General features: G+C 46.4%; 3 protein-coding genes, 1 long non-coding RNA gene and 1 pseudogene across 11 annotated transcripts; 2 read left to right on the top strand and 3 right to left on the bottom strand.

Annotated features, from left to right (window-relative positions):
* Positions 1-676: 676 nt before the first annotated feature.
* Positions 677-132,237, bottom strand: FAM184B (family with sequence similarity 184 member B). The gene is made up of 18 exons (XM_038533310.1): positions 131,918-132,237; positions 70,653-71,405; positions 69,728-69,863; positions 68,434-68,573; positions 67,691-67,897; positions 46,531-46,641; positions 42,520-42,627; positions 29,487-29,590; positions 23,206-23,335; positions 22,207-22,419; positions 15,348-15,501; positions 11,955-12,118; positions 9,500-9,672; positions 8,142-8,288; positions 5,863-5,980; positions 4,108-4,212; positions 2,672-2,871; positions 677-1,312 (listed from the first exon to the last, which is right to left on the bottom strand). The coding sequence occupies exons 1-18, from the start codon at positions 132,062-132,064 to the stop codon at positions 1,219-1,221; spliced, it is 3,204 nt and encodes a 1,067-aa protein (XP_038389238.1). The 5' UTR covers positions 132,065-132,237; the 3' UTR covers positions 677-1,218.
* On the bottom strand, positions 91,216-92,006 carry LOC102154705 (annotated as a pseudogene).
* Positions 132,238-161,015: 28,778 nt separating the features above from the next.
* LOC111095257 lies at positions 161,016-169,907 on the bottom strand. 3 transcript variants are annotated; one of them, XR_005357178.1, is made up of 3 exons: positions 169,464-169,907; positions 164,112-164,217; positions 161,016-161,575 (listed from the first exon to the last, which is right to left on the bottom strand). It is a non-coding gene; the product is annotated as an uncharacterized LOC111095257 (long non-coding RNA). The 3 variants fall into 3 exon arrangements; XR_005357179.1 differs by lacking the exon at positions 169,464-169,907 and adding an exon at positions 167,072-167,796; XR_005357177.1 differs by lacking the exon at positions 169,464-169,907 and adding an exon at positions 164,551-165,002 and having other exon boundaries at positions 161,017-161,575.
* MAEA (macrophage erythroblast attacher, E3 ubiquitin ligase) lies at positions 168,171-204,357 on the top strand. 2 transcript variants are annotated; one of them, XM_038533304.1, is made up of 10 exons: positions 168,171-168,311; positions 189,312-189,494; positions 191,635-191,838; positions 195,245-195,367; positions 196,017-196,130; positions 198,971-199,047; positions 199,656-199,764; positions 202,399-202,532; positions 203,051-203,246; positions 203,608-204,357. In XM_038533304.1, the coding sequence occupies exons 1-10, from the start codon at positions 168,243-168,245 to the stop codon at positions 203,701-203,703; spliced, it is 1,305 nt and encodes a 434-aa protein (XP_038389232.1). In that variant the 5' UTR covers positions 168,171-168,242; the 3' UTR covers positions 203,704-204,357. The 2 variants fall into 2 exon arrangements, with proteins under 2 accessions (XP_038389232.1, XP_038389233.1); XM_038533305.1 differs by lacking the exon at positions 196,017-196,130.
* Positions 204,358-211,492: 7,135 nt separating this feature from the next.
* On the top strand, positions 211,493-238,330 carry UVSSA (UV stimulated scaffold protein A). 5 transcript variants are annotated; one of them, XM_038533299.1, is made up of 15 exons: positions 211,493-211,610; positions 212,875-213,070; positions 214,037-214,367; positions 214,949-215,069; positions 215,762-216,142; positions 217,006-217,118; positions 217,237-217,365; positions 225,344-225,467; positions 230,912-231,050; positions 231,473-231,598; positions 232,210-232,393; positions 232,825-232,936; positions 233,705-233,831; positions 235,214-235,388; positions 237,009-238,330. In XM_038533299.1, exons 2-14 carry the CDS (start codon positions 212,973-212,975, stop codon positions 235,386-235,388), a joined length of 2,160 nt encoding a protein of 719 aa, XP_038389227.1. In that variant the 5' UTR covers positions 211,493-211,610; positions 212,875-212,972; the 3' UTR covers positions 237,009-238,330. The 5 variants fall into 5 exon arrangements, with proteins under 5 accessions (XP_038389227.1, XP_038389230.1, XP_038389228.1 ...); XM_038533300.1 differs by lacking the exon at positions 211,493-211,610 and adding an exon at positions 212,066-212,282; XM_038533303.1 differs by lacking the exon at positions 211,493-211,610 and adding an exon at positions 212,306-212,639 and having other exon boundaries at positions 214,128-214,367.
* The last annotated feature ends 2,230 nt before the right edge of the window (positions 238,331-240,560 follow it).

Below are 240,560 nucleotides of genomic sequence, written 5' to 3'. Positions count from 1 at the left end.
TGAGGTTGATGTGAACTTCCTGTTTCCAAGCTCTGTCTTCATCTAATTTCACTTTTCTTTGGGTAAATACAAGTCACAGCTGTTTTTATTGCCCAGTTTAATTTTATTCAAAGAGCAAAGGTTTGACAGTGCATAGAATAAACAACCGTTTACGGCCACCTGTGGGGCCAGCACCAAAGGACTGAGAACATACTTGGCCCAAATTGTATTGTCTTGTCCAGTCGCACTCCTCCGTCAGAAGGGCAGACAATTCGGTGTGGACTGACAGGTCAGCACCGTGAATGGCCAGTCCCGATTCCCTTTACTGTGCCAGGCATCCATGCAGTGGGGAAGCAATGCACCATGAGGCAAAGGGCCCAAGCTCAAAGACCATGGGTTCAGTAGATCTTTGACTTCATAGAATACTCTAGAAACCTTGACAAGTGACCAATTTGAAACTATAGTCATTGAAACTGAGGTATGATGGGGCGAGGCTCAGTTATTCACGGGAAAACTCTGGCAGTGGTTAATTCCAAGTCCTGATTGGTATCATTACCCATAATATTTTGCTTAATTTTTGCAAAGCCCCTTTTGAGGTAGGTGTTATCTCCTCTATAGTCTACTTCATGTCCTGGACCTCTGAAGTCAAAGCATTCAATCCACGTATGCCAAGGTCTGCTACAGTCCACTCCTAGTGTTGCCTCGTTTGTTTTTTTTTTAAATTGGCTTTCATGAGTGTTTCAAAGTTTGTTTTTTTCTTCCTACTGAGGTTGAATGTGCATTTTGGAATAATGTCATTTACATAGAAATACTTTCTAAATGGAGATGACACTAGCTTTCTAAGGAAAAATGAAACCACTTTTAAAGTAGACCATGGAAATCACAAAGCCTGATTGATACTCCATAAAGCAGAATGAAATCTTACGGACACTAGAAATACAATGTGAAGGTTGTCAGCAACATCAATAACATTTTCCTATGGGTGCGTCTTGATAACATGTTTTGTGGGGGGGGTTGTGTGGAGTTTTTTTTTATCTTAATGGCAAGAAATTTTTTAAGCACTGGTGTCACAATGAAATAGGAAATGTTAATGCCAAAATTTGCTTTGACTATTATATATAAATCATATCACAAGCAAGTTATTTGGTTGGTTGGTTGGTTTAGTTCATTCCTTCAATCAGATGCTTTAAAAGAAATGTTTTTCAAATGTCCTCTTTGTGATGGATCCCAAGAATCAGTTTAGAAAGAAAAATACTTGGTAAACCATTCCTGGTGGGCAGAGCCCTGTTTCTGCTGGACTTCTTTGGGTTGGGCTGTTTCACCATCTTGTGTCCTAAAAACAAGCAAACAAACAATTTTGTTAGGTAGTTTTGAAGATTACTCAGCAAATGACTTAATACATCTCTATCTTTTAGGTAAAAAATCTGCTTCTTTACTCCTTGAAAGACAGTGCAACGTAACTGGCCAACATTCATAGCTGGAAACAAGTTGTGAAAGATGGGGATGGGGAGGGAAACACCTAATTCCCATTTTGAAAATAAGTCTTCGGTTTTACTTAAGACTAATGAGAAAAAAAAAAAAGACTAATGAGGCATATCATGTAACCTTATTTCAGGCACAAACAATAAACCTCATCAAAAATAAGGAGTGAAATAGTTAATCATCACAGCCTTACAATGTCTGGCTTCTTTCAAAGCTATCTACTATGTTCTAGCATCTCAGTAAGACTGCGGAATTAGCCTAATAAATTGAAAAGAGGAAAAGTAAGCAACAAAGTACGTTGTATATCTGCCTGAATGGTCTCTATCTGCATTTGTGAAGCTTCATATAAAACTGGGAACCCAGCTTTACACACAGGTGTGTGTTCCTGAGATGAACCCTAGGCCAGAGTCAGGAGTTGGCTCTAGCAGTTAAAGAGGGCTGTGCTCAGGGCTCCAGGCAAGCCTAGAAAGTAAAATTTTGCCTCTGAATGGAAGATTGGATAGGAGGAAGAACTAATAAAGGGAAAACTCACATTCCCCAAAGAGAAACATGTTGCAAGGGTTTCTGGGAAAATAAGACGGTATCTGAGATCATCATGCTGCCTCAGCTACCAAATCCACAGATGAAGAGGTCTTAAAACTTCAAGGTGATTCAATAAATCTTGAGAAATAACCTTAATAATAATAGTGGAAATAAACAATGCTTCTGTACCAGGTCCTGTGTTAAGCATGTCTCACAGATTCATTCCTTTAGTTCCAAATCAGTCTGATGAGATAGGTGCTATATTATCTTTGTTTTAGAGGCGAGAAAGTGGAGACCCAGTGAGGTCAAGTAACCTGCCCAACGCCACCTAGCTAAAAACAAGGAGGACCAGAATTTGAATCCAGACCTCAGGGTCAGATGATGAGGGTCCATCTTCTGTGTTACCCACACTGACACAACCAACTAAGTTCAGTGTCCCTTGTCTAATCATCCGTGGGGGGAACAAAAGGCTTTCTGGATTTTGACACCAAGAATAGTACCTCCTCTAAAGAATGACATCCTTCCTCTTACACAGCCTTCCCATTTGGCTGGATTGTAATTTGTCCAAGGCAGGGCTTGTTTTGCTATTCTTTATGTCTGCCTGAATGCTGGGTATTGAAGAGGTGCCAGAAGGGAATCCAAACTCCCCTTCTATTGATGGAAACTGGAAATTCTAGTTTCCCCCTACCTCGTGGCAGTTTTCACATCTAGAGACTGGGTGGGTTTGTAAGGCTGGCCACAGCTGGGGCTTGGGTCCAAGCTGGGTGATTTAGTTATCGGAGGGGCGCTGATCCTCGAGCTCAGATCGCCACTCAGAAAGTTCTTTGCGTAGGAGGCAAGGTTTGGCACACTGACCACTCGGCTAGGGACTTCCTCCATCTTCTTTTTCTGTTTTGTATGAAAAGAAAGGCCTGTTAGTGCCACCCCAAAGAGGCATTATTGTAAAAGCAAAAAGGCCCACCCAACCAAAACTCTATGGGAGGGGAGGCGATAATTTTATTTACATATTTACATGTTAGTTTTTATTTTTTATTTTTTTTTTATTTTTTTTTTTTAATTTTTATTTATTTATGATAGTCACAGAGAGAGAGAGAGAGAGAGGTAGAGACACAGGCAGAGGGAGAAGCAGGCTCCATGCACCCGGAGCCTGATGTGGGATTCGATCCCGGGTCTCCAGGATCGCGCCCTGGGCCAAAGGCAGGCGCCAAACCACTGCGCCACCCAGGGATCCCTACATGTTAGTTTTTAAAGCATTTTTTTCTCCAGTCTACTTTATGTTTTAAGAAATGCATATGTTCACAATTTCTTATCTAAAACTGATGGGCATGGATGTGTTTTGTAATTCAAAGAAAATTTTTTAGACTTTAGAAGGCCATATAAAACCCCCAGCTGGAGCTAGGCCCATTGTCCTCACAAGTGTTACTATTTCTAGAGTGAAACTTAGATCTTGCTGCACTGAGAGGCATATATAAAAATTATAAGGGTGCCTGGGTGGCTCAGCTGGTTAAGTGTCTGCCTTCAGCTCAGGTCATGATCCTGGGGTCCTGGGGTCAAGCCCCATGGGGGGCTCCCTGCTGAGTAGTGAGTCTGCTTCTCTCCTCTCCCCCTCTTGTGTTCATTCTTCCTCAAACAAATAAAACCCCTAAAAAAATTATAAATGAGCTCACGTCAGTTCAGGTTAGGTTAGGTTTACTGTCCTTTGAACTATTAAAAAATATTTTTTAGCACTTTTAGGATTTTGTGATAGATGAGAAATATGGATGTGAATATTCTAATCATGACAAATTCCAAAAACATATACAGGGAAAAAAAGTTAAGAAGTGAGAGATTCCTGCTCTTTACTCTCCTTCCTGTCCCCCAGATGTAACCTTTATTAATAGTGACATGTTTATTTATAGGAAATTTGGAAGATAAAAAAACCCATAAAAAATTATAAGTACACATAATCTGCCCAGCCAGATATAAATACTGTTTGTTAGTAATTTGGAGTATTTCCTGTGAGTCTTATTTCCAATGGCTATCCCTCTGAATGTATGCCAGCCCACTGACAAATGAGCTCCAGTCACCTTCAGGAAAACGAAACCAGCAAATTGTATAATGCTTGAAACCAGAAAACCAAATTACCTTCATGGAAGGGGTCAGATACCCTGGGTGAGGATTGAAAGAGAAGGATCGATTACGATGCGACATGGCACTGGGGAAGGCTGCATAGTGAAATCTTCGCTCCTCCTGGAAGAACAATACAACTGAGTCCACATGAGCCCAACCATACAGCACTGGGTTTAACCCAAAGGAAGATGGCTGTGTGAGGGCAGGTTACAGAGTGAAGGAGAGTCAGGGGAGGGGAGGGGGGGTCAGTGGGGATCAAGCTGCCATCCTGAGGCTCTGAGGAAGCACCTTTACTCCTGTGGCCTTTGAGTCCCCAGCTTCTCTTGTATAGGAAAGGGCAAGCTTATGATCCAGGTACTCTTAGCATCTGAAAAGAGTCTACTGCAGAAAGTTAATAATTAAGACAAAGAAAACAAACCCCAGATACAATCACTATATGGCCAACCTTATTTATGTGTGTCATTGTTCACTTTTCTCTTTCCTGCTGTATTATTTTTAAAGCAAATTCCAGTCATTGCATAATTTCATCTATAAAAACATCAATATGTATCTCTAAGAGATAATGACTCTTTAAAAAAAAACCCACACAACCATAATACTTTTGTCATATTTAGCAAACAAGCTGTTCCTTAGTATCTAATTTTCAGCTAGTGGTGAAATGTTCCTGATTGTCTCATCAATGTACTGACAAGAAACAGTGGTTGGGGCAGGGATGGGAATGGGACTGAGATCTGAGAGACATGGCTGTGTGTGTGGAAGGCCGTGAGGCCATGCAGGCCACTCTAAGACTGTGGATTTTACTTGGAAAAGGATGGGAGGCCATGGGAGGTGCTGAACAGAGCCGTGCTGTCTGTCATCTGACATATTTTCCTAAGACTGCTGTGGTTGATGTGAAGTCTGCATGTGGGCAATAGTCAAGTGAGTGGGGAGACCAATGTTTTTCCACTGTGCATCTGATGGGCTTGGACTAAAGTGGTGGAGGTAGAAACGGGGTTGGGGAGGGGGGTCGGCTGCACTTCTGATGTGGCTGATTATCCCACTGTGGGCTACACCGACAGGAGTGAGTGGAGACCCACTGTCTCCAGGGCTGAACGTAAGCCAGGGGAAGCGGTCCCTGCCAGTTCAGCTGGGGTGATATGCTTCCAACCAGACCCATGAGCACCAAGAGGCTGGGTGATGCCCAAAGCGGTGGAGGAAGTATCAGGGCACAGGGATGTGAGGTGGACAGGCTGTGTGACCAGGCAGGGGTGGGCGGAGGGAGGGGCATTCCCCAGAAATGGCCTCAGGCTTTGGTGGCTGTTGGATGCAGAACCAGAAGGAGAAAACTCTTCTCCCTAAGGAGTCCAGGGGGTGGCTCGCTAACGGCAAAGCAGGTAGTCATTTTTGCAAAAGGAAGGTCAATAAACAATGACTGGCTTGACTGATTCTACTAAAATTCAAACAGAAGGCAAGCCATTTTAGATTTTCCCAATTCTGTAGGTTTAAAAAAAATAAACCACTCAGCATCAGGTAGATGCTGGGGGGACTTGAGTGATTTTTTTTGCTTTATTTTCCTGTATTATTGTTTTTTGTTTTGTTTTGTTTTTTGTTTTGTTTTTTTGTTTTTGTTTTTTTTTTTTAGATAATAGGCAAAAGGAATCAAGGATCTTTTGGAGGTGGTTTTAGGGTTGTCAGGATTAAAATTGCAGGTACCCAGAGCAGAGCCAGGTGCAGAGTAAATGGCCCTCCCGGAGGATCTGCAGGGCCCCGCGTTGGCCCTGACAGCCTCACCATGAGCTGCTTGATGATCTCCTCTCTCTCCTTCAGGCGGGTCTGCAGGCGGCCTATGAGCTGAGCATCCTCGGGCCTGGACGCCCCCTTCCCTGGCTTCTCTCCGGAATCTTTGAGTCTGTAGGAGCAGGCATGCAGTTAGCCTCCTACCACCAGGACCCGCGGCGGGGGCGCTGCTCTGAGCTTAGCCTGGCCAGCCAACCAATCTATTCACGAAGCGGGAAACCAAGGCCCTGGGAGCTTGGCTGCAGAGCTCAGGGTGGAGCCCAGGACCCCGACTCCCAGTCTGACCTTTGCTACTTCCCCAGAGGCTGCGGGGCCAAGGAGCCAAAGGGCTGTGTGTGCTACACACGCTGCCCTCAGTGAAGCATCAAGAATCAGGGAGGTCGGGCAGCCCGGGTGGCTCAGCGGTTTAGCGCCGCCTTCAGCCCAGGGCCTGACCCTGGAGACCCCGGATCGAGTCCTGCGTCGGGCTCCCTGCATGGAGCCTGCTTCTCCCTCTGCCTCTCTCTCTCTCTCTCTGTTGTTTCTAATAAGCAAATAAAAATCTTAAAAAAAAAAAAAAAAAAAAGGAATCAGGGAGGTCTCCCGAGGGACACGCGCCCCTCCGCGAGGCACCGCCCTCCCCGGCGGCCGCTGCGCTAATGCTGACGTGCCTATGGCGCCACCTGCTGGCCTATAGGGAGCATGGCACGCGCTGGTTCTCGGGCAGGGCAGCCGGGCAGCTGGTACCCCCGCCCTTCACCTTGAAGCCAAGGGCAAGAACTCAAGGCAAGAACTCAAGGCATGGTGGGGAGCCAGAGAGGGTTAGGGCTGCAGATGACCTATGGACTGGAGTTGATAAGAGGGGACTTTGGCACGAGATGACTTGGAATCTAATCCCTACTCTGCCTTTTTCTGGCTATGTAGCCTTTCCCTGGAACCGTCGGTTCCCTCTTCTATAAAATGGGCATGAATCAAGTTGTGAGCTTAAATTGAGTTAATACAATTAAAAGCACTTAGCATGGTGCCCCTCATAAAAAAAAATGGGCATGAAACTGGGTGGTTGTGAGGATTCAAGGAGATAATGGAGCCTGGCATGTGGCAAGTGTCCATTAGCCCATAAAACCTTCCCCTCTGGATTTTGGATGATTTGCTTTGTATTGGAGACAGCGGAGAACATTTTTTAAAGAGCACAATCTAAGGGTCAGACAGGCGACATTTAGATTCACTCAGTGCTGCCTGACATTTAGGTAAGTGGTTTCACCTTCCAACTGGTCTCCCTGCTGCTAACTCTGACCCTCCCCACCCCCTACAGTCTTTTCTCCTCTCAGTACCCAGAGACCCCATTAAAAGATAAATCAGACCAGGTCACTCCTGCTCAAAGCCTTGCAGTGGCTTCCCAGTGTACTCTGAACATATCCAAATTCCTTCCTGTTTAGAGCAGGGTCTCCTTCATCCCTCCCAGCTACCCCAGCAATCTCAATTCCTACCACTCATCTTCTTACTTATTCCTAGCTGTTCAGTTATGTGAAGTAGGCCCCAGGGCCCTTGCACTTGCTGTTGTAGCTGCTGGGAATGCTCTTCCTCCAGATGGCTCTCTCATTTCCTCACCTGCTTGTGCTTAAGTGTCATCTCCTCAGGGAGGAATTCCTGGCCCACCCTTGCCACTCCCTAGACACCGATCCTGTTTTCCTTCTAGCATTTTCACTACCTGCCATGAAGTTAAATGTTTATTTTCTTCTTTCTTTTCTGCATCCCCATCTAGAATCTGCGAGCTCTATGAGAGCCTAGACTTTGTTTAGCTCCAGGCTGTTACTCCAGAGCCTCAAAGAGTGCGGGGACACAGCAGGCTCTTGATAAATGTCTGTTGAATAAATAAATGGATGCATGCACACATATATGAGGGTCCTCGCTTCCTTTATGTGTCTGGGGGAGTAACAATTTCTATGTGAAGGGCAGCTGTGAGGCACGTTAGAAGGGGACAAATGTTCATTAAAAAGAGTAGCCTTGATCCTTCTGATTATTTCCCAGCATGTGGGTCAAACCAAGTCCACAAAGCATGATGATTCCTCACAGATTCCCAGTGCTCTGCACAATGAAAATGCAGACTCATAAAGTGATAGGTGACCAACTACCCACATTTGTCCAGGACAGAAGTGCTTCTTAGAACTCAGGACCTGTAGTTTCAAAACTGGGGGAGTCCCAGGCACACTGTGATGAGCTGGTTACCCTAATAAAATGTGCATCAACTAGGGGCCTAAGCTGGGCCCTAACCTGGGGCCCAAGGCCTCACTTACTCAGCTTCCAGGGCAGCTAGCCGGGCCTGGAGCCGGGCTTGAGCACTGCTGAAATCTGCCACCATGGCCTGCATCTCCTTCCGATGTTCCTGGCGTAGCTTCTCCACCTCCCGGGCCCGCTGGGCTTGCTGATCCTCCTCCAGCAGCCTGCGGGTGGATGGAAGCAGAGCTAGACTTGCCCAGGCTCTAGGGACTGAAACTCTTGGGCACTGGGGTTTCTCCACCCTCTGTTGAGTGGCTGGGTGGGGGAGAAAATGTGGGGGAGTGGTTCTGAATGTAAAGTCAGGACCCCGGGAAGAGGTCTCTGAGTTGTGCTGTCCAGGATGAACCCTGCTTGTGGGACCCCTTCTCAGCACCTCCTACCCCTGCATTCCATCTGTAGTTCTAAACTTTCCAGTAAGGGGGGTAAAGAGCTGTGAATTCAGGACTGATAATGAGCTATCCAACGTGGATCAGGCAGTAACAGTAACCACCACGGTTGACCAAGTTAGCCAGGGCCAGGGCTAAATCTTGCTTCCATTTCACTGCATTCCAGGACATTCCTGAGAGGTGGTGGTCTTACCTCCACTTGCAGATGAATGAGGGCATGGTCTTGGGGAAGTTAGCGGACTCCAGGAGCTCACCCAGCTGGTTAAAGAGCACATGGCACTGTTTGAACTACTCCATCGCACTGTCTCCCTAAGGCTGGTTTTGAAGATGCTTTTGGGGGACAACTGTGTGGCTCAGTGGATAGGCATCTGCCTTTGGCCCAGGGTGTGATCCTGGAGACCCGGGATGGAATCCCACATTGGGCTCCCTGCATGGAGCCTGCTTCTCCCTCTGTCTCCGCCTCTCTCTGTGTGTCTCTTGTGAGTGAATAAATACAATTTAAAAAAAATTAAGATGCTTTTGGTATGGTTAGGTCTGATTTCATAAATTCCTTGACTTGTAGGGAAACCGGGTTCCCTCTTTACTCCAGGGCAAATGCTCTGCAGGTTTTTTTTTAAGATTTTATTTATTTATTCATGAGACACACACACACACACACACACACACACACACACACGCACGCACAGAGGCAGAGACACGGGCAGAGGGAGAAGCAGGCTCCATGCAAGGAGCCTGATGTGGGACTCGATCCCGAGTCTACCAGGATCACACCCTGGGCTGCAGGCGGCGCTAAACCGCTGCGCCACCGGGGCTGCCCAGCTCTGCAGTTTTGGGCCCAGCGCACTAGCGCTTTTTACGGGGCTGGAGTAGCACCAGGGAAGTGCTAGCATCAGGGCGTCTTTCCTTTGGGGAGATGGCGAGTGGGTGAGCCTTGGATCTGAGGCTCGGCGTGGGGAGGAGCGAGGCGGGAGCCGGGCCTGGACACCCACCTGCGCTGGTCGCGGAGCTGCAGCGCCTCCTGCTGGTGCTGTTCCACCTCGGCCCGCAGCCGCTGCACCGTGTCGCGGAGCTGCGAGTTCTCCTCCCGGACGCCGCGCGCCTCGTCCGCCTCTGCTTCCGCGGCGGCCTTCGGGGAGCCGGCCTGGCCCGGGCCGCCCCCGTCCTGGGGAGAGAGGACCCGGGAGGTGTTTTCAGGGCGCCCCAGGCGTGCCGCAGCCCGCGCCGGCCTCCTGCTCGCGATGCAGGGCTCACGGCCCATCTCCAGGTCCTCCCGCGTCGGGGGCTGGCCCAGTCTGGCCCTCGGAGGTTAGCAAGGGCGTCGGGGAGCCCAGGATGTGGCTTCAGAGCGAGCCCGAGCCCGAGCCCGAGCGCTCCCCCGCTTCCTGGGCTCCCCTGCTGGTTCTCCACCCAGAGCGCCCTCCCCGCCTGGACGGCACCGCCTGGGGAGAGGCCACCAGCTTTCTCTTCTCACCCGGACTGGCAGCACCATCTCCCCTCCAGTTTTCCAGTCTGAGGGCACCCGGCACAGTGGCTGGTATCCAGGAGGTGCCAAATAAACGCTTGCTAAATGAAATGACGCTTGAACACCAGGGGTTCAGAGAGAAATTCGGGAACTCTATGTCTAAATTAAATGGGGCCGGTGAACCCCGGGTTAGTGAATGCTGCAGTTTGCAAGGCCCGTCAAACAGGCCGAAGGTTTCTGCATTTGCTTATTCCACACGAGGACGGAACAGCTTTGCACAGGGAGCAGCCCGGCCCATGCCTTGTACCTCTTGCTTCCTGGCCTGGGGCTTGCATGTGTGTGACACCCATGGGCACATGAGCACCTGGCACTCCCATACATACAACCTGGAAGAGCTCGGTTAAGGTCGTGTGGGGCCATCCTTGACTAATGGGAGAAAGAGCCCTGTCCCTAGCTGGGACAGACAAGAGAATGAGGTCACAGGGCTCCTCAGAAGACCCCAGCAGGTGGGACACCACTTACCTGCACTGGTGGCCAACTTAAGGCTGCATCCCTCCCTCTATTGGGTGCCCTCCCTCCCCTTGATCACTCCTGCTGCCTGGGGCTCTTCCTCCTTGCTAATACTCCCACATTTCTTCTCTGGGTGGGTTTTCAGCTGAGGCCTTGCTGTTCCTCCCAGAGGGTTCAGGGCTTCTCTCCGATGAGATGAAGGTAAGGGCAGGCACCTGGTGGCCAGGTATCCCCTCATCTACCCAGTAATCCTGGGGTTCTATGCACAGCACTCAGGGAGCTCATCATCACAGCTGTCACAATCCTACATTTCCTCCTGCCCCCTTCCACAGGCATAGGTGGCTCCCACCAATCCAGAACACTTGCTGGAATATATCCTGTCTTCCCTCACTAGACTTTACTGACCAGGCTGAGCTCCTTGTGATTCGTCATTTAATATTTCTCATTAAACACAAATCGTCTTCAGGTGCTCAGTACCAGCAAAATCTTGAGTGACCCGTCCCCATGTCCCCAGGATCTTCAGCAGGGCTGGGACCCCAACTAATCATCGGCATCCACAGACTGCTGTGCCGAGTGTGGAGAGTAGGGGTGGAAATGAAATGAGGCAGACATGCCTGGTTCTCAAAAGACTCCTAGCCCACTTGGGAACACCCATGAAGAGCACCCATGATATGACAGCTGTCTCACTGGACCATGCAGTAGACGCCAGTGCCAGCTGAATTATATACTAAGAAGTGCTCTGGTTGCTCAGAGACCCGCGAGGTCACAGGTGAGGAAGGGGGCCCCCTCGAGCTCGCTTCAGCAGTACATACACTAACATTGGAGGGGAGACGCCTGGCCCAGAGGGTGAGCTGGGAACTGGGGAGGGAGGAAGGCATCCCAAGCAGGGAGTGGACACATACAAAGGCCCAGAAGCAGGACAGAGAGCCCACGTTTAGAGCAGAGGGGGACATGGCTGCAGATACCAAGTGTGGCCAGTGGGTGAAGGCTTTTCATTGCCGGCCCTTTGGAGGTCATTCTGATAGCAGGAGGGAGTGACTGCAGCCCTTATACAGATGAGTACCTGACACTGTGTGGCACACGGTGGGTGCCTGGGAGACAGGCCTGGGCTGGGAGGAGGTCACTGCGCTGCCTGCCAGGTGGGACTGTGGCTGCACGGCTGTCTGGGGAGGTGTTCTGAGGCACTCTGCGCGGATTTGAAGGAGTAACGCGGACTGGCTGATGCTAGGGCCTATCTGGCAGTGACACTCTGAAATGCTACTGTGTCTGAATTTAAAATAACATGCGGCGCTTAAAACTTGTGTTTTGCTTTTCGAAATGGGAGTCTGTAGGCCCATCAAGCATCTCCCAAGGGCCCTCCCCATTTCAGAAGGGAACGATGAGCACCCAGAGCCCCTCCTTTATGATTTTCTCCTGGCAGCCTTGACGCCGCTCCAAGAGGGGTTTGGTGTGGGCAGAATGGGGGCGCTGACCTCTGCAGCGACGGCGAGGTCCTCGCTGTCTCCTGGACACTGGGCGACGGCCTGCCGCCTGCCCCAGCCGCCCGCGGCCCTCCGCTCGGCCTGCAGCGCCTCCAGGTCCTTCTGGTGCTCAGAACAGGCAGCCCGCTGCTCCGACAGCTCCTGCCTGAGGGACTCTGGAGAAGGAGGAGCTATTAACTTTTTAAGAGAAGATAATTTTCAAATGCTAGTAAATTTGACACTTTCCTTTTCTGTTAAGGACTTTTGAGACTCTGTAGGTTAGTGATGGCAAATTATTTTTGAAACATTGTTCCAGTGATTCCATAAGCCATAAGATACCTGGTAGAAGCCTTAGTATAGAGCAAGTGCTCAATATATATTTGTAAAATAAACAAGTGATATTTACAGTGGAAATTAATGATATTGTAAAAGTGTGTCAATTGCAAAAGATTTCCCATAAACTTACGAAGCTTCTTTGAAAGTTATAGTATATTCAGCGCAGTAGAGCTTCGTCATTCTGATGATATGTTGAAAAATTTACTAGGTTATCTTTCCTCCCCACCAGGGTTTTAATATAGTGTTCTCTACAGCCTATTTTCTTTAAAAAAAAAAAATCCAAACCCAATTCAATATTTTGAAATCCTTTATCACAAAAATATGTGCAACAAAATCCTTTTGCACTCTAGCATAACTAGAGTGAGTTCATTTATTACCCTTCCGTCTTCTGTCATATATTCCCTTCCCTCTTCCTCCTTTCCCCACTCTTCCTTCGCCCCCCTCCATCCATCCACCCATCCATCCACCATCCTTTCCACCCATTTACACATCTACCTGCCCATCTTTCCATCAGCCCATTTATCCATCCACATGTCCACCTGCCCTTCTACCCATCCACCTATCCATCCAGCATGTCCAGATCCCCACCCCAGTGTATCAGGTAATCTGATGGACGCTCCCTGCCCCTCATACACTGACCTACACTGCAGGTCAGGTGTGTCTCACACAGACGGTGGAATAGCAGTAGTTGGGACCAGGGATGTCTAATTTAATCGCCCTGTCATGGTAGGTGCTCCCACTCACCCAATACCACCCACAATGCCAACGATTTGCTATCATCATTACAGAGTCCACAGAGCCCCTTCTTCCTGGGACTGTGTTGAGAATCCCAGCAGGTACCCAGGCTCTCTCCTGAATCTTTTGTCCAGGAAAGGACCAGCCTGCTGTGGAGTCAGAGGGGCCAGGCAAGTGGCGGTAGGGACAGCTGTTGCTGGGTGCTGGAATCACCAGGGTTTCCAACCTGATCTGAATCTTGTCTTGTACCTGAGACAAAATAAAACCTGGCACAGCCTGGGTTTTATTTTGTATAATCTGTCTTCTTGAGAGGATGCCAACTTAGCATTTCCCACCTGGACGTTAACTGGGGAATCTATGGGACACTTTCTCTCTCCTGCCTGCTCCCCATGTCACTTCCTCCAGAAATAGGCAGAGCTGACTGACGTGCTGATGTACAGTCAGCAGGACACACTATCTAGTGAAAGCACAACCGAGCAGCAAGTAGATGGTTTTCACTTATGAAGGTAAAGAAAATGCTCTTTCCTAAAATTCTCTTAAGGAGAACCCCAGCTGGGTTTGAAAAAAAAATTAATAAGGCCAATATGGTCTTTAATGCTAGGCATGAAATAAGGAGAGGCATTTGTCTTGCTCTTAAGAGTGAGATGGAAGGGGCGCCTGGGTGGCTCAGTGGTGGAGTGACTGCCTTCAGCTCAGGGCGTGATCCTTCTCTGTGTCTCTCATGAACAAATAAATAAAATATATTTTTTTAAAAGTAAGACTGAAGAGAAGAAGGTGAAAATGAGAGAAAAAATTATCTGCAGAAACAGAAAGAGGCTTCTAGGGCCAGCCATGCAATGTGGGAATATTCAGTAATGAAAATAGTGAACATCTGCATAGGATTTACTGCATACCGGGTGGATGCTGTAATTATTCCCACTTTACAGATGAGCAAAGAGGTACAGAGGCACAGAGGTACAGAGCAGTTAAGTAACTTGCCCAAAGTCATGAAACTTATGAGTGTTGGGAGCTGGGCTTCATGCCCAACCAGTCCGGCTTAGGAGATCTTTACTGCTGGTAACTTCCAAAATGCTCTGCATGACTTTTTTTCTTTTAATTTATTTATTTTTATTTTTTTCTTTTAATTTATTTGAGAGAGAGAGAGAGAGATCATGAGCAGGGGGCAGGGGTAGAGGGAGAAGCAGACTCCCTGCTGAGCAGTAAGCCCCAGTGGGACTTGATCCCAGGACCCCAGGATCACAGCTCAAGCAGAAGGCAGACACTCAACTGCCTGAGCCACCCAGGGCCTGTGTGACTGGTTTTGGATGTTTCAAGAAGAGGTGAGTTTGGTGCTGAGGATGATGTGGGAGCAGGAAAAAGAAGCAGAGGAAAGTGCATGAGCCTGGAGGCCTTAGTCCCCCAAATTTGCAGAAATCTTCAGAATGAAAATGAGAGGTTGAGGCAATCCCAGGAAGTCTCACCGTGGCTCAGAGATCTGGCTTATATCGAATAATAATGATGATAATATAGATGCCTCTGCTTTTTGAAAGTTTGCCTTATACCACTTTGCTTTTCTCTACATTAGAACCTATTTTCATTAACCTAGGGAAATCTGAAGACTTTCATTTTTACATAAAAAAGAGAAAAGGGAAAATATCAGGGTTTTTTGTTTTTTGGTTTCTTGTTTTGTTTTTGCTGGTTTTGCAGCCAGCGGTCCAGAAGCAGTGCCACCCTGGGCAGCAGGCAGCGGGCAGCGAGAGAGACACCCCCCAGCGCCTACCCTCTGGGAAACACACTCAGCATCTGAGGGTGGAGCGCCAGAGGTCTGCACTGTGTCTGGGAATATCTGGGCTTTATCTCCATCACTGTGTGCACCTGTTAGCAAGATATGTCCCATGGTATCAGGAAGGCCTAGGAGAGATGACTTTTGGGGTCTGGGAATGCTCAAAAGTGTTTCATTTAAATTAATGGTAATTGCTTCTTCCCTTTTTGCCATTTTGCCTTATGAAATATTTCATAGGCACGTCCTGCTTTTGGATAGCAGAAAACCTGGACTACGGTCTACATTCATCTGGCCCCTGTCATATGCTAGGCATATTATATTTAATATCCCATCAAATCCACATACCACCCCTATGAGGTAGAGACAATGGTGACTCTGTTTTATGGAAAAGAAAACTGAGATTGACAGTGACCCCACCCCCACCCCAACCCTGGGTTTCCTAGCTAGTTGGTGGCAGAGCCAGGATAGTCACCCTGGCCTGTGTGCCTCCAGACCCAGGGCCCCATCTTGCCCCTGGCCTCCACGTGTGGACCCGGCTGGGGAGCACCTCCCAGGGGTGGCTGCCTGTATACCTAACAGCAGAGCCTGCTGAGCCTCCATCCTCTCCAGCTCCCCCTGGAGCTCTTGCCGGGCCTTTTCTTCCAAGGCCTGGAGCTCTAGCCGGTGTGCCTGGTGCTGGATCTGGAGGCTGTGGCTGGATTCCTTCTTCAAGCGCTCCTCAGTGGCCTGTGGGTGAAAGTGGGTGAAAGTGAGCACAGATGGGAGACCTGTCCCCTCTGCCAAGTTCTTCCTCCAAGGGCCCACTGAGCACTCACTACTTCTTGGGCTACTGAGAATGATCCCTGACCTGAGATGACGGTGATGGCTTGGCCACAGCAGCTATTTTGTACTGTGTGAACCTAACCCCAATTCACAGCTGATTAGACCAGAGTGGACACCTGTTCCGAGCTGAGACAGTCATTGGGAATTTGGTGTTAGGAGGCCACGGAGAGAGAGAGAGAAATAAAGAGACAGACAGACACTGACGGGTTGGTTCCAGTTTTAACACACTCAGGAGGAATGAGGTGACCATCTTACACTGGCCCCAAACCAGACAGGTAGAGAGAGCTGACTGTGAGGGCAGCCAAGGGCTGAAGTGCAGAGCAGATCAGAAACAAAAGGAGGAGGGGTCCCTACAGTTTTTTCAGTCTCTGGTCTAGTCTGGTCCTCAGAACTGACTGTGTCTCTGCCCTTAGGTTCACTTATTCTTACTTCATTTATGATTATTTCATTCGGTCAGCCATTCTTTGACACATTCATTTATTCAAGGTCTCATATCAAACACACAAAGCGGGTTCTATGAGCAGCTGTGTCAACTTTAATAGAAATCTGGGCAGCCTGGGTGGCTCAGCGGTTTAAGTGCCTGCCTTTGGCCCAGGGTGTGATCCTGGGGTCCCGGGATCGAGTCCCATGTCAGGCTCCCTGCATGGAGCCTGCTTCTCCCTCTGCCTGTGTCTCTGCCTCTCTCTCTCTCTCTCTATCATGATAAATAAATAAAATCTTAAAAAAAAAAAAAGAAAAAGAAATCTCTTCACTGCCTAAGCTCATTCGAGTTGGTTTCTGGGGGGTAGAAGCAATAACGGTCCTTAAGCAGTCCATGTGGGAATCCTTGGAACCTGTGACTCTGTCACTTTATACGGTGAAAGGAGTTTTGCAGGTGTGATTAAGTTAAGGATCCTGAAATGGGCGATTATCCCAAATTATCTGGGTGGGCCCAGTGTAGTCACAGAGGAAGCAGTGGTGGAGGGGAGGGGCACAGGAGTAGGGAAGGTGTTAGGGAAGAGGGAGATGAAGAGGGAGGGATATTTGAAGATGGTACATGCTACACTGTTGATTTAGTTGATGCAGGAAGGGGCCAGGAGCCCAGGAATGGAGGCAGCCTCCAGAAGCCAGAAAAGTCAGGAAAACAGATCCTCCCTTAGAGCTTTTAGAAGGAGCACAGTCCTGCCAACACTTTGATTTTAGGACTTCTGACCTCCAGGACTGTCAGATAATAAATCTGTGATGTCTTCAGCCACCAAGTGTGGGATATTTTGTTATAGCAGCAAGAAGAAACTAATATGGTTTCTGGGGTTTTTTTGCAACAGAGAGTTCCAGTTAAGACACAGCCCACCTTGGGGCACCTGGGTGGCTCAGTCAGTTAGGCCTCTGACTCTTGATTTAGGCTCAGGTCATGATCTCAGGGTCGTGAGATTGAGCCCCAGGTTGGGCCCAGTGCTTAGTATGGAGTGTCCTGCTTGGGATTCTCTCTCTCCTTCTCTGCCGTTGCACTCCCCACCTCCCCCCACAATGTGCACACGCATATTCTCTCAATAAAATAAAAAAAATAATAAAAATAAATAAAAAATAAAAAAAGATACAGCCCACCTTTTAGAGGAGGAAATTGGGGCTGGGGGTGATGAACTAGCTTTCCTGAGGTCACACAGGAAAGATGCAGAAAGCAACATCTCCCTCCCCCTTTTAAACAGCCAGTTGTAGGGAACTGACCAGACTGAAGACAGGTAAAGGTGGGGGCAGGACTGAAGCCCTGGGCAGCAGGGTCCTGGCCCTAAGCCCTCTCCACTCCCACATGCAGCCTCTGGGAACAATGAGAAATGGGGTTTCACCAAAGGCAGGAGGCTCCAGTTGGGGAGCACTGAGCGCCCTGGAGCCCCAGGGAGCCAACTGAATGCAGTGGTGCCTTTAGACGCTTATTTGTGTCTTTGGCTCTGCTACTCCCTAAAAAGGGCAATTGGTTTACTCCTCCCATGGGACACTCAGTCAAAGATGCTGGGTTTATTTCATAAGACAGGAGAATCTCCTACTTTTCAGACTCTCCAATATTTCCTCCTCTTGGACCTGCTGCAAGGCTCAGAGAATTCCAGTTGGTGACATTTGTATCTCAAGGAAATGGGAATGAAGAGGTCTGAGCTAAGGTTTGCAAAAAATAGTGCGAAAGTCTCTCACTCTGTGATAGGACCCCTCTGTCCTTGGGGCCAGCAGAGGATTCAGAGCAGCACTGCCTGCTTTCTTGCTCAGCAGCCCTTAGGATGATGCCAAGCTTAACACCCAGGGTTTATATCAAACTGGACACTCATCCCTAGTGAATTGCTCCAGTAAACCTATGGGAGGTTTACTCTGCTTGTGTTGTGGTTGGTTTAGAGCCTCCTAAAAGGCCCATTTTTACCCTCTCTACAGAGGTTCTGACACCAATTACAAATTCCTTTTAGGGTATGTGTGTGGGGGGGTTTGGGGTGGGGGAGTTCCCAACACCAACAAGCAATTCTCAGACACCAACTGAGTGTCCTACGATTCAACTTAATTCTGACACTACCTACCTGGAGATAGCATCCCAAGGGTGAGGGCTCATCCCACAAGACTGAGCTCCATTTCAGATGTCAACTGCAAGACTAAGTTGTTGTTACCTGTGCTTCTGACCAACTGGCTATAAATCAGAGGTTCCCATGACCCCCCAATTAATTTGTTAGGGTGGCTCACAGAACTCAGGAAACCCATGTCCTTACTTGGTTATCGATTTATTACAAAGGCTATTAAAGGATACGAATCAATAGCCAGATGAAGAGGTCTGGGATGTCCAAGCATAGGAGCTTTTGTCCCCATGGAATTCGGGTGGGTCACCATTTATGGTGTGTGGATGTGTCCACCCACCTGCAGGCTCTCTGAGCCCTCTCCTTTGGGTTTCTAAGAGGCTTCATTACAAAGACATGATGAATTAAATCACTGACCATTGGTGATTGATTCCATCTCCATCCCCTCTCCACTTCCCAGACCATAAGGTCGGTTCCCCTGGCAACCAGCCCCCTCCTCCTCAGGTGGGATCCAAGAGCCACCTCATTAACATAATAAAATATAATTTTGCTGCTCTCAAAACTTAGGAAATTCCAAGAATTTTAGGAGCTCTGTGTCAGAAGTGAGACTAGGACCAAATAATATTTCTTTTTCCAAATCACAGTATCACAGTCTCCACACCACATCCTGGGTAAAGCCTCCTTGCCCCATGTTCCCCAACAGTCTCCTGGCTTCGACCCCCTGAACTACAGCAGCCTGTTTGAGCAGTTGCCTTTCCCCACAGAGGTGCACCCCATAAAGACAAGAGTGTGTTAATCATCTTGGTGTCTCTGGAGCTCAGCTCCATGGCAGCTGCTCTATAAATAGCTGCAGGATCAATGAATGAGCAGTAACATCAGATCTTCTAAAAATTGAGCTTTTCTATGGACTGGATGTTTATATGTCCCCCCTCTCCCTCACACCTCCCCCAAAATCATATGTTGAAACCTGATCCTCAATGTGATGGTATTTGGAGAGGGGCTTTTGGAGGGGGGTGATTAGGTCATGATGGTGAAGCCCTTGTGAATCAGTGCTCTTGTAAAGGAGGTCCTGAAAAGCTCCCCTGCCCCTTCTCCCACATGAGGTTAGAGTGAGGTGGGCGTCTATGAACTAGGAAGTGAGCTCTCCACAGACATCAAAGGGCAGGTGCTTTGGTCTCACACTTTCAGCCTCTGGAACTGTGGGAAATAAATTTCTATTGTTTACAAGCCACTCTGTCCATGGCGTTCTGTTACAGCAGCCTGAATGGACAAAGACAAGCTCTTACTCAGCCACATATGATTCCAAGTACTTTATATGTACTATTTTTTTAAATTTTTATTTATTTATGATAGTCACAGAGAGAGAGGCAGAAACACAGGCAGAGGGAGAAGCAGGCTCCATGCACCGGGAGCCTGATGTGGGATTCGATCCCGGGTCTCCAGGATCGCGCCCTGGGCCAAAGGCAGGCGCCAAACCGCTGCGCCACCCAGGGATCCCTATTTTTTTTTGGTCCTATTAGCTCTTATTTTATAAATGAGGAATCTGATGCACAAAGCAGCTGAGTGACTGCCTGAGCCCACACCTCGTAAGTGGCAGACCCAGGATCTGCCTGTAGGACCTGATGTCCTCACACACCACATCACTGTTCAACTGCACAACTGAGGCCAGAAACCAAGCAGACACAGCCACCAGAACCGGGAGGAGAAGGCTCTTTCCTCCTAAGGTGTGCCTCCCGCGCCCTCTACCGACAAAACTGAACATCGTGCTCTCTGCGAAGGAGAGATGCTTCAAGAATCTGGGTCATTATGCCAGGCTGGCACTGAAGAGCGGATTGGGAGCTGCGAGGCAGTAAATTAAGAAGAGCAGGCAAATTTCCTAATAATTCATATGATAGTCGATACTTGTATCCAATTCTGACACGTATGGATAGTTTTAACGGAATTTCTCAGAATTGCACCGTGGCTTCTAGCATCCCATGTTGCTGCCTAGGAGATGTCAAGGGGACATTCTGATTCAAGTACTTTGTGCCTGGATCACTTTTCCTCATTGGGGGCTGCTAGAATTTCTTCTGTTTTCCTAGTGTCCTGAAATTTTAAGATGAGCCTTGGTAGGGGGTCTTTCTCACAGAGTTCTATGGATTTCATTATTTCTTTTAAAATACCTTCCCCTCCATTATCTCCTTCTGGAATTCCCAGTTGTTAGGTGTGAGCCTTCCAGGTGTGTCTCTACACCTCTTGTTCCTTCTCCTCTTGCCACCCATTTCACGATCTTTCTATTTTTGTTTTCTGGAAGGTTTCTTCATTTTTTACATTTCAATTCATTATCTGATCTTTAGGATTTCTGCAATTATATATATATTTTTTAATTTAAAGAGCCCTTCCTTACCTGATCGTCCCTCCTTTACAAGTAGCGCATTGTTCTTCTTTCATGGATGCACATATCACTTTTTAATTCTGAGTGGATCAATCCTCATCAAAGCTTTTTTTCCTTTTCTGCTGACTCCATTAGCCATTTCTTCTGAGTCTGTTCTTTCTCCCACAACTATCTTGGATCCCAAAACTTCCATGTTAGAGGCTTCCCTAAAAAAGTTTAGCAATCCTTTGCTGTCCTTTCATATTTCAGATGGAGCACTGAGGGTTACTTGAAGAGGGTCCATTGAGTGGCAGGCTCCTCTGGAGGGTGACCAGATGGCCATCCAGCAATTTCACTGGAAGCCCACAAATGTGAGAATCCATGGTTCTTTTCTCTTGGTTGGTTTAATTTCCCCAGAGAAGGTTCTCTAGTCTCACACTTAGGGAGGGTCTAAGTTCTACCTGCTTGCCTTCTGGAGCCGAGCAGGAGAATGTGCTGCTGGGGACAGGATCGAGGTGGCAGTGGTTCATCTAATGGCTCAGTATACAGATTTTCACCTGAACCTGTTCTCAAACACAAGCCTCATCCCAGCCTCTGTTTCGGAGTCTCTCTGGTTCAGTTTATCCAGGGATTCCCCCCACCCCCATCTCTTGTCTTTAAATAAGGGAGAGATAATTACTTCCCTGTGCTGGCTGAGCTGGGAATCTGAGGTTCTAGGTGAGTCATATTCCTCATCTCACTCTTGTCTCAATGATAAATGCTACCCCTAGTTCCTGAGCCTTTCTGAGCTTCGCCATGGGAATCAGCTTAATTCTTGTCCTCTCTGCAGGCACTTGGGTTCGAGCTTCTCTGCTCTGCAAGGCCACATGCTATTTCCCCATTTCTTTCCTGTCCTCCTTGCTTTATCTGGAATAGGAGTAAGCTTCTGCTTTGTGTTTTCATTATTGTTTTCTGGATGGTTTCCAATAGGAAAGAATTCAAAGAAGTGGGTATCAATGTCCTCAGTGTACAGAAGGGGAAATTAAACTTAAGGCTCTAATTCAGTGAGACCCTTTACTAAGCAGCTATCCTGAACTAGGAGGAGAGTCAGTGTCTGAACACAGCGTGCTCCTGGCCCCAAGGAGCTTCCCTTGGTAGATCTGATCATAGGAGGAAGTCATTGGTTAGAGCATGAAGACTGCCATCACTGAGGAAGACAGTGTGTTGTCTGTGACAGTCGTAGTAGTAGCCCCAGCTCCCGAGAGAGCAGGAGCAAAGGCCTTCTGAGAAAGTAGAAGGTAGCAGGTAGATGAAACATGCTCCTGCTGGGTTACACATCATCCTGCACCTGACCACCTCATCCCAACTTTCCAAGCTGCCCTCTCTGTTTTCATCTCCTGGCCGAGTCTGACTCCCCAGCATGCATCATGCACGACATTGCCCAAGTTGTAAAGAAAGTTGTTCTAATGTTATCAAGGTCACATGAAAATAGGGAGAAGCAGGACCAGAAGCGCAACAGACCTAACTGTGAATCCTTCTGTGGCCACTTTCTAGCTGTGTGACCCTGAGCAAGTTACTGAATCTCTCTGAGCCCTTACCCTCATCTGGAAAAAAGGGAATGTGGTAACAGTGAGCTAGTAAGATTAACGTGGGGATTGGAGATAATGTACAAAAGACGCCCTATATAGGGCATAGAGGCGCTCCCATAGCAAGTGCTCAGCAAATAGCGGACTTCATAATGATCACCCTTACCTTGAGTTCTTGATTTTTGGCCTTCTCAAGCATGCGTAGGGCTCGCTGATGGGAGGCCTCGAGCTGGGCTTTCATGGCCTGGTTCTGCTGAATGGTCTCCTGGAGCTCTTGCTGCAGCTTCTCCCTTTCGTGGTCGGAGAGTTGCTTGAGTTCCTGCAGGTCTTCCCTGTAGCTGCTGGCGCACTGCTCCAGAGCCTGCTGCATCTGGGAGACCTGCCGGCCAGGGCAGCCTGCTCTCAGGCTAGGCTCTCTCTGCTCCCTCTCCCCTTCCTGTTTTTTTTTTTTTTTTAATAAGTGCTCTGAACATCTCCTCAACCCAGCTGATCCTCCTCTACCTGTGGAAACTCCTAGGGAGAGTGCTGTAACCTTGAAAAACCTGGGGATGGCCAGTCTCCTGGGGGCTTCTCAGCTAGCTGCATGAATGCCAGGTGAGAGGGGCAGGTGGGTTGAGATGCAAACCAGCCAAGAGATACTGAAGAGAGGCCACTAAAGCCTTGCCTGACAACCCCATTTAGTATTACACTCAATCCTCATCACCAGCCTCTCAATCCTTTTTTACCTTGTTCTGTTTTCTTTTTCCTGCAATCCAATCATCCTCTAATATACTATATGTTTTACTTATTTCTTATGTCTAGTATTTTATGGTCTGTTCCAACTTCCTCTGCCATAATATAATATAAGCACTATATAATATAATGCAGTATACTGCAGTATAATATAAAGCACTATAATATAATGCAGGACTTTTGTTCGATTTGTTCATTAATGTATCCCAAGTATCTAGAAGGGTTCCTGTTGCATCGTAGGTGCTCATGAACCACAGGAGGGACTGAATAAACAAATGAAGAAATAGAAGAATCTCATTTTTCCCTGACCTGGAATGCCCTCCCCAGCATGGACATGCATCAGGCCCTGTATGTATTTCCAACATTGTCTGTAAGGATGAGGAGGCATGGTCTCACTCAGCATGAGGGCACCTCCGCACCATGGCTGTCCTACCTGGGCTTGCAATCTGGCCTTCTGGCTTTGCCATTCCTCCTGCAGACGCTGGATTTTGGGTGCCTTCTCCTTCAGCAAAGAGTTCAGTGGAGGTTGCAGGTCACCTCCCTCCTTGAGAGGCACTTCAATCCTTTGAAGATAGAGAGGCCAAAATCATAAAAGATTCTGGGCTGGGAATGATATGATTACCCCGGGCTGGGGGAAGGAAGCTCCCATGGCAGGGAGTGGGGTGAGAAATATCTTTCTTAGATTTAAAATAGTAACCTGACATACAGTTCTAAGTGTTATTGCACTTGGGATACAATCAGGATTCAGCTGGAGCCCAGGGGTTTTAGCGGGTGCTTAATAAATGATGATTGGCTGTTAGAATGACTGAGCTTGGAGTCACTTATTGGGGCCCTTGGGAGCTCTGAAAAAGAGGCCTCTCTGGTCTAATTTCACAACTCTTCCTGCAGATGAAAAAAGATAATGAAATAAATAACACTTTACTTGAATACAGTTCTTGACACTTTTCAAAGCATGCTCATGCCTTTTACTGGCTGTTCCCGGTCTACACAGGAGGACTGCAAACAGGTCTTTACATATGAAAAATAAGATGCTGGTATAAAGCCGCATCTGTATTCCAGGACAGATGCTCAGGGATGTCTTTGGAGGAGTCCTTCCCTTACTTAATGCTGAACTTTTGAACCAGCTAAGAAATTCAAATATAACCGGCTGAGATGGGGGTTTTAAGTATTTATTCAATGTAGCAATGTAAGAGGATGCCACACAGTGGGCATCTCCGCAGAGACTGCTGGAATGTAAGTGATGTTTCCTTCCTCCACCAAGGATGTCAGGCCAGAGGGCCAGAGGTTAGGGGGTGAGGGCCCTGATCTGTGGAGAAAAGCCATGAGAAGGGGACTCTGGCTTGGCATAGGTGGGGAGGCCCAGCAACTTGGGCACAGGCTAGGGGGTTAAGGAAAAGATAGTCAGAGGGAATCCCTGAAAGGGATGGCAGTGGTTCAGAGCCTGAGCTAGAGCCAGATTCCCCAAGGTCAAACCCAGCCCTACTGCTTACTAGTTATGTGACCTTGGGTGAGGACTTTAAACTGTCTTGGCCTTAATCTCCTCAACTGTAACATGGGATTAATAATGGTAACTTTGATATGGATTGTTGTAAGGATTAATAAATATCTGATAAATGCTTAAAGCCGTGTCCAGCACATAGTAAGAATTATATAAAGAACTAACCAAAGACTTAGGAAAGAGAGAAGGTTTCTTTCTCTGCATTCCGGTTCTTTTAGGTAATTCTCAAGCTTTCAAGGATGTGTTAAACATACCCATCTTTAGGGAAAAACAGACCTCTCCTAGATCTAAGCAACAGGTCTGAAACAAACCAAGGATTAGGAGACTACCTGGAGTGATGGACAGAGAAGCAGCCTCCAGCCAGAGTGAGAAGCCACACTGCCGGGTATGATGCGTGGACCAGGTGAGCTGACCCTGATGAACTCAGGAGGAGACTGTACTTCCTCCCAGGGCTCAGCCATTACATTCGAAACGATTTATTGAGAATAAATTTACATATAGTGAAATGCACAGGTCTTAAGTCTACAATCCAATGAGTTTTGACAAATATATACAACTATGAAACCAACACCTTATTTAAAATATAGAACATTTTCATTACCCCAGAACTCCCCCTGCACTTTTTTCTTGCCAATGTCCACCCACAGGCAGCCAATGTTTTGATTTCCATCACCACGGATTATTTTTGCTTGATCTTCAGCATCAATCATACAGAATCATATGCTATGTATTCCTCTATGTCTGGTTCTTTTGCTCCAAACAATGTCTTCAGGATTTATCCCCATCACTGGGTATGTGAGCATGTCATACTTTTCATGGATGAGTAGTATTTCATTACCTGAATATACCATAATTTTTTAAAATGTTGCTGGGCCTCCCTACCTCTGCCAATTTCCTACTGATAGACATGTTGACATTTTTGCATGTTAACATTTCTGGGCTAGTATGAATAAAGCTGCTAGGACTATTCCTGTACAAGTATTTTTGTGGATCTATGTTTCCATTTCTTTTGCTTAAATATCTAGGATGGAAACTGCTGGTAGGTATATGCTTAACTCTTTTTTTTTTTAAGGATTTTTTTTTTTTTTTTTTTTTTTTTTTTTAGAGAGAGAGAGCAAGTTTGTGAGAGCAGGGTGGGAGAGGGGCAAAGGGAGAGGGTGAGAGAAACTCAAGCAGACTCCGTGCTGAGCGTGGAGCCCAGTGCAGGGCTCGATCTCACGTCCATGAAATCACAACCTGAGCTGAAACTAAGAGTCAGACACATAACCGACTGTGCCACCCAGGTGCTCCAGTATATGCTTAACTTTTTAGAAAACCATCAAATTGTTTGCTGAGGTGGTTGCCCCACATCATCTCCCACCAGCAGCGTATGAGAGTTTCAGTTGTTCCACATCATTGCCAACATTTTGTATCTTTAGTCCTTTTAGCTTAAGTCATTCTGGTGGGTGCAAAATTGTATCTCACTGTAATTTTAAGTTGCATTTCCCCGTTGACTCTGATGTGAGGTGCATATTCATGTGCTTATGGGACATTCATTCTTTTATGCAAGTGTCTGTTCAAGCATTTTGTTCATTTAAAAATATATTTGCCTTTTCTATTATTGGTTTATAGGAATTCTTTATATATTCCAGATACAAACTAAATAGCCTCTCCCAGCCTATGACTTACTATTCCACTTCTTTTTTTTAAATTTAATTTTATTTTTTTATTCATGAGAGACAGAGAGAGAGAGAGGCAGAGACACAGGCAGAGGGAGAAACAGGCTCCATGCAGGAAGCCTGATGTGGGACTTGATCCTGAGACTCCAGGGCCACGCCCTGGGCCGAAGGCAGGCACTAAACCGCTGAGCCACCCAGGGATCCTGAGTTTTCTTTTTAAAAGAGAAGTATTTAAAGCTATGTATTGTCCTCAGTAGCAATCTCCCCCAAATTCTGATATATCCTATTATCATTGAATTTGAAATAGTTTCTCATTTCCACTGTGATTTTATATTTTGACATATGGGTTATTTAGGAGTATTCTGTATACTTTCCAAATATCTGGGGATTTTCTCAATAGCATATTATTCTGGATATCTAACTTAATTCTTTTGTAATCAGAGAATTCCTTCTGAAAGATAGTATATTTCAGAGTATATTCCAATACTTGAAATTCATCAAGACTTATTTTGTGGCCCTTCATATTGTCTACATTGATGAATGTTCTATTGTGCCTCAAAAGATCTGTTCTGCATTATTCAGCACATTGTCTGCAAATGTCAGCTTGATTAAGTTAGCTGATTGTGTAACTCAAATCTTCTGTATCTTTGCCACTATTAGGCTAGTTGGCCAAATCCTCATAGAAAGGTGTCACAGGGGGATCCCTGGGTAGCTCAGCAGTTTAGCACCTGCCTTTGGCCCAGGGCACAACCCTGGAGTCCCGGGATTGAGTCCCACATCAGGTTCCCTGCATGGAGCCTGCTTCTCCCTCTGCCTGTGTGTGTGTCTCTCTCTGTGTGTCTATCATGACTAAATAAATAAAATATAAAAAAAAGGTGTCACAATTGCCAATTGTGACTGTGAATTTCTCCCTTCAGTTTTCTCACTCTTTGCTTCATTATTTTTAAAGCTCTGTTGTGAGGTCAAACACATTTAGGGTTGTTGTCTTCCAGATGAACTGACCCCTTTACCATTATAACATATTCTGTTTCATCCCTGGTAATATTCCTTATTCTGAAGCCTACTTTGACATGAATACAGCCACATCAGCCTCCTTCTGCTTATCATTCGCATGGTAGAGTTCATCCCTTTATCTTCAGACCTATCTGTGCCTGTAATAGTTTACGAGGGCTGCCTGAACAAAATAGCTTAAAATGGGTGGCTTAAAAAACTGAAATGTATTTCCTCACAATTCTGGAGGCTAGTAGTCCAAGATCAAGGTGTCAGATTTGGTTTCTTCTGAAGCTTTTCTTCTTCTAAGGCTCACAGATGGCCACCTTCATGCTGGGTCCTTACAACAACAATCTTTGTTGTCTGTGTGGGCTCTTCTTTCTTCCTCCTCCTCCTCCTCCTCCTCCTCTTCTTCTTCTTTTTGTTCTTGTTCTTCTTGTTCTTCTTCTTGTTCTTCTTCTTGTTCTTCTTCTTCTTTCTTCTTCTTCAAGACTTTATCTATTTATTCATGAGAGACACACAGAGAGAGGCAGAGACATTGGCAGAGGGAGAAGCAGGTTCCCTGTGTGGGACTCGATCCCAGGATCCTGGAATCACCACCTGATCCAAAGGCAGATGCTCAACCACTGAGCTACCCAGATGCCCATGGTCTCTTCTTATAAGGACATCAGTCATGTTGTATTAGGGCTGCCCTAATAATAAAACTCTAAAAAGGATTTTAACTTAATTAACTATTTAAAGGCCCTACCTCTAAATAAGTCACATTCTGAGCCCCTGGGGGTTGGGGTGTGGGGAGGATACAATTGTGTTCACAAGAGTGTCTTTATATTTAAATGTCTCTCTTGTGGACAGCATAGAGCAATGTCTTGCATCTCTGATAATCTCTTTCTTTTAGATGGTATGTTTGATTCATGTACATTGTAATTATTGCATTGGTTGGGCTTAAATTCTTTTTAGTCCACAGAGTTCAGGTATAGCTCACTCTGCCCTCATCCTCAGATGGGCGACCCAGGGGAGGATGTGTCACAAATACTGGCTAGTCAGAGCACTCCATCTTTGTGGCAGAGTGATTGGCTCAGGGATTGACATGTGACCCAAGTTGGGTCCTTAGAGACCTCTTTGAAATTTGTCATATTTTTAAGAAAAAGACTCCCTTTCCTTCTGGAATTGTGAGTTATAAATAGGACAAGGTTTGTGGCTACCAGTGGTAAGCAGTAGTACCAGGATTTAACCTGGAGACTTGACTCCAGAGTCTGTCCTTCTTAACTGCTGTTCTTTTGGTAACTAATAGGCCCTGAGGCAAAATCTGAAGGATGGAGGAGGAGGCAGGAGCTAGGAGTTCATTCAGCTGTAGGCCCCTTGACACTGCCATTGGTCTAGTTTAGGGATATACACCCTGCTACCCCAAGGCTATGATCTGAATATTTATGCCCCCCTCCCCTAATTCATATGTTGAAACCTATTGTTCAAGGTATTAGGAGATGGGGATTTTGGGAGGTGATTAGGTTATGAGGGCAGAGCCCTGGTGATAAGATTAGTGCCCTTATAGCAAGAGGCATAAAAGAGACCTCTCCCCTAACACCTTCTCTCTTCCTGACCTCCCCCAAACCCCCTCGCCATGTAAAGACACAGAAAGAAGATGGCCATCTGCAAGCCAGGGCAGAGTTCTCACCAGGATCTGAGCAGATCAGCACCTTGACCTTGGACTTTCCAGCCTCCAGAACTAGGGGAAACAGATTTCTGTTGTTCAGGCCACACCATCTGCGGTATTTTGTTAAAGCAGCTAGAGGTGACTATAAGACATGTGGACACCATACTCTTCTCTGTCCAGTGATAATTTTGATCATGTGACTTGCTTTGGCCAGTGGAATAAGACTAGAAATGAGAGGATGCAGTTCTGAGTATAGGCTTTAAGAGGTACTGCATATTTTCATCAGCTCTTTTGAGATTCTTCCCTTTACCATGACAACAACATGCCCTAGATAAGGGCTAATATTTCAGTCTTAGTCCCAGAATGAGAAAGCATGTGGATGAGCCTTGAACTTTACCCATAGTTTGGGGCAGGCAATAACACCGACCCTCAGGCAGGAGCCAAGAATATAGGTAGCTGACCTAGGAGTTAAAAATCACTGAAACTTGGGGATTTTTGTTATAGCAGCAAAAGCTGACTAGTATGGGGGACAGATATGGGGAATTTCTCATCAGTGACAATGCCCCCACCATTCTACCTTAGTTCTAGAAAACTTGGAAGAATAAGGAGCAGAGATTTGGGGACAGGCCAGGTCTGCGTTTTGGGCAGGTTTACTAACCTCTTTTGAGTTTCAGGTTTTTAATCTATAAAATGGCCTCTCCAGGTGGGTGTAACAATGAAATAAGATAAATTGTGTTAAGCCCATAGCTGTACTGAGAACATACAAAACACATCTGTTCCCTTCCTAAATGTGATTCAAGGGGCAGTGGTAAACACTTGAGGACTGACTGACTGACTGAATGAACGAATGAATGAATCCTTCCAAATCTGAGTCCTCATTCACTGGAGCACTTGCAAGCCTGCATGTCCTCCTGTACCTTTCTTCTTCATCACTGCTGGTTCCTTCTTCAGCTGCTAACTTATCCTGGTACTCTTCTCCTCTGGGCAGGGTCTGAGGCTTATTCAGCTTCAGGCATGGATCCTAAGGCAAAAACAGTCACAAGATGAGACTAAGTACACCTCCCTGATTCAATTTGTGGCTCATCAAACCAGAGAGCAGAGGAAAAAGAGCCCCCAGCGATCCACAACTGATGTACAGTCTGCAGGCTTGGCATGATAAGGCCTGGGATGATTCAGTACCTAGTACAGTGCCTGGTTTAGGAGCAGCAACAACTGCTGTATCCAGGCCTTCAGTTGGCCAAACACTTCACAGCTGATGTAACTCAAGCACAGAGAGAGTAAGTACCCTGTCTAGGGTCCCACCATCAGTGAGTGGTGGAAATGGAACATGCAATCAGGTGGTCTAACCCTGGGGCTGCCGTGGGGATCAGAGAACATGGCCAGCAACAGCTTGCTAGTCAGTATGAACAACCGCTATTATTATGATACCCATTTTAAGGTGGCAGCTTGTGACATCTCATTACATAGGATCAGAGAACATGGAACTTGTTGAATGACTCTACATGTTGAAAAACAGGGTGTGGTGTGAGGAAAATGTAGTAAACCATGAGTGGACACTGAGGTCTGGGAATCTTCTATGAATTGAATTCGTTCATGTTACCATTCTCCCCTTTCCACAGGGCTAAAAGGTGAAAAAGATGTTCTTCTTTTGATTTGTCTATTTGTTACAATAACCACTGTCTATGAACACATTACAATAAGACAAGCTAAAAAAAAACAAAAAAAAAAAAAAAAACAAAAAAAAAAACAATAAGACAAGCTAGGAATACATGTCCCCGTTGGTAAATCTCATTAAATAATGATAAATTGCAGCCTGGGGTTTCCACTAACTAGTTGCATGACCTTGAGCTAGTCTCTTCCCATTTCTGGCCCAGAACCTCATCAACTGTAAAACAAGGTGTTGGTTACATCTGTGGTTTTCAACTTGTGCTCCAGAGACTTTGGGACTCCCTGGGCCCGCAACCTTCAGAAGGGGCAGAGCTGAGGCTAAGGGTTTCCTATTCCCTCTCAACCTGGCATGAAATTGCTTTGGTTGCCCTTCCAGGTACCAATGTCTATTAAAGGTCACCAATGTCAAGGCCAATCAATGATGACCTCCTTGCTGCCAGTGGTCACTCCTCGGGCTTCAGCTAACTGAGCTGTAGGACTAGAAATATCTGGTCACTCCCTCCTGCATGCAGTCCTCTCTCCGGGCTTCTTCCTCCTTTGCTAGCTGCTTTTTCTTAGTATCTGCTGCTCAAGCCACCTGCTCCTCTATCCCACACCTTAGTCCTTCGACTTCTTTCTCTCACTCCCCAGTGTCTCATCTAGTTCCATGAATACTGACAATAAACAAATTTAATCTATTTCTAAGCTTTACCCTAAAGTCTGGACTTGAATATCCAACTGTCCTCCAGATATCACTTGGATGCTTAATAAGCTTCTCAAACTGCAACATGTCCAGAGCTGAACTCTTGGATCTCACCCTCCCCAAACAACAAGCATGCACTTGCCTGAGGGCCTTTGCACTGGCGGTTCCACTGCCTGCAAAGCTCTGTCCTGTAATATTTGCATGCCTTGCTCCCTCACTTCATTCACCACAACCCAGAGACCTTTTTTTTTTTTTAATTTTATTTATTTATTCATGAGAGACACAGAGAGAGAGGCAGAGACACAGGCAGTGGGAGAAGCAGGCACAGGGAGAAGCAGGCTTCATGCAGGGAGCCCGATGCGGGACTTGATCCTGGGACTCCAAACTCACACCCTGGGCCGAAGGCAGGCGCCAAACCACCGAGCCACCTGGGGATCCCCCCAGAGACCTTTTCTCACTTAAATTCTGGGCTCTGCCTATCAGGCACCTATGTTTAAGTCCCAGTTTTTCTTATTATTAACAATGTAACTTTGGGACAATTAGGTTGTCACGGGATTAAATACCCCAATAAATATAAAGGCTTTAAAATAGTATTAGCTACCCAGTGAATACTCAAATTAATATTCCCCAAGATTATTGTTCTCTGATCACCTTCTCTAAACTACCACCCCTTCTCACTTTCTTTCTCCTGCTTTGCTCTATGTCTTCCTCAAAATACAGATCATGGCCTGATACTAATTACTTGTCTATCTTTTTACTGTTTCCCTCACTGGAAGGTAAGCTGCATGGGGGCAGGGATTCTGCTCTGTTCATCACTGTTGCTCTGGTTCCCAGAAACAGTGTGTGGCATATGGAGAGCACTCAGTAAACCCTATATGAATAAACCAAAATGAATCTCTAGGATAGCAGGAGAGCATCTTGTCCCACATTCACTCCATTCTCCATTATATACCATGGCCCAGATACTGAGTGCTTCCCAGCTCTGCTCAGGAGCCCTTTCTGCCTTTATGATTCTCAAATTCCAAGTTCTGCTTGAATCATTTGTGTTGTCTCTAAACGTAGCAGATACCATGTGATGCTTAACCCCTTACTTCCAGAGAAAGGTGGAAGGTGGCACTCAGAAAGCCATTGGCCATCTCTGCCAGTGAGGGCCTATTGTAGAGTCCCCAGAAGTGATGGCCCTTTGGGAAGTAAGGGTTCCTCTGCCTCCTACCCTATCAAAGCCTTCATCTTCCCTTCTGGAGTGATATGTTCTGGGTCAACTTAACTGAGCTAGAACTACATTTTCCTGGCTGTCTTTCCCTGCATAATTCTGAGCCATGTGAGTTTGCATAAGATCTGGAAGATGGGTGTGAAGAGCTGCCTTTTTCTTTTCATGCTTGGATGCTTGATGCAGGGCACCAGGTGCTGTGGCAGTTCATGCACATTGTCACTGATCTGCTGGCTCACCTGGTTGGCCTGGGCTGCGTGGGGCTCTCAGCTCCTCAACCTCCATAGGCTTCTCCATTTCCTGACCCCAGGGCATGTTTAGCTCTACAATGAAGGATACTGGATTCTCCTACATGTCACTGAAATCGGCAGAGCTGGAGGCTCATCAGCTTCAGAAACCAATACCATTCAAGTTCAGCCTCATTGGTCTTCCCCATTCTACATCTGTCCTTCTTTCCTTCGGACTGCCCACCCAGCTGTAGGCTTACTTTAGGCCTCACATTGGATACAGATGCAAGAGTTGCATATAGAGTGTTTACCTGGCTCCCACAATTATGCCATGTTGTCCCCAAAAATGAATCCCATATTCTTTATTATTTCTAGTAGTCTGTTTCTCTGATCAAACCCTATCTCAGGCACTCTTTCATTTCCAGGTCCTACTTATGCTTCAAAGCCCTACTCACCTGCTACTTTCTCCCTGAAGCCTTCACAATCTCTTTTGTTGCGATTATTACTCTCTGCTCTTGAAGGTCTCATAACAATTTTTTTTTGCTACTGTAATTCGCTCACAAATATTTTTGGTCATATGCCAAATGCCAGGCACTGTTACAGAGACTTACCAATAAATAAAACAGATGAAAGTTTTTCTGCTTTGTATCAGTTATAGGAGTATTCTCTTTCTCCCTTTCTGGAAGGTAAAAGTAATCCCAGATATAATTTTTAAAATGTTATAAATCCTACAGCCAGTAACTGAGAACATGCTGCACAGTCATTTTCCTTTGCCTGAATCCTTTTTCTTTACTGTGTGTAACTGGGTACTAAAATCCAGCTGGTTGACAGGGCCCAGTGAGTCTGGTTCATTGCTGTGCACTTTCAAAAATGATGTCATTGACCAGCTTTTACAGTCTCCATGTGGACCGTAAGCTAAAAGGCCCAACTTTGCCTACTACTTTCAGGTATTTGTGGCATTAAAAATATCCTGGATAACTCCAATTCCTATAAAGCCCAGAAGCAAATATCACAATCTAAGCAAAACAGGTGAGACAGGTGAGACACCTGCTATGAATACATGTTCAGTATAATCCAGAGAAAATTGCACAATGTGGAACAGCAGCAACAATCAAAATAGCATAATATGACAATATAAATACATAATTATTAAAATTAGTCCAAGTTTCAAGAGGGAAATGGAAGAAATATTGGTAAACAGAAAGCAAAAAATACGTTGACAAAAACAATCCTAATGGTATCAGTAATCATGACAAACATGAACTGGCTAAGTTCAACATGTTATCTATCCTGGAAAAAAGAACCATTCCTGAAAACTCTAATAATGAACCTGTAGGCATCTAATAATGAAGCCTGAAAACATGCAAAATGTTCAGAACTATTAAGGAGAAATGGGTAAATTTGTAACTGTATGCGAGAATTTAATAACTACCTATCAGAACTGATATATGAAGTAAACTACATGAGCTAGGGTATAGAAGATTTGAACAACAAGATTAGTAAGCTAAACCTAAGAGGTAAAAAAAAATGCTAATCAGTGCTAACATTTATATGGTGCTAAGTGTTGCCAGGCCCTCAGCTCTATGAGCTGAGCAGCATCATCCCATTTTAAAGGTGATGAAACTGAGGCAGGAGAGGATATACAAGCTCCCCAAGATCATACAATGAATATATCACAAAGCTAAAATTCAAATATAGCCAACCCCTGAACAACATAGATTTGAACTGTGAGGGTCCACTTAACTATGGATTTTTTTCTCAGTAAATACAGCACAGTATTATAAATGTATTTTCCCTTCCTTATGATTTTCTTAATAACATTTTCTTTTCTCTAGCTTACTTTAAAATATGCATTGACTGGGATGCCTGGGTGGCTCAGTGGTTGAGCGTATGCCTTTGACTTAGGGCATGATCCTGGGGTCCGGGATCGAGTCACACATCAGGCTCCTTGCAGGGAGTCTGCTTCCCCCTCTACCTGTGTCTCTGCCCCTCTCACTCTGTGTCTATCATGAATAAATAAATAAAATCTTTAAAAAATAAAATATGCATTGACTGTTTATGTTATCGGTAAAGCTTCTTGGTCAACAATAGGTCATTAGTAGTTAAGTCTTTGGGAAGTCAAAAGTTACATGTGGATTTCTAATTATGCAAGGGAGTTGGTACCCCTAATACTAGCATTATCCAAGGGTCAATCATATACTTAAATGACCAAACTGAGAATATAGGTTTCTTTTCTATCACATAGGGAACATTTAAAAGGACCTCATGGGGTGCCTGGGTGGCTTAGTCAGTTAAGCTCTGACTTCAGCTCAGGTCATGATCTCAGGGGCCTGGTATCACTCCCTGCCCAGTGGGGAGTCTGCTTGTCCCTCACCCTTTCCCTCTGCTCTCCACCACTCGTGCTCTCTATCACATAAAGATAAAATTCTTTTTAAAAAATGACCCCACAAAAGTCTACAAACAAATCTCACCACAGTTCCAAGTGTTGACGCTCTACAGACCAGGTAATCTGATGACAATGCAATAAAATCAGAAAGCAACAAGTAAGTAGATTTTAAAAAGTAAACTCTGAGATATAGCTAAAGACACACACTTAGAGGGAAATTTACAGCTTTCACTGTATTTATTAGAAAACATTCAAGAAGTTAGAAAAAGAATAACCAAAGAAACCCTAAGTAAGTAGAAGGAAAGAGATACAAAAGACAAAATTAATGACATAGAAAAGAAGAGATCCGAGCAACACATCTGAAAGCTGGCTTTTTGAAAAGACACATGAAGCCTGATCAAGAAAAAAAGAAGAAGAAACTTGAAGCAATATGAATAATGGACAAATATCTCAAGAAAGTTATTATAGAGATGAAAAGGAATTTCAAATGTACTCTGAGACTGTGAAAGGAAATGTACAGGATGTAATTTCTGGGCCACCTTATCAACAGCTGATGTATTTAAAGGCATCCTGGGCAGGAGTCCAGAAACAGGAGAGGGTGGAAAATGCTATAAGAAGCTGATGATGTACCGGGATGACTACACCGGCTCCCAGCTGCCTCACATTTTTCTATTCCCCTATGTTAACTGATGGAGCCTAGAACTCTGTAAGGTGGGCAGGAAAGATATTGCCATCCTTGTGTTACAGGTAAGGATGTGAGATCAGAGAAGTAGTCCAGCTCCTTGCCTCGGGTCACTTGATCCCTGGACCCCTGGATCGTCCCATTCCCTGCCATGTGATTCCATGTACCCACAATGGTACTCAGCACTGCCACGTTGGCAAGATCACCAGCTGCCAGCATCAAGCACATCCTACAAATGTCCAGTGAGAAGTATCTGTGAAACAGACACTTAAAATCAATCAGAGAGGGACTTCTGGGTGACTCAGCGGTTGAGCATCTGCCTTTGGCTCAGGGCGTGATCCTGATCCCGGGATCGAGTACAACATCAGGCTACCTGTGGGGAGCCTGCTTCTCCCTCTGCCTATGTCTCTGCTTCTCTATCTGTGTTTCTCGTGAATAAATAAATAAAATCTTTTAAAAAAATCAACCTGAGAGATAAAGGTTGTTTTCCTAATCAACAGGGACATGAGCTCAGTAATCCTTTCTGTCCAATTGCTTTGTTCCATCTCCCAGGCCCAGAGACAGGGGCATCCTGTCCAAAGAAGAAGGTGAGGGATCCCTGGGTGGCGCAGCGGTTTGGCGCCTGCCTTTGGCCCAGGGCGCGATCCTGGAGACCCGGGATCTAATCCCACGTCAGGCTCCCGGTGCATGGAGCCTGCTTCTCCCTCTGCCTATGTCTCTGCCTCTCTCTCTCTCTCTCTCAATCTCTCTCTCTCTCTGTGACTATCATAAATAAAAAAAAAAAAAAAGAAGAAGGTGAGTCCTCCTCTCTCTCTGTAAGTAATTGGAGAGGGACCCGAGTGTTCTTCTAAATCATCCTCCAGTCATGGCTAATGTTTGAAGGGGTTTCTAATCCAATCTTTAACTACTGGGGCTCAAAATGGTACCCTCAACTCCATTCATTCAGTTGTCATGTCACGTATCATTCTGTGTACAAGATGGTGCTAAACATCTGCCACATGCAGGTCCATTAGATCCTGGAAAGGTAAAGATAAGAACACATAGTTCTTGATTTCAGCAAACTTATGGTTCAGCAGGGGGGACGCATAGACCATAAAAATGTCAAAAATATTTCCCTCCTTTCTCCCCCTACATAAGTACCTGGCATTTGACGTCAAAGTCCGTCATTCAAAAGGCCCTAGGGTGCCATCAGGGTATTTCACAAATGGACAAGACCATGGAGATCAACAGTTGACTGAATGAGTGCTTTCAAGCCCACTGATACTCGTGTCAGTGGTGTACTCCTCTCTGACCTTCAAATGGAAAAGAATCTCCATCTGCCGTTTTCCTGGTTATCTGCTTGGGATCTCAGTGTCTTCCTCCCAGGAACGACCCTGAGCCACTCCTGGTGTATCCAGGGTTATCGGTCCCCAAGTCACACTCCTGGTTTCCCCACGAGGCATTTTGCTCCAATTCCGCCCAGTGCTCTCTGTCCAGGACCAAAATGGCCTGGGCATAAGGTGTGCACAGAAAAATAAACAGTCCTGCTTCTCCTCCAACCATCCATCACAAAAGTCTCCTCCCAACTACTCCCAAGCAAAGAGCTGTTTATTTTAAACCTGTGTTCACATTAGGTCTTCATCTTTCATCTTCCAGGCAGTTAACCTCTTCTGGATTATTTCTATTTTAAAGGAACACCCACGCCCAGGAAATCTCCTGGAAGGGAATATTCAAAGTCATTCTGAAGTTCAGTTGACAATCTTTCAAAGTTAGCATTATGTACATCTTAAAATAGAACACTTAATGCAATGAGGTTTTGCTGAAATGATTACAGGGGACTGTAATAGATACTATAAAGTCACCTTACATTTACAGGATCTTAAACAGTTTTGAAAAGTGCCTTCATATGCATTCTTCTGTTCATTACCACACATCTCTGGGTGTGGAGCCAAGTAGGGATTATCGCCGCCACTTTACTAAAGAGAAGCAGTATAGTGTCAAGGTTTGGAGAATGGGTCTCAATTTCCCTATCTGTAAAATGAGAACAATAATGACACTTGTCTATCAGGGTTGCTGTGGGGCTGTGTAAAGTACTATGTTCTTGGCACACTGTCAGGGCCTTGTCTGTGTTTGCTACTCAGAGTAATAAGGAAACTGATCTCAGTATTTAGACATGGCTGAGGTCCCCAAACGAGTCTGGGGGAAAGCCGGGGTAGAACCCGTGTCTTAACCCTCAGGCCGGAGCTGTTGTCCACCCTATCCTGTCTTCCCAACTTCAGCAAATCTCAGCCTGATTCTCAGCCGAGAATCTCTCCACAGAGTAAATCTTTAGGGCAGCCTACCTTGTTCCATGTCAGATAGGATCGGACCCCTCTACTCACACCACACAGAGGGTACACTGCAGTTGTTTGAGGGCTTAGGGATTATTTGCCCACTCCCAGGACAGCTGACACTCTTGGCTTCATATGATCCACCAGGTCTGCTACATGGTAACAGCTGCCCAGCACACTGCACAGGACCTCCTGGGAGCCGAGGACACTTCTCAGGCCTGGGAGAGCTTCAGAGTACCCCCCCACCCCGTTTCTCTTCCTACAGGCCTTGGGGATTCCACCTTGGGGCCTTTCCCTGTGCTCCTTCCCCCTGCCCAGTCCCTTCCTGGTGAAGTCCTCAACTTTCAGTGTCCAGGCAGATGGTGGCAGATGTCACTCCTCTGTGGACCTTCCTGGACTACCCTGAGCAGAAGCCTGCCTCTCCCATATTGGCTGCAAAGAATCTCTCTGCCATTATTACAGTATTTATTGTACCAGCTTATTATTTAAGTAAATACTTTCCCCCCCACTAGAAATGGAATTCTCCAAGGACCCAGCCTGGGGTTTATTTACCCCAGCATCCAGCCCCCATGCCCTGCATAGACACCACATGTAAATATTTGTTGAGGCTAAAAGACTTGAAACATAACGACTGCAAATGACTCTCCTTTTTCTTCTGGAGGGATACAAGCATGAGAATCTGTGCAAACTTTCCTCCTTTTCTGCCCTAGTTCACTGTGACCCAGGCACCAGAGGAGCCTACCAGAAAAAAGTTTTCCTTCAGAATTACTAAGACTGACATGGCTTCCTGAAAACCAATGAATAAAACTATGTATCTAAGAGAATCAAAGAGATTTGAAATGAGAGATCAGGACAAAAGGTTCAGCAAAGTCCCCAGCTAACCCTGCCAGGGGACAGAGCCACACCCATATTTGGCAACTGTACAATCTGGGAGTGGAGTGAAAACAGCTCGGCTCTCAACTGATGTTATTATTTATATCTCTCTTGACTCACCACAGTTCTTTGGCAGAAGAGCCAAGGGCCTAAATCAATACTCCTGAGTCATGAACAAACTTAAATTTTATAGCCCCTTGTCACTCCCTGTGTAGTGCCAGCTATGACTGCACTACAGGGGATTACTCACACATCTTCTACACCAGCCCGAAAAATTCTCTAGGACTTCATATCTCTAGGGCCTAAGCCAAGCTTCAACTCACTTGGCTGGCATATAGTTGGCTTGCCAAAAATATTTGAACTAAATTCCAAATTTTCTCTGATTGGTCATGTTGAGAAAGTTTTATATTGCACTGTGTTGGCCACGTTGTGGGGAAACAGGCACTCACATGTGCTGCCATTGGGTGTGTGCACTGGGACGTCATTGATGGAAGGCAATGTCATCTAACTATCAAAGTTAAAAACGCACGTGCCCCTGGACCCAGAAAATTCTACAATCATGAGTTAGCATCCACCAAGCATTTACACATGCTGGGTACTTTCTGACACTGTACATATATGAATTCATATGAATTCATTTAATCCTCACAAAAGCCCTCTGAAGTAGATGGTATCATTGCCCCAATTTTACAGATGAAGAAGATCTAGTAAAGAGCCTTTAAAGCCCAGGCATCTGGTTTAGGGTGAGCTTGCCTAACTGCTATACTACACTATATCCCTCTACAGAGCTAGCCGCCGAAGTACTATCCGTAATGGAGAAAACCTACTTAAATATCTATCACAAGGGAAAAGTTAAATACATTACAGTTTTTCTGGACAAGGGGATACTAGGCAGTTTTTCTTTTAAAAAAAAATGAGGTTGATATGGAATTGTACTGATCTCCAAGCTATGAAAATTTAAGGTAGAAAAAGTAGAGCACAGGAGGGTATGCTACCATTTGTAGAAAAAATAATATATTCATAATTATGCTTGCCTATGCATGGTATATAGCTCTGAGCAGATACACAAGAGGAGATAAAACAAAACAGACAGGAAACTAGAGAGAGGAGGACTGCTTTCCACTGTGTGCCTTTATATACACTCATGGATTAATGATTTGAAAAGAAAACAATTTAAAAGAACAAACCATACCTGCAAAGCACGTAATAGTTGCCTAGGAGAAAGCACAGCACCAGATGTTTAATTCTATTACTAAATGTCCACCCAGTTTTAAAGCTGTTGGTTTATGAATGCTTCTCTCTTCCAGAACCTAGCTCAAAGGCTGGCACCTCCTAGTTATTCCACAAATCACTATGGAATGAATAAATGACACACATGCAGAGTTGAATCAAATGGAACTGATGTTCACTGAGGTTCCAAGTGCAGTTCTATGTATGAGGGGTGTGTACAGCTCTTTAGAAACCAGGTTCATGAGAGATGATGTTCTAGACCAAGAAGGGCAGGAGGAGAGCCAAATTTCAGGGTGAACCAACCCATGGTTGTCAACATGCACTAGTATTTTGAACTACTTCAGGACTCTTAGCTACAGTAGTGGTTCTCAACTGGAGGCAATTTTGCTCCCAGGAGACATTGGACAACATCTGGGAGACATTGGGGAAATGCTACTGGCATTTGGTAGGTAGTGGCTGGGGACGAGGCAGAGAAATCCTGAGTTGTCATAACAGCTCTGGCGCTTATTCTTCTGCCCTGGAATATACCTAGAACTTCTACATGTGTGTATTCTCCCCTGAAAATACAGCCAATGCACAATCTTCCTGAGCTTATCAACCTTATTTTCACTGGAATCTCATCGCTCAGGAGCCCAGCCAACTCTGTACCATCTTCCTGCCACAGTCACCTTGAGGAGCTGAGAAATATTGGAATATTTGGGGACAATCTTTCCGAGAAATCTCACAGGGTGCTGGTGGAAAGTCCAGCTGTCCCCCGGGCCAGTTCTTCCAGAAGAATGCCAGCTCATGAGGCTGGGTCTTGAGAAACTGAGGGAGAATGAAAACACCTGCATATTTCTCAGGCAGACCCCATCAGAAAGGATGCAGTGCCCAGATCAGGAAGGACCAGTGCCATCGAGGAAGGTGTGTCTGCTCCACTGGCCTTCACCTGCAGGCATATGTGGGAGCCACGAGGGCTGCTCCAGCATTCTCCCCCAGGCTGCGTGTCAGAGGGGGAAACACAGGGTGTCCTGGCTGCCTGTCCCAACCCCAACGCAGAGTTGAGGTCTGTTTTATCTGGGAGGCATCCTGGACATGTGTCGATACTCTCACAAGGAGAGTGGGGGATCAGAGACACGGAGCCAATGGTTCTGTCCTGTCTTGGCTGCTCATATGCCTGTGACCATGGGGCAAGCCACCCAAATTCTCTGGCCTTCAGTTTCTTCCTCTGTAAAATCAGTGCCTTACAGAGTCATTGCAAAACTACAAAGCGGTTATAGATGGGGGCTATGGCTAGAACCAACCAAGCCTCATACAAATGCTATCATTCAAATCCATATCCACCAGGTTTTTGGCTCATTTTTACACCGGTGAATATGTCGTTAAGTATGGGCTATGCCATGGGGCTGCTGGCAGGACCAGGGCTCAAGCTCTGGAAGTCTGGGGTCAAGGGAGAGAAACTGCGATTCCTATAGACACTCAGGCACATGGATATTGTGAATAAGAGATGGGTGAGGATGAAGCAATGAGATTCAGACTCGCTTACGTGTGTCTTCCCGACCGGAGCTGGGCTGAAAATTCGGGACAGTAATCAAATCAAATTTTTCAGATGGTGGGCTTTTGATGGCTCCTGGTGCAAAGGTTAATAGGGAATGCTGAACCAAGAGAGTCATTCAAGCCAGGACACTCAAACACCAACGTCACGGGAGTTATTTACGTGTTTGACATCATGCAACAAATGTCAAACAAGTGCTTACGTTCTGCACTAAATTGTGGCCCCGGAAAGATATACTCAAGTCCTAGCCCCCAATTCCTATTAATGGGACCTTATTTGTATATAAGCTTTGGTGGATATAATTAGTTGAGATGAAGTCATAGTGGATTCGAGTGGACCCCACGCAAGGGTCCTGGTGTCCGTAGAAGAATGCCATATGAAGACCCAGAGGCACAGACACAGGGCAGAAGGCCACAGGGGGACAGAGGCAGGGCTTGAAGCATCTGCAAACCATAGAACACCCCAGACTGCCAGCAGCCATCAGGAGCTGGTAGACAGGCATGCAGGAGACTCTCCCTCAGAGCCTCCAGAAGGAACCAACCTTGCTGACACCTTGACTTGGGCCGTCTAGCCTCCAAAACTGTGAGACAACCCATTTCTGTGGTTTAAGCCACCAAGTGTGTGGTAATTCATTATGGCGGCCCCAGGGAAGTAAAACAGCTTATCAGGAGCCGACAAAAGACCGCCAGGAACCAGCTTCGGCCCTGCAGTGGTGTCCCTACAAGGGCAGCCTCATGGGAAGGGCTAGTGTGACAGTAACGGACACCTCAGACGCCGGGCGAGGCGGCCAGGGGACATTATTACGATGCTTCCTGCTGGGCGGAACCGAAGGCCGCCTCTGGGCGAGCGCCCTTTTATCTGCCAGGCAAGCTGCTCTCAGACAGGGAGAGAAGATTGCATCTGACAAGCCTTGTTCTTTTTCAAACCACACGGATAATTACTCAGAACTCTATTTTCTTCATGGTTTTTGCAAATGGATTTTGTGGTTTGGTGTGTTTTTTTTTTTTTCAGGCATTTTGGCAGCTCTGGGGGCGGGGGGCAATGAAAGAACCCATTAATGCCAGCATGTGTCACTGGGATGATGAAGTGCTGAGAGAAGAGAAATATCCTAATTAAAGCAGAAAAAAAAAAAAAAAAAAAAGAGGTTACCTGGGTCTCTAAAATGCTGCAATGCTGGCAGTCCAATTCCTGGGGCCTTTCTTTGCCTCTTCCGGGTCGTACCTTATTCTGTTGGATAAATTCTTCCAATCTTAAAACCTAAAATAGAAGAAAAGAAACACTTAGTAATGAGACAAAGTCCCATCTCCTGATAGGGTCATTAATCCGGGAAACCATTCTCCTGGGTGAATTGGTTCTGGGGACACTGCCCCATTAGACAACTTGTAAAGATGTTTCTGGAAAGGCCATTTCTAATTGGCTGGTTGCTTCTTCCTAAAAAAGATGAACATGGCAGGTTTATAGTACTCTATACTTCCCTTTAAATTATGTATATAAATACATTCATACAGGAGCTGTAGGGAGGTTTTCATTGGTTTTCATATCATTTCTGAAAGGTCACTCTATTTTTTTTTTAAAAGTTAGTTGGTAAGGAATAGCAATAATATTTAAGAATTATACCAAAGAAAGGTGGCTAAAAGATGCTATTAAATCATATAGCCCTAATTATGATGATTATTGTTAGCCAATTAATTATATAGAGTATTTGATTAAACAAACTGGCTTCTAGAGTAAAGAAGAACAAGGTGTTCTAACTCAGATGTTGCTAACAAATCTTTGTGGGGGGGCATCTGGGTGGCTCAGTGGTTGAATGTCTGCCTTTGGCTCAGATTGTGATCCCGAGGTCCTGGGATCCAGTCCTGCATCAGGGTCCCCCACGGGAAGCCTGCTTCTCCCTCTGCCTCAGCCCCTGCCTCTCTCTGTGTCTCTCATGAATAAATAAATAAAATCTTAAAAAAAAATCTTTGTAGGAAACTTAATACTTATCAGGCCCTATGCCAGGTATGAGAACGTAAGAGAGGGGGACAGAGCAAGAAGGTAAGAGAAAAAAATATAGCCCATGCTCCCAGGAGCTGTCATTTTATGGAGAAGGCAGACACATGGTTATAATCATAGAAACATTCAGAAGACAAAATAATAATAGTATCATTAATGATGTGTTTGCTCTGCCAGGCACAGACCTAAGTATTTTACAGTATAAACTCTTAATCCTCACAACAACTACTATGAGACACAAATTACTACAGAGAAATTACAGCAAAACACTCTGCCCAGGGGAGTCTGGGGCAGCTTTTGGGGCAGTGAAGGATGAATAGGAGTCCATCAGTGGAGAGGGTGAGAATGAACATTCCAGGCAGTAGGAACAGCAGGTGCAATGGCAGAGGAGTGGGTGGGAGGAAACAGAGTCCAGGGGGGTAGTGGTGGGAATTAGGTTAGGCCCCAATTATGAAAAACATGGAAATTAAAGATCTGGGGGAAGGAGTAGTGGGGCCTTGAGCAGATTTGGGTTTTAGAAGGCTAGTTCTGGAATTAGCTGGTGCAGGGAGAATGTGAAGGCAGGGAGATACAGGCCAAGGCTCTTGCAAGACCCTAGGGAACATCAGAGAAGAATAAGATTATGAAAATATTTATACTGCATCTTGCTAAGGCTTATGAAATAGTCAAAGGAGTCCTATGCAATTGTTTATGTAACATCTACAAGAGGTAAAGAAAAAGAGTCTAGGTGAGCCATCCTGGAGGTCTGATAAAGAGAGGGGGGTACCGAGGCCTTCAGTGGTAGGACCCACAGGACGTAACAACTGACTGGATGAGACAATGGGAAAGGGTGGGGGCTCCAGGTGAAGAAGGAGGAGCAGGAGAGGAGGAGGAGTTCAGGGCTGACTCTTCCATTTCTAGCTTTGTTTAGCGGGAGCACAGATGATGTCACCACTAGCATGGTGGGAGAAGTGAAGGATGAAGAGCAGGCCTGAGGTGCTCTGTCAAGGTCAGCCTCTGGGCTGTGCCAGCCACCTGCAGATACTCAGGTCCTAAATGGTCTTCGGTCATCAAAGATGCTGCATACTGTGCTTGAGGGAGTATTAGCATAATGGTTAAGAGTGGGGACTTCAGAGCCGTGTTATCCCGGTTAGTATCCTGGATAGTAGTATCCCGCTACTCATTACCTGTGTGGCTTTGAGGAAGTTATTTAGCTTCTCTGTGCCTCAGTTTACTCATCTGTAAACCAGGGATAAGAAGAGCACCCACCTTGTACAATGGTGGTGAGGATTAAATGTTAATATATATAAGCAGCTTTAGATAGTACCTTAATAGCAGGCAACAAGATTCACCACTGAAAGGGGTTGTCAGGGGCATTCAGAGAAATAGTCATAGGCAGGGGACCCCTGTGTCCCATGTCTGAACATGACTGGGCTGGTCCCACACACCTATGTGAAGCCTCCTTAAGCTCTGCAGAGCAGCGTAGCCCAGATCCAATGTGAAAATCAGCAGTGCAACTCAACAGGGAGGGAGCAAGAGGGGGAGAGAAATGGGCATCTTTCCTGGGCCACCACCTTGGGCTGAGGTGGAGCAGAAGCCTCTGGAGCACAGACTTTCCACCAGGACCTCTCCTCCAGAGCCCCTGATATACCAAGTCCAAGGCATGGCATGCCCACCTTTTAGAAAAATGATCGCTTGTGACATAGAAGAAAAGGTTGGAGGAAAGCATAATGTGTACACGTGTCATTCAGCTGAAGGGATAACATATCATAAATACAGCTGCCACCTCCAAGCTTCGCCCACCACCCTCTCTCCCTTCTAGAAACAACCACCGGTTCAGAATTTTCTGTAATTCTCCAGCATGTCTCCAGACTGAACCCATTATGTATTCCTAAGCAATCCATACTGTTTTGCACACGGCTTCTAGATTCTTTATGATCTTATTTATCTATTCATGGGAGACACACACAGAGAAAGAGGCAGAGACATAGAAAGAAGGAGAACCAGGCTCCCACAAGGAGCCTGCTGTGGGACTCCATCCCAGGACCCCAGGATCACACCCTGAGCCAAAGGCAAACGCTCAATGGCTGAGCCACCCAGGCATCCCGGCTTTTAGATTCTTAAAAGCTCCCCCAGGAAGTTGTGGTGCTCGGTCAGGGCTGAGGAACCAATTTCATGGGCTCCTGAAGGGATGGTGGACTCAGGACTCATCTGGAAGGTGCGAAGGAGGGCAGGGGAAGCAAGGAAAATGCTTTACATTTTTGTGTGTGTGGGGGTTCTAATTAGGCTCAAGAATGAAGCCTGTTTCCAATCCTTCCCTTGAGTTCCCTCCATATAATGGTCAACAGGTCTTTTAAACTTTGACCTTGGGTGGTAGGTGGTCTGGACAGGTGAACCCACATGGCAAACTGTGATGTTCAGCTGGCCTACGGGCATTCTCTACTTCCTCCCTTGCCTGCCTCCACTCTGCCTTCCCAGGCTGGCCTCATGACACAGATGTTACCAATGGGAAGAGGAGTCAGTGGGAGCCCTCTGGGAGGGCTTGTGGTTTCCTGATGAAGTGTGCAGGCCTAGACATCACCGCCCCTCCCTGCTTTCTGGTGTAAATTTGGACCTGACAACAGAGTGATGACAGTCATTTTCCAAGCCTGGGGGAATCTGAGCTGACTTCTCCATTAGATGCAGCAGGCACAGGGCCTAGGGCCCACAGTACTTTTAGAAGCTATGACAATATCTGAATTTCTTTTAAAGTCAGAAGGTAAAAATGCAGCTTGGTTATATTAATTTTTATACCAATAAAATATAATTTTAATATTTTTTTCAATAGAGGAAGGAGCCCCATGAAGTCAAAAGCAGCAAATACCCAGGAAAGTGAGGACATAGCCCAGGGGGAGAAGAGACTGTGGGAATCTCAAATATACTAGGCCTGATATCATCATTTAGCCACAGAATCAGCCCCAGCAGCCTGCTGCCTCCTTCTTTTATGTGAGACATTAAACGCCTCTTTGTTAAAACTCCATAAATCAGGCTCTCTGCTACTCAAAGCTAAATTTATGCCCCTTGAGACAGATTTCTTGTCAGGCTGAAATCCTTTCCTTTCTTCCATGGATGCGGAATGTTTGGAAGTCAGGCCAGTTTTCTGAGATTCCTGGCAACTCAGTTAACCAAGACTAGTAATTCAGAATTTACCTCGAGCAGAGAATTCTGGAGCTTCACATTTAGGGCTGCTTTCTCTTCTTCCAGCTGCTTGATTTCATTTTCTGACTTCTTTTTCACTTCCTCCAACTGTGCTTCTACTTCCTAAATGATGATTAGAAGAGTTATTCATACAAGGTATGAATGCATAGACAGAACATGTACATATTCATACCCTGCCTTATCCCAAAGGGATTCAAAGAAGCTTACAACAAAGATCACAGGATACAAAATTAATATACAGAAATCCATTGCATCTCTATACAGTAATAATAAGGCAGTGGAAAGAGGAATTAAGAAAACAATCCCATTTACAATTGCACCAAAAAGAATAAAATACCTAGGAATAAAGTTTACCAAGGAAGTGAAAGACTTCTACTCTGAAAACTATAAAACATTGATGAAAGAAATTGAAGACAACACAAACAAATGGAAAGATAGTTCACGTTCACAGATCGGAAGAACAAATATTGTTAACATGTTCATACTACCCAAAGCAACCTACACATTTAATGCAATCCCTATCAAAATATCAGTAGCACTTTTCACAAAACTAGAACAAATAATCCTAAAGTTTGTAATTTGTATAGAACCACAAAAGACCCCAAATAGCCAACGTTATTTTGAAAAAGAATAAAACTAGAGGTATCACAATTCCATATTTCAAGATAAACTACAAAGCTGTAGTAATCAAGACAGTATGGTACTGGCACAAAAAGACACATAGATCAGTGAACAGAATAGAAAGCCCAGAAATAAGCCCACAATTATATGCCCAATTAATCCTTGACAAAGGAATCAAGAATATACAATGGGAAAAAGACCGTTTCTTCAACCAGTGGTGTTGGGAAAACTGGACAGCTACATGCAAAAGAATAAAACTAGACCACTTTCTTATGCCATACAAAAAATAAATTAAAAATGGATTAAATACCTAAATGTAAGACCTGAAGCCATAAACATCCTAGAAGAGAATAAAGGCAGTAATTTCTCTGACATTAACCATAACAAAATTTTTCTAGATTTGCCTCCTAAGGCAAGAGAAAAAAGAAAAGCAAAAATAAACTACTGGGACTACATCAAAATAAAAAGCTTCTGCAAAGGAAATAATCAACAAAACTAAAAGACAATCTACTGAATAGGAGAAGATACTTGCAAATGACATATCCAATGAAGGGTTGGAATCCAAAATAAATAAAGAACATACAACTCAGAGTGCCAGGCTGGTTCAGTCTGTAGAGTGTGTGACTCTTGACCTTGGGGTTGTAAGTTCGAGTGTCTCAGTGAGTGTAGAGATTACTTACAAATAAAATCGTTAAAAAAAATAAACATACAACACCAAAAAAACAAATAATCCATTTAAAAATGGGCAGAAGACATGAACAGATATTTCTCCAAAGAAGACATCCAGATGACCGACACATGAAAAGATGCTCCACACCGCTTGTCATCGGGGAAATGCAAATCAAAACCACAATGAGGTATCACCTCATACCTGTCAAAACCTGTCAACAACACAAGAAACAGCAAGTGTTGGCAAGGATATGGAGAAAAATGAACCTCTGTGTACCATTGGTGGTAATGTGAAGTGAAGTCACGATGCAAAACAGCAAGGAGATCCTCAAAACTTTAAAAATAGAATTACTATATGATTCAGTAATTAGACTATTGGATATATACCCAAAGAATACAAAAACGCTGGTTCAAAGGGATACATGCATCCCTGTGTTTATAGTAACATTATTTAAAATAGCCAAGTTATGGAAACACCCCATGTGTCCATTGACAGATGAATGGATAAAGAAGATATCAGACACACACACACACACACACACACACACATGCACACACACAGGAATACTACTCAGTCATAAAAAAGAATGAAATCTTGCTATTTGCAGCAATATGGATGGATCTAGAGAGTATAATGTTAAGTGAAATAAGTCCGACTTAGAAAGACAAATACCATATGATTTTACTCACATGTGGAATTTAAGAAACAAAACAAACATACAGAGAAAAAAAGAGACAAATCAAAAAACAGACTCTTAACTACAGGGAACAAACAGATGGTTACTGGAGGGGAGGTGAGTGGGAAAGAGTGTACTTATCATGATGAGCATTGAGTAATGTAAAGAATTGTTGAATCAGTATATTGTACACCTGAAACTAATATAACACTGTATGTTAACTATACTGAAATTAAATTTTTTAAAAATGATTGATTAATAATTTAAAAAGTCACTGGAATGAGTAAGTCTAGAGTAAGTAGCATTTTATATAAACCATTACTTCATTCTTGGCACTGACTTCTGTATCTCAGCTTTTATATTATTTAAAGGAAATAACTGTACAGTTATTAAATTCGACTTCAAGTTAAAAAAAGAAGTTTGCAATAGTCATAAAATATAAGAAAACATAAATTAGAAATACACAATAGGGTCAAAAGAAAACAAATGTTAAGATTATACCCCAAATCTGATATATATTAGGGTGGGACATGGTAGACATCTGGGTTTAGGTTTTATAGCGTCAAGTAAGAAAAGAATGCTCATTACTGACACAATTCTCAGTGTTCCATAAGTCAAGAAGCCAACTATGTTCTCAGATTCAGGGAAATACTAAAATCAGAACAAAATTTTCTTGTGGTCTTCCCAACAGTTTCCATACTTTAGTCAAAATGATGGGGCTCACGGGGTTGCTTCCTCCACGGTTCCGCACCACAGCCTGACAGCTTTACACAGAAGATCCAGATAGAGGAATGTTCTGGGGACCATACAAATGGCACAGCCTTTTAGCTGTGTGATCTTGAGCACATTTCCTACCCTCTCTATGACTCATTGTGTTCCTTCCATGCCCAGTACAGTTCTGGCTGGGTAAGGGATGGATAAATAATAAGTACTACTATTACTCTGATAGATGCCTACCATTTCCAATCTAGCTTATTTGGGGAGAAATCTTGTAAGTATCTAGAAGAGTGGATGAAATGTTCCTCTTAGTTGGCCTTTACAAGTAGATAACAGGTCACTGATTCAACAGATATTTATTGAAACTCCAGATACTTATTGAGACCTACCATTTGTCAATGTTCTCAGAGCTGGAGATAAGAAAAGACAAAACATCTACTTGCCAGGAGCTCATGTCGGCATAAAAGATGCAGCCAAGTCAATGGGTGAAATGTAGTACACGCCATTTTGGATGGCAACAAGCGCTCAGGAGAAATAACAAGGCAGGAAAAGGAGCTATGGAGGGTCGAAGGGATTGGGTTCAGTTCACATAGGTTGGCCAGACAAATCCTTGGGAGAAAGCGACTCTGGAGCAAAGGCCTGTATTAAGGAAGAAGGCTAGCCAACGAGATGTCTTGGTGTGAGAACACCGGGACCTGCACAGGCCCTGGAATGTTCTAAGGACACAGAGGAGGCCTCTGTGACTGGAGTGGAGTGACAGAGGGGGAAGAGGATGTGAGGGTAAGAGGACACGGGGAAGACCACAGGAAGCCTCATACATTATGGTAAAGATAGATCAGTAAGATGAAAGCCAACATTTGGAAGTGGAGTGATATGACTCAGCTCTAGCAAAGTCACTTGGCTTCTGTCTTGAGGACAGACTGAAGGGGGGAGGGGAAAGGCAGGGCAGCAGGCAAGCCAGTGAGGGCGCTCAGGCAGGAACCCAGGCGGGAGCTGAAGGGGGCTGGACCTGGCGACAGGCATAGAACCACAGATGTTTTCTCAGTAGACTGCTAGCATCTTGAAAAGGGAAGCGCTGAGGACAACACCAAGGTTTCTAACTCAAGCAGGGGGACGATGGTGCTGCCATTAACACAGATGAGGAAGACAGAAGAAGAAGCAGGTTGGTGGACAGCAGGAGGAGCTCGTTGGGGACATGCTGAATTTGAGACCTCTGTTAGGTGTCCTGTGTGCAGGTGGACACATGGGTCTGGAAATCAGGAGAGAGTTCTGGATTACAGGTATGCATCTGGGAGTCATCAGCATATAGAACATATTAAGCTACATGTTTGGATGAAAAAAGCTAGAGAAAATAAAGGAATACAGGAGAGATTCAAAAACAGAGAGCCCTGGGACACTCCAGTATTTTTGTGAAGCTGAGGTTATGTGCAGCTCTGGTCTTCTGTGCTGTCAATTGATTACAGACCTTTCGGCTCCCACGGCAAGCAAATGGAATAATAAAAGCAGCTGACACTTACTGAGTGCCTACCGTTTGCCAGGTCCTTTATACAAATACTCACTTTGATCCCTCTGAAAATCCTATTAACTGAGTACTATTGTTGAAATTCCTTACATAACAAAGAAATGAAGCTTAAAGAGGTTAAATGACTTGCTCAAGGTTATGCAGCCAGTAAGCGGAGAAGTCAAGATTTGAACTCAGCAAGGCTGACTGCTTGGCTGCACGACTTCTCTGCCATCCTAAGGGAAATGGGGCATCCAGTTCAAACACCTGACTGAAAAGTCTTCCCACCTTTGTGACAGCAAAGTTGAGGGAGGCCCCACGGACAGGCCCCAGATGCAAAGCAGGGTGAAGAAGTTGGAAGCCCAGCCTTCAGGAACTAAAGCCTTGTTCTGTTTCCAAGGAGTGAGAAGCACTTTAGCTGACATGGGAATGTGGGGGGTAAAGGCTTGTGTGATGGGTGATGATCTGAGATTAAATGGAAACCTGTCATTCACTCATTCAACCAATCAATATTAATTGAGTATTTATTATATTCTGAGTATTGAAGGAGCTAGGGATACAGTGACTGTGTGCTGGTCAATGTTAAGCAACTGGCTTCCTATCAATCAATAAATCAATCAAATTGATTTGTAGCATTTGTTGATTTCCATGGTCTAAGTGCTCCTACTGTGGCTGATTTCAAACTACTACCATGATCTCTCTGAACAGAGAGTTGGGAAAAGATGTGACAACAGCCTCTCAGGAGTCAGTACAGGTTGGCTCTAACACATCACTGGATGTAGTAGTGAACAGGGTATCCCAGTGGGGAAAACAAGTAGTAAATAGGTTTTCATTATAATGAAATACAGTGACAGCTATGCTAAGGTAGGTACAGGGGGTACCAGACACTAGGCCAGGCAGGGGCAGCTTCTAGAAAGACCAATATTTAAACCAAGACCAATAGGATCAGTAGAAACTAGACAAAATGACACAGGTCAATTTGGGAGTTGGTGGGGGGAGGGTTCCCTGTCAAAGGGGAGCTAGGCATTAAGGCCAAGAAGGGAAAGAATATCAAATGAATGATGAAAGGCTGGAGGACAGAATTGAACAGAGGAGTGGTATGGGATGAAACCAGAGAGGCAGACAGGAGTCCAACCATGTAGAGTCTTAAAAACCACATGAAGGAATTTGAACTACACTGTGAAGATGATAGGGGGCCTTTGGAGAGTTTGAAACCCAGGCTGAGTTCTCAGAAGATCCCCTTGGAATGGAGACTGGATTCAAGGAAGTATGGAGAGGGGACACAGGGAGACCAGTAAGGAGATCATTGCACAATCCAGCTAGAAATGGTGGGTGACCAACGTGCTACCACCAAAGACAGAGGGAACTGGATATATTCCAGGGCCATCAAAGAAGTGGACAAATGGTTTGATAACTAATTGAATGTGACACATGAAGAAGAAGTCATGTCTGACTTGAGCATCTAAAGAGATGCTGCTACTGATCACCCGGAGGACACCCTTACACTTTCTGTGGGGGCAAGTCCAGGTCAGGCCTGTGGCCCTGGGCTCAGTCACTTAGAAAAAAAGAGGGGTGCAATTAGACTGTAAGGTCACATGAGGTGGACACTGAGCATGGGTACAGTCTCTTCAGTAAATCTATGATCCCTTTTGCAGGACTTGTTGTTTGGAGAGTTCATTTGCTAAAAATGATATCTACATTATCCTTTTGTCTCCCAAACCATCAGAAATGAACCCATCCTCTCAGCAAAATTCTGATGTTTTTATTTCATTGATTAGCTTCTCAGTCACCAGTCACTGAAACTTTTGTTGAACAAAAGTTTCGTTAAACATACCTCCTGGTAGAGACACTCATTAACTCTGCCAAAGCATGCTCACTGTCATGACAGTATAGACCCCTGTTAGAAAGATCCTTAGCAGAAAGCAGTGGCTATTTCTAATTTTACACAGCCTAACATCCCAGGGTTTTGTAATCAATTACAGCTTCAGCTGTTGCCTTGACAAATGGACCTAAAGTGAAAATGTCCCCACAGATGGAAATGGCTGACAGGCACACTGAGAAGAGGGAGTTCAGGAGGACACTTTGGTCATGAGCAAGTGGGAGAATGAGGCCACTTGATGATGGGGAGTCAGGGTGACCATCTCTGTGGATTTGCATACCATTGTCCCGTGGCATTTCCTTCATTTTTCATAGTGGAAAACATGTCTACAAGGGTTTCTACAAGTGCTGTGCAACCATGCTCCCTTCAAGCTGGCTGTCCTGCGACAGAACGCTGTTTCCAGTGAGTCAGCCCAGGGCACCTCTGCAGCTGCAGCCAGGCCACCCGCCCCAGCCCACCATCCTGCAGTCCAGTCCTCCTGCCTCTGTCGCAGTGAGGAGCATGGCATGAACAGCGTGAGTTCATCTTCAGTTTTCTGTTGTGGAACTGAAATGCCTGACTTTGAGAGTGTGGTTCAGGCCACCACTTACATTTAAAAAAAATTGACTTCTGTGTAGCATAACTTCAGGGTTATTTTGGCAAAAGAATTTCTCAAAGATAGATTTTCATTAGCCCTGAATGGATGGACTCCTCTGCCTGTGGGGCCAGACATGATGGCGTGTCAGGTAGGCATTCTGGGTGTAGACAGATTCAGATTGAAATGCCCGATCCATGCTTTGGAAAGCATGAGGATATTCCCTTCCTTCTAATTGAGAGTGACGTGAAAAATCAAGTTACTGCAGCAGTTCTGTGTCACCTGGGTTCTTCAGTGTAAGTGGAGAAGCTGGCCTTGGCTAACCTGAGCAGGAGGGAATCTTCAAGAGGCAGGTACTTGGGACTCACAGCTGGGCCAGGCCTCAGAATGGTCCTGGGTGGATGCCAAGAGGGAGAGCCCTCCACCAGATCCTTGGTCCTGGAGTCACTGGCTGGGGGTCCACTTCCCTGAGGGATGTGGGGGACCCCAAGCCTGCCCCAGAGTGATGTAGAGGAAGGAGAGACTGACCTTTGGGGCTTCCAGGTGGGCTGACCACCAGGCTTTTCTTCCCCTATAACTATGCTTTGGTGATGGGAATGAGGGCAGAGGTCATTCCCAAGTTGGAAATTGGGGGTGGGTGGGTAGGGATGGGAATGTGTGCCCCATCTCATGTCAGTGCAGTGCCCTAGCTCATTGGCAGAGCCAGTCCATCCATCTTTAGGGCTTGAATCCTGGCCCAGGCTCCCTCTAGGGCGTTGGGGGTGGCATTGGGTGGATGAGGCCTGGGATGAGGACACTAGTAAGACAGGGCCACTTTGATTTAAGTTTTGAGCAAATCCAACATCAATGCCAACCATCCCAGTAAGCTCATCTCTCCTGATTTCCACCAGCATACTCTTATTTTTTGCAATTGTGCTTAACACACAGAAGCAGACACTTCCTGAGGATTCCCCACTCCCAAACAGTGTTTTGGTCACTATAAAGTTCTCATCCATCCTTAGAAATAAATTCAGCAAACAACGTGCTTTTAGTTGTCATGTGCCCTCATTGCTGCCTGCAGGGAATAATGCCATGATGATGTGACTTTCCACATGGTTTGTCCTCTAATTTCCCAGTTGCATCTGGCCAGGCCGAGCAGCTGTTGTTCTGACCAGGCTCTGATTTGCTCCTTCTAGTTTGAGCACCTAACTGGGACTGCACTTGCAGCCACACTTCTGGAGACCAATCACCTGCTGATACACCAGATTTAAGAAGATCCAGAGTCTCTTAACATAACACCCCAAATATCCAGGATATAATTAAGAACATTCATCATACAAAGGACAAGAAAAATGTCATCTTAAACAAGTTAGACTATCCAAAGACCCCAAAAGCCGAGATCCTGATGGATCTTAAAGTAGCCATCATAAAAATGCTTCAACAAGCAATCAAATATCTTTGAAACAAAAGAAGAATAGTAAAGCTCAGCAAAGAAACAGAAGATACAAAGAACTAAATCGAAATGTAGAACTGGAAAAATACAATAACTGAACATTTTAAAAACACAGTAAATAGGCTCAATATAGCAGGATGGAAAGGAATCTAAAGGAGAGTCATAAAAGTGGAAGACAGAACTATAGAAATTATCTCATCAGAACAACAGAGATAAAACGACTGAAAAAAAAAAGAAAAGGAAAGGAAGAAAGAACTGAACCTGTGAAAATGTAGCAAAAACTATAGTATTTGTTAGAAGAGTAATTTCTGTTACTTTGCTTGGTGAGTACTTAGAAACGGTATCAAAAGCATGATCCATAAAAGAAAGCACTTGATAAGCTGGATTTTATCAAAGGTAAAAACTTTTGGGGGGCCTGGGTGGTGCAGTCAGGTAGGTGTCCAACTCTTGGTTTCAGCTCAGGTCATGATCTCAGGGTCGTGGGATTGGGCTCTGCACTCAGCATGGAGTCTGCTTGAGATTCTCTCCTTCACCCTTTGCCCCTCCTCCTCACTTATGTTCCCTCTCTCTCTCTCTCTCTCTCTGATAATAAATAAATAAATCTTTTTAAACAAAGTAAAAACATTTGCCCTATTAAAGATCCTGCTAGGATCTTTCTCCTCTAGAGAAGAGGAGAACATATTTGCAAACTACGTATCTGACAAAAATGTGTATCTAGAATATATCAGGATCTCTCAAAACTCAACAGGAAAAAAACCCATGAAATACCAAGTAGAAAATGGTCAAAAGACATGAACAGACATTTCACCAAAAGGACTATACAGATGGCAAATAAGTACATGAGAAGATATTCAACATCACTGGCCATTAGGGAAATGCAAACAAAAACCTTTGTATCACTACCTACCTGTGAGGACAGCTGGTTAAAATAAAAACTGGTAAAAACATCAAATGCTGGAAAGAATGTGGATCTCTCATACATTACTGGTGGGATGTAAATGGTATAGTCACTCTAGTAAGATAGTTTGATAGGTTCTTCAAAAGCTAAATATAAACCCTACAACCCAAAAAACATGCTCCTGCACATTTATCCCAGAGAATGAAAAATTAAGTTCACACAAAATACTGTGCACAAATGTTCACTATGTGTTTACCCATAAGGCTGGAAACAACCGAAATGTCCCCCAAAGGTGAATTGATGAACAAACGGTAATATGTCCATAATATGGAACCCAACTCAGCATTAAAGAAGAAAGAATTATTGATATACACAACTTGGATGGATCTCAGGGGCATTATGCTGAGTGAAAATGAAAAAAAAAACAACCACCCTCAAAAGGTCACAGCTGTAGGATTTCACTCATGTAACATTCTCAAAAGAGCAAAACTCTCAAGATGTAGAACAGATTGGTAGTGGCCAAAGGCAGGAGGGGTGGGGGCAAAGGTGGGTTCATGAGGGAGATCTTCATGCTGACAGAGCAGTTCTGCACCTGGATTGTGCTGTTGCTTATGTGAATGTACGCGATAAAATTATGGAACCAGACACACGCATGATGCCAATGTCAGTTTCCTGGTGCTAACACTGCTCTGCAGTGATGTAAGATGTCACCACTGGGGTAAAATGGGTGATAGGTGTCTTTCTGAAGGGACCTTTCTGTATTACCTGCAGCTTCCTGTGGATCTATAAATCTATCTATCTATCATCTATCTATCTATCTATCTATCTATCTATCCATCTATCTATCTATCCTGAGGCTGTAACTGTCAACACATTCCAGATTAGCTCCCTAAGGCTAGCCTTCCCACCCTGGCTCTTTGGAAACCAAGGCTTCCTTGTGGGCCCAGTGGGCCCACCATGTGGGTGCCAAGCAGTGGTGGAGGAGGCAGGAGGGATCTAGCATTGGGTTGTGGCTAGGAAGGTGCTGGGCTGGGGCACTCTGTGACCAATAGGGCAAAGAAGGACAGGTGTGGGGCCAAGGCAGTGCCCAGTGTGCCCTCCTCCCAGAGCTGATGCTCTGCCTTCAAGAAGGAAAGAGCCAGGACAGGAAGTAGCTTAAGTGAACCCTCCTGCCCTCCTTCCGCCCCATCCACCTAAGGACTCCATCTGTCCTTTGACCCTGCAAATCCCCTCCCCAACCTGCCATCTCCTGCCTCTTCCCACTCACCCTCTGACCTCCACTCCTACCAGAGTTGTCTGCATTTGACAGATAAAGGATGGGGACTCAGAAGGGGTGAGCAGCTCCAGAATACACTCCCCAAGTGGTGTACTGGTCCCTTCGTCTCCAGAAAGCTGCTATGTCTGGGGACCTGGGGAGCAGGTGAGCTGAGTCTGAGCAGCTAAGCAGAGGACGTTCTCAATGTTGGGTCGCAGAAGTGATCCACCTGCCCCTCAAGTCCCAGTTACCTGAACTCTACCACACTCCCCACTGGCTCCCACAACCAGCAACTCTCAAAATGACTTAGGCACCACCATCTTAGAAGCACAGCCTGCCTCTCACCCAAATCTCTATCAAGTTCACCTTTCCCCCCTGCCCCCATACCTAGCTTCTTCACCACTCTCCTTAGTTTACCCCCGGATGCTAGGAATGCATTGACCTGAATGCCACCCGGGTGCCACAATTTGAGTCTGTTCACCTCCACCTTGGCTGGAGCTGCAGGTGGGCCCCAGCTCACTGGGATCCACACTTCACTTGAGCTCCCACCCCACTGCCCCTGGAGCTGGAGCTGGAAAGACCCGGTTTCCTCCTCCTTCCCCACCTCCCAAGCATCCAATTCATCATCAGTTCCAGCTCTGCCTCTTAGAAGGGACCACCACCCTCTGGGTCCACAGACACCCTCCAGCTTCCCAGATGCACCTGTTCCCACCTGTCTCCTGCTCTGCCTCATTACCTCCATCCAGTCCTACACCTAGAGCAGCAGAGCAAATTCCACATCTCTCCCTGCAACCCTGCAGTGCTTCCTTGGCTCAGAGCATGCAGCCCACCACCTCACCCTCTCCAGGCTCTACCTACTGTCCTCACCCCACACCACTTTCCTCAGAGAGAGGGAATGGCCTCCCCCTCTGGCCTTCTCCACCCTGGTCTTCATCTCACATGTGCTCTTTGAAGACCCGCATCAGGCGGGAGCCTGCAGTTGAGAAGCACCTGCTGTTGTGACTGGAGTTAGCAGCCATAACATCAGAGTCCAAACCCAAGTTTAATATAAACTGGTTTAATATAAACTGGTTCTGGGCCAGAAATGGTCTCTGCAGAATTACCTGTGTGAGGATATTCTGCTTCTCTTTTCTATCAGAATGGCACCCACCTCAGTGGTTGGCTTTGAGATCTAGAGGAGTCAGCATGTGTGAAAGTGGTGACAAGGACGGGCAGGTTGTGCTCAGTGTCAGCTCTCTATGGAGAGCCATGGAGACCCCTGCCCATCCTCTGGAGAACACAGTGACTTGTGATGCCTGGTGGTGCCTATAATTTCAGGGTGTGCATTGCAATCACCCAGGGATTGTTTATTTTAAATAAATTATGTTTACGTGATTAAAGTGTTTATTTAAAGATCATATAAATCTTGAAATTCATGTTACTTCCCACTCCAGGAGGTGAACCCCAGTCCACCCCAGCTCCTTTTCTCTGCCCTCCTTCCTGGGTAGGGGGGGTATATGGGGACATCACCATCACCATCACCATCACCATGGGCAAACGCTTCCAGGAAGCCATGCATATTGCTGGCGGAGCTCTCTAGCTCATGGACATCAGCCTGCCTCTGACCCCACTGCTTCGCCTGTCCTTGGAGGCCTCCACTCCCCCTCCAGGCAGGAGCACCTGTCCTGAGCCTGGAGAAGCTCAACCTATGCCTCCTCTATGCTCACGGCCTGAGTCTCATCTGGAACTTGCTCCCAGCCTCCTCATGCTGTGGCCAGGGGAGCCGAACTCTAGGGCAAGGCATTCAATTATGTTCTTCCTGTGATAGGAAGAACTGTGATACCCAGTGACAAAGCAGATTTCTCAGTCTTTGGTTTCCTTCTTCACACACTAAGAGCAAATCTTTTAGCTCAGACACTTTCTGAAAGAGAGATTTATTCCTTTCCCTCTTTTATTAAAAGCTTCTTTCACAAGTTCCAACTTTCTGTCGAATGTGTCAGATTTCTCGATGCATTTCATTTCCACAGGCAGGCCTCCCAGGTTTTGGCCTCTCTCATTTAAGGCATGGTGTCTTTTGCTCCCTCCAAAGAGAACTCCCCAGAAGATGAAGGCTTCCCAAATGACATGCCACCAGGATACCAGGCTGAAGTTGGTCCCAGGCCAGAGGTCTGAGGGCCAGGCCCACCAGTATGTCCACACAGTGACCTAATATGGGGATGGCAATCTGAGTGGTTCCAAGCGCTGGTCAGGCCTCGGCATTCAGCCACAACTGAGTGACATTTGGAGGGGTCAGCCTCCCACAGGGGGAGGAACCTCTACCTTCACAGTCTCTGTCCTGGCTCCTCCACTGGAGGAGATGTCCAGGGGACTCATTTTTCCCTGCACTAAACTCTTGGACAGCCAGGCATCCAAGGGAATCTCTGGCCCTATGCTAAGTTGGGTGGAATTCCTGGACTGTCAAGTGTCTGGTAGCCTCATTCACCCTTTGTTGAGCTGGGGTGGCAGAGCTTCCAGTTGGTCAGGTGTCCAGGGGACTCTTTTGCCCTGTGGTGAGCTGGGTCAGAGGGCTCTGGCTTGAAGGGTTTGCATTCAGCCCATTGTCCAGGAGATTTGTTTATCCTGTGCTGAGCAGGGTTGGAGAATCCCTGGTCCGTTGGTGTCCATGGGGCCTCATCTGCCCTGTGTTGAGCCACGTCCAAGGTCTCCCAGTCACTTGGCTATACAGGGGCTCATTGCCCTGAACTGAGCCTGGTTATAGGGCTCACAAAAGGCTCCCAAACAGCGGAGTCTGTGACACTCACTTTGACCTATGAAATGGACAAATGCATTGCTTGCGGTTGTCTGGGTGGCCAGGGGACTCATTTGTCCTTTGCTGATTGGTAGCAGAGCTTCTGGTCTGCAGCATGTCCAGGGAACTCATTTGCCTCACGCTGAGCAGGGTGGGGTGGCTTCTAGTTGGAGGGCTCCTACTAGCTCAGATATCTGGGGAATTCATTTGGTCCATTCTAACTGGGGTCAAAGTAGTCCTGGTCCCAGAGTGCCCCTTCAGCCTGTTGTCCTGGGGACCCCTTTGCCCTGTGCGAGTTGGTTCAGAGAATTCTCCATCATCAAGGTATCCAGGGAATTATTTTGCTCTGTGCTGAACTGGGTTGGTGGGCTCCTGATGGGCCCAGTGTCTGGAGGACTCCATAGCCCTGTGCTAAATTGATCCAGAGAATTCCCCACTGGCCAGGGGTGGAAGTCACTCAATTGCCTTGTGCTGATTTGGGTCAGAAGGTTAGTGGTTGGCTGAATATATGGGGGATTTGTTCACCCTGTGCTGATCTGGGTCAGTGGGCTCCTGGTCAGTGGGCTCTTGATTGGCCCAGCTAGAAGACATGATGCCTGTGCTCTGCTGAGCTGGAAGGCTCCCAGATGGCTCAGTGTCCAGGCAACTTGTTTTCATCATGCCAAGCTGGGACAGAGGGCCTGTGGTACAAGGGTGCCCAGTGGGCTCACTGTTCTGGAGACATTAGCCCTATGGTGAGTTAGTTCAGAGAATTCTATTGGCCAGGGGTCCAAGGGTCTTGCTTGCCTTGTGCTGACCTGGGTCAACGGGCTTGTCATCAGCCAGGTGTCCAGGGGATTAGTTTACCCTGTACTGAACTGGGTTGGTGGGCAACTTGTGGGCTTAGTGTCTGGGGGGCTCCATAGCCCTGTGCTAAGTTGGTTCAGAGAATTCCTCATTAGCAAAGGATCTCAGGGACTTGTTTGCTTTGTGCTGATGTGGGTCAGAAAGCTTGTGGTCAGCTGGGTGTCCTGGGGATTAGTTCACCAGATAAGATGGATCACAGGGCTCCTGGTTGGCCTAGTATCTAGTAGACTCAATTGCCCAAATGCCCTGTGTCCTGCTGGGTAGAGGGTTCCCAGTTGGAGGGCTCCTGGCTGGCCTAGTATCTAGTGGACTCAATTGCCCAAATGCCCTGTGTTCTGCTACGTTGAGGACTCCCAGTTGTAGGACTCCAAGTTGGCCTAATGTCTAGGCAACTTGTTTATCTTATGCTGAGCTGGGTCAAAGGCCTTTGGTACAAGGGCCCAGTGTGCCCACTATTCTGGGGACTCCTTAGCCCTATGTTGCATTGCTGCAGAGAATGCCCCATCAGCCAGGGGTCTACGGGACTTTGTCACCTGTGATGATCTGGGTCAGGGGATTCTGGCCAGAGGGCTCCTGGTTGGCCCAGCTGGAAGACTTGATTGCCCTGTGCTCTGTTGAGGTGGAGAGCTCCTAGTTAGCCTAGTGTCCAGGCAACTTGTTTGGCCTATGCTGAGTGTGGTCAGAGGATTTGTGGTATGTGGGTGCCCAGTGGGCTCACCGTCCTGGGGACTGGTTAGCCCTCTGCTGACCAGAGGTCTTGGAGAATTTTCCATTGGCCAGGTGTTCAAGGGACTTGGTGGCCATATGCCATATGTGGTGGGCTGGGGGGTCGGGGGAATTAGTTCATCCTGTGATGAGCTGGGTAAGAGGGCTCCTGGTTGGCCTGGTGTCTGGTGGACTCTGTTGCCCTGTGCTCTGCTAAGTTGGAGGGCTCCTGGTTGGCCTAGTGTTCAGGCAACTTGTTGACTCCATGCTGACCTGGGTTAGAGGGCTTTGGGAACAAGGACACCCAGTGAGCCCACTGTCCTTGGAACTGGTTAGGCTTTTGCTAAGTTGGTTCAGAAAATTTCTCATCAGCCAGGGCTCCAGAGGACTGGCTTGCCCTGAAATGATGTGGGTCAAAGGGCTGGTCATTAGCCAGGTGTCCAGGGAATTAGCTGGCTCTGTGCTGAACTGGGTCAGTGGGCTCCTGGGTGGGCCCACTGTCTGGTGGTGTCCATTGTCCTGTATTGAGTTGGTTCAGAGAATTCCTCATTGGTGGAGAGTGCAGGGGACTTGATTGCCTTGTGGCTAATTGGGGTCAGTTAGTTCCTGGTTGAGGGGCTCCTGGTTGGCCCCTCAGCTGATTGATTGCCCTGTGCTCTGCTGAGTTGGAGAACTCCTTGTACATCCAGGTAACTTTTTTTGTGCCACACTGAGCTGGGTCAGAGGCTGTTACTATGAGGGTGCCCACTGCCCTGGGGACTGGTTAGCACTATGCTGAGTTTGGAGCATTTTCCATCGGTCGGGGGACTTGGTAGCCTTGTCCTCATCCTCATCAAAAAGCCTGCCATCAGCCCGGTGTCCAGGGAATTAGTTTGCCCTGTGCTGAACCGAGCTGGTGAGCTTCTGGTAGGCCCAGGCTCTGGGGGACTCCACAGCGCTGTGCTAAGTTGGTCAGAGAACTCCCCAACGGCCAAGGGTATGGGAGACGGTTCATCTTGTACTGATGGGCTGGAAAGCTTGGCATCACCTGGGTGTCCAGGAGATTCATCCTGTTCATCCTGTGAAGAGCTAGGTCACCGGGCTCCTGGTTGGCTTAGTGTCTGGTGGACTCAAGTGCCCTGTGTTCTGCTGCGTTGAGGGCTCCCAGTTGGAAGGCTCTTGGTAGGCCCAGTGTCTAGGCAACTTGTTTACCCCATGGTGGGCTGGGGCAGAGGGCTTTGGCAGAAGGGGGCCTAGTGGGCTCACTGTTCTGGGGACTTGTTAGCCTTGTACTGAGTTGATTTAGAGAATTACCCATTGTCTGGAGGTCCAGGGGATTTGGTTGCCTAGTGATGATCTAGGTCAATGGCTCGTGGTCAAAGGGCTCTTGGTTGGTCCAGCTGGAAGACTCAATTGTTCTGTGCTCTGTTGATTTGGAGGGCTCCCAGTTGGAGGGCTCCTGGCAAGCCTAGCATCCTGGAGACTTGTTGGCCCACGCTGAGTTGGGTCAGAGACCTCCACATCAGCTATATTTCTGGGAGATTCTTTCAGAGAATCTGTACTGTGGGGTTGGTGTGCTTCCACTTCTACATGTGTCTAGAGGATTAGTTTCTCCTGTGTTGACCCTGGAAACGAAGCTCCAGCTCAGCAGAATGTCCAGGGGATCCTCAGGACATGACACTGGCTTCCCTGTGCTGAGCCAGGTTATGACCCCAGAGGATTAGAGGGGCTCTGCCCGACTGGATGAGGATACGTTAAACTGTGCTTCTCAGAGCCCCCCACATTTTTGCCAAATAGGACTGATTAAGGGGGTGGTCTGGCCAGCCCTGCTGCGGGGCTTGGGTCCAGGTGATGCCCAGTGCTGGTATAAAGACTTACAGGATCCCAGAGGGGCAGAAAGGTAGAAGTGCACATGAAGTGGAGTGAATAGTGTGGGTGAGAGGTTGGGGTAGGACCACTCAGGGAGAAGTTGCCAGTGGCAGGAATGCAGAACCTGGAAGAGAACCCGAGTTGAAGCTGCTGCAACAGAGGGGCCCTCTCTGCCTCCAGCGATGCTTTTGGCAGGTGCTGGACTTTTCTCTCTTTTCTTTTAAGATTTTATTTATTTATTTATGAGAGAGAGAGAGAGAGAGAATGATAGAGAGGCAGAGACATAGGCAGAGGGAGAAGCAGGCTCCCTGCAGGGATCTGATGCAGGACTTGATCCCAGGACCCCAGGATCACGACCTGAGCCAAAGGCAGACACTCAACCACTGAGCCACCCAGGCGTGTTTGGTGCTGGGCTTTTCTAACAGCCAGGGTTCATCCCAATGCCTCCTGTGGGAACCACTGCGCCCCAGCCAATCACCAGGAGGCTCTCAGCTTGGTCTTGTTCATGCGGTCAATCACCAGGAAACTCAGCTGGTCAATCATCAGGTGGCTCTCACCATGGCCCACATGACATCATCACCTGGACTTCATATTTTTAAAGGAAAATATGTTAACTTGTTTTTAGAAGAAACATTACTGTTTGGAATGTATTTATAATAAAGTTCATGGGGCAGCAGCAAGAGTCAATGAGTACAAAGTCAAAGATGTCACTCGGAATCACCATCAGTAATCGTAATAACACCAATCTTAATCAATACATGGGGCATTACACCCCACAAAGGGTCACACTTCAGTAGTAAAGCTAAAATGGCACCAGAGCAAATGTTACTCTAAACTTATCCTAAAAAAAATTTTTTAAAGCCTATAAAATGGTACCTTTTAACAATAAAAAGAATAAGTCTGGCAAGGATGAAGCTGATTCACAAGTAATTTAACTGCTCGCTGAAACAAAATTCAGCCCTCATAATATGGTGATAACAAAATGAAGTGTTTCAACACGTTAACACTCTAAACGCTTAATGTCCAGTGTCCAATGAAACATTACTAAATATCCAAAGAAGCTTGAAAATGGGACTTGAATCATACCCAGGAGAAAATTCAACCAGAGAAAAAAAACAAACCCCAAATGACAGATAAGAATGCTAAAAGAGCCAATTATAAACATGCCCAAGAATTTAAAGGAAAATAAATATAATGAGGAGAGAAAGGGAGACGGTAAAGGAGGATCAAATAGAATTTTGGAAATGAAAAAATAAACCAAATAGGCTTTTAAAAAATTATATGATGCACAAAAAGAAAAAAGATGAATGAGCCTGAAGCTATAGCAACAAAAACTTTCCAAACTGAAGCACAGAGAGACAAGGAGACCAAAAATAAATGGAACAGAGCTTCAGTGACTTGTAGGACGATATAAGAAGGAGGGAAGGTCGAAGGAGGTAATGGCCTTAAAATTTCCCAACTAGAAAAAACTATAAACCCACAGATCCAGGACATTCAATGAACCCCAAGCAGAAAAACATACATGCAGAAACTCATACATGGCATACCATAATGAAGGTGTGGAAGCCAGTGGCAAAGATAAACTCTCAAAAGCAGTCAGAGAACAAAAAGACTTATTATACACAGGGGGAATAAGAGAGCTGCCAAGGTTTCATTAGAAGAAAATGCAAACCAAAAAATGTTGAATGACATCTTTAAAGTTTAGAAAGAAAAAAAAAACACACGTAAATTTAGTATTCTAAATCTAGCAAAAATAAGCAAAATAAAGACATTTTCAGACATATAAAAACAGAGAATTTGCTGTGAGTGGACTTACACCACAAGAAATGTTAAAGGGAGTTCTTCAGGCCAAAGCAACAAAGACTGCAGAAATGGGAAATGGGAAATTATAAATATAATATTACAATTTAAAAATATAAAATATATAACAAATATTTTTTTCTCATTTAAAACTTACCTCTACAGGATAATTGACTTTTTAAGGAAATATAAAAGCAATGCACTGTTGAGCCTGTAATATGTATAAAGTGAAATGTATGACAACAATTACACAAAGGTCAGGAAGAGATATATGGAAATGTATTGTGAGGTTTGTACAGTGAATATATGTGTGTGTGTGTGTGTATGTGTGTGTGAAGTAAAATAATATTTGGTGGCAGACAATGATAAATTAGAGAAACGTGTTGTAAATCCTAGAATAATCACTAGAGCACCCCACCCCCGCAAGAAAAAAGGAAAAATAGAGGGGCGGCTGGGTGGCTCAGTTAGTTAAGTGTCTGCCTTTGGCTCGGGATGATCTGGGGTCCTGGGATCGAACCCCACATCACATCATTGGGCTCCCTGCTCAGGGGGGAGTCTGCTTTTCCCTCTCCCCTGCCCCTCCCCCCACTCTATTCTCTCTTGCTCACTCTGCTTTCTCACTCCCTCAAATAAATTTAAAAAATCTTTAAAAAAGAGGAAAAATAGCTAATAAGTCATCAGTGAAGACAAAAATGGGAATACAAGAAATAAATTCAATAAATCAAAAATAAACAGAAAAAGAAGTGAAAGAAAAGAACAGATAGGACAAAGAAAAACAGCAACATGGTAGACTTAGCGATGATTATGTTCAACATAAATGGTCTAAGGGATCCTCAAAAAAAAGGAGGGGAGCATAACCCCCACCCCAAATTAGGAGGGAAACACGATTTATTTCTATGTGATTCATTTCCCAAATGGACTCATGTCCCTTGATTAAAGCCGAAATGGGATTTCTACATTCAGAGTCAGGCTTGGCTGACAGGTTACCAGGGTAACCTGTAGCTCTGGGAGAGCTACTGTTCCTCCCACTGACTGTGGCTCTGGATAGAAAGTGCTCAGCTATTTGTGTGAGGATTGGATTTGTGTGACCATTTGCAGCTCATGAGAGGAAAATGCTTTCTATACAGTTGCTTTCTGCCCAGGTCAGAGGTGGGAACCATGGGCTCCGGACTCAGGCTATCAGGTTTTAATACTGGCTCCAGCACTCACTGTGTGAATTGATACATGACATCTTTGAGCCTATTTTCTTATCTCCAAAATATGAACACCTCTTGGGCCGCCTGTGTGGCTCAATTGGTTGAGTGTCTGCCTTTGGCACAGGCCAGGATCCCAGGGTCCTGGGATTCAGCCCCTAATTGGGCTCCCTGTTCAGCAGGGAGTTTGTTTCTTCCTCTGCCTCTACCCCTTCCCCCAGCTCATGCTCTCTCTCCCTCTCTCATGCTTTCTCTCTCTCTCTATCTCTCAAATAAAATCTTTAAAAATTTAATTAACTAATTAATTAATTATGAGCATTCATTTTGTAATCCTGTTGGGAAGATGAAACGTGTTCCCAAGAATAAAATGCTTTACAAACTATAGTGAGCCCACACAAAAATTAAAAATAAAAAAAAAAGTATAGTAGGCAACTAACTGATATTAACACACATGATGTTACCCAGTGGACATGGTAACTAATCACAGCCACTGTTTCCCGAACTTTTTTTTTTTTAAGATTTTATTTATTTATGAGAGAATTTATACACACAGAGAGAAAGGCAGAGACACAGGCAGAGGGAGAAGCAGGCCCCATGCAGGGAGCCCAACGTGGGACTCGATCCCAGGTCTCCAGGATCACGCCCTGGGCTGAAGGTGGCGCTAAACCGCTGAGCCACGGGAGCTGCCATTTCCCGAACTTTTACTACATGCTGTGCACTGAGCTAAGTAAAAGTTTTTATACACTACCATAAGGAATCCACATAACAAGCCCTCGAAGTATTTATCCTTATTTTAGAAATCATGTTTCAGAGAAGTTAAGTGACCTGTCCATGGTCACACAGCTAGTGGAAGTGTCAGAACTTCTTAGACCTGGACTAGTTTGGGTCTTCTGTGAGTTTATTTACCCCCACATACATTTATTGAGGACCTACTACTCTTAACCACCACGTAACACCGCATCCCTCAACGTTCTATGATTGTCTTTGAGCAAAGAGTCAAAGCTGATAATGCAGGCTTTTGCATCGTAAAGAGACTATGTTCACAATACTATTGATTTATACTTCATTCTTTTCCTAAAAGTCACCGGTGTTATTTGCTTTCCCCAGCAAACAAGAAGAGATGAGGCTTTGCATTCCTCCTCAAGCAGAAAACTGCCTCCTTTGATGGGAAGTTGGAGCAGTACCCAGAGGCCAAGAATCTTCTCTCACATTGGCAAGCCACTGATTGATTAATCACCTGCATCTACCTATTATGCCCCAGGCACATACTATGCTTTGCTTTCCCAAGCAGATTACCTCATTTAATCCTCGCAGCTAGTCTAGGAGGTGCTATTATCATCATCTGCTTTATAAATGAGGAACCTAAGGCATGCAAGATTTCCCTCTGAGGGGCCCGCGTTCAATAATTCACTGTGCTCACAGAGCTGTAGGGTGGCAGAGCTGGGCTTTGAATCCAGGCAACTGCTAGGGCCTGGGTGCTTGCTTCATGTTATTTCTCTCTGTGCTGAGGAGAGTTGAATTTCCTCAGTTAAATGCTCAGAGGATACAATTCTACCTCCTGTCAACGATGCTAGGCCCTACCTACTGGCTACAGCTTGAGGGGTGTCTCCAAAAGACCCTCACCTCCCTCGGTCAGAAAAAAAGCTTAGATGTGGACACAGCAGGAGCTCAGTAAATGTCTGAGGAAGGAAGGGAGAAATACAAGAGAAAAGGAGGGAGGGAGATGAAAGAAGAGAGAATCCGAACAGGATCTCTGAAGGGGGTCCCACCTTCTGCAGCTTTCTCCTCTCTGCCTCCACCGAAGAGCGAACAGACTTGATTTCTAGGGTATGTTTCTTCACCAAGTCTTCCAGCCGCTTCACTAACTGGTCTTTGAGATGTTTCTTCTCCTCTTCTGTCTGATGTTTGATTTTACGAAGGTCTTCTTCATATTGTTGCTTCATATATTCCATCTCCGTATTCGCCTCTTTCTTGGTCTGTAAAAAAAGAAAAAGGCCCTTGTAAACCTGCCAGCATGAGGCGGGGAGCAAGGAATTGCCATTGGTACAACATTTACACGCTGATTTTACAGCATGTAGTACAAGATGCCATAAAGTTCGTAAGACCGTATTTCTCATCTTCGTAAGAGACTTCACTCTATCCACCATCAGCAAAGGGCTCCTTAGAATTGTGTACCTCTGGTCACAGGAGCAGACGTTCCAGCCCACTAGGGCGGTGTCTCAAGAATGCTTTACTTGTTTCGATTTGGAACCAATAGTGGGAGTCCGGTGCAAGTTTCCAGTTTCCCAGGAGCCAATGATAGAAGTTGGGAGAATTTTGCTATATTCCTTAGTAGCCTAATTCCAAGTGGCAAGAAGTTTGCTGGAACTTCACACCCACACATCTACCCCTAAAACCATGGGACCTGCTGCTGCCAAATGGTTGTCATAGTTGGAGACTGGCCTCTACCCAAAGCTCAATCTGGCAAAGCCTCCTGTGACTTCTCCATTCCCAGGAATGGGTCAGACATTACCTGTACGTCTGGGCCTCCTTTGGTGCACAAACACTCCTTGGGAAGGCTTGGGTCCTGCTGAGGATGAAGACTGCGGCTTTCAAGGTCATTCACCTTCCCTAGGGCTTCCTTCTCTGAAACTAGTTCCGTCTTCATGTCATCTGCAAGTGTAAGTTTTAACATCATTTAAAATGCCCCTGGCCTTGACCTTGTACTCAAGGTCTTCTGCAGCCAGGTACCTATTCTGCTCTTTGACTATTTTGCCCGTCACTGCCTAGTGGACTTCCTGCTCGGTGGCCTTCTGGCCCTCAAGCGCTGTCAAAGTGGTGATTGTCGTCTTTGCTCCTGCAGCATCCTGAGTTCAAACGGTTGCCCTGTTCTAGCTTCTTAAACTAATTATCGTCAAAGCTTTTTGATGGTGCTTTCCATACGTTGAAAAAAACATTGAGCACATTCCTGGATATATATACTTTCGAAAGATTTAAATGCAAAGCATAAGACAAAAAATAAATATAACTAGAAATGCTCATTGTTTTCTTCCCATATTCTCAGGAGGTATCCATGCCCTACTTTTGAAAACACTGCACTAAATCCTCCACATACTCCTGGTTCCAACTCAAACCTCTCCTCCTCCACTCTTTTCCAGCCCATGGTGACTTCTTTCCCGGACACTTCGTTCCCTTGTTGCCTGGGCCACCATATGATACCATATTGCTCTGGGCTGTGAAGTCACTGTCCCATATGCTCCCTAGGGGCAGAGCCCATGTTTTGTGCCTTTGTTACATCTCCTAGTATCAAGCTGATCACACTGTGGGTATTCAAGAACTTTCTGATAAAAGACTCTACTGGAAGGCACTCTGCAGTGGCCTCGAGCTAGTGGCCTTGAGGTAGCCACTTAGCCTTCCTCAGCCTCGTTTCTTCATCTTGACCATGGGGGACACTGATGACACCCGCTCACAGACCTATTGGAAAGACCCAGTAACGAGACTGTGTGAAATCATGGGAAAAATACGAAGTGTTGCTTAAGCATGGATGAAAAGCCAGGGCGGAGAAGTTCGGGCATGTGGTAGGCCCAGGGAAGAAGTATTTGAAGGCAAAAGGTCCCTCTGTATCATGCCTTTTAGCTCTCTGTATTGTGGCAGCTCTGGGAGGCAGCTCACCTGTCCCCTCCTGGACTGAGCTCACCTACCAGGAGTCAGATCACACAGCTCTGCCCCTCGCTCTGCTCCCTCCACGTCTCAAGGCTGCAAGAAGCACCAGCCAACCTGACAGCTGCTCTTCTCTGTGTAAAAAAACCCGTGGTAGTGCATCTCACCAGTTTTCTGGCTCACGGGACGCTCCTGCAGCATCAGTCTGTCTTTGGCAATAGCCAGCTTCTCCCCCAGTTTTTTTGCAGTGCTTTTCAACTCTGAGTTCTCCTGCCGAGCCTCCTTGAGCTGCACATCCAGGTCCTAAAAAGACAGAAAGGGTCTCATTTCTCTGGGGCAGTTCTCTGTGGAGACACGCAATGTGCACAGAACCGGCATCAGATCTGAAAGGTAGGTCAGTGCACAGCGTCAGCTCCTGTCTCTGGAACTCCGTGCCTCCCGTTCATCAGATCCCTACTCATCCTGATGGGCTGTGTGACCTTGGGCATGTTATTTCACTCTTCTGTAGTGAGGATTAAATGTGAGAAAGCGTCTGGGACAGGAAAAATGCTCAAGGATTATTAAGAATATTAGCTGCTGCAACTTTCAGAGATGGGGCTCTGTGAGTGTGTGGGGTGTGTCAGTGGTCTGGCTCCCCACGAAAGCCAAGCCCCAAGGATTTGGGGACAGGCAAGTCGCTCTGGGATGAGCAGGGCTTTAGAATGAGTTAAGAAACATTAGCTGTAGGCCCAGCGAGATTAGCCTCTAAGCCTCTCAATTTCTAGACAAAAACTGTCTTCTTCTCTGGAAACTCTAAGTGTCTAAGCTCTCTGGGGTCAGGGACCTTGTCCGGCTCGCCATGGTCTCCCACCCATAGCCCGGGCCTGGTACGTAGGAAGCACTCCATAAATACATCCTCACAGAATGTACTTGGATGCAAGGGAAATAATAGGAATCACCTGGATAGCTGTCAAGTGCCCTGCACAGTGGCTGACACATAGTAGGTGTTAAAATCAGGGACTGACCCCAAAAATAAAAAAATAAAAAAATAAAATAAAATCAGGGACTGTATTTCTGATCCCAGTGGAAAGCCATCAAGAGACCATGCCTTACCTGAGTCCTTTCTTTCAGCTTCTGGGCATACTTCTTCAAGTCACTTATCTTACGGCCTCGGTGCTCCAGATCCCCCTCCAGCTTCCTGACCTGGGCCTGCAGGGCCGACTCCTGGACCTGGAAGTTCTTGCGGAGGTCCGTCTCCTTCTCCTGCCACTGCCACAGGGCCTCGCTCACCGACTGCTGCATGGCCTGCCGGATGGTCTCGGTGTCCCGCTCATAGGTGGCCTGCAGCTCCTCTGCCTTGCGGGCGTAGTCCTTGCTCAGCTGCTGGTTTTCTGCTCGCAGCCGCTCCACCTCCAGCAGCACCTCCCGCATCTCGTGGCTGTGGCCTGGCTCTCCCTTGGGCTCGGGGCCCTCCTGGGAAAGCCGCCCCCACTGGGGTGCCTCGTGGCTCGTCAGGTGTCGGAGCCTCTTCTCATAGTCAGCCTTGAGCTCCAGCATCTCCTTGGACAGGGTGAGGACCCGCTCAGCGTGCTCGGCCTCCACCCTCAGCTCCCTCTCTTTGGTCTCCAGCCTGCAGGAGGCCGACTGCGCCAGGGCCTCCTGTGTCAGCCTCTTCTGCAGCTCCAGGGCGCTCTCCAGGGCCTCGATGCGCTGGAGCAGGGCCTCCTCCTCCACATGGCCCTGTTCCTGCTGGAGCCTGGCCTTGGTCTCCGCCACGGCATTCTGGAGTTCCTCCTGGTGGGCTTCCCGCAGAGCCTCCATGCTGGCCTCCGCTTCATCCTGGCGGGTATTGAGGGCGTAAATCACCTGCAGGAAAATCCACAGAGCCGGGTGAATGTCTGTGAGGGGCAGCGTGACCAGAGATGCTTCTCCTCCATGCCAGTGACTGAGGCTGATCCCCGGCAGCACCTGAGAAGAGGACTTGTGTGGAAGTGATTTATTGGAAATTGTCCCCAGGAGAAACCTACAAGGAGGCAGGGAGTGGCGGGAGCAAAGTCTAGGCAGTGATAACTCTTAAAAGCCACAGAGGGGAGAGATCTGTGGCAGAGATCCAAAGGGGACCTCTGGAGTGTCAAGGAAATCCAGAAAAGGGTTTAAAGGTTCAATCTGAGGGCGCCTGGGTGGCTCAGTTGGTTAAGCGTCTGCCTGCAACTCAGGTCATGACCCTGGGGTCCTGGGATGGAGTCCCATGTCGGGCTCCATGCTCAGCAAGGAGTCTGCTTCTCCCTCTCCCTCTGTCCTTCCCTGTTTGTGTTCTCTATCTCCCTATCTCTTTCTCAAATAAATAAAAATGAGATCTTTAAAAATAAATAAATAAAAATAAATAAATAAATAAATAAATAAATAAATAAATAAATCTAGCTCCAGTTTGTGAGAGAAAAAAAGAATACTTTGGGACACAAAAACAAACAACCCCCTTAAAAAAAAAAAAACCTAACAAAACATCAGAAAATAGACCTCAACAACATATAAAAAGGATTATATACCATGACCAAGTGGGATCTATCCAAGGAATGCAAAGTTGACTTAACATCTAAAAATCAGTTAATGGAATATACCATATGAACAGACCAAGAGACAAAGCAGCACACAATTGTGTCAACAAACAGAGGAAGAGCCTTTGATCAAGTACACACTCCTTGGTGATAACAACACTCACCCTAGAAATGTATCCACGGTGTAAGACTGCTTCTCCATAACTTTAGGAACAGGATATAGACCTTTATTACTACAGAGAAGAGAATGAGGGAGGTGGGAGCGTGGTGGGGCGCAGGGATCCACCTGAGCAACAAACAGATAGATGTTTAGCCACAGGGAAAAACTACATGTAGGACAGGCATGGGGAAGAAAATCAAGAATTCTGTACTGGACAAATTAAACGTGATCGCCTCCTGGAGATGGCATCAAAGCAAACAGACATTTCTGGAGCTCAGAGGAGGAAGCCTGAGCTAGAGATGAAGGGGATGGGGAATCAGGATGGCTCCATTGTGGCTGCTGTTTGCTTGATGTGAGTCCAGAGTGTATCTGCCTGATGACGGGAATGACCCCAAAGAGAACCCAGAAGGGCCACCCCCAAGAATGAGAATAGATAGTTAAAGTCAAAATGCCTGAAGAGGGGAGCACAGAGAGATGGGTTTTGAGCAGGGAAGACACTGCTCCCTGCTCAGTGGGGAGTCTGCTTCTCCCTCTGTCCCTCTCCCAGCTCCTTCTCTGTCTCTCTCTCTCTCAAATAAATAATATCTTTTATTTATTTATTTTTAAAGATTTCATTTATTTATTCATGAGAGACACACAGAGAGCAAGGCCGAGACACAGGCAGAGGGAGAAGCAGGCTCCATGCAGGGAGCCTGATGCAGGACTCGTTCCTGGAACCCCAGGATCACACCCTGAGCCGAAGGCAGATCGCTGAGCCACCCAGGCATTCTTCTGAAAAGTCTCCACCACACAGTTGCAAATCCTTAACCTTTACGGGTTTGCTATTTTTCCCTTGTTCCTGAGTGTTGTGTACTGAACTGGGCTTGAATTTCATTATCAGTTTCCCACTACTTAGTAAGACTTTACTCATGGCTTTCAAACTGTGTTCCTTGTAGCCCTGAGTTCCTTGATGAGAGACTGAGGGCCATTGTAGGGAACTTGGTGGAGGAAAAGCAGGTGGAAACCCCTCTTGAGTCAGAGAAGAACTGCTTTTACACTGGGGTTATCCTGACATGGAGTTTAGAAAGAATCTAAAAGGTTTCTATTCCTTTAAAACAGTAAAAAATAAAACAAACAAACAAACAAACAAAAACCCTGAAAACAACCACAGGGGCTTAGATGATTATGAGATAAAGTAGACCCATCAGAAACATAATATGAAAGGAAATTTTGGGTAATTGTGTATGTGTGTGTGTGCATAATTAAGAAGCAGTAGTTGAAGAAGGCCAAATGACAGCACTAGAACTATCACCTGTGATACATTTCCTAACAGTTTATCTTGAGACTGCAGAACTCGAGAAAGAGGAACCATATACCCACAATGCTGCCAAAAATCTTATTTTTCACTGTCTACATGTGACATAACTATTAGTGGGTTGTCTGTATTCTTCCCTGAAATGTAGGCTCCATGAGAGAAGATCTTGGTCTTCTTTGTTCATTACTATTCATTCCCAGTGTCTGGATCAAGGTGGATACTCTTAAAATATTTCTTATATGGATGAGTGAATGAAGAAGAGATCAGAGCTCTGTCTTAAACGATGTAGTTGTAAAGGTGTGAGACAGGCTTAACATTTTGTGAATTCTTGGGAGAATAGGCACTGCCTTGAGAATTGTCAATCTAACACTCTGTGAGGGCAAGGACAAGGGAAGGAGTCCCCTTCCCCTCCTAGGAAGACCCTCTCCCCAATGAAATGAAGCTTCTGTCCCCACACTCTTCCCTCTCATCACCCTTGCACACAATTTGGCCATCTTTGGTTTCTATGGCTTCTCATGGCTTGCATCTAGGAGTGTATCTGGAATAAGTGAATGTTGAAACTGGTATCCCACTGGCTGCCATTTGTATTAATAATAAATACTATTTTTCCAGGGTTTACTATGTGCCTAGCCCATAGGTGCTGTAAACATACTCATAATCTCAGAAAATCCTCAGAGCAACGTTGCAAAGTTGGTATTTTTCTCCTCATACTAAGAATGAACATTTGAGGTTCAGAGAAGCTTAGTAACTTTCACAAGGTCATAAGAGACAAGAAATTTTGACTAACTCTGAAGTACATGCTCACAACACGGTACTACACTGCACCTCACTGTCCCATTCAACCGTTTATTCCTTTATGCATTTACTGTTCTTCTCAGAAGTGCCAGGTTCCATGCAGGGCACAGAATATGCTGGTCAATAAAACAACTAAATTTGTGGCCTCAAAAATATTATAATTTAATGGGAGAGTCAAACAAGAATCTGTAAAGTTCCAATATCTTGTAAGTGCTATGAGAGGGATCAGCACCAGTTACTATGGAAACACAGAAGGGGTCTAATAGGAAAGACTTCCAGGAAAAATTAGCCTTGCCTATGCAACTTTGGGGTGACCTATTCCCTTTTACATGCCAACCTTCATATGGGCAAGAACAATATAACTTCTGTGTGTTGTCTCATAGGCACTTGGGAGGAAGTTGAGTGCATCATAAGGTTCATAAGGATTTATGCTTTCTTTCCACAGAGTAGCTGCAGGGTAACAGCTACTGAGCAGAGCACATTTCCTAGCCCCCTTGTATCTATAGGGAACCATATGACTAGTAATTGCCAACGGAATGTAGCCAGAAGTACTGATGTCATCTTGGGGCCAACACTGGGGTTAAGGTGACGAGGAGGGCTAAGAAGTGGGCATGTATCTTCCACAGTCTCATTTTTCCATCTGCAAACTTAATGGACAGGCTGCAAAGACTTTAGAAGAAGGTAAAATACAAGATGGAAGGCACCTGGGTCTGCGATGACTGAACATATCTACCCACCAGGAGCACTGGCATTGATCTTTATATAAGCAAGAAATAAGCTATTGCGTTGGGCCTCTGAATCTTGGCATTTATTTTTTCCAACAGCTGCTATTACCCTAGGAAAACTCACAGAACTCAGCATATAATCATAATCCTATGATTATAGTGAAAAGATATAAAGTAAACTCAACAAAGGGAAAAGATGAATGGGGAGAATGGGTCTGAAGGAAACAAGGCTCAAGCTTCCAAGAGTCCTCCCCCTGTGGGGTTCTTTCCCTGTACACTCTCACAGGACTTGCTTAATTTCCCCTTCAAGGAGTCGTAACAACATTTGTGAAATACTGTTTACCAAAGGAGCTCTTTAAAGACTTAGCAAGGTTTTTAATTGCGGGCTAGTCAGGTTGGCAACTTCTACTGGCAAACCAAAATTGCAGACTCCAAGGAGGAAAGCAAGTGCTCAGCATAAATCACATCGTTTGCATAAACAGTTTAGGCATAGTGAGTCACTCTTAACAGGGTGGTGGGAACCCTCTGGAGATCCAAGTTCCCAGATGCTGAGGACCACTTTGCAAGATGACCACTTGAAGCATAAGCTGTCTCAGGCCTGCTATGTTAACTCTTTCTGCACACCTAATACCCAACTGATAAAGATTCTCTTCAGTAGAGATGGCTTGTGTCATGAGTAAATCTGAACTTAAATGAAGTTTTCATAGTGAAGAATAAAACACCCTTGAAAAGGTTATTCCTTGAAATTTGGCATAGGTGATTCCATGAAGGATAAAATCAACTACTGGTGTTGGTGGTGATCTGGGAGAAAGGAGTTCCAACATGCACCTTTATCTATAGAACAGAAAACTCAGTTGAAGATCCTGTATATCATGATACCACAAAATCACTCAATGAAGAAAGAACCCAAATGTTGCACCCATTTGAATAAGAGCCACTGTCCTCAGGGTTTTGAGGACTATAACCATTTCCAGCATTTGCTCATGTGAGTCTGCTCTGTCTTGTGGAAACTCTCCCCACATGCACACCCTTGAATTAACACAACATCAGAGGTAGCAGAGAAGGTATCACACTGTGGGTGAGTATACAGTGTCTGAGGGTACACTGGCTATGCATATTTACTCATGTTGTCTTGCAATTAAAAGTCCCCAAATAAACCCCAGAAGTGGTCTGCTCCAATTGTTGTTTGGCCAAGATCCAGTTACAGGGCTCCTACTGTTCAAGGAGTGCCAGAACCACTTCACTTTCCCCTGATGCCCTTACCCAGAAGGTTACTCCAAAGATCTTGTGTACACAACCAAGAAAGTATACTATGTTATATCTCAACTCATATTATGTTCCTCACTGGCTTATATGTACATACATGATTTTTTTACTTAACAATAGATCTTGGACGTTATATAATTCTGTACATAAAGAGATGCCTCATTTTTAGTTTTGGCTGCTTCATACGCCATTGTATGGATGTGCTATAATTTATTTTTCTGCTCCTTGCTGATAGACATTAAGTTGTGACTCCATGGAAGATTATTCATATGTTTTTATTTCACTGTTATGAAGCAAACATCTTTTCATTTTTCCATTCCTGCCAGTAAGCTTGAGATCTGCTTTTTACTTAGGAAATTCCAGAGCTTGGCCTTCAAAAAAACTCAGGTCTTCATAGTTAATACAGAATCCTAGTGAAGAGATGGAAGAAGAGTCCCCTCTCCCTATGGGAGGAGAAAGAGATGCCATTTTGTGTCATAAAACTAAGTCAGAGAATTTTGGGAACATTCAAAAGCATCAGACTTGTCTTCCCGTGTGGCATGGAGACGTGTATGAATGTTCATGGCTGTGAACCCCTGAGGCGACTCCACTGGGACATCCCACCCACTTTCAAGACATCCTCTTCTTTTTCTACCCTTTCCACTTCCTCACGCTTGCAAATTTGCTCTCTGAGCTTGACCTTTCTTTCTTCTCCTGGTCCAATAGTCTGTTTTCATTTTAACTCTACCTCTCCTGCCTTTTTAACCCTGGATCCCACGGCCAATCATCTCAGCTACCTTCTTTCTAACATCCTCAAACCCTCTGTCCATCTTATCTTTAGCTTCACATCCTTGGTATTCAAAACAGCATATCAACCCAACCACTGCAGCTCTTGTAAAATGCAATTAAGAGTGTCAATCTCTGAATCACTATATTGTACACCTGAAACTAATATAACACTGTATGTTAACTAACTGGAATTTAAATTAAAAACTTAAGAAAGAGAAAAAGAAACTTGATCAGTATGGATTTGAGGCTGTCCAGAACATAAAATTTGACCTTGTTAGACTGAAAAAAAAAAGAAAAAAAGAAAGATGCCTAACTTCATCTGTGCCCTCCATGCTGATACCTTTAATCGATACGTCTCACAGTCGTCCTCCATCCCTTTTCCCAACGGAGGCTATTTCAATTCTCTACCATGTTTCATAGGCCACATCTGCAATTCTTGGTCCATTCCTACTCTCCTCCCCTACAGTGTTGTCTCTTGTTTTTTGGAGGAGGGATAATTAAGAGCTTGGGCGCCAGGGCTAGTCAATCTTAGTTGGAGTTCCAGCTTCACCATCTCCTACCTGGTGATCTTGGGCAGGTAATCAACCTCTCCAGAGCTCAATTTCTTAACAGCAAAATGACGTTAACAAAAGCATCAACCTCCTAGGGCTATCCTGAGAGCTACATAAGATAATGCACAGAAATACCAGATACACAATAACTGTGTGATTAATGTACCTGCCATCCAGAGGAAAAAAAGACTTGGATTATTAATCATGAGCTGGGAAAAAGCCAGAGTATTTGGCAGTATTTAGTGCAGTGTTGGGGCAGAAGCAGAGTGGTGCAGTTAAAGAGAGAATGGAAGGCCCAGAAGGGGAGGTGATGGACAGGAGCCATTCTTCCCCAAAGCCACTTGTGAAGGGAAGTAAGATAGATGGACAAAGAGGATCAAAGTAAGTGGGAGTGGGAGGCACTAGAGAAAGGCACACGAGAAGAATTTAAAAGAAAGGAAAGGATACAAGACAAATAAATGTTTTATTTGAAACTATTGGAAAAAAAGCATAAGGAATTTCTCCTTCTGTATAAAGCGTCCTTTAGCTCCCTATAGACAGTAGAGACATCTCATTCACCTTTCTCCCAGGGCACTGTGCACCACTTGATTGTTATGGCCCTTTCATGTCACATCATGGACACTTAGGTGCTCAGTGTTCAAGTCACATGTGAGCTTCATCAGAGTAGGGACGTCAGGGACCATCAGCAGGACCCTTTCTATATTACAGGGTCCCAAGCACCTAGTACAATGCCTGGCCTGATGTGAATTCTCAGAGTGTTTACTGGTAAATAGAAGGAGGACTTTGTAAGGGGCGGTGAGAGATTGAAAGAATAGGGTTCGGGAAAGGAGACCTGCAGGAGCAGAGGCCCTGGAAGTGGGAACACACAGGAAGCAGAGATAACAATGAAAAGGCTAGGCTTGGAGTCTTTCTTGCAGTGCAGATCCTGTTTGTCATTTGATGTATGGAACCAGATGATATTTGCTAGCGGTCTGACCTTGAACGTGCTATCTTGCTGGGTCTGTTTCCTCCTTTGTAAAAGGGGGCGGGGTGGAATAAAGTTCCTGCTTTATAGGTTATTGAAGAATTAAATAAGATACTGCCATACGGTATGTTGCATGGTGCCTGGCTCACAGTAACTGATGCAGGAAAGATGTTGGGGTTTGGGGCTGATGGCCAAGAAAATTCTTGAGACGTGTTTGGTGCAAAAAGGTGGTTTTATTTAAACATGGGGATAGGACCCCTGGGCAGAAAGAGCTGCCCTGGGGTCATGAGGAGTGGCCCATTATATACTTTCAAGTTGGGGGAGGTTAGGGATAGCATTAGTCTCTAAGAAATTTTGGAGGGATGCCTGAGCGGCTAAGTGGTTGAGCATCTGCCTTTGGCTCAGGGCGTGATCCCGGATTCTCGGGTTTGAGTCCCACATCAGGCTCCTTGCATGGAGCCTGCTTCTCCCTCTGCCTGTGTCTCTGCCTCTCTCTCTCTCTCATGAATAAATAAAACCTTAAAAAAAAAAAAAAGAAATTTTGGAAGCAAGGTTTCCAGGGGGAAACCTAAGGGATTTCCCTTGAGGGGGGCCAGTTATTGTTAGGAAAAGGTCATTTATTACTGTCTAATGAAACCCTAGTCATGAGACCCTTCAGATATATATCAGGGTCTTCTGCTTGGGAGATGACTGCCAACAAGTATCTCGGGAGGTAGAAATAAAGGAAGTTTCCAAAGGAATTTTTATATGTTAAAGTAGATTTACAGGATCCCGAGATTGCCTTTTGCCCTTAGCAAAGTATTAACATCAAGGCAGCTGATTTCCTAGAGGAATGTCACTCTGCCTGTTTCAAGGACTTGTCAGAGAGCTGTAGGTAGTAAGGAAATTTCATTTTTCTTTTGCCTTTGCTTCCTATACCAGTAAGCACTCGATGAGACCCAGCTGTTCCTATCATGGTTGTCCATAGGGCACTTTAGGCCAGAAAGAAGTCTCTGTGGCAATGGCATTTCTCTTAAGGAAGGTGATACGGTAGGAGCAATGGGTTCGCTGGAGTGACAGGGACCTAGATTTACCTTCCTTGCAACAGAGATTGCTGGTGTACCCAGTATCTGTTTCTCTCCTTCATCCTTAAAAATAGAAGCCCTAATTTTTCCATGGGCAGTACGCCCCATCTCTCAGCTTCCCTTCCAGCTCTGAGCAGCCATGTGACCAAGTTTTGCCCAGCTGGATATAAGTAGACGTGTCATTCCTTTCTTCCAGGATAAATCCCCTCTATTCCTGAGCAGTTCCATGTAGTGGATGCCAGGGACAAAGGCTGGTACGACAATGAGGTTAGAGGAGCCGGGGTCTCCAATGCCAAGGAAGGCCTTGCCAGCCCTGGATTGATTCCAATTGGACTGCATTTGGGTTTTCTGTCACTCTCAGACAAACTTAATTCCGTTTGATATATATACTTTCTGATTCTTATCTTTTTAAAATTGCTCAAGTTACTTAACTTTTCAGATCCTCAGTTTCTTGCCTTTAAAATAGACCTTTTTTTTTTTTTTTAAGGATCTAATAGGATTACATCTCTGAGGTGTCTGGCACATAGTAGGTACTCATTAAATGTTTCTTCTTCCTCTCTTCTCACGCTCTGCCCTCAGAAAGAAGCATCCTCTTTTTTTTTTTTTTTTTTTTTTGACATACAATCTGCTCCTCCCGCCCTCTATGACTACAATTGTGGAGCACAACTGGCACAGACACACCCTTTCTCTGGGCTTGGTGCTTTGCTTTCTTTCACTTACCACCTACTCAACTGAAACATCAAAGGACTGGCCCGAGCTTCACTTATAAATCCACCTCCTCAGTAGGAGGCCGACTTCAGAATCCATCAGGGGATGTGAATAATTCAACAGCCAAGAGAAATACTGAGCCAGTTTGAAAGTCTTCGCAAGGGCTTTAGAAATCCACTGCTAATGGTCTGATTTCAGAGAAAATTTCAGCAGATGGCCTGTGGGGGTCTTAGAGGTTGAGAATTGTAGGTTTAACAAAGTTATAATTGATGTATTATGTGCATGAGATCTTGAAGAAAAGTTATCCATCAAGTCTGGCAGCGGGAGTCAGAAGTGAAATAAAAAAGGAAGAAAAGAAAGAATATTTATTGAGTGCCCAGAGTGTAAGCTTCACTGGGCCGGGTAATTGACATAGGGCTTTTCAATTAATCTTCTAATGATTCTACAAAGTGAACATTCTCATGCTTATCCCTATTCTAAGATGAGGAAATTGACCCTGGGTGGCCTAACTCAACATGTAGAGGTGACATAGCATGGTGCTCGCAAGGAGGCTATACAGCCTACTAGGCTGGGTTCTAGCTCCATCTCTTTCTAGCTCTGTGACCTCAAGGATGTGATTGAACCTCTCTGATTCTCAGTCACCTCACCTATGACATGGAGAAAACAATACCTCATAGATTTGCCTGAACATTAAAATGACATAATAAACCAAAACCCTAGCAGCATTCTTAGCACACGGTAAACACTCAAGAAATGCTGTTATTAATTTTTATTATTTATATTGCTGCCAAAAGTCATTGAGCTAAAAAGCGAGGGTGCTAGGATGTAAACCCAAATCCTTCTGGATCCCATATTAAAAGAAACAGAATCATAACCGTAGTTAGAAAAGAGCTGGTAATATTCGCCTTTCAAGATTTTTTGCATTTACTTCATTTTGGAGAATTTACCAGACATGGTGCTGAGCACTGGAGAAACAGAAGAAACAAAATTGTTCTGTTTAGGAACTTATATCAGATATGGTGGATTGTATTATTTGTCCATTTTTCCCCCTTCCCTCCCCTTCCTGGTCATGGCCTGCCCAGTCTGTGGACCTCATTTACTTTTCTTCCCTGCTGGGACTGGCTTATAGCTTGCTTTGATAGAATTTGAGTGGACTTGTTGCAAACAGAGGCTTTAAAGGTGTTTGTGTTTTTGCTTCCCCTCTTGTGCTTCTACACTCTGCCACTAGAAGAGTACGTGCAGGGCAGCCACAGTTCCAGAATGAGAGACACGTGGAATAGTCCAGACCCCAACTCAAAGCCTGGCCCTCTCCTGGCTCAGTCAAGCCCGGCAGAGAGTCGCTGAACAGCAGCCAATCTGAAATGAAATAAATCAGTTGTTGTAGGCCACAGAGATTTTAGGGTTGTTTATAACACAGCATTATTGCTGAAAAATACAAAGAGAGGGAGAGAAGTAAGCCAACTAGTACATTTAGAAGTATCTGAGGTGCTTTGCTAGCAGGCTGCAGGGGCTCAGGGAAAGGCACTGGAAGCAAGGATCACACTGCTCCAGTAACTCTCCTCCTTCTTTCTGGCACCATCATTAATGAGTCAGTCCTATCAATGTATAGTATAAATGTGCTGATTTTTATCATTAACAAAAATCCTTCTTAATCTCATTTTTCTGCACCCCTTTATAAAGACTTCTCAAGTGCTTTCTTTATATGTGTTGTCACTAATTCCCCACATCCTCTTCTCTCTTGAACCCTCTCCAATCAGGCTTTCAACCTGACCAACCCACAAAAACAACACCGTTTCACCAATGGTTTCCAAGTTGCTAAACAACAGACGATTCTTAGTCTCCTATGTTCACTTTTCAGTAGCTTTTGTTATAAGAAATCACTCCCTCCTCCTCAGAACAGTCTTCAGTTGGCTTCCAGAATACATCACCCTCTTCCTGACCACTGGCTGCTCCTCATCTGGCTAGTTTCTCTTTATATCTCATCCTTCAAATAGAGTTCTCAGACTCTCTCTTCTCTACAAACATTCCCTTGGAATCTTATCCAACCTCATTACTCTTTGCATGCTTATTTGCTAATGATTCCCAAATTTGTATGTCTAGGCTGGGCCCATTAGCTGAATGTTAGACTCAGGTGTCCCATCGCTTACCAATATCTCCACTTGGATATCTAACATAAATCTCAAATTGAATTCTGGATTTTCCTCCTCAAAACCTGCTCTTCCCTCAATTTTCTCCAACCCCCTTCTTCCATTTGCTTAGGTCAAATTTTGGAGTTGACCAACAAGTGCATGAAAAGACATTCAACACAACTTCACTGATCATTAGGGAAATGCAAATCAAAACTACAATGAGAGGGATGCCTGGGTGGCTCAGCAGTTGAGCATCTGCCTTTGGCTCAGGGCGTGATCCTGGAGTCCCAGGATCAAGTCCCACATCAGGCTCCCTGCATGGAGCCTGCTTTTCTCTCTGCCTATGTCCCTGCCTAACTCAACATGTAGCGGTGTAGAGGTCTTTCTGTGTCTCTCATGAAAAAATAAATAAAATCTTTAAAAAATAAATAAAAGGTATAAAGTTTCAGTTTAGGAAGATAAAAAAGTTCTAGAGATAGTGGTAATGGTTGCACAATGTGAATCTACTTATTTTTTTTTAATTTTATTTATTCATTTGACAGAGAGAGCAAGAGTACAAGCAGGGGAGCAACAGACCTCCCATGCGGTGCTCAATCCCAGGACCCTGGGATCATGATCTGAGCCAAAGGCAGAAGCCCAACCGACTGAGCCACCCAGACACCCCAATGTGAATGTACTTAAATGCCACTGAACTGTACATTTAAAAATGATAAATTTTATGTTATTTATATTTTACAACAATAAAAAATAGTTTAAAAATTTTGGAGTCATCCTTGGTTCAAATATGTGTCTCACATCCCATATCCTCAGCTAATCCTAAATCTGTTCACTTCTCACCATCTCATCCTCCCCTTAACCTGAGTCATGAGCACCTCCCATCTAAACCACTACAATGGCCTCCCAACCCTTGCTTCCACCTTTCCCCTACAGTCGGCTAAACGTCAGCCAAATCATGTCCCTCAAAACCCTCCCCTAACTCTCCAGCAAACACTCAGGAAAAGTCAGGGCCTTACAATAGGCAAAAGAGGGTTACAAGACCTGGCTCCCCATGATCTTCCTGAGCTTACTTCATCCTCTTTCTAGATCAGCCCACTTCCACTGCACTGAAATCCTTGCCATGACTCACTCATGCCAAATACATTTGCTCTGTATCTCCGCATACATCGTGGCCTTTTGAGGATTAGCCTTCTCCCATCAGACATCTATGGCTTTGGGCTCCTGCTCATCCACCACCTTATCAGCGACACCTGTCCTGATTACTCCAAATCCATGCCCGTATCTTTTCCTGCTTTATTTTTCTCCATGTCACCTTCATCTGATATAATATATATTTAACACGTTAATTTTTTTTATTTGCTTATTTGTCTCCCTCTCTAGAAAATGAATTGAAAACAGGGATTTCTGTCTGTCAAGTCCACTACTACATCCCAGAACAGTGCCTGACATGTGCAAAGGACTCTGTAAATATTTGTTGAATGAAGGACATCTCTCTTTATCCTAGCAGAAAGGCATGAGCACAGAGGATTCTTGTGTTAAGTTTAAAAAGGTGAAGGGTTGTCAGTCAAGTGATCATAAAGGGCTAAGGAAAATACAGGTGGGGGGTTCTGGGAACAGGAGGAGCACAAAGGGTGACACAGAGTAGATTGGGAGGGGACAGGCAAGGGGAGCCCTCATGGGGAGGGGCGTTAGCAGAAAGGGGAGGACAGAGTGACACGATGCCGGACAGGCAGGCAGGGCTTGGATCCTCAAGGGTCCAGCATCCACGTCAAGGAGTCGAGACTGTCTTGTCTGCACAACACATGGTGATCACCCAGATTCCCATAGGGCCTTGCCCCAGAAAGCTTGGTGTGTAGGTCGTGGGGTGCCATGGGGGAATAGGGTGAGGTGGGGGGTGCAGGGCTTTGCACATTCAGTTGCTGAGTCCTCAGACCCTGAAAGCAGATGTGTGCTTGCTTCGGGGAACTACAGTTTATGTGTCTTGCGGGAAGCTTTTCTCAGAAGATTCTCCCTTTGGAATATGAGGAATAAAACACAAAACAACACACAAAGGGGGTGGAGAGAAAGAATCTACTAAGACCGCTTGAGATGGAATCAGACTTCTGCCTTTGGACCAGGTTGTACACCACTGGTTCTCTGGCTTCTCAGGCCTGCGAATTTAGTACTGAAACCTACAGCCCCAGCTCTCATGGGTCTCCCGCTTGCAGATGGGAGATCAGGGCACTTCTCAGCTTCCATAATCATGTAAACCAATTCCTTACAGGAAATTACCCATATATATGTTCGTTCATATATATGTTTCTCTGGAGAACCCTGACTAATACACTACATTTCATAAGTTTGGGGACCACTGCCCTGGCTTCAAGAGTAGAGTCCTGATGGGAGCAGAGAGAGGACTGCAGGAATCAAAAGGACAAGCTGGGGAGGAGGACAGGGGGTCGCAAAAGCTGGAACTAGAACTGGGGAGGGGAAGAAGTACCAGGAATAGTGGTAGGCCCAGTGACTCTCTGCACATAGAGTGGGGAGGAGGGATAAGAGTTCAGAGCGTTCTCCAGCTTGCATGACTGACGGGGTGTCCACGCCACCCCACCTCAGAAACATAGCATCCTGGAATGCCAGAACATGGAAAGTCTATGGCCGCTGTTCCTGACTCAAATGTCTGCACACTCAGGGGAGCCCCAGATTCCTGGCACCAAGTCAGAATAGAGGACTAGCCAGATCTTAAGAAGGAAGACCTGAATTTAGGTGCTGACATGCCCAGGAAGAACAGAGGTCATGTGGTTGCTGCCTTGGAAACAGAATGGAATAGGTCCCAAGCAAGGCTGGGCTCCTGCAGGCAAATGAGTTTGGGGTGGGTTTCTAGTTGGAGTCCTTGATGCTAGTTTAAAGTTTAAAATCTCACCATTACCCATCAAGGAGCCATTGCCAGGTACCTAGCTGCACATGGCTGGGCTGTGAGGCTTTGGCTTCTGAATCATTGAGGCCCACTGTCTTCCAAATCAATTTAGACTGAGAGCTGAAAAGTGAGGGCCGTCCCTCTGAAGGTTTTTATTTAGAGCCCCTCCTCTTCCTGGCTCAGGCTAGTGCTCCCACAGATGTAGGCCTGCCTGCCTTCCTGGGAGCTACACTGGTTGCAAAAGACTTGGGATCTGAAAAGGGACCGCCTTGTCTTGCAAATCTTGCAAATGACTTGCTTCAGCTTTTTGGAAAGCAAAGACTCCGGACAGCTCCCTTGGTTAGCCAATCTGCTCGATGGATACACATTTGTGTTAGTGATACTTTTTTCAGGATAAAACTAATACAAAGAAATCTTAAGATCGCCCACAGGAAATACTATAACAGAATGAGAGCCAAATTGGGGCATCAAAATCTATAACAATGCACGCAAATAAAATTGCGTGAGCTCAAAAGCAGAAATAGCAGCTCTTCAAGTTTACGTGTTTTGATTACGATTTTATAAATTTAAATTCTGAAAGCAGGCTTTGTGCGTATGTCTATATAGACACACATATCCATTCGCTCCACACAAATGATCTAACAATGAATGCTAATATTATTTTTACATAGCACTTTCCAGTTCACAAAGCAACTTTTAAAAGTAAACCCCACAGCATGGAAGATAAATATATTGAATTCCCATTCTAAATGACTTTATTTTCTCCACTGTTCTCCAGGGGGAAAAAAATCTCTAAGCATTTTCCAATCCATTTATTGTACCTTCTGCATAATCTTCAGCAAATGACATGTTTCTAGCTAAATATTCTTGTTCATATAACACCTTAACAAAACCCAAAGATCCATTTATGATACTCGGGTCACCTTTGCAAATTGTCTTCCCAGCCACAGCTGACTTTCTGTGCTTTGATCACATGAGCCTTGAGCACCGAAGCAAAGAGTTGTGCCAGATGCTCTGTTCGACTCTCAGTTGGGATGATGGGTAGACACTGCTCACTTGACCCAGACATAAGAAATGGAGGAGCCATACTGGGTCAAGCCCACAGGCCAGACCATCTTTTGTTTCTGTTTCTGGCTTGTGTTATCAGAGAAAACAGAGTCTGTGACCACTCACCACAGCAGGGGCCTCAAAAAGTTAGAGTAGATTAAATTAAAATTAAAGATATAAAATTGAAGATGCAAGATGGTGTTTTATCTTTCTTTTTTAAATATTTATTTATTTTAGAGAGAAAGAGAGAGAAAGCGAGCAGGGCGAGAGGGAGAGAGAGAATCCTCAAGCAGACTCCACACTGAGCATGGAGCCCGATGTGGGGGCTCAATGCCAGGACCCTGAGATCAAGACCTGAGTTGAAACCTGAGTCAGGCACTCAACCCACTGAGCTACTCAGGTGCCCTGCAAGATGGTGTTTTAAAATCACACACATACTCACACACACACACACACACACACCAACAAAGAAAAGAGTCAATAATATACCAAAATATGACCAGGGTTATCTCTGGATGATAAAAAATGAAGGGCAATCAATTTTTCTTCTTTTTTCTCTTTTATTTGTTTTTGTGCATTCTCTATTTTTTTCTATGATGAGTGTGTACTTCAATTATAATCAGAAAAAAAATCTAGTTGTTTTTCTTTTATTTGAGGGCAGGGATAGACCACCGAACTGCTCTGCATCGGTGTCTGGGCCTGAGACACAAGCCCAAGAAAGAGAAATAGATCCTGACAAGGAAGAAATCAAGTTCTGAGGCCTCCCCCCAAGGGATCTGATTTCGACTTTGCTGCCTCCACCCGGCTGGTCTATTTTGGTCTGAACAGCCCAACGATAAATGTGTTGTCTTTTCCATTTCGGTCCCTAGTTCCACAGAGGAGAAGAATTTAAGAGACCCTTGTTGCTGCTGTGGGTGTAATGAGGTGTGAAAACCTTTTCCATCCAGGCGACAGGGAACCACAGGTCACAGACAAATAATGGCTACCATGTTGGGTGTAGCCCCTCTCTGCTTTCAGAGATGAACTCTTGAGGTCAACTTTGCATAAACCTCTTCTGGAAACAAATGCAACAACAATAGCAAGAGCATTTGGCTTTTGTAAACTTGAGGGCAAACTTGCTCTCTGTAGTGTTTCTACATTTCCAGAATAATTTCCCCCAAGCCACTCTCCTCTTTATCCCTTACTCACCAGAGTGTTCTAAATCTAAAAGCTGACTACATGACAATTCGACTTAATAATCTTTGGGGGCTCTTTATTACCCACAGTAGTGGCTCTCAACCTTTTTCTGTCCCAGTGTCCCTGAGGATTGGGCATGGTCTATGGGGGACACTCACAACTTATTCACCTTTGCGTCTGGGTGCCAAACCATGGTCCAGGCAACTAGCAGGCACACAGTAGGTCCTCAGTGAGATGCTGCTGAAGTAAACTAGCAGGGACTGTTACAAAGTACTGTATCCTTACCATCTAGCAGAATTCCTCGTCCAGAATTCGACAGAAGGTAAAGGAATGAATGAGTGAGTGAGAGAAAAGTGAATGAAGAACTCCATGTGACAAAGAGGGGACACCTTCAGATGTGATATATGCTAAGTGAAATTATGCAAAGCTGCCTTGGAAGAGAGGCACACAATTATTATCTCCAAGTCACTGGTGAAAAAATGCGATTTTACTCACTCAGATAATAAAGCTGGAAAATAACAGAGGGGCTCCTGGGTGGCTCAGTCAGTTAAGCATCAGCCTCTTGGTTTTGGCTCAGGTCATGATCTCAAGGTCTTGAGATCAAATCCCATGATGGGTTCTACACTCAGTGGGGAGTCTGCTTGCAATTCTTTCCCCCCCTCTCTCTTTCCCTCTCTGCTCCTCCCCCCACTCACTCTCTCTCTTTCTCTAGAATAAATAAGTTTTTTTAAAAAAGAAAAGAGTAGAAATTATTCTTTAGTAAACATTTAGTGAGAGCCTAATATGAGTCAGACCCTGAATCCAGCACTCTTTTCACTCAGTTCAAATCTGACAGCTGTCTGTGAGGTTACAAAAAAAAAAAAACTACTAATAGAACATTCTGTGGGTGAACATCTGGGAGGTTGCCAAGGTGGGTTCTGAGAATAAAGTTAAGTATAAAATCATCTCTACTTTCACTGATGGTGACAGTCTTCCTTCTCTTGGTTGAGTTCCCTGAGCCAATCTTAAAGTCTGTCAGCATTAGAGGGCAAAAAATGTATTTATTACATACTCCTGAAAGTCCTTTCTTTGCTTTTAAAAGAGAAAGAAAGGCCCGGGGGTTATGGAATAATGCTTTCCTAGGATGTTTTGTTCTGATTCTTCTTGTCCAGTAAAAATATGTGAAACTCCCCTTTAAAATCTTTATGTTTTATAGGGTGCCTGGGTGGCTCAGTCAGTTGAGTGTCCGACTCTTGATTTCTGTTCAGGTCATGATCTCAGCATTGTGAGATCAAGCCCCATGTTGGGCTCCCTGCTGAGCATGTACCCTGCTTGAGATTCTCTCTCCTTTCCCTCTGCCCCTCCCCCTCTAAAACAAATTTTAAATAAATCTTATAAATAAATAAATGGAAAAAGGGGAGACAAGCTGTTTGCCAGTGCCTCAGGAAGTTAAAAGTGAGCTCTTGCCTTTCACTGAATCTATACCAGCTGTCTTCTGTACAGATTAGGAAGCAAGGCTCAGAGAGTTTAAGCAATGTTGCTTGCAATCTTCATCTCATTAGGGCAGAGATGAATCTAGAGCTTGTCCCTTGTCAGTCCAATATTCCTTTTTTCTAAATTGAGTCTTCAGATAAAATTGAAAAGGTTCCCGTCAAATTTCTAAGTTGTGCCACATAGACACAATGACCTTTAAAAAAATGATACCTGGTTGTGACATCACTCCCATGTACAACAGAGGTTCAAAAGGACTCCATAAATGCCAAAAAGAAAGGTGAATATATTCACAGAATTTTAAGATTGTAAGCAAGATATCACCCAGACCATCTTCCTCATTTCATAAATAAGGCAAGAACGGCCCCCAGAGTCTACTGATTTCTACACAGTCACACAGTTAATGTGGAAGAGTCACAACTGGCTTTATCTCTTGATGTTCAGTGTTCCTTCCACCTAACCTTAAAGTCCCTCATGAGAAGGATCAGGGGTCTCAGAACACCTTAAAGGTGGAGCCCATAGGACTGACTCTGGAAACTCCACCTCTAGCTATCGGGCATTACCTACAAAGCCTGTTACTCTCTGATCTAGCCAACTCCAGATCAATAATCTGCATTTATAGAACTCTTCTTTCATCAAGAGCTGTGCTAGGGGTGAAGGGATGCAAAGATACAGAAGCCATGGTCCCTGCCATGGCAACCTACCATTTAGCAACAAATATGTAAACAATTAGTCATGAAGTGGTACAAAAATGACAGTGGTTGGATATAGCGCGGTGGCCACTTTATCTATTTTCCCAGAAAACATAATGCCCCCCACACTATCTGTGGTAGACTCTCTGCCAGAGGGGTGAGTAGGTATTCTCAGCTGAGTTGATGTTAGATCTCCATCCCTCTGATCAAAGTGATTGGCACAGGATGGGCATGTGATCCAAACAATGGCAAGCAAGGCCCTTCCTGGGATTTTATCCATTGTGGTGGGAGAGAATCTCTCCCTCCTCTGTTGGGTCTGAGGGTTGGAAGGATGTGAATTCAGAATGACCTGTGGCCTTGTTCTCCATCACATGGAAAAGGCCAATTAGTAAAAAAAAGAATGACTGCCACACAGACTTGTGCAGAGATACGAGTGGGAGAAAAGTTAAGGACATCTGTCTAACAACAGCTAATACGTAGGTCCTTGGATGTCCATCTTCCTCCTCTTCATCATCACCAGAATTGACATTTTCAGTGCTTAATTTTACATCAGGAACGGTGCCTACATAAATATCAGTACTTGACATCACCTCATTTAATAATGGTAATGATAGTAGTATTAACAAAATTATGAAGGTAATACTATGCTCCTTTTACAGAAGAGTACTAAGGAACAAAGAGGACAAATAATTTTCCATGGGTCACACAGTTAGGGAGAGAAATGGGCCATGAACTCAAACTTGTCTGACTCTAAAATCTTAGTTCTTTCTACTGTTACAGAAAGCCCTGAGGCCAAAGGCACTATACCCTAAATTAAGGCAGGCAGTCTGAATTTCTTGTGTAGTATTAGGATTCAAGTATCCACACCATTTGACACCCCCTCCCCGCCCCCAGGCTGGACTGACTCTAAGGTTGCTTCCTTTTCTGTGTTGATTTCTGGTGAATCTCTTCCCTAATTTGATTTCTCTGCCTCCCCCTGCCAGGATGGGTGGAAGTCCTCTCTCCAAACAGAGAAATCTCAAGCCCTGTGCCCCAGGACAGCTGCCCCACATTCTCTCTCTTTACTTTCCACTTCTATCCAAAGTAGAAGATCACCATTTCTGACACCCACACATCCCCACGGATATTCAATAGTTTGTCTTTATTGAGCATTTATTATGTGCCAGGCACTGTTCTAGGTTCTTGGGATACATCAGTGGACACAATATACAGAGATTACTACTCTCATGGAGTTGAATTCTAGTGGCTGGATGGTGAGACAATTAGGAGAAGATAGTCTAGCAGAGAGTAATGCAGGCCTCACCACACGTGCCCCTCAGTGAAATCACCCTTTTCTCCTGGATAATCCCCACCTGCTACTTTTTTTTTTGTACTGTATGATCTTTAATTAAGTAGAAAGACTTCCAATCCCATCACCCAGCAACCATTTTACCCACTGCTATTTGGCCACCAGTGTCTTGTCTCTTTCTTCAGCAATGGTGAGGAAGATATCCTTTCCACAGGGATGGAAAATCCATGGTTTGTTGCCTTTGCCAATGGCAAAAATGTTGGAGATTTGAGTGGCAAAGCTGTTGCCATTGGCTTCTTTCACATGAACTACATCAAAAGAACCAGGATGTCTCTCACTCTGTTTGTGATCACATCAATTCTTCACAGGTCAGCACCTCCAGTCACTATACACAGATTACCAGTGTCAAATTTGATGAAATCAGTAATCTCTCCGGTCTCCAATCCATCTGAATGATGTCATTCACCTTGATGAGGGGACCAAGATAGCAGATGGTGCGAGCATCATGAGTCACCAGATGAAGGATTCCTCTTATCCCCATAAGGATCTTTCTCACTTTGCACAACTTATACTTGGCCTCCTCAGGTGTAATCCAATGAACAGCAAAGTGACCCTCGGTGTCACAGATTAGACGGAAATTCTCCCCAGTCATCAAAGCTGATGACATCCATAAAACCAGCCGGGTAGGTTATATCAGTTCAGACTCTGACATCAATCTTAATAAAACGCTGCATACAGATCTTCTTTACTTCATCTCCTGTTAGGACATACTTAAGTCTGTTCCTCAGGAAAACGATGAGAGGGAGACATCCTCTCAGCTTGTGGGGACCAGTAGATGGGCAAAAGGCAAATACACCTGTCAGTTTATCCAGCATCCAATGCTTTGGAGCTGCTACACACTTCAGATGCTTCTTGGGACCATGAGTGATGGCTGCAGTAGGCACTAGCAGTAAAGAGTTGCTTTTTTTTTTTTTTTTTTAAGATTTTATTTATTTGAGAGAGAAAGAGCAAGCACAAGTGTGGGGGAGAGGCAGAGGAAGAGGGAGAAGCAGACTCCTCGCTGACCAGGAAGCCTGACTTGGGGCTCTATCTCAGGACTCTGAGATCACGACCTGAGCTGAAGGCAGACACTTAAGCCACTGAGGCACCCAGGTGCCTGCCCCTCAAACTCGCTTCTTGATGCCCTGATGCAGTCACATAGGTAGGAATTCAGAAGTCTCTTTGGTCCTTTGCTCCTCTGCTCAGGACACATCCACTGAGTTACTGAAGACTGAAGAGGCTACCCACAGGGACCCCCTCACGTCCATCCCTCCTCCTTTGGTTCCTCCTCCTAGTCCTGCCCTCAGGCCCCCATCATGCCAGCTGAGCGTCCCCACGCACAGCTCCATCTTTCCCTTCCAGCTTCCCTCCACACCACATACTGAATCACTGCCCCGGCACTGCCCCTGGGGCTCCCCACTGCCCACTGGATCAAATGATTCTCATCACGGCAGTCGAGGCTCCATACACCCAGCATCAAATCCTGCCACCTCCCCCTCAGACCCCAAAATACAGTGACACTGGGTTACACACTATATTCTACCATTCTACATACCTTCAAACCTCCTACTTTCAGTCACACCTCTTCCTCTGCCTGGAACGCCTTTCCTGCCATTCTCTCCCTCATGAAATCCCCCTCAACACGAAGTTCAAGATGTGATATCACCTGCCTTCCAAAAGCTTCTCCAGTGCCACCATGAGGAATTCATTCATTCACCCAAGAAATATCTACAGAGTCCCTAGGCCATTACCTGGCCACTGTAAGTTACTCTCTCGTAACCCAAGGACAGTTCTCTTCTGGTATGAAGACAGGGAAAAAGATGTGTCCTCTTATTGCGTCGCTTTCTTTTCTTACAGAAATTAGAATGTGTCATTTCCTTCTATATGCCCCCACAAGATCTGTCCATGTCCCTTTGCAGCCCCTATCACAGTGCATCATGTTCTGTGGCTGAGGCTATTTTTATTGGAAGATGCAGTCCTGTGCACGTAATCTTTCCACTCTGCTCGACTACATACCAGGGGGCCTTGGCCTGGAACACTTCCTTACCTAGAGATGAAAAGCTCACGCAGCCTGTGCCAGGCTTATTGGTTTGCGTGGAAATGTCTTTTTCCTTTTCAGGCTCAGTGTGTGCTCCTTTGCTCTGCTTAAGTGTGTGCACCAATGGCCTGTAGGCACACTCGCAGATTTCAGTATTTCAGACACCACAAGGGAGGAGGGGTCCTTCTATAGTTGTGCAATTGCCCTGTGTCAGCTGCTGGGCATTCATGAGCCAAAAGGGAGGCATGCACATGACTGCAGTAGACCTTTCTCTCTCTCCATGTGAGGGAAGCATCATTCCACCCGGTGTGTTTTCCAGCAACTCTGATACCAATATGCAATGGACATAATGTTTGGACTTCTATGCCTGGTGGTTAGCATCATGATGACCCTTGCTACCCTCATGTAGTAGGAGTCTTCCTTTGGCACTGGTAACCAGGGCACAGTGCTCTGCTTGACAATTTTCCTATCCCAAGAATCTTCATTTTTAGCTGGTATCCTGCTAATAACTCCATTTTCCAGATTTTTCTGTAGATAGTTATGGCCACATGGCTATGTTTTACTTAGCTTAATAAATGAAATATTACCAAGAGTATTATCAGGGCTTCCAGAAATCCTTCTTAAATGGAAGGGGATGCACCTATGGTCACCTCTCTCTTTCCAACAGTGTGGAAAGTGGTTGCCACTGCTGGAGTACCAACAATTGTCTTGACCCATGAGGTGATGTTGAGGATGAAGGCTTGCAGCTGGCATGGCAGAGCAAAAAGATATAAAAGCATGGCTCCCTATAGCATGAAGCTTCCATCCCAACCTGTGACTATATCTCTGGTCCTCTTTCATGTAAGAGAGGAATAAACTTCTCATTTGTTTGGGTTTTTCTATTATATGTAGCCGGGCCTAATGCAAATAAAAAGTCCATCTGTCTTGCTCACATTTGTATTTCCTCCACCTTGCACAGAGTCTGGCACAAAAGAGATGTTCATGAGAAATACCGGACAAATCATAAATAAATGGGCATGTTTTAAATGGCCCACACCACAAAGATAATATAAACTGAATATTGTACATACATATGTAAAACATAAAGATTTTTATCATTCAGGGAATACTTTGGGGATAGCCAGGGATTTTTCACGGTAGCTGTTAAGACCCAGTTGAGTGCTGTTTACACTCTGCACTTCTTGAAATAACACATAATCTTGCTTTTGGAAGAGTCTGCTGTCAGGATGGCCTCATTGTTTGGGTCACAATAGGTAGACAAGGAAGAGTGGCAGCTGCCCAGCTGGAAGATGGCTGGGAGAGATGAGTGTTTTCATGATTATACTTATTTAATATTTATAAAAGATAACTATCATCAGGATCCAACCTCCAGGCTACCAAGTAACTTGTTTCATAAAGCTTCACGGCGGGTTATGTTTGTATCACATATTTCTTTTTCCATCATAGTAGTCTTCACTGTTGGCCCCATATGTAAAGCAAACTACAATACCATATGGTCCCCTGTTCTGGATTTTTGTAGCTGGAGGGAATAAAGAGTCAACTCACTATTTTTCTTTAAAAATATACCTACTACCAATGTCTTTGAAGGAAAAAGAAAATATCATTAGTAAATGAAGTATATTTCTCCTTATGCACACATTACCCTTTCATTCCATTGTTTAGCAAACATTTTATAGAGGACCCTCTATATGCCAGGCACAGTTCTCAGTAATGGGGGTACAAAACACTTGAAACACACCCAAACACTTGTGCGCACAAAGCTAACATTTTAGTGTGAGAATCAGACAATAAATATGTCAAATAAGTAAAATAAAAAATTGTTAGTGATAACTGCTAAAGAAAAGCATAAAGCAAGGAAGGGATTTTAGAGGACTGTAGTTAAAATTTTACACAGCATGGTGAAATAAGGCTTCCCGAGAAAGTAACATTTGAGAGAAGGTGTGATGAAAGGAAAAGCAAACAGTGCAGTGTCTAAGGGAAGAGCACTCCTGGCAGAGGTGCAAGGTTGTGTGCGGGCAAATAATCATCAGGAAGCTGGTATGGCTGGGGCAGAGTGAGCTATGGAGCATGTGCAGCAGGGGAGAGGTGCTGGGGCCAGGTCATGGAGGCCACACAGGTCATCAAAGAAGCTGGGATTTTATCCCCTAGGCAACGGAAGCCCTGAAGAGTTTTGAGGATGGTGACACGATCTGATGTACATTTTTATAATGATTACCTTGGCTCCTGTGTTGAGAACAGTGGAAGCAGGATTAGTCAGGATTTGTTTCTTTGGGGGCTCCAGACACTGCCTTTCACCTGCCATTCTACCTTCTTCATTCCTTCAGTGATCTTTTTCCCGAGGCCATTTCAGAATCATAAGCTATTCTGGGCTCCCACTGTCCCCATCAAAATGTATTTTTGGCTTCTTTAATCCCACTAGATAGTCAGCAACATATGCCATTGTGGCAAATTCAAACCCAAGAAGAGCAGAGTGAAGAACAGAAGCTTGTAGAGTCTTCATAGAGTAGTTAAAGTGGGCCTATAGTCTCCCCACTGTTTAGTCAGGACTTCTTCAGGTGAAAGTAAAACTAATCCAACTGTACTCCTTTTCTATTTTTGATAAATTACCACAGATTTAGCCACTTTATATAAGGTCTATATGTCAGAAGTCCAGGTATGGAGTGGCTGAATTCTTGCTTAGGGTCTCTAGGGCTGAATCAAAGTGCTGGCCAGCTGAGTTCCTGTCTGGAGGCACTGGGGAGAAATTTGTTTCCAAGCTAATTCAGGTTGTTGACATCACTCAGCTCCTTAAGGTTGTAGGACTGTCATCAGGGACTGCTCTCAGCTCCCAGAAGCCACCGCAGGCCTGAATACATGGCCCTTCTATCTCCCTCACTAAATTATTCTCACATTTCAGATCTCTCTGATTTCTCTCTAATCTCTAGACTTGGCTCTAAGGGCTCATGTGATTAGGTCAGGCTCACCCAGATAATCTCCCTACTTTACGGTTGGTTTATTTGGGAAGTTAATTACCATTGCAAAATGCCTTCACAGCAAAACCTGGATTAATGATTGACTAAATAACTGGGAGAAGGTGGGTGTATATCAGCGGCTAGGAATTTGGGGCCATCTTACAATTCTGCCTACTACACCAAGTAAAAGGGAACAACACACTGACCCATGTGTCTGGAAAAGACCTTTTGAGAGAGGGAGGCACTGCTGTGGGAGCCAGGCAGGGCCTTGGGGACTGACACTAGGACCCAATGCACCCTGATTCATGCATACTCTCTCTCCATTCACCCCTTAACTATGTTGGCTCCTGCTCATCTTCCTTCTGAAGAGCTGCTTTCCCCATATAACAGGAAAGACAGCCATCAACTGCTCTAGTTCCTGCTTTCACAGTTCTGCTATTCCAGCAGAAAGAGAATTTCTTTCTCCTAATGCTTGAATTGTTCAAATGTTCAGAAAAGGATCCCCCGTGGTCCCCCACCTAGGTCATATGCTATGGCTGGAATGGGAAATGCAGGATCAAGACTGAGACGCTTTCAGAGCCATTTGGAAAAGGAGAGGGATTTTCCAAAAGAGGGAAATGGAAGGTACACTGGACAGATAGACAAACAGATCCACTATGACTCTAGTCAGCCTCACTCTCTCCTGCAAAGACCTTAATTCTCCTCTGCATCTCTCCCATTCCTTTCCTTACCTGACTAGTCTTGTCTTCTCCATCTCTCAGGGGACTGAGATCTAGTTCTAGTAGCCACAAGATCAAGTTCAAAACTCCACCAGTTGGGGGTGTGGGACAGGGTAAGACAGTGAAGGAATAATGCCTTGTAGAATAATCTAGAAAGAATTCTAGACCAGAGAGTAGTCCTTGTCCTGTCACTGTGACATTGAACATGCCGTGTAGCCATGTGGGTCTGCCTCTCAGAACTTCCTTCCAGAGAACCTGATGTCACTTGGCAGCTTCCACCTTTCACATTTTTGGATTCACTCTGATATTCACATCAAGACAATGATCCCCCCCAAGCTGCTCTGAGCCAACAATCAAGCCCAATGGGATGCCAAGTCTGGGCTATTTCTGCCCAACACAAATTCCGTAATGTTTTGTCTTTTCGGGAGCTCTGTATTGGCCTGGTGAAGACCCTTTTAAAGCTATCCTGCAATCTGCTGGTTCTCCCACCCAATCCTGCCCCTTTCCCTCTCCTCTCACAGGTGTCAGGCCTGCAACACGTGGGGGTTCCCTATCTACTCCTTTTCCCTCTCTTTTTACCCTTCAGACATTTCTCCCACTAAATCTCTTGCACATCTAAATTGGTCTTGGTGTTCACTTTTTGGAGGATCCAAACTGATACTCATGTCCAGGCTCTATTTCTCTTCTGTAACACGAAGGGAATTAGAATGGATTTCTGGGATCCCTGATAGCTTTTAAGATTCTAGAAAGTTGAGATTCTAGAGAGTTACCTCTGTTTGATGAAAGAAGAGAAAGAGGGCTGGGCAACTAGATCTCTAATCCACAACTATTTGGGCCTCTGATCCTCGCTATGTTTAATTTTTATCACTATAAAGAACCTTCTTGTTGATAATATCTTATCAGGAAAGGTAAATAATTCTAGGCAATGTTTCAAACGGCTACAAAGAGTTTAGGGACTGGCTGAAAACTCTACACATGGCTTGAACCATCACTTTGCCTGAGCTAATAGTTCTTATACTTCAATGCATGGAAGAAGCAACTTATAAATGGCAGATTTTTAAACCCAACCCATAGAGAGCTTCACTCATGAGGAAGGTGGTGGCTCCTGGGAATGTGCTCCCTTTTTTAAATTTATTTATTTATTTATTTATTTATTTATTTATTTATTTATTTATTTTTAAAGATTTTATTTATTTATTTGAAGAGAGAAAGAGACCATGAGCGGAGGGAGGAGCAAAGGGAGAGGGACAAACATACTCCATGCTGAGCAGAGAGCTTGATGCAGAAATTGATCCCACGACCCTGAGATCATAACCTGAGCTGAAATCAAGAGCCAGACATTTGACCAACTGAGTCCCCCAGGCACCCCAGCTCCCTTTTTTAAAAACCAAGCTCCCTAGTGACTCTGTTATTGGTAGTTTATAGAATAAATTCTCAGAAATACAAACCTAAGTTAAAGTAAATTTACATTTTTTCCTTAAGTTTTATAGGAATTATTTACTGAGATCCTAAAGTGAGTTGTGGGAAGCCACATGGTATCATTAACTCTGCATGGTGAGGGGTGGGATGGACCAAGGTGATTTCTTATACATGGTGACATTTCAGCAGGTCATAAAAAGTGAGCAAGAATTTGTTCCCCAGGTGGTAATATGGTGAAACCACTTCCAGTATATTTAGATTAGCAGCTGGGGAGCTGAGGAATTCTGGAATTGGTTAGCAATGGAGGAATAGACCACAGGAAAGAGTGTGGATCCTCAGTTGTTGTTGTTGTTTTTTTAAGATTTTATTTATTTATTCATGAGAGGCACAGAGAGAATCAAAGATATAGGCAGAGGGAGAAGCAGGCTTCCTGCAGGGAACCCAATGCGGTACTCAATCCCATGACCTCAGGATCCTGTCCTGAGCCAAAGACAGATGCTCAACCACTGAGCCACTCAGGTGTCTCCGGTTCTATCTCAGTTACTGGTTTGGACCTTATTTTAGAGATCTGTGATACAGACAGAGAATGTCACTTCAGGAGTTTAGAGAGCAGCTCTCTCATCTAGATAAAATACAAAGTCAGCAATGAGTTGAGAAAGAGTCAGAAGTAGTAAAGGCTATTTTTCTTTCCTGGCATCACATGTGCTAGAACTTAGAATGGTGCTCATACAAAACTCTCTGTGAAGTTGCAGGATCTCTGCTCTCATTCCCTCAGTGGGCATTCTGGGGCATCTCACAGTGCCGGGAGGGAGTATCTAATTGGTTTTGGTCACCCTATCTGTCCCCCAAGGTTAACCTGGCTCAAAAGAGTCAACTTTCAGTGAGGATACCCTCAAAAGGGTTGTCCCTGGCAGAAAAAGAGATCAAGAACCTCTGGTCCACTGACAGTCCTCAGAGTTGACCCATAGTTGCTCTTGCGTTTGATAAAGCTTAGTCTCTTACATTTGAATCATTTGTATAAAAAATGTATTAAAAAAGCATTTTGTTTCGGATGCCTGGGTGGCTCAGTGGTTGAATGTCTGCCTTTGGCTCAGGTCATGATCCCTGGGTCATGGGATCAAGTGCTGCATCATGCTCCCCACAGGGAGCTTGCTTCTCCCTCTGCCTATGTCTCTGCCTCTCTCTCTGTGTCTCTCATGAATAAATAAATAAATAATATCATTTAAAAAATCATTTTGTTTTTCATTATAAAAGTAGTACATGGTCAAGGTAAATCCAAAGAACCACATTTTTTTTTAAATGAGTAGTTCTCTTTTTTTAAAGATTTTATTTATTTATGAGAGATACAGAGAGGGAGAGAGAGAGAGAAGCAGAGACACAGGCAGAGGGAGAAGCAGGCTCCATGCAGGGAGCCCGACGTGGGACTTGATCCTGGGTCTCCGGGATCACGCCCTGAGCTGAAGGCGGCACTAAACCGCTGAGCCACCTGGGCTGCCCAGAACCACAATTTTTAAAAGCTACTCCCAATTAAAATATTTTTAAAGATTTATTTATTTATTTAAGAAAGAGAGACAGCATGAGTGGGGAGAGGAGCAGAGGGAAAGAGAGAGAAACAGAATCTGAAGCAGATTCCCCACTGAGCTTGAAGCCTGATGCAGGGCTTGATCTCACAACTCTGAGATCATTACCTGAGCCAAAATCAAGAGTTGGATGCTTAACCAAATGAGCTACCCAGGTACCCCCAAAATATTCTTTAAAAAAAAAGAGAACATATATCCTATAATCTGAGGGGGTTAAGGACCCTCTGAAGTGCATCTGTAAGCCTCTTGCTACTTATGGATCCTTATTCAGGAATCTCTGGGGTAAGGAAAAAGGAAGCCAGAAAAGAGAGATCAATAATCTAAAATACTGGACACAGATCTAAAAATTAAATTCTTAGCATAACCTATATATTCTTCATTTGTTGCCCTGAACAGAATAAGCTTAAATAAACATGGCTGCATTACCTTAAAACAAATCAAAAGAAGAATAAAAGTCCCTTCTATCCCCACTTGAACAAAGAAATAGTCACATTCACATTCTGGTGTGTTTTCTGCCAGGTTACTTTTGTACTTAACTTTTTAAGGTATTTCATAATTATCATGTTATGTATTCAATTTCAGTTCCTCACATTTTAATCTACCATTATAAGTGTTTTTTTTTCTTCATAAAAATAAGTGTATTTTTCCTTTGTAGACATCATGCTTACTGTGGGCATGAAATTCCATCATAAATACCTCAATCCTATTTTATTGCTATATAGACCTATAATTGGAAGTTTGAGTTATTTCCAACATTTGTTTATAAATAAGGGTGCTTAAAATAAAGGCTTGCAAGAAGGCTTTTTTTCATAGTTTGGATTTTTTCCCTTCAAAGAATTTTTAGAAGTAGAATCTGAGGATGAGAGTAAGAGTAATCATATATATATACCATCAAACTGCTTGTGAAAGAGTGGTACCATTTCACACAGCCATTGGTCTGCTTCACCACACCCCCACCATCATCAAGTGTTCCCTCTTCTTTAATTTTTGCAAGTTTGTTCACAAAATATTATTGATATGCTTCCCATGGTCCTGTTTTAATTCCATGACTCTTGATTCCCAGCGATGCCCATCAGACATTTTTACAAACCAGTATCAGAGATGTGTAAAAAAACAAATGAGCTAGGACATTTTACAAATGTTCACTAAGGCAATTTTATTCTTTCAATTCATCATGCTTCACATTTTACTAGAGATGGGTTTATCAATCTCAACACTACTGACATTTTGGGCTTTGTTGTGTGGATTGCCCTGTGCATTGCAGGAGGTTAAGCAGCATCCTTGGCCTTGACCCACTAAGATGCCAGTGGTTCTCTCCTCCCCCAAATCCATTATGACAACCAAAAATGGCCCCAGACATTACCAAATGTCCCCTGGGGGAGAAATAGCCCCTAATTGAGCTCCTTTCTCAGCTTGCGCTTAGAAAGGTGGTTTATCCCCCACCCACCCCGTTTTGAAATGAAAAGGAATCCAAGAGCAAAATACCAGCTTTAAGAAGCCTGTGCTCGCTTTTCAGGGCCCATACAGTTAGTAATTGATCAAATGAAGCATGAATGAAGCAAGTATAAGTCAACCGGAGAGATCCAGGTTGTTGCTGGTTGGCTAATGCTGTTGAAACCTCCCTTCCCAGCCCTTTTGGTTTCCATGAGCATCATCTCTAGAGTAGAGAAAAATATGCATATATTTTGGAAGATATAGATGAAGATAGACAAGGATCTGGGGGAAGCATGAAGATATAAAGAGGGAGAAGCATAACCCACATTTTGGAGATGGAATTCAGTACAATTCCTGCCATTGGTTGGCCCTTTGTATTTTCATAGCAATTGCTTCCCTGAAAGTCCCTATGATGACTGGTAGGAAAGGGTGCCATGGAGACCATGCAGGAGCTGAGAGAGGAAAAGGAAGAGGGAGCAAGAGTAGATCTGGGATGGAAAAACACCTGCAGGCCTGGAGGGCAGTGGGTGGAGAGCTGTAAGGCAAGTGAAAGTACCTGAATCTTACCACATGTGATGCCTAAGGAGCTAGCAAAAGTAGCTGTGGACACAGGTGATAATGTTACACACTGGCATACAAACTGAACAACTGATTTATAGAAATCTGTTTTAATGACTAAAAGTATGTTATTCCACTGCGAAAAAAAAAAAAAAAGTAGCCCCTAACTGAGAATCAAATGTCTCCTAGGAAGAAAATGGCCCCTAATGGAAAAATACATAGCTTTGTTAGTTCAGGTTTCCATTTCCAATATTAAACTTTGATTTTTTAGTATCTTAGAACTGATAGTGTCTGCCTAACATCCTTTCTTGGTCTGTCCCTTGTCAAGAGAACTCTAATTTGATTGAGCTGTTCCCCTCCCGTGGACTCTGGGGGTGAATTGTGAGTGATGATGCCTCGCCTAAGCCAGGTCTCACAGTCCTGATTCCCTTATCAGTGATTGGTTTTGGTTTGGGGGTGGAAATCTGTCCTGGCCAATGGGACCCAAGCAGACACCTGCTGAAAGATTTCCTCACTAATAAAAAGCAGCACATAGAAGGAAATGCCCTCCTCTTTCAGCAGACAGTGTCTCTGTGTGCTGCCCAGAATTGCTGCAGCCACCTTGGAACTCAGAGAGGAGAAGGTATTGATATGCGCAGGACTGAGAAGATGGCCTATGATGAACTCCTTGAGACACTGAAGCACCCAGCCATGGGTCGTCATAGAGCCTCTACCTCCTGGCTTCCTGTTACATGACACAACACACCTTTAAACCTTTAAAATACTTGTTGTTATTGTTGTGTCTTCCACTATTTGCATGTGTCTTCCACTGACTTCCTGGGACCCCAAACACAGTGCCTAAGAGACGCTGGCAAAATCAGGTCCTTTCTGGGCCAGTTCCAACTTCCAGTTTAAAGCAATAGGTAGGGATGCCTGGGTGGCTCAGCAGTTAAGGTCTGCCTTCAGCCCAGGGAGTGATCCTGGAGACCCAGGATCGAGTCCTGCATCCGTCTCCCTGCATGGAGCCTGCTTCTCCCTCTGCCTGTGTCCCTGTGTCTCTGCCTCTCTCTGTGTGTCTCTCACGAATAAATAAATAAAAATCTTTAAAAAAAGAACTTAAGAAAAAAATAAATAAAGCAATAGGCGGCCCATGGCCATAGTGGCCATCTCCAAACAGAGCAGTGGCCTCAGGAAGGCCTAGCCAGTTGAAGAAAGAGCTCAACCAAGGGGCAGGGAATCTTGACAGCTAATTCTAGTCCTAAAGAACCAGGAAAGCAGACCAGAAAGGCAGACATGTGGCAGGATGGAAGCTGTTGTCGAGATCCAGGAGCTCAGGTAACCAGATGAATTCCAAGCCCATGATGGAAGATAACAGAAGCTCTTATACAACAATGGCTGTTTTCACTGGCTCAGAGTAGGCAGGCCTGGCGCCCGGCAGTCTTCAGTACTAGTCGCAGTAGTTGAGGGGAGCTAGAACAGGTTATTCTTGATCAAGTGTCTAGCATAAAAAGGACCTCAAAAAGGTTTTAGGGGTAAATAAATCAGCTGGAACTTATGAGACCAAGTTTTATTAAAACCGTTTAAAAATCTGCTTTGTGTGTAAGTTTTACTCAAATAAAAACTTTTAAAATGTAGTTAAGTGGAATGTAGCATTATTTTCAAGGTAGTTATAAGGCAATTTTTCCACTCACTTAAATCAGCTCTCCTGTTGTCAATAATTTCCCCAATCAAGGAATTCAGACAGAAAGGTTATTAAATACTGGGATGATTGTCACTCTCTGGAGGCCTTTAAAAATTGCCTCAGATTAAAATATACGATTCGGTGGCTTTGCCAATTATAAATATAACCAGCTGAAAAGGATTAAATGTTGGAAGTGGTCATCGAGAGGACGTTCCAGCTGCTCTACCTATGAGCTATATCGGAGGAATCAGAGCCCCTTCCCCCCTACCCTGACCTGGGAACGTATGTTCTGCCCACTGTTCCCACATCTGGAGCCATGTTCAAGGCTGCAGACTTGAGAGAGTACTGTGTTGTTGTGACCGTCTGAATATATGACTGAACCCAGTTAGGGATTCTACATAAACTTTTAAGATTCTGGTGGTGGGTACAAAGGTCTCCTCGTTTGGCAGCCACCCACGGCTTGCTTATTACACCCGATACCTATAGCAACCTTGGGTGGTCCACATCTTTCTTATCTCTACCTGCCCTCCATATACAGGCCAGCTTTGACTGTTACCTCAGGAACTCCCAAGGCTGCAAACTCACATCAAGGAAGGAGATGTTCTATATATAACAGCAAGTGCACACACATACTACACAACACAAAGAACTACGTAGAATTTAGATCTAGAAAATTTTAAAGCTGCAAGACATAAAAGAATAAATGAGAAGACCTTCTGTGGTTTTGAATAGGAACACTTAATATCATAATACTTAAATTCTCTCTAAACTAGCGTCTAAGCGCAATGCAATCCCTATACCAACATCAACAGGAATTTTTTCTATTCACATAGAAAAATAAATAGGTGAGTTCTCCAGGGACTATTCTATGAATCAAGGGTAAGAAGAGTAAACTATCCTATCAGATATCAAAACTTATTATAAAGTTATAATAATTAAATCTCATGGTTCTAGACTTGAAGTAGATAGATGATTAGGACAGAAGAGGGAGTCCTGATTACTAAATTCATGGTAAAGAGGGCATTTCAAGTCCCTGGGGAATAGCTGAATTATTCAACAGATGGTACAGGGCAATTGGCTTAGTATTTTAAAAGTTTTCAAGTTGGATCTCCATTTCACCCTTTATACCAAAATTAATTCCAGACAGAGTAACAACTCACATGTGAAAAATAAAACCATATGAGTATTAGAAGAAACTGTGGATTAATTTATACTTATTTTATATAGTATGTAATATTAATTTATAATGCTGGAGAAGGGGAAATGCCTTTCTAAGCTGTTACTTACCTGCTGTTTTTTTCCTTTTGCTGTTGTAACAAATCACCACAAACTTAGTGGCACACAATGACACAAATTCATTATCTAAAAATTTTGGCAGTCAGAAGACCTGAAATCAAGATGTCAGCATGGCTACACTCCTCCTGGAGGCTCTAGGGGTAACTGTTTCTTTGCCTTTTGAGTTTCTAGAGGCCACCTGCATTCCTAGGCTTATGGCGCCTTCTTCCTGCATCATTTCCATCTCCGCTTCTATCAGCACAGCTCCTTCTCTGCCTTTGACTCTTCTGCCTCCCTCATAGAAGGACCCCTGTGATTACAATGGGCCCATCTGGATAACCCAGGAAAAAACCCATCTTAATCGCATCTGCAAAGTCCCTTTTGCCACATAAAGGAATAGATTTTCAGGTCTTGCAGATTAGGACATTGACATGTTGGTCAGTGGGGGGAATTATTCTATCTACTCCAACTACCCAATAGCTATTCTTTCGTTCTTAACAGGGTCCCAATTATATTCACACAGCCACTCCTCCCGATTGCAGTCTGGGTGATTCATGACAAACTGATCACACGCCCAGTTCCACTGTAGCAATGAGTTTTGACTGATCCTCAATGGATCCAGAATGGTCATGGGATCTAATCCATTGGTCCAATCAAGAAAGTAGAAAACTAATATTCAATGTTAGAGAAAGAGGTCTCACTCTATCCTTGAATAAGAACAAGGTGGTGTGTCTCTCCAGTTGCTGCTAACATCTGTCTTATGATAAGAAGGGAGGCCAACCTCAGGATGGTGTCCACCCTACAGATGTCAGACCAGGGACAGAAAGGATCTCAGGTCCTGATGATATTATTGACCAATTTGATCAACCTACCCCCAAAGTCTTCCCCCTACTTTTGGATTTTCTGTTGGAGAAGGTAACAAATTTTCTAATTCTTTAAACCATATTTGGGTAGGTTTTCTGTTAATTGCCCTAATAGCATTCTGACTGATATACAACCAGAACACAAAAACCCAGAGGCCATTAAGAAGAATATGGATAGGGGTGCCTGGGTGGCTGAGTTCATTAAGTGCCTGCCTTCGGCTCAGGTCATGATCTCAGGGTCCTGGGATGGAGTACCACATCAGGCTCCCTGGTCAGTGGGGAGTCTGCTTCTCCCTCTCTCTCTGCCCCTCCTCCAAACTCGTGCTCTCTCTCTCAAATAAATAAATAAAACCTTTAAACAAACAAACAAACAAATAAATAAATAAATATTCTAGTACATTTTAAAACCAGTAAACTTTAAACTTCTATGTGGGAAACTTATAAAAATGTCAAAAGACAATAATAAACTGAAAAACGCTTTCAACAAATATGACCAAAATCCAGTTATCTGAGTTAACAAAAGCTTGTATAAATCTTAAGAATGTAGAACCCAACAGAAGCATGGACAAGGGACTCACATAGTTCAAAGAAAAATAAAAGCAGATCAATGAATGCTCAAACTCACTCAAAATTTTTAAAAGGATAATCTAAATAAATAGATTATTATAATTTTTTTAATATCATCTGAACAGGGGAAAGAGTTTCACAAGGTTGTTGGTATAGGTCAGGGGAAAGAGGCCTCTCCCACAAGTGGATGAGAGTATACATATCAATACAACCTTTCTGGGGCGGGTGGGGGGCACCCTGGCAACATTTCCCGTAATTTTCAGTGAATCTGCCCTTTGATCCATCATTTCCACTGCCAAGAATTTATGTTATAGATACCACGATATTACTATAATATCATCTGGAATGAAAGAAAAAAAAACAACAAAGGAAACAAGTAGTATGCCCAGGGAGAACTAGATAATGAATTATAGATGTTCTGCAGCCATCCAATAAGCTGAGCTAGAATTATATGTGCAGAATGGAAGTCTCCAAAATGTGTTAGTATAATTAGTATAAGGTAATAATATTAATATGATTTTTAAACATTAATAGCAGTCTATATAATATGAGCCTTTGTGTAAGATTTTAAAAACTAGATATGCGGGATCCCTGGGTGGCGCAGCGGTTTGGCGCCTGCCTTTGCCCCAGGGCGCAATCCTGGAGACCCGGGATCGAATCCCACATCGGGCTCCCGGTGCATGGAGCCTGCTTCTCCCTCTGCCTGTGTCTCTGCCTGTGTCTCTACCCCTCTCTCTCTCTTTCTGTTAGACTATCATAAATAAATAAATAAATAAAATTAAAAAAAAAACTAGATATGCATAAAAATAGATATGTATAGACTTATTTGTAAATATATAGCTAAACAACACAGCAGTATAGGCATAAATTTTGTTTTCACAGAAGAAAACACAAGAAACTCCTAATAGATTCATGAGAACTTATTTTTCATTTTCTAACTCTCTGCATTGTATAAATTATCTTCCCTTGCATATTTTTTAAATGGCTCACATTAGTTATCTGAACTGTGGAATAATTTGACATTTTAATTTTTTTATATATCTGCCCATTAAAGAAAACAAATAGAAGTTATTTTGACAGTTAATTGGCTAGAGAGCCATTTCGACGGCTGGCTTGAAAGCAGACTATTCAGCAGAGTATTCACGGCCCATTACAATCAGGCCACAGCTTCTCTTTGAGTTTATTCATTTATTCATTAATTCAGCAAATATTTGCGGAAGACTCACTGTATTTCTAGTTCTACAAGAGAGGCTCTACAGATACAAAGATCACAAGCCACGGACATTTGTACCAATAAGTCACTACAGTGGGGTGTATTGCCTATGACGCTGTCATGGAAGAGAGGACCATGTGTAGTAGTTCCCAGGTGAGAGGGGCCTGCTCCCTTTGGGTGATTCACAAAGGCTTCAGAAAGCCACTTGAACATGACCTTGGGAAGTTGCGAGGTAGAAAGGACATCCCAAACTGAGGGGAAAACATGCACAAACATGAGCGGAGGTAGAAGAAAATGGTGTGTTTGCAACTCTTTAGGTCATCTAGCACATCCTGAGGATGGAGCAAGGCCAGGAAGTATTCAGAAGATGAGATTGGAAAGGCATAAAAAAAAAAAAAAGGCAGCTCACAGATGACCTTGTTTATTCTAATGGCATTGGGTAGCCAATGCAGGATGTGACACAGCAGTATGTATGATCCTGTGTGTTTCAGAGAGGTCGGGAATGAGGATAGATTCGAGTCCTGTGGTGATGACAGAGAGTTTGTAGAGCACAGTAATAAATAGCATGGAATCACTTTGAACTCTGGTTCTACCACTTCCTAGCTGTATACTTTGGGGAAAATTATTTAGCATCTCCATGCCTCAGTTTCCTCAGAGTTAACGTCCAATAATCCCCAAAGGTCTAGGTGTCAAATTTTCTCTAGGACACAGCCACCCCAGTACACTTACATCACAGTTTCTCTTGGGGGAAAATTGGAAGACTCAGTACTAGTGTGTCAGTATCATGAGTTCTTTCTTAAGGAGACCTGATCTCCCCTACATTCTAGAGGCTCTGGGCCCATGAATTGACTCCAGTCTGTAACAGCAAGCACAAGGAGCCATGACTCTCAAATAGCTTGATGTAACTTAGGCTTCTGCCCATAAGACCTACAGGTATAGAATCATCAAAGTTGGATTAAAAATCCTTTACACCTCAATTTGAATTAAAAAGTATCAATATGAACTCATGATATAATTTATGTTTAGAAAAATACATGTTTTATATATCTGCATAGAAAGCCCTAGTTTTGGTGAATGACCTAGTAGCAATGAGTGCCTTCAGACTGCAGTCTCTAAATACCATTTCCTACTAAGAAGAAACAAGGTTTGAAATATGTGTGAGTCAGGTGTTCAACAATGTCCATCCTCAAATCTGTAACTCAAACCTTGACCTCTCTCATCAAGGACCAGTATAATATCCAGCTGCCTCCCTGACATCTGGACTTGGATGTTTCACGGACCTCCAAACTCAACATGCCAAAAACAAAACTAATGACCACCGACCCCAACTAAATCTGCCCTGCTACTAAATTAGCTGTGTGACCTCAGAGAAGCCTCTTCTCCAGTTGTGAACTGGGCCAGTAACTAAATTATCTCTAAGTCTCCTACAGCTGCAGGAATATGAGGGACCAACTTTTGCCTCCAAGGGCGCCTGGGGGGCTCAGTCAGTTAAGCATCTGCCTTAGGCTCAGGTCAGGATCCCAGGGTCCTGGGATTAAGCCCCACATTGGGCTCCCTCCTCAGCAGGGAATCTCTTTCTCCCTCTTCTTCTGCCTCACCACCACCCCCACTTTTGCACTCTCTCTCTCTCAAATAAATAACATCTTTATAAAAAATAAATAAATAAATAAATAAATAAATAAATAAATCTTGCCTCCATTTGTCAGTACTAATTTAATTGTGCATTGTTCCTAAAAACAAGCCACTTTCTTTTTTTTTTCAAAGATTTTATTTATTTATTTTAAGGGAGAGAGAGAGAGAGAGAGTGTTGTGAGGAGGGGGAGGGGCCGAGGGAGGGAGGGAGGGAGAGAGAGAGAGAGAATCTCAAGCAGACTCCCCACTGAGCACAGAACCAGACTGGTGGGGAGAGGGTGGTTCAATCCTACAATCATGACATCATGACCCAAGCCAAAATCAAGAGTCGGATACTTAACTGACTGAGCCATCTAGGTGCTACAAAATAAGCCACTTTAAAAGGAACTTAGCCTATGTATCAGCCTATGTGGCCTGCAGTATATTTGGCTGAAATTTCAAATAGCCCATAATGGCTTTCTCTATGGGCTCATACATCTTGGACCCAACCAGCCAAGTAGCTAACTGTCAGCCTCCCTGTAGCAACAGCTGAGGACCTGTCTGTTGTTGTGAGGATAATTTAAATGGCTGGGTTTTTTTTTTTTTTTCAGGTCCAACCTTTTGTATCTGTTTCAGAAATGTGACAGGTGCAATTTTTTCCAAGGTAAGAGGAAGAGATGGTTTTGACCTCTAGTGAAGCATCTGTGGAAGAGTGACTTGTCATTTTTATTGCATAAGTGAGGGTGCTCCCATAGTAAAGTGAAGGGGGTGATAAATAAGATTCTTGGAGGCTGCTAAATGGCACTTAGCTGGAGGGAGGCCTTAGTGACAACTGCACAAGAGTGATCCTGCTCAGGGATCCCCTTTCTATGGCACTTTTCACCAGCATGTTGATCGTGGTGTTTGACTTCACTGTCTCTTCTGTTCAGATGGTTTACCTGATTTAAGGGGTTAAAAAGCTGAGTAAGCTTAAAATCAATGGTAATAAAAGATAATTGGGAAAAGGTGGAGAAAAGGTGTATCAGCCTCTTTTGGCCAATTCAGAACTTACCCCACATATAAAAAATAACACATCTGAAATTCAGTTTATCTTTTCTCAGAGACAGTTATAGGACTGACATCAGCTGGAGCCTCCTATCGTATCCTCGAGAGTCAAAGGCAATATGACTTGAACCTCCATTAAATGTACAGTGGAATCTCAGCACCATCCATCTTCTGGGTTTTCAGGAAACTGGTTCTGTTTCTCCCGGTCCCCGCTAGCTCCACATCCCTTCCACTGGACTCATTCTCTTTAGGGATTAGCTAATGGCCCTGATATGCTATCCTGCTTCTGCAGACATTGCCAGGTAGTGTACACTGCCTGGACACTTTTACTCTCCCAGAACCACCTCTACAGGGGTTGGGGGTGGCAGACTTGCCTGAAACTTTGGGAGACACATTAAATTGCATAGCATCAGAGCTCAGCAAGCAGCTCAAAGTTGGATATCAGGCATCTAGTTCCTTAAAGTTAACTCAAGAAAATCTTTAGCCATTTGCTGTGGTGTTTTTAACCTACTTGCTATGTCATTTAGTTGCCGTCTGTACATAGCACAGTAGGTACTGCTTCCAATATTTGGCAGGTGAGGAATCTAAGGAACCTGTTAGGTAACTTGCTAAGATTCTGGATGGTCTGTGGCACACTAGTGATGTGAATTCTGGTCTACCTGACTAAGGCTCTTTCCCTACATCACAGTGCATCCCCTAAACAGCTCAGGATTTCATAACATACTTAGTTCATAAAGAATTCATGTACACATTCTCACCCAAGCCTAGCAACAGTCCAATGGAGGAAGTGGGGGTTAAAATGCCCATTTTGTAGAGAGGAACTGAAGCTCTAAAGAGGTGAAAACTCAAGGTTAACCAGATATTCAAATCAACAAAACCATTCCAGGCTGCCCCTTGTTTGTATGTCTGTCTCTTGACAAACAAATAAACAGACAAGATGCACCTCTTGAACACAGGCAATGTGTTTCACATTGTTAGGTATTACTAGTTACGTGTGAATTGTCCTTTTAATGTTCAGAGCATTTAAAGTCTTAAAAGACCTCTGGGAAAATGGGGAGCCTAATCCCTAGCTCCTCCTTGGACACTCTGGTTTACCAGCAAGAACTGCCACCACACCGTTGCATATTTGCGTAAGACCCTACTGGACTTCCTGGAACAAATGTCTTTTCCCCAGGGCACTCTGTGACTTCCTATTGAGTCCTAAGATAGTGAACTGAAGGCTCTTCAATGTCCAAGGTTTGCTGGAGCCTTGAGTGAACAAAGGCCTCCCCCTAAGTCACTGTTTCCAACAGAAGTTGATTGGAACCACCCTCCTACCACTCCCAGAGGATATTGGGCAGTTTCTGGAGACATCTTTAGTTGTCCGGGGGAGGCCTGTAATGCTGCTAAATATTTTACAATGCACACGACAGCCTCTCACAACAAAAAATTATTTGGCCTTGATTAATTCAGGGGGGCCCAGGTTGAGACACCTTGCACTAAGCCTAAGGTAACGCGTGGGCTCCATCCCAGGCCCTGGTTGACTGACAGCCCAAAGCAAGCTCAGGGTGGCAGCCCTCACGTGTTCTCTGAGCTAAAAAGCTCAGAAACAAGTAGATTTCTCTCACACAGAAGGAACTGTAAGGAAACTGAAAGCATGAAATAGCCTTCAGGGCCCTGTCTAGGGTGGCTGAACGCCAGAGGGGAAGGATGTTTCTCCTTCAGGAGAGGGAGCTAGGTGAGTGGCAGGAACATTGGCAGGGGGTAGGCGGGGGCGGCTGAGTTGCTTCTCTTCCCACAGAAAACAGAAAAGGCAACCAGAAGAAGAGCAAAGAGGCATGAGGTTTTCCTTGCAGCAACCCTAAGGTAGGCAGGTGCAGTGGGTGCTGTGCCTATTAGAGCCAGACATGGAGTCCTTGGGGGAATTTCACAGGGGTGATCCAGGCAGTGGCAAAGCTGGAACCAGACCCACATCTTCTGATGCTATTAGGGACTGAATTGTGTCCCCTCCCAGATCCATACATTGAAGTCCTAACTCTTACAGTCTGACTGTATTTGGAAGGACGGCCTGTAAAGAGGTAATTAAAGTTAAATGAGGCCATAAGGGTGGGGCACTAATCCATTATGACTAGTGTCTTTAAAAGAAAAGGAAGAGACACTGCAGATCTCTCTTTCTACATATGCACAGAGGAAAGTAGTGTGTAGATACAGTGAAAAGAGGGTGTCTACAAGCCAGGAAGAGACCTCTCACCAGAAACCAACACTGCTGACACCTTGATCTTGAACTTCCAGCCTCCAGAACTGTGAGGCACCTAGGTGGCACTTGGGTGGCTCAGTGGTGGAGTATCTGCCTTTGGCTCAGGTTGTGATCCTGGGGTCCTGGGATGGAGTTTCAAATCGGGCTGCCTGTGGAGAGTCTTCATCTCCCTCTGCCTATGTCTCTGTCTCTCTCTCTCTCTGTGTCTCTCATGCATAAATAAATAAAATCTTTTTTAATAATTAAAAAAAAAACATTCTGTTTAAGCCACATGGTCTGTGTTATTTTGTTATGGCAGCCTAAGCTGATGAATACAGATGCCAACATCTGGCTCCCTGCACCAGGCTCTCCCAATCATGGCCCATCATTCTCATGACAGCCAGGTCACCAATGGCCATTTACAATGGCTTCTTTTTCAGGACTCAACCCATCTTCCATCTTTGTACCACCTGCCACCAGTCAACACTCCCTCTTGAAAGCGTCTCCTCCCAGGTGAAACACCAGCTTCACCTGTGTCTCCCAATACCTCTCCCAAGGATCTCCCAGGCTCTCTTTCCCAGGGTAGCAATCTTAAAGGTTCTGTTTTTGATAGCCCTTTGTTCTAACTCTACAAATTTTCCCTGGGAAAACTGCCAAAAGACCTGTTTCTACAAGGATTTTGAACAATCTCCATACCAATGAATGGAAGTACCCAGCACAGAATCAGCTTATGCAAAATATTTACTGAGTAAAGGGGTAAATAAACAAATAAACTATCCCCTCTAAGTTGATAATTCCTAGTCTAGCTACTTTTTCTGAGCTCCAGAGCTGCTGAACAAACTACCCCCAATTCAATGACTTACAACAAGAAGCATTTTTTTTTTCATATAGGCTAACCACAGTTGAGCTGATCTAGGCTGGGCTTGGCTAGAATGGATCTGCTGTTTCAGAGTTTGAGTCACCTGGGCTTGGCTTCAGGCTATGAGAGTTAGATTCAGATCTGCTCATTTGGGGCTATGCTATAGAGACAGTGGCCACTCAGCACATGATTTTCCCATGGCAATTTCCAAATTGTACAAGCAAAAAAAGGCCTCTGCCCATGTTCACATCCTCTAGCATTCCTTGGACCAAAGCAAGTCTCAAGGAGGAGCACATCATTAATGGGATGAGGAGGTAATCTCTGTTCATGGGATGGGGGTAGGGAGTAAGAGTAAGTGAATATTTGCTGAACAATGATACAAACATCCAAACCCGGTGCAACCATATATCAAATTTCCTGCAAGATACCTCCCCCTCGAATATCTTACAAATCCATTAAATTCTCCATGTTGTTGGCTAAGAACCTGGCCCAGCCTAATTCCTCCTATAGAGTTGGGTCTCCTTGTCTATGTCCTATTAGCAGGGGATCCTGCTGAATTTGGGCAGAATTCCAAATACCTACTTCTAACAGCCAGCTTCTCTGAATTCTGAATCACCCGCCTTCTAGAACCTCCCCTCCCCCCACCGCCCCGCGCCAGAGCTGAAGAGCTCTCCCACTGCAGACATGTGCCTGACTCATTCTTGTGTTGTCTATGGTTTTCAGACACTGCATCCCTGGAGTCTCAATGGGATATTCACTCCCATTGTTCAGGGCTAGTTCTTGACCTGTCAATTTCAGCTATCAAGGTCCCACCAGGCCCTGTGTCTCAGCTTAAGTCACAATGAGGAGCCTGCACACCACACAGCTCTTTTGAGCACTCACCTGTTATAATGGAACAAGCTTCTCTATATCAGTTTTTCTCTGGGGAGAGCATCTGATGTACATGGCTATGAACCACTTTTCATGGAACTGACATTAGGACCCACCAAAGGGGAGAGAGCTGCTGATTAGCTTTTGCTTTCCTGAGGCCTGGTTTAGATTACATTTGCTCATACACACACACACACACACACACACACACACACACACACAACCCTATACTCAGTTCGAATCTCCCCACTCATATTTATTTAGGCTGTCACCAGATAATTTGATAGGCTTCCTTAGGACGAATGGGCCCTGCTCCAGGAGGCTGAGGACAGGAATAGCAAGTCTGGACAGGCATACTTTGGCAGCAGGAAGAGGAAAAGCTTTGCAAGATGAATGTCGACAGTATTGCTGGCTCTTGCCTGCTGTATTAATTTCTCCTTTAAAAGAAAGCTGACCCATTTTTTCCAGCCCACAGCCCTAATGGACTCTTATTCAGAGGCCATCCTTCTCCCACATAAAGAGTTGTATTGTGTTTAATGATAAGCCTTTTAATGGAATTTGCTATTTCTGGGTCTCTGGGAAAATGCCATTAATGAGCTTGCAAGTGCAAGGAAAAGCAGATGCTTCGGGGGCACACTTCTCAAGGGCAGGTTACCCTGGCAAGATGACGAACAAAAACCCAGAAAACAGGGGCACCTGGGTGGTACAGTGGATGAGCAGCTGCCTTTGGTTCCGGTCGTGATCCCAGGGTCCTGGGATCAAGTCCCACATCAGGCTCCCCTCAGGAAGCCTGCTTCTCCCTCTGCCTATGTCTCTGCCTTTCTGTGTCTCTCATAAATAAATAAAATATATATATAAAAAAAAAAACAGAAAACAAGTTCTTTCTCACTGGTTTGGCCTAACTAAAACTATGATCTAGACAAACTTTGTCTTCAAAATGTCAAGGTATCACCCTTACCCACCCCCATATTACTGACCCCTCAACATCCTATCTGTAGTCCCCTAATTCTGATGTCACCCAAAATGCTTGTCATCCTCATCATAAAATCATCAGCAGAGTGCAAAATGAGACTGAGACATGGGTAAGCTAGGCGGAATAATATCTGTCACTCCTTCAAAACCTTCAAAATAGGTCAATGCCCGTTTAAGAGGCTGAGCACACCCAGAGGAGGACAGAAGAAAGAGGCAGGCCACTCCAGCCTGGTAGGTGGCAGTTTTAATAATAGCAAAGGGAACCTTCCTATGAGGCTTGTCTTGGGTGGCAGCAATACAAATGGATCCCCACACTTGCCCTCCAAATCTTAAAGGTTTACAAAGGCCCTAACAGGGTGCAGTCATTTATATCATGTCAGTGTTTTCAGTATGACATCACCATCTCAAGACTATGTCCTTGGAGCAGCCTCTGGGAGCAGGAAAGGCAAGTGGAGCTCACATTCCGAGGACAGGAGAGGAGGTAAGGAGTCTTCAAGTGCCTGGGTCCAGCTCACAGGTCAGTTGGCAGTCATGTTTTTTTGATGATGGTCCCCCACAATGTAATACCTCTCTTAGTGGGGAGGGGTGCTCTGCCATTTTGGCACCCCTTGGCACTTACTGTGATGTGCTGGCACCTCTTACACATGGGAAGATTTATTGGCACACACACCCTTTAATACGTCTCCTGCTGGCACTCTCTGTGTTTAGCACCTCCACAAGGTGCTAAACACATATAAAAAAAGGTATAAGATGAGGTCCTGGTCCTCAAGGGTTTAATGGTTCAAAGTAATCCAACTCATTACTGAATTTTGTGGAGAGCTGGGCACTATTCTAGAAGCGGCTGGAAGTTCCAAAATGAGGAAGACAAAATAGGGAAGTCTCAGTTATCTTGAACACTTGCTCAGCTTAAGCATCACCTGAACTGATTTAAAATGAGATACCACCTCACAACTATCAGAATGGCTAAAATGAATAACTCAGGAAACAACAGATGTTGGTGAGGATGTGGAGAAAGGGGAACCCTCTTACATTGCTGGTGGGAATGCAAACTGGCAACCACTCTGGAGAACAGTATGGAGGTTCCTCAAAAAGTTGAAAATAAAGCTACACTATGACCCAGTAATTGCACTGCTAGGCATTTACCCAAAGGATACAAATGTAGTGATCTGAAAGGGCACATGTACCCCAATGTTTATAGCAGCAATATCCACGATAGCCAAACTATGGAAAGAGCCCAGATGTGTCCATCAGCAGAAGAATGGCTAAAGAAGATGTGGTATATATACATGTATATATATACATATACAATGTAACATTATTCAGCCATCAAAAAAGAATGAAATCTTGCCATTTGCAACAACCTGGATAGAACTAGACGGTATTATGCTAAGTGAAATAAGTTAGATAGAGAAAGACAAATACCATGAGTTCATTCATATGTGGAATTTAAGAAATAAAACAGATGAACATAGGGGAAGGGGGAAAATAAAATAAGACAAAAACAGAGAGGGAGGCAAATGATAAGAGACTCTTAACTTTGGGAAACAAACTGAGGGCTGCTGGAGGGGAGGTAGAATGGGGGATGGGGTAACTGGGTGATGGATATTAAGGAGGGCACTTGAAGTGATGAGCCCTGGGTGTTGTATGCAACTGATGAATCACTGAATTCTACCCCTGAAACTAATAATACACTATACGTTAACTGAATTGAATTTAAATTAGAATTTTTTTAATTAACATAAAAATAAAATGCATATTATCAGGCCTCACTGTGGACTGACTGACTACAATGCCACAGGTAGGCCTAGCCACTTGTATGTACATATGTATTTTTAAGATTTTATTTATTTATTCATGAGAGACACAGAGAGAGAGGCAGAGACATAGGCAGAGGGAGAGGCAGGCTCCCAAGAGGAGCGTGACGCAGGACTTGACCCCAGGACCCCAGCATCACACCTGAGCCAAAGGCAGACACTCGACCACTGAGCCACCCAGGCATCCCTAGCCACTTGTATTTAATACTAACATATGAGGAGCCCAGGCCTAAAGAGTGCAGGAAATAAGAGAGGCACTCAATCCCTCTGCTACCAGACAGGGCAAGCCCAGGCCTGGCAATGGACCAGGACCTATTACCTAGGCCAGAAGCCATGGTTTCAGGGTCAGGCTGAAGTCACAGCCACCAGTGGAATTTTAAAAATGCGTAGTTGCCTGACCTCCACTCAACAGCTTTCATTTGCTGGTGCGAAGTTTTGTTAAAAAACACTGACAGTTACCAGAGGAGAGAAGCCCAGCAGGTGTGGAAGCAGCCTTCTGTAATGGTGAAGAGGTCTGTAAAAAGCCAGTGTATTTGTTTCCTGTGGCTGCCATAACAAGTCACCAGAGACTTGTTTAAAACAACAGAACTTTATGGGGCACTTGGGTGGCTCAGCCGGTTAAGCCTCCAACTCTTGGTTTCCGCTCAGGTTGTGATCTCACGGGTTGTGGGATCAAACCCAGTTTCTGGGCTCCTTGCTCAAGGACGGAGTCTGCTTGAGATTCTCTCCCACTATCCCTCCCCCTTCTTTCTCTCTCTCTCTCTCTCTCTCTTAAATAAATACATCTTTAAACAACAACAGCAACAACAGAACTTTATTCTTTCATAGTCCTGGAGGTCAGAAGTTCAAGAGGCCCTGCAGGCCTCACTCCCTCCTGAAGCTCAAGGAGGGAATCATCCATCCTTGGCCCCTTCCAGCTCCAGATTTTCCTCAGCTGTGGCAGTACTGCTCCAATCTCTGTCTTCATATGGCCTTTACCTCTTCTATGTCTTCTCTTCTGTCTCAAATCTCCCTCCACTGTTCTCTTCTACGGACACTTGTCATTGGATTTAGGGCCCATGCAGATAATGGAAGTCTATCTAATCTCAAAATGCTTAACCTAACCTGAAAAGACCCTTTTTCCTAATGAGGTAGGATTCACTGCTTCCAGGGATTTGATATCTACTGGGGGACCATTTTTTTGTGTCTACCACAACTACCAACAAGAGAAGACAGCATCTGCCAGTTACACAATTGGCACGAAGCAGTAAAAGACTGAACAGTCCCTTGGGCCTGCTTTTTAGTCAGATGAGAGCCTGAAGTTCAAGGGTCAAAGTTATTACAGTAGCTGTTCAGGGTTGAGTAGGCAGGGGCATTGCTTTTCAGGAAGATTTTACCACCATTTTGCTTCAAAAGACTGAGAAGAATACTATTTCTGATGATGACATCAATGATTCACAAGTAGCTCCCTGCTTCCTGTTCTGATGGTTCCATAGTTAAGAGAAAAGCTCTCTCAGGAGACCAGGGACAAGAAAGGGAGAACCACTGGTGTGCCACTGGTTCTACTGGACCCCTGAGCTCTGAGAAACCTGCTTGTTTCTCTGATGCCTTGAGCAATCTAGGAGCATTTTCCAGCTGTGTCCTCTTACTCTGGAGGATTAGAATATAGTGAGTAACTTCATTACTAAGGTATATTAAGCAGTCAGAATGTGAACTGATAATCTACACTTCTGATTATGTCAGTGTAGTTTGAAAGTAATCACAGTAGTGCTCCTCCCCACCCTTACCTGCAGGGGATATATTCTAAGACCCCCAGAAAGTATCAACCCTACATATCCGTAGTCCATGTTTTTTCCCCTACATATATACCTATGATAAGGTTTAATTTATAAATTAGTCATAGTAAGAGATTAACAACAAGAATGACTAATGAAATAGAACAATTTTAATGCTATACAGTAATGAAAGTTACATGAATGTAGTCTCTCTCTCAAAATATATTACTCACCCTTCTTCTTGTGATAATGTGAGCTGATAAAATGCCTTCACTGTGACAAATATATCACAATACATGAGGAAAATCATCTGCATCTGGACCATAGTTGACTCCAGGTAGCTGAAACCATGGAGATGGGGGAACTACTGTACACCATTGTCTCTGCAACTACGAGTGTTGTTCCTATGGAACTGTTCCAGTATTTGGATTATAAAGGAAGAGCACTGTAATAATTGCCTTTAAAATCAGCAAACTTTGGGAGCTCCTAGGTGGCTCAGTCAGTGAAGTGTCTGACTCTTGACTTCAGCTCAAGTCATGATCTCAGGGTCATGAGATCAAACCCCATATCAAGCTCTGCACTTGAGGAGCCTGCTTGAGATTCTCTCTCTTCTTCTCCTTCTGCCCCTCCCCCTCCATGATGCATGTGCTCGCTCGCTCTCTCTCTCTCTCTCAAAATAAATAAATCTTTTTTAAAAAGGCAAGCTTTGTAATTAACAAGTAAGGTGAACACCTTGTCTATGATACTGTTTTCAACTAATTACTAAATACTCCTCTCTCCAGCTCTCCCTTCCAATCTTCCTGATATTTCTTCATAGAGTCTACTTGTAGCAAAGGTTAGTTTTGCTCATAGAAATTTAACTGAGGAAAATAATTAAGCAACTGTGCAGTGATCAGGTCTCAAGAATGTCCATGATAGGCACACTTGGGTGGCTCAGTTGGTCAAGTGTCCAACTCTTGATTTTGGCTCAGATGGGATCTCAGGGTTGTAATATTGAGCACCACAACAGGCTCCATATTGGGAGTGGAGCCTGCTTAAGATTCTCTCTCTCTAGGGTACCTGGGTGGCTCAGTCCATTGAGTGTGGGACTCTTGATTTCAGCTCAGGTCCTGATCTCAGGGTCATGAGATTGAGCCCCGCATTGGGCTCCCCACTCAGCATGGAATCTGCTTGTCCTCCTCCTTCTGCTCGTTCTGTCTCTCTAAAATTAAAAAAAAAAAAAGATTCTCTCCTGTCCCTCTGCCCCTCCCCTGCCCCCTCTCCCTCTCTTAAAAAAAATGACCATCACAATACTAATTACAATAATGAAAAACTGGAATCAACTAAAATGTCTACCAATAATAGTCCCTGCCTATCTCAGGGAAACTTCCTTGAGCCCTCAGGCTGTTTGATGTTTCCATACTTCTTCCTTGGAAGCATAGCAATATTGTAATTCAGTTTCTATATAAAAACAGTAGAAGCTGACTTAACCAGTCTCCATTCAACAAACTTGTGGATAAGTTAAAACTCTTCATCCTTTCTCTGGAAAACCACAATTCTACTCACATTGTCACTTGTTTATGCCAGTTGTATTTGCTGCTGTATTTTGCTGCTGATATAATCTAACATCATACTACATCAGTTATATCTGAATGGAAAAAGGAAGCTGTTCCTATGAAAACTAGGTTGAATGCTTTGGACAGATTCAGTAAAGAAAAGCTGCTAAGGGAAAAAAAAAGTATTATCAAATTAGGTATGACAGAGACAGAGAAGTGAAAAGTTTTAGATTATCTTCACATTAAGACACCCAAATAAGAAAAAGTACAGATGTGCTGTGGGAAATAGAACAGATGCATTGTGGGAAATGGAACAGGTACATCGTGGGAAACAGGACAGGTGCATTGTGGGAAATAGGACAGGTGCATTATGGGTAGAGTGACCTCATATACAGGGCCGTCCAGGACAGTTCCTGTTGCTTCATTGGCTACCTGGTCTCGTGCCCCCTTTCATTCTCAGAAGTGTCCAATTTGGGTGATAAATTAGAAGGTCACTCTATGGGGATAGTTTGTGTAACACAAAGGTGTAATGCCAATCAGCGGCCATCCCAAAGAATTAAAACTGAGCCTCACAGCAAAAGATTAGTGAATGAGTGTTTACATATGTTTTAAATTGGGGTCCTCAAACTTTTTCTGGACAGGTCCACATAGTAATTATTTTAGGCTTTAGTCAGGCTCTGTCCCAACTATTCAAATCTGCCATCATTTTTGTGCCAAATAGAAGCTACCCTAGATAATCCATAAATGAATGTGCATAGCTGTGTTTCGATAAAACTTTATTTTAGACACTGCATTTGAATTTCATATAATTTTCACAAGTCACAAAATTTTGTTCTTATTTTTAATTTTTTTCTTACATTTAAAAATGTAAGAACCCTTCTTGATTCACAAACCATACTAAAATGGGCAGTGGGCTTATTTGGCCTATGGGCATAGCTTGTTGATCCCTGTTTAAAGTTTTTTTTTTTTTTTTACATAATATTACAGATGTGTTAGACTTTTTCCCTCATGGTTTTCATTTTTCAATTATTCAAAATGCTCAAATGATATTGAACAAAAGGGTTTCTATTGACTTTGTTCACATTCTATTTATCTTGCCTGTAAGTGCCATGAGATAAGGGATTTTACCCGGCACATAATAGGGGCTCAGTAAACGTTTCCCAGATAAAAGAAGTTATACAATATTTATGCAATGGAATACTAACACAACCATGAAATGTTGGAGAGCTCAAGGATAAAAAATCCCAGGTAACACAATAGTTATGTATGATGTAACTCTATTTTTAGAAATTATATGTCCATATTTGCATGGGAAATTGTATAGTAGGACATACAAGAATATTATGTTATTATATCACTGTAGTTATTACAGGTTTGAAGATGCTTTAAAATCTTTTGTGTTTGCTTGTCATTTTGACTTCTCTAAAATGGGTGTGTTTTCTAAAACCGGGTATGATTGGTCATTGCTGTTTTATTTCACTTATAATTCTGGTGTTCTGAGGGAATTTAAGTCTGGCCAATGGAGGCACCAAGATTGATCAGATCCTGTGCCTGTGGTCAGGGGCTCAGAGGGACTGAATCAGATGCAGGCCTGGGAGGGAGTTGAGGAGGTCCGCTTATTTGTCAGATGTGACCAGTTCTCTACACCACTCAGAAAATTCGAGATTAGCACCTCCTGAATTCTCGCCTTGGGAAAAGCTTCCCCGCTTTCCCATAAGACATATGTAGGTGGTGGTTAAAATTGGATATTTGATCCTAGGAGCAAAGAGCGGTCCAGGAAGAGTTTTGTGCCTTTAGCCCATCAACGGACACCTGTGGGCACCGGTCACTAACCAGGCACTGTTCCAGGCAGGAGACAGAAATTCCTGCCCTCAAGGAACTTCCTCTGGGGAGAACAGAAAGCAATAAACAGTGAGTGGGTAAAGTGATGATGGCAGATGGAGCTGAGAGGACTTCAGAGATGGGTCGGGAAGCCACTGGTGGGTTTTATTTTATTTTATTTTTTTAAGATTTTATTTATTCATAGAGACACAAAGAGAGAGAGGCAGAGACACAGGCAGAGGGAGAAGCAGGTTCCATGCAGGGAACCGGATGTGGGACTCGACGGGTCTCCAGGACCACACCCTGGGCTGCAGGCGGCGCTAAACCGCTGCGCCACCGGGGCTGCCCCACTGGTGGGTTTTAAACAGAAGAACAGGGCAGCCCCGGTGGCCTAGCGGTTTAGCGCCACCTGCAGCCCAGGGCGTGATCTGGGAACCCGGGATCGAGTCCCGTGTTGGGCTCCCGGCATGGAGCCTGCTTCTCCCTCTGCCTGTGTCTCTGCCTCTCTCTGTCACTCATGAATAAATAAATAAAATCTTAAAAAAATAAAATAAACAGAAGAACGTTCTGGTTTATATTTTAAAATCTCATTCTTGCCACTGTGTGAGGGGGCAAGGGTGAACAACAGGCCTCTCAGGAGGCCACATGGCAAGGGTTGGGGCAGAAGGGGAAATGGAGATGGGGAACAGAGCAGGGCTGCTTCCTTATTTGTTTATAGGATTTGCTTCAGAACTGGATATAAACAGGAGGAAGATGGGATTGAGTTTGTTTGGTTTTATTTTGTCTGTTTGTTTTAATTTAACAGCTTTATTGAGATACGACTCATACATCATAGGATCTGCCCAGTTAAAGTACAAGTCAGTGGGTTTAAGTACATTCACAGAGTCATGTAACGATCACTACAACTGACTTTAGGATACTTTCTTTACCTCCAAAAAGAAACCCCACATCCTTTAGCCAGTACCTGCCCTCCCACCCTGACTTTGTACTTTGTACCACATTTTTTTTTTATCTGTTCTTCAGTCGATGGATATTTGGCTTATTTCCATTTTGTGGCTACTCTGCATTATGCTGCTCTGAAAATGTATACGAGTTTTTGTGTGGGTGTATGTTTTAATTTCTCTTGGGTACTCTGGAATTGCTGGTTCATATGATAGCTCTGTTTAACGGAGGAACTGCCAGACTGTTTTGCAAGGCAGCAGTGATGTTGTACATTCCCACCAACAGTGTGTTGAGGGTGTGATTCAGTTTTAAGGCCACTCTGGCTGCCATGTGGAGAAAGGATTGATGCAGACATCAAATTGGTCATGCAAAAGTGGAGGCATCTTCATGAGTTCAAAGGCACCCAACTCGAGGTGTCTCTCATTGTGTTTTATGGCAAAAAAAGATTTTTGTGAGATAGCCATCTTTACACCATGAATTGAGTCACTAAATGGAAAGATTCCAACAGGAAGAACTTGTTAAAACAGAGCTGCGGTTTTCCAATCTAGAATCCTAAAGCAAACTGGTATGGAACTGTTTAAACATCTGTCCCCAAACAAGCTGCCACAAGCAGGAGAGTTATTTTCAGAGAAGCTACAGGAGTCAGTGGGTGCAAGAAAACGTCCACACCTTTAAGCCATGAAAACACAGGGCTCAGGTGGCAGCCTGTTGCTGAGGACTTCTGTGCTAACAGGAATCACTCCCACTGCTTTAGGACACTGCCTCCCCGTCCCAGAGAAGGGCTGGCTTTGTTCCCATTGCTGGTTTTGATGACTGAGCAAGAGTCCTATCCTTCTGCAGGTCTTCCAGTTCAGAAAGGGAAGGGAAACCAGTATCTATCATGTTCACAACACAACCAACCCTGGGTGAGATGCTCCATGTTATGTAAGTGAAACCTCCGCTGTCAAATCACCAAGGAAGAAAGACTTATTTTTTTTCCAATTAAAGATGAGGAAAGTTGGCCCCTTTGGAAGATCAGAAAGGGCCTCTCTCTAAAGAGATGGTATTTTAGATGATACCAGCCATATAAGTAGGATCAGAAGGAAGAACAATCCAAGGTAAACCTCAAAATTATTCATTAGCTCTCCAGATGTCTTCATGTTTATTTTCATTTAAATTTATTAGTATAAATAAGAGTAAGAAGTATCCCTCTAGAAATAAATCAAGTTTAAATCAAATTAAATTAAATTAAATCAAATAAAAAAGATAGCTTTGAGTCAAAATTATAATTGTTCGGGAGCACCTGGGGGGCTCAGTTAAGCATCTGCCTTCAGCTCAGGTCATGATCCCAGGGTCCTAGAATTGAACCCCATGTTGGCCTCCCTGATTGGCAGGGAGTCTTGCTTCTTCTTCTCCCTCTGGCCCTCACTGCTGCTCCTGCTCTCACTTGCTCACTCTTGAATGAATAAATTAAAAATCTGAAAAAAAATTATAACCGTTTTTTCTTAATCTTTCTGATTTTATACTCATACTTCATAACAATATCATCCACTCCATCCCTACAGACATCCACGATTTCCCCCACACATCAGTACCATTGTCTCTGCTAATGTGTCCTAGTAGATGTTGGACCAGGGGAAGATGATGTAAAATTGTGGCATGAAAGATAGAGTAGAATGTGTGCTTCTACGAGCAGATCACTCCATGAGGGAAAAGGGAGGATGACGAAAGAGCTCTGCTCTATTCCTGCTCTTAGCCTCACTAATTGGATACACATTGCCCCTTCCATGAAAAAAAAATAGTAAAAATGATTTAGAGAGGTTATGGAACCATAAGGATGACCAGGAAAGAAGTTTCATCCTCCTCCCTCCCCTCTACACACCCAACACTAGGTTCTGGATGTCCTGGGTTCTGTCAATACATACTAATGTGACATCAGGCAAGAATGCTAGCCCTCTTCTGGATCTCAGATTTTTCCTCTCCCTATTAGGGATGGTGCTTCCCTCCTTGCCATGCAGGACTGCTGTGCACACAGAGGATGAATAAGTATGTCAAAGGCTTTGCAAAAACATGAATGCTATAAAAAAGAATGAAACCTTGCCACTTCCTACAACCCAGATGGATCTAGAGGGTACCATGTTAAGTGAAATAAGACAGAAGAAGACAAATATCATATGATTTCACCCATATGTAGAACCTAAAAAACAAAACAAGTGAACAAACAACACAGAAAGACTCATAAATACAGAGAACAAATTGGTAGTTGCTAGAGGAGAAGAGAATTGGGGAAATGGAGATTAAGAGGTACAAACTTCCAGTTATAAAGTAGATAAGTCAAGTGGTGCCTTTTGGTACAGTAGGTTAAGTGTCCGACTCTTGGTTTCTGCTCTGGTTGTAATCTCAGAGTCCTGAGATTGAGTCTCACAACAGGCTCAGCAGGGAGTCTCTTCCTCTGTTCCGCTCCCTCTCCCCCACCCACATGCACCCTCTCTCTCATTCTCTCTAAAATAAATACATCTTAAAATAAAATAGATTAGGCAAGGGTATGAAAAGTATAGCCTAGGGAATGTAGTCTTGGAATAATATATCATGCAGTGATTACTGTTTTGAGCATTTGTGCAAGGCATAGAACTGCTGAATCACTATGTTGTACAAATGATACTAATTTAACATTGTGTGTCAACTAAAATAAATAAATAAATAAATAAGATAGATAGGGGTGAGGAACTAATATAAACCTTTGAAGCTCAAAAAGAAAATATTATAAACACTAAAAAATCATAAGGTATTACTAACGTGTGGCAACTGCAGGCCTTTGATTGCAGGGTCTGCAATCCAGGAGATTGGCACACATCCTTTTAGAAGGGTGATCAAGAGGGCTCTGTAGGGTTACTCTACTATTTACACTTCTAGCTTGGTAGCTTCTGGCACCTAACAGGACTGCTCATTGCCTCCTGGGCACTCTTCTGTGATTGGGAGATGAGAGGCAGTGCCATGAGTACATGGTAATGGTCAGTACAAGGTTGTGGTCTCATTTCCTGAGAGTCAATCTTCATCCGAGAGATGGCTCACAGAGAGGGAACACACACTTTCCTATTCATTTTCTCGTTCTAGTATAAAGCTTATATTTGCAGCAAGGTACTCCATCCCTCCTTCAAAGTTGGAACTAAGGAATCTCTGGATATGAAGGATGCCAAGCCTTTCGGGTATGAGGATGTGGAGAGCCCCGCCAAAAATAGAATCAGTTGGAGATTGCTAGAACAGGGCAAAAGCAGGGTTGGTCTGATGAACCCAGGGTCTGGGCTGGGCAAACCAGCCCGATGCTTTCAAGACCAAAAGCTTCCCAAAGGCTGGGGTGGGGAATGGATTAGGAACCTCCTATCGCCTAAATAATTCCTCTGTGCCCACTGTACTGTTTAAACTTTCAATTGCTCTGAAACAGTGGTTCTTGACCTTGGATAAACATCAAGAGCTCTTGAGGGGCTCTGAGAAAACAGCAATGACTGTCACCTCTCTCTCTTCTCCTTCACAGATGGAGCATGGGGTCTTATATGCTTTGTGTTTGTTTTTAATTTTTTATTTGGAAATGATTTCAAGCTTAGGAAAAAATTGCCAGAAAAAGAATAGTACAAAGAACATCCCCATATACCCTTTACCAAGATTCACAGGTGCTTAACATTTGTCCCATTTGTTTTATCATTTGCTTTCTATATTTAATTTATAAAATAAAATGCTTTGTGAGTAAGACATCATTTTTATGTTCTTAAAAGAAGACCAGTTTGGGGGTGCCTGAGTGGTGCAGTCAGTTAAGTGTCTAACTCTTGATATTGGCTCAGGTTATGATCTCAGGTCATAAGATGGAGCCTCATGTGTTCGGCTCCATGCTCAGGGAGGAGTCCGCTTGAGATTTTCTCTCCCTCTCCTTCTGCCCAACCCCCATCCCTGCACATGCATGTTTTTTCTCTCTGTCTCACTCCCTCTGCCAAATAAATAAATCTTTTTAAAAAAGTAAGACCTATTTCAAAGTGCATTACCTCAAAATAAGGATATATTGGTGCATAGTTACATAGCATATTTTCAACTCTAGAAAATTCAACATTGACATAGATGCTTTTAATTTCTCTATCATCACATTCCAGTTTATCAGTAAACTTGACTGTCTCGCTGCAGCATTTTTCCCCCTCCAGTAGAGACTCCAGTCTAGTATCAGGCATTGCATTCTAGCTGTCATCTCACTGGTGTATTTTTAAAAGCTTCCCAGGTGATTTTAATGTGCACCCTGGACTCTGAATCACTATGTAAATGAATATTTACTACCCTAACACATATTGTCTACCAAGTGCAAAATATTGTGAATAAAGTAGAGTTTATGATTTTAAGGGACATACTATATACAAATCAACTATGATATCAGATGGACAAATATCATGAAAGAAATGTTAACCAAATCTGTAGGAGGAAATTTTAATTAAATTTAACAAGCTTACTGAGAGTTTACCATGTGCCAGGCATTGTATAAACTTCTGGGAAAAAACAGATGTAAGAAAAAATAATGAATGCACAATGTATAATTAATGAATACATGGTTAATTTCAAAAGCAAGGTTTTTCAAAGGCTTTTCTTGGGGGGAAGTGAGACTTAATAGATAAGTAGGACTCAACTTTTAGAGATGAAGACATCTCAGGAGAGGAAGCATCAAGAGGAAAATGAAGGGAAGTGAGTGAATCAAGTAAGCAAAGAAGTGTACTTCATTGTCACTCAAGAACTGGGCACATGGGGTTGGATTGGGTTTTCCCAGAAAAGTAGGCTGAACAATATAAGATGATATTGTCACTTTAGAAAATAGTTCGGCAGTTTCCTCAGGAGTTAAACATAAATAGACAATTCAGGGACACTTGGGTGGCTCGTTGGGTAAGTGTCTGATTTTGGCTTAGGTATGATCTCAGAGTCTAGGGATCCAGCCCCATATCAGCTCCCTGCTTAGTGAGGAGTCTGCTTCTCCCTCTCTCTCTCTGCCCCTCTCCCTGGCTCATGCTCTTTCTCTCTCAAATAAAGAAAGAAAATCTTTAAAAAAATAAGATGTAATCCAAAATTCTATTCCTAGTTATCTACCCAAATGCAATGAAAATGTGTGTCCATACAAAGACTTGCATAGGAATGTCATGTTCGTAGCAGCATTATTTATAATAGCCCCAAAGTGAAAAGGACCCAAAAGTCTGCCACAGAAGGTGCACATCCATGCAATGGGATACTACTGAGCAATCAAAAGGAATGAATGCCTGACATATGCTACAACATGGATGAGATTTCCCAACTAAGTGAAAAGCACCAGATGGAAATATCCATATATTGTATCATTTCATTGAGATGAAATGTCTGGGAAAGACAGATTTATAGAGAAAGAAAGTAGATCAATGGTTGCCTGGTGTTGGTGTAGGAATGGGGACTGACTATGAATCGACAGGTTTCTTTGGGATAGTAAAAATGTCCTAAAACTGGATTGTAGTTATAGTGTAACAACTCTGTACATTTACTGAAATGTTGAATCATACACTTAAATAAATGAATTTTATAAGGTGTAAATTATACTTCAATAAAACTGTAAAAATTAAGTTATTAAAATCAGAAAGGAAATAAGAATAGTAATCTTAGGAATGAAATATATAATTATTGAAGTTCTAAAACTTAAAACTCTAGGCTGGACAAATTATTTAGAGGACTGGCAAACAGAAGGACTGGATCGAGGAATTCACCAGGATGCAACAAAGAGGCAAAAAAAAAAAAAAAGATTTTTATCACATTTCAGGATATAGATGAAGAGGCTTCTTCACTAACCTAATGCAATTCCAGAAAAGAGAATGTAGGCAATGACAAAGAATCAATATTTGAAGAGAAAAGCATTGATAATTTTCCAGAATTAAAGAGAGCACACCAGTCATGAACAGGAAGCACACTAACTAACATCTAGAAAGTTCTGGTGAAACTGCTGAACACCAAAATAAAACAAACACAAATTCTAAATTCTGTCAAGAGAAAGGCAGGCTGACTATGAAGGAATGAAACTTAGACTGGCAGTAGAATTTTTACCCGCAACAACCAGTGCCAGAAAACCATGGAGTATCTTCATCACTGCACTCTGGGCAAATAACTGTTCACTAGAATTTTATACCCAAATAAATTATCACCCAACACTTAGGGCAAAATAAAGACAGTTTCAAACATACAGAAGTCCTTCCCCTATCCAGACCTCAAGAGAAAGATTATTAATAAATGAACTTCAGCTAGAAGAAAAGTGAACCCAAATGGAAGGCTTTGGATTCAAGAAAAAATAGTAAGAAGTGATGAAATGTCAGTGGATTTAATTAATGCTTGATTATAAAAATGATTTTTTAAAATATTATTTATTTATTAGAGAGAAAGAGTGAGCATGAGCAGGGGGGGAAGAACAGAGGGAGAGGGAGAAGCAGATTATCTGCTGACCTCAGGACCCTGTGATCATGACCAGAGCTGAAGGCAGAAGCTTTACTAGCTGGGCCACCCAGGCACCCCTGTAAAAATTATTTTTAAATTTAAAAAATTCAAATACCCTACCCTAGACAACAATGGCAAGATGGGAAAGGATAGGACTGTTAAATGGGTAAAGTGCACAAAAAATCTGTTGCAAGAATGGAATACCTGGGTGGCTGAAAGGGTTGAGCATCCAATTCTTGATTTCAGATCAGGTCATGATCCCAGGGTCGTGACACTGAGTCCTGCATGGAGCCCTAGGCTCCATAGAGAGTCTGCTTAAGATATTCTCTCTCCCTCTTTCCCTTCACCCTCCCCTGCTCCCTCTCTCTCTCTCTCTAAAATAAGTAAACAAATCTTTAAAAAATATTTTGCAGGAAGACAGAATTACATAATAACTTTGTCAGAAAAAATTATAGTTAAGTATGTATGTTGAAAAATAAGAGACAATTCTGAGAAGAACAGAAATAAAGCCTAACACCCTCAGACGAGCAGTGGAAAATGAGGGACTATGGATCATTTTATTAATCCAATAGAAGGCAGGGATGGAGAAAACGGAAGAATGAAAAAGGATGGTAAATGAAAAACATAAAACATGATAAAAGAATGAGCCCCAATATATTAGTAATCACCATCAGTGTACAGGGATTAAATTCACCTGTCAGAAATACAACTAAAATAGAACTTACAGGAAGATTCAATATAAAAAGATGCAAAATATGTGACATACAAACATTAGCCAAAAGAAAAGTAGAATATTGATATCAATATTAAAATGTCAAATATAAGCAATTAACATAAAAACCATGAAGAGAAGCACTACATAATAAGAATCAATTATGATTTCTAATGCAAAAATATCCTTTGAGAAACACAGCCTACTATGTGCTAGGGATCGTGCTGCTTTCTTCACTGCTGTATCTTCAGTGCTCGTCACGTAAAAGGTGTGCCATAAATACTTCTGAGTGGAATGCTTAACTCCTTGTATTGCAATGATCTGTTCATGTGTTATATACACAGGGGTAGGGACTGTCTTAATCAGCTTTATGCCATCAGTATTCAGCACAGCACCTGGCACACAGTAGGCACTCCATCAATTCAAACTGAATTCAACATTCATCTCTTCCATAAAATCTCCCCTAACTGTTCCTGACCATCACGACTTACCCTTTGTTTCTACTTCTGTAGAACTCATAGTTTGAAATACTCAATTTAGCAATTGATTCTACCGTAGTATCTTTTAGTTTTCTTTCCATATTTCAAACCTTGTGTCTCCAGAAACATTTTAGATTCCTTAAAGACCGAGATGTCTTATACTGTGCCTAGCACCTGAAGTCAATACTTTGTAGGGATTGATGTCACATTTAGATAAATGTAGATTAGATTTGTGGCCAGCCACACATGCCAAGATCTCAGGGGGTATCTCCATTCCCTTTTTTCTATCCTTGACTAAAGATATCACTGTTTGGAGATAGGCTCACATGCAAAGAATGTGAAGAAGTTGATGGGAGGGGCGGGAGAAGGCAGGTAATGCCCAATTCCAAGTCTCTATCCGATCTTCCTCTGGCCAAATAGAGAGAAAAATGCCTGTGAACCTTCAAAAAAAATGGATGTGGGGAGGTGGAAGGAAGATAGGAAAGAGAGTATGTCTCATAAACTACTGGACAGAATCTGGACCTGACCCTTCCGCTAGCAGTATGTTATCAGGAGTTTATTATGAGATCAAAAGGAAACCCCAAGGCAAACAGCTATACACACTGGGACCTTGTAAGAGAGGGATGTTGCTTCCATCTATACAAGGCACAGGAGGGACATCTACAACAAGGAGCTCTAGCTCCTAATAGGGAAGCTGCAGAGGGCTAGCAAAAGGCAGGGTGGTATTTTCTTGCTGGTCTTCATCATGTCCCAGAGAGATTCAATCCCGTCCCTGGGAAGACTAGGGAGATGGGCCGGCTGACCTCCCAAGGTCTTTTGTATTCCGATAATTAATGGGTGAATCGTGCACTTCTCCATTTATGCTCTTACACACATCTGCACCCAGTTTGATAGTAAGTCCCCTGGGCTGCCTTCCAGGTCTAGTACAGTGCCAGGCAAGCTGCTGGCACTCAACAAATGGCTCAAATATTTGTTGAATGAAGGAATAAATTAATCAAGTGTTTAAATAGAGCCCACATGACCTCTCCAGCTGTAAAGTACAGCGATGAATAAAATCACAACATTCCAGACACAATCATTTGAGCAGAGCTGGTAAAGGAAAACACACGCGTGCATAAACACACACACACACACACACACACACACACACACACACACCAGTACTGATTCAACTAGGTTTCCCACCTTGGGAGCACAGACCACCTGCTCAGCGGCAGTCTGTAGGAGTTTCCTCGGCAAGGATCCTCTCTCAGCTGCTTTAGGATGGTGCTTCCAGAAGGTCAAGTTACCAAGATGTAGGACCGCTCCCCTGACCGGTTGGCCTCCTGGACAAAGTTTCTGCCCGGATTCGGCCTGAGCCTCCCCAGGGCGCGCCCGCCCTCCCCCAACCTGGGGCCCCCAGGGCGCGCAGCTCGCCGGCCCGCAGCGCCTCGCCTTACCTTGGTGAGCTGGGCGATCTTTTTGCACATTTTCACGTGCATCTCGGGATCCCAGTCCATTCTCCAGTCGGCGGCGCCGCGGACATCAGCTTTGGAGCCCTGGCAGGTCCCGGACGCGTGAATCTTGCCGTTGAGGACAGAAGCCATGGCTAAAACGCGTCCAACACTCAAGGGCTCTCGCTCGTGTTCTCGCTGCCCGCGATGTGCACGTGCGTGTGCGCGCGCGGGCGTGTGAGCGTGTGGGTTTTCTCCGGAGCGGGGGGCACTGCAGTCCGGCCTCCCGCCCCGCCGCCCCGAGCGTCGGCCTTCCCGCGGCCCGCGCGCCCCCTCCCCGCCCCCGCGCTCGCTGGCTAGCTCGCCACCTCCGCGGGCACCCGCACCCTGCGGCGAGACGCAGAGGATCCGCACGTGCGGCTCGCGACCCGCGCGCCGCTCTCCGGCCGGTGCGGGTTTCGCCTGCAACAGTAGAGCTTCGGCGGCCAGGAGCCGCTGGCCTTGGAGAGGTTCGCGCTGGCCCCGCGCCGCGCTCCTGGACACGTGGGTGGCTCCAGGCTCCGGACTCAGCGGCGGCCGCCCCCGCCCGCGGTGGGCATCCCAAGCCAAGGGAAAATTAGAGCCGGCCTCAGCCTCGGGCAGCCGGGGCGCACGGTCTGGGAAGGGGCCCTTGGCGATGTTCTCCGGGGCGAACGGGTAGCGAGGGACAGGGCACCTTGACCAGCACACTCCGCCAGAGGCTCCAGAGCCCCGGAGCACGGCGCGGCAGGCGGAGATGAGCTGGGATGGGATGGGGGCGGGGGGGCGCGGGCGGGATGTCAAGAGTGTCAGGAGAGAGGCAGCGAGGTAAGAGCAAGTCGCGGGGACGCGACGAGGTACCGGGACCTGGGCGCACAACGTGGACCCCGGTCAGGGCTGCGGGTAGCACCCCCATTCCCCCATCTTGGGGAGGAGCCCGGACGTTGCGGGAGGATTGCCAGAGATCAGCGAACAAAGAGAAAAAGCCAAAGGGGCGGCCAAGGAGCTGGTGACAAATCTGGGACGAGAAAGCGCGGAACCCGTAGTACAAGAAGCGGTAGGAGCACAGAGGAAAAGTCATCAGAGAGGCAGAAAGGATGGTAGCAGGTGTGGGAAAGGAGAAAGCAAAGAAGAGTGGAGTAGTTGAGTAACAGATGGAGCTGAAAGTCTCAGTAAGCCGAGCTCAGTGAAAGGGAAGTGACTCATCCGTATCCACACTCTTGGCCACTGGCCAAATGGGGCCAGAATCTTGTCGTCAGGATTAAGAGCTTGTGCCTTTTTGTTTTGTTTGAGTGGAGGAGTTAGCGACCAAATTTCTTTGTGGCTTGCTTTCTCTGGTTTCAAACAGTGGGCTTTTGGGAAAGTGACAGCACCTGGATCAGATTTTCCCAACGTGTGAATAACAGCATCAACATAAACAGTTGTCATGCTTAATATGTTTCATTTTACAAACTGCCTTATATCAAGAGTTTTAGTAATCTTGGTAAAGCTGGCAAACTCTGAAGGGTTCCACAGACCGAAATCCCATCCCCGGACACTGCAGGTAGCAATATCCATTTTTAAAAATAGGGAAATCCTTATCCAGAACTTTTGTACCAAGCCAGGCAATTACAAGTAGCCCAGTGGTGTCTGAAATCAAGATATTCCTATTCTAGATTTCTTAATCCAGCCCCATTATACTATACCCGGTAGGAATGGCCAACCTGATTTTTTGGTTCCTAGTCATCATCTTAGGTTCCCTCTCCTAAACAACATCTGAGTTTTCCAATTCATTTAGAAAAAAGAATGCCTGAATCAAAATCCCTGCCAAGAGGTTGATATAGATTCTTGACCCTAGACTAGACACCCTGAGTCAAAATACTTGGGAGTTGAGGGCACAGAAATCCACATTTTAAACAATCTCCCTTTAAAGTAGTTTTTGCAGGGTCTTAGTACACATTAAATTTTATAGGAATTCAAACTGTAAACTAGAGGGAAATTAGCCTTTCTGGTCCAAAACTTTACCAAAAGTTGTTCACCATTTTGGAAAATCATATCATCAATTGCCACAGGGCACATGCTATTTGGTTGCCAATACAACACACTTGTATTTAACACATTCATGGTGAGTCTACTTATATGTACAAGCATGTGAATACTACACTATGTCATAAAGTTAGTCATATCAGATCATTTATATATTGAAATACATATTTAATTATAATTTACCTTCCTTTTATTTATCTTATTGTCAAGAAATTATGCTGATTTTTAAAAATGTATGTGCTCATTTTTAAAAGTATCTCTTAATTTCAGTATAGTAACATGAACATTAAAAAAAGTGAAATTGAGTCTGGATAGGATTGAGAATCACTTCTATAGATGATCAGATACACACTAAAGTTTGGTAATACTGCTATCTAACCCCAAGTTTTACTTATTTAAATATGATCATATCAGGTCTAGGGGCCAAAATATTTTCCAGTGCAATATTTTATGCTTTCAACTTTTTTAAATAAAGATTTTATTTATTTGAGAAAGAGAGAAAGAGATAGAGAGAGCACATGCACGCGCCAGCTTGCATAAGTGGGAGAGGGGCAGAGGGAAAAGCAGACTCCCTGTTGAGCAGACAGCCTGAAACAGGCTTGCTTCAAGGACCCTGGGATCATGACCTGAGCCAAAGGCAGATGCTTCACAGACTGAGCCACCCAGGCGCCCCTACTTTCAACTTTTTAATGGAAGGCTGAGAAAGCCTCAGATTCCCTTATCAGGCTTTGTGGGACCACAGCTACAGTAAGGAAGATACTATAAGCTGATCTGTCTCGGAAAGAGTCCTCTGCAGCTGCTGGATTTTCCTACAACTATGATTAGTAGGTCCTTTCACACTATCAGGAATGAAATAGAAGGCAGAAGAGTATTAAGCACTGTATCAAATATGGGGTGTGTGTGGAGGGAGCATTTATTAGACAGACCACTAATATGATCTTGGCTTTGTGCTAATGCTCTTTGCACACAGTCTTACTTCCTCTAAGGTACTTACTGTCATTCTACAGACTAGGAGATTGGAGCTAAAGGAAGGCTAAGCACCCAATTTTAGACAGCTAGTAATAGATCTGGGTCTGTCTGACTTTGAAGGCTATTCTTCCCAGAGCACAATGCTGGCGATCTGAAATTCTTAAAAGCCATAATTGATTTGTTCTTTCTGTAGATTATAAAAATATAAGCTTCTTATTTTACTCCTCTCCCCCAAAAATTCACCTGTGATAAGACAAAATATAAGTAGCAAGGGGACGCCTGGGTGGCTCAGTGGTTAAGCATCTGCCTTTGGCTCAGGGCATGATCCTGGAATCCCAGGATCGAGTCCGACATCAGGATCCCTGCGTGGAGCCTGCTTGTCTCTCTCTCTCTCTCTCTCTTTGTGTCTCTCATGAATGAATAAATAAATAAAATCTTAAAAAAAGAAGCAAGTAAAAAAATGACCTCCAATCCTACACTAACTGTTAATATTTTAGAGAAGACTCTTTTAGACATCCTCTCTGTACACATCTGAAAGATGGTATGTACATATATGCATTTTTAAAACAGAAATGGGATATTGTACATCATGTTTTTGAGCCCTATTCACTCCATATAAAATAGACATCTTTTTCCTCTTTTGTTAGTAAAGATCTGCATTCCCACTTTAAGCAACCAGTATTCCACTAAATACAAAGTAATGTATTTATTCTATCCTTAATGAATTTTTTTATATTTTAAGCAAAATGCTTCATATCTGTCTGCTATGTATATTTTTTTCTTTTGGGGGGAGGGAGAGGCAAGGAGACAGAGAGAAAATCTTTTTTTTTTTTTTTTTCAGAGAGAGAATCTTAAGCAAGCTCCATGCCCAGCACGAAGCCCAACATAGGGCTTGATCTAATAACCTTAAGATCAGAGCCTGAGCCAAAACCAAGAGTCAGATGTTCAACCTATGGAGCCGCCCAGGCACCTGAGAATATTCATTTGTTTTTTGGGGTTTGCTTTTCGTTTTTTTTGTTTTAGATTTTGTGTATTTACTCATGAGAGACATAGAGAGAGGCAGAGACACAGGCAGAGGGAGAAGCAGGCTCCCTGTGGGGAACCAGATGCGGAACTCGATCCCAAGATCCTGGGATGATGAACTGAGTCGAAGACAGATGCCCAACCACTGAGCCACCCAGGTGCCCCTTCCCTATCCTAAAGGACAGGAAAAACCAAAAGGACGTATGAAACTCATGTGTTTAAGTATAAAGGGAAAACAAATAGCTTATGAGACAGAATTGTTAAGATGAGTACAGTATACTACTTATAGTATACTTAAAATATACTATAAGACATGATAAAGATATAATGGAATACATGGAGAAAGGATGGAGCAAACAAGAGTGTTACTAACTGAAAATGATGGAAAGGCCAAGTTGTGAGTCAAGATGATACCACCTTCAGGCCAAGAGCTGCATTATCCCCCCACATGCAGTTCATGGTTGACGCCCATCCTAGCCCCATTTATGTTCTGCCCCAGAAAAACATAAGCAGATCTCTCACCAGGCACACTTGTCCCTGCACATTTTTGATAGAAATATGAATCTGCCCTCTGAGCCCTCTATCTGCAGAGCCCCCTTGCCAATTTCAGCTGTGGTCCTCATGATAGCGCTATCAGAAGTAAAATTTGATGCAGCGGACAGGACGTAAGCACTACATAACACAGGATTCACGTAACAGGGTCCCCCCAGTTCCCTGCAACCTTATCCTCAGTCTTTAACTGTCACTATAACACTGTCTTCTATTGAAAAATGATTCACGAAACTATGATTTGAGCACTTTGATTTGGGCTCCTGAGTTTCCTGTCCATGACATATGGGACAGCCTGTCTGAGAGTGTATTTGGAGGTTACCACTGCATCAAGGTAACCTCCTACACAACATTGTACATGGATCCTTGCACACATGTGCGAGCACTTCCATAGGAATAAGTCCTAATATGCCAGTTTTAATAAGTCAACAAATTTTAGATGTTGATATGTTTTGGTATACCATTGTCTTGAAGTTATTCCAATTTACACTCTCATTAATAGGGCATAAAAATGCATGTTTTCCCATACATTTGCCAAAACTAGCAGCAACTGCTCTTCAAATAGTTTCCATTTTATTTTTTTTATTTTTATTTATTTATTTTTTTTTAATTTTTTTTTATTTATTTATGATAGTCACAGAGAGAGAGAGGCAGAGACACAGGCAGAGGGAGAAGCAGGCTCCATGCACCGGGAGCCCGACGTGGGATTCGATCCCGGGTCTCCAGGATCGCGCCCTGGGCCAAAGGCAGGCGCCAAACCGCTGCGCCACCCAGGGATCCCGTTTCCATTTTAATAGGTGAAGAGTGTCTCCCCCCATGCAACATTTGTGTGAATATTAGTAGGGCTGTTGGAATACCTTTCCACATATTGATCAGTCGTTAGAATTAAACCTTTTTTTTTTTCATTGTTTTCACCAGGCTTTCTTCCTTGTGTTGAAATAACTTTATAGGTTCAAGACAGAGTACTCAGAGTGCCACGTCAGGAAACTAAAACTTGAGATAACTTTTGGGTCCTTTGCCTAACCAGAAACACAGTATATACAGTCAGCCAATCCTCAAATGCCAAGCCAACTCTTAGCTCTGTACTTATTTCCTCTTCCTCTTTCCTCCAAACAAGCCTCACTATGTGGCCTCAGCCACTCAGATATTTTCTATTTTTCTTTTCCCTGTTCTTTATTCTGTTTTTTTTTTTTTAAGATTTATTTATTTATTTGAGAGAGAGAAAGGAAGAGAGCAAGCACTCAGGGGAGGAGCAGAGGGAGAGATAGAATCTTAAGCAGATTCCATGCTGACCACAAAGCTCCCCATGGGGCTCAATCCCACCACCCTGAGATCACGACCTAAGCCAAAACCAAGTTGGTCGCTAACCGACTGAGCCACCCAGGTGCCCCCCCTCCTTGTTCTTTATTGTCTATCCTTATAAAAGCTTCTTGCCTTCTACCCCTTTAGCAGTCTCTGAACAGAGAAAGTCCATTTCATGAAGTTTTGTATTACCTAAATTGTCTTTAATAATTTTTAACACTTATTACAAGATCTTTCATCATAGAGGCTTTTAGCACTGGGCTTATCACATGTATTGCAAACATTTCCCCCAGTTAGTGATTTATTTTAAGTTTCTTATGCTTGTAAAAGGATATTTCCAAGATAAAACAAGCAGGCTTAGCTAAGAGAGTCTCTTTTTAAAATAGGGTTGGGAGGGGGCACCCAGGTGGCTCAGTCGGTTAAGCAGTCCATTCTTGATTTCGGCTCAGATCATGATCTCAAGGTTGTGATACTGAGCCCCGAGTTGGGCTCCACGATGAGCATGGAGCCTGCTTAAGATTCTCTCTCTCTCTCACTTTCCCTCTGCCCCTCCCCACTGCTAAAGCATGCCCTTTCTCTCTCTCAAAAACAAACAAAACATAAAAATAGGGTTGCAAAGCCATAGGGTAGGAGAAATTTATGCATGTCCTCAACTTAGAAACTAAACTTTTTAGCTGGCTACAAGTCCTCAGCCTGGACTTAATTTCCTACTAGTCATCAGACTCAAATCATCTGCATTCCAAAGGAGTCAATGTGTTTAGCAAATTTCAATCCCTCATTTTCATGTTAACCCAACCAATCCTAGTTACCCTAATTCCAGTCCATCTTTTGCATACAGGACCTGGATGAGAACTATACTCATAGCCTTTTGCCTGTATAACTCTGCTATCTCCTTGTCTTCCTTGGAACACAATTCAGATTTCTATCTGAATCTGTGTCTCCCAAACTGCAATTCTAATTGCCCAGATAACTGTCTGTTTGCTTAAATTCTCAGTGAACTCTTTCCTTGGTTGACATACTCTATAAATATTTTCAATTTTTATGTAGGCAAATTTATCCATCTTTTCTATTATAATTTCTGGCTTTTGCATCACGCTTAGTAAGGCTTTCCCCATCTATTTCTCCTAGCAATTCTGTGGTTTCTCTCTTTCTTTCTTTTATGTTTACAAATTTGATCTAGCTGGGATTTATGTTGATATATGGAGTGAGGTTGGAATACAGACCTGTTTTTCCAGATGGTGAGGCAGTTGTCTCAACAGGTATTGAATAATTCATCTTAACCACACTGATAATCTAAGTGCTGCCTTAGGTGATCACTTTAGTAGAAATTTATTAATCTTTCAGCCTTTGCTTAGTAATTTTCTTTCCTAATCAGTTAAGTAGCATGGGTAACTTGATGGTCATTGCTACTAATATGCTTCTACTACTCATCTAAAACCAAGATCACGTTCTTGAGTGTTTATTTCACTTCACCTCTTTACATAGAAGGCTATTTCCATTTCCCCTACTCTGCCACCTTAGTCCTGCTGTTAAAAAGAAAACCACAGATCCAAAATGGCTCCACTTAGGTCAAGTTACCAAACCCAGGCTTAATGCCTAATGTAATCGCGGTTTCAACCTCTCCCACAAATGTTGTCTTAACTAGTCAGTCAGTAATTTTCTGGTGAGAACCAATAAAGTAATCTGGCACAGAGGAAGATAAGGTAATTTGCATGAAGACACCCCCTGCTGTTCCCCCAAAGGGAAAATGACCTTGCCTGAAAGAATACATTCTCTCTTTTGCTAATAACGCCCTTGCCTCACCCTCCTTCCTATAAAAACCTTCCATTTTGTATTACAACTCCTTGGAGTTCCCCTCTACTTACTTGGCAGGATGCTGCCCAGATTCATGAATCACTTAATAAAGCCAATCAGACTTTCAAATTACTCAGCTGAATTTTCTTTTTAACACTACACATTTTTCAGACTAGTTTGCAAGTCCCTAAAATATGTGCTCAAGGCTCTGCATTTCAGGGTAGCGCCTATATCATATTTTTAAAAGCTAAAGTTCTCTGTCAAAGATTCCCCCCTCTTTTCAGGGAAGAATGCAAGAAATCAACACAGAGATTAAACTGGTACTATGCCTTTATTGTAATCCTCATACACATTAACTAGTGCCAGAGTTTCATTAAAGGTAGTTTAGGGGCTGCTTTCAGGGAACAAGCTTGAGCAATGGACCACCAAGCTGAATGCAAAGAAGCTCATTAAGTGACCCAACTTGAGACAGCCATAGGCCCTAACTGACCAATTACAACCAGGTATAGCTAATAAAAAAGGAAAAAATCCATAGGTTCCCATATCTCCTCACTCTGCCCTACAACTCTAGCCCCTCACCCCCTGCGTCATGGCAAACAGCCTATCCTCTGCTGTCCTGCCCACCGACCCTTTGCAAAGCATTCAATAAGCATTTATCTCTTTTGTACTGCCTTGAGTCAATTATTTCACCGCCCACCCCCATCCCATGAAAGACCTAAGATCAGGATTTTCAACTCATCTCCACAGGAGGAAAATAAAGACAAAACCTCTTGTCAGAACGTGACAACATTTGCACTGAGATTACAGTATATCAACATAACACCACAGACACAACTTAGAATAAAATGGTTTGTGGCAGTATTATTGCCAGATTATATTGTTGTAGGGTCTGGAGTGCAAGGGTGAAGGAAGAATTCTGGAGGCATTGTATGTTGCAATTTACTAAGTTTATTTCAGTGACACAGGGACAGGACCCTTGGGCAGAAAAAGCTGCACTTTTTGCTACACGAAGCTGGTGGTTATATGCTTAGTGTTCAAGGGCGAGGGGATACATAGGGAGTATTAAGCCATAAATGTCTTCTTCAAATTTCTACTGTAAAAGTACTTTTGGAAGTTTCCACTGGTGTTTACCATTCAGTTCAATAGTAACAATTGGTGAGGTATACAGGCAGTCATGAGACCCTTTAAGAATGCAGCAACCAGCAAGTATTTGATCCTTACCAGAATTATACAGGCTATAGGTCAGCCTTCTGGGCTAAAGGTGAACATTTTTCTGCTTCTATTCTTCATCAATATTAATATTAATATGAGCACCATGAGCGCCACATGGTTCTGGAAACAGCATGTGGGAAATAAGCCTAGGAACTCTAATATTAGTAGGTCATTTTTTTTTTCATCTTCCTACCTTAAAATTGTGTTACTGGAAACAAAAGCGTGAAACACAGGGATAAAAGAGTTGAGTCCAGGAGCTAAGAGCAGTTCACAGCGGAAGTAGTCTTTTTAACACCTGAAATGGTTAACCAATTTGCAAAGTACATTTAACTTTGCCTTAAGGAAAAGAGGTAGGAAGTGAATCTGGCAAAGCAATACTGCTGCCTTTCTGGTCTTTATCCTCTAGAGTTCAAAGATAATTAAACAAACAATAGAACCCTCCAACACTTAAAAAAAGAAATGGAACTGATGCTTTTTAATTCTCTTGATTACATAGGGGTAGAGTACTCAATGAATGTGCAAACATTTTTAACTGAGTTAAGTATTGGTAATATGGCTGACCTATCTATGTTTGAATATTTTGATGTAGCCATATGATCACTTTGTCTCTGCAATACAAAACTACATATTGCCCAGAGTATTTACATGGATTTATAACTTTTTTTAAAAAAGTAAGCTCTAGGGGCAGCCCGGGTGGCTCAGCGGTTAAGTTTCTGCCTTCAGTCCAGGGCCTGATCCTGGAGTCCTGGGATTGAGTCCCACATCAGGCTCCCTGCATGGGGCCTGCTTCTCCCTCTGTCTCTCTCTCTCTCTCTCTCTCTCTCTGTCTCTCATGAATAAATAAATAAAATCTTTAAAAAAAGAAAAAAAAGTAAGCTCTACACCCAATGTGGAGCTTGAACTCAGGACTTTGAGATCAAGTGTTGCATGCTCTATGGACTGAGCCAGCCAGGCATCCCTGGAGTTAGACCTTCTTAAACTCTGGTTAACATAGGAATTATCACAAGCTTCATTAAAAAAAAAAGCATTTCAGACTCCCCATACCAGAAATTTTGATCTAGGGGCAGCCCAGATGGCTCAGCGGTTTAGCGCCACCTTCAGCCCAGGGCCTGATCCTGGAGACCTGGGATTGAGTCCCAGGTCAGGCTCCCTGCATGGAGCCTGCTTATCCCTCTGCCTGTGTCTCTACCTCTCTCTCTCTCTGTGTGTCTCTCATGAACAAACAAATAAAATCTTTTAAAAAAGAAAAAAAGAAAGAAAGAAGAAAGAAAGAAAGAAAGAAAGAAAGAAAGAAAGAAAGAAAGAAAGAAAGAAAGAAAAAGAAATTTTGATCTAGGAGGTAGGAATAAGACATTTAAACAACCACTTCAGTGCTGCTGCTGTGGATGGTACCAGGCCCCATTTTGAAAATTGTTTTAATGTCTCTAACAAACCTTGTCAATTCCCTCTAGGTCTTGCTTTATAATGTCCTTCTTGTCTTTCTATTTCAATCCTGTCAGCTGTCAAGTTTCAGCTCAGATCACACTTCTGAGGTAGTGTTGACCTGACTATTCCAATCAGAGATGCTCTCCTGGAGCTGCCATGGCAATCAGTGTCCAAGGGACATCTCCAAACTTTGACCAAGTAATCCATCAGCAAGAGCTTTTGTTTTTATTTTATTTTAAAGTTTTTAATTGTTTGACAGAGAGAGAGAGAGAGAGCAAGCATGCACAAGCAGAGGTAGAGGGAGAAGCAGACTCCCAATGAGGAGGGAGCCTGATGCAGGGGCTCTATCCCAGGATCCTGAGATCATGACCTGAGCGGAAGGCAGACACTTAACCGATTGAGCCACCCAGGCGCCCCCAGCAGGAACTTTTAGAGCATGCATTCCCAATAATGTCCTTATAATACATACCCTATCTGTTATTGTGAAGATAATTTAAATGACTGGATTTTTTTCAGGCCCAACCTTTTGCATCTGTTTCAGAAATGTGAAAGGTGCAATTTTTTCCAAGGTAAGAGAAAGAGATGGTTTTGACTTCTAGTAAAACATCTGTGGAAGGACGACCTCATGGCTCCTTCATCACTGAGAACAGCGCCCTAGCGCAGATGGACCTGGGTCTGTGCCTCTGGTCACCTTTCGAGTTTCCAGTCTTGGCTATCACTGATAAATCTGCAGTGAACATTTGTGCACAGTGCTTTGTGTGACCTTAAGCATCAATTCTCTAGGGTGAAGGCCCATGAGCGATGACTGGGTCATAAGGCTTCTGTTTAGCTTTCAAAGAACCTGTCTTGCTGTCTCAGCAGAGTGGCTGTGCCATTTACATTACTACCAGGAGTGGATGACGGAGCTTCATCTTTCCAACATTTAGTGTTTTTCACTTATTCTCCCCGCCAGCAGGTGGTCGGTGACATCTCATTCAGGTTTTTGTTGGCATTTTCCTAACGGCTAGTGACATTGAACAAAAATTTTTGTGTGCTTATTTCCTATCTGTATATTGTCTTTTGGCGAAATATTTGTGTCTTTTGCCTATTTTCTACTTGGTTAGTTTGGGGTTTTTTCCTGTTGACTTTGAGAGTTCTGTATACATTCTAGATATGAGTCCTTTGTCAGATGTGTGGTTTGCAAATAATGTTCTTCTAGTCTGTAGCTTGTCTTTTTTTTTCTTTTTAAGATCTTATTTTATTCATGAGAGACGCAGAGAGAGAGAGAGAGGCAGAGACATAGGCAGAGGGAGAAGCACGCTCCCTGCTGGGATCCTGATGTGGGACTCGATCACAGCCTGAGCCAAAGGCAGATGCTCAACCACTGAGCCACCCAGGTGCCCCTTTAGCTTGTCTTTTCATCCTTCCCAACCAGATCTTTACCAGAGCAAACGTTTTTAATTTTGGTAAAGTCCAGTTTATCAAGTGTTTTCTTTTCTTTTTTTTTTTTTTAAGTTTTATTTATTTGAGAGAGCACGAGCAGGAGGAGCTGCAGGCAGAGGGAGAAGGAGAAGCAGGCTCCCCGCTGAGCAGGCACCCCAATGCAGGACTCCATCCCAGGACCCTGGGATCACCACCTGAGCTGAGGGTAGATGCTTCACCAAGTGCACCAGGAGCCCCTCAAGTGTTTTCTTTCATGGATCGTGTTTTTAGTGCTAATCCCTAGGTCCTGGAGAGTTTCTTTTGTGTTTCCTTCTGAAAGTGTTATAGTTTCACATTTTACTTTGAATATGTGCTGTGATCAATTTAAGTTCACATTTGCATAAGGAATGAAGCTTAGGTTGAGGTATTTTTATCTGTTTTGTTTTTGTTTCTTTTTTTTTTTTTTTTTTTTTTTTTATTTATGATAGTCACACACAGAGAGAGAGAGAGAGGCGGAGACACAGGCAGAGGGAGAAGCAGGCTCCATGCACCGGGAGCCCGATGTGGGATTCGATCCCGGGTCTCCAGGATCGCGCCCTGGGCCAAAGGCAGGCGCCAAACCGCTGCGCCACCCAGGGATCCCTGTTTTTGTTTCTTTTCCAATGGGTGTCTAATGGCTCTGGCACCATTTGTTGAAAAGCCCATCCTTCTCGTGAAGTAGATTCTTCACCTTGGTCAAAAATCAGTGAGTCGGGTGCCTGGGTGGCCCAGTCGGTAAAGAATTCGACTTTCAGGGCTATGAGATCGCATCCCTGCCGGGCTCCACACTCAGGAGAAGAGGGGGAGTCTGCTTAAGATCATCCCTAACTGCCACCTCTACCATGCACGCATGCTCTCTCTTTAATAAAAAATCAGTGAATCCTCCTCGCGCAGGTCTACTTCTAGGTCTTCTCTTCCACTGAACCCGTCTTTCCCTCCACCAGCACCATATGGCCGAGGTCTTGAGATGGAACATACTGATTACCCTGTTTTATTCTTTTTCAAAACTGTTTCAGTGCTCCCAGTTCCTTTTTATTTCCATGTAAACGTTAGAATAACTTGTCTCAGGATGCCTGGGTGACTCAGTGGTTGAGCGTCTGCCTTCACCACAGATCATGATCCCGGGGTCCTGAGATCGAATTCCGCATCAGGCTCCCTGCCAGGAACCTGCTTCTCCCTCTGCTCGTGTCTCTCCCTCTTTCTGTGTCTCTCTGAATAAATAAATAAAACCTTTAAAAAAAAAAGAATAATCTTGTTTCCATCTACAAAATAAATATTGCTGGAATTTCTTTAGGAAATGTGTGAAGCCAATCCGTGGCTCTGGGGAGACCCGACGTCATTACTGTTGCATCTTCCAATTCATAACCATGTGTCTCTTATTTGTTTCGATGTTTGATTTCTTTCATCAGTGCTGCATAAATTCCAGCAAGCAGGTCTTGTTCATGTTCTTTAGATTTGTACCTAGGTGTTTTAATGATTATAAAATTTTAACAATTGTGATTATGTATTTTTTAAATTTTGATTTCCATGAGTTCATTGATAGTGTATAGAAATAAAGTTGATGTTTGTATGTTTATCATGTTTCCTGAAACCTTGCTGAACTCACGTGTTAGGTCTAATGCAGTTTTTGGGTTTGGAGTTTTTTGTTTGTTGGTTTGTTTTTTAGACTCATTGGAATTTTCTGCATAGACGGTCCTGCTTCCTACAAATACAGTTTTATTTTTCCCTTTTTCATTCCATATGCCTCCCTGAGCCCTTTCCTTGCCTTACTACTGGTGCATGGCGTGGAGTAAGAGGTGAGAGAAGACTTCCTTGCCTTGTTCCTGATCCATCTTCACTATCTGTATAACGGTAGCTGGAGGATTTTTATAGAGGCTCTTCATCAAAATAGGGAATTCTCTCTATTTTGAAGTTTTCTGAGTTTTTATCATAAATGGGTGTTGAATTTTGAATTGAAAGAAATGCTCTTTCCACATCAACTGATGTGCTTGTGTGATTTTTCTTTCTTAGCCAGTTGATAGAATGGATTAATATTTACTGATTTTCAAGTATCAAAACTGTCTCAGATCTCTGCAGATTCTCCCCATGTGGTCATGGTGTATGGTTTTTACACTCTGATGAGTTCTAATTGATAATGTTCTGATGTGGCTTTTGGCATCTCTATTAATGTGGGAATGACAGATATTAGTCTGAAGTTTTCTTTTTCTATTCTATATTTGTCAAGTTGAGTATCAGGGTAATATGGCTTCATCAAATAAATTAGGAAGGCTCCCTTGTTTTCTGTTTCCTGGAAAATATTATGTAAATTTGATGTTGATTCTTCTTCAAATGTTTGGAAGAATTCTCCAGTGAAACAACCTAGGCCTGGAGATATCTTTTTTTAGAACTTAAAAATTATATAATGAATTTCATTGGTAGTTATACAAGAGTACTCAAAATATTTATTTCAAATGGAGGACCTATGGTAGTTTGTGTTTTTTGTTTTGTTTCGTTGTTTTGTTGTTTTGTTTTTTTGTTTTTTTGAGAACTGGGCCCAATTCACCTAAGGTGCCAGATTTGTGTAGAGAGAGTATTTCCTCCTCATTCTTTTCTGTCTACAGAATCTGAGCGGATGCCCCTGGTTCACCCCTGATATTGATTATTTGTGTTTTCTCTTTTTCTTTATCAATTTTGCTAGAGGTTTGTCAATTTTATGGCCTGCTGTTTAATTGATTTTCTCTGTTTCTTTTTCCAATTTTATCGATTTCTACTTATTTTTATTGTTTCCTTCTGCTTGTCTTGGGTTTATTTTGCTCCTCTTTGTCCTAGTTTCTTAAAGTGCAAGTTAAGATGATTGGTTTAAGACTTTCTCTCATTTTTAATGTAAGCATCTAATGCTGTAAACTTCACTCACAGCACTGCTTTAACTGTGTCCCACAAATTTTAATATCTTGTATTTTATATAATTTAATTCACTTATTTCAATTTCCCTGGAGACTTGCTTTCTGACCCACGGATTATTTAGAAGTGTGTTGTTTGGTTTCCAAGTACTTGGAGGTTTTCTTGTAATCTTTCTGTTGTTTCTCACTATGGTTCCACTGTACTTAGAGAACATACTCTGTATGATTTCAGTTATTCTAAATTTGTTGAGATTTGTATTGTGACCCAAGATATGGCCCATCTTGTTCCATGTTCTGCGGGCACTTGAACACAATGTGAACTTTGCTGTTGTTGGATGGTATGTTCTAGAAATGTCTAGAAATGTCTAGAAATCTGTGCTTTCCAGTAATCTACTTTGTGTCTCTTTGGATTTGCCTATTCTGAACATTTCATATAAATGGAACCATGCATATGTCTGGCCTCTTCCACCCCATGTGTTTTCAAGGCTCATCTGTGCTGTGTGTATAGCAGGTGTAAGTACTTCATTCCTTTCTGTGGCTGGATGATTTTCCATTGTGGGGGGGGACCACACTTTGTTTTCCTTTCAGTTGATGACATTTGGATTGTTTCTGCTTTTTTGGCTGTTGTCAGTAGTGCTGTTTTGAACATGTGGGTAAATGTTTTTGCTGAACATCTTTTTTTTAATTCTCTTGGGTTTCTACCTAAGCATGGTGCTGCTGGATCATATGGTGATTCTATGTGTGAGATTTTGAGGGGCCTCTAGACTGTTTTACACAACAGGTACACTATTTCTCATTCCTACAAGCAAAGGAGGAGAGTCCACTCCCTCAATAATACTTGTTTTCTGGTTTTGAGTTATTTTGCTATTTGGCATTTGGGGGTTATGGCTATGAGTTGGTGTGAAGTGGTGTCTTTGTGTGGATTTGGTTTGCATTTTCCCAGTGACTGCGCAATGGGAGGTGACACTTATCTCTGACCCTCCTGGGTTTTATCCTAGGACTCACATGAGCCAGAGTAGCAGGAGAAAAGCATATAAGTTCTATTTAATTTAATTGTACATGGATGTGAGAGTCCTCAAAGGAAAGAAAAGACTCAAAAGTGTGATGAGACCTCAGTGTTCATAAAGCAGGTGAACAAAGACAGGCAACCAGGAAATGTGACTGGCGCGTGTGGCGGCGGTGAGGACAGAGGAAAGCTAACGTAACAAGGTCCATCTGCACCGAATCCCCTTGGCCTGAATTCTTGTCTCCAGCAACAGGAGTGTTTCTTTCCTGTGGTTCAGGGGGACTGTCTTCCACATGGGACTACCAGTTTTTTCAGGAAGAAAAGTTCGGGGTGGGGCAGGGGTCAGAACCTGCTCTCTTTCACACAAATACCAATATGCCAACATGACATTTTGGAGCAGCACGTCTTGAGCTGCTTTGCTAATATGGTTGAGCATCTTTTCATGTACTTACCAGCCATTTGTACATCTTCTTTGGACAAATATCTGCGAGGGCTTTGTTCCCTTCTCAGTGGAGTTGTTTGTCCTTTTGTCACTGAGTTAGTTGTGAGAGTTCTTTCTATAACTGTATCATGTATGTGGTTTGCAAATATCTTCTCCCCTTCTGTAAGCCATTTTCACTTTCTCAATAATGTTCTTTGATGCAAAAAGTTTTTAATTTTGATGAAGCACAATACTTATATATATTTTTTATTTTGTTACTAGTGCTTTTGGTGTCATACCTAGGAATCCGTTACCAAACCGAGGCCTAGATCCCCTGAGTACAGTTTTGCCCTGGCCTCTCTGTCCTCACTGGTCAGTGATCTGATGCTGCTCCTCAGTTACCACATACCCTGCCCAGTTGGCGGTGTCCACACTGATGTCCTAGACCTGTGCATCCTTTCCCTCAGTCCTGCTTACTTTGGCCACCCCTGCACTCCTGCAGTTCCTGGCCCTTAGCACCCCCAGTATTAATTAGTGTGGACACTCACTGCACTGCCCACCCAGCTGAGTGGGTCGAGGTCAGCTCTCAGGCACCCTGGGAATAGACTGCAGATGGTTAGTGGGACTCTGAGGCTGCAAGCATATGGAGCAAGATCAGAAAGGGAGAGGGTGCGTGGTTGGGCATGGCCCCTTGGCCCTAAAGACTCTTTGTCCCTGGGGATGAGCATCACTTGAGACGGACACCCAGGGAGGGCCTGTCCCTGGTGCACCTCCTTTTGGTGCTGCATATGAATACCACATAGGAAGGCAGTGCCGCACAGCTTTAATCCCCATAAGGCAAAGGGCTCGATACACAGCAATGATGACCATAAACACAGGAGTGTCCACAGGGGAGAGGATCCTGGGAGGCTGACTTTCTTGCCAACCTGACTCTTTCTTTGTTTCAATATATTTTCTACAAAGGAATTTAAAATTACTATCAATGCTCTAAAAGGGTTATCTAATTAAAATTCTGCCTATGAGTTTAAGTGAGTAAAATAAACCTATTAAGGTGCATCAGTGATTTAGCATGAAAACAAAATCAGAATTCAAAGAGCTGGGGTGCCTGGGTAGCTCGGTCAGTTGAGCATCTGACTCTTGATTTTGGCTCAGGTCATGATCTCAGGGTCATGGGATTGAGCTCCGCTTCAGGTTCTGTGCTGGGCGTGGAGCCTGTTTTAGATTTTCTCTCTCCCTCTGCCCCTACCTCTCCTCCTTCTCTTAAAAAAAAAAAAAAAAAAAAAAGAATTCAGAGAGTGACCATGTAAAATGTGGAAAATCTAGAATAAGTCATTACCCTTAGAAAGCAAAAGGGGCTCTCAGCTGGTGATGACAAGTCTACTTTTATTGTAGTAAAAAGTCAGTAAATCCCAATGAGCTGAAAGAATCAACAGAATAGTATTCTTACTAAATGTGTTGGACGGGGACGAGATATGACATCACAGTACCCAGCAGATGAGATCACAGTTTTTACCACATTACCCTGTCTCTCCTTGAGTGTTGACACCAACCTTTGGGGAGGACTTCTACCTCCACCTAAGGTGTACATGATCCCAAGGACCATCACTCCAGCCCTGCTATGGAGACTTTGCTGGATTGGCACAGCAGCAACTGTTTGTTCTGTACTTCACAAAAAGAGCTAAGAATGTAAGGATAAGATAGATTCCAGAATAACAGGACTGTTCTGGGAGGGGAGAGAGCCACAGCTGCTTTCCCTCCTGCAGAGTAGTGGGTGGAGAATGCTGTGTGTGGTCAGGGGCTGAAGACACTGGCAGCACTTCGAGTGGACAGGTAAGGATGGCATGTGGCTGGCATGGTGATTAGCATGTAGGGAACCTGACCACCCACATGGGGGCTGGCCCCTCCCCCGCAAGGGCTTGCTGAGCAGGTGGGTAGAGTGGGGGCTCTAAGGGGATGCCCTCCCAGACAAGGGCCTTTGCTGTGTGCAGGCAGCAACTTGTAAAGTTGGGGACAACACAAAGGGCAGAGAGGGACGTCCTAACATGGAGAGCAGGGGCGCGACAGGAGTGCTGCCCCAATGGTGCAGGAGACCCCACAGGTCAGACAACTGGTAGTCAAGCTGTAAAGCCCAAAGACCTGCAAAGTCTCAGGAGAGCTCAGATCCCAGGTCCTGCAGTCAGAGCCTGTCCTTTTTAGCTCTCATTTACGTAAAGTGGAAGTAGAGTTGACACACAATGTCACATTAGTTTCAGGTGTACAGCATAGTGATTGCACAGCTCTGTGTCACACTCTGCTCACAAGTGTAGCTACTGCCCGTCACCTGACAGCACTGTTCTATTCTGTGTTGTACCTTTCATTCCCTTGACTTATTCATTCCCTAACTGGAAGCCTGGACTTCATGCACCCCTTCACCCAATGCCTAGCTCTTCTCTTCCCCTGATTCTTAAATTTTAATATTTAATACGAATCACATGAAACTTATCATCTTAACCATTTTTTAAAAACATCTTATTAATTTGACAGAGAAAGAGAGTGAGAGCATGAGCAGAGGGGGAGGAACAGAGGGAGAAGCAGGCGGCTCCCTGTGAGCAGGGAGTCCAACACAGGACTCAATCCCAAGACCCCCAGATCAGCTGGGGGTGAAGGCAGACACTTCACTAACTGAGCCCCTGTGCCTCCCATCTTGACCATTTTTAAGTTTATAGTTCAGTGGTATTTAATAGTTATAACGTTCTGAAAACATCCCCACTCTCCATCTCCAGAATTCTTTTCATGTTGTAAAACTGGCACTCCATCCCCATCACACACCAACTCCATCCCCGCCCTGTCCCTCAGCCCCTGACACCCCCACTCTGCCTTCTGTTCTATACTCAGACTCCTCTAGTGGCCTCACACAAGTGGAATCATACATGATTTGTTGCTTTTGTGTCTGGCTTGTTTCACTTAGCATCGTGTCCTCCATGTTCATCTGTGCTGTAGTGGTTGTCAGGACTTTCTTCATTTTGTGCCATCATATATAGATGGACCATATTTTGGTAATCCATTCATCTGTCCGTGGGTGCTTGAGTTGCTTCAACTTCTTCTCTATTGTGAAGAGTGCTGCAGTGAACATGGGTGTGCAAATATCTCTTCAAGACCCTGCTCGACAATTCTGGAAATATACCTAGAAATGGAATTGCTGGATCATATGATAATTCTATTTTAATTCTTTGAGTAACCTCCATCCTGTTTTCCCCACCAACAGCACGTAATGCTCCAGATTCTCCACAACCCTGTCAACAATTGTTATTTTCTGTTGTTGTGTAGCAGCCATCCCACTGGGCCACTGGGTGTGAGGTGGGATCTCATTGTGGTTTTGACGTGCATTTTCCTGATGCTTAATGATGTTTTTTTTTTTTTTTTTTTTTTTTTTTGCTTAATGATGTTAAGCATCTTTTCATGGCTTGTTGGCCATGTGCATAACTTCTGTGGAGGAATGTCCAAGTTCTTTGCCCATTTTTGAGTTGGATTTTTTGGCTTTTTTCTTTGTTCTGGAGTTTTAGGGGTTCTCTACATATTGTGAATATTAATCCCTTGTGAGATATGTGATTTGCAAATATTTTCTCCCATTCTGTGGGCTGCCTTTTTACTCTGTAGACAGTGTCTTTTGATGCACAAAATTTAAAAATTTTCATGAAGTATAATTTGTCTATTTTTTCTTTTGCTTCCTGTGCCTTTGCTGTCCTATTCAAGAAATCATGTCAAATGTTGTGAAGCTTTTGTCCTGTGTTTTCCCCTAAGAGTCTTAGTTTTAGGTCTTACATTTCAGTCTTTGATATATTTTGAGTTAATTTTTCATATGAGGAAGGCTCTAAAGCCATTCTTTTGCATGAGGACATCCAGTTTTCCCAGCACCATTTGTTGAAAAGACTGTCTTTTCCCTATTGAGTGATCTTGGCAGCCTTGCTGAAAATCACTTGACCACATATGTGAGGGTGTTTCTGGGCTCTCTATTCCCTTTTATTGGTTTATGTACTGTCTTTTTGCCAACACCACGCTGTTTTAATTATTGTCACTTGGTAGTACATTTTGAAATCAGAAACTGTGATTCCTTCAGTTTTGGTCTTCTTTTTCAAGATAATTTTGGTGATTTGGAGTCCCTTGAGATTCTATACAAAATTTATAATGGTTTCCCAATTTCTGCCAAAAAATGACATTGGGATTTTTGTAGGGATTGTATTGAACCTATAGATTGCTTTGGGTACTATAGATGTTTTCACAATATGAAGACTTCAAATCCACAAACATGGAATGTGTTTCCATTTATTTATGACTGCTTAGATTTTTTTCAGGACCATTTTGTAATTTTCATTATAAACATCTTTCACTTCCTTGGTTAAGCTAAATCTATAAGTAGTTCTTTTTGATGCTATTGTAAGTGGAATTGTTTTTTCAGTATCCTTTTCATATTGTACATTGTTCAAGTACAGAAATGCAACTGACGTTTTGTGTGTTGACTTTGTATTCTATCACTTTGCTGAAATCATATATTAATTTTAACAGGTATTTTGCATATCCTTTAGGGTTTTCTAATATAAGATTGTATCATCTGCAAACAGAGACTATTTTAGTCCTTCCCAAATGTGATGCCATTTATTATTATTCTTGCTGAATTCTTTTTTTTATTATTATTTTTAAGTAGGCTCAGAGGGGCTTGAACTCAAGACCCTGAGATCAGAGTCATATGCTCTACTGACTGAGCCAGCCAGATCCCCCTATCTTGCCTAACTGTTCGAGCTAGAATTTCCAGTACTATGTTTAATAGAAGTGTAAATGTGGGTATTCTTACCTGATTATTGATTGTAGAAGAAAAGCTTTAAGTCTTTGACCATTGAGTTTGATGGACACAATGGGTTTTTTCATATATGTCTTTTATTATGTTGAGGTACTTTACTATTTTTGTTTTTTTTAATCATGGAAAAATGTTGAATTCTTTCAAATATTTTTTTCTGTGTCAGTTGAATTGACCATGTAGGTTTTTTCCCCCTTTCATGCTGTTAATGTGGTATATTACATTGATTTTCATATGTTGAACCATCCTTGCATGCCAGAGAAAAATCCTGCTTGGTCATGGTGTATAACCCTTTTGATATGCTACTGAATTCTCTTTGCTTGTATTTTGTTGAGGATTTTTGCATCAATGTTCATAAGTGATATTGCTCTGTAGTTTCTTTCCTTGTAGTCTTTCCCTGGCTTTGGCTCAGGGTAATGCTGATCTCATAGAATGCGTTAAGAAGTGTTCCTTCATTTTCAATTTTTTAAGACAGTTTGAAAATAATTAGTATTCTTTAAATGTTTGTTAAAACATATTTATAGTTTCCTACAGTACTAGGTGAAGCCATCAGTTTTAGGATTTTTTTGGTCAAGAAATTTTTTATTATTCAATTTACTTACTAGTTATAAGTTTATTCAGATTTTCTATTTCCTCATGATTTAGTCTTGGTGGGTTTTGTGTATCTAAGAATCCATCCATTTCATCTAGGTTATCTAATTTTTTGGTGTACAATTATTCATTAACACTATCTTATAATCCTTTTTATTTATGTCACATTTGTTTGAACATTTCTACTTTCATTTTTATTTTGGTAACTTTTGTCTTAGTCCATCCAGCTAAAGTTTTGTCAGTCATGTTGATCTTTCCAAAAAGCCAACTTTTGGTTTCATTGATTTTCTCTATTGTTTTTCTATCCTCTATTTTGTTTTTCTCTACTCTCATCATATTATTTTCTTCCTTCTGCTAGCTTTTGGTTTACTCTGTTCTTCTTTCTCTAATTTCTTAAAAAGTATAGTTAGATCATTGACTTGTGATCATCCTTGTTTTTAATGTGTTCATAACTATAAATTTCTTCTAAGCACCATTATCAATGAGTTAATTAGTTTTGGTAAGCTGTGTTTTCTTTTTCATTTATCTCTAATTATTTTTTAAATTTTATTCATAATTTATTCTTTGACTCATTGGTGGTATTTGGACAAAAGATTGAGCCTCTGATGTTCAAAGTAGATCCAAAGGTGACCATATTTATAGTCTCTACAGACTTAGAGCTTGTAAACATAAAATAAATATTGAAAGAATATAAACAGAAGAATTCTTTTATAAGCATTCCTTTTATTCCAGAAACACCTGTAAGAAGCAGAATAGCTTCAAGACTTAAACTAGTTGATTTCTGAAAAGAAAGTACATGGAAGAAATCACAACCACCCCTGTAAGCTGCTCAGATGGTAATGGGCACTCTTGGTCCTCTGCAGTAAATGTAAATATTTTAAGTCAGTACAGTAAAAGGAAATATTAAATATTAAAGCTGCATGAATATGTGAAGTGTTTTTTGCTTTCTCTGTATAATTTCTAAAATCTATGTTTGTATTAAAATTAAATATATATAATAATAAAAGTGCATTGTTTAATTTCCAAAATGTTGTGAATTTTCTACTTTTCCTTCCATTATTGATTTCTAGCCTCATCCCATTGTGGTCAGAGAAGATACTTTGTATAATATCTACCAGTGTGGAGCCCAACCTGGAGCCTGAACTCATGACCCTGAGACCAAAACCTGGACCAAAATCAAGAGTTGGACACCCAATCAACTGAGCCATCCAGGTGCCTCAATATCTATCTTTTAAAATCCACTGGGACTTAACTAGTAACCTCACATATGGTCCATCCTGGAAAATACCATGTGTGCCCTTGAGAAGCATGTGTGCATGATTGTTGGTGGAAGGTGTTTTGTATATGTATTGGATCTGGTGGGTTTATTATGTTACGTCCTCTGTTTCCTTATTTATCTTTTGTCTGGTCCTTCTACCTATTGTTGTGAGTGGGGTAATCAAATCTCCAACTATTCATAAAACTGGCTATTTCTCCCTTCAATTTTGTCAGTTTTTGCCTCATATATTTTGGTGGTCTAATGTTAGGTATGTACATGTTTATGTTTCTTATAAGTTCTTGCTGTATTGAACTTGTTATTAATATATAATGTTCTGATTTAAGTATGTTTTGTCTGATATTAGTTTAGCCACCCCTACTCTCCTTTGATCACTGTTTGCATGGAATATGTTTTTCTATCCTTTCACCTTCAATCTATTTGTGTCTGGATCTCAAGTGAGTCTTTTATAGACAACCTATGGTTGGATTATGCATTTTTCCCATTTTGCTAATCTCTGTTTTTTATTGGAGAGTTTGGTTCTTTTACATTTATGATTTTGCTAATAAGGAGGGACTTACTTCTGTCATTGTACTGTTTTCTATGTGTTATAATTTTTTGTCCCTCATTTCCTGCATCTTTTGTGCATAGTTGATTTTTTATAGTGAAATATTTAAATTCCTTTCTCGTTTCCTTTTATGTATATTTCATAGCTGTTTTATTTGTAGTTACCATGGGGATTATATTTAATTTATACCAATTATATAATCAACAAATGTCAATATAATTATATAATAATATAATCAATTATAATTATATTTGAATTTATATCAAATTAATTTGAAGAACAATAAAACTTCCCCTTTACAGCTCTATTCCCTCCCCTTTCAATTGTGGATGTCACAAAATTATACCTCTGTACATTGCGTGCGCAAAACATAAATTAGGGATGCCTGAGTGGCTCAGTGGTTGAGCATCTGCCTTTGCCTCAGGGCATGACCCTGGAGTCCTGGGATTGAGTCCCACAGCAGGCTTCTTGCATGGAGCCTGCTTCTCCCTCTGCCTGTGTCTCTGCCTCTCTCTGTCTGTCATGAATAAATAAACAAAATCTTTTAAAAAAAATAAATTATTCTTTTAAATGCATAATTCTCTTAAATTATGCAGAAAACAAAACCTGGAATTATAAACCAAAGTTACAATTCTAGCTTTTAAACTAATAGTTTCCTTAAATGAATTAGTCTCTTAAATCATGTAGGAAACAAAAAGTGCAGTTACAAACCAATGTTACATACTTTTATAATTGTTCATGTATTTGCTTTTATTGAGATTTTTGTTTCTCCATATGGCCTCAAGTTACTGCCTAGTGTCCTTTCATTTCACCCTGCATGTCTCTCTTGAGCATTTCTTTCAGGGCAGGTCTAGGTGGTCATGAAAACCCTCAGCTTTTGTTTATCTGGGAATGTTTTGTTGGGTATAGGATTCTTGTTTGACAGGCTTTTTTCTCTTAGCACTTTGAATATGTTGACCCACTGTCTTCCGGCCTCCAAAATTTCTAATGAAAAATCTGCTAGTAATCTTTTTCAAGAGCCATTGTATGTGATGAGTTGCTTCCCTCTTGCTGCTCTTGAGATTCTCTTTGTCATTGTCTTTTGAAAGTTGAATTATGATGTGTCTTGATATGGGTTCGAGTAAATCTTACTTGGAGTTTTTTGAACTTCTTGGATGCATTATATTTATGCATTCCATGAAATGTGGGGAGTTTTCAGCCATTATTTCTTCAAATATTCCCTCTATCCCTTCTCTTTCTCTCCTCCTTCTGAGACACCCACAATGTGTATGCTGGTCTGTTTGATGGTGTCCCACAGGTCCCCTGAACTCTGTTCACTGTTCTTCAGTATTTTTTTCTTTTTGTTCCACAGACTCAATAATTTCTATTGTCCTATCTTTAAGCTCACAAATTCTTTCTTCTGCTTGCTCAAATCTGTCTTTGAATCCCATAGTGATTTTTATATGTTAGTTATTGCATTTTCCAGCTTTAGAATTTCTTTTTTGTTTAAGAGTTTCTCTTTACCTATATTTCTATTTTGTTCACACATTGTTTTCTTGACTTTCTTCACATCTTCTTTTAGTTCTTTGAGTGTCTTTAAGATAATTGTTTTCAATTATTTTTCTAGAACATCTTCCCTTTGGTCTTTTTTGTAAAGTTTCTGTTGATATATTCTTTCCTTTGAATGGGCCATACTTTGCAATTTTTTTTAACACCTTGTGATTTTTTCATTGAACACTGAACCATGAATATTTGGATTTAATAATGTGGTTCCTCTGGAAATCAAATTCTCCCCCTACCCTAGGATTTACTGGTTTTATTATTGTTTTTATTTTACTTTGATTGCTGTGCTGAGGATCAGCCTGAGGTGTAACTTTGGATCTTGTCAGGTCTTTTTTGAGCCCCTCCCTGGACATGCATTGTCACTTTCTAATTTCCCCCCTCATATACAGTTGTTTTTAATACCTGGCTATCAAACAATGAAAAAGAAAAAGTGAAGTGGTGGGAAGGGAGCTGGCATTGAATTCCCCTGGAAGTCTGTTTAGCTTGAATGAGGTATCTTGCAACATTATGGGGAGAGGCAACAATAATGGCTGCCTGCTTATTTGTCTGCATCTCTGTTATTAGAAAGATTAGTCAGCAATCAGAGCACAGATCCCTGATATTTGGGGGACAGGGTCTTTGGCTCACTCTGGCTCCTGCATGGTGCTCCAGAAACAGATGATTGCCTGCTGTGTGTCTGAGGGTGGAAGATGGGGATGAGTGGCTGCAATTGTGCTAAGAGCTGAAATTGATCAAAAATAGCTGCAATTTACCATCCAAGCCCGGAAAGGCCAAGCCTTCAATAGACTCCTAAGTCCAAAATAATTGTTTCATCAGAGGGTTTCTGCCTCTGCAACTGTGTCCAAGTAGGGAGACAGTTTCTCATTTATAGGTGCTTCCTATTCTGCCATCTTCCCATAATTCTCTTTAAACAGTATTCCTTTGAAAGATCCTATAAATAAACCAATCACCCACTAAAATGTGGGATATGTCACCCCTTTCAGTGTGGTAGTTCCGTTTTTTTTTTTTTTAAAGCAGTATCTCTGGGGCACCTTGGTGGCTCAGTGGGGTGAGCATCTGACTCTTAATTTCAGCTCAGGTCATGATCTCAGGGTTATGGGATTGGCCCTATGTTGGGCTCCAAGCTCAGCAGTGAGTCTGCTTGGGAGTCTCCCTCTCCTTCTCCCTCTGCCGCTGCCCACCCCCATGCATGCATACTATCTCCCTAAATAAATAAGTAAATACACAAAATCTTTTTTTTAAATAAAAGCAGTATTTTTATAGGAACATATGAATCACACAATAGTTACAAGACTGTCATATATGATGACATACACAATCTGAACAAGACAGACTAATTAAGAATTCACATAGTGTCAACACTCGTAAAACAATCAATGTGATTCATCATATCAGCAAGAGAAAAACCAAGAACCATATGATCCTCTCATTAGATGAAGAGAAAGCATTTGACAAAATACAGCATCCATTCCTGATCAAAACTCTTCAGAGTGTAGGGATAGAGGGAACTTTCCTCAACATCTTAAAAGCCATCTACGAAAAGCCCACAGCAAATATCATTCTCAATGGGGAAGCACTGGGAGCCTTTCCCCTAAGATCAGGAACAAGACAGGGATGTCCACTCTCACCACTGCTATTCAACATAGTATTGGAAGTCCTAGCCTCAGCAATCAGACAACAAAAAGACATTAAAGGCATTCAAGGGAGGAGGGCGGGGGGTGGGAGTGAATGGGTGACGGGCACTGGGTATTATTCTGTATGTTGGTAAATTGAACACCAATAAAAAAAAAATAGAATATAAAAAAAAAAAAATAAAGGCATTCAAATTGGCAAAGAAGAAGTCAAACTCTCCCTCTTCGCCAATGACATGATACTCTACATAGAAAACCCAAAAGCCTCCACCCCAAGATTGCTAGAACTCATACAGCAATTTGGTAGTGTGGCAGGATACAAAATCAATGCCCAGAAATCAATGGCATTTCTATACACTAACAATGAGACTGAAGAAAGAGAAATTAAGGAGTCAATCCTATTTACAATTGCACCCAAAAGCATAAGATACCTAGGAATAAACCTAACCAAAGAGGTAAAGGATCTGTACCCTAAAAACTATAGAACACTTCTGAAAGAAATTGAGGAAGACACAAAGACATGGAAAAATATTCCATGCTCATGGATTGGTAGAATTAATATTGTGAAAATGTCAATGTTACCCAGGACAATTTACACGTTTAATGCAATCCCTATCAAAATGCCATGGACTTTCTTCAGAGAGTCAATTATTTTAAGAGAGAACAAATTATTTTAAGATTTGTGTGGAATCAGAAAAGACCCCGAATAGCCAGGGGAATTTTAAAAAAGAAAACCATATCTGGGGGCATCACAATGCCAGATTTCAGGTTGTACTACAAAGCTGTAGTCATCAAGACAGTGTGGTACTGGCACAAAAACAGACACATAGATCAATGGAACAGAATAGAGAACCCAGAAGTGGACCCTGAACTTTATGGTCAACTAATATTCGATAAAGGAGGAAAGACTATCCATTGGAAGAAAGACAGTCTCTTCAATAAATGGTGCTGGGAAAATTGGACATCCACATGCAGAAGAGTGAAGCTAGACCACTCTCTTTCACCATACACAAAGATAAACTCAAAACGGATGAAAGATCTAAATGTGAGACAAGATTCCATCAAAATCCTAGAGGAGAACACAGGCAACACCCTTTTTGAACTCGGCCACAGTAACTTCTTGCAAGATACATCCACGAAGGCAAAAGAAACAAAAGCAAAAATGAACTATTGGGACTTCATCAAGATAAGAAGCTTTTGCACAGCAAAGGATACAGTCAAAAAACTAAAAGACAACCTACAGAATGGGAGAAGATATTTGCAAATGATGTATCAGATAAAGGGCTAGTTTCCAAGATCTATAAAGAATTTATTAAACTCAACACCAAAGAAACAAACAATCCAATCATGAAATGGGCAAAAGACATGAAGAGAAATCTCACAGAGGAAGACATAGACATGGCCAACATGCACATGAGAAAATGCTCTGCATCACTCGCCATCAGGGAAATACAAATCAAAACCACAATGAGATACCGCCTCACACCAGTGAGAATGGGGAAAATTAACAAGGCAGGAAACCACAAATGTTGGAGAGGATGCAGAGAAAAGGGAACCCTCTTACACTGTTGGTGAGAATGTGAACTGGTGCAGCCACTCTGGAAAACTGTGTGGAAGTTCCTCAAAGAGTTAAAAATAGACCTGCCCTATGACCCAGCAATTGCATTGTGGGGGATTTACCCCAAAGATTCAGATGCAATGAAACGCTGGGACACCTGCACCCCGATGTTTCTAGCAGCAATGGCCACAATAGCCAAACTGTGGAAGGAGCCTCGGTGTCCATCAAAAGATGAATGGATAAAGAAGATGTGGTTTATGTATACAATGGAATATTCCTCAGCCATTAGAAATGACAAATACCCACCATTTGCTTCAACGTGGATGGAACTGGAGGGTATTATGCTGAGTGAAGTAAGTCAATCGGAGAAGGACAGTGTATGTTCTCATTCATTTGGGGAATATAAATAATAGTGAAAGGGAATATAAGGGAAAGGAGAAGAAATGTGTGGGAAATATCAGAAAGGGAGGCAGAACGTAAAGACTCCTAACTCTGGGAAACGAACTAGGGGTGGTGGAAGGGGAGGAGGGTGGGGCGTGGGGGTGAGTGGGTGACGGGCACTGAGGGGGACACTTGATGGGATGAGCACTGGGTATTATTCTGTATGTTGGTAAATTGAACACCAATAAAAATTAATTTATTAAAAAAAGAGATACTCAACACCATTAAACATCAGGAATGCAAATAAAAAAAAGAATTCACATAGTGTAAAAATATACGTATTAAAAGTTAACCATGTAGGGGTTTCTGGGCGGCTCAGTGGGCTACTTGTCTGCCTTCACTCAGGTCATGATCTCAGGGTCCTGGGATTGAGTCTCGCATCAGGCTCCCTCTGCCCCTCACCCTGCTCATGCTTTCTGTTTCTGTCTCTCCAATAAACAAATCTTTTTAAAAAATAAAAGTAAACTTCATGGACAGATGCATATGCAGCAAGAGGAGTAGATAACAGGAAGCTGGGAGTCGAGAGATCATGTGCAGTAATACTGCTTTTTCCCCCAATACAGAAAATAACTTCCCCTCACACATAGATACTCCAAACACATGAAAATATGCAAGGGTAAATTATGATCTGCTACACATGCAGTCTAAAGTGGTCTCACTGTGATTTTTCTGTGTCACCCCCACAAAAATAGCAGATAGTGAAACCCATGAAGTACTAGGAAGCATAAGTTGTCTATCCTAGGTTGGACTTGGAACATATTTAACTTGACATTAATATTTATAAATAGCCAATGTCTCCTTTTGCTATGTTCTATTCACAATTGACATGCACTTAGAGTGGACAATTTTGATAGCTATGTTAACATTAGTAATAAAACATCCAGTTATTTTACCAGCAAAATGGGTTTATTTGGGAATAACAGATTGTAATCAGAGACAAGTGTGCTACAACAAAACAATAGGCAAGTCCAAGACACAAAGGAGAAGAAATTATTTCTTGGAGAAGAAGGAGGTTGGGAGGGGCTGTTTGAAGGAAGGTCCCCTGGAGACTAGTAGGGGTTCAGGGTGATGAGGGTTCTCACCAGATGAACTGTAGGGGTGCTGGGCTTCTTACAGGAGGGTCTGTAGCTGGTGAGTCTTTCCTGGTGAGGGTTCTTCTGTGAGGCCTGTAACTGATGGTTATCCTATGATTGAGGTGGAGAGGCAGGCATGAGAGTTGTCACCTCTGGCGTCTTGAGTCCAGTTGTAGTTGTTTCCTTTTATTAATGTACACAGTTGTTTGATCTAAAAGTGATTGCTAAAGCACTCTTAAGAATACAAGAACTTTAATGGTGCCTTGGTGGCGCTGGTTAAATATCTAACTCTTGGTTTTGGCCCAGGTCATGGGAGGGAGCTGCATTCGGCTCTATGCTCAGCATGGAGTCTGCTTCTACCTCTGCCCTACCTGCTAGTCCTCTCTCTCAAATAAACAAAAAAACACAACAATTTAATAACATTTTAGTCACATAGTTCACATGAAACATAATCATAGTTTTAAGACAAAAGGTAGACAGAGTGCATCTGAATTTTAATGCTTGACTTTCAGTATTTTGTAGCTCCTACCACTGCAAGAGATGAAATTGATATAAGTACTTGTTTCTTTACTAGAGCAACACCAGTTTGAATTCTTAGATCAGAGAAAATCCAAAACAGAAGAAATATCACTCATTTTTTTCTTTGGGCCTTTTAGGAAAACAGACGAAATATATAAATTATTTAAATTTCCTATTGGGCAGTGGTGTTTTTCTGTGTGTAACTGTCTAGGAAATGAACCAAAGAAGAATTTCCTATTACTACAAGAGCATTCAGTTGGTACATTTCTATTAGAAATTAGGGACCTTGAATAGAAGTTTAAATGTTTTTTTTTAATTATTTTTTTAAATTATTTATGATAGTCACACACACAGAGGAAGAGAGAGAGGCAGAGACACAGGCAGAGGGAGAAGCAGGCTCCATGCACCGGGAGCCTGACGTGGGATTCGATCCCGGGTCTCCAGGATCACGCCCTGGGCCAAAGGCAGGCGCCAAACCGCTGCGCCACCCAGGGATCCCTTGAATAGAAGTTTAGAATTTTCTTATACACACCCTTTACTCTGTTTTCTGCCAGCTATTATGGCCAATGCATTTTGGGGAACCATGCTTCACAACTGAGGCTTAAAGATCCTTTTATGGAGAGTTTTCTAGTTGAGTAGAAATCCTTCTATAAAAAGTTGGCTGTGATTTGAAACTATACTACAAAGCTATTGTAGTTAAAACAGTGTAGTACTGACCTAAAAATAGACATATAAACCAAAGGAATAGAATAGAGAAACCAGAAAGAAACCTCACATATACAGTCAACAGGTATTTGATAAAGGAGACAAGAACATCCAGTAAGGAAAGGGTAATCTCTTCAACAAGTGATGCTGAGAATACAGGATAACCACATGCAGAAGAACGAAACTGGACCCCCTTCTCATACCACTCACAAAAATTAACTCAAAATGCCTTGATCTTTAACATAAGACCTGCAACCCTAAAATTCCTAAAAGGAAACTGGGAAAAAAAACTGCTCAATATTGGTCTTGGCAATGATTTATTTTATGACACCAAAAACACAAACAACAAAAGAAAATAAACCGACAGGCGGGACTATCACCAAACTTAAAAGCTTCTGCACAGCAAAATAAGGCATCAATAAAATGAAAAGGCAATCTACAAAATGGAAGAAAATTTTTGTAAACCACATATTTGAGGTTAATATCCAAAATCTACAAAGAACTCAACAATAACAAAGACTCCCAAACAATCCAGCTTAAAAATGAGCAGAGAAAGTAAATAGACCAAAACTTAATTTTTCCAGAGAAAATATCCAAATAACCAACAGGTTCATGAGCAGGTGCTCAATATCACCAATCACCAAGGAAATACAAATCAAAAGCATGATGAGATATTGTCTCACACCTGTAAGAATGGCTAGTATCAAAAAGACGAGTGTTGGTGAGGATGTGAAAAAAAGGGAGCCCTTATGCACTGTTGGTGGGACTGTAAAGTAGCTCAGCCACCGTTAGGAACAGTATGGAGGCTCTTCAAAAAGTTAAAAATAGAGCAACTATATGATTCAGCAATCCCACTCATGGGTATACATCCAAAGGAAATGAAAACAGGATATCAAAGAGACATATTCACTCCCATGTTTAGGAAAGCATTATTCACAATAGTCAAGATATGAAATAACCTATGTCCATCAATGGATGAATGAATAAAGCACATATGTTGAGTCATGAGAAGAGAGGAAATGAAATTCTGCCATTTGCAACAATGGGTGGACCTTAGGATATTATGCTGAGTGAAATAGACAAAGACAGATACTTCATGATTCATATCTCTCATACGTGGAACTAAGAGCTGAAATCATAGAAGCAGAGCATAAAGTGATGGTTCCTAGGAGTGACAGGGTGAGGGAATGGGAGGGATCCCTTTTAAGGGTACATGCTTGGGACTAGTGAGTCAGTCCCAGAGACCTAATACACATTACAGTCACTACAAACAACAAGAGTGTATTATGATTGAATCTGGATTGCTCCCAACGCTAGAAGAAATGAAAATGACAGTTAGGTGACCCGTGGCGGTATTCCCAACTCAGTGATGGCAGTTATGCTGCAATGTAAAGGTATTAAATCAATACACCGTATGCCTTACCCACAATGTTGTTTGTCCAACATATCTCAATTTTTTAAAGAAAGTTGGCAGATTCTGTTACTCCAGAGAAGACTTAATGTCTCTCAGAATGCTCAAATAGCGTTTCCTGTTGGGAAAGAGCATAAAGATGAGGATTTATTTCATTGACAATTTAGAATGCAATGTATTAACCTTAAAAATAGAACTATTTTTCCTAGCTATTTTCCCAGCAAAACTGGGTTAACCCGTGAATAGCAGAGGACTGCAGGGCAGGGCAAAATTCCAGATGAGTCAGGAGAACTAGGCAGAGGAGGCCTATTTATAGAGGAAAGGGGGCGGGGTGGCTGCTGTAAACAAAGTCCATTGAGTACATTGAGAGATCAAAGTGTAATGGCTTTTCATTGGCTGGGCTGTGGCAGTCTCTCATTGACTGGGCTGTGACTATCTCTCATTGGCTGACCTGTGGCAGTGTCTCGTTGGCTGGACTATTGCTGGTGGAGGAAGAAACTTTCCTTCCTCCTGCTGGGACAGTAAAGTGGTTACTAAGGTAACATCCAGGTGCAAGTGCATCTCCTCCGTTGCATCTGCAGGTGACGGGGAATGGTAGGGCCTGGAGCTCCCCTGCCTGCCTGCAGACTCCATTCTAAACCACCTTTGGTTACATAGTATTTTATTTTTAAATTCCTGAAATTTGAAAACAAGACAACCTAAGTTAAATAATATAGTTTTCCAAAGCTGTACATGCTAATTTCAAGCTCAGTGTTTCTCCTTGAAATGCAAAAACAACTTCCTAAAACTAGACAAGAGCACCACTACCCTGATGATCTGTGATTAGATCTGTGATCAATCACAATTTGTAGTTTCCCTTTTTATCCTCGCTAAGAGTTTAAAAAATTGTAGAATGGTCTTCTTCTTCTTCTTCTTCTTCTTCTTCTTCTTCTTCTTCTTCTTCTCCTTCTTTCTTCTTCTTCTTCTTCCTTCTTCCGTCTTCTTCCTTCTTCTTTTCTTCTCCTTCTTCTTCTTCTTCTTCTTTTCTTCTTCTTCTTCTTCTTCTTCTTCTTCTTCTTCTTCTTCTTCTTCTTCTTCTTCTTCTCCTTCTTTCTTCTTCTTCTTCTTCTCATTCTCATTCTCATTCTTATTATTACTGTCTTTTTATTTCCAGGTAAGCTCTCTACTGTTTAGTGTTCTCTAAGATATTTTATTTAAATTCATTTATTTAACATATAGTGTATTATTAGTTTCAGAGATGGAGTTCAGTGATTCATCAGTCTTATATAACACCCAGTGCTCGTGACATCATGTGCCCTCTTTCATGTCCATCACCCAGTACCCTGTCCCCCCACTCCCCTCTCCTCCAGTGACCCTCAGTTTGTTTCTTGTGGTTAAGAGTCTCTTATAGTGGACACCTGGGTAGGTCAGTCCATGAAGCATCTGCCTTCGACTCAGATCATGATCCCAGGGTCCTGGGATTGAGCCCCACGTGGGGCTCCCTGCTCAGAGGGTCATCTGCTTCTCCCTCTCCCTGTCACTCCTCCACTTGTGCGCGCACACACACTCAAATAAATAAATAAAATCTTTAAAAAAAGAGTCTCTTGTGGTTGGTCTCCCTCTATGATTTCTTCATGTTTTATTTTTCCTTCCCTTCCCCTATACTCTGTTTCTCAGATGCCACATGAGTGAGATCATATAATTGTCTTTTCCTGATTGATTTATTTCGCTTAGCATAATATCCTCTTGTTCCACCCATGTCTTGCAAATGGTAAGATTTCATTGCTTTTGATGGCCGAGTAAGAGTCCCTTGTATATATATACCACATCTTCTTTATCCATTCATCTGTTGATGGACATCTGGCTCTTTTCATAGTTTGGCTATTGTGAATATTGTTGCTATAAACTTTGGGGTGCAGGTGCCCCTTCGGATCACTACATTTGTAACTTTGTGGTAAATACCCAGTAGTGCAATTGCTGGGTCATAGGGCAGCTCTACTTTTAACTTCTTGAGAAACCTGTTTTCCAGAGCAGCTGGATCAGCTTGCATTCTCACCAGCAGGGCAAGAGGGTTCCCTTTTCTCTGCATCCTTGCCAACATCTATCCTTTCCTGACTTGCTCATTTTAGCCATTCTGACTGGTGTGAGGTGGTATCTATCTTATTGTGGTTTTGGTTTGCATTTCCCTGATGCTGAGTGATGTTGAGCATTTTTTTTTCATGGTCTGTTGACCACTTGTATGTCTTCTTTGGAGAAATGTCTGTTCAGGTCTTCTGCCCATTTCTTATCTGGATTATTTGTCCTTTGGGTGTTGAGTTTGGTAAATTCTTTATAGATTTTGGATACTAGTCCTTTATCTGATAAGACATTTGCAAATATATTCTCTCATAGAATGGCGCATTTTTCTAATCTTACACCAATTTGTTTTTAAAAAAAATATTTATTGGGATGCCTGGGTGGCTCAGTGATTGAGCATTTGCCTTCAGCCCAGGACGTGATCCTGGGGTCCTGGGATCATGTCCCACATAGGATTCCCTGCATGGAGCCTGCTTCTCCCTCTGCCTGTGTCTCTGCCTCTCTCTCCGTGTCTCTCATGAATAAATAAAATCTTTAAAAAATAAAAATTTAAAAATATTTGAGAGGGAGTGTGTGTTCACTTGCGTACAAGTGGGGGGAGGGGCAGAGGGAGGAAGAGAATCCCAAGAAGATTCCCTGCTGAGTACAGAGCCCCAAGCCCCAAGAAGGGCTCAATCTCACAATCCTGAGATCATGACCTGAGTCAAAATCAAGAGTCCCACACTTAATGGATTGAGCCACGCAGGCACCCCTAGTTTTATACCAATTTCATTCCTGATGTCTCCTGAGATGCATATACCATACACAGGAACCTATCTTCCTCCTTCTCACTTTCACACACTTCAGAAATCTGCATTGACATGTTGCATCTATCCACCAATGGGGAGAAGACTTGAGTAGTATGGAGCCATAAGCACCTTCTGATTATCCTGATGAATTCACTCACGTTGATGCAACTAGGTACCAGGAACTTGATTGATCTGGGACAGGAAGCTGCTTCTCACCCCAGTATGATATGGGGGGCAGTTGGACGGGCCAGAGGGTCATGGTGGCTCCCGCTCCAATAACAGCCTCCTTTGTGTGGTGTTAGGTTTGGTTTTTGTTTTTTTTTTTTCCAACACTAAGCTTAAGTTTGAAGAATTGAAGTTTGAAGAAAATTGTTTCAAGAATGAGTGTGAAATACGAGAAATGGTTTAATTTGAAAACCTGATTAATGAAACCTAATTCCATTTCTATTTAAAAGGGGGAATGAAAGTATCAGTCATTTTGAAAGGATAAAATGTGAAATGACTGAAAAGGAACTAGAGTTCGTGCTGGATGCCAGGGCCATGAGCCACTGGTGCGGAGAGCACATGGCCCTTCTTCTACTTTGGGAGATTCTTGCCTGAAAACCAGTTAGAAAAACTCTGCCTTTCCTCCCCTGATAGGAAGCCTAAGGTTCTATTAGTACTCCAGCAGCTGCTACTCTGCGGTGATGCAGCCCAATGGAAAGTAGTTGGCTGACATTTATGGTGGCCATCTGTAGATGTCTTGGACCACCAAGGGCCACCACCACGAGGGTCACTGCCTCCAGAGGCCACCACCACGTGGGTCACCTCCCCCCCTGGGCCACCGCCATCAAGGCCACTGTCCGGAGAGGCCGCCTCGGGGAACCTGTCCGCCCCCACAGCGGCGTCCCTCGTCAGTCCTTGGCTACTACCCACCCCACCCCCCAGCCCCCAGCCCTGGGGTTGCTCTGAACCGCCCGCGCTCAGACGTAGGGACCCGGGCGAGCCTCCCGGCCGCAGAGCCCGTCCTTCCCCGCAGCGAGTTCAAGGAGGAAACCGCCCAGCCGGGCTTCCCGCTGATTGGCTGAACGAGAGGCAGGCCAGAGGTGATTGGTCGGGCCGGACGCCTCTCCGCGCGCACACCGCGGCCCCGCCTTCTTCCGCAGCCACTGCCTGGTGGGCAGACGCGATTGGAGCAGACGCGCCGGCCAGGCCCGGCCCGGCCCGCCTCCGCCCCGCCCCCGCCGGAGGGCGCGACGTCACTACCCGGCGTGCCGCGCGCGGCGCTTCCCCCACCCACTAATGTTTTGGCCGATTCAAGATGGCGGTGCAGGAGTCAGCTGCTCAGCTCTCCATGACCCTGAAGGTGCAGGAGTACCCGACCCTCAAGGTGGGGTCTGCGGGCCGGGGGGGCGGCCGCGCTTGGCCAGTGCCCGCGGACCGCGGGGGGAACAAGGGGAGGGAGGGGGGGCAGGGTGGGGCCTGGGGCACCGGGCGGGGTCTGGGGGGGTCTGCGGGGCGGCCTCCCGGGGTCTAGAGGGTCTTGGGGTGTCTGCGGGGCGGGCTCCCGAGTTCCGCGGGCTCCAGGGTTCGGCAGGCCGCGCTCCCCAGAGTCTGAGGGGCTGCAGAGCCGGCTTGCCCAGGGTCTGGGGGTCTGCGGGCCGGCATCCCCGGGTCCAGGGGGCTGTGAGGCCGTCCTGCGGGGCTCCCCGGCGGCGGCGGGGCTCAGGGGGCCGGGGGCCTGCGGGCCGGGCGGGTGTGGCGGGGGGGCCGTCCATGGCCTGCCCGGCCTTCGAGGACTTCGTGGCAGGGCGTGGAGCGCGTCTGGCGCCCCGCTTCGCCCTGCGGAGCCCGATTGTGGCCCCTTAAACCTTAAAAAAGAAAAAAAAAAGGCACGAAGTGTCCCGCGTGAGTGACATGTCTGGCGGTAGCCAGACTGGTGACGGGGGCTGGGTGGAGGCCGGGTTTCCAGGGAGCGGGGTCGCGGCGCCTAGCAAGCGTGCCGACGAGATTCGGGGCTGTGTCCAGCTGTCCCCCGGAAGCTCACGTCAGCAGGTGTGGATGAGCTGGCTGCTAGGCCCTAATTAGGGAACCTGTGAGGAGGGACCTAACGACCTCATTGGGAACCCGTCTCGTGGAGCAATACCAAACCTGAAATACAGCCCTTGCCACTGGGTTACCGGCTGCGTGACCTTGGGTGGCCCCTTGGCCAAGCCTTGAGTTAGCATGAGCATGAAGTATGTGTGTCTAGTAGTAAGGGACGCACTTGCTCCCCACCTGGTTAGCAGAGGATTTGATGGTGATGAGAACAAAGCACCTGGAAGCGAGGTCCTTAGGAGATCAAGGTCGTAGCATTCCCAAGAGAACCATGACTTCCTTCTTCTCCTGGAAGACCCCGGCATCCCTATCCAGCTTACTGCTGACAGGTGGTGGTGGGTGAGGTGGGGTGGGGCTGCTGTGAGCACTTGGCTCGTCTGCCAGGGTTTGAAGACCACCCCGCTGTGTTCATGGCTTCTTGGGATACCTCCCGCAGGGTGCTTACCTGCTCTGAGATTGCTGACTCCTGTCCAGTGGGGATTGTAGCACCCGTGCCACCTTGGGTGAGCTGAGGGAGTCCATGCTGCCTGGAGCAGTGCTGGTCCTCTTTACAAGATGCCAATACAGTGGTCACCGGGAAGCAGAAGTGAGGCTGCTGCTTTTCACTGACCAGCGGGTCGAGCAGTGCTGTGTTCTGTGCCTTGTCTGACCAGGGAGGGCAGGGCACCCCTGCTGACAGGTACCCGATGCCTCTCCTCTGGGCCCTTTCAGGAGTAGGTGGTTGGCCCTTTTTATTCAACTCATTGAAGACCCTGTGGCTCAGAGAAACCATGACATCATGCCAGCTGAGGCCCCCAATGAAACATCCTTTGGATTGATGTTTATGCCTCCTCCCCCCCAACAAAAAATTAAATAAATAAGTAGGAGGCTTTCGTGGAAGAGCCGTTAATTTCTAACCTGTTGTCTTAGCCCACCACCAGACCTGTCGCTGGAACTGACGGAACAGTGGCAGTTTATCATTTCTGGTAGTGGCAACGTCAGACAGAAAGGGATTCCCCCTCCCAAATTCTCTTCTGTGATTTCATAATCCTGAATGTGATTGATTTCCAGAGTTATCAAATAGCCTCTGATTAAAAGTCATCCTGTAGATACTTAGGCAGGTAAAGAAATACTAGTGTCAGGTCAGGTGAGCTTGCCAGGTTAGACAGTTTTACTTCTGCTTTAGAATGATTTAAACAAATGTTTGAAATCAGAGTAGCTACTTCCGCCACTTTCCCTCACAGATTATCTAGATCATCTGTAATCCATTGATACATGTGTCACTGTTGAGAGCTAACATTTTCTTCTAGATGTTTTCAGGAGTGATTCCTCATGGATAATGAGGAAGTTTCACTGAGAAACTAGGGATCCTTGACTCAGGAGTGTAAATTAATACCGAGATCTCCAGAACACTTAGATGAGCCATGCTGGGCATAGTCTAGAGTGAGGTCCAGATACAGATGCCTTGGTAGCAGGGCCACTATACGGATATCAGGGAGAAGGGAGTGGGGGCCAAGGGGCTGGAGTGCTAGGAGGTGTATCAAGCGCACTCGCCTGCAGGGTAATGAGCCCAGTCCTCATTGCCTTCTTGTCACGATGGAGATTCCTTGTTCTTGAGAGGATTGGCACATCGGGCAGGTTCCTCATAGCCCCAGAGCTTCTGGGGGGCTCTGGGTACCTGGTGGGCCCTGGTCTTGGTCTTACCTCCTGACATGGTGGGAAGAGGATGGCACAGCTGTGAGACACTGCTGCCCACAGGGGCTGAGCTGGGCACCTACTCACTGAGCCCTCCATTCTGGGGCCAGGTGGGCCAGCACAGGCCTCTCAATCCCTGTGGTCCTTCAGGCTGGGTGATTCTTTGTAGCGGGGGCTGCGTATTACAGGATATTTAGTAGCACCCCTGGCTTCTGCCCACCAGATACCAGTAGCACACCCCTGGATGTCACCAGACATTGCCAGATGTCCCCTGGGGGACAAAATCACCCTAGTGAGAACCACTGGACTGGATTTTGCTTTGTGGAACTTGTTTTTATGTTCTTACAATAGCGGGGAGAGGAGGGCTCTTGGGACACACCTTTGTGTCCTGGGCCTGGCTATGAGTCTTCACCTGTGACCTTGAACTGTGGTGTCTTTTTTTAATAAAAGTAACTTCTGTCTACTTTCCAAATTATTCTGCTAATTATCCTGTTAATATTTTGGTGTATTGACTTCTGTTTTTTCCCCTTCAGAGAGCTGAAGTAAAATCGTATTTTAGAGACCTTTACTGCTACCCAAATCAGGTGGGGGTCTTCCCAGCCCAGGAGAAAGGAACGGTCTGGCATTGGTCCCTGGGAGACCTGGCTTTGGACTCTGACTCCTCCCCTTAGACTCCCCTGTGCCTATCTCTGTGCTCACCTGGGGCCTCCCTGGGCCTGTTGGTCCTCCCGGCCAGGTGGGCCTTAGCCTGACCAAGCTCAGACCCCATCCCAGCTGCCCTCTTCCTCACACATGATGGGCTGGGGAGCAGGGGCATTGCTCTTAGCTGGGTCTGTGGGCAGACCCCATATTCTGCTGTGTCTCTGAATTCTGTGTAGGATTGTTGAAATGTTCTGCTTTTAATTTGGTGACAGTCTTGTTGACCAAATCCTGGTCTGCAGTTTCAAAGCCTGGGTCTGTGCCTGTTGTAGAAAGTCTGGGTGCCAATTATATGCCTTAAGTTATAACTTTCAGTGCACTTTTCCACTTGGTCATGGCTGGATTTAGGTCATCATGTGTTCTCAAGTTTGAGGAACAGCCGTAAACATAAGCACTTGGTCTTAAGAGACAAATATCCTGAGTCTAAGAGGGTGGCAGGAACCTGGGTAACTTCTTTTTACTTTAGGTTTTATTGTTTACAGAGAGTGAGCCATTCCGTCTCTCAGAGGTAGTTGTATTTCTTCAAGGATGCAGGGGCAGGCACCTAAGCATGATTCTCTTCCTCTTCTCAGGCTCTAGAGCGCTGTCTGCTCTTAACCCAAAAGAGTCTCCGAGCCCTGCCAGAGCGAGAGCGTGGTTGAAATGCCTTCTTACCCTTTGTGTCCTCTTGACCTTCTTGTCTCCCACGTGACTGCTCAGGTCATTTTTTTTTTTTAATTTTTATTTATTTATGATAGTCACACAGAGAGAGAGAGGGAGAGAGAGAGAGAGGCAGAGACACAGGCAGAGGGAGAAGCAGGCTCCATGCACCGGGAGCCTGACGTGGGATTCGATCCTAGGTCTCCAGGATCGCCTCCTGGGCCAAAGGCAGGCGCTAAACCGCTGGGCCACCCAGGGATCCCCTGCTCAAGTCATTGACCACAGACGAGACACTGGGGTGGTGTGGGCCTTCAGGGACAGGTGCGGGTCCATGTCAGGGTGGGCTGCTTGTGTTTGTGTTCTTTTAAACAAGCTTCAGGCCAGGAAAGGGAGAGCTTCCCAATGCCCTGCTCTCTGTAGCAGCAGGGGAAGCTAGAGGCATTTCAGACCCCAGCCGCAGTGGGGAGGGGCAGCTGTGCCTCAGATGTTTAGCATTAGGTCTGAAGGTGGGACTTGTGGGTGCTTCTCCGTCACAGAACCACACCACCAGGCACCCAGAGCTGAGGCACCATGCCCTGAAGGCCTTGCTGCTCCTGAAGAACCTCTGCAGGCTGGCCACTCCTGGCACCCCTAGGCCTGGCAGGAGGGAGGCGCATTAAGTGGACGAAAGTGTTTTCAATCCTTGAATGAGCAGAGTCAGGCACGCATGGGACAGTGGGAGGGCTGGGAGCCTGTGGGGGGTGTGATAGTCTTCCGTGGGTGACCAGGGCCCTTGCATTTGGGGGTAAAGGTCTGTGGGCGATGTGTAAGTCTGGGCAGACCCTGCTTCCGTTGGAGCGATAGGGCTCAGGGTGTTCCAGAGCCGCACAGAGGTTGTGACCATGGAACCCTGAGGCTGGGACCCTGCCATGGACCATGGGTGTGTGTCAGCCGAATCAGGGATCGAGCTGGCATGAGGCCTGAGCACCAGAAGAAGGAAGGAGTCTGGCTGGTGTGCACGGCATGTGCCCCCCTCAATGTGGCTGCTCCGTGCTCCTCCTGTGTCTCTGAATTCTCTACGGGATTGTTGAAATGAGGAGGACTGCTTGATGCTGGTATGTCTGCCAGGGCACCTGTCAGGTTTCTCCAGGTGTGTGTTGTTTAGAATTGGGGACCATTAGTTGGAAAGCTTTCTGAAAAAAAGATTCACTGTTTCAATAACAACTGATGGAAACTAAACATTATTAAATAGTTTAACACCCATACTATTCTGCTGAATGTGGTTAATGAGAACAACACCCACCTGTGCTGACAGTCTGCTGACCGTCACCTCCTAACTACGAACCCCAAGTGCTGCACGGCCCCCATGTCCTGCCTGCGCCTCCCAGCCCACACAGCACCACACCTCACCCACGTGTTACTCAGGACAGCTACCGCCCTCGTGTCTGCCCACAGCTTCTGGGGGAGCTGTCTCACCTTGCGTGTGCCTCCAGCACTTGCATGTCTTCCCTCCTGCCTCAGTTTCCCTTCTTGCTGGGTTTTATCAGTGTACACATGGCTCTGATTGCCCTATGCCTCCAGTTGCTGCCACCTTTCCCTGGGCCCTCCTCCCATGTATCTCTCCTGGTCCAAGTTTAAAGTTTTGCCCTAATGTTCCATGAAAATGTGTTTGTCAAGGTCACAGTCACCTTGACACTGCAAAGTGGCCAGTTGCTGGGCAGTCGCCTCTTTCACTTGCCCCCCTGCTGACATTCTGTGTCTTCCTCTTAGGGCTGGTCTTCTTCAGACCCCTTTACTGCCACTTTGCATCCTCTAGCCTGGGGGTCGCTGTGTTTCATGGCGGCAGCCAGCCCTGGAGAGGTGTCTGTGTTCTGGTATCCAACTGCTGCCTCCAGCCAGGCCCTCCATTGTTGGCCAGCTGCTGGGTGTCTTCACACCTCTGGGCAGGGAATGGGAGATACTGCATGTGAAACCCAGCAGCTCCTGACCTTGGCCTTCCTGCCCCAGACCTAGGTGTTCCTGGCACCAGCCAGCCCCATCCCAGGTGAAAATAGTGTCATCTTGCCACTTGTTCAGGGTTGTTAAAAAACCCTGGAGGTGTTCCTGACGCCTGTTTCCTGCGTTCTTCCTGTGATCTGTGATTTCCTTGTTGATCCACGTTGCCTGTGGGGCTCCAGTCCTATTGCGGGCACATGAACGAGGGAGGGGAAGGGGGAAGGTGCCAGCTCCCTCCACGAGGCCTCCCAGAAGTGCTATTCAGCATTTATGCTTCAGCTCAGAGGTCAGAGCTTGTGGTTGGCTATATCTAGCTTCAAAGGGACCTTAAACAGCCTGGTGGTGGGCTTATTGCTACCCTGGCCCTGAGTAAGATTGGGGTTTGTTATTCCTGCTGTGCTCTGTCCCTTCCTCTCTTTTATTTTCTTTACAGCTTTAATCAGAGTCGGAGGAACTGCCTCTGGTCTGTTTGTTTGCTTTTCTGTCAGAGGCCCACCTTAGACTCCGTGCTCCTCAGGACAGGGGGCCGTGTTCTGCTTCTTCTCTCCCTGACAGTGCTTTGGCCAGGTCTCCAGTAATCCTTATGGTGTCTTGCGGTGAGCACCCACTGATGGCCCCTCCTCCCTGACACAGAGTCAGGCCAGGCCAGGTTCCTCCTCAGTGTGACCACTCAGTGTATTGGTGATCTTGTGTGGTCTCGTGCTTTGAGCACCCTCTGTGCATACCAGTGACTCCCAAATGGTGAGCTCCCCAACCGCAGAGCCCAAATCCAGTAACCTTGCTTGCATCTCTGTGAGGTAGCTCTGCATATGTAGATCTGAACTTCTTAACTTACCTGCCCTCTCCTCAAATCTCCTCACCATTTTCCTTGTATCAGGTTAAAGCCTTGACTCCTCTGTCCTCACAGCTTGCATCCATACATGCTTCCCCTCTAGCTCCAGCATGTGCTCAGAATTTGCATCTAACCTTCTTTCTTCCTGCCACCACGCCCAAAGCCCATCTCTTTTTGGGTTAAAGTAGTCTCGTCTAGTCTCAGTTCTGCCCAGCACAGCCGCCATGTCACTGTACCAGACAATGCCATCCTGTCCTTGTAGCTTCCTGTTTTACTTGGGGTATAGAACAAGAGCCCTGTGACTTGACCCCTGCCATCTCTTCCTCTTCTTCCTCCACCTCCACTCCCCTTGGGCACTTAACCTTGGTGGCTTCCTTGCTGCCGGAAGGTGTGCTGGCATGGCAAGCCCTCAGATCCTTTGAACTTGTTTACTTTGCCTACTTTGCCTGCAGCCTGGAATCCTCTTCCTCCAGGTGTTCATCTATCTTAACCCCTCACCTTTGGGATCTTTGCTCAGGTATCACCGTCTCAGCAAGATCACCTTATTTAAACTGGGAACCCTACCATCTCCTGCTCTATTTTTCTCCTTAGCTATTACTGTCATCGTATTTTGCTTCTTTGTTTCTGACTCTGGGAATTGTAAGCTTTGTGGAGGGCAGAGAGGAGATAATTCTTCAGTGAACAAATGAACTATTATTTATTTTGGTGGGGGATCCCTGGGTGGCTCAGCGGTTTAGCACCTGCCTTTGGCCCAAGGTGTGATCCTGGAGTCCCAGGATCGAGTCCTACATTGGGCTCCCTGCATGGAGTCTGCTTCTCCCTCTGCCTATGTCTCCCCCCCCCCCCCCCCGCCGTGTCTCTCATGAAAAAATAAAAATCTTTTTAAAAAATAATAAAAAAATAAAAATAAATATTATTTTGGCAATTCTGTCCAAAGAAGTAAAAATAGAAACAGAAGTAAATGTAACTTCGAATGGATGAGACAGTTTGTTTTTGTACCCAGAGAACACAAATTGGAAAACTACTACAATTAATGAGAAAGTTCAGCACAGTAACTGGGGACATGAAAAATACACAAAGATCATCACTTTTCTGTCAGCAATAACCAGTTAAAGCACCTCGAGGGAACATACCCATTCACGATAACCTAACAGCAACAGAAATAAAATACCAAGGTAAGCTTTACAGGATAGTGTGACAAACACTGAAGGAGACACAACATGGTTTCTTAGTAAAAGGTGTAAAGGGGGACCAGTGTCAGCAGAGAGGGTTGTGTCTATCTGAACATACTGATGATGGGAGATACCATCTGACTTTTTTTGTGCTTGATAATATACTTTTTTTTTTTAAAGATTTTATTTATTTATTCATGAGAGACACAGAGAGGCAGAGACATAGGCAGAGGGAGAAGCAGGCTCTATGCAGGGAGCCCGATGTGGGACTGTGGGATCATGCCCTGAGCCAAAGGCAGATGCTCAACCGCTGAGCCACCCAGGTGTCCCATTGATCACATATTTCTTATTTGTAATCAGGGAAGCAGCAAGAAGGGTGGGGCCCTGCCTGACGCAAGAGACAGAAGTCCTGCCTCCAGCCATACATCATAGCCAAACAGTAAAGAAGCCTGCTTTGCTAGTGTTACGTACACAGGTCGGTACTGGTGCCTGTTTGCGGTTGGTGTGTTGTATTTGGGCAGTGAGCCCGTCCCAAGGCATGAGGGCACTTGACTACATGGAGGCATTGCCCTGGTGCTCCCACCATGCTCATTTATGTTGCTGGTACTACGCTGCGTTGTATGTGTGCCGGCTGACTCAGATTTGCAGCTCGTATTGCTTTACTCATACCTCCTTTTCTAAAACAGACCAGTAGCATGGAAAGATTTTTGCAAGTATCCAGTGGATGGCAGTTGAGACAGTCCTGCACCGAGGGAAGAGAGCAGTGCTCTTCCCGCCTCAAGCTCTGTCAGCCACATTGTCAAGTGAAAGGTCTTTCTCTTCACAGCCCCCTAGAAGCTGACCAGAAATGTTATTTTTTCAAGAAGCCTATTTGAAACTGCATGAGCTTCCCTCAGGGTATGTGCTGTGCTTGAGAGATAAGCCCAGGAAACAGGAAGGCACTGTGATTTGGGAGACTGTCCCATGTCACACACAGGAACATGAGGCAGAACTCTCCAGGACATAGATGTCTACTGCCACTCAGGGCTCAATCTGACATATTAGAAGATGTTACTAGCCTTGTGATAAATAGTTAGAAACCTCTTCTGGAGGTTTCCTCTTTGTGAAAGATAAAAAGCCCCATGGAAAAAAAAAAAAAGCCCCATGAAGTTGGGGAAATACTTCCTTCCTGTGCTGGTAAAAATGGCTGAAAACATTATGATGACAAACTAAAATGCATTTCTTTGTCAGCAAATACTGTCAGAAAACCCACAGCAAACATTGGAGAAGGTTTGAAGAAACACATACTAAAGCAAATGACACAGTGTAGGAGGATTGCTATAGAGCTGGGTGAAAGTACAGATGTTTTATACAAATCTTAACTTATGGTGTTTGCCAGATTGGGTTTCAATTATGAAAACAGGAAGGATTACTTTTTATGAGTCATTGAAGGGAAAGATGTACTGAAGGAAATAGAATTTAACATCAGCTAACTACCAGAGAAATCTTGTGATCTTAAAAGCTACGATATAACAAATTACCGAGGAAAAATTGAGTAGATTTGATTAATACCAGTTTAAAACTTTGGTGTACCCAGATAAAATAGAACCAGAATTTGAAAGCGAATAACAATTTTAAAAAGCCACCAAATATGAATAAAAATAAAAGAGCTACTTCACATTGATGAGAAAGATCCAAGACCTCTCTTCCTTGCTGAGTGTTGGACAAGGAGCACAAAGGGAAAATTTATTGGATTAAACCATGTAAAATTGTTATTTTGTGGGTTAAAAGACAATGGCTGAATAGGCTTATACATGTAAAGAGATTAGGAAAAAAAAAAAAAAAAGCTTTCCATAAAGAAAAGCCCAGGATCGAGCTGCTTCACTGGTGAATTCTAGTAAATGTTTAAAGAAGAATTAGCACTGATCCTTAACAGACTCTTCCAAAAAATAGAAGAGAGAGGAACATTTCCCAACTCATTCTTTGAGGTATTACCCTTATAACAAAACCAGACAGTTATCCAAGAAAATCCAGACCAGTATTCCATATGAATGAATATAGGTGTTAAAATCCTCAATAATGTGCTAGCAAACTGTACCTGACAACATATGAAAAGGATTATGTACCATGACTAAATGGGATTTACCCCAGGAATGCAAGGTCAGTTCAACATGCAAAAAGCAATGTTTATACGTATACCACATTTTTAAGCAATGTTTATATTTATACCACAATAGTATAAAGGACAAAAGCTACATGATCATCTTAATAGACACAGGAAAAAAAAACAACACTTGACAGAATCCAACACTTTTTCATGATAGAAACATTCAACAACTTGGAAAAGGAGAGAACTTCCTCAACCTGATAAAGAACACCTATGCAAAAACCACAGTTAACATCATGCTTAGTGGTAAAAGACTAACTTTTCCCCTGAAAGAAAGAGGCAAGGATGTCCATTCTGGCCACTTCTAGTTCAGCATTTTCTTGGAGATTGTAATCAGGGCAGTTAGGCAAGAAAAAGAAGTAACAGACATTCAGATTGGAAAGGAAGAAATAAAACTCTATTTTCAGATGTGATCTTATGTATGAAAAGTCCTAAGGAATATACACACACACAAACAGAACTTATTAGAACTAGAACTAATAAATTAGTTCAGCCATGTTGCAGGATACAAGATAAGTATATAAAAATAAACTTTAGGGCAGCCTGGGTGGCTCAGCAGTTTAGTGCTGCCTTCGGCCCAGGGCATGATCCTGGAGACCCGGGATCGAGTCCCACATCAGGCTCCCTGCATGGAGCCTGCTTCTCCCTCTGCCTGTGTCTCTTCCTCTCTCTCTCTGTGTCTCTCATGAATAAATAAATAAAATCTTAAAAATAAATAAAAATAAGTTTTAGAAGACAAATCATGAGAGACTCCTAGCTCTGGGAAACAAACAAAGGGTTGCAGGAGGGGAGGTGGGTGACGGGCATTAAGAAGGGCACATGATGAGATGAGCGCTGGGTGTTATATTGTTGGCAAATTGAACTTAAGTAAAATTTTAAAAAATAATAAATAAAAATAAGTTGTAGTTTTATACCCTAGATATGAACAATCGAGAAGGAATGAAGAAAAAATTTTATTTATAATAGCATGAAAAATAATAAAATATTTAGGAATAATCGACTTTTTGTTAAGATAGCAATAAATTGATCTACAGATTCAACCCAATCTGTATCAAAATACTAGCTGGCTCTTTTGCAGAAATTAAGAAGCAGAGGGATGCCTGGGTGGCTCAGCAGTTGAGCGTCTGCCTTCGACTCAGGGCATGATCCCAGGATCCAGGATCAAGTCCCATGTCGGGCTCTCTGTGAGGAGCCTGCTTCTCCCTCAGCCTGTGTCTCTGCCTCTCTGTGTGTCTCTCATGAATAAATAAATAAAATATTTAAAAAAGAAATAAAGGGCAGCCCTGGTGGTGCAGCGGTTTAGCGCCGCCTGCAGCCCAGGGCGTGATCCTGGAGACCCTGGATCAAGTCCCACGTTGGGCTCTCTGCATGGAGCCTGCTTCTCCCTCTGCCTGTGTCTCTGCCTCTCATTCTCTCTCTGGGTCTCTATGAATAAATAAAATCTTAAAAAAGAAAGAAAGAGAGAGAGAGAGAGAGAAAGAACTAAAAGAAAAAAAAAAGAAAGAAAGAAAGAAAAGAAAGAAAGCCAGTCCTAAAATTCACATGAAATGCAAGGGATCCAGAATAGCCAAAATAACCATCTGAGACCACTCAGGCTGCTATAACAAAATACCATAGACCAGAGTGACTTAGACAACAGACCATTATTTCTTGCGGTTCTGGAGTCCAAGAGGGCCAAGACCAGGGTGCTAACAGATTTGGTTCCTGGAGACCCTCTTTGGTTTGCAGATGGCTGCCTTCTTGCTCGTCTTTTCCTCTTATGAGAACATTGATCCCATTATGGAGTCCCTACACTTGTGATATCATCTAAAGCTAATTAGTGTTTCAAATGCCCCAACTCCAGATACCATCACAATGGGGATTAGGGCTTCAACATGAATTTTTGGGGGACCCAAACATTCAAACAGTAACAATCTTAAAAAAGAACAAAGTTGTAGGAGACCTATTTCCTGGTTTCAAAACTTATTACAAACTATACTTCTTGATTACTGGTTGAAAGGCTAAAGATCAGTGGGCTAGAACTGAGAGTCCAGACATGAATCCATACATAATTCTCAATAAGGGTACCAGGACAGTTACATAAGGAGGGAGAGGCTTTTCAACACATAGTTCCAAGACAACTGGATATCCACATGCAAAAGAATGAAGTTAAGTCCTTCCTTCACACCGTATACAAGCATTAAGTCAAAATGAATCAGTTAAATGTAAGAGCTAAGATTCTTAGGTATAACACCTAAAGCAGGAAACAAAATTGTAGGTTGGATTTCAGAAGTGAAAAGCTTGTGCTTCCAAGGACACAATGGAGAGAAATATTTGCATGTCACATCTGATAAGAATCTAGTAATATCCAGAATTTAATCTGATAAGAATCTAGTAATATCCAGAATCTACTAATCTACTTCAACAATGTGAAGACAGCCCTATTTAAAAATGAGCAAATGATTTGAATAGACTTTTCCAGAGAAGATATATAAATGGCTAATAAGCATATGAGAAAATACTCAACATTATTAGTCATTAATGAAATTCTAATCGAAATCCACAACTGGGATCTAATCCTGCATCAGGCTTCCTGCTCCAGGGAGCCTGCTTCTCCCTCTCCCTCCACCTGCCACTCCTGAGTGTTCATGCTGTCAAACAAATAGAAAATCTTAAAAAAAAAAAAAAAAAAAAGGAATGAAATACACATTACATTGTGGCTGAACCATGAAAACACTATGTTAAGTTTAGAATGCCAGACGAAACACCATAGAATGTGTGACTCCATTTGTATGAAATGTCTACAATGGGCAGATTCGTATAGGTAGGAAGTAGATTATTAGTGATTGGTTGCCTGGCTGTGGGGAGGACTTCATAGGTACAGGATTTCTCTTTGAGTTGATGAAACATTCTGGAAATATTCTCTGGTGGTAGTTGTACAACCTTGTGAGTATATTGAAAACTACTAACTTGTACACTTTAAGAGGATGAATATTATGGTATCTCAGTTATATCTCAATTAAAACCTGGCAAAACGATGATGGCCTAACAGCAGTTTTGTACAATTCAACTTAACAGACAAAGAGCACTCATGCAGGGACGCCTGGGTGGCTCAATTGATTAAGGGTCTGACTCCTGATCTCAGGGTTGTGAGTTTAAGTCCATGCTCATAGGGGAGCCTACATAAGAAGAAAAAAAGTGCTCATGCACAGTGCTGGCCGGCCTTGGGCAGGTATCCATGACCTACAACTCTGCATACATGTGGAGTTAGCTTTTAGGATAAATCCACATAATTCAAATAGCCAGGTCAGAGGTTAGGCACAGTTTTGATGACTGCTGTCAAATTCCCCTCCATCCTTCACACACTCCCTGCCAGCCGTGTATGAGGCCCAAGTTGCCCCCAGAGCCCAGCGTAGGTTTTCTGCAGCTACACTATCCAGTACCAGTAGTACTAAGCCCCATGTGGTTGTTGAGTGTTTGAAATGTTGCTCATCCAGGGGCTCAGCAGCTGAGCCTCTGCCTTTGGCTCAGGTCGTGATCCTGGGGTCCTGGGATCGAGTCTCACATCAGGCCCCCCACAGGGAGCCTGCTTCTCCCCCTGCCTGTGTCTCTTTCTCTGTGTCTCTCATGAATAAATAAAATCTTTAAAAAAAAAAGACTGCTGGTCCAAATATGTGTTCTAAGTTTAAAATAAAGTGCACACTAGTTTTTAAAGATTTAGCACAAAGAGAAAAAATAATGTAAAGTATCTAACAAATGAAATACTTGGGAGTGTATTGGATTTTTTTTATATTTATTTTTATTTATTTATGATAGACACAGAGAGAGAGAGAGAGAGAGAGAGAGAGAGGCAGAGACACAGGCAGAGGGAGAAGCAGGCTCCATGCCGGGAGCCCGACGCGGGACTCGATCCCGGGACTCCAGGATCGCGCCCTGGGCCAAAGGCAGGCGCAAAACCGCTGAGCCACCCAGGGATCCCCGAGTGTATTGGATTTAAATAAAATACACTAAAATCAATTTCATCCCATTTTCTTATTGTGGCTACTAGAAAACCTAAAAGTGCGTGTATATGCAACTCACACTTCTGCTGGACAGTGTTGCTCTGTGGCTTTGTCCTCGTGTATATCTCTTGTCTGTCTGCTTACTCTGGTAGATGTTTTAAACAGAAGATGCCTTGCTCTGGTTGTCTTCCCCTAGCTGCCCAGAGTTACAGTGAGTACCAGTACTGTGGTCTCACCCTCCCTGTCTTACCTTATTGTCTCTCTCGTCTCCTCTTTGGTAGACTGATAAGGTTTCCTTTGTCCCACTTAATTTCCTTGGGTGGTTTGGCAAGCTCGCAGCCATACCCCAGTTGTGACAGGTCAGACGTTGTCCCCCAGGCCCCCTGGGGAGTAGTGTCCCTGGTGGAGAACCGCTCCTCCTGTTGGTCTACTGGTGTGAGAGTGTCACCTCCAGGGACTGCAGGGCTGTACATGTCTCACTCCTCCCCAGCCTGTGTCTGAGCTCCAGTATGCCCTTCCTCCCAGCAGTGGCCACCACTTTACCACCCCCATGGATGTATGTTTGAGATGGTTCCAGTCTCGGGTTTAGGAATAAGACGACTGCACATTTGTGTATGAGTCTGTTTGTGGGTATTACATAGTCGTTTCTCTTGGGATTGGAATTGCTGAGTGATGTGGCATGTGTATGTTTTCTGTCATAAGAAACAGCCAGACCCTGTTCCTGAGGATCCCCCACACCCCTGCCAGCAGTAACATCCAAGTGTCCTCAGCCTGGTTGGCGGGTGGTATGAAGTCTTCCTAGCACACAGTAGCATCCCATTTTCAGGCCCTTCTGAGAAGAACAATCCAGTAAGGAAGAGAGAAATGGAGTGGGAGAGGGGTTGAAGCCTGGCCATAAAGAATTGGCTTATGGTATTACAGAGCCTGAGAAGGTCTGCAGTGGGCAAGCTGGATCCCCAGGAGGGCTGCTGTGGTCAGAAAGCCTGCTTGACTCAGCCCACCATTCACAGTGTTGTTCTCCAGACGGGCCCAGAGCAGTGTCTTACCCAGGGTCTGGGCACTTTGTGGCCCAGGCAGGTTGACCACACATAAAATTAACCTTCACATGTCCGCTGTGGCTTTAATTTGCATATTTCTGACTAATGATGTTAAGTGTCTTTATTACTAGTTCTCTGTATATCTTCTTTTTGTGACTTTGTTAAAACTTTTTGTCTATTTTATTTTATTATTGGGGGGGTTAAAAAAAGATTTATTTATGTATTTGAGAGAGAGAGTGAACACAAGCACCATTTTATTTTTTAAAAGATTTTATTATTTATTTGACAGAGTGTGTGCACACACAAGCAGGGGGAGGGGTCGGGGGAGGGAGAAGCAGATTCCCTGCTGAGCAGAGAACCTGATAGACGGGCTCAATCCCAGGACCATCCCCTGTTGCCCATTTTAAAAAAGGGATTGTTGTCATGGTCTCTAGTTGTAAGGGTTCTAAATATGTTCTAGATAAAAATCCTTTGTCAGATTTACACACAGTGAATGTTTTCTCCTAGTCTGTGGTTTGCCTTAAATTGTCTTTATTCTTTTTTTTTTTTAATTTTTATTTATTTATGATAGTCACAGAGAGAGAGAGAGGCGCAGAGACACAGGCAGAGGGAGAAGCAGGCTCCATGCACCGGGAGCCCGATGTGGGATTCGATCCCGGGTCCCCAGGATCGCGCCCTGGGCCAAAGGCAGGCGCCAAACCGCTGCGCCACCCAGGCATCCCAAATTGTCTTTATTCTTAAATTATCTTTCAAAGAGTAGAAGTTCTAGTTTTGATTAAGATTTGATTAATTTTTCTTTTATAGTTAGTGCATTCTGTATCCCTTCGAGAAATCTTTGCCTATCTTAAGGTTGTGAAGATTTTCTCCTGTGTTCCCGTCTTGAAGTTCTCAAGCGTTAGCTTTTACATTTTCGGGTCCATAGTCATTTAAGTATGTTTGCAGACCACATGAGGTCGGGTTGAGGTCCCCCCTCCCCCCCCATGGCCATCCAGTTCTGTGCCATTGTTGGAGAGTTGGTCCTCTCTGCCCTGGATTGCTCAGCAATTTGGTTGGATGTAACACCTCGCATGGGGGTCCATTTCTGGTTCTCCGCACTCCACTGATCCTGGTGCAATACTGCACCGGGACCACACTGTCTCGTTCACTACAGCTTCATGGTAAGTGTTGAAGTCAGATACCATTGCTATGTATTATCAGCGTCATAGGAATATTTTTTTTTATTGTAAAACATAACGTGAAACTAGCCCTCTTAATCATTTTTAAGTGTGCAGCAATGTTAGCTATATGCATATAAGGTCGCTAGGACTTCTCACCTCGCACCACTGAAAGTGTGTACCCATTTGTCTTAATTCAGAGTGCAGTAAACTGAGTGCTTATAAACAAGAGAAAGTTATTCTCCAAGTCCTGGAGGCTGGGAGTCCATGATCACAGTGCCAGTGTGGTCTGCTTCTGGTGGGGCCTTTTCTGGCCTGCTGAAGGCCATCTTCTCCTGTGTCACACATGGTGAAAATAGTGAACAATCTTTTTTTTTTTTTTTTTAAATTTTTTTTTATTTATTTATTTATGATAGTCACACAGAGAGAAAGAGAGAGAGGCAGAGACACAGGCAGAGGGAGAAGCAGGCTCCATGCACCGGGAGCCCGATGTGGGATTCGATCCCGGGCCTCCAGGATCGTGCCCTGGGCCAAAGGCAGGCGCCAAACCGCTGCGCCACCCAGGGATCCCTGAACAATCTTTTTTAAAGGGTGCTGACCCCAGTCATGAGGGCTGCACCCTGGTAACCCACTCACTTCCCAAGGTCCTATCTCCATATACCATCCTATATATAAATTACGGAGGGGAGGGACACATTCAGTCTTGCACCATTAAACCACTCTCCTCTTCCCCAAACCTGGCTACTGCTCTTCTGTGTTCTGTTTCTGATAGTTTGGCTTCTCTCAGTATCCCATATGAGAGAATCATACAGGTTAGTCTTTTTGTGATTGGCTATTCACTTGTCATAGCGTCCTACAGGTTCATCCATGTTGCAGCATATGGTAGGATTTCCTTCTCTGTAAGGCTGAATAATGTTCCACTGGGTGTATACACCACATTTTGGTAATCTGTCCATCCGTCTGTCCATCCATCCATCCATCCACTCATCCATACATCTGTCCATCCTTTCATCCATCTATCCATCCATCTGTCCATCTAAAGTCTGTCCATGAATCTGACCATTCATTCACTTGTCCCTCTGTCCCTCCATCCATCCTCCCATCTGTCCATCCATCTGTCCATGAACACATGGGTGTTTCCACGTCTCAGCTGCTGTGCACAATGCTGTCATGACCATTGGGACCCTGCCGTCAGTTCTGGGAACGTACCCAGGCATGGAATGGCTGGGCCATGTGGTCATCCTATGCTTTGTTTTTGAGGACTGGCCATGCTATTTTCCACGGCAGCTGTACCCACCCCCCACAGTGGTCAGGGGTTCAGTTTTCCTGTATCCTTACCAAGACTCACTGGTGTCTGCTCCTTGGAGAGCAGCTATCCCATGTGGGGGTGAGGTGGGGTCTGCTGGTGGTACTGACCTGCATTTCCCTGATGCTTGGTGCTGCTCAGCACTGCCCTCCTCGCCCCCCCCCCCCCCGCCCCCCGCGGGTCAGCCACCATGTATCTTCTTGGGAGAAGTGGCTGCTCAGGTCGTCTGCCCACTGTGAGTTGGGGTCAGTCCATCTGTGTCTTTGCTTTGGAGGTGGAGCCTTCCACCTGCCACTCTGCCATGGTGCTCTCCCCTTCCTGGGCAGCCATCTCTGTTAGTTGCTTCATTTGCTTCGCTCAAGTCTAAGTTTGATGTAATCCCATTGGTCTACTTTTAGTTTTGTTGTCTGTGCATATAAGAGTATAATTCTAATATTTGCCTCTTATTTTGGAATTCTTTCAAAATCTTTTATTTTTTTTAAAGATTTTATTTATTTATTCATGATAGATACACAGAGAGAGAGAGAGAGAGAGAGAGAGAGAGAGGCAGAGACACAGGCAGAGGGAGAAGCAGGCTCCATGCAGGGAGCCCGACGTGGGACTCGATCCCGGGTCTCCAGGATCACACCCTGAGCTGAAGGCGGTGCTAAACCGCTGAGCCACCCAGGCTGCCCTCAAAATCTTTTAGACGTAGAATCACCTTATCCATGCTTCTCAGGCTGTGGATTGGTTTTTTCCTATAGTTTGATTATATTTTTACTGGTTTCTTTCCTTACCGCTCTTTGTTGCGTCTTGTTATTTCCTCTCATTGGTCTTGTTATGTGTGTCTCACTGAGGACTCCGTGATTTTCCTTCTAGAAAAGGGTTGTGGGTACTAACCATGGTTCAGAGTCTTCAGTATTTCTGAAATTCCTTTCCTTCATTTGGAAGGAAGCTGTGAAGGAGCTGTTGGTGACTGAGCAGCAGGGTCAGTTGGGGAAAGGCAGGGAGGCCGAGACCCCAGGCTGGTGCCCTGTAGTCAGAGGCTGAAGAGCTTTCCCGGGGCAGCTGCCTGGTGCCCCATGATGGTCCGAAGATGGCAGAGGAGGCTGCTCAGTGCTCCCAGGACATAGACTCTGAGGGGTGCTGGCAGGGAGGGGAGGTGCTGTGGACCAGACCAGTGGGGGGCATGGGACAGGTGCAGGTGCAGGCAGTAGGTGAGGTTCTGAGAGCTCAGTCCTGTGGAGCCTGTGACCAGGTGTGGAGCTGGAGCACTGAGGGCAGGTAGTGAGTCCTCTGTGGCAAGAGTGGCCACAGAAAGCGCTTGACAGCCATTTGGAGGTCAGACTCAGCACTGTAGGCTGGGGGACTGACTCAGGTGTGGGGGAAGATGCAGGCCACATGGTGGAAGAGCTTGGTGGGGCTCATGGCCCCTAGCAGTGCATCTCAGAAGAGGAGGAAATCCTGAGTTCACTTCTTTCATCAGAAGATAAAGTAATTGGGAAGCCTGCGTGGCTCAGCGGTTGAGCGTTTGCCTTCAGTCCCACGTTGGGCTTCCTGCATGGAGCCTGCTTCTCCCTCTGCCTAGGTCTCTGCCTCTCTCTGTGTGTCTCATGAATAAATAAATAAAATCTTTTTTTAAAAAAAGAGAGATAAAATAATTGATTTTGTAACCTTACAATATCTACCATGGATTGGAGGTGAATGCTAGAGCATTTCCTGCTTCCTTTTTGGGTAAAAGTTAAAAATGGAGATCCTAAGCCTGTAGTTCTTGCTTTGGAGTCTCCTTTTACATCCCCTTTGGCTCTATGGGATGGGCCTCAGGCTAGATGTCATCTGCGGAAGGCAGGACGCTGAGACCTGCCACTCTGGTGAGTCTCGTGCTGTTGACCACACCAGAGACCTGCTGGTCCTTAGGAACATGGCTGTGTCCAGCATGTGTCATGGTGCTCATGTGCTTCTCACCTGGCTTTTCAGCTGTGGAGAGCCAGAGATGTACCGTACTGTCTCCTGCTGAATGCTCTATGTGGCATTTAATTATGTTACGGTGTTTATTGAATGTAATTTTAACATCTGAATCTGAGAATAAGACTTTGAAGCTTTTGTTATCATGCATCATGGAATTTGTTTCAGTTCACTTCTTAGTAATTCTTTTTATTGTGTTGTATGAAAGTGTCAGCCAGGTCAGATTGGAAACACACGCCCATCCTTGCAGACAGTTTGCAGGGCCCCTGAATTAGGTGGGAGCTCTGAAAATAACCCAAGATTCTGAAAGGGAGGATGCACACATCAGCATCCCACCAATGCCCGGCCTCTACTGATAGCTTCTCCCCTCTTGTCCAGGAGGAGTCTCCTAAATGCACACACCTAGGTCTGCATGCTGTGCTGTGTTATGAGATATGTTTACCAAAACTGAGGCTCTTTCCCAAAACTGGGCAGGGTGCCTGTTCCTTTGGACAGGGAGGATGGGGTGGGTGTCTTTGTCTGGTCATCTCCTCGAAGTTTCATTCTGATCCTCGCACCAAGAGTGGAAGACTCTTGAGGGCCTGTGAAGCCAGGACAGGCCTGGTTAGGTGATAGACCTCAGATGCAGGTGACATTGTATTGGTGTTGTGGGTGCCACTCCATGTTAAGGACAGCCCTTTTGCTTCCTCTTGTCTCAGAGACTCTCCTGTCTTGCTTATGCTAGACCATGGCTACCATGAAAGGCTGTTAGACTCAGCTGCTGGGGATGAGCCCTGCCCACGTGGCAGTACATGGCTTGTCTTATGGCATTCTGCCTCATGAGCTGGTAAGACCCAAGGTGTGGACAAGATTGTTTACCCGCTGCCACCTGTACCCCGGGGAGCTTGAAGAGGGAGTGGCAGCTGGTGCAAGTTCAGTACTGGCCTGGCCAGGTCTTGGAGACGAGACCTGCTGCTGCAGTGGCCCCTCCTTGGCCGGGGCCGGGCTCTTCTGGTTTGTGCTGTCCCGTTGGTGTCTCTGCTCCTGGGAATCCCATGCTCCTCCTTGCTGCACGTGGTGCCTGGCACTTGTCGCTGGCAGTGCCCCTTGGGAGTGGGTCCTTCCCCATCGCTGGGTACCACTCTAAGGGAAGTGTTGGCCTAGTGTGGTTTGTAGCAAAGCAAGACTTCCACAGTGACCTGCTGGTCACCAGGGTGGCCATGCTGTGTGAGCAGCATTTGAGGAGCAGGGCTGGGAGGAGTGTCAGCAACCATTGTCTCTGGAAGGACAGAAGGGCCACAGCGACATGTCATCCCTTCATGGGTCTTTTATCTGTGACGTGTTCTGTAGGGAAAGGTGGTTTTTGTGACTGGGGGCAAAGGAGCATGGTTTGAGAGGAGTTAAGTACGCCCTTGTAGCTTCCTGCTGGTGCTGATGCTCTGACTCATTTGTGCGTCCTCAGCGCCCCTGGGACTACTCTGATTTTGGTCATTTCCTTAACCATTATTCTGGATGAACTTTGGGATTATTCTGTCAGTGTGCCCTTTGGAAAGAATGGAGCTGTATCAGCTCTGGATTTGGGGACAGTTTGCACCTTTCTGTTAGCGTCCTCTTCAGGAACACGAAGGACCCTCCATCACACAGGCCTTCTATGGGCCTTAGTCAGGCTTTTGAGTGCTGGGAGCCAAGGACTTCTGCTTGACAGATGCTGTGAAGGGGTCTGGTCATCCCACACACCAGTGACCTTTCTTCTCCAGGTGCCCTACGAGACCCTGAATAAACGCTTTCGGGCTGCTCAGAAGAACATTGACCGCGAGACAAGCCACGTCACCATGGTGGTAGCCGAGCTGGAGAAGACCTTGAGCAGCTGCCCAGCCGTGGACTCCGTAGTCAGCCTCCTGGACGGTGTGGTGGAGAAGCTCAGCGTCCTCAAGAGGAAGGCCAGTATTGCTTCTGGACCGTTCTGCCTGCCTGCCTCCACACGGGCTGTCACATGGCTTCACAGGCCCAGCCTTACTGTGTGCCCAGGCCATCCCGAAGAGAGGGTGTCTTCTGCAGGAGCTGGGGGCAACCCTGAGTGTGTGGGGAAAGGCGACCCCTCCTGGCTGGCTGTGCTCTGCAGCCTCTCTGAGGCTGGCAGGCTGGCTTCCTGTTCCTGCAGGTCTGGCTTCAGGGGGTTCCACATGCAGATGGGAGGCAAATGAGTTGTTATTTTTAGAATTTCACCTCAGAACTTCATGGAGAGTTTTTCATTTCTGGGAGAGGTAGGTAGAGTGCAGTACTGTGCCTCTGAACAACCCAAAGAATGCCACAAGGTATTTTAAAACATCTTACTGAATGTATCAAAGGGCTTGTTAAAACACAAAGCTTATCATCAGAACCCAAGGTCAGGGGCCCGGAGGAGAGAAGCCCCCCCTCCCGCCCCTGCCCCCACCTGGCTGCCCGTGGGGCTGCACTGGGCCCCATGACTGGGGCCAGCCAAGGTGGGGAGGCTAGGGTGGGCAGTGGGGCCCGGTAGAACTGCCTGTCAGGTAAGGGCAAGCCAAGACCCCTCCTCTTCAACATAGTGTCCGTGGCCCTGGCTGGTGGTGCCTCCAGGCACCAGGCACAAGAAACGTACGTCTCAGGTGGAGGACACCATCAGAGCATCACGTTGGTGACGTAGGGTCACCAGGTTCAAAGGATGCCACAGCTGAGGTGTAGCAGAAACAACACACACCACACAGAGTTCAGATACCACCCTCTACTGCATCTAAAGATTAAATAGCTGAGAATATTTACAGGGAACAGAAAGCATGAAGTAGGATTGAGAGTTTAAAATAAACCAAATAAAACTCAAAGTATAAATAACTGAAAATGAAAAACTCAGATGTTGCCTTATAACAAACTTTTTAGCATTTAATAATCAGAGCTAAAGAGAGAATTTGTGAGCTGGAAGGTAGGTGTGAAGAGATTATCTAGAATACAGCAGAGAGGGATCCCTGGGTGGCGCAGCGGTTTAGCGCCTGCCTTTGGCCCAGGGCGCGATCCTGGAGACCCGGGATCCAGTCCCGCGTCGGGCTCCCGGTGCATGGAGCCTGCTTCTCCCTCTGCCTGTGTCTCTGCCTCTCTCTCTCTCTCTCTCTCTCTGTGACTATCATAAATGAATGAATGAATGAATGAATGAATGAATTGTATTAAAAAAAAAAAAAAGAATACAGCAGAGAGTGCTAAAAAGACAGAGATACCTAACAGAGTGGGAAGCCTCAGAGACCAGAGCTCTGTGACCTCAGTCAAGGGGGATGGCACAGGAGCAAGAGTGCCCAGATTTTCAGAACTGATGGAAGTCACCAGTTCAGAGTCCTAGATAGGATAAATAAATCTACCTAGGATTTCACATCACTAAACTGAAAAGAGAGAAAAATCTTGAAAACGCTGGAGTAAGAAAACCAGTTCCAAAAGAGCAGCAGGTACCCTGGCAGCAAGTGGAAGGTAGAGGGGAGTGGCATTTGCTTGAGGATGCGGGCCGGCCAGAGTGCTGGGTGTGTGCTGTGCATTGGCCCCTCCAGCCAGGCATGACACCCACACCTCAGTGAAGGAAATTACGAATCCGGCTCCTTGTGGTGCTGGCCACACGTCAAGTAGTGGAGAGCCAGCTGCTATCCGGGACAGTGCTGACACAACATTTCTACAGAGCCATGTTCATTTTGAACAAACTTGACTTTGAGGGAGAAAGGAATATAAAAGATGGAAAGTCAAAAAATAATAACATCGTTTAATTAACTAGGAAGCCATGACAAATTTAAAATCATACGTATATGGTAGCATAGCCCCAGACTACATAAAGAAGTACCATCTCTGAAGAGAAGGTGCAAGTGCACAGAGCGGTAGGTGTGAGGTAACAACAGGTGTAGCCAAACCTGGGTGGCGCTGGGGTGGGGGTGGGGTGGGAGGACAGCTCTCCCATTTGCTTCTGTCACCGAGTGCGGGGACATCCCCTCCTTTTCGCCTGATTTTTCCTTGCCTCCTGTTGGTGAGTGTTCCAGGTCGGGGCAGCCTGGTCACTGTCCTATCCTGAGCAGTCTCTGCTATGTGTCTCAGGCGGTGGAGTCCATCCAGGCGGAGGATGAGAGTGCCAAGCTGTGCAAGCGCAGGATTGAGCACCTCAAAGAGCATAGCAGTGACCAGCCCGCAGCAGCCAGCATGTGGAAGAGGAAGCGCATGGACCGCATGATGGTGGAGCACCTGCTGCGCTGTGGCTACTACAACACAGCCGTGAAGCTAGCCCGCCAGAGCGGCATCGAGGTGGGCATGCACTCGGGGCCTCTTGTCACCTCCCCAGGGCTGGGCCATCCTGGAATGTGCCAGTTCGCTGCGAGCTGTGCAAGCTAGCACTTTGGAGAGCAGCTCTTGGGATTGGGTAGAAAGGGCTAAACCCTTCTTGCAAAGGTGATCCAGATCCAGTGGTTGAACTAAGGTGACGACTCAGGGTGCTTCTCATTTGGCAACATGTTATTATGAGGAAGAACGCAGAAGGGAACTTTTCCCATTCTATATTTATATACCAGGTGTGTTCCTGTGATTGTTTTTACTGGTGTGAGATCTTTTTTCCAGGGTGGGGTGCGTTTTCCATCTGTCTGTCTTTAGTGGTACCTATGATACAGGTGTAGGAATGGACAATGCTCTGACCTTCAGTGCACGTGCAAGCCAGGCAGCTTGGAGCTTCAGAAAGAAGGCTGCTTGGCAGTGGCAAAGGCATCCTGGCATGGGGTAGAGGTCACCCAGTGCTCTCATTCCCTGTACCAGGGCTTCACAGACCCATGTGCACCTTTCTCTAGTCTTCAGGCTGGTTTAGCTGGGAGCTGCCTCTCTGCTGTTGGGTAGTGTCTGCCTCCCCAACCCTGGTCTCCACCCTGTACCCAGAGATCCCTCACCCTGTCTTCCTTCCCTATCTAGCACGACCAGCTTGTACCTGATTGACCAGCTCTCTTGACCTTGTGTATGCTTGGCACAGCCTGTTCATCTGCAGTAGTCATTTGGGTGCTCACAGATACCCCATCCCTTTTTTCCCTGCTACTGTGAGGCTGTGGCCAAATGTTCCTAGCTTGGAGGAATGTGTGCTTTGAGGGGGAGAGAGGCATGAGGTCAAACAGGATTGTTTACAGGGGTGCATAGGGTAGAGGGGCAGGAGGGCTAGTGATTTTCAGAAAGTTGGTTGGGGTGGGTTTGCAGAGATGAGAGGAAGCTCCCAGGACAGACCTGGGAGCTGCCCTATACTAAGATGGGGGTCTGAGCACCTGCAGAACTCATAGAGTGGGGCTTCCCCTTGACTGAGATGGGTGCGGGGTAGGGAGGGGAGAGGTTGAGTTCAATAGGCTCACTCTGGTTGCTCTGTGAAGAACAGAGTATGGGGGCCATAGGTAACTCAGGAGGCTGTCCTGTGTGATTCAAGGTAATGGGGGTGGTCACACCTCAGATATCTTGTAAAGGGGGCACTGTGAGATTTCCATGTGGAACCTCCAGCTTCACAAGTATGTATAGAAATTAAGGTTGCTTCTAGAAGCAAGCAGAAGAGGAACCTCACGCCCTTGGGGGTGGGGTGAGGGCTTCTGACAGGATGGGGTGCTGTCACCAATGAAGAGGCTGATATATCAGGTTCATTAACATTTAAAACTTCTGTTTGTCAAAAGATGCCATGAAGAGAGAGTCCATGGGGTCAGCCCAGATGGGGGTTGTGTGCCTCACCACTCGGAGCCTCGGTCTTGGTGGACAAGCATATCCTTGCTGGCATCTCTGGCCCTTCTGAATTAGAAATCACAGTGCTGGAATCTCACGTGGGGCGGACACCTGGTAGTCTGGCATCATTTCCAGCTGTGGTGTGTGTGAGCCATGTTGTCCCACCTCCGGTCATCTGGTTTAACACCCCAAGGTCTATGAATATCTGAGAAACATCAGCAGGAGAAAGATGTCAGAGGCCAGACCCTGAGGCCTTACAGACCAAGGACCCTGAGGCACAGGCAGAAGAGCAAAACTGAAAACTAGAGATGGGAAATAAGGAGAGAAAGATGACCCTCATATAGGAGACCTAGCATTTTCCTGTGGGAAGGTTCTAGAAAAGTGAAAATGCCAGAGAGATGGTTCACAAGAGCAGCTGACCTCTGAAATGATGTAGGGCCAGGGTGCTGGCTGCGGTGCCCAGCACTCCCTGTCAGGTCCCGTGTCAGAAGGGTAAAGTATGGGGGTGGGAAGGGCCAAGGAATGCAGGGTCAGTCCTGCCCCTGTCTGACCTGGCTGCCCCAACAGGCTGGCAGTCAGGATGTGGGGCCAGCAGAGCCTCGTGGGGTCTCTGGCCATGTGAGGTTGGGGATCTGTCTGGGAGCCCTTGTGTGACCCACCCCAGACTGCCCATTGTTGAGCTGTGGTACAGTGTGCCGACCGGACATCTCACAGCCCTTGCCTTCTGTTCAGGGGCTCTCCTGCCCTTAACCAGCTATTACTTATCCATGGCAAGACACCGAGCAGTAACTCTGCTGGCCTTTGGTTGCCACATAATGGCACTCTGATTAGTATTTTTTTCTTGTTCACTATGAATGTCTAGTTTTAACTGTGGCATTGTTAGCCATAATGTACTTCTTGCCATGTAAACAAAAGTTTCTGGCTTTCACCATGGTTACTTTTATACTTGAAACTTCGCGTCTTATGCTGTACTCACCAGAAGGACTGTGTTCCTTCTCCAGACACTGCTTCTGGGAGAAGCAGGACACGGCTGTGGCTGCATAGACATGCAAGCCCTGTAGTGAGCCGGCCCCTAACTCAGTTGGCCCCAGGCAGACCTTTGGTGGAGGCATTGTGGCAAGAAAGCTGCCATGTGCTGTGCTTCCCCGTGCTGAGGTGCTCGGCGTGAGGCCTGAGAGTCACTGGAACATACCTGAAGAGAATTCAAGGGAATTTTTTGTGTTGGATGTTACCCCTCCTTTCTCTGAGAAACTGAGCTTTAGTAACCATGTTTGCTGTAGTCATTCCAGATGGGAGAGAAATTTATCCTTTGAAATTTGTTTCCTTCAAATTGCTCCCCCTCCTCTGGCGGCATACAAGCATGGTCCTCTCTTCCCCGCCTCCGTGGCAAGGAGGTTGTGCTCTGACCTTTTGTTGGGGATTTAAGGCCCTGAGCACCCTGTGGATGTTGTGACCCTGGGTCCCTGCTCTGCTTGGATCCTCCAGAGCTCAGCAAATGTGACTCCATAGGCAGCAGAGAAAGGGAGAGAGTAAACAGGGAGGCAGAGACAGCCCTACCCATCCAGCCTTGCTGCTCCTTCTCACAAATCTCATTCACGTACATCTTTGGAGGGAACAAAACAGTGAGGGTATGGGTTGCTGGGGTTCCCAGGTTTATCGTGAAGGGTAAAATGGATTCAGGCCTCTGCTTGGGGCCCCTAAGGGTCTGGGTTGGGGCTTTGGTTTGGGATAGTCTTCCACCTGTGCTGGGGATACTGTATCCTACTTAGTGCAGTGCAGGCCCTGGCCAGTGTGCAGACATCCGCCCGCTGTGGGCCTGCCCCTTGTCCCAGGGCCCCTCAACCTGGAGGAGCAGCTGGAGGAACTGCCCAGGTGGGGTATGCTGGAGGGGGGCATCCAGGGGTGCAGGGAGAGGGGAGCCCGGGAGGGTCCGGGCGTCCAGTGCTCTGAGCGCACACTGCTTCCTTCCCCTAAGGACTTGGTGAACATCGAGATGTTCCTGACGGCCAAAGAAGTGGAGGAGTCCCTGGAGAGGCGCGAGACTGCCACCTGCCTGGCCTGGTGCCACGACAACAAGTCCCGTCTGCGCAAGATGAAGGTGTGCAGGCTCGCAGGGCGGGGCGGGGCAGGGGCGGGGCCGGCACCTGCCCGGAACCCACGCGCCTGTACCTGTGAGTTTGGAGTTCTGTGCTTCGGGGTCAGAGGGTGGGGTTGTTGGGTTTGGTGTGGGTTCAGGATTTTTGTTTTGGTTGCAGTGTTTGGGTTTTAGGTAAAATCCCTGAAAAGTGCACCCCCTTCTGCATTATGGTTTGGCCATGTGTTCTGAGCATGAGGTTCTGAAGGAGCGAGGTGCCGACTGCCTGCGTGTGCTCAGCTTGTTAGCTGCTGCTGGGTCTGTCCTGCCCCTAGTCCCTTGGTCACTGATAGAGGAAGGCCCCCTCCAGAAGCCTTGTCCATCGGGCAGAGTTCTAGGCTGGGATACTCTCCAATACAGCTGTTCTTGAGACCCACAAGCAGCTTCACGGATTGACACTTAATCATAAATTATAGAATCTAAACATGCTTACTGATAGGTGTTGTCACCATGGGGCTTGCAGAAATGTTTAACTTCAATTAACCTTCCCCTGCCTCCGTTAGAAAAACTGTTTGTTTTCTGTTTTCTAAACCGAGCACCTTTAACCTCTCCCCGGTTGAGCTTGTCATGTGCACATAGTCACCAGCCAAGGGTGACGCTCTCTGCCACTCAGGGCCGCCAAAGCGAGCACGACGTGAAGACGGGACGGAAAAGTAGAGTGGCCAGTGGCTCCCCTAAAGAGAGTGAGGATCTTGGTATGGAAACCATAAAAGGAAAGCCAGAATTGGTATGTAACACTCACCCTGCTCTCCTGCTGCAGCCCCCATAGCTGTGCCGCACAGTGGGAACCCCGTCACAAGGAAAGTAGGCTTTCCATCCCGACAGGTAGTTTCTGCAAGCCCTGGTACCTCCAGACAACACTGCTGCTTGGCGAGGGCACAGCCACACAGGCCGGGTCCAGGCGGGGCCTCGCAGCTGCTGTGGGAGTGGGGTGGGCAGGCGGCCGAATCCATGGATAGCAGATTCCTGTTACCTGGCCATTTAACTGGAGAGACAAGCTAATGACACAAAAACGTGCTTGTTACAAAATATCAGCTGAGCAGGGTAGGGCACCAGAGTGGCCATACAGCGTGCATATGTGTGTGTACACATGGGAGCTCACACATGCAGGCTGGGGGGGGCGGGGACAGGAGCTTGACGACAATGGATCATTCACAGCAGTCATGAGATTCTAGGCAAGAAAAGAAACTTTGAGACCCATGTGTCCTGTGGTTAGAAAATATTTCTAAGACCACAGGTGTGCTGAGTGAATATCTGTTGCATCAAGTCCCATCTCCAGAGCTTATGGACAGTTGAAGCAACAGTGTATGTGCTGCGTGTCAGGAAAGCTGGATGGGTCACAAATGTGCAAGCGCCAGGCCTTTTGCAGGTAGCACATGAAGAATGTATTCAGCCCTCAGTGCTTGGCATGATCACCTGGAGTCATGGTATTTTATGTTTGAGTCTAAGTACCTAAGTTTAGTACATACGTACTTGCTTGTTAGTGAACTGTTTGGAAGGTGACCTGCTAGAACAGAGCTGTTAAGATATTAGAACATGTTTAAACATGTCAGTTGTGTAAAGCTGTAGCATGTCGTTTACTATGACCTTGTCCATCTAGAATGTCCACCTGGCGGCTCCCTCCTGGTGTCCCCTGAGTGCAGAAGCGGCAATCATCAGCTGCCCTGGGGAGGCAGGGCATCTCCCCACTGGTCTCTGCCTCGTGGCCTCTTGGTCTGGCCTTGAAAGGGAACTCATCACTGGGGCTGGGGCCTCCTTTCTGTCTGCTGGTCTGTGGCATGCCTGCCACTCAGCACATGGCATCTCCTCCATCCACTTGGGTGTCAGGACAGACTGCTGCTTTGGTGCAAAGGGCAGGGGAGGAGGGGCCAGGCCAGGAAAACATGCCTTGCTCTGAGGACCTGTGGTGTGGACGTTTTGGGCACCAGCTGGGGGGCTCTCTGCACCTTCACCTCTGACAGCCTGGTAGGCTCCAAGGTAGGTCACATCAGCCAGCGCGCCACCCTCATGTCCATGGAACAGGGCAGGGGCTTGGTAGAGGGCACGGTCTCGCAGTCTGGCTGCAGTGCTTCATGGGAATGCCAGTGTGCACGCACGGAGGCTCGGGTAGGAAATTCCACTATTGGCACACGAGTGTAAGAGTTAGATGTTTGGGGTCTGACCGATGGACTTGCCGTGTAGAATATCTGTCCACGTCATCTTGTGACTCAGATACTGTGGAAGGCAGGATGGCAAATGAGTGGAAAACGCAGAGATTTTTCTCTTGTTCTATTAATTCTACATATTCTGTTTCTGATTGGAAACACTGAGTGTTTTCTGAGACCATGTTGGAGACATTATGGTTTAAATTACCATCTTTGTAAGATCCAATTTTTTGTCTTAAGTTACAAGAGTTCACTTTGCCTGCCTTCCCATCCCCAGCCACAAGAGTTTGAACTCAGATTAGACGTTGCTAGGATAGCAGAGTTAGCATCCATACAAATGACCCCACTGGTGGCACTCTGTTAGCGTCTCCTCAGAACCCCGTGTGAAGTTGTTGGACGGATGCCTATCAGACACGGAGCTACCTGGCATAGCAGCACCTCCCCGCCTGGCACCATCTCCTAGCAGCTGCTATCCCAGACTTGTCATACTCCAGCGCCCTCCTCAGATCCTGGGGCTTCCACTTTCTGCTGTGACCAACTCTCCAGCTCTGTGTGCCTCCTGTCCTACCCACTCTTGCCAGGGTCTTTGAACTGTCAGGCTCTTCCTCTGCCCCGAATATTCCCCCCAGGTGTCCCACTACGGACGGTCCCCACCTCACCCTCACCCCAAGAGTCCTCACCCAGTCCCGGCTCAGGGACCTGGGTTCCCTCACCTGCTCCACTCCTGTTGCTCCTGCTCACACTCTGTGAGGAACCACCTTCCCGCCTCCTCCCACTGGGTGTCAGGCCCCAGGTCGGGGCTAGCCTCCATCTCCCAGAGCAGGTGGAGGTGGGATGCCTCATGGAATTCTGAGGCCAACGGAGGCAAGGTCCTTCTGGCTGAAGTTGCCAAATACAGTTAAAGGAAGGGTCTGAGTGCGTGCCCACGTGCTTTTACGACTTCATGACAGTGAAACAATCCAGAGAGCTGCTTTGTCCTCATGAAGGGAAGGAGACTTGTCTTCATGGGGTCACTTGCTTCACCTGGGAAGTCGTGTCCCACGCCCCCCTGAACTGCTGACAGCCTGCAGCATCCTCATGGTGATGCGTGGCTGCTGCTTACCCTCGGGTGAAGCCTGGCTGCCCACCCATGCCCGTGCCTGCCTGTCCCGCCATTCCCAAGCCTAGCCCATGGGTTTCACTCAGGGCCATCGGCCCCCGGGTGCAGCACTGCTTCTGCTGTGCTTGGAAGGCTGAGCCCGCGTGCATCACAGCCAGGAAAGTTGACTGTGGGCTGAGATGACAGTTTTATTATCAGACCCATCTCCCTGGTGGCTCTAAGCTTCCTTGGCGGGGTGTGCAGTGTCCAGCTGGTCTGGTGGGGTCAGCCTATGGGCATGGCTCTGGTGACTCTCCCCAAGCCTTGTCTTGTCTTTACCCCCAGAGCTGCCTGGAGTTCAGCCTAAGGATTCAGGAGTTCATTGAACTCATCCGGCAGAACAAGAGACTAGACGCCGTGAGGTACGTAGAGAGGGGCTCACGGTTCTTACCAGGGAGCAGACTGCCTTCTTGACTTTGATGGGACAGGCCTCATAGGCTCTGGGGGATGAAGCATGGAGTGTCCAGCAGGTCTGCCCTAAATTGGCTGGGCCCTGCCTGTGAGGAGCAGGGTGCTGACGCCTGGCACCCAGGCTCCATTCTATCCAGTACACTCAGGGGGTTGGCTCTGTCTCTGGAAATTGGATGGGGAGTCATTGCAGAACTGGGAGAGCTGGACTGTCTCTGGGTTCTCTGGGGCTGTGCGGGGAAGGGGGGGCGTTTTGATAATTCGTGCCATGGGGTGTGGGTTGATGTACACCAGGGTCGCTTGTAAAGGCTTGGACAGGTGCCCTTTTCAGTTGGGTCAATGCCTCTGGATGTTTTCTGAATGGGATTCTGTGCTGGGTGCCTTGAGCCAAGTCCCCGTCTCTGTTCCTTTGAGGAAGGGGGTCCTGCTGAGCTGAGGTCCTGACAGACCCTGGCCCAGGTCACAGAGGTGGGGCTCATTTGGCACTGAGGCTTTGGCATATGCTGAGCACAAATTCTTAAAGGTAAAAAAGCAAACTCAAACGACCCAAAATGTTTTCTAGACATGCAAGAAAGCACTTCAGTCAGGCTGAGGGGAGCCAGCTGGACGAGGTCCGCCAGGTCATGGGCATGCTGGCCTTCCCACCAGACACACACATCTCCCCGTACAAGGTAACCTGTGCCTGTGGGCCCTCGGGGCTGGGGAGGACCTGGTCTGTGGTTGTGCTCCTGCTTGGGGTGTGACACACACTGTACTGGGCTTTGGCCCTGGCATTTCCGCTTTGCCAGTAAGAAGTTTGGATCAGAACAATGCACAAGAGGCTGCAGCCTTGAGTGCCTCACCTGTTGCCCTCACCTTTCTCTCCCACTGCCAGTGTCCTTCCTGACCTCTGCCATCTCTTCCAGGGTTTGTTCTCCCCTGCTCCCCTTGGCCTTGTGGGTCCGTGCAAGGATCTGGGTGGGGCGTCATCATGCAGCATCACTGGCCAGCCCACTCGGCTTTGCCGGGCAGGGCCTCTGGCTTCTTGAAACCAGGTGACAGCTGGAAACCTTTGGAAACCTAGGGCAGCCCTCACAATCTCTCATCTGCCTTTGGGGTCCTTCCCTTGTCTTGAAAGATGTCCTGTGTTCTGAGCTGAAGAGCTCCAGTTCCTGGAGAACCTAGGAATTGGGATAGCCTTCCCTCATTCCTTCTGGCTCCTCCCGCTTGGGGGTCCTTGGCCATCAGCCCTTGGTCATGTCCACACTGTTGTCCTTAGAAAGCCTCACTCGGCCACACCCATGGTGTTCTTTCTGGGGCGGCTTTCTCGTGGTTTGCAACACAGACGGGAAGTTTCCAAATCGTCAAGTCCTGCTTTGTTTAGATGAGCAGCTCCATCCCTACGTCATTTTTCTGTTCCCATGTTTTACTGTAAATGTGTCCAGAGAAGCCAGGCACACCTTTATTACTTGGCCTAGGGACAGTGTCAGTCCTGTTTCTGGTGTGCTTGTGCATTAATGCTGCCTTCCCCATGACTCCTGCACGATGCCACCCTGCTCTGCAGGCTGGGGCTCCTCCCGCTGCATGGGCTCTGTTTAGCCACACCCCCACGCTCTCCCAGCTGTGGCCACACCTACAGGTCCACCCTTGGTTTTTTGTTTTCGTGTGTCTGGGGTGCTATGACAATCCCAGACTCAGAGGCTGCTTTCCACTGTTTGGAGTCAGGAAGCCCGAGATCAGGGCCTTGGCAGGGTTAGAAGAAGCCCTCTTCCTCCTCTGTTTTTACAAGGAAACTAGTTCCCGAAGACCCCACCCTTGCGACCCCATGTGCCTGTAGGTCCACACCTGACCCCATCCATAGTGGGAGATGCTCACCCATGATGTGGCTGTCCTGGAGGAGGAGTGAAGGAAACCGCCTTCTCTGTGGGCTGAACTGGGCTTGTTCCCTGAGCCTTGATGGTGGGCTCTGCCCAAGGCCCACCTGCCCCTGTGGTTTTGTGGGCATCAGCACCTGCCAGGAGGCCCAGCTGAGCTCCCGATGGCTGGAACACTTGGCCACAGGCCTTCTGCGAGGCATCTGGAAGCTTCTCCACCCCAATGGGACTCACATAGTTCTTTGGTATCAGGGATGTCCTGTAATAAATCCTCGGGTCATGGAGATTCTGCAGGAATGAACGTGAACTTGGTTTAACTGACAGCGTCTACAGTTTCTCCTCTGTGCTCTGGAGAAGGTTTGTGAGAAGTGCAGAAAAGGGCCTCCCTAGAGAGTGAGATGCCCACTCAGGGTGCATCTGTAGAGCATGGGCCAGTCCTCACCAGATATGCCTCATGATGGCATGCTGCTCTCCACTGCCTAAGGACTGGACAGCTGACCCCCTGGGAGGCACTGTGGCAGCGTGGAAGAGAAGCCATGGCAGCCATCAAGGCTGTTGGCGTAGGCACCGCCTACAGCCACACAGCCTCTTCACTATGGACATGGACAGCCAGGGTGCACACACAGGGGAGGGCCCAGGAAGGGAGCCCGGGACGCTGCAGGAATGTGCCGATGCAGTGCCATGCCATGCTGAGGGGACAGAGCCCTTGCCCTCAGCCCCTTGTGGCAGGAAGTCACAGGTGTGTCTGCCTGGGTCACATGACAAGCAGGACGAAGTGCTCTGGTCAGGGAGAGGTGGCTGCACCGGAGTCCCAAGGCCAAGGGTCGCAGGGGGTGGGGTGTGTGGAGCCCTGGAATGTGCGCTGAATCCTTTGTGGCTTTGCTTTGACAAAAATAACACTAAAGACCTGTTTTTGTAATGTTGGAGTTAAGCGTGATGTCTGCCCTAAGCCCTGTGGTGCTCCCCTGACCCCGCACCTCCTCCCCTCCAGCCTGTGTTGACTTTGCATCTGGGAAGCTTTGGGACACACAATGACCAGGCTCAAGTCCTGTCCCGAGGTTCTCCAGCCTCCAGGCAGGGGCTGTTCTGGCCCAGCAAGTTACTTTCTGGAGTGAGACTGTTCCCCCAAAGCCTCGGTGCTTTGACCCGTGCTGAGCCATCCTTCTGCCCACTGACTCCCCCTCTTGCCAGGAGGCCACCGGACCCCCACCCTTTAGCGTCTGTGTCTGTGCAGGATACATCAGCGGTCCGTTAAGCAGACTTGGGAGTCCAGGCTGTGGGCACCTCGCATTGTTCTCCAGTGGGCGCCCGTCAGTTCGGGGGGCTGTGGTTTCTGTTGCCTTTCACCTGCATGGAAACAGTTTGTTGTTTGCTTTTGGTGGGGACGGCAGTGTGCTTCCATGAACCGTCCCCCTCAGTGTCCCCAACATGCTTCTGCCCTGTCTCTTCCAGGACCTGCTGGACCCGGCCCGGTGGCGGATGCTCATCCAACAGTTCCGATATGACAACTACCGGCTGCACCAGCTGGGGAACAACTCTGTGTTCACCCTCACACTGCAGGCTGGCCTCTCGGCGATAAAGACACCGTATCCTTCTGGCGGCCAGGGGCTCCCATGTGCCCTTTCCGACCTGAGGCTCCATCTGGGGTAGCCGGGGTGGTTCACAGGGCTGTAGAGACCTTTGCACCCTGCACACTGAGGCTTCACTCCCCACACACTGCTGGGCACATTGCATGATGACCACAAGGCCAATGTTGGCTTCCTTTCTGGCAGCTGGGACTGGGCGCCATTGGGAACAGTTTCCCAGGGTGATTCCTGAGAATTTGCTCCAACTTCTGTTGGTCTGTGCCCCAGCTGCCTCCGGCCGAGTGTCTCCTCTTATTTCCAGATGCATGTGGTGGCACCACAGCAGCTCCCCTGCCATCAGAGCTGTGGGGTTCTGACCACAGCTCCCAAGGGTCCCCCCTGAGTGTGACACCTGGGCCCCTGCGGACCCTGGGCTGTCTGCTTTAGTGGCCATCTGCATGATGGGACCCGCCCTGAGGGGCACAGGGCAGCAGGGGTGCCTTCCACCACCGCACAACCCTTCCTTGACCTGAATGCAGACAGTGCTACAAGGAGGACGGCAGCTCCAAGAGCCCCGACTGCCCCGTCTGCAGCCGCTCCCTGAACAAGCTGGCACAGCCCCTGCCCATGGCCCACTGTGCCAACTCCCGCCTGGTCTGCAAGATCTCGGGTGACGTGATGAATGAGAACAACCCGCCCATGATGCTGCCCAACGGCTACGTCTACGGCTACAATGTGAGGAGCCACAGGGGCCACATGGGGGAAGGCCAGGGTGGGACAAGGGCAAGAGGTGTGGTCTGGGAATGTGGGGGGAGGCATGAGGGGATGCCTGGCAGTCCTAAGTGTGCACCAGGTATCTGCGGGGTGTGGGGTGTGGGGCACGGTTGCTGGGCATGGGGTGTGGGCTCCAGGTTTGGGCCTGAGGGGCAGGTCTTGGCCCCGGGTACGGAGGACTCAGACCTGTGCTGCCCCTGGAGAGTGGAGGTGGTGGGGACCAGGAGGTGGTGTGCACGAGGGAAGCCGAGCCCCCCACCCCCCACAGCGGTGGGTGGGTGGCTGCGTGCCCTCATGCCCCCTCCCCCCACATTGTGTTCAGTCTCTGCTGTCCATCCGCCAAGATGACAAAGTCGTTTGCCCGAGGACCAAAGAAGTGTTCCACTTCTCCCAAGCCGAGAAGGTGTACATCATGTAGGCTGGGCCGCCCCGCGTGCCCCTGCCTGCCTGCGTTTCTGTTTCTTGCGACCAAAGATCAGTGAGCGACGATGGGTACTCCAAGGAAGGGAGGGTCGGGTCCGTACGCCCGTGCTAGGGGACAGCCATGCCGCTGCTAGGACTCCGAAGCGCGTGAGCTACTGGACGCCTTCCCCTTTCAGAGAGACCTTCCCGCCGCCGAGGGAGCTTCGGCCGCTTGGGAAACAGGAGTTGGTGATTTCCCGCGCCCCCGACCCCGCCTCCGCCCGCCCTGGTGGCCGTCCTCAGCTGGGCCCATGGGGCTGCACCTGTGCCGCCGCCAGGCGGGCTTAGGGTGTGCTAGGTTCAATGTCACGTCATTCGTGCCGCCTTATTTCCTGCTTGAGAATGTATTCACGTGGAAATCCACTGGACCGAGTTCTGCAGAGGCCTTGCCGACGGCTCCGTAACTGTAGAGCGAATGCTGTTCGTTACAGAAACTAGTAGTTCAGTCCAAGTAACCACCGATGACTTTTCAAATCCAATGAACCATTGTAGTTTACACAAAACCATACCGTAGAGGTTTGTATTTAGCGCTTATTTTTGCATGTTGATGTTGATTAGCTAATAAACTGTAAATGTAAAACCTGTTAATAAAAGGGTTTTCTATTTCTTATGTCTGTGTGAGGTGGAAGCTGCTGTGCATTCTAACACCCTCTCTGTGTCTGCTCACCCCAGACCCCTTTAGTCCTGCCCCAGGAGCCCCTGGCAGGGTGGGTCCTAGGGCTCCCCGGAGCAGCCCCTGCAGCTCTGCTGTGATAACAGTTGCACCCATGTGTGCCTCATCCCAGAGCCCTGCTCCAGCAGTACTCTGCTTCAGGGGATGCGAGGGTGGCTGGGCCTGCTGAGTGGGCTCTCCCCTGACTCGCCAGTGCATATTGGCCTCATGATGCTACTGAGTGCCTGGTACATGTGCAAGTGGCTGAGGGTAGCAGCCTCTTCCACACAGAGCCCCTGCTCAGAGCACAGGTTAGGTGCAGGGAGGCAGGGGCTTCTTCCCACCATGCCCTCCACTGTGAGCCCCTGCCCCCCTGGCCTCACTCTGACCACCACCTGTGCCACTTCCCCTTTTCCTGCTTCACAAAGCCATGAGGATACCCTGCCTGTGTGCACATGCGTGTAGCCCACAACACTCCTGCCCTCAGGTCCCTCCTGGTCCACTGTGGTGGCCACGTCATGGTGAAAGCCGCTCACCTCTGGGGCAGCCACAGGGTGACCAGAACTTAGTGATTGGTTACAGCCACACTGGGGATGGATGTCTGGGCTGTTCGCAGATGAAGCCGCCACGCACAGGCTCACATGTTCTGAGCGGAGCTGCTGGGTATTTTAAGTAGACGGTTGTGTGGCCAGGCACCTGTATGCCCATGCCTACTCGCCTCAGCCGTATCTCCACCTGCTGTGCCTCCTCGGCACTTGGCCCTGGGTGCCTTAGATTCGAGACATCTTGTTGGCTGTTTTAGCTCCCTGTGTGTTTTCACTGACGTAGCAATTGCACCTATTGTAACACCGGCTCTCACGAAACGGTGTGATGAGCTTCGGTAAACGTGTACCAGGTGTAGGCACCACGCCCAGGTATATAGCACCCCCAGGCCCCAGGAGGCTGTACCTATGATCATCACTGGGACTTTGATCTGCACAGATTAGTTTTGGCTTCCTGTGTATTGAAACAGACCATGTGCTTCCCAGTGCCTAACTTGGTTCAGCAGATGCCTGAGGGGCATCCACATGGCCACGTGTGTCAGTGGTCCTCCTGTGTCTCTGAGGAGTAATCCACTTGACATGCACCACAGTGTGTCCATTCTCTCTGTGGACGTTTGGTTTGTGTCCAGTTTCTAGTTACTACAAATCAAGCTGCTATGAATGTTGCTGGAATAGTTGTTTGTGGACATTATTTTCCATTCTCTGCAGTAAATGTGTGGAAGTAACGGAGTCTGGAGTAACTGAGTCACACGGCTGCTGCACATTTATTTAACTTTCAATTGCCAAGGTTTCTCCCACAATGCTGGGGACGGTGTACATGCCCGTCAGCAGTGTGTGACTGCTCCAGTCGGTTCACATCTTGCCAGCATTTGGTGGAATCATTCTTCATGCTGGCTGCTCAGGTGGGTATGCCCTGGCACCTCCCCATGGGCTTACCTGGCATTTCCTTGATGGCTAAGGACGCTGAGCCCCTTCCCATGTGCTGATTGGTTAGTCGTGTGTCTCTTCAAGTCTTCTGCCCATTTTTTGTTTGGATGACTTTTATTTGTAGGAATGCAGTACATATTTGGGACATAGATCCTTTGATACGTGTATTTGCACTTTATTGCCTGTTACTTGACCAGCAAAGGTTTTAATTTTAGTAAAATTCACTCTTAACGGTTCATGACTTTTTGTGTTCTGAGAAATATTTACCCATTCCAAGGTCCCAGTGATACTCTGTCTTCTAGAAGATTTGGTTTTAGCTTTTGTTTAGGTTTGTAACCCACTGCACTGAATTTCTGTGTGCGGTGTGAGGAAGAGGCTGAGGACCACTTCCTCCCACGTGTTCATCCTGTTGTTCCAAATCATTTGTTGAAGGTTTTTTTGTCTCTGTCAAATAATGCTACTCCCCTGGCTGTATTCCTCTGGGTCCATTCTGGAAGCTCTCCTCTGCATAACAGCCCTAGGATTGTCCTCAGCCAGCACCCTAGTATCTTGGTCACTGCAGCTGTAAAGTACAGTACAAATGAATCCCTTTTGTTCTACATATTTTCTACTTTTTCAAAATTGTTTTGACTGCTTGCATTTCCACATAAGTTTTGGAATCAGCTTGTAAAAGTACCCCCAAAAAAGTCTGCTGAGATTTTAATTGGAATTGCATTGAATCTAGATCAACCTGGGGATCGTCTTTTCAGGTTGCCATAACAACCCCACACACTGGGTGCTTGAACAAAAGAAAAGCCTTTTCTCCCAGTTCTGGAAGCCCAACGTCGGATCCGGTTGCCCGCCTCTTTCTGGCTCGTGGACAGCCTTCTCGCCTTCTTGCCTTCTTGCTGTGCACTCCCATGGCCTTGACCCTGCCTACTATGAGGATGCCAGTCGTGTTGGATGAGGACCCATCTCATGACTTCATGTGACCTTGGTCACCTCCAAATAGAGTCCACATGGGGGGTCAGGGCTTCCACGTGAGTTTGGGTGAGGGCGACAATTAAGTCCGCCACAGGGACTTAAAAATTGCAGCTACATTGAGGCCACCAGCCAGTGAATACGGTGTCCTCTATATCCAGACCTCACCTGCATCAGGGTTCTGGGTGCATTTTGTTTATCCTAAGTCATCTCATCGTTTCCCTGCTTTGTTCAGTGTGGTGACATAGACATGTGATTGATCCTCTATATTGATCTTGTATTATGTGACCTTTCTGAGCTCATTTGTTCTGGTAGCTTTTTGCTGTGTTATAAAGCATTTTCTGTGTACACGGTTGTAACATCTGCAAATAAAGACCATTTGCCTGTCCCTCTCTAATCTCCATGCCTCTCGTTCCATTTTCTCCCCTTATTGTGGGGGTAAAGCCTCCAGCACAGTATGAATGGAGCCCTGGTCTGGTTCCAACCTTGGGGAGGAAGTATCCTCTCTCACCATGAAGGACCCTGTCGGCTATAGGTTATCTTAGGTGCAGTTATCAGGTTGAGGGAGTTCACTCCTCGTTCCTGAGTTACCATCATGAGGGCACGTTGAATTTTGTCAAATGCTAATTTTTTCATCTAATGAAATTACCATAAGGCTCCTCTTTGTTCTGATAAGGGTGACACTGACAATTGCATGATTATTCTTGAGCGGTTGAACAGGCCTCCTGAGCGCATGGTGTTGGTCTTGTGTATAGCATGCTGGATTGGACTTGCTGGCACTTTGTTGGGCAGGTTGTCCACAATGTACTCTATTAGTTTTTTAATGTCTGTAGGATCTGTAGTGATGTTCCCTCTCATTCCTGATATTGGTGGTTTGTTGTTTCTTTTCCCTTGATACCTACCTAGAGGCTTATCAATTTCATGGATCATTTCAAAGAACCAACTTTTGGTCCTTGATTGATTTTTCCCTATTGTTTGCCTGTCTTCTGTGTAATTGATTTCTGTACTTTATTGTTTTCTTCCTCCTGCTCATTTTTGGGTTTAATTGTTCTTTTTCTAGCTTCTTAAAGGGAAGATTAGATTATTGCTTTGGGGCTTTTCCTTTCTAATATAAACATTCCATACATTTTAATGTTGTTTTCATTTTCATGCTGTTCGAAATATTTTATAATTTCCATTGTGGTTTTTTTTTCCTTTGACCCACAGATTACAGAAGCCTATTAGCTATACTTGGAGACTTTCCAGATATTTTTCTGTTATTAAATTCTAATTTAATTCTGTTGGAAAATCTACTCCATTTGGTTTCAATCGTTTTAAGTTACAGACTTGTTTTAGGTCTGCCTTGGTGAGTGTTCCATGTGCACTTCAAAAGCACATCTGCCTGCTGTCAGGGCACGGCCTGCAGGTGCAAGCCAGGTCCAGTTCATGATGGGCAGCTAGTCTCTTCTACCGACTGATCTCCTCCTTTTTAGTTCTTGAAGTTTACAGGTGACTTTGTCTATGTCCCCTTTACGCCTATGAGCTTTTGCTTCATGCACTTGAAAATCTCTGTTCTGAGGCACAAGCACACTCCTTGGTAACATCTCTGACGTGGGCCCAGCCACTCTGACCCTCATCTGCTTAGTGTTCATATGTTACCTCTTTCTTGATCCTTTTGCTTCCAACCCAAGTCTTAAACCTGAAGTATGTTTCTATTGTAGACAGCATACACTTGGGTCTTTTTAATCCAATTGGACAATGACTGCCTTTCAATTGAGGTATCTAAACCATTGACATTTTTTTCAAGATTTTATTTATTTGAGAGAGCACTGCAAGCAGGCGCAGTACTCAATCCCTACTCTGAGATCATGCTGAGCCCAAGGCAGATGCTTCACCAACTGAGCCACCCAGGTGCCCCTAAACCACTGACCTGTACTGTAATGATTATTACTGGATTTAAATCTGTGGTCTTTCTATTTGTTTTCTGTTCATCCAGTCTGTTCTGTTATCTTTTGTCTTTATCTGCTGCCTATAGACTAAGAATTGTTGTTTTATCTCTGTTGATTTTTTAGCTCTACCTCTGTAGTTGCCCTAGTTCAATGTACCTCTTTGACTTGCCACAAGTGCCCTTAAATATTATACCACTTCATGTAAACATAGGAATCTGGGACATTCACTGCCTCTCTGACCCTGCACCCTGCCGTTGCCATGTATTTTCCTCTACAGACGTTCCATATTCAATACGTTGTTATGCTTTCAGTGAGTAGTCAATGATTTATAAAAGAAATCTGGAACAAAATAGATCTTATACTCACCCACATTTGCCCATTACAGCACTCTTCACTGCTTTTATAGATCTAAGTTTGCACCTGCTAGCGTCTGCCTCCTCTGAAGAACTTACTATAACAATGCTTCCATTGCAGACATGTGTCAGCAATGAATGCACTCAGCTTTCCTTTGTCTGAAAGTGTTCTATTTCAACCTAACTCAGGTTGGGAACGATATTTCACTGCATATATAATCCAGGTTGACAGGTTTTTCTCCCTTTTATTATGTTAAAGATTTCATGCCATTGGCTTTGAGCTTGTGATGTTGTGACCAAGAAAACTGCTTCTCCCTTATCTCTTTAACTGTTTACATGAAGCCCTTCTGCTTCCACTGCTTTTTGTCACTGCCTTTCCACACATGGGTCATGACGTGCCTTGGATGGTCACGTGAAGTGCTTCGTCCTGCTGGGTTTCCTCGTCTCTGAAAGTCCCACCTGGTTCGTCTACAATATCCTCTAGGTCCGAACACGTTCATCTGGGCTAACTCTATTTATTCACCATTCAATATTGAATGGTGCCTGACATCACGAAACAAAATAAAGATCCTTGTTCTCATGGAGCATATGTTCTGGGGCAAAGAGAAAAATAATAACGCTTACGGACCTTGTGTGACAGGAAGCCTGAGCACTTTGAGCATTGCAGGTGCAGTGGAGGAGCCTAAGGAGAGAGAGGGAGGGGCCTGTAGCAAGGGTGGGCTGGGAGCCGCCTTCCCTGCAGAAGCCCGGCTGCAGGAGCCAAGCCATGGTGCTGGAGAGGCGGGCTTGTGGGCAGCATGGTTCCATCCTGGCTGCTGTGAGGTGAATGGACTTTAGGGGTGTGAGGGCAGAAGCTGGGAGACAGGCAGCTGAGAGGGCCCCCAGGTCATTGGCATAAGTGGAAGGACAGACGTCCCATCCACTGAGACGAGGGCGGTAGATGGGAGACAGACTGGGACCCCTGGGTGGACGCAGGTGTCACAGGAAGAGGAGGTGCAGGGCAAATGCACAGCTCACTCTAGGAGTCCTGCTGCAAAAGAGCACCAGTAGCACAGCAGCTGCGGGAGAAGAAGGTGTGGAGAAGGGTCTTGTTGGGACAAAAGCTGCAGTGTTGTAGCAGCCTAGTGGACTAGGTAATCCCTGCATGGGAGATGGAGGGGGCTGCCAGTGGTCACTGGGTGCACACCACAGGCCTGGGATCAGGTGCACAGGAAGGGCTGCTTTACTGAAGGGCAGTTCATGTACCATACAAGCCACTTACTATGCACCACCACCACCAGCACTTTAGTGTGCCAACAGGCTCCTCCGCAGCCACTCCTCACTGGTGGCCACAGATCACGCATCTGCCTTCTCTGAACGTTCTGTGTCAGTGGAATCACACTATTTGGGCCTTTTGTCTGGTTGCTTTTGGGGTTCATCCACCATCTCCTGATGGACACTTGGGCTGTGACAACCTTTTGCCATTAAGAACAAGACTGAGAGCACTCATGTCCATGGGGTCCTTCCAGTGCACCTAGGTCTGTGGTGCTTTCATCCCATCCTGCGCCAGAGGCCTCAGTCCCTGGGGGTGAGGGCCATGCTGGGTGAAGGGCGCTCCTTGCCCAGGCTCCAAGCAGGGGTTGGGTGAGGCCAGGGGACCCTCGGGTGCGCCAGGCGTGAGAGGTGAGGGGCTCACCCCCAGGGCTCTCCTCTGCGCCGCTGGTCCCCGGCCCCAGAGGACAGGCTTGGCCCTGACCCCACGGGTGGAGGTGTCCGGGGGCCCAAGGATGTGCACCTGCCGCTGCACGGCACGGGGCTGAGCACCGGGCTGGGCACGGGCTGCAGGAAGAGCGAGCGACCAGGTGGACATGAGTCCAGGCGGAGGAACCCTGGCGGGTCGGGAAGGGGCGAGGGGCGTCCCAGGGAAGATGAAGCCTGGCGACAGCCCCCGGAGCTGACGCCCCCCCCACCGCCCCAGCACCAGGAGAAGCCCCGGCGGCACGCCGGCCCTGGAGGGCCCCCTCCCGCTCCTCGGGCCTCACCCGGGCCATCTCGGCCTGCCGGTCGCGGTGGCAGGGCCCGGGGATCGCACCTTCCCGGGCGATCGCGGCGTGGAGAGCGAGCAGGTAATCCTCGGGCCCACCGCGCCTGGACCCGCACCCCACCCGGGCACGCGGCCCCTTTAAGGACTTGCTGCGCCCGCCCGCCTCCTTTTTTCTCGCCCGCCTCGGCCCTCCCGACCCGCCGGGAGCGCGCCTGCGTCACCACGCCCCAGGGACAGGGAGAGCCATTGGTTGCCGAGCTCGGGGCCACGTGACAGGGGGCGGGCGGGGCCTCCGCCGGAAAGGGCGGGCTAAGGTGACAGCTGTGACGTCGTGCGTAGGTGCGGGCACCGCCGGGCTGACCTTCGTCCCCGCACCGCCCGCGGCAGGGCGAGCCAATGACGGCGACGAGCTGGGGCACGTGACAGGGGCGGGGTCTCCTCCGGAAGGGGCGGGGCGAGGCGAGCGGCTTGATGCGCGGTAGGTGTCGCGGAGTTCGCGATGCCAGGCGGGGTCTGCGGCTCGCCCCGGGCCTTGGAGGCAGGCCTCGTACCCGGACGTCTCCCTCCTCTCCCCAGGACGCGGCCCTCCGCCCGGGGTCTCTCCTCGTCCCCCGCTTCCTCCCGGGACACTGTCTCTCCTTTCTCTTTCCTCCTCCCTCCTCCTCTCCCTCCGCCCCGGGACACTGAGCCTCTTTCCTCCTCCTTCCTCTTCCTCATCTCCCTCCTCCCCGGGACACTGTCCCTCCTCCGTCGTCGTCGTCGCCCTCCTCCTCCGCATTCTTCCTTCTCGGGACACAGTCTCTCTTCCTTCGTCTTTCTCCTTCCTCCTCCTCCTCTTGCCTTCCTTCCTTCTCCTCCTGCCTTCCTCCTCCTCCTTCCCCCTCCGCCTTCCTTCTCCTCCTCCTCCTTCTTTCTCCTTCCTTCCTTCCTTCCTTCCTTCCTTCCTTCCTTCCTTCCTTCCTTCCTTCCTTCCTTCCTTCCCCTCCTCCTCAGGACACTGTCTCTCCTCCTTCCTCCTCCTCTTCCCCTTCTTCACCCCACACCATCCCCTCTTCCCGGGGATGCAGCGCCCTCTTCTGTCTGGCATAGCCCTGGTGCCCTGGCCGGAGGAACTTGGGCAGAGTCCAACCAGAGGGATCCATGGTCCATGGTAGGGGGTGCTGGGAGGGGCTCAGGGGAGCAGCTACCTGCCTCTGCCGAGTGTGCATGAATTGGTGTTGGCTGGAGAGGCTGTGTACGCCTTGCTGGGCCTGGCACCTCCTTATACCGAATAAAACAGCTCTGCAGCTAGCCCGGCACCCCTGCTGCCCCAGGCTCCGTCCGGGCCGAGTGCCCGAGCTCCCTGGGCCTTGTCCTCCTGCCCCACATTCTCTCCTTGCCGTCACCCTACCAGTTCCTTCCTGCAGCTCTCTGGGTGCTTAGCACTGGAGTTTGGACGTGATCTGGGTTTTTCTGTGCAGTTACAGAAGTCTAGCCCTGAGGCTCTGTGGTGTGCAGAGGCTGCTGTGTGAGTGTGAATGAACGGCGTTGTGAAGGGAAGATACCGCAGTCACATTTGGGCAAAACTCATTTAAGTTTTATTTAGATGGTTGTTGTCCTTTTCTACCACACACTTCTCCCGTTCCTGGGATCGTAGTGCTCCAGAATGAATACTTTGTGGTTGCGCTTCTTCTAATTTACCACCAAAAAGGTCTTGTTGGCTGTGCCCAGAATACCACCTTGAATTGTATTTCACTGTCCAGGTCACCCCCTGAAGAGCCCAGGGTGCAGCGGAGTTCAATGTCACAAATTGTGAAGCACTAGGTGGTCACCTCGCGTCTCTGCCACGCGCATTTCTAGTATGGATCAGAAACTGTCCAAGCTGGTAGAAGAGCTCACGACTTCGGGAGAACCCCAGCTGAATCCTGAGAAGATGAAGGAACTGAAGAAAATTTGCAAGTATGTCTTCAGGTCCAGCAATTCATGCCGATCCCTGGCTCAGCAAGTCTGAGACGCCCCCAGGAGATTGTGGGGCTTCCCCTGGGGTCCGGCCTCCCGCCTGGTCCGTCCCAGCCCTGCCTTGCCTGCCTCCGCCATGGCCCCTGTGTGTGGGGAGGGAAAGCACAGGATGTTTCCCCAGGGCCCTGGGGACCCTGCCCTGGCAGGCCATCCCGCTGTGGGCCCCCCGTTCTGGGGTTGGGGGCAGGCTGGTGCGGCAAGAACACTTCTAAGGATGGCTCTGTTGAGAGCACAGGTGCACAATCGCTGATTGTCCTTATCCTGCATTTACAAAACAGGAAAATTGAAGTCAGTTTAATGACATCGTTAGCTTTTGAAAAAAAAAAAATTCAGCACAGATCAGCTGTCATGGTACACCCAGAACACCCCCAAACAGCAGTGGCTTCTCTTGCAGGGAAGAGAGCTGAGAGGACTACAGGAGGAGGCAGGGTGTGTGGTGGCTCCTAGGGCAGGTCCCAGAAGCTCCACTGACCTTTCCTTTGCTGCACCTGCAGGGGAGGCTGGGGGCCGGGGTCTCTGCTTGGCATGAAGTCTGTCCTGCCTTTGTCTGATGGGCCAGCTGGTGACCACTCTAGGCTTTAGGGGCCATAAGCCTCTGCTGTGTCCACTCAGCTGTGGACAGTACTGATGAACAAAGTGAAGGAGCAGCCATGATTGTGTCCCAACTGGGTGCTGACACTGGATCTCCTGATTTTACATGTCATGAAGTATTCTTTTGGTTTGTTTCAGCCATTAAACCTGTAAAAGCCATTCTTGGCTTGTGGTCATACAGAAACAGGCAGGGGCCGAGGGCTGCAGTTTGTCCAGCCTGTTCTGGACAAAGGTTAGAAGAGTGGGGGCGTCCCTGCTGCTTTGCATGCTGTCCGCACACAAAGCGTGTAACGCAAGGCTGACGGGTGTCCCCAGGTCTTCCGAGGAGCATCTCAGCCACACCTACCACCTGCTCACAACCCAGCTGAGCCAGGAGCATGCCCAGATCCGCCTCTCTGCATTCCAGGCCATAGACGAGCTCTTTGCCCGGTCTCACCAGTTCAGGATGCTGGTTGTTTCAAACTTCCAGGAGTTTCTGGATCTCACACTGGGCACTGACCATGAGCAGCCCCTGCCGCCCCCCAAGGAGGTGGCCCAGAAGCTGAGGCAGGCTGCCACCCGGGCTGTCCACGAGTGGAATGAGAAGTACGGGGCGGCCTACAAGAAGCTCGCCTTGGGCTACCACTTCTTAAGACACAGCAAACAGGTGGGCAGGCTGCACTCTGTGCTGCATTGGTGGACACACTTGCCTGGCCACTTGGCTACCAGCTAGGGGTGTGGAGGGCTTCCGGGAGTGGGGCAGCAGCTCTTCAAGGAAGACATGTGGAGGGAGCTGGGTCTCTAGTCCTGACTTCCACAGAAAGCCCAAATGGGGGGAAGTGTCCTGTGGCCAGGAGTTGAATCCCGTCAGGGTTTGCTGTGGGCTCTGGTGGTCCTGGCTGCTGCTGCCTCTGTCCCCCTATCCTGGCAGCTCAGGCCTTGCCCGGGGCATTGGGCCAGTCGGTGCAGCCTGACATGCCGCCTGGCTCTGCACCTCTGCAGTCCCCTCCCGGGGTGTTTCCAGGCCCCCCGGGGTGGGGCAAGCAGCATACCGCTCTCTGAAGTGCTGCTGACTGTGCTCCTGTGGGGGATCGATCATTGCTGTCCACGTGTCTCCTTGTGTTTGGAAGCCTTGGAGCCAGGGACACACAGGGCCTGGCTCATGGGCATGTCTTCTCTCAGGCCTGGTTTGCCTTATTCTCTCTGTGTTCTGTGTGGTCAGGTCTCATGTCTACTTCAATTTCCCAGGTGGATTTTCAGGATGTGAGCGCAAGGACTCTGGCAGAAAGGAAGCGGGAGGAGGAGAAGCAGAAACGCTTGGATAGAATCTACAAGGAAAGGTCTGAGCGGGCCGTCAGGGAGATGGAGGGTGAGTGCGTGTGAGGGACCACCCTGCCATGGGGGTGGCAGGTGGGCAGCCCCAGCCCTGTCCCCCGGAACCCCTGGACAGCCACTATTCTCCCACGCCCCCTGGCGGCGCTGCATGGGAGCGTCCGCAAAGGTCTATAGGCTGGCAGCAGGGACATGTGCCTGTTCATCTCACAGCCCCTGTTTGCTCTTGCCAGCGCCCCCACTTCAAAACCTGACCCTTCCGTGAGGGACAGGCAGCAGGCCTCTGCCCCCTGAGGATGGTGCTGGTGGGCCCCAGGGAGGTCTCTGCTGAGAAGCGGCCAACCAGAGTGCCATGGTAGAGATGAGCTCTCAGTGGAGTGCTGGGAAATGCTGTGTCCTCATAGCTCTCCCCTGGCCTCTCTCTGTCCACGGTGGCGCATCCACTTGGTATCCTTGGGGGCACCAGTAAGCTTCATGGCAGAAGTCCAGACCTGTGTGTGTGACCAAGGACATCCCACGGGGCGGCCTTGTGCAGCTGTGTTTGTGGCTTCTTCATCCGAGGGAGTGGCCTCTGTCGGGGGAGGAAAGCGGAGGCACAACGGCCAGGCAGCACACAAGGACCCAGCCCACCTGCCGCTGGCATGTGCCTTCCCTTTGATCAGGGCCCTGCGCTGGGGGCAGGTGGTATTGTTTTGCTGGTGACCCAAGAGGCAGTACCTGTGTCTGCAGAAATGTCCGAGGAGATCCGGAGCTGCCTCACGGAGGTGGAGACCTGCTTCAGGCTGCTGGTGCCATTTGACTTTGCCACAGGCCTGGGGACAGCGTCACCTCTGGTGGACTTCCCTGTGTCTGAGGAGAGTGCCCGCTGCCAGGCCGGTGCTGTGAATCATGAGGACGAGGAGCAGCCCTGCTGCAGCAAGACCCTGATCGCCTGTGCCCACCTTCCGGGAGCCGTCAGTGGGGAGGGGCCACCCCAGACTGCCACGGGGGCCAAGGAGGAGGAGGGGGACAGTGATGGTGACAGTGACAGCGACAGTGACGGAGAAGGGTTTGTGCGGCACCATGGCCTGGGGTCCCACAAGTACACACTGGATGTGGAGCTCTCCTCAGGTAACCCAAGCTCCTGCGTGCTGGCCTGGGCTTTCTACCGTCAGCCATGGGCCCTAGGGACGCTGGCAGAAGCCGGAGTTCTTGGGACCGTGAGCAGAGCAGAGACTCCGGGGTTGGGGTGAGGGGTGACATGAGGCTCGGATCCTGTGGTCCCACCCTGAGGTCCTCCCTGTGACAGGCAAGGCTGACACTTTGAGGAGCTGAGGAGCCCTTGGGGAGGCTGTGCTGCCCATTCCCAGGCCTGTCGGGCTCAGAGGGTGACTGTCGGGCTCAGGCCAGCCTCTGTGGCTTGCAGGAGAATGTGGTTGGAGAGCGGTTTCTCACCATGTTCGTGATGACATAGGAGAGATACAAAGGGCCCCACGTGGCTTGCACCCTGTGTGGGCTCTGGGTGGTTTGGGAGCCTGCTAGGGATGTCGACAGAGGAAGAGCAGTCAGGCTACCTAGTTGTGTGAAGACCTTTCAGGCGTCTTGGGTCCAGCAGCCCCAGGGGAACTGTCTGGCTGGGTCTAGGGGAACAGACAGTGTGCAGAGGTGGGGGTGCCCAGCCAAAGATGGGCTGGGGTGGCGGGATGTGAAAAGAGCCCCTTGGGACTGAGCCTCCGTCCTGAGAGTGGTAAGGGGCAGCCCCAGGGGGTGGGGGTCCAGGGCTTCCACAGGTTCTGTGGGATGAGCAGGGTCTTCAGGCCTGTGTGCAGGGAGATGTGCAGTCTGGCTAAAATGGTCTCCACCAAAATCAAAATTTTAAAGTAGTGAGTCTGTGTCTCTGGGGTGAGGTGTGGGGTCCTGGGCAGAGTGTGGCTGGGGCAGGATGGGTGAGGCGGACAACTTGCCCCGCGTCCTCTGCTGACCCTGTGTTCCAGACGGCCTGAGGGTGCATGAGGACGAGGACAACCACGCTGTCATCCACTCGGCCCGCGATGCACTCAAGCTTATCCAAAACAAGTTTCTGCCAGCCGTGTGCTCCTGGGTCCAGGTAATGCATGTTCCCACCAGACACACATGCTGGGGGTGCTGGGGCCACGTCAAAGGGCACGCAAGGTGTGAGGGAGGGCGCCCTAACCTGCTCAAGTGACGCGCCCCCTCGTTGGCAGCTCTTCACCCGTGCAGGGGTCCATGGTGGACACTTAGAAGCTGCCATTGACCTGAAGGCGGAGCTGGAAACCGCCCTGAGGAGATCGGGAGAGCTGGACATTAAGCCTGAGGAGGGGCACAGGAGGGAGGTGAGTGCTGCCAGCGGACTGGGGGAGGGAAAGTGAGGAGACCTACTTTTTGAGCTCAGTTTTCAAAGTGAGCAAGAAATCACTGGCACTCAGAAATATTCTGGTTCTACCTCGCTGGGAGCTCCTTTCCTGAAATGGATGGTCTGACCGGGAGGGTGAGAGAGCACTGCATAGGCAGGCCTCCCTGTGGATGAAGGGCTAGGACAGGGTCCAGGGCAGGAGGGCATGGCAGAGCTGGGGAAGGAGGCAGAAGGTTCTAGTTAGGAGGGAGATCACAGGGCCCAAGAACTAGGCCAGCCCTGCTGTGCTTCTGCTGCCTAAACCTTCCCAAGTGCCCCCAGCAGAGCCTCCCGTGAGCTGGGAAAGGCTTTCTGGGCTTCAGGGTCTCATCCTGTCCACCTGCGCTGTGGCCAAGGACACACCATATTAGGGTGCGTGCAGGAGACAGAGAATCCAGACTTGTTCTCAGGCTTGTGCAGAGGGCCGTGTCCCTGGCCAGGGCAGGTGGATACCATGGTCCCAAGCGGGGCTCCACAGAGGAGCTCCGGGGCAGTGAAGCAGGGCGAACATTTGACATGGTGCCCCATTTGGGGAGGATAGTCAAGGATATGTGTCTGCTGGTTGTGTGGCACCTCCAGGCACCATGTGGTTTGAGAGGGGGATGCTGGTCCTCTCAAGGGTTGTGTCCCCGGGCAACCTGGTGACGCAGGGACATCGTACCTGTCAATGGGGTGCCAGGAAGTCCATCAGCTTCTGGGATACCAGACACTGGGCAGCAACCCTGAGCCTCGAAAATGGTGCCCCCTCCCATGAGCCTATGCCAGGATCTGGACCTTAATGTCCAAAAGGGATGTGAGAGCCGTGTCCTCTGCAGGTGTCCTCGGGGCCTGCCAGCAGGGAGGGGCAGCCACAGCTGGAACAGCAGCCGCTGTGTCAGAACCAGGAAGACAGCCTCCAGAGTGCACCTCTCTGCTGGGAGCCAGGCCCCTGGACCACAACTCCTGGCCTGGCTCTGGGCAGATGTAGCTGTTAACAACAGGAATTCTGGGGTGGAGGAACAGTATTCCCTGGTGAGGAAGAGAAGAGCTTCGGAGCTGCTCAGACCTAGGATGGATGGGGGCCGACACCTGGCTCTCAGCACCTAGTGAACTGGACCCCTATGGGGCCCCTGGACACCTGTCACAGCACCCCTGCCCTTGGTGTGCCTCTGAGCAGCGGCCCCGGCGGCTGTCCTCCCGGTGCAGGGTATGCAGGCCACGGGGACCGGCAGAGGGCACTCTTGCCTTTCTCCCATGAAGCTGTGCTGTCTCAGGAAAGTTCTGGGCAGGAGCAGGGCCTGCTCACAGCCTCGCCTCTGCTGGCTGATGTCCTAGTGGGTTTCTGTGGGTGCGAGATTCCTCGAAGAGCATTTCAGGTGTGTGACTTCACTAAGAAGTTAGTTTTGTGCATTTTGATCAAGATCTTTTTTTTTTTTTTTTTATGATGAAGGGAGGTTGTTGTCTGGTGTCAGGAGGAAAGTGATCTGGTCCACTCTGCCCAGCACGTCAGGAAGGACTTCTTTCCGAATGTTAGAAGAGCCAGGATCACAGCATCAGAGCGGAGGCTGGCCTGAGATCAGGCAAGGGTGGGGAGGCCGGGTGGCTCCCCTGGGTCCCTCCTTCATGGCGCCCTGAGGACCAGCCCATGTTGCATGAAGACCACCTCTCCACGGCCAGGTCTGCAGGAGCTGAGGGAGGTGCCCTTGGGGGCTGAAAGAGCCCCGGGTTGTAAGGGCTGCTTGGGCAGGATGGTCTTGTCCTGCCAGGCCTGGGGATTGGTAGCACTGCTGGGGCTGGCAGGACACTGAGCCCAGAGGTGGCAGCAGAACCTTCATGGTGGCCTGATGCCGGCCAGCCCACCCTGGCCTCATGGTTTGAGCCCCCAGGGCAAGGGCGGGTGTCCTGTTGGACCCAGGGAGGACGGCTGCTGTGTCCCGAGTGCTGGTACCCCCAGCGACCAGTGGGCAGTGGCCAGGGTGGGTCAGGTCCCCTCTCTAGCAGATGCCCTGGGGATCTTGTGGGTCCAGTTTGGGGCTGCCCAGCTGTACTGTGGCTTCTGCTGCCCCCAGCGGACCCAGGGGCTCCAGTCAGCACCTTGATCTGCTGGACTGTTGGGGAGCCCCCAGCATCGAGGGCATCAGAGGATGCGTCTGGTGGGGGCAGGCTCTGTGGCCCTGCCCCTCCTACACAGGGTCAGCGGGGCGCACAGAGACCCCTGGGTCACTGGGACCTTGTAGCCTGGAGTTGCATGTGCGGAGACAGTGTAGCTTCCGTCAGCCCAGTGGACACTTCCTAGATGCTTCTCCACAAACTGATTTTAAAAAGACAGTGCTCTGAAATCCTTGGAGATTGTGCTCATCCGTGCTGGCGGGCAGCGGCGCCTGGAGATGAAGCGATTGGGGCCCGAGTGGCTGAGTGACAGTGCCCCGCTCAGGTGAGCGCCGCTTCCCAGAATAGCCGCCCGTATCTGCACATCTGCTCCCGCGCCGGGCGGCCGCAGAAGCCGCTGTGGTAATTAGAAATTATGAACGACGTGTGCTCCACTCATTTTCAAATCAAACGTCTGGGGCTTTCAGTCGTTTGCCTTCGCGTCTCCCCACCTCACAGAGGCCTAGCGGGTGGCGCTGGAACCGTGAGCTCCGCAGGCTGAGCTGGGGACACTAATCCGTAACGTGGGACCTAAGTATTTTTGAACTTCTGCCAGAAATGTCAGAGAGGATGAGCACAGGGCTCCTGGCCGGGACTGGGAGCTGTCCTCCCCGCAGCCCGACAGGAACCAGCCACAGGGCGGTTAGTTAGAAGGTATCCTGGTTCTGGGTTTTGTGTAGTTGTTGGCTCCTATGTATTGTTTTCCTCTTGACACGGAGGTTCCGTCTTTAAGATATATTTCAGCCAGTTTAAATATGTTTAACTGTTTGTTTTATAGAGTGTGTCTCAGTTCTGTTTGGAAGCAGCTGGGGATAAATCTGAAATAGATCAATGTGGAGCATCATTCGGTAGATTTAGTTTCCAGTCCTGCTGCTGCGGGAGAGGTGTAATAATCTGTGGCTGCTACATTCGTTAAACTGATAAAAATCCTTTATAAACTTTTAAATTGCCTGCGGTTTAATTATGTGGCCAAGAACAGCGATTATTTTGTATTGTGTAATTAACAAAATATTAATTTCCTACCAACCAATATGTCTGAAAACATTAACCTGGAGCACCAGTTTATATAAACTATCAGCAGTATGGTTTTTTTTTGAACGACTGGGTTGTGTGTTTAAGTGGGTAAAATGCTTGTGTGGGTGCTTTGGTCTGATCAGCAGTCTGACGTGGCGGCCGAGGGCTCTGCCAGGGGACACATCCTCACTGTTCCAAATGCAGCCGGACCACGTGGCTCAGGGCAGGCGTCCCTGGCAGATCGTGTGACGAGGATGTGCCTTGGGCAGGGGTCCTGGGTGCTCCAGCTGCCATTGTGTGGGACAAGTTTTCCATGCCGCTGGAGCCACATGAGGGCTGGCTTCCTGTAGGTGAAAAGGACAGAGCAGGAAGCCCAGGGAATGAAATGTTGAACGAGGGAGGCAGGCCGGGGAGGCAGGGAAACTAAATCAGCCAGCAGTAGGGACCTTGTGCTCGGCAGGGCCGGTAAACAACCTTCCTGGTGACATGGCTCCCTCCATCACACTGAAGGCCACGCGGCTGCAGCCAGGGGCTGGGAGCCAGGGGAGGGGTCACATGCCTTCCGCCCTTCTCACCAGGCCAGAGAGCACTCAGGTAGGCACCCAACTGCCCAGGCCAGCCCCTCCCCTGTGCCCTGGGGCTCTAGGGCCCTTCTCCCCCCCACCACACCCGGGCCCTCCCTGTGCTGTGCGCACCCCTTGCTCTTAACACCTTCACATGTCATCCCTTTGATCCTATGAGCATCCCTACGAGGTGACTCTGTCACTACCCCATTACACAGATGGGAAGACTGAGTCTGGGGGAGGCCCTGAGCCTCAGTCTCAGAGGGTGATGTCTGCCTGCACTTTTGCCCGAGAAGGTTAGGCTGAGGGAGGACAGCATGTACAGTGGCTTCTGTTGTGTGGATGGCCACCTCCTTGGGAGGTGAGACCCGCCTGAGGGGAAAAGCCTCAGTCTACTGGGAAGGATGTACTGTCCCACCACCTACCCACTCTCATAGGCCATGCCCTGCTGGTGGCCTCCCTGCTTGGGTGACCGCAGCACAGGCTCCAGGTACTGCCTGAGGCTTCTGTGTTGTGTGACGGATGCTCTGGAAATGGACCCCCAGGTGTCCCGTTGCCCCGTGGTGTTATGGCTTGCACTGCTGGCAGGCCGGGTGCGGTGTGGGAGCAGTTTCCAAGGCAAGGCCTGTCAAGAACCCCAACCTGCCGCTGATTTGGATCAGACAAGAAACGGGGCCACGGTCACTCTGGAATGCAGTGATGCATCTGCACCAGCTCTATTCTAAGTGGGGGACCTTGTCTCTGCAGCCTTGTCTGCATCCGAGCAGGCTCTGTGTGGCCCTGAGTGCTGTTGTCAGGGGCCCTGTTCCCTCCTGCTTGCTGGTCAGCATGCGCCCCACCGTCCTCTGCCCTCTGAAGGCGCGTCCCCAGCCGCTGGAGATGCACATGAGATATTGGCCTGGCTGGGCAATTTGCACGGCCTTCCAGGGAGGGCATTAGCATATAAATAGCAGATGCAATGACGACCATCACAGCTGAGCACGTTTAATTTTTAGTTTATAAGATAGAATGGGGTTTTAAATGCATGGCCATCAAGCCGCTGAAAGACAAATGCAGTTCGGAGCTCACTTGTCTGACGAGGCCTTACATCATTTTTTTTTTTTAAAAAGGGAAACAGACACACATAAAACTGAACAAAAGTGATTTCTTGGGTGAAAAGTAATTGAGATTGCGCACCGAGTTAATTAGATCGTACAAAATTTATTTAACGGTCCCAGCTGCATCTCAGGCGTGCGTTTGGTGGGCAGACCTGCTCCCAGAGCCAGGTCGCTCTTCCTCTTCCCCTCAAACAATCAGTAACCCCGATACCCCCACTGCTGTAAGCTGATTGTGTTGTATATTTTAGCCATTTTATTGCTTGTTTAATTATGATCCCAGTGGCTCATTTTTCTAAATCCTTTTAACTGTGGGTGCGAATCCATTTGTATGAGATCAAGGAAGGCTGGAGCCCCCGGCCTGCACCTCCCTGCAGCTGTGGGCTGGCTGACCTCTCCCGAGGGGCTGCCCAGTGAGGGAGGTGTCCGATGGGCCGTGGGGCTCTGACCACCGGCCAGGGCCTCCACCTGTTGGAGAAGATGGGTGCACACCTCAGATGCAGTGGGGGGGGGGGGTTCTCAAGACTGTTCTGTGTGGTTTGTTGCTCCCAGCAGCATGAGAACAGTTCACAAGTAGACCCCAATTTGAGGACATGATTCTCTTCCTTCCCAAGGTTCTCACAGCATCCATATGCCCCTGCCCACTCCCTGCCCAGGACCTTGCTTGCCTGGTTCAGGCCTGTTTCTGACCTGTGACCTTTGACCTTGAGGGGAGGTGGCCACCTCACTGCCCCACATAGGACTGGCTCCCATGAGCTCTTCCTGCAGGCCTCAGTCTCCCCAGACTGTACTGCTTTACACAGGTCTCAGGCAGGGCTTTCTGGTTTGGCTGGTGGTGGTGTCCATGTTCTTAGTAGGTCACACAGGTGTCGTAGCAGTGGTGACTGCCTGACCAGAGCAGTCCTGGGGAAACAGAGGAAGCAGAGCTTCCTCTGCCTCTGGACACTGGCTGTCACTGCGCTGCCCTGATTGGGCTCAGGGTTTGACGTCCAGTTCACTTTGTGCTGCGGAGCTTTCGGAGAGCTGAGGAGCCCTGGGAACGAGATGTTGAACTTGGGAGCTTTTGAGGGTGGATTTGATACTGGCAACAAAGTCCACCTGGCGCTGTACCACCCGCTGTGGGTGGGGAGGGCCGCCCCGTAGCCAGAGAGCTCACCACTCACGCGCACCAGTGCGTTGCCACAGAGGCCAGAGGCCCAGCTGCGGGGACCCTGGGGGGGGGGGGGCGGCTCTTACCCCGGGGGAGTCCCCAGGCTCTTGCAGAGGACAGCGTCCTCCTGGAGGTGTGTGCTGCCTGGTATGGCCTCGTCAGTGCTAATTTAAGAACAAAGAGGAGCCCGGGGCTCCATATTTCATCTGGGGAATAAACAGTTGTAGTTAGGGAGAAAGAGGGTATAATTCCTAATAGTTAGCTAAGCAGCTGAATATTTTTTAGGAAATGAAAATTTAGTAAAAGTCCCTGGCAAAATTGAAGGGTGTGAGCGGTGAGCGTCATATTTTATGAAAATGACCTCCATATTTAAAATCCAGCACTCCGTGTTATGCATTGTAGCACCCAGTCCACATCTACCTTTTAGAAAATTAAAACACATAAATTCTGTTTAGTGTTTGATACGCACTGCACTAGCCGAGAACCGTAATGCCCTAAAACCTTGGGCTGCTTTCCACCTTTCATAAATTCCTGGGTAGATTCTATACAAAAATAATTTTCAGGTCCGTGGCTCATTGTTATTCAAACGTGATTGATCGCCGTCATTTGCCCAGCTCGGGAGTTAAGTGCCCCTGTCATTTCCAAAGAGTATAATTGGGACGTTTCACAGGTCAGTGGTGGAGACAGGCTTCCCTTTTGATCAGTGTTAGACTGATAACAAAAAATTACAGTTTCCGATGATGAATGTCTCCCGTGCTTCCCAGATGCACCACCGTGGGTTGTACCCAAACAAAGTGCATTTGCATCTGATTATGCCTCTCAAGGCGGGCGTCCTGCACCGCAGGTACGGCCCATGTGGCTGCTGATGCCCAGTCGCCGTGGCCGCCACCAGGCCTGGCTCTGCGGGGACTGGCTGCTGTGAGGGTGCAGCTGGCATCTGTGACCCACTGGGCACAGTGTGGTCTCCTCTGTGCCCCCGAGGTGTGCTGCTAGGAGAGCCGTTGGAAGTGAAGGCATGTGCCGCATGGTTCTCCATCCAGAGTTTGTCTCTTCCTGCCTTTGAGGGTTCATGTCATGGGCACCCACCCGACAGGGTTCTCCTTTCTGGAGGGACTGAATTTGTTGGTGGCAGTGGTGCAGTCCGCACCCTGGTCTGGCTCAGCTGGCCCCCAAGTGTTCCAGGCGGGTTGGCAGTGGGGTGGGTGCTTCCCTCTCAGGAAGGACTGGTCCTGATGGTCTGTTCCCCTCCCAAGTCCTATCCTAGGGCTGTGGGGGTCACTGAGAATGTGGGGCCACCTACAGAAGCCCCACTCCTGCTCTGCGGACGACCTGTATGGGCAGGGTCCCTACCACACTTTCCGGGCCAGGTGCTGCCCAGCCAGCAGGGCAAGGGCAGAGATCCGGGTCTTGTAGAAAGGAAGCCAACCCCATGCGGTTCTTCAGGCCCTCTGGGTAGGGGGGGCATGGAGGGGGCCCCCAGCTCTTTTCTGGTGGCTCAGGGCTCCTCACCACACTAGCCTGGATGGGGAAGGGGGCCTCAACCAGAGGAAATGGTTTCTTCGGTGGCTTTTTAAACAAGTCATTCTTAAAGACAGAATATTCCACAAGTGCTGTCATGGGAGCTGGGAGCTGGCCTCTTGCTGGGTGATATCAGTCTCCTGGGGCTCTGGAAACACATCTACTGTATGAGACTCTACAGCCATGCATCTTCATGCATTTCCAAGGGCACTGGGCAGTGGGGCAAGTTTATATGTGGTTTGGATGTGGACCCTAGATGGCCGGCTGATGGGATAGCCATGGACCTGGCATGAGCTCAAGTGGGACCAGGCCTGGAGACAATCTTTTGTCTAAGGTGATGCAGCGTACCTGACGCTGGACCCCAGCCCGGAGAAAGGTCTCCACAGAGGCAGGACTGGGAACTCCTGGGCCTTTGTGCTGTGCTTATACACAGGTCTGGGGGTGTTTCCACAGGTGGCAACCCCAGGGGACAGGGACGAGGACAATGACGATGACGACGATGACGGGGACTTTGTAGAGGTTCCAGAGAAGGAGGGGTATGAGGCCTGCATCCCCGACCACCTGCGGCCTGAGTACGGTGAGTACAACTCGGGTAGCCAGGATCCTGCTAAGGATGCTGACCATTAGAGTGTGACCTCACATCTGGGTCTGGGTTCTGGGGTCCACTGAGCAGGGGAGCCAGCTGTGGTGGATGCCCCACCTGCCGACACCACAGATCTCATGTCCCAGGCAAACCTCTGGCCAGGGCTCCTCCCCTAGGCCTGCCCTGCAGTGGGCTCCTGCTGCCCCTGTGTTGGGCCGGCTCCACCACCCATCCAGGGGGTACAGCCAAGCTGGCTACATGCAAGAGGCAGCCCTGTGGGGGACACAGAGGTCTCAGCACTTAGGAGGGAGTCCAGGAGTGGGGCAGGCACCAAATGCCCAGGGGAGAGTGCTATGGGGGTGTGGTGTGATTCCCAAGGTGGCAAGGCCACATGGGGCAGGAAAGAGACGGTGGCTAGCAGTGGCTGCACCCTGTTCTCAGGCTCCCGAGGCCCCAGGCCCTGTTAGCTGGGGCACCCCTGCTTGCTGTCTGTGAAGTCACAGCCTCTGTGTCTGGCCCAGGACACCTGTGTACCTCGTGACAGAGGAGGGCTGCTCCAGAAATGCAGACCCACCTGCAACTGGTCTCTCCTGTCTGGGCTTTCCTTCTTTTCCATACCTGCACCCCAGGATGGTGGCCTTCTGGGGAGCAGGGACGTGTGCGCCCACAGGATCTACCTGCACACACACACAGGAAGCAAATAAAAACAAGACCCATGGTTTCTGTGGCAAAACAAACCATTTGATTTCTGGATCTGAAGGTGAAATGTGAATTTGTTCAGATGATTGGCAGCTTAGGTGTGGCCCAGGGTAGCACATCTAGACCTGACACCTAACAGCGCAGCCCTGGTTCCTCTCCTGTTTGCCATCCACCAGCCAGGTGACCTCTCCCCAGGCACCCACCTGGACGCGGAAGCAGCAGCGACTCACACCTGCTCCCTGGCCGCCAGGGGCCTGTGTGCATGCCTCACCCTCTGCTCCAGCCACGTGGGCCTTCCCTTAGTTTTTGGGTCTTCCTCTGACTGTTAGGCAACCTTCCTGTCTCTTGTTCCGTGCTCTGCGTCTGAAATGGCCCTGCCATCCCTGGTTTATACTGCCACCCCCCCCCACCCAGAGCAGGGGCTCTCTGTGGCCAAAGGCCTCACCTGCACCCATGAGGTGCCTGGGGACTGCTTAAGGCACATGTTAGGAGCAGTGGCCGCCCTCCCGTGCCCAGGCCAGGACAGTGAACAGTTGGGGGCAGGACTTGCCAGGGAACAGCCCGCTCAGTGTGGTCACTTCTCTAAGTTTCTGCAGCAGAGGAGCCTGGTGGCAGGTAGCCCCTGCCTAAGAGCCTCCTGTGGCCGGCAGGTTGTCCAACAGCGGTGAAGCTGCAAGGCTCTAGGCCCTGCCTGGGAGCCCCACCCTGACCCTCAGCTCATCCTCTGACTGTGACTTTGCAGTTGCAGACTCTTGCGCTTGTCCTATGCACATCCCGCTTTGAGGACATCGAGCCCTTTCAGAAGGGAGTGCTGCCCTCTGGCCTGGGGTCACACTTGGACCACAGCTGCAGTCTCTGGAGTGCTTCGTCTGTGCCACATCCACTTTGGCACGAGGGAAGTAGCACCCAGTGAAGCACTTGCTAGGCACCCACAGGGACACTCCTGCTGGCAGGGTCATAAGCGGCCATGGATCCTTTGGCCTCCCCACTAAGAGTAGCTGAGGGGACTGGATGACATAGGCTGTGTGGACCCTGCTGTGCTTACAGGACACGTGCCTGAACTCGGTGGGTGAACCTCCCTCCGGGCCTTGTCCACCCAGCCAGGACAGAGCAAAGGGAAATTGTCCCCACAGAGCAGCCTGCAAGCCTGATTGTGTGGTTCCTCCACCGAGCTCTCGGTGTTTCTCCAGCAGCAGGTGGGCGGCATGGGTGGGACGCCTCTTCTGTGCTCCTGGGGCACCTGACTGTGGCCTGCCCCCGATGTCCACTTCCTCGAAAGGCCTGGTGCATGTGGAGGGAACCAGAAGCCCTGTTGGTCTTGGTGCCAGCTCACCCGTTTTCTCTGTAAGGCTCATGACATTCTGTAACCTGGAAGATTGTGCTAGTGGCTAACATGGATCGGGGCTGAGTGCTGTCCATCTGCGTTCCCAGACAGGTGGGCCGGGGCAGCGATGGACACAGCCTGGGTCCCTGGGGGTCATGACCCAGGGGAGACTGCATCCCCAAGACAGCCATGCCACCCTGGCCACCACCCTGAATGTGGCCGTGAGCCCCAGTGGGCCCCGGGGATCTGGAGGTTTCCAAACACAGAAATGTGCTGGGGCAAGTCAGTCAGTTCATAACACTAGTTTATATTCCGCCACTGTTTTTTCAATTAAATGCAGGTGAACCTGCAGTAGATTCGTCTAAATCCACACGGCTGCGGAAGCTGGCGCTTTTTCTTTCTCATTTCTTTCTCTGAATTTTCACCGAGGGGCTTTTATCTTCCCCTTAATCCTACCATTTCTGTCAGGACATAATCTCTTTCTCAAATTTACATTTTAATTACAAGGCCAGCTGAACTAGGTAAAATCAATAATGTCAAGCTCGGCGGCCTAACTCCGCACGGAAGCCGCAGCCTCTCCATTTCCCGCTATCGATTCATCGCTCCCACCCTGTCTGCCTTAGTGCTCCAGGCAAATGGGTGCCACTTGGTCAATTTAAACAAAAAAGGGGATTTGAGCAAGTGTAGGATTCTTTCTAAAGGCAACTGTGGAGTAAATTTGAGGCAGGGTCCCATCCGTGAGGCCCATGCCCTCAGATGGCAGGCTCAGCAAGGGAGGCAGTGCCAGCTCAGTGTGGCCTCTGGCTCTTCCAGGAGGATGCACGCTCCCGGGCTTGAGGAGTGCCGCCTGCTTTTTGGGGTCTTACTTTGAAAGTATGTCAGCGAGATTGATTTTCTACAACAATGTGAAAATGGTAGTGTTTTTTTAGTACTCTGAGTATTTACTCTGCTTTAACACGCTTACCCATCTTTTTAATGGTTTAAAACAACAAATCAATGAAAAATATATTTCATTCTTGTAACTCCTAGGAATTCTCATATTGATCTTCAGGCTGTGATTGTATCCATCTAAATGCCACAGTGCCCACTTATCAGCCGCCCCCCCCATCCCCCGCACCAGGCGTGTGCGTGTGGCGCGTGCACGCTCATGGGGCTGACCGTGACAGGCTCTGCGGCAGTTAGTGATACACCTTGTCAACATCCCGAGTAGAGGTGTTGGGGGTTTGGGGAGCTGGAGCTAGGGCATCCTGGTGCTGATGGAGCCTGGTGCAGGGTCCCCACCATGGGGGACCTGTTACACCCTAGTGGCTCTATCCTCCATGCTCAGCGGCCGGAACCTGAGAAAGGGCAGCAGGAGGCTTTCCAGGCATGTGGAGCAAGGGCAGGCAGATGATTCCTACAAAGGGCCTATGGGCCTCGGGAAGCTCCCAGGAGACCAGCTGCGTGTGTGGCCATGCGCCGGGAACACCATGCATGGAAAGTGGCCGGTCCGCTGAGCCCTGTGGTGCAGCATAGGACTGGGTGGCCACCTCCAGGTTAAGTCAGACTGCCCCTGCTGCCTGAAGCAGATGCAGTCCCTCCTGGCAGTGCCAGCCCAGCCAAGACCTTCCTCAGGTCCTGAGTGCTGCCATGTCCCCTCTGGTTTTCTCTCTAAATGCAGTATTTGTGATCCGTGTTGAGGGGGGGTGCTGGGTGGAGCCGTGTGTTCAGCGGGACCATCTACACCATGAGTCTGTGTGCTCAGGAAGGGTGAGTCAGAGGGTGTGTGTCAGTTTCTGGGCTCCTTCTGACCACCCCGTGGCCTGGAGATGTGGTCTGGGGACACTGAGGTCCCCTCGGGTCCTACTGCCTGGTGGTCCTGGCAGGTGTGCGTGTGCACTCAAAGGGCTTCTTGGTGGCAGCGTCCCACACGCCTGTTGATTTGGCCTTGATCTGTGAGGTCCGCAAAGCCCACCATGGTGAGCCCCTGAGCTGCTTACCAGATGCGCCGTGTCCCTCCTCGTGTGTCCATTCTTACTGAAATGTCATCCTGGCAACGCTGCCACCCCACTTTCTCTGGGTCCCCACTTGGAGCATAAGTCTACTCGCATGTCTCTAGCGTCGTTTGTTGTAAGTGGGTCTCATGTGGCCCGCAAATCACTAAAAGTTTTGGAACTAATAAACCTGCCCTTGAACTACTTTAATCCACATGAAGAATGATCACTACGTTGTTAGATGTCTTAGGCACTTTGTCGCCACTTCTGTTTCTTTCTTCTTCTGACCTTTCATTTGCTAGGTTATTAAATCCATTTATTAAATATTAATAAAATTGTAAGAAAATTGATCTTTCTGAGGGTTGTCCCTCATTTTCGAAAGATTCATCCTCATGTTTTCTGCACACAGTTGCTGTCATGGTGTAAGGACGACTGCACTGCCCTCCCTCCTGGCCTCCGCAGCCCAGCCCTGTGCTCATGCCTACATGCCTTGCCTACATGCCTTGCCCCACACCCAAACTCACTTCCCTCCCTAACGGATTGATTACTTGATCTGAGAGTGTTTTCAAAGCAGACCTCCCGGTGGTGCCAGAAGGGGTCTCATGCCCATGCAGCCCCTCATGGGCATGGCCAGATGCTAGCAAGCTGGATGGAAAGCTGTAAGCATGAATGTCTTGTCCTTCAGTCTTCTCAGGACGAGCTCCAGAGATGGCACGTTCACCATCACTGCTGATGCCGGTGTTGTCCGTGGTATCCACCTTTTCTTTGGAAGCTTTTTGGATCTTTCTTTTCATCCTTAATGTCCTTAAATTTCCTTATAACTTGACCATCCATTTTTTCTGTCCATTTCCTGACACTCAGTGGGCTTTTTGCCCCATACCTGAGCTGTGAGAGAGCTCCCAGGGGTGCCCACCACTCAAGTGTGCCTCCCCTGTTTGGTACATCGTCACCGCAGGAGTGTGCAGCATGCCTGTGTGACGTCTCGTCCTCTGTCTGAGACACATTGCTCAGTCTGTTTCCTTCTGGGTGGGTCAGTCCTTAAGCTGTGAGCCGTGCTCGGCCCCCAAGCCCTCAGCTAGTTTGGAGGGGCAGGGATGGCGTGCCACTGGTCTCCTGATCTGTGTGCTGTGCAGCCCTGGAACCCTAGCTTATATGGTGACAGCACAGAGAGGGGCCAGCAGGGGTCAGGGAGGGTCTGGCTAGCAGAATTGAGGAATCTGCTTTCACCCTGTTCTGAGGACATGGGGACGACCATGTGCCATGCAGGTGTCATCGGGAGACGCAGGCATCGTGGCCCAACAGGTGCCACATGGAGCATGGCTGTGGCTGTTGGAAGATTTGTTGCAAACACATGCAGTCAGTCCCATTGTGACAGCAGTGCCCCTGGGGGTCTGCCTGGAGTCTTGGGAACAGTGGCCGGAAACGACACATCTGTGTTCCAGGGCTGGAGAAAGAGCCAGCTGTGCGGAGCTTGCCAGCGAGGAAGAGGACAAGGAGGGACGAGGAGGCATGTGACCCCACCTCTGCTGCTGCCCAGCTGCATCAGCTGCGTGGACGCTTGCCCCCACCTCCAAGCCCCAGGTGACGTCCAGATGCCCTGCCTCTGCCTGGAGCACTGACCTGCCTCCTGGCTGCAAGGCCCCTTTGGCTTCTGTGGAGGCAGCCCTGGGCATGTGCACCGGCCAGGCGAGCACCTGCCAACATCTGTGCCCATGGCAGGGGCTGCCAGCAGCATCAGGGGGTCCTCGGAGCACTGGCATGTCAGCCAGGGCACAAGAGAGGCTTGAGGCTGTGGGGTGTGAGGGACAAATGTCATAGCACCCCCAGGCCTGGCGTGAAGGCTAAAGATCCAAGACCAGCTCCTTGCACGGCTCCCTGGGGACAGGTAGGGCTGCCCTGGAGCCCAGGTCTAGGGAGAGCAGAGGACAAGGGGGAGAGGCAGGTGGCTGTGGCTGGCTTCTGGCATGCATGGTCAGTGTGTCCTGTTCTTGTGGCCTCTCCAGGGCACCTGTGGGACCAGAGGAGGCTGGGAAGCTGGCGGCAGAGCGGGCCCGGGCACCTTTTGTGCCCTTTGGAGTGGACCTGTGCTATTGGGGCCAGGAGCAGCCAGTGGCTGGGAAGATCCTCAAGTGAGTGTGGTCACATCTGGTTCCCATGGGTGCCCAGCCTGCTCCTTGCCTGTCCCCTGCCTGTGAACACACAACCAGGCACAAGAGGAGCATGAGGGCAGTTACCACGCACAGGCTCCCTAGAACTGTGCCCCAAAGTGGGATTTGGGACTTTCTCTGAACCTCTCTTTTGCTCCCTGGAGAGATGTCCTGCTTCACCTCCTGGTATCTTGAGAGCTCTTAACTGACCCATCCTGCTCTGCCCCAGACTCTGGTGCCTCTGATGTCCACATGGGCCAGGCCTGGGGCTCTGTATGGACCTTCTGGGGACCCATCCCCTCACTGTGCTGGCCTACATGCTCTCTGTGGGGCTGCAGATGGGAAGTGGGCACAGTTGCGTCCCCTCAATCTGTCGGGAGTGTGGCCCCTAGGTCGGCCCCCGTGGCCTAGCACTGCCTGTCCTCCTAGACTGGGGGCAGCACTGGAGGCTGTGGGCAAGAGCAGACTCTAGAGACTTGGCTTGTAGCACCTCTGACAGGGTCCAGAAGTCTCTGCACTCTGCTCCTCCCCGGGGTGCCTGGCGCCCTGTCCAGCAGCATCCCTGTGGGAGCTCTGAGAGTCTGATGTTGCAGGTGTGACTCTGAGCACCGCTTCTGGAAACCTAGCGAGGTAGACACAGAAGTGGACAGCGCTGATGTCTCAGAGATGCTGCAGAGCCGCTACATCACCTTTGCGGGGACATTTGAGCCTGTGCGGCACCGGTGCCGTGCCCTGAGGCCTGACGGCCGGCTCTGCGAGCGGCAGGACCGGCTAAAGGTGAGGTGGCCAGGGCCAGTGGGGACCACAGGCATGTGGGGATGGTCACCTTGGGGCCCCACCTGAGCCAGGACAGGGTGGCCAGGTAAAGTGCTGGGCTCTAGCCAGCCACTACCTTGGCCAGGCTCCTATCCCAGGGAGGGCTTGTCTGTGGCTGGCAGATGTCGCTTAGCCACCACCTTATGGCCAGGGTTGAGAGTCTGACATCCGGGACCTGGGCTGCTCTGCCCTGGTCACTGTGTCCCTGCTGTCCACTGTGCCTCCTGGGCCTGCTCTGCACTGAGCCTGGGTGAGCAGTGTGGAGGGAGGTGGTTTTGGCCAGACCAGTGTAGGCCTACCCTCTATCACAGATGTACCCTGAGGGCTGTGGTCGGCAGGACAGTGGTGGGCAGCCCCATCCGGCCGCCAGAACTGCTCTTTCTTTGTTACAGTGCCCTTTCCATGGGAAGATCATCCCAAGAGATGATGCGGGACGGCCCCTCCATGAGGAAGATAGGACCCGTGAGCAGAGGCAGCAGCAGCAGAGGCAGGCAGGCCGTGCAGGTAAGTGTGGGGCCTGAGGCAGGCAGGTGGGTCGCTGGGTGGGGTTGGCCTGGGACCCTGTGTGTGGCCGCCCGCCACCTCTAGCATGGCTGTAAGTCACAGCAGCACCGCAGGGGACACAGGCTTCTTGGTGGGCCATGTTTTCCTATAGCTGCCCCCAGGAGACACAGACACATGGCCAGAAACCACCATGTTATCTGTTGGAGGTTTGGGTTCTGGTTTCTGAATCACATTTTTAAGGAAATAAGGGGAACAGAGGTAAGAAAAATTACTGGCTGAAGCCTGCTCTCCAGACGGAAGAGCAGCTCGCTTCCTGCCAGATAGATACCTTCTGTGGTGCCTTGCCACGCCAGAGCTCATGCTGCCAGTTGCCACCCTATAAGGCCCACCCTGGGCAGCATAGTGGGCTTTGGGGGGTGTGTGTCTGGGCAGAAGCAAAGAGATCCCAGGCACATGTGCTGGGCACATGCCACATGCTGGCCACCTGATGTCAAAAGACAGAAGGCCAGGTGGTGTCACCTGGAAGTGACTGTCCCTTTCTGGGTGCATGTGGGCATGCTCAGAAGAGGGTGGATGCCCACCAGACCCTGGTCTGTCTCAGTGTCTCTGCCTGCATTAGGGTCTGGAAGCCTTGGCCACCTGGGGCTCTGTCTGCCCCAAGAAGCCAGGTTGCAGACCCAGAGCCCTGAGGAAGGGAAGGTGGCCTGCATGTGAGGGTCCCAGGCAGGCCGTGTTTGTGGTCATTAGTGGGTTTTTTCCCTTTGACAGATGTCAGATTTCAGGCTGACAGGGCGTCCGAGCCCCCGGGCCATGGATGGCGGCAGGGAGGGGCCAGTGACCTGCTAATCCGCGGGGCGAGGCCTTCCCTGGTGGCTCACACTCAGGAGCAAATTAAGTGCGTATTTTTTGTGTCAGCCCTGAAGAGTATCTGGTTCTGCAGCCCTCAGTGACTTGTTAACAACAGGTATCGGCCGCGGCCGCGGGCCGGCGCTGGCCAGTCAGATGTGAAATAGCGTCTCTTTACTAACTACAGTATTGATCCCCGCCTCCCTCGCACGCGGGGCAATTTTCTTTTCCCTGGGCTAACCTCGGTGACAATGCGCGCCGAGCTGCAGGCCCGCCAGCGCACAGGAAGGCCACGCGGCCCCGCCATCTATTGATTTTCTTCAAAGGCTTTTAAATTGCTCCTTCATTTTACTGAGATGCTCATTCCATCTCTACCGGGCGCCGGTATTTTTCCGTGGTGTTTAAACAATTGCTGCATTCACTGAGCTCCTAAACTGTGGCGCCTTCTTATTATGGGAGATAAACTGTTTAGACAGTTTTCCTTAATCTGGGATTAATCATTCCTGGGACTGAATCGTGCAGCCCTGCACTCCCTCACTTCAAAAAATCAACCTGGGGAGGCCTCACCGTCTATCTGTGTGGGGCACGCATCCTGGCCCCTTGGACCCTGGCCACAGGCTTCCCGTGGGCCGGTGGCCGCCACTGGTGTGTGGGGTGCCAAGCAGCCTTCCGCAAGCTGGGGTCACTGTCCGTGGGTCTGGGCGCATGAGGGTGGCTGTGCTGTCACTCCTGAGCGGGATGGCACTCTGTCTCCTGGACCTCGACTCCACCTGTTAGAGGGAGTCCGGCCCCCACCAGGGTTGGGCAGAGGAGGCCAAGCCAGGGCCACAGCAGGGCCCATCGAACCCAGGGCTGGGAGCCCCAGAACATTAGGCCATGAACCCTCTCCTCAGTCCCCACAGAGGTACAGCCCCAGGCTGGCCAGGCCACGCCCTGTGGGACCTGGAGCGCTGTCTCCTGCCACCTTGCCAGAGCTCACCATGGCCGACCGTGTGCAGCAGGAAAAGCAGAGCTTTTCCGGGTGAAGTGACCCCCTCTTGCTGAAGCCTGTTGTCAAGTTCTCTTTGGGCCAATAAAAAAAACTTGGCCCGTCCTGACCCCTTGGTTGTGGCTGCCCCTGCTGTGCGCAAACAGCAGGCAGCCGTAATTGGGGGCCACTGGGGCCCAGTACAGGTGCTGCCGGGAGGTAGCCTGCATGTGGCACTGCCCCCCAGCTACCAGCCTCCACTGCCTTCCTGCCGGAAGGGTCAGTGGGTGTACCCAGCACCTTCCTGGCCTCTGTGGGCACAGGGGCCCATGGGGCACAGGATGGTGGGGGACTCAGCCTTGGATGCCTGCCCCCTTTGTCACTGGCCAGCAGTGGGCACTCTGAGATGCCCTCAAGGCAAGGAGGGATCAGGAGTTTCTTTAAATCTTGGGGTCTCTTGGCAGACTGGCAGGACCCCGAGTTTATGAGAGATGTGGAGGCCGCCACGGGAGTGGACCTTGGCTCGTCTCAGTCCAGCAGGAGAGGCAAGGGCAAGCGGAGGAAGCATCCCGGCCTTGCCGACCTGAAGCAGCAGACCAACACTGCCCGTGCACGCATCGCCAAGAAGGTGTTTGCTAAGTAAGGGCTGCATGCAGCATTCCTGCCACCCCACGCCAGGATTTGGGGGTGCTGCAGTGGGCTGGCCGAGCTCTCTAACACCGTGAAGGTCCAGGGCCCGAGACCTTAACTCCTCTCTGCTACGCCTTTCTCCCTGTGACCACTGGGTCCCCAGGCAAGATGGGTGCTCCTGGTCAGCAGGGGGCAGGGGGCCAGTCAGGAGCAGAGCCCGGAGCTGGTCACCCTGAAGCTGATAGATGAGTGTCTTCTCTAGTAGGCAGAGGCGGGGGTGGGGGGTCACTGACCAGCACACCATCGTTTCCTGGGGATGAGGTGAGGCTTCCATGGTGACTGCTGGCACTGAGTCAGCTCCATGTCTCTACCTTGCCCAGCTGACCTGGAAGGACTCTTGTGGTCTGTGGGCAGGGGAGTCACCTCCAAGGCTGGTGTGATGGGAGGCACCATGCAGGTCTCCACTCCATCAGAGAGAGCTTGGCCAGTGCTGTGAGGGAGGTGGGTCAGGGATGGGGCATCTCTGCAGCACAGCTGGACCTGCCTGGTGGCTGTGGCTGGGACTTGGCAGGGCCAGAGTAGGAGGGCCACCCATCAGCACTGTCACTGCCTTCCCGCCACTGTGGCTGGCCAGATGAGTCTTGCGTGCACAGGTGTTGCCAGAGGCTTTGGGGCACTTGTTTAGGAAGTACCTGTGGGTCTCTTGGGTACCATCAGGCCACCCAGGGGGGCAGCCTTCTCCAGCAGACCCCTAGAAGGTGTTCAGCTCAGTGTAGTGGGTGAAGGAGGCTCTTCTCCTCTCCTGGCCAGCATTGCCAGGTATTTGGCCTGAGTCGGGTTGGACAGGAGGGTGGCTTTCTCTGTGCCCACACGGAGTCCCCAGGGGCTGTGGGGAGTGGCTCCTCATTGCACCTTCTCGTGAGTCGGCATCCTGAGGACAGTGTGGCTCCCCAGGCTCCAAGCACAAGGCTGGCTTCCTGCAGATCCGCCAGGGGTAGAAGGCACCCTGGGTGTTGATGCCCAGAGTGCTGGCCACAGGGCCTCTGTGCCCAGCCTCCTCTCTCCATCCTCAGAAGGGCCTTCGTGCTGGCTTCGTGGCAGCAGCTTTATTGCCTGAACTTGTCCTGTGGGAGGGCCACAGGTGACCATGCCCTTCGTAAGGTAGCAGAACCCCTAGGATGCACCCAGCAGTCACACAAGCACTGGGGGCAGCAGGGCATCACTGCTTGGTGGCCTCAGTGGCTTCCTCCTGAGCACAGAGCCCAGGCACTCAGGCAGTGAGACTCACTTGACCTGCCTATCTGTGCTTTTTGCTGCATATCCTGCACTGTTGCCCCATGGCTGTGCCCTGAGGCGCTGTGCATGTGGCTGGGCAAGAACAAGCTGGGAAGGATCCAGATCTGGTGCTTCCTAATTGCATCTGCCCTCACACTGCTCCACGACAGGTTGCAGGGCAGGCTCTGCCTTTATCCTGGGGTGTGGCCTGGTGCTGGTGAGATTTGGGGTCTAGGGAGCCCACAGGATTAGTGCCAGGACTGCTCTTAGGCTCTCTAAGCTGTGGCACCTTTAGTTGGAACCCAGAGCCCTGGCCAGACTTCCCTGATCATGTCTCACTTGCTTTCCCCACAGGGCAGCTGTGCAGAGGGTGATCACAGCCATGAATCAGATGGACCGGAGGAAGCATGAGAAGTTTGCAAACCAGTTTAACTATGCGCTGAATTAGAGGGTCAGACGATGTATGTGGTCTCCTCTGGCCATCAGCTCCTCTTCTCCCTTGGCTGGTGCACTAGGATGGGAAAACAGACACAGGACTGGGCTGTAGCCACAGCCACCATTGTTTTGTGTATTCAATATGAGAAAATAGTACAGATTCAAATTACAATGCCCCGCAGGTATGGACTGTCCCCTGCTGTAGCAGGCCATGGCCATCTAGTTATGGGTCCTGCCTGCCTGAGATCCTGGAGGTGACATAGGCAGCTGTGTCTCGGTGGGGTGCCTTGCAAAGCCTATCCACTTGTGACATGCTTCAGAGTCAATGGCCCATGTGTGACCCCCCACTCCCAGCCCTTTCCCCGGGCAGTGGTCACTCACAGGGGCTCTAGGAAACCTTACACTTCATGTAAACACTGTTTTTAAGACAAACACAAAGGGAAGTGAGCCGTTCAGTGTTACACCTTGCATTTCCAGTGCACAAAGCGTTTTGGTGATGGATCTGCATTATTAGAATGCCAACAACTACCTCACTGCTTTTGTTTTTTAAAAAATAGTTTTATTGAAATAGAACTCACACACCCTAGGATTCACACTTTTAAAGTGTACCACTTAGTGGATTAAGTACATTGTACAGCCTTGGACCACCTGGTTCTAGAACTTTCATCACCCCAGAAGAAAGCCTGTCCCACTCCTCCCTCCATCCCCCCCCCCCTTGTTTGTGGCTTTGCCCTTTCCAGGTGAACGGAATCCCAGCAATATGTGGTCTTTCATGTCTCCTGGGTTTTCCATGTCGTGGAATATGTCAGAGCCCCATACCCTTTAATGGTGCAGTGATGACACCCAGTGTGTGGGCACAGCACACTGCTGATCTGTTTCTCACGGACAGTTGGGTTCTCTCCACACCGTTTGGCTATTATGAATAATGCTTTTGTGAACATTTGTGTACAGACATACATGTCCATTTCTTTTTGGTTTACACCTAGAAGTGGAATTTCTGGTTCATTTGACAACTGTTTTGACTTTTTGATGAACTGCCAAACTGTTCCAAAGGAGCTGCACCATTTTCCTTACATTCTCACCGCAGTGCGTGAGAGTTCCAATTTCTCCATATTTTTGTCAACACATGTTATTATCTGATTTAATTGTAGCCATCTTGGTGTGAAGTGGTATCCTGATTTGCATTAACTTGTTATTAACTTGACTAATGATATTAATTATATTTTCATGTGCTTATTGGCCATTTGTGTATTTTTTTTGAGAAATAGCTATTCAGATCCTTTCCCATATTCAATTGGATTGTTTTGAATTGTAAGAATTTTTCATATATCCTACACCCTTATATTGTTCGCAAATATTTTCTCCCATTCTGTCTTTTCCACTTTCTTGATAGTACCATTCGAAGCACTAAGTTGTTAATTGCGTTGACATCCAGTATCTCTCTTTTCATTTGTTTCTTGTGCTTCTGGTGTCCTGTCTAAGCACCTGGCCTGGTCCTACATTTTCTTCTAAGAGTTTTATAGTTTTAGCTCTTAAATTTGGGTCTTTGATCCATTTTGAGTTAATTTTTGTATATGGCGTGAGGTAGGGGACCAACTTCTCATTCTTTTGTGTGTGGATTCCACTTGTCCCAACGCCATCTGTTGACAAGTTCTTCTCCCCCCACCCCCACCCCACTGATTATCTTGACATCTTTGCTGATCATCCATTGGTCGTATATGCAAGAGTTTATTTCTGGATTCTCAGTTCTGTCCCACAGACCTGTATATCCTTACACCAGTGCTGCAGTGTCTTGGTTAATAGAGCCTTGTGGTGTATTTTGAACCCTGGAAGTAAGTCCTCTAGCTTTGTTCTTTTTCAAGGTTGTTTTGGACATTCTGGGTCCTTTGCATTTCCAAATGAATTTTAGGATTGGCTTGTTAATTTCTACCAGAAGAGGGCAGCTGAGATTTTGATAGAAATTTTCTTGAGGGCAGCCTGGGTGGCTGGGCAGCCCAGGTGGCTCAGCGGTTTAGCGCCGCCTTCAGCCCAGGGCATGATCCTGGAGTCCTGGGATCGAGTCCCACATCAGGCTCCCTTGTATGGAGCCTGCTTCTCTCCCTCTGCCTGTGTCTCTGCCTCTCTCTCTCTGTATGTCTTTCATGAATTAAAAAAAAAATAAAATCTTTAAAAAAAATGAAATGATGGTGTGATTTTTGTCCTTTATGCTGTTGATATGGTGTATTATGTGAATCGTCCATATTTTGAAACCACCCTTGCATTCATGGGATAAATCCCACTTGGTCATGAAATATAATTATTTTTATTGCATTTGGGCTGCTAATATTTTTCAATTCCATTGACCTAATTGGCTAGTATTCTATTAAGGATTTTGTGTCTATATTCATAAGAGATAGTGTATACTTTTCTTATGTCTTTGTCTGGCTTTGGTATCAGAGTAGTACTGGCCTCATAGTTGAGTTGGGAAGTATTCCTTCCTCTTCTGTATTTTAGAAGAGTTTATGAAAGATTTGTGTTAATTCTTTAAACATTTGCTGGTATTCACCAGTGAAGTCATTTGGTCCTGGACTTTTCCTTGTGAGTTTTTTTTTTTTTTTAACTAATTTGTTATCTTTACTTATTGTAGATCTATTTAGATTTCCTGTTCTTCCTTGAGTCTGTTTCAGTAGTTTCTATATTTTTAGGAATTTGTCCATTGCATATAGGTTTTTGGTTGTGATTTGTTGACATAGAGTTTAGAGTATTCCTTGGTAATTCTTTTTATGTCTGTAAGGTTGCTGGCAATGTCTCTTCTTTCATTCCTGATCTTAGAAATCTGAATGTTCTCTCACTTTCTAAATTTTCTTGGCCAGTCTAGCTAAAAGCTTATCAGTTTTACTGATCTATTCAAAACCAAACTTTTGTTGATTTTTCTCTGTTTTTCATTTTATTAGTTTCCACTCTAATCTTTATTACTTACTTTGGATTGCCTTGGGTTTAGTTTTCTTTCTTTATAGTTTCTTAAGATAGAAGATTATCTTATTGATTTGAGGTCTAGCTTCTTTTTCATATAGGTATTTACAACTGTAAGTTTTCATCTAAGCACTGCTTTAGCTTCATTGCGTAAGTTTTGGATATGTTGTGTTTCATCTTTACCTACAAGTATTTTCTAACTTCTTTTGAACTTCTTTTGCTCACTGATTTTTCAGGAGTTAGTTTAATTTCCACATACTTGTTAATTTCCCAAATTTTGTTCTGTTATTTGATTTTTAATTTCATTCCATGTGGCTAAAGAATGCATTGTGTATTATTTCAGTCCTTTGAAATTTAAGACTTATTTTATATATGTGCTATCCTGGAGAATGTTCCATGTGCACTTGAAGAACTGTGTTCTGTTGTTGGGTGTTCTGTAGGTATGTGTTAGGGCAAGGTGATTCTAGTGTTGTTTACATCATCTTTTTCCTTTTGACCTTCAACCCAGTTGTTCTGTCC

The sequence above is a fragment of the Canis lupus genome, chromosome 3 (genome assembly GCF_011100685.1).
Source record: "Canis lupus familiaris isolate Mischka breed German Shepherd chromosome 3, alternate assembly UU_Cfam_GSD_1.0, whole genome shotgun sequence".
In the NCBI taxonomy this organism is placed as follows: Eukaryota; Metazoa; Chordata; class Mammalia; order Carnivora; family Canidae; genus Canis; species Canis lupus.
The sequence above is the reverse complement of the archived record's forward strand: the minus strand, read 5'-3'. Positions and strand labels throughout refer to the sequence as shown.

Coding starts and splice junctions, on each gene's coding strand:
- MAEA (XM_038533304.1), top strand. CDS start 168,243: ATGGCGGTGCAGGAGTCAGCTGCTCAGCTCTCCATGACCCTGAAGGTG. Junction 189,495..191,634: donor TCAGCGTCCTCAAGAGGAAG/GCCAGTATTGCT, acceptor TATGTGTCTCAG/GCGGTGGAGTCCATCCAGGC. Junction 195,368..196,016: donor CCCGTCTGCGCAAGATGAAG/GTGTGCAGGCTC, acceptor TCTGCCACTCAG/GGCCGCCAAAGCGAGCACGA.
- UVSSA (XM_038533299.1), top strand. CDS start 212,973: ATGGATCAGAAACTGTCCAAGCTGGTAGAAGAGCTCACGACTTCGGGA. Junction 232,394..232,824: donor AGCGGCAGGACCGGCTAAAG/GTGAGGTGGCCA, acceptor TCTTTGTTACAG/TGCCCTTTCCATGGGAAGAT. Junction 233,832..235,213: donor CACACTCAGGAGCAAATTAA/GTGCGTATTTTT, acceptor GTCTCTTGGCAG/ACTGGCAGGACCCCGAGTTT.
- FAM184B (XM_038533310.1), bottom strand. CDS start 132,064: ATGGCTTCTGTCCTCAACGGCAAGATTCACGCGTCCGGGACCTGCCAG. Junction 23,336..29,486: donor AGCAGTGATGAAGAAGAAAG/GTACAGGAGGAC, acceptor CTATCTTCAAAG/GATTGAAGTGCCTCTCAAGG. Junction 9,673..11,954: donor ACCTCGCCGTCGCTGCAGAG/GTCAGCGCCCCC, acceptor CTCTCTCCCCAG/GACGGGGGCGGCCCGGGCCA.